Here is a 256,228-nt window from a genome sequence, read left to right as displayed (position 1 = left end):
TCCTAGAGGGAAAATGAGTCTTCATCAGGGATTTGATTTAGAAGAGGGTAAGTGTTAGAATTGAAAGGTTGTTCTGTGTGGAAGGGAGCCTAAACAAGACGGGTAATAGCACAGGGAGGGGAGAGGAATACCTTTAGCTAGAGAGGAATGGTGCAGACCTTAACTGAAAGTGGCTGAGACTTTTTTAATGCAGATCTTGTATTAGGAAGGCATGTGAGGGAACCTAAAGGAAAAACTTTATGGCCATGATGAGTGAAGATTAACACTTCCACTTGAGTGGAAAAGACTTTTGTCACAAAAGTTTGGATTCCAGTAGTTAAAGTGAGTTATGAACGTGTAGGTGTGTATTTTGTTGCAAGGTGGGTTTGAATCCAAACTGTTAATCAAGTCACTAGTTCACAGAAATGAAAGATGAGATGAGTTTGCTATAATTAAGAAAGGGAAAATCGAAGAAGAAGAACTTGGTTTCTGACATCAGACCAAATGAGGATATGGTGGACAGAACAGGCTGGCAGAAGCAGCAGTAATGGAAAGAGTGGGTTGTCAGCATGGAGGCATCTGGCAGTATTTTAATTCATTTACTAACTAAGGCTGAAATGTATACATTTAAAATGTGCTGAAAACAGCCTAGTGAGACCTTAAAAGAGGCAGACCACAATAGATGTTAAAATTTCTAGGACTGTAGGGGAAAAAAAATAAATAAGCAGTGTATGTTGCTGAGTGACTGATTATGAAAAATTGATTTGTGTTTAGTGGGGTAAGAGTGGAAGTGAGGCTGACCAAAGACATCCTAAATAAAAAAATAAAATAAAATAAAATATTGCCACAGAGTAGGAAGGGCACGAGGATCTCCCAGTGTTTGTGCTTATGTCCTGAAGGTGTTTTATGTGGATCCAGCTTAGGTCCTCATTCCAAAGACAAGACATCCTTTGTTTCACAACAAGCAATTTTTCCTCAGAGGAACAATGCAAAGCATCACAACTGAATAATGATAAACAGTGTCACAGGAAAAAGATGCAAACCTCAAATATCAAATTATCATGGCAAGAAAAACAGTCCCAGTTGTTTTGGTCTAACAGAAATATAAACTTTTTTTTTTTTTTTTTTTTTTTTTTTTTTTAAAATTAGGGCTAATAATAATCTTATTGATAAGATAAAAGACCATTACAGTAGAAATGTCCTAAGGCCTTTCAGGAACATTGTATTGGAAAATTTGGCTTTTTAAACAAAATTCCAAGAACCCTAAAGAGCAGATGCATCCTGAGGCAAGTTGGTCTGAATTTCAGTAGGGCCAGTACTGACAACCCTCCCTGCAGATCACGCTTTTCGGACAATAGAATGTAATGTGGCTTTAGGTGAACAAGGCAATGCAATTAAACTTCTTATGTAGTACACTGGGATTCTCTTTTCTTTCCTCTATGTCTTCGTAAGATTCACTTCTCATCTCTGGTAAGTAGGGCCACGTCCAGCTCTTGGTCTTTTAAGCACTTCATAGGAACAGCTTCAAGAGGAATTTAATTTCTGCTTCCCACTGGAAATGCAAACTCCAGAACCCTGGAATACAATTGTCATGATGTCTGGGCATATGTTTCAGTTATAAGGGCGTTATATTTTCTAGAACACCACATCTTAATTGACAAGCTTAACTTAAAGCTGTTCAGTTAACAAAAAGCAAAAATGTTTTGTCATTTTGCTTCTGTCATCGTTTTGTATGCAAACAGACAAGCCTCATGGAATTGCCACGTGTACCATCAGGCAGCATTGCAGCCTCTCTTAGAGACATGCTGGTCTCCAATGCAAATGCTCTTTATAGTGTATATACAATGTTCTCTTGAATACATCAGCTATTTGGCTTCTTTGTTGGTGCAGTCCCCTTCTGGAGCCTGCCACAAAACTTTCTGTGAAGACTTTTTTTGCTGGTGGAGCAACGGATGAATGGATGAATTCCTTCTAGAGGAAAAAAAAAAAAGTCTAAATGATTGCTTTATTTTATTTTTTACATCATGTATGCTTTACATTTTAGGGTTTTGTACAGAGACCACCATTTTAAATTCAAAGCATTTTGTTACAGGGTGTTGAAGTTTGCCATGTTTGACTGTAGGACACACTTGTTGTCTTAACATGTCGACATCACGTTTTTCCATTAGTTTTTCTGCATAGTGCCAGCCAGTTCCCACTGCTTGAGGCAATGGTATGGAAGTAACTTATAGTTTTGAAGACCTGGCTTGGCGGCTTGCTTTTTGGGTATTGGAAAAGGAGTTCTGGCTCCGGTAATGCTGTGCAGACTTTCTGTAGTGTGTGTGTAAAGAAATTTGACTTAATTTTCAAGACAATCCACAGACTAGTCCTTAAAACTTTACTGATGGATGAGGAAAGGGTTAAAAACACTTTCTCAAATCCAGTTTTGTGTTATAAGTGTAAATCTGATCATCAAAAGAGAGTGAAGAGATGAGTCTTACTGAGCATTAGCTTGAGTCTGGCAAAGTCTGATGGATTGTAAGAATTTCTTCAAATTTCACATCTTCTGGGTATTCCACATGGTCCTGAGTAATAAAAAGAACAGTAGCACAGTCGAAAGCAATAACCAAATCCACCTCCTGTAGCTCTGCCCATGACAAGTGGGAGAAAAGGAGATTAGTGCGACAGATGTCGACTGTCAAAAGACAATAAATTGGTTAGGGACTGGAAGATGATGTGTGGAAAAATAAAAGCAGAGTTAGTTTGCTCTGAAGCAAGCAGTTGCAGATGTAAAGCAGAAAAACTCTTCACCCAGACTGTCTTCTCCAGAATCTCTTCATACCACCTCCTGCAGTGCCTCAATGCCTCTCCTTGAGGTTTTCCTGCCAACCTGGAGCTCATTCAGCATGTTTCCCAGCATAAAACGTCAACTGCTGATAGGTGGAGTCAATCTTTTTGAGACTGCAAGGATGACGATAGAGGAGTTTTTACAAGCAGGCAAGAAGGCTAGTCCTGAATGGAGCACATCCTGAGCTATTCTGTATGTTCAGTGCAACAAACTACTTCATTTTTTGCACCTGCAGAAAACTTTCAGAGCCCCTAGGGTTGAAAACAAACAGTAAATTTAGTGTTAAAAAACTTCAGTCCACTTCTTGTCTGCTTTCCCAGTCTAGGGCTGGCACAGTATAGTTCCTGTGGGGTTCCTTCTCTTTGCTACGATGTGCCAGAGCACCAGGCATTTCTATTTTCAGCTGGATCAGTCTCCTGCCTGTGTAAAATGTTTCCTTTGCTTATGAAGTAATTTTATCACTATTTTATTTTATTTTATTTTATTTTATTTTATTTTATTTTATTTTATTTTATTTTATTTTATTTTATTTTATTTTATTTTATCATTATTTTTTCTCAAGGGTAGTATTTCTTCCAAGAAAAATGCTGTACATGGATTTATTCTATACTGTAAGGTAATACCCTGCTCTATGTAGGCATCTTGCATCAGTCCAGCAACTACACAGAGCTAACCTTCTCCTGTGTGTTTGTGAAGAGGCATTTGCTCTGTAAACAATAAATGCTACGAGTAGGTACGTTGGAGTTGCAGTGCCTTGAATTCAGTTGTGTCAGTGGGAGTCACTTTGAGATAGTGACTTGAATTGAGGAGGGGTTGTGTCCCGATACAACCTCACGGGACAAGGCAAACACATCCAGGAATCTCTCAGTAGCCCAAGCTTTGACAATCAGAGATGCCACATTCACAGCTTCCTCATGGCGAAAGTGAGAGGCTTTTCTCAGAGTTGTTTTGAAGCAGTAAGCATACTAATATTGAATGAAACCATTTTAAAATCCTTCTCACTTTCTTTTCAGTAGAAACTATATTTAATGTCCCTCTTCAGAAACAATGCCTTTGTTTCACCTCTTTCCTCCCAGCCCAGTTCCCCTTCTTTTTCTCCTCCCACCCTGCTTCCCACTTCCTGCCCTTCTTACTCACTGCTTTTCCCTTCTCTTGCCATTGCTCATCTTTTTTATTTCTTTTCCCTGCTTTTTCTTCTTTCTGCTTCTTTTTCCTGCTGTTCTTACTTTTCCCACCTTTCTGCTTTTATGCTTATTTTCCCTATTTTTTTTTTCCTCTTGTTCCTTTCCCATCTTCTTTCTGCTTTCCCCTTCCTCTTTTGGCTCCTTTGACTTCCTCTCAAGATTTTCATGTTCCCCCCTTCTCTTCTTTTTGGTGCTTTTTGTTCTCCTTTTCCCTGCTTTTTTCCTTTGCTTTTACTTTTCCATTCTTTTATCAGCTTTTCAGGGTCTTTTTTTTTTCCCCCCTCTTCATTACTTTTAACTTGTTTTTACTACCTCTCTTCCTTGCTTATGTTTTCCTCTCCCTCTCCCACTTTTGTTTCCCTCTTTGTTCTCCCTTCACTGATTTTTTTTCCCCACTGCTTTTCCTTTCTGATGCTTTCTCAGTCTCTTTTCCCTTTCTTCTCAGTGCTTCCTCTGTCTTTCTCTTCTCTTCTCCCCTTCCTTTTTCAGTGATTTTGAGGTGTTTACTTTGCTTTCCCATCCTCAGTTCAATATTTTTTATGTTTCTCCTTTCCTCTTTCCTCCCCACCTCTGTTTCAAATACTTTTCAGGTCTACTCCCCCCTCCATACACACACTCACTGCTTTTCCACTCACCCATTTTTCCATCCCTTCCATGCTTTTCCCTGCTTTGACTTCCTCTCAAGCTTTTCTTTTTTTTTTTTTTTTTGGATGCTTTCCCCTCTTTTCTCTCATGGACTTCTTTTCCTTGCTTTGACTTCTCTTCTTTACCGTTCTTTTCCCTTCTCTTCTTCGGTGTCCCATGCTGTTCAAGATGCTTCCTTCTCCCCAACCTTCTCCTTGCCTGAACTTCTTTTCCCTATTATATTAACCTCCTTCACCCCATCCCTTTTTATTATTTCCTTTGCTTTTCACTGCTTTGACTTCTTTTCATTGTTTTTTTGTGGGCATTTTTCTGGCATCTTCTGTTCTTTTCAGGTCTCCCTTCACCCCCCCCCCCCCCCCTTGCTTGTCACTGCTTTGTCTTTTACCTGCTTTTCTCTTCTCATCTTTTCCCCCCTTCTCCCTTCTTATCTTTCCCCTGCATTTCATGGATTTTCTTTCTTTATTTCCACCCCCTCCCCCCTCTTTTTTATTCTTGTCACTGTTTTGATTCTTTCTTTCATTGCTTTGCCCCGCTTTGACTTTTTTTTTCTGCTCTGGCTGTCACTGCTTTGACTTCCTTTTCACTGCTTTTCAGATATTTTCCTTTGTTTTCTTTGCTTTTCATTAGCTTGACTTTTTGCCTCTGCTTTTCCCTCCTCATCTTCTTGCTTTTCTGTCCTTCTATTTTGCTTGCTCCACACACACTTTTCAGTACTGTGACTTTTCTCTGCTTTTCAGATATTTTCCTTGCTTTTCCCTCTTCCTCTCCTCCCCTATTCTACACCTTCTGTTCTTTCTTCCTCCTCCATCTCAATTCCTCATCATCTTTCCCCATCTCTCTTTCTCCTTTTACATTCTTTTCCATTCTGTCTTCTCCCTCCCCACCTCACCCCCTGCACTTGCCACCACTTTAATTTAATTTTCACTGATTTTCAGATCTTCCCTTTCTTTTTCCCCTGCTCTTCTGCCTGATTGTTGCTTCTGCTTTCCCCGCTTTTTATTGCTTTTACTTCTTTTCTGTTCTCATCTTTGCAATGCTTGTCAATGTTCTGACTTATTTTCACCACAGCTTCATGTCTTTAATTTTTCTCCTGATTCTTTTTCCTGCTTTTCACTGCTTTGACCTCTTTCTCCCAGTTTCCAGATTTCTCCTCTCTTCCCCCATTTCCCTCATACTTCTTTTCCCTTCTCTTTAGCTGTCTGTCTGCTCTTCACTGCTTTGACTGTTTTTCACTGCCTTTCAAATCTCTTAATATTTCCCCATTTACTTCCCTTCTACTCACTGCTTTGGCTTTTATTCCCTGCTCTTTTGTCTTTTACCACCCACCCGCTTCCTTTCCTTCCTTTGGTATCTTCTGTCACATTTCCCTGGCTTAACTTTTTTTCCCCCTATCTTTTTCCTGTTTTGGCTGCTTTTCCCAGCTTTTCCCTGCTCTACACTGATTTCTCTATGCTTTTCAGGTCCTTTCCCTTCTTTTCCCTTCTCTGTTTTCCCTGCTTATCACTGCTTTCAGTTCTTGTAGCTCCTTGACAGTGCTTTGACTTCTTCTGGCTGCTTTTTAGGGCTTTCCTGCACCCCCTGCTCCCAGGTTTTGCCTTCCCCTTCCCTGCTGTTCATCCCATTGACTTGTTTCCCTGCTAGCAACTGTTTTAACTTCTTTTCACTGCTTTTCTCACCTCACCCTCTCCCTTCTTTTCCCTGGTTGTCATTGCTTTGCCTTCCTCTCCCTTGCTTTTCTGATATTCTCCTTGCTTTTTCCTTCTTTTCTCTGCTTTAAGTTAATTTCACTGTGTTGCTATCTTCTCCTTTCTTTTCACATCTCACGTTTTCATTCTTTTGCCTACTTTCCACTGCTTTTTACAACTTTTTATTCTCCTTTCCCTGGGTTTTCCCTCCTTTTCTCTGCTATTCAGTCTCTTCCCTGCTTTGGCTTTTTTTCAATTGCTTTTCTGGTCTTTTCCTTTCCTTTCCTTTCATTGCTTGTTACTGCTCTGACTTTCTTCCGTTGCTTTTCAGCTTTTCAGGCCATTCCTTCCTCCGCTTCCTTTCCCCTCCCCCCCCCCCCCCCCCCCGCCCCATTTGCTTAATTTTTGATTTTTTTTGCTGCTTTTCAGGTTTTTTGTTCCTCCCCACCTCCTTTTTTTCCTGCTTTTACCTTATGCCCTCCTTTTTGCTGCTTTCACATAATGCACAGCTTTTCAGATGATTTAGTTCCCCTTCTCTACTTTTCCTTTCCTTGTCTTTCACTTCTCTAACTTCGTTGGCTGCTTTTGCTTTCCTGGTCTCAGGTTTTCCTTATTTATCAGTGTTTTGGTTGCTTTTCCTTGCTTATTGCCTCCCATCCCCTTCCTCCCCCTCCTCCTTTTCTTTCCCCTCTTCCTTTGCCTTCATTTCCCTGCTTTGTGCTTTAATTCATATCGCTCTTCATGGTGCTCTCTTCTCCTCCCACTTCCCCTTTCCCTCGCTGTTTTTCTGTGCTTTGACTTCACACTGTCACTTCTTACAACCCCCCCCCCCCACTCTGCTTTTCTCTTCCATGCTTATTCCTGCTCTTTTCTGCTTTTCATGTTTTATTTTATTTTATTTTTTTTTTTTCTTTCTTCTTTTTTCTGCTCTTCACTGTTGAGATTCCTTTCACTCCTTTTCCTTCCCTGCTTTCCCATCCCCTCCTGTTCCAGGCTTGTGTGCTGCTTTCCCCACCTTTCCAACAAAGTGGTGCAGAGCTGCTTTTGACTGACTGCAAGCTCTCTTCCTCCATTTTTTTTCTTTTCCTGCTTTTCACAAGTTTGACTCACTCCTTCCTTGCTTTGCTTCTTTTGATTTTTGTATCAGTTCTGTCTCTTCTATTTTGCCCGTTCTTTCTTCTCCACTTTTTCTTTGATATCGCTTTCTTCATTCACTCCTTTTTCTTGTCTTTCTTTTCACGTCTTTTAATTTCTTTTCATATCTGTTCACATTTTTCATTTTTTTTTTTAGTCTTTTCATGCCTTTCATTTTCTCAGATTTCTTCTTTTACTCCTTTTTCCTTACTTCTTGTTGTTTTTGATACCTTAACTTCTTTTAACCTTTCCGCTACTTTTCTCTTTTCAGTTTTCTTACTTTCTTTTCACTTCATTCCCCTCTCTTGTCCCCTCCCATTTTTCTCCTTTCTTCTTTCTCTTTTTCACATCTCTCTTCAGTCAACAGTCAGACAATTTTCTTTGATACACAGAGAATACACACGTGAAGTACTGAGACACAAAGTGCTGATAATCACAAAGAATTCTACTTGAAAAATTCTACTTTTTTTTTTTGTCACTTTGATACCTCAAAGCTGTTGTCATGTTTTTCTTCTCTGCTAAATCCCTTCTAATGTGCTGACCGTAGTAAGGAGTTGATTCTGTAAGTGGTGCAGATGGCTGGAGACAGCTCTACTGAGCTTAGGTGCATCCTGTGGGTTTATCTCCATGAGGTCTAAGGACATGCAGCTGATTTACACTGGGGGGGATTTGTTTCATGAAGACTTAGAGCAACTTTCTGTTTCTGTAAGTACAGTAGATATGCAAGTTACTAACTGAAGAATAGATAATACATCGATAGTAAAAATAAAGTATTTCAGACACTGAAAAATTAACTTCATGCTAATTACCTGTCATTACAATATCATCGTGAGCTGATTGCTATCTTTCTCTAGGGGCCATGAAGGTATTTGAACATCATACAATATTTACAATACATCTAATGTCATGTTCTTGGGTGTATAGTTTCTTTGTCTGGATGTAAGAACAAAGATATTAACTTAATATGTCTTCTAGGTATATCTTACTACAATTTGCAGGACCTGACAGCAGTGAGCAGTCAGAAAACATACTTGCTTCTACTTTTTTTTTTTTTTTTTTTTTTTCTTTTTGAATGAAAGGATCAATATAAACATGGTGTGGGCCTCAAATGGTACTAGTTAAAGTTTCAAAGTACACACTTGAATATAAACCATAAAGCTAAAGGAAGAAGTGAGAGAGAAGAAATAAGGAAAATTGAAAGTAATACAAAAAAAAGAAAAAAAAAGCAACCCAGGATGAAAAAAAATGATAGCCCAACTTGCTTTTAAAAAACAGAAAATGGAACTGGGGGAGGAGTAAGCCACACACAATTACAGCAACATGAAAACATTTGAGACATGCTGCAGAAGAAAAGGTGGCGAACACTTTAAAAGGAGAGTAATAATACATGAAAAACCATTAATGGTAAAGTTCAAGGGAGAATGATTCTGGGATGCTCTCTTTCCACCATGTTAATCCCAGATATTGATCAATCTTTAGTCTTTAGACCCTCTCTCTTTCTCTCTCCTTTTTTTTTTTTTTTTTTTTTTTTCTCTTACCATTTTTTTGATTGTCTTATTTCATCACCTAAAGAAAGGCAAGGAGCAAGAGAGGCTTTTCAATAAGGCTTATGTGTTTAAAATAGAAGATTTTCAATCTGTGAATGCCTGGAAACTATGAACTACATAAAAGTTTGTGAAGCTAACCAAGGGAAGCAAGTCTATTGTCAGTAGTTGCTTTCTGTAGGCTGCAGAAAGCACAGAGAATTTGAGAAAATGTTTGTAGAAGATAAAAAAAAATAATAACAATAAAAAACTAAGCTCAGGACCTTATCACCGTGGTTTTTGGGATGTGAGATGGAAGCATGTGAGGAATTTGAGAACTTCCAAATTTAATTTATGAAATAAAATCTTTTTTGTTGATTAAGTTCCATTATATAGAGTTTAATTGGAAGTAAGAACTTCTAAGTGGTGGTTGAATTGTTACACTGGCTTTCTGCCCTTGAAATTCAGATTAATAAGCTAAATTTCCTGTAAATCATACAGGAGAACCCTGCCATATTTCCAGCCAATATTTATCTATATTATAACATTACCATTCTTTTTTTTTTTTTTTTTTTCTTATATGATATCTGCTGACAATGAGTAAAGACCCCAAGAAAATCCATTTTTTAGGTAGATTTATAAGATTTTCAAGGTACTTTTCATATATATGTTATGAATTGACACTGCAAAGCTGTACTTATGCAAAATGTGGTTTATGGTATGCCTGTTGTTATTGTTTTGTGCCTTCCAGCATCCTCCTCATGTGGTACCCTTATTTCTTTGAAAAATACAGCTTCCAGTAAAGCATATTGCACATATGAGTGAGATACAGAGATCACGTAGATTTTTTTTGGCCCATAACCAGTAAAGAGAAGTCTTAGCTTTGAAGACCTGAGGCAGCCTTTGAATTCGTGATATTTAACGCAGAGTGCATACTCTCCCGGCCAATGCCTTTCTTCTCTACCCCTGTGAGGCAACACAGAATTTCATTCTTTGTCTCTCCTTGAAGTTCTTGAGGGTTTTGGTCCTGCCTCAGTGACAATCCCCAAGAATGATGAAATGTTTTCTCTGATAATCAGTATTCGGACAAGTTGTGCAAATCATTCAGCACGTGTCCATAGAACCTGCCTTCCAGGAGCACCTTTGGAATGGAGTTTGACCACATGGATGCTCAAGAAAAGCAGATGTTTAAGTGGCCTCAACCCATCTGATGCAACTTTTTCTCTCTGATCCAATGAGCCATTGTTAAAAAGGCTCTCTGGCATTTACATAGTTCTAATTACTCAGATGACTTTTTACATGCTGTCTATCTCATCAAGGCCTTTTGGCATCTATGGTAAATCTGTTTTATTTTTCTTTCTCACCTTTCTGTGCCCTGAGGAGTTTTTTGTTGTAATGGTGAAAGGCTTGTTGTGCCGCGGTTCTTTACTTTAGCTTCTTCATACCACATGGAAGTCAGCTGTAAAACCAGAGTGTCCCGTAATGAGATCATCCAATTTTAGAGATTAACATCTGGAAGAGATTTTACTCTCATCCAAGTACCAGTTGCATGGGCCATGGATGTAGCAAGTATAATATATTCCTTCCCTTTTCTGGGAAGGTTTTGCTTGTGGTTTTGGCCAATAGCAGTTAAAGAAGTCTTCAGTTTGCTCAAATCTGTGCCAGTTTGAAATAGATTTCCCCTGCTAAGAGAAATGATGTGATTTTTATGTTGTACTGTTCATTGCTTCTCACTAAATACAGCATGGGCAATTTAATTTCAGTAAGGCCTTTTCCTATTTCAAATATCTGCTTTTGGCTCTAAGCTTTTTGGCAATATGGGTATTTAAAAATGATGCAAAGCATATGTTTAAAGAAAATGCTTTTCTTGTAGTGGAAAACACTGGAACTTTGGTCATTCGAAGTGGAAATGATTTGTGATAATTGATTTGCTAAATGTGGTAGTTATTGACAATTTGAATTAATGACTAGAAATGGGAACTCATGATAGAGGTAATTTACGTAGCTGTATCTATAACAAGCATCATTGATCTAACTGTAAAATGAAATAATCATTATGATCTTTATGACATTTTTTTTTTTCTGCCCAAATATTATAAGCAATTCAAGAACGATACTATTTATTTTTTTTCAAGGAGAAGTTATTTAGACAAACACTAATATGATTTTTTAAACACATATTGATAATACAACTGTAACTTATAACTGTGTTCACAATATACCGCTTGTCACCTGACGAGATCTTTATTAAAACAAGCTAGCTTTTCTTTCCCTGTAGCTGTTCCAATCTTCTCCAACATACCATCTAGACGTAGCTTTGGTGAAACAGACTAGAATACTGTACAGGGTCAACACAATAATTTAAATGAGCAGAAATAGTAATTTGATTCTTTCCTTCTTTGAGCTGTACAAGGAAAGACACAGTTGAGAAACAACAAAATAAAGATAATTTTTGCTTTAACCCTCATCCGAAATTTATGGTGTTATATAGCAGTTCATAATCACTGTTGCTTCTCATGGATTAAGAATGGTAAGAAAGAAGGTAATGCATAGAAGAAAATGGAATCTGAAGAAGACTGCATCATGATCAATCTAGAACTATGCTGTACTGACACCAGATTTCATTATTTGCTTCTTCCTCCTTATAAAGACAATCTTTGAGGTTTTTCTACTGTGCCTGTCCACTTTGCTCCTTCTCTGCAAAGGATTCTTTTTCTCAAGATCTCCTGGTCCTGTCAAAATCAAGAAACGGAAGGACACCCTGAATCTACTTATCTCAGTGCTCCAATTACATATTTAAAGAGGTCATCAGAGAACCCAATATCTGAGAGCTAAAGAGGAAAGCAGAAACAGAGGAAAGGAGGAAGTCAGACATTATTTATTCATTACATTAAAGTTTATCTATCTACCTGCCTTATTTTACTGTGATATTGTGTTTGTGTTGCACCTTCTGTGTCCAAGGTTATGAACTCATTGTGGTAGAAATCAGAGATTAACTGATGTACCTGCAAATGATCACCACAGAAAGGGAAAATGTGTCTAAGATAGATATTAGTGGTCCTTAGATTAATTTAGGGAGACTTGTCAACCAACTGACACCTCTGAGCATCTCTGCAGTCCCCTGGACCGTAACTCTACCCCTTTTATAGCCAAGAGGTCTCCTCCTCTGCCCATTCAGTGTGTGAAAGGTTTCTAGAAACCTGCATGGCTCCTATCTGGATATGTCTCCTTTTGGGAAATTCCTCATAGGAAACAGTACTTGGCACCTTTCAGTCTGGTAAAAGGGCCATTTTGAGGTAAAGCTGTTTTGAGACTCCCTTTCTCTCTCTCTCTCTCTCTTTTTTTTTTTTTTTTTTTTTTTTTTTCCCCTCCCAGAACTAAGCACTCCTTTGGTAGATCAGGCTTAATAAATGTTATAGTGTGAAGATGGGCGGTATGTGACAACTTAAGAACTCTGATGAAAGTTGTCTTGTGAGTCTTGTCACAGCAGTTGTGCAATCTTCAGATGGTACCAGCTCTGACAGATGTTGGTGGTTCCTGGAGCAGAACTGGGCAAAGAGAGAGATTTTTCAGAGTGAACCTTGGACCTCTGCTCACATTGCTAGTGCAGGCATGTTTAAATGAAGGTGCTGGCCCTACTTTGGCAGCATTAAAGCATTAAGACAGACACCTGGGGCAGGGGTGCTGAGTTGCTGGTGTGAGATCCTCCAGAACTTGTCCATTAAGATAAATAGGTCCATATAGGAACAGTATTTCCAAGGTAGTTTAAACTATAGCGTGTTTTTTTTTTTTTTTCTCCATATTTTTATTGAGAAATTTACTCAGAAATACGTTAGGAACCATTGTAAATGGTGAAACAGCTTTTAAGCCAGTATTTCAGGTTTTACAACTGTGAAATCCTTAACAGCACTCTGCGTTATCTGTGACCACAGATGGATAGAAACCTCAAATAGTAATAATATATATATATTTTTTATTTTTTTTCTCCTGATCTAAGATACATGTGACAGTTAGAGCCATTCAGTATCTTTACAAAATCATTAAATTTTAGAAGAAACACTCCTCTTCAAGCTTTAAAAATCTCTGCTACAAACAAGAAATTAATTTACATTTCTTAAAGTGGCCTTTGTTAAGGATGGTGTGTGCCATCAATGACTTTGCTTTTTGACAAGATCACTGCCAGCAAATATAATGACATAAGAATTCTGGAATAAGTGTTGAATCTTTTGAATGGTACAATGTACTTCCGATCAAACAGTCCTTAGTAAAACTGGATTATCAAGCAAAACAAATGATTTATTTTGAAAGTTATTCATAGTTTCAAAGCATAAGTACAACCACCGAACAGTCATTAAAGTTTTAAAATGGGAGAGAGAGGACAAGATAAGAAGTAGGAGGAAAAAGGGACAAGCAGATCATTCATCAGTTTTGAAAGGTAGAAAAATAGAGAATGCAATGCAGAATTTCAGTTATTATCACTCCTGCTGAGGTAACATTTGATTTTGCTAAATAAACAAAAATTAATGGAGATAACTGTCTTATAAGTTGCATCTTTTCCTTTTTTAATGTGATAATCAGTCACAGATGTGTCTAGTGCACAGGGGAGTCTGATTAGGAAGTCTCCTCACCTTGCTCAATATGTGGCTTTTTTGGTTGCTTCTTTTCTGTATGTTTCTTTGGAAAGGAGACGTTTCTGAAAAGAAAATCAGCTCTCCAAGATGGATATTGTATGAATGTATATGTTATAACTATACACCATGTGTTTTAGTGCAAAATGTTGCAAGAATAGCCTGTAATGAATCAATGAGTGAGGTTATAAAGTGTGTGCGTGTGCTGTTCATGCTGTGCTCATCATGTTCCCTGTGTTTGTACAGGCTGATTCTGCTGTTGTGTGTTGTGCAGGGGGTTTCTGCATGCACAGCAAAACAAGGCATCCAGAACACTGCAGACCTGTAGAGACTGACTATATTGCATGTACTGTGTCTAATTGCAGCCATGCACCGTCTTTCCTGTGCATGCGCTACTTTTTGCATGCACGTGCCCCTTCTGTAAGGCTTCTATAAAATCTGTAGATTACCATTGAAGCTGGTTGTCTGTCACTCAGTCATAGCTTAGAAGATAAGCGAAGGCACAAGTAATATCTGGAAGCTAATGTCTGCTTTGATAACAGTCGCTCCATTTCATCACAGTCAGAAACGATAATTATTAATAATTTAAGTCTTAATCTTTTATCATGAAATTATTTGAAAATTACTGTAAGAAACTCTAAAAAAAAAATTTGATGGTATTTGTTATGAGAAAACAAGTTTCGACAGCTATCCCAAACCCCTTTTCTGAATTCCCCTGTCTTCCATGGAAGGAGGGAAAGTCATCTTCTTTGGGTACATAGGCGTTTATGCTGCCCGAAGCTCATCCTCCTTTCCTGGCCCTGTCCATCTATTTTTCTGTTTTGAAAATAAAATTTTTCAATGAAGAATATTAGCATGTAGCTCATTACCTCTGTAGCTGGCTGTGATTTGACCAAGAACAACTAATATGGTAAGCAAGGAAAGGAAGAAAGTTTCAGAAGACCAAAAGAACCGTTTCCTTCCCTCAGGCAGGCATGGTTAAACAACTGGGCAGTTTCCAAAGGTGTAAGGCACCAGGCTTAAGTCATGACAGACTTTCCTTTGAAGTGGAGGTAGTTGCATTTTATTGTTTCACAGGGTACTTGTTGTGTGAAATCAGATCTAGTAAAGATGTCTTGACTGAAGAAGAGCCTAATTCTACTGCTGGGTGGTTGGGGTGGTGATGCTCTGGTCTTCCATGTCTATCTCATTAAAGCAGGCACATCTCAGGTCTGTTTCTGAGCACTATAACTGCTTGATTAATATTTATTAATCCTCCTTCCAATATTTCATTGTTTTCTGTTTGGTTTTATCTTTATAGCATTTGTTTTCCAGATGTGAAAAAGTCTGAGAGAAGAGAACAGATATGGGACTTCCCTGAGCAGAAGATCTCTATTACCCATGGCAAAATCTGGGAGGTACAATCCATTTTGGGATTTGTATCCAAAAATTGATGCCAAAGTATCCCAAAGTCCAAAGTAGAGCTATCTTTAATTGTCTAACTTAGGAAACATTAATGTGCACTTCTCTCATTTTTCTATGACCGTTCTCAGATGAAATGTATTTATGTACTAGGCAAAAAGAATATGGTATCTCCTTAGCACTTATTATTTATGACTTGAACCCAGGATATCACAGTTGTGAGGTGATCAGTTTTCATCTGCGGTATAAATAGGTTTTGTGCTTTTTTCTCAGAAACAGCCTCTGTTCCTGTCTTCAAGTAATTAGTGGTATGTTTTTGACATGATGCAAATACTTGTTGAAGGTTAAGCTGAACCCATTTAAACTGATTTTGTATACGGCCCATTCAGAGCATCCCATGTGTCTCTGGAAAGGACAATTAATGCAGACTTTTGCTCCACTGATAGGTAAATTCAGACCTGTTCAGACCTCCTCTTTGTTTGGGTTAACTTGGTTCAAGAGCTGTCAAAAGCCTGATCTCTCCTCTGAACTTCCTTAGTAAAGATGCAGTTGGATGAGGAAGGAGATGAGCGTGGTACAAGTTAAAAACAAACAAACAAACAAAAAAAGAAAACAAAAAAATCACTAAAGTGATGGACATAAGTGGCAAGCCAAGTTGTAGTGTCTTGTAATAGAACAAATAACAATAGAAGTGCTGTGATCTCTCTGACTGGTAGAAAGTTAAGCCATAATCTTTTTTATTTAAAATAAAATAAAATAAAATAAAATAAAAAAGCAAGCAAACATTGTTCTTAACGGGGAAGTGCAGGTCTTTTGCTCTGCTCCATCATCTGGAAAGCAAAGGGAACTGGATGGCTCCTGCCCTGTCTGCATAGATGTGACTGTGTAAAGGAGACTCAAAGACATCTGGTTACCCCTCTTGGGGAGGCACTCTGGGAGCCCGGGGGCAGGGAAGGACAGCAAGATACTGTTTTAAGGATAGAAGTTTCAGCCATCCAAATGAAAGCAATGACAATATCTGAGGTGACGTGCAAAAGGCTCTGGATTAGCATCCGTATCCTTACGAGGCAGTTGGAGACAGGGTAAAGAACACAATGGCAAATTCCACAGAGGACACAGGATGGTAAACCTGGGCAAAGTTCATGAAAGCTGTGAGAAACTTGAGAGGCACCTCACCAAGCTGGGGCAGCCACCGACCAGCATGCTGTGTGCAGTTGGATATCTGCAGCTCAGTGCAGAGATCCAGTGGGAAGGATTCAGAAAGGAGTGTGAAGAAAGGACAAAGGGAATGGGAAAGCTTTCATGGAGGGACACTGAAAAGACTTCGGTAGTTTAACAAGAAAGGGCAAAAAACATGTAGAAGATTTAAAAATATACCTCCATATGGCATAGTGGAAGCCTCTGTTCACCTGTTGATTCATAAGGTAAAATACAGTGAAATTGTTTTGTTGAAAAAAATTGAATTTAAGTTGAAAATGGCAGTCAAAGCTTTTCTATCCTTTGACTGCTAAGCCAATATAACTCATTCCCCTTAACTTTCATTGGAACCAAGGACTGAAAAGAAAGGACTAGGTAGCATAGGGATAATGATTAATCAAAATGAATAACAGATACTTATGAGGAACATGAACCCTCAACCTTAAAGGCATTAATCAGTTCTAATTCTTGAAAGTTAGGAGAAAACTTCCTTTCTGCTTCTTGGTACAAAAAGCTGCCGGTATTGATTTCTACAGAAGCTACTCTCTTTGAAACTTTGGTGCTTGCTTCAGCTAAGGACAAGATACCGAAGATCTCTTCTGTGACCATGTACGGGCTTTATTAAAGCCTGCCTGTCCTGCAACCTTCTCCTTCATCACTGAGTCCACATTTGGCTTCTCTTGTATTACATAAAAAGCTCCTTGTCCCCTTTTTTGAATGTTGGCCAAACTCACACAGCTGTGAGTTTGAGAAGGCACGTTTTAAAATCCAAATGAGAGAGGGAAGGATTTAGAAGGGGTAATAGGAGAACCAGGAAAAAGTAGATGCTCACTTTTATTTCCTTATTTTTCCTTTGGTTTGACAAAAAAAAAAAGAAAACCAAAACCTGAAAAAGTAACAAACTTTTCATAATTACCTGAAATAGATTTCAGTAGAATGGTGCACCCAAAAATGCTTAAGAAATATTGGAGTTAAAGCGGGTTCCAGACACATCTGAAATGGTCTGTTCATATCTAATTATAGCTGCTGCTCTGCGTGTGTGTGTGTTTGATTTTGCAGCGCAGATGGAGTGGCTGTTTCACTTGGCCGCATGTGTGTTGGCCTGAACCCGTCCCCTCATTCACTGCATTCTGACACTATGTTTAGAAGCACTAACTATCCAAATTATAATGGGCCTCATGCTTTGCATTTAGACTGCAAAAGTTAAAGCCAACTAAAACAAATGCCTCAACACTGATTTTTTTTTTTTTTTTTAATTTAAACTTATTTCATTATAAGACATTCTCTTAAGAGAAATTATTAATGAGATATTAATGAGATTTATTTTGGTGTGGTACACTGAAGATGAATCTACTAAACAAGCCTATATATATATATATTTTTTTTTTTAATGCAGTACATCTCTCATACATTTGATGCAATTTCCCCTCAAGTATTAATTTAGAAAAAATACTGAATATTTCTTAAACTTGCATTTGAAGAGGAGAGAATTAAATGCCTTCAGACTTGTAGCCTGTTTGTTCTCTCTGTCACATCTGCTGGTGCAGTACCTGTCTCCTGTCATGGGAGAGGAGAATAAAATCATGTTTGCAGCCCCCTTCCCATCCACACTGTGGCAATGCTGACCCCTGGTCTATTCTTTGTGTGTTCTGACACAAATTTCAGCCTTGCATCTTTTTATTTAGAAGTTCTTCATGAATCTTTTATGGGCACAAACTGGCATTGCAAATATGACAAAATATTGCACTTGTTCTTGTGAATGTGTATCTCTGCTCCTTCAGTCCAGAAATGGGGTAAAACACTGTGTTCTTTGTGACTGCTCTCAAGCAAGAAACAAAGCAAAAACTTGGAATACTCTGTTAGCTGAAGGAATAAGGAAAACTGAGAAAGTGCACTTGAGTCAAGCATCATTTTTTAGGGGTGGAAAGACAAAAGTTCAAACTTGGTCTAAGATGCTTCAGGAGAACATAACTCAAGGAAAGGAAGATGCACACGGTAGATTAGATAAAGTGCAGAGGCTGCAACTGTCAACACAGAAATAACTAAAAGTGAATTTGAGTTAAGAGATATGAAGGATGAACAGCTATTAATAATAATGAGACATTGAAGAAATCCCACAGCAGCCGATGGGAGAAATCTGAGAAGGTAATGCTATTAGAAGGATTTGTAAAAATAGTAAGATATGTTTGCAGGGGCCATCTCTCAGTCATGTTGGTAGAGTAATGGAACATAAAATCCAAGTTTCTAGAGTTGGAGCATCCGAGATCCAAAAGCAAGTCAGAATCGTGGAACTAACCAAAATCCATACCAAAGGAAAAGCCTTACAGAAATAGCTGAACTGCTGTATCAGATGACCATAGCAAGACTTCATTTGATATAGCAGGGAAGGACGAAACACTTGTACACATCACTCAAGAGTGGAGCGTGAGAGGAATAAGGCCGAGAGGATATAGCTCAAAGAAAGTAAAGAATTTAGGCTAGCAACACCCCCACCCCCCACACACCCCTCAAAAAAGCGTTTGAAATTTATCTGTCTACTTTTCTGATGCAATTAAAATTTTTAATGGGCAGGAACTAATTTTTCCAGTCATTGAGTCTGGACAGAAATATGGAAAAAAAAATAGTGCAGGGTCAGCAGAAAAGGTGAGGTGCTGGTTTACTTGAGTGATAACTATTTTTTCACCAAGTATGACTGAAGAAAGATCTAGCTGACTGGTAACTCACTCTTTTCTTCACAGTGAAAGTTAAGTGAATTCTGTTCACATACATTTGAACAGCTTTGGACTAATTTGCATTTTATAGGAGAAACATTCACCCACTTCCTGCAAAATCCCCTCTCCCCCTCCAGAAACAATGTCATTTATTATTAATATAAAAATACCTGATGTAATTGTGGCAAATTGTTAACCAACAATAGCATGAACAATTAGCACAGAGTACCAGCTCCTGCTTTGCTGCATGTCCCTTGGATCTTCAGCTTCCACGTAACCTGAGTTTTAAGAAATTTAAAGAAAAGCATCAAGTTTCATGGATTATACTATCATAATTAAACCCAACTGAAAATCCTATGAAATGGATTGTTTCACATCAATACTCCTTGTGTTTGATCTTGTTCACTGAGAACCAGCAGAGCCTTAGTAAACCAGCAAATTTTCTTCTGGTTCCAAAGCAAGAAAATTTTCTTGGGAAGCTTTCATCTGGCTTTACTGGTGGCTGCTGGTTGTCACATAAGACCATCCCTCACTTGGAGGGAGATGTGACTTCCCTAGAGTTGCAGAGTTGCATGCAGATGACAGGCTGAGCGTATCTCTGGAATTAGGCTGGTATGCTTATAATAACTTGTGTGCCCTAGTTATTATTGTTCAACGAGGAGTAAATATAATAGCTTTACAGCCCACCATATTAAATGGAATTCAATGATAGATCATTTACAAAACCAAATGGTTTTAAAATGATCCCGCAATGTGCTGAGTAGCTCTTATAATGTCCACAGACTCTAATTTGGGAAAGGTATTTGTGCGCACCCATGACCTTAAGCGCACAGTTCCATTCCTTTGCCTAAAGACAAAATTTCCTAAATTGGTGTCACAATACCTTCAACTCTTATCTGAAAATTCACAGAATTACAATGAGAATGTTGATGAAAATGTTTCTGTCTTGTACTTCTTCCAGTGCATTTTAGCAAGTCACAAACAGCATAATTGTTGCATTTTACACTATTAAAATCTACGTGTTTGGAGGTTGTATTCTTGTGGTTAAATTGTATAGCAGCAACTCTTTTCTTGGTTTTGTGCTGGGCAATAATTTTCTCTGAAGAATTATTATTATTTTTTTTCTTGTTGTTGTTATTATTGGTCCTTTTACAGAAGTTATCTAACGTGATGTAAAATGTGACATGCAGGGGGTGATAATATATTGACATAATATAAAAACCTATATCTGAATAGACTTGGTTCTTTAATACCAGCAGGGGACTGAATCATGGATAATGCTGTTTCTCTTCTTCTTTGTTTCTGTAACAAAACAAAATAATAGAAACTGATTTTCAGTTATTTACCAACTTTATTTACCAAGAAAACATGTTTATTAGAAATCAGGTGTGGGAGTTGGTATGTATTTTAATGATTTATATTCCCAAGTGTGCTTTTTTAACCTACTTTGTTCATTTCAGAACATTTAATTCACTGAAACTCTTAGCAACTTTTCATATTTTTATTTAAAAAGTTTGAAATCAATTATTCAATCTGAATATTCAGTTTAGAGGAGATGTTAAGCTATTAAGTCTTCTGAAGTCTTCTCTCCTCTCATATGGAAAGCAAATGTAAATAAAGTATTTGCAAAATGGTGAACAATGGCTAGAAATTTGGGGAATAGAATAAGCAGCTTATGGCCATGATAGAAAGACCTTTGCTTTTGTTCTCTTCCCATGCCCCACCAAAGGAGCCCCACGACAGGAGTCTCTGATCTCCCAGGCATTTTTATTCCACATTCTTGCCCTTTTTCTTATTATCTGCTTTTTATTTGTTTGTTTGTTTGTTTGTTTGTTTGTTTTTGACATCTTTATCACAGCGTGAGTGTTCTTGCCCATCTTCCTCCTTCTGCTGGTCTCTAGACACACTCAATGTGCCATCTACAGTTGCTGGCATCTTTTTTTATCATCTATCGTTCATCCAACCCTCTCAAGCAGAATAACCCTCATGGGGATTTGGAGAGATGGCTTTGCAAGGAAACCTGAATGGTCTGCTGTCTGCACCTGACTGTTTTGTCCTCCTGTTGGAACTTTGAAACACCAGCCCACCACTGCTGTGGCCTTTCCCTTCCACTGGCTTGCTTCTGTGGGGTCTCCTGCCCTCACAGAACTCATGCTAATGTTACTTTTTCAGCATTTCTACAAAGTTACACCTCAGTATTTCCAGAGCATTCCATGGGAATTGCTATGCTTCTTTCCTTGGGCTCTTCTCTTCTATCTGTCCTTATTGATGTCCTGTTCCATCCTTTAACAAAAGTTCAGCAGCCCTCTATATGGGCTCTAATCTCCTTCTCTGTTCCTGTCCTGCTGTGTCTGTCCTTAGGGTCAATGTCACTGAAACGGGATTTATAGCCCATAAATTCAAATTAGATTTATATTTAGATGCAGATTTCTATACAATGAATTTAACGGTAAATTATCAAAAGTCATCTTGTCTTCCTTGTGTTTCTACTTTGCATTGGAGAATAAGTCTCCATAAATAGCAACACAATAGTTGTATGTATAGCTTTAATTTTTCTCAGTGCAGTTTCTATTTTAATTCTTTTTTGGTGACAGTTACAAAGGCCTTAGTGCTGATTAGTCCCCATGTTCACTGATATTGAAGCCTTTCCTAACTTAAACAATAATTCCGCATAATTTTATTTTCTCTTTGTATATATCTGTTGCCTCTAGTTTTATAACTGAGACTCATCTACCCAGGAAGTTAATAAAAATTATCTAGTGGTATAATTTGAAGCAGATTAGTTTGATTGCATTGAATCAGTTTTTGGCACTTACTCAGAATTTAAATGGCTTTATTTTATTTCAGCTTATTCTGTTCTCCAAATGACAATCAAGTAAGGTTGAGCTAGACTTAACTCTTAGGGGCTTTTAGAAGAAGCATATTCTGAAGAACTTGAACAATGAGAAGCAGAGATTTACCTCAATTTGTGGTGCAGTGGGTAGCCAGAATTGGGTATAAGAACATGCCTTATAAGGGACAGGGTACAGAACAGAAAACTGAGTTGTCACTGGGAAAACTGAGTTCTGGAAAATTAAAATTGATTTAAATATGAGGAATATTTAAAAAATTATCCATTGACTTGAAATCTGACTATAGTACATTACATGATAATCTAGTGTTGCAACATTTAGAGAAAGCATGAAGGAAAATATACTTTGATATAATGTGAGAAAATGCTATATAAAATGGAAAGTGATGAAAAAGATTTAAAATGTCTCAGAGATCCAGATAATTACCCACCCAAACCCATTATTTAAGAATCTGTATTTTCAGTTTATTAGGTGTTTTTCCCACATAGATAAAACAAAACTCCATGGAAATATAAGCTGTAGAAAATATCTTTGTCTTATTGTCCTGTTTTATAACAGAACATTGTTTAATTTCATGTATTCTAGTAGCAATAATAAAGATCTTACTTGAAAAATGACTGGAAGCTGAACTTTCATAAACACTTCAGCAATTTAGGAGCTTAAAAACTAATGAAAATTACCTTACCATTTTAAATATTAAGCCTGTTAAGATAACCTTGTAACTTTTTACCTTTTTTAAACACTGGAGTTTGTAATGCTGTAATAATTGAAAACCACTTCTTAGAGACAATATTTTGTCTGTTAGAAGGTTACTATATTCTTGTGTTAGAAGAAGACTGACTTTTTTTCTCCTTTTTTATTTTTTATTTATATATTTATTATTTTTTTCTCCCAGAAAATGTTTGGTGTTTATCTGCAATGGTACAACCCAAATGGTTAACAATGAGGAACTGTGTTTATAGAAGAGATGTGATCTGGACTCATGACACACAGACATCTTCAGTTTTGACCATGTGTAGATTCCTGACAGATGACTTTTGTGATTAACTGTACTCAGCTTTCAGACCAGTGCTTGTGCATATTCCTGTAGTGCCATAAAAGAAGTGTTTCATGTATACCTACACATTCTGCATTAGCTCCCCGTGTGAAGAGGTCCTCAGAGTCTGCACAGGTCTGTGCAGTCTGTGCTTGAGTTGTACACACTGCAGTTCTGCTCATATCTGTGGGCCAGATGAAAGTGAGATTGCAGACTAATAGGACACATTTACTCAGATGGCATTTGGCCAATTTTCTGATAAAATGATTGCTAAATAAACCAAGAGTTAAATGCAACGTGCTGCCAAGGAACATAGTTTGCCTTTTGCTGTGAGGAGTAGAATGTGAGTCAACCAAAGCATTCGGCTACAGCCCGCTTCCAGGCTTGAGGCTGAAATGAGATACTTGTTTGCCCACACCTGCTGTATGTCCATCATTTCTCAAAATGCAGAGCCTTGTAGGTACACCACCTACAGGTGAATGCAGGCTCACAAAGCTACTTCTTGGTCTGTGATACAAATGGGAAGAAATCCCAGCTCCAGTTGTACCCACATCAAGTTCAATTAATACCTCAGAGTCAAAGCCCAGTGAAAAAACATGTTTAAATGAAGTGTGCGATTTTTTCCCGTGTCCTGGAATGGCACAAGAAATATTCTGGAATACCAAAAATGGAAAAGTAGAGCCAGAACTACTTTAGGATATGAACAAAGTAGTGTAAGCTTTGATCACAAGATCTCACCAATAGCTGTCTGTTCTGATATTAGCACACTAGTATTTCAGTGGATTAAACGCAAGCAAATTCAATCATAAGACACTGTCCAAAGTTGTTTGTTGTTTCAGAGGAAAGAGTTTATTTATTAGTATCCTTTTCTTTTGAAAAATAGATAAACAATTTTCCTAGAACAGCATTTTAATATATATATATAATTTAAAAATTAAATTATTGTCTAAGTACACGATTTTCTTGTGCTTCCTTAATAAATATGTTTTCATAATTACCCATTCACAGATGTATCGAAATTGTTTCTAGGGAAATACAAAAGACCTCAAAAGTAGGTTAATGAGCCAAACTATTACTTTCTCATACCTACCTCCTATCTTCTCTTACTGACAGTTATGATGTAGACAAGGCTATGAGAGCAAGTAGATAATTGCACTTTCTACATTTTTTTTTTCTGATTCCACCCTTTATACTGACTATAATGATTTGTGCATGCACATGTGCAATTCTACTAATTTATTTATAAACTTCTACATAAGTATTTTAGGGTAGATACAAATTTCTTATTTTGCTAACCTAATTGTGTTATTACTTAACTTTGGAGATATATGCAGAAAGGCAGACAAAAATCATTTGATATTTCAGTAAAAAAGTATGACTATCTTTCAGTGATTTAGAAAAAAAAGGTCTTTACCTGCTTGTTCTGCTTAGCAGCAGAAATATTTTAAAGGTTACAGATGTCTCAAAATAAAGGGGTGTGGGAAAGATTTCACTTTTAACTGAATACAATTTCCGCCAACACTGTAAAACTGAAGTTCTGATTACATTAGTATTTGTTACCGTACTGGAAATGATATATCAGAATTGAGGCTTTGAAAAATTTGAAATTTGTGGTTATTGATAAAGCAGTTTGTAAACTAAATTCAAACTTTCCAGCCATGTTTATCTAAAATAGGTGCTTTAATTTCTGTTTGCCTGTTTGCTGGATTAAATGGAAGAAAAGACGGAAGTAATTGTTTCTCAGGCTCTGGCTCCAGCCATTAGTGATGTTAAAATGTGATGTTACTTACAGGAAACTGCATAGACCTTTAAAATATGGTTGTTTGGTGGTTTGGATTACAGTTAAATTACTTAATATGATGATATTCAGAATTAAATTTCTTATCTAGTTTTTGTAAAATGACCACACTAAAGAATGGAAAAGTGATTTTAGGAAGTTCTGTAGGTCAAGAGGACAATGTTGATTCATATCATAGAGATTTTTAGGCACATCATTTTGAAAATGTTTGCTTTTGTCTGTACTGTATTCCTGTAAGCTTCATACTGTGTTGTTTGGTACTGGAAATGCTAAGAGGAAGCAACTTGGAGGGCTCGATGGCCAGCTGCCTGATTGCAGTGCCATGCAAGGATGAAGGGCCAGCAAGCAAGACAGAGGAAAATGTTCCCAGTTTTGAGGGTTCTATCCAGGGCTTCCAAGAAGAGGGTCAGGTCAATTATTTACTGATAGTTGAATTGCCAAAACCAATCCAAACAACAAACAAATTAAAAATTGATAACAAATGTGTAATTTATTATTGGTTAAGGTTTCTCTGAGGTACTGTAAGGTCACAACATTTGCCATCAGCCAGGTTCTTGCTCCTTAGGAAAGGCAGGCTTCTTCTCTGACAGTGGTTATCAAGAACAATATCAATATTATAAGTCCATTTTTGTGAAAATGTTCAGAATGTAATATTGGGAATAGCTTAATTTTAGCTGTAATTGGAATCGTAGCAATATCTGACTCATATTGCAAGGGTAAGGTTGGTGGCAGTTTTCTACACTGCTAGATATCTCCAGCACTGTTTCATCTTTGTTTTTTGGACAAATTTAATACCTATTCATTTTTACAGTAGGTAAGCTGACATTAAAATGATGGTGTGAATTTGTTCATTATCTGCAAAGATGGCAAAAATGGATTTCTCAGCCTATTTCAAGAAAGTCTCCAGCTGAACAAAACATTTTGTTCCAGTATTGGAATGCTGCATTGTGTTATTTTGGAAATGTGAGAGGAAAAAACTGTGAAAAGAAAATTCCCATCTGATTTATCAAGAAATCTATTTTAAGTTTTGTGATTTTTTTCTCTGAAACAGTTCACTACATTGATCTATCTCTAATGGCCAATACAAATCCACAGATTATGTTATAATTAATAATGAAACAACAAAATAAATCCTTAATTTATGAAACAAGAATTCTTTTTGAAAGGTCACATTTTTATGGCCATATATATTTCTTTTTTAGCAATTCAGAGTGTTGACACAAAGAGATTTTTCACACAAATATTTTTCATTAAAACAGAAAAAGGAAATTCTTATTTAAATATATGAAATTAAGACACATTTTTCTTTGCCACTTTCCTGGAAAAATTCTATGCAGTTTTCTTTTTCTATTCTTCTGTTTCTTCTCTGGCAAGTGAGGCTAGACAAAGGTTTTACTCCTTTTACATGTATTTGTTATCATATTACATTATTTTGCTGTGATTTTACATTAAGTTCATTCTGATTTCATGCTTTACAAGGGCTAAAAGCTCTTCTACAAACAATACTATAGGTACTAGTACACAGCTGATTTCTTCCTTTTCATCTAAATGGTGGTAAAAGACCCTAAACATAAGGTCTTGAAGATTTGCAATGGTTTCTGTGAATGGAATATTTCCTCACTTTCTTTTGAATTCAGTAAATTTATAAGCAACACTGTCTTTTCCTAGTATGACTTAAATGTGATTGAAGTGATGAATTATCTTCCTTGTCTCATTATATAGATTTCATTTTGATGATTTTACTAGCTAAAAAATTAGCCAAGTTTTAAAAACAATAGTTTTTGTTACACTTTGGTTTACTATATTTATTAATAGTAGTTGTCTGAAAGTCAAGGAAATGACGCATGTGTATAAAAAGTAAAAAATGGCCAGCAGCATTCTTTAGTTTTCAACACATGATTCCAGTGGCCTTGCCCTTTGGCCAAGACTTTTGTTCAGTTTCTTCTGTAACCTTTATCCTTATTTATATTCCTTCCTTTCCCTTTCGAGGGACCTTTTGTATTTGTTGTGAACCTTTTTAACCTTTTGACTAGAAAGTGGGATTTTTTTATTATTATTATTATTTTTTTTTAAGAAATGAGATCATTAGAAATGAGAATTGCTGGCCTGTCTGCAAAGTCATGGATTACATCTTTTCCTACAGAAGCTGCAGCACAAGGACAAAATGTGCATCTTACTTTTCTTGCCCCACTACTGTGCCTTAACCCCTTTACAAATAAACTGTCTTTAAGAGAGTCACACTGTTTTTTTGTTTTTGTTGGAAGTATCTTTAACACATTTAGCAGTGGCTTCAGCTATCCCTAATTTGCCTAAAAATGTTTGCCTAAAACCTACAGCAGAACTGAAGGATGTAAGTATTCTGCCTGTGGCTGCCTTAAGACTTTGGCAAGTATTTGATGCTGATGGCATTTCAGTGAGGTGAAGACCTATACTGACTCCATCATCTCCCAGGGAGCCTAAAAGCTGGCACAAAAGGCAGCACAAAGTTCTCACATAGTCATCTCAGCAGATGGTCTCTTTTTTCCAGAAATGCCTCCTCATTCCTACTGGCTTATCATAAGAGTTGGTAAATGTTCAGCATTTCTGAAAAATCTCATGTAGAATTATAGGAGGTTAGCTGTAGCATCCCATCCAGTTGTTGTTGAGAAAAGGAAATAACTTCTTTAATGGCCTGAAAAAGATGCATTAGAAAGTGTAACAGTCTGAGTCCCCCCCCAAAAAAAAATTTTGAGTGTACATAAACTGAATGTTGCCTTGACATCCTTTCTGAATTAGAACATGACCTCCTCAAGCACCACATCACATGTCCTTTAATACAGACATTTCAGTGAGGAATTTGGGTCCTCCTGCCTTATGGTGGAGCCTGTAGATTCTAGAGGGCTGCTGAAGAGTTGCAGCTGAGGCTTTGGTGATCCTGGCTGCCTTCTTTGATAAAAGAAAATAAAAATAAAAAGCTGGGAGGACTCTCCCCAGTTCTATCCTGAGAAAAAAAACTCTGAGCAGCTGGTATTACTTGAAACTCCTAAATTTTTATTCTGTGTGGATGACACACAAGTTAGAGAAGATGAGGGAAGAACTGTGGTTTATACTTGTGAATTTGCTTGAAATAGAAAACAGATTTCACACTTGAGATGAAATATCAAGATATGCAGGTCTCTCTGGAACACTATCTTTGGGTATGATGTCTTTGTGCTGTCTACATGAAACTGCATTACAGCACCAGTATGCAGGCAATAAATGGAAGAGTGGCAAGTGGTAAAGTAAGTACTCCATTACACTGAAGTTATCACTAGATTAACATTTCTGAAAATCCAGGGGAGCTGAAAAAAATGGAAATGGGTGGAAGGAAGCTTGAACTAAATACACAAAATGAAATGTGCACTAAAATCTGTAAGAACACCCCTCCCCTCCAAAAAGCCAAATCTCAGAAGTTTAAAATTAACTCAGGAAGCATAAAAGAACGTCATTTATTATAAATATTAAATGGCTTTTGGGTCTTGTCTCTAAGAACTACTTAATGCACAGAACCCACATTTATGTCTGTTTTCCAAGCACATTTCCAAACATGTTTATGAGTTAAAGGAGCAAAGGTGTCAGAGAAGCCAATTTTGGTTCTTGTTTTGTTAGGTCTGATTTATAGACTAAGTAGTGTCTGAATGAGGTAACATGGTTGTTAACACGGTTGATATTTTGAAAAGAAAGGTATTTTGACAAACAGAAAGTGAAGTAATAGTAAAAAGTTGAAGTTTCACAGTGAGAACTTCTGCTGTTATCTAAAGGAATGTCCTACCCAAGGTGTCTATCTCTCCCTTTGCCATAAAGACAAGTCAAGTCAAGCTTTGAGCCTGTAATTCACATCTACATCAGTTATCTTGGGCAAGTCGTATAAATTCATCATTAAGTTCAAATCTCCCTGAGCCAGAAGTCAGAGGTTACCCCTTACTTCTGCCAGGAAGGGTTTATAGGCATAACATCACACATCCTTGCAGGGCTGTGCAGCTCTGTACCCATCTCACAGTGCAGCTGGAGTGAGATAAAATGACTTGGCTTTCCTCTGCCTCCACCTCCTAGGAAAGCTTCTCGGGTGGGTGGTGTTCAGAGCACATGAAGCCCAGACCTCAAAGCGTTTGGGGCCTTAGGAGATGCGGTGGCTACTTGCACTCAGGAGCATAGCTAAAGGCTGCAGTGATGCACCTCTGCAGAACACAGATGACTGTTGGATGAGGTGAGAAACACGAATCCTGTGCCTGCCCCAGCCAGGGCTTGCACCCGTATGTGCCACACAGCCTGGGAGTGCCCTAGTCAATAGGACAGCAGTTGTTAGGGACTGAGGGAATGAGGAATTTTCCGTTCTTCTATTAAAAATACACCAAGGGAAGGATTTAATGTTTCTTTGGGCTAGTGGGAGAATTCAAGAACCTGTCTGACCTTGGTGCAGGTGTTGGGACACTGCTTTTACTGTTATGGCTGGGTTTGTTTCTTGGGACGAGTGGGGTGCAGCCTCAAACCTCCCTGAGCTGAAAAGGGCACTGAGCCTGGGTCTTCCCTTTCCTCAGTAGTGTAATGTCACATAGCTGATCAAAATGGGAACTTGTGCCCTTCGGTTGAAAAGAGAAGACAGATTTCTTCCCTGTTTTTAAAGAGTTTGAATTTCCTCTTTAACTCCAGCAGAGGAATATGGACAACCCCAGAACTGAGCACCTTTGCACGCTATAGCTATGCATGTAAATCTAGAGCCTGTCTTGAAGAAGGTTAGAGCCAGGACAGTCTCTAACCATCCATCAACCATTTTCCCCTTTGCCAACATACTGTTCTGCCTGATGTTGTGGCTGGGGACCTTCCTCTGGCACACCACCTCCTTCCTCTGCACAGCAAGATATGCACAGAGCTTTGCTAACTCAGGGCTGTGCAGTCCCCTCCACCCATGCTCAGGTATAGAGACCTACAAGTTTGCAGCAAGGCCCTTCACAGAAGAAGACAAGACATTTTGTTTTGATCACCAAAGTTAAATTTGATGGGGTGGCTCACATCAATGTCAATACCTACAGTTCTGTAGGACAAAGATCTAGGATCATAACTACTATATACTTTTAAGAGGATGTTTGTATTTTTTGTTGCTTATTTTGAAATGATATTTTGAATGTATTTCAATGCTGGTAAGATGGTATTTATTGCTAAATATTAAGATGGAACTTGAAGTACTCGCTGAAGGTCAAATTCTCACCCAATATAAATTTCCATTGCCCTGTGAAAAGCAATATATTTGTATCTGTTATCACCACCTGAAAGATATGGTTTGGAAACGTGAGGGAAAAAAAAATAGTGTGTTGTAATAAAAAAACAAACTCAAAACCCTCTAAAACCAAACCAAAACAAAAGATAAATGCCAAAACCAGAAACAAAATAAAAAAAAAAAAAGAGAGAGAGTGAGAAAGAGCCAGAGTTGACAGTACAACACTATGCATGTGTTTGTATGAAGAATCTCTGCAGCATTTCTGTTCATTGAAGAAGGAACTGAGTGCCGCAGTAGATGACTGCAAACTCACATTTATCTCTGGAATTTCTTTTGCTTCTGGAAATCACAAGATAAGCTGAGAAAAAGACATCAAAATGTATTAATGAAATATATAGGTATGTAATGGATCTTGATTAATGATATATCTAATCAAATAAAACATTACATGATTCATGATTCTTAAATGTGATTTGCCAACAATATTCCATTTGGGCACTGTTTTCAAAGGATATTGTTAAGGTTTAGGAGATGAAGTTTTCAGGTTAAGTTGTTATAATGAAAACACCACTCAATATGTACGGCTTGAAAATCCATTGTTAATTAACAGCATTCAATTCTTAATTGTCTTTTTACCAGTTCAGTTGAAATCATTGACACAAAATACATTGTTAAACTGCTTAATCAATCATTGTAGAAAAATAGAGGTGTTTGATAGGGACATTCTAGTACAAAGTTTACGTGAAGCTTCCCCATTGAAAGCTTTGGAGGCTTCTATTTTTTTTAAGCTTATGTTACAAAAATGAGATTTCATAAACTTTACAGTCCATACTACATGAATACCAAAGACAATAAAATACAGGGGGAGAGAGAGAGAAAGAGACAAACACACACACCTTAAGCTTTAAGTGCCCTATTCACAAAAATATAGCTTACACATGCGCATGCCCCAGTGGCGTAAAGTCTATTTTTTTGTGCTTGAGGACACAAAAAAAGGTTCTGTTAGGGCCCTGAGCTGCTGTTCTAATCAACATAAACTTTTCTTAAACTGCAGCAATGAATTATAGAGTGGCCCAGTAAATTCCAAGAGCAAAAAGCAGGTTTATCCTCAGAGGAATGGTTTGCCTTCAGATCATGCACCTTTTGCTAGGACTGCAGACTGACACAGGCTCTTCCCTGCCCACGTGTTACCCCTGGGTCTTCTGCTGTAAGGCTTCTGTCTTCCAGCAGAGCTTTGGAGTGACCCTGCCTTAAAAGTTCTGGGTGCCCCTCGTGGGTGGCCTTACAGATGGGCTGTGATGTGTCAGTGGGAGTGCTGGGCTGGTTCTGGTACCAGGACAGAAGACCAAGCTTTAAGAGGTCTATAGCAAAAGGAGCTGTATCTCAGAAAACTTCAGCATAAATAACCTTTACCTGGTTGACAAAATCATCCATCCCAACTGGAGGGAACAAAAAAAAAAAACCATATTCTGAACCATTACTTAAATCACGCTGCTCTGTGAAAGCCTTTCAGGAAAGATGCTCAGAGATGAAACAAAAGACTTCCCATCCAGCCTGACCTGCCCATCCCTGGTGGCAAACCTTTCTCCCACACCCTGCTCTTCCTGCCTTGGTATTAAGCACAGCTGGAGAGCCTGCAAAACCCTGTGGATTAGCCACACTAGGTGAAAACTGGCGAGGGGCAGTTGTTTCAGCAAAAAACAGAGAATATGTATGGACTTGGAGTGAAAGCTATATCACAGTGCAAAATTTCTACCTGCCCACTGAGATTCTCCTGAGTTGTTTTTTTTTTTTTTTTTTTTTTCTTCCCATTTTAACGTAAATGTTTCTGTACTAAAATGCTTCAGACTCCTTTCAATATATTTCTCCGTTCTGCAGTGGGCAGGTATTAAAAGAAAACAACACAAACAAACCAAAACCAAGCAAATTAAGGCTGCAGCTTCCTTTCCTTCATTGACAGGAATGTTGTTGTGGATGGGCCAGAGCGAAAGCCCACCAAAAGCATCACAACCTGCATTGAAGAGGCAACATTTAACACATGCTGGGCAGAGTCCTTGGTGCTGGGCACTGCTGTGCTGCGGGAGCAGCATCCATCACACAGTGTGTCCATGAGCAGAGGGCCGTTTGGATCAGCACCCCTGCTGGTGCAGGTGTTGTGGCGTGAGCTATGCAACTGGTAATGTTAAAGTTGTTAAGCCAGGATGTACAGGATTTACAGTGGTTTACAGCAGCCAAGGAGCTAATCTAGGGACCCCTGCTTCTGAACACGGGTGGCAGAATCTATGCATTTTTCTGAGAAGCCCTATTGAAACCTGTTACCCTGGGATGGCATGTGTTTTGTGACTTGTTTTGGGACTGACAAAGCACCGATGCTGTTGGCAAGAGAATTTCTTCCATTATGGCTTCAGCTGAAATTCAGCTGTTTTCCAGCTAGGTGGTTATGATCTGCTCGCTACAGGACCACACTTGGTTTTCAATGGCCTGTGCTGCTCGTGCAGCAACTTGCTCCATTTAAATCCCATGGTTTGTGTGGGGAGAAAGGAGTTGTTTCCCTGGATATTGCACATAAAGGCTAATACCTTATGGAACATGCTTGCTAGACTAGGAATACGCAGGAAATTCTTGTTTGCCACAGTCTAAATTTAGATTGAACTGCCAAGAAAATACCCAGGAATAGTTTGCCTTATTTGTAAACATTTTCACAGTATATCAGTAATTATGTTACAATTTTTCTACCCTGCCCTCTCCCAGACTTATGGCTTTTTAGAGTCAGAAAAATGACCTGTTTGGGAAACAGTGAGGTACTCTAAATAGCTGCCAGTCTGGTACACTGAAGATGTCATGCACTATAAGAGCCATAGATATAAGGGGAGAAATCAGTATGAGACTCCAAATGTTAGAAGAGAAGTGCTTATTTCATGGGTAGTTTGTTTTTGCATCCCGATATTTCTAGAACTCGTTTTCTAAACCTACATTAATTACACAACTATGTACATTATTTAGAAGATCTTTACTACAGTACTTTTGTACATGCGTTGTTTATTACTAAATGTAAAGAGAAATTAATTACATAAGGCATATGTACAGTATCGTGTTGGGTTGCAGAGCCCTCTGCTCACCTTCCTCTTAAAGCTGCAAGGCCCATTTCATAAAGGCTTGCTGACCAGTTTACAAAACTGTCCTGAAATATATATAAAAAAATGGAGTCAAGGCCCATTGCTTTGATGAACATCAATTAGCCTTGCCTTTTTATATACCTTGATTATATTCCGGTGGCTTTTTTTGGTCAGTTTTAGTAAACCTGGAGGTCTGAAGTCGGTGAGGTGCAGAGGAAACCGTCAGTTGTTTGCAGGGTGGGGATGGAGATTCCACTGGAAGTAATGGGTATTGCAGCTTTAACCTATGCCTTTGCTTAGTCTGTGAATCTCTTGAGTTTAATTTGGGCAGGTAGATATTTCACATCTCAAATATTTATTTTCCCAGAATTAAGAATGACAGGGAAGAAAATAAAAGTGTGTGGAAGAAAGGAAAGGGGAACAAAAAGGGAGAAGATAAAGAAGGTCGTGTGGTTCTTACACCTCTGGTGGTTCTACAGTTTGGACTCGTTCTCTAGGTTTGCCACATCACCATTTCTTTCATTTTGGTCTTCTTGATTTTTCTCTTCCTCTTCAGTTTCCAGCTCAGCATGCTGGTCCAGCTTGCTGGAAACAGACCAAGTCAGGGGCAGTTCTGCTCGGCTGGCCATCTCTGCCAGCTCTTTGGCACTGTAAACTGGTGTGTTGGTCTCATATGTTTCATGAAAACTATTGTAGTCAACTTCATAAAATCCATCCTCCAGAGTGAGGACAGGGGTGAAACGATAACCCCACAGGATCTCACTCGTAATGTATGAACTTCGAGCTTGGCATGTCATTCCTGTAACAGAGAAGGAAGAAGTGTTTTAATAAGGACCCTCTGCTTTCCCAAATACTTTTTTTTTTCTCTCTTTTTTTTTTTTTTTCTTTTTTCTTTTTTTCTTTCAAATAGGCAGAGAAGAGTATGTAAAAAAACACATACCAGCAAGATAATAGGCTTGACCTCATATGAGGTTGAGTTTAGAAAGCAATGTTATGGTGTGTAACCTATTTGATGCCTTTTCCTTCTCAAGTACATATATAATAACATGCATTGAGTCTGTGAGCAAAGTCTTAACATTTCTTCATTACATGCAGCTCTTCTTTCTGTATCTCATCAGTGAGTTACTTGCCTGCTGCTGAGTCTAAGATTGCTTGTTGCGAATGTGCGTGACTTGCTTTGTGACATCCTTTTGATCCCTGGCAGGTGATTTTTGTAACAAACCTACATCGCCACATTCAGCACTTGCCTAGGCTAACTGAGAAACTCTGGTAAAAGCTTTTTCTGTGTTGGAGCTAACTCCTGAGCCTGTAATCCACAGGTTGACTTGGCTCCCCCAGGGGCTGGAGATACCTTTTAGTCATGTTTGAGGTTTGGATTGGTGGCCAATGCACAAACATCAGCAAAGCTCCTGGGGAACACTGTCATGGTCTGTGGTGTTGAATTCAGATGACTGGGACTAACTGTGAGCTTTGTTACCTTCCTTTCACAGCTCTGCTGGACCTCACTCTGTGAGCTGCTGTAGAGAAATAAATCTGTAAGATAACATATCATGTTAAGAGATATGGAGATAGGCAACCATTCCAAGTTCAAAGTCTGATTCAGGGTGTCCTCTGGCTGAAGAAAATCCTGGTTGTGTTGCGGTGCTGTGACTTGGAGAACCCATCCCATCTCAGGCAGAAAATAAAACCTTATTGCTCAGCGGTGGAAGGGATAACTCAGCAGATCAGGAAAAATATCAGCAAAAAGGAATTTATAAGGCAAATGAATATTCCCAACAAACTGGGTTTACATAGAGAGGATGTGATGGTTTTCCTTTAATTATTTGCACATTATTAACTACATGTTACTAATCAAACCTCAGCTAAACGGTATACATCAAATAATAAATACCAATATATATCCTCTGAACAAGTCTGCCACACATCAGTTATTTAGAAGATAATCAAAAGCAATAAAAAAAATCTTTCATTCTGGGGGCACAAATGGCAGTCCATAGAAATGCACATCATTTCTCTTCCCTGTGAAGTCACACAGAGAGTTTCAGGTAGAGCAAACATGGGTAGTTTAGTTTCTGATCTTTTTCAGGACTGCAATAACTACTCTAGATGATTCTGCTTTCATTCTATTAAATCTTCTCTTCAAACTCAGGTAATTCAGGGTGTTCTTGGTACTCTACCTTTTACATTTATAATGCTATGTTTAGAAAGCCACTTGCCAGCTGTTACCACACTGTGTTACCATGCTTCTTCAGTAGTAATTTCCAGTTATTGCCACACATCAGACACTGAGGAGTGGTGACTGTCAAGGGAAGCTTTAGCATGAAGACTGATGCACTTTTTCTACCTGTTAGAACCAGGCAGAAAAGTGAACATACTTCTACTGTGTTTACTAATCTTAATTTCTCTTTCTTTTTCCCTTACTGAACTACGAGGACCTTCATTTTTTATTTTATTTTAATTTTTATCATTATTATATTTTTTGGTATTGCAGTGCAGGTCATGTTCACATTTCACTTCTCACGTAATGCACAAACAGAACTGTAAAGATCTTACCATTTTAGTGTTCATTTCACAGGTGTGAAGGAAGAACACTGGAAATCAAATCACAAAATCATCCTTTTTGAGATTTCCTGTGCAATTTTTTTAGTCTAAAGAAGATCTTCCATGCCAAATGATGGAGGAACTCAGCAGCAATATACAAGAGACAAATGCAGAAGTGCAGCACCTTCTGAAAGGGCTATTTCTTTTGCAGAGCTCTGGCAGAGCCAGAAGAGCAGGTATAGTATTTCATAGAACCTCCCTGCCCCAGAGATGGTGGCATCACTGAACTGGAGGCAGAGAGGGCCAGAAGCAGCCAGGGGTGGTCTTGATGTCTTCCTTGTTATCTCAGACACCACTCTGGACTGGCTTCCTACCTGTTCTTTGCTGCTTCATGGTGGCTTGCTGAGACCAGTGACCCCTGGATGGGCTGTCCTGAAGGAGTGTGTCACTCCTAACACTCACATGTCTCTAATCTATTTGCTGGAGAAATTTAACTTTGAAGTGAGCAGGAAATCTAGAGTCTTCATTAAAAAGGTGATGAGATTAAATTAAAAAATATTGAAGTGCCTTTGAAACAGTGTTGCCTTCCTGTGCTCTGACCAAATACCCACTGTTCCTGCTGCAGTTAGGAAAAATTCATTTAACCATTCGAAAAGAGGAAGGTAATTTTCTGCAGAAGTCAAGAAGATTAATTGAATTAGGCTTGAGTTACAGCTCATTAAAAACTAACCCTAATCTGAAATTTTGACCCATCTCTGTTTTTAATTTAGTCTCCCATTCTACAATGATTTAATACCTGTTCATTTTCCATTGACAGACAAAATAATTTCAGACCTAGAATGAGAGTTAGGATTTTTGAAATAAGTACATTGAAATCAAGAAAAAGACTATATCTAGTGAGGGCTGTGTGTATGAGAAAGGCCTTATAATGCTTTCCAAATATTTGTGATAGCTGATACAGAAAAAGTCTGTAAGTGGATCACAAGGATTCCAGATTAAAATGTCCCATGCTTGCAGAGGCCCTTGAAGTGATTGCCAGTGATCCTCTATGGATCTGAAAGCAGAACAGAGAGATTTCTGCAAGTCTGCATTGCATGGGTTTACCTTGCTTGTTCCTTTTCTTCCTACTTTTTCTGCATTTACACCTTTATCATACACTATTGTCTAATTTGCACACATTTTATTATACACCGTGGTTTTAATTGTCTTTCATTACTTGCTGTAAGTTCTGAACATGTTCTTGGTTAATGGAATAAGCTGCATCTTGAGTGAGGGAGTTTTAGGCTTTAGGTTTACAAGTATTGCCTGATTTATTCAGTATACATGTTGTTTATATGTAGCTATAGATCTGTTGTACAATGGCTTTAAAAATAGCTGTGGTTTGACATTTTGACTAGTGTCTCACTTTAATTGGATCCCTTCAGGGCAGATGAGAGCTGGAGAGCCTGTTGAGCTTCTTAGTTCAGCACTAATTGGACTTCTTCAAAATAAACAGGAAAATTGTGAGACCAAAATAATTCATTTAAAATTAATTAAAGCTATAACTAGAGTGATCTATTTAAACAGGAACCTTACAGTCCAGTGAAGACCTTGAGGCTGGATGCTCAGGCCCTGCTAAGTTGCCATGGCTGATGGGTGTCCAGTGAAATCAGGGTGGCTGGTGGTGACTGAAGGACAATCCTGGCTGTGTGGGGCAGCTGCCAGCCCCTGTAAACCCTTGTGAGGCAGCTCCACAGCCTCCTGCTCCATCTGTCCCTGCTCCCTGGTGCAGGAGAAAGGCAGAGGGAGGATTAGGTTGCACTGCAGTGGGCTTTATCTGACACCTGTTCATCTCACTGCATGCTGGACTTTCAACACACTGTGAGCTGGTGAGACCTCTGATGATTCCCCTTGGCTGCTGTCTCACTCCTCTAAACTCAAAGCATTTTGAATGAGTGGTAATCAGCCCCTATACATTGTAGCTTTCACTTAGGTCTTAACCTTAAATTAATAGCAGTTTTGGTCTGTTTGTTTTATGTTTGCACAGGCTAGGGAATCACGAGTGAGCACTGCCTAAGAAATTGATTGTTGGGCAAGTTACCCATGAAGTAAAATTAATAGCTGTATTACTTTCCTTCTTCTTCTTCTTCTTCTTCTTCTTCTTCTTCTTCTTCTTCTTCTTCTTCTTCTTCTTCTTCTTCTTCTTCTTCTTCTTCTTCTTCTTCTTCTTCTTCTTCTTTCCTTCTTTTTCTTTTTCTAATTATACTTAATGTGCAGTTACAGCTTGATAGGCTGTAGCCAGGGTCATAAAAGTCTTCCTGAATGGCACTGTTGTGGATACCATTCCTATTGCTTTCTTGTCCCCCTTCCAGGGTTGGCACTATGCAGAGAGAGTCACAAGCTGAATTTTGGTCCTTGTTACAACATAGGAAGCAAAATAAATTACAGGTTTTGGTGAAGGAGACTTTTTTTTTTAAAAACAAACAAAAACAAACAAACAAAAAAAAACACAAAAAACAAAAAACAGCTAAGGTAATATTGCAGCATTTTTATAGTTTTGCTTTTGAATGGGAACAAAAAGGTCCTGCTGACAGTGCTGGAATTAGTTCCATGTATCTGAAATCAGCCATTAGTTACTATTTTGGATAATCCCATTACTATACAACCAATGTACCTAAAAATCTTATTTATTCTCTACATGGTTATTATTCCTGTTCAACAGGTAAGAATCAACAAGACCTGAGCAGCACTGTGAAGATTGGCTTGTGAACTGAAGTCAGCCTGCTAAATTTCTGTCTGCTTTAAAGTTGACATAGAGCTGGGCTCCTGCTGCAAGGTATCTGTGCTGGGGTGGGGATGCTATTTGCCCACAGGTTAGGCTGTAGAGGACTTGGTCACATCTGTGACACTATGTTCAGACTGCTTTGACAAGAAGTTGGGACCGTGCTCTGGCTCCTGATACGTGTGGGGTGTTTCTCTCCAGAGAGCCTAGGAGCATGAACTAAGGTGACTCCCTCCCACAGGGTCTGTGCACCCCATCAGCAATTTTTCTTGCTGCTAGAGTGAAAGGCTTTTGATGTGCTTAATATTTGCACAGTGCGGTCTATGAAAATGACAAAATAATCCCCTCCAGTCATTGCTGATATGAGGGTAAGGTTACAACCCCACCTTTGACTGATTAGAATTAATAACAAAGTTGATGACACCTCCACATTCATCACTTTTGAAAAGTAGCCCAGTACAGTTATTTTGAGGTTACAGATTGTTCACGCTGTCTACTACTATTTAGGCTTATGCTTACCACTGTCTGACAGTGGTATAAGGGCTTGGTGTGGTGACCCAGAATGACTTGATGCACTTCTTCACAGCACACTTAATTTAAGGTTTCTCTGTTAGCTTACACAATAATATGTTGTGTCACATACAATTTAAGGTTTCTCTGTTAGCTTACACAATAATATGTTGTGTCACATACCCTTACCATGTATTATTTCACTTTCTGATGGTAGACTTCAAAAAGAAAACACTAAAAGAAAGTTAGGGGAAAAAAAAATCATGGAGTCAAATATGTATTTGGGCTGAAACACAGTGCTTTGCAGCTCTGAGTCAGCCTATTGCAGGTTGTGTGTAAGGACAGACCCACTCAGCTTTTGTTTTACTTGGGGCAGTCTATGACAACAAGAGATTTTTATTTTAAAATTTCAATCCTATGACAAAAAAGGAATTAAAAGCTATGTGATAAATTGAAATGAGGGGGGCAAGTATTGCAGGCTATTCCTGACTGCATGATTTTGGCTGATGGCCATGATGTCAAGAGGATTTTGAGGTTCCATTTACTGTGGATATCCTCTGAGACAGACTTTCTGTTGCACAAGACTGAACCAGCTAGCCCATAAGAACCACCTGCTTTCAGTCTTCTCTTAGGAAGGTTGCTTCACTGTTCAGCTTGGAGTAAGATCTCAGCAGTGGAAGACAGGAGTGTACACAGAAAAATACAGTGTCCATATTTCTGGGGCAAGAGGAGTTTTGCACATCTACAGGACTATAAAATTTGGTGTGGGGTCTCCAGCTGAGAGCTGAGACATCCAGGTGCATGTGTAATATTCCTATTATACTACTTTCACCCTGTCTTTATTCATAATATACTCTTCTAAGGTATCACTGTAGAGATTTCAATCTTTGTCCAAAATTTCATTTGTACAATAAGAACCTTTTAAAACCAAAACCAAACATATGGAATTCTCTACCCCTACAGCCTCTATATCAGGGCTCATGATGCAACTATTTTGCTGTAGGAGTTATGAAAATAAGGTGGCGCTGACCTGTAGCATTAAAGCCAGATTTGCACCTTACTTGAGGCACAGGTGAAAAGACAGGGGAATTTAACTTAAACACTGTGATGATAGAACTAATACAGAGGTAATTAGATTAACATGCACTTTACCTCTTAAACTCCGGTATGGCACACACAAAAGCTACAGTGACTTTCTGGGTTTACATCTGAGCATTGCTCCTCTATTCATTAAGTACCACCAAGCAGTATGTACAGAGAGATGGTCTCTGCCTGGATGACCTTTCAGTCTCAAATGTATTTTGTGCAAGATTTGATTTGTGAGTCTGCTATTTTTAGACATTAAGGACAATGAAAGATCAATATGTGCTATTAAAAACAAGCAAAAGGCTAGGAGTCAAGAACATCAGATTTATATCTTGGTTCGCTTGCAGATGTACTGTGTGGGCTTTGGTAAATTACTTAGCTCTGCCAGGTCTGTTTTATTTGTCTGCCTCAAGGGATGTGCTGAGAAGATTCAAATGTAGTAGATGTGTTTGCGATATATTATCCTTCTCATCTAGACTACCACTGTCTAATTTGTACTAAAGAATTCTCCCTGGTGTGAAAATAATTGCCTGAAAAAAGGACATAGGTTTAAAATAAAATTTCCATAGTGCCACCAAGCTATTGTCAGAAATATTCTGTTAGTCAATTTGTTCTCTTTTATCAATCTAAAAAGAAAAAGAGCAAAAACTTGTCTTGTATCTTAAATTCATTACTTTTTCTAAAGCCTGAAACCATCACATGTCATTACCAGAAAATGTTGCAGATAGCATGCTCTTGTGCTCTGATAAGACATTTTCCCTTTCCTTTTTGTATGTGTTTACTTTGACAAGAAACTTTTTTTTTTTTTAATATAATTTTATTTGAGTTAAAAAAATATACATAGCCTTTCATTCAGAGCTAGCAATGGGAAATTCCCAGTGGGTCTGGTAACTTGACTCAAAACACACCTGGGAATTGGATACTTATCTAGTTCTGAACTATGCCTAATGCTCTTGAAAGTAATAAAAGCCAGACAGGTGCCTGACAGTCTTTCAATGCATCTTTGTTTCAGCAGGCCTGGGAATTTGTGCATGACATCCTTGTGTTGTGGGTTAGGGATGGTGTGCTTGTCTTCTCCACCTCCCAGCTACATTGCAGCATGGCCACTGCTGGCTCACTGTGTGTGAGCATGTGTGTGAGTGGGAGAGGAAGGGAGGAAGAAGAGATTATTTTTCCCTACAGAAATATAAGGGATTAACTTTATTCTTTATTATTTATTTATTTTCTCCCCCTCATCCCATTTTTAATAAACTAGTGCTTACTTTTTTTTCTTCTGTAATTTATTTGAGTAATATGGTAGTTATATTTTCATATTTCTTATTTAATCAGACTAAGAGGCTGATCTTCCTATTTACATTTTTATACCTTTATCTAATTCTATATGTGAATAATAATCACAGATCTTTTTGGTAGCTTTTGTCTAACTCTCACAGATGGAGTTGAGACCATGGACAAACTCTACATCAGAAACTGCAAGTCTCCCTGGAACGAGCTGGTCTGACTGGTGAGGATGGCAGTCAAATCACATCCCCATGGGAGAAAGGATATGTTAGTAGGTCATGTTTGCAAAAGAGGTGAATATGTGTAGGAAATTAAGCAGATGACAAACCATAATTACAATTCAGTAGGACTTCCCGACATTCAAAGTCTATTTTTTTTCCTAAACAAACTGAAACCAAAAAACAAGTATGAAAAATTGAGTTAATATTGAATTATATTCTACATAAAGTCCATCTTGGGTCAGTCAAAGCATTCTGTTTTCATTCTGGCTTTTTTGATGTATTAGTATAATCTGAACTAGAATAAGACAATCATATTTTAGTAAAAAAGCACATTGTTTTTATCCCCAGGGGAGATTTCAGTGTCAGTGAAATGATAATTTCCAATGGGAAAATGATGGGTTAGGAATGTTTAACTTATTCAGTTATTATTTCTCCTTTCAGGAATTATAGAATCATAGAATAACCTGATTTGGAAGGGACCCGCAAGGATCACTGAGTACATGAAATGTCCTTCACTGGATATTTTGTGTCTAATTTCTTGCCTTGTGACTGCATGTAGGTTAGTCTGAGAAATGGTACACGCAGAAAGCAGAAAAGCTTATCTGATTCAATCTCCATATGTGCTGCCACTTTTAGCTACAGTGCCATATACATTCTCAATAAACAGCTTCTCATAGAGACAGTACAATTACTAGTCAGCCAATATTTAACCTTCATTTAGCCTTATATTCAGGCCATGCCCAGCAAATCAAGCTGCCTGATGCGTATGAATTTTAATCATTTTTTCAGCTGCGCCTCTTCAAATGGATGATGATTGCATTTTTCTGTCGACTAAATCTGTGAAATTCAATATATCAAACAATGCAGAGTCTGACCAGAGGGAGAAGAGCTTTGCAAAGTTGGCTCTCAGAGTCCTTGGGAACAGGAGACTTGGTTAGGTGGAACTGGAACAAGAAGAATTGGGATTTTGTACTCTACTCTGTGTTTGAGTGTTGGGATACATTGATAGTTTCAATGGTGTTTCAGACATCATCTCATCAGCATGCTTTAGTTCTCCTAACAGATATCTGCAGGAGAAGGATATAAGAGAATCAAGTTTGTAAGAAGCTGCAGTGCATAGCTATATCTTCAGTGACTGCTTGCAAAATGTGAAGTGCTGATGAAACAGAAGATCTGTCCTGACCTTTTAAGAATGCATTACCGTTGATCTGTGGGCTTCCTCTTGAATTCTGGCCTGCAGATGGGACTGTCTCTTCCACCACGGTGCGCGGGCAGCTTGCTTTGCAATTTCCTGACAAAACAGGAGGGAGCGGGCAGTGAAGGCAGCAGGCTCCAGCTGAGCCACCTGCTGCTGCTTCCATCCTGGCAAGGCTGTTTGTGAAGTGGTGCAACCTGACCCATCAGGGCAGAGGATCCTAGGTAGCAGGGAGTGTGGGGAAGACCCCTGGGGGTTCACTTAGGCTAATAACTCAACTCTGTTTATGGTTTCCAGCCTAGCCAGCTGCCCTTCTAGGTTGCTTCAATAACAGAGGCAGCAAGGCAGCAAGAATCATTGCCTTTGCATGAGTTCATAGAATCATAGAATCATAGAATCATAGAATATCCTGAGTTGGAAGGGACCCTTAAGGATCATCAAGTCCAACTCTTGACACCGCACAGGTCTACCCAAAAGTTCAGACCATGTGACTAAGTGCACAGTCCAATCTCTTCTTAAATTCAGACAGGCTCGGTGCAGTGACCACTTCCCTGGGGAGCCTGTTCCAGTGTGCAACCACCCTCTCTGTGAAGAACCCCCTCCTGATGTCAAGCCTAAATTTCCCCTGCCTCAGCTTAACCCCGTTCCCGCGGGTCCTGTCACTGGTGTTAATGGAGAAAAGGTCTCCTGCCTCTCGACACCCCCTTACGAGGAAGTTCCTCTTGCCTTCCTATTTCTTTTCCATAGGCTGAAGCAACATCTTTAATTCTCATACCAGAGAACCTCAGAAAATAAACAGTTCAGACAAATATTCCAGTTTGGTTACCTCGGTATTTGAAAGCACTTTGGGCTTGGTCTATTTTATGGTCAATCTAGTAACTATATTCAGAGCTGCTGGGGAAAAGCATCTCAGACAAGTGACAAGAGAGGAGCAGATGCAGTTGCCCAGCTGAGATGCTGTGCCACACCTGGCTTCCCATGACCTGACCTCAGGCTGGGAAAGGCTAAAGGGATTCACTCATCCTCCAGGGTCTCTGAGTCCCCTGCCCTTTCTCTCACCTCATGATGGGCTGGAGAACCATAGGAAAAACCGGTTTTGGATGACAGAAGGGTGAAGAAGGAGCATTGCTCATCTTGGGGAAGAAAGCAGTAGAACAGCTCCTGTTATTCACAGCTCTGCATAGACCCCAAAATTGAATGAGATCAGCACCTCAGCAGCTTATTCCTCTCTCTCCATCCCTTGCTGGGGAGGCAGAAGATGGGAATGGAACAGATATGAATCCCAGGTAGGAAATGAAGGAAAGAAAAATGCACCCTCTAATACTTCAAAATTCATAGTTTGATTAAACCCCATGACTTGTTGAAAACTAGCTTTTCTGTGCAATTTGTCAGGATCTGTTTCTTATCCAACACGTTCAGGCTAACACTGCAAGATGCAATAGCTCAGACACACCTGTAGCAACTGTCCCTGGGGCAGTGCCTATGTGTGGCATAAGGCAGAGCTGAATGCTCTACAGGCTGCCTGCTTAAATGCTGAGAATATAAACTCTAAAAGTAATTGGCCTCATAAAAGGAGAAAAGCATTGATTATGTAAGAGCTATTCTAAGATGGCATCCTTTAAGACATATGCACAGAGTCCATCTATTACAGGAAAACATAGCTGGCAGCTATATTGGCTCTATGCTACATAATGCATAGCATACATATCTCCCTTGAGGAACATGCATTTAACACACAATAGTAACTGTGACTGCCAATAGACCAAGACGTGTCTGGGCATTAGTGAAATCCCACATCACCATGATGCCAAGGGATGTCTGGGAAAAAAACAACACAACACCTTTCGTCAGAATGACACTTGTAATAAAACCAACATTTTCTATAACAGTGCGTACCTGCTACACACTTGTGCTGCCATGACTGTGAGACAAACATTTCATTAAAATACATGTGTGATCTTTTTCACCTCTTGCTGTGTAGACATCTTAAATGCATAAATTGAGTCTGCACATTTGGATGGCTTTTGTTTCTCTTCTTAAAATGCTACTTAAAAAAAAAGAACAGAATATTTAAGGTTTGCTCTGCAATAAGTTTACTGACATAGCTTTTTATAAAAAATGTCACATTTTACTGTGAAAATGTTTGTGAACCCAAGATTAAAGACAAAACAGTGTGAACATGTAGCTTAGTATGCTGTAAAATTTAGGAAATAAGAAAGATCACTAGCTTTTTGACAACAAAATCTGTGAATCACCCACAAAGTATTCTGGTGGCTGTTTGTGGTTAATGGCATTGCTAAAGCCTGGTTTAGCTGTTGTGAAATAGGAGGAGGAGATGAAAGAGAGTTTGGGGTAAAGCACTTGCTTCTGCCAAGCAGATGCTGGTGTGATGTGGTGTTTGGAAAAGCATCATTAAAAATAATAATAAAAAAGGCTGACGCTCTATCCAAAATCTCTTGGATTTTTTGGTAAGCAATACAATTTGTTGGTAGGGTTAGCTGGTGGTTTTATAACACTGCATCCTTTTAGGTGGGCTGGAAAACAAGCTAAACATGGGTAGGTGGTACTTGCTTTTAGGAGAGACAACTTGAAGAAATCAGTTTTCTAAAAATATCTTAGTTTCAGAGATGGTAATTTTGACTTATATTTCACTGGAAAGAGTCCCAAGAGGACTTGTGTAGATTCAGAGTTGCTCAGTGGCATTCAGAAGAAAGCTCTAAATCCTGACAGTATCACTGATACTGTCATATCTGCTGTCTGAGAAGGCCAGCCATTATCACACATCAGCCTATGAAAAGGGGATGGAAAGGGAGGTATGTGAGAATTGGATTAGTCCAGCTCTGGCTAATAACAGCAAAACTGTATTTATTTATATATTTTTTTAAACAAGCAACCAAGCAAGCCCCTCACTGGTCCCTGAACCTGTGCTTACTTCATTCAGCCAACACCTCCTCCTCTCTTCTCTCTGGTGGCTTTTGCATGGATCTGCCTCTAGCTCTATCATCCTGCCTGTGACCTGTAGGCAGTGAAGCCCCTGGTATGTGGAGAAATTTTGCTTAGAGACTTTGAAAAATAGTTTTACTTTCTTCACTGTAAGACCCAAATGGCCTCAAGGCTGAGGTCCTGTCTGAAGGCCCCCCACACTCTACATGGCCCAAAGCTAATGTATCTGCTCTGGGATGAGGAGGAGGAGAAGGGGGAAGAGTAAAAAGAGGAGGAAAAGGAGGAGGATGAATATTTGGGTTAATTTTCTTAGAGTTTCTAATGATAGTTTTAGGTAGTAGAGTTAAGTACTTTCATTTTCTTTATAGGAGAGAGTTTAAGCAACCACACTTTTTGTTTGTGCTATTATTTAGAGAGTCTGGTTGAATCCTTTATGAAAATCCTTTAAAGGGAAACTGTTAAACACATTGAGCTTAAAAATTCATCTGCCATAATGACGATCTCTAATTAAAATTTAAATTAGGGTTATTGAATCAGCTGTTGTTATCGTTATCGTAACAAAAGTATCAGCCAATCCCAAAGTTAATGTAGCCCAGATTTTTGATGAACTTTTGCAGGCCTTCTAGCTGTTATGCAAAGAAAATCATCTGCGCTGTTAAAATCCTCCCACTGAATAACAAGTGCATTTTGATTTTTTTTTTTTTCCCAGTTCATAGGATGAGACTTAAGATAAGTTGATGCTTTCAGGTTAATAATATTGTCTATCTGTCAACTTTAGCAGCATATTTTGAAGTGCAGGCCCGAGCAAAAACTGGTTGCCTCAGGGAATGAGATGCAAAATCTTTCACTTCTGAAGCAGTGTTTAATATTCCAGTTATGTCAAAATCGGTATCCATATTTTAGCTGTGTGGCATCCTGTCTGATAATAGGTGCTATTAATGTACCTCCTAGTAGATCAATAACCATTTTAGAAAAAAAAAAAAACACACTTGGTTTTAATTGATTTTGGTTTTATTTGAAATGGCAAAAATGAAGCTGATTTGGATCTTTAATTACTGCCTAGAATTTAGCAATGAGTCTAATAAAGGAGAATAGCAGCAGTAGAGCTGGGAATTTAGGAAATCTTTGGTACTACTCTCCTGATATTTCTATTCTGGGAAAAAAACAGGAACAACACACTTCAAACTCTAGGGTTTTCAATCTAGCACTTTCCTCAATGCCTGAATTCACTTAGAAGGAAAAAATAAAGAAGAAGCAAAAGCAGCAAAAGGGTATTTTGCTCCTTTCCTTGTTCATGTCTATTAAATATTTAAACTATCTGTTCCTGAGCAAGGGATAGACAAATCAATCTGTGACTATGTGCTGTCTGATTTTGGAACAAATATTTCAAACTGCTGATGGAGCATGAGAAATTCAGAGTTTCTTTGGATTGTATACCTCATTTATAGAAGCAACAAGGAGTTAATATGACTCCATAACACCCCAAAATTCCCTATAATTTAAACAATATTTATCTGAGCTGGTGAGAAAAGTTAGTTGCATTAGTACAGAAAAAGTAATCAACCTGAAGAGAGGTGGCTAGGCTTGGGGTGGGCTGTGTGAAGAAGCAAGGAGAAATGGGCACTCACCCCAAATTGCACAGTCCCCAGAGGAGAGGTACTTGAAATACTGCAGAGGGGCCTTCAATCAAAATGAATGGGCATTTGAAGCAAGAAGCTCCTTGTGTAACAGCCTGCATAATTTTGTCTAGCTTTACTGGGGAATTATTTTTTGTTTATCATTGAGGCTGGGCTTGGTGTTAACCAAAAAAGCTGAGTTTTTTCTCAGGGAACAATGATCACAAAGTACATTGGCAAAGAATTGTTTGTCTCAGGGTGTTGTGATGCTAGATGAAAGCTGGTGGGTACACAGGGCATGTTCTGTTCCAGCCCTTCCTGGCCATGGGCGCTTGAGTGCTTTCAGCTTTACCTTTGTGGGTTGTTTCATTCCTCTCTAGCAGTCATGAGGTGGCACTCTTCTACCAGAAGAGATAGCTCTCAAAGACTTTGAAGTGTGCATATATCTAAACTAAGAAAAAAAAAAAACAATGCCTTGAAAATATTATCAAGAGATTATTGTAGAAGTTCCTTTTGAAATATTTGGACAGGGACATAACATGCCACCAGGATGGTGCGTGTTTGTGACAGGAATATAGTATTGCAGGAGGAGGTATCTTGCTGGGTTCTGGTTGAACTAAAGGTTAGTAGCCTACTTGGTTTTCTTCTGACTCCCATATAGATTTGAAACATTTCTGTGCACCAGCTGCAGACTATATTCTTCTTCATGACAAGCACAATTACACAGTCTCTTTCTTGCAGCTTTTATTACTGCTGCCAGACCACTGCTAATTTGGAGCACTTCATTGATATATGCTTTGTATAATGAGCACTTGGCTAAAACTGGACATCCTTCACTCTGATGATGTCCTGCCTCTCAGAGAATAAACTAGAACAAGCTCTGAGTTTCAGAGGTAAAAGGGAGAAAGATTAAACCCAGGCACTGCTGACTAAAGAGCTCTGCCGCTAATGTTGTGTATGAGTGTTTAACAGGAGTGTTTAAAAAATGTATGCCACAGCAAATGGAAAACACAAATCCAGATTCTAGTCTAAGTTAACAACAGTTCAAGTTAGGAACATCTTCCACCAGGACACAGATGTTCCGTACTGTGAACCTGAGCCACATCTCCACGGGTATACACATCCATGAGATCCTCGCTAAGTCCCAAGCCAGACAGCAGAGGCCTGTTTGTAAGCCAACAACCTCCAGCTCCTTCTGAGTTCCAAAGGCACACTTAACCTCGAGGATGGGAAAGAGAAATAGCATTTGGCATGCTCCCTTTGGAAGGTTACTGACTCCTCTCCTTCATGCTTCCAGTTAACAAGGCTTGGGTGACAAGGGAACACAGGGATGGCTTGAAAGCCAGTTGTGCTTCTTTCAAACCATGTAAATCACAAAGCCCAGGAGGAAAAATGCAAGAGTCTGGAGATGAGGCAGGCTAGCAAAGAGGACATGTGTTTGGGAATTCAAGAAAGCATTGGAGGAATGCTGGGTCTAACCAGCCATGTGCCATGCAGTCAGCCTTTCTTCTCCCTCCATGATAAAAGTTTTCCCTGGATGCCAAATGAAGCACACCACCAGTGCTTTCACTTCATACTCACTCCAGGCAGAGTTTTTATTTATTTATTTGTTCATTTATTTTTAACAGAGAGATAACAGAAAGAAAATCTCTGCACGAGGCACTTTATTATCTAACTCAGCCTGGGACAGGTGGCAGGTGCCACCTTGGCTTCTTCCCCTTGCCTCTTTGAGTACTGCTGAAGATCTGGGCCCTGATGTGAGTGGGTGCTCCTCATCTCCTGAGGCTGAACTCCAGTCTGGTAAATCTGAGATTGACATCTTTTTGGGCAGAACCCCCTGAACCCAAACCCTGATGTTACACACTGCCTTAAGAAGTGACTACAGAACTGCCACATGCTATGTGCCTATGAGTATAGAACATTATCTTCTATTTGTTTGGTACAAACAAGATTATTAGCTTCCTGTGTTTCCTATCAATTTTTAAATTACATTTTACTCTTATTTTACTGGAAATGGAGGTCAATGCAAATACAATAATACATGAAAAGAATGTATTATACCAATCAGTTTACTTCAGAATCCAGAGGCCCAGCAGGGAATGAATTACTGAGGCTCAGAAATGATAATAGTAGTAACGTTTGGCTCTTATTTCTCATGGCTTTTTATCTGAAAGTTTCAAAGGCAGGGAAAGATTACTGCTTTTTTTTTTTTTTTTTTTTTTTTTTTTAATAAACAATGGGGAAACTGAGGCAGAGAACAGTGGTGACTTGCCACAAGGCCTCATAGAAGGTGTGTAGCAAAGAAATACTACTGTAGTGAGGATACACACATTTTGACTGCCATCTGGGTGCATGAAGGCTATCTCTTGTCCTTTTGATGTGAGCCAGGAGGATTCTTTTGGCCTGAAGTACTGATGCAGTTTTTATGGAGAGTTAATGTTTTGAAACAGCTTTTTTTTATTTTTATTTTTTTAAATCCTATTATTTCAAGACAAAGCAAACTTCTGCTCATTTCCAGAGTCTCATCAGAACTCAAAATCTTTCCTAAGACCATTTCTTCCTTTCGCTTTAAACGGAGAAGGTTATAGATGACAAACCTGGGGAGCCTGTTCTGGGAACACAAGGCTAATGGGATGGGTCAAGGCAGAGAACATGAATTCTGGACTCATGATTTTGCTTCCTTGGCCTTTTTCTTTTGTATGTGCAGTGGAATCCTCCATTTCTTTTAATCATGATGTAAAAACTGTGACTATCAGAATAATGGAGAATTTGCCTGTGGGTGCTGTGATAACATGAGGCTGTGACACTCATGCACACACATACAGATGTACAGAGATGCATGGCACCACCAGGTTCAGTAGTTTTGGAGTTCCTGCATACCCAAAATAACAAATCCTTGATGTGTGAAATCAAGGAAATCCTTGGAAATCCTCAGTCCCTTCAAATGCTTAATGAGATAGGTTGATTGTCATCAAATGAAAATTACTCCTGTCATATGAGGGGAGGAGAATTTAACTGTCAGCAGTGAGAAGACAATTAACAGACTCCAGAGAGGCACTGGGTTGGTTAAAATATAGTTACAAGAAAATAACTGGGAAATGATGGATAGATCTGGCTATTATAAGCATATGGTGAAAATGAAAAACAAATCACCACAAAAATACTGGTGTGTTATGATGGGTTTAAATCAGCCAACACAGTGAGCAAAACTGTTATGCCATCATGGCACAGAAATGTTTGGGTTTTACATATTTTGAGAAGTTTAACGGTATTTCCTCCCTCTCCCCACACTTGTTCCCCGCACACAAAAACATTAGTAGTGCAGAAAGCTTCACTTGATTTCTAATTTGGGAAAATGCTGTAGCACAACTCATAATTCTTTTTCTGCACAGTTTACCAGGGTTGTATTACACATTTTGGCTGCAAGAATGCACTGTAATAAATGATAGCTCTTTCAGCCTGTTGGCAGTACATGGTCCGACCATCAGTCTTGTAAATGTTCCCATAACCATTGAAAAGTTGAAATAATTTGGAACCTTGGCTTAACACATTATTAATCACAGAGCAAAAGGGTTGCTCTGATTTCACCAGGCATACTAATGTTAAAAAAAAATCTATGATAATCTCAGATGCCAGTACAGAGATAAAAGCACAGCTAATTGTATGCTGCTCCCGTGACTGAATACAGGTTTCAAGCCCAATATTTCAGGGAGCATTCCTCAAAGTTTGGTTAAGTAAGTATGAAGGTTTTCATTTAACAAATCCCTTTGTGAAATTGGCCAGATTGTTTGTGTGTCTATGTGTGTCCCTGAGGGAAGGAGAGGCCAATTAATATCTCATTCACATTCCTAACTGATAATGAGAATGAGAAATATGATACAGTCCTCTCTAGCTGTAATATGCCTTTTGGGCTAATCAGGAGTCCCATTTCTACAGGCTTTCAACCACAAACTGATGTGTCCAAAGCCAACAAAAATATGAAGGTCCAATCCAAGCTTCACGAAAATCAAAAGTAACTTCTTGCTATATTTCTTGGCTTTTAGAATGGAGTGGATTAAGGTCTGCATGGCAATGGACATTAAAGGTCTCTGTAGGAATGGCATTGCGATTCAGGAACCTTGGTCTTGGGGAATTTCTCAATTTTTTCATGTGACTGCTGAATCACATGAATGCTTCTGAATCCAAGTGTGGTAATACATTTGAAGGGACAACAAAAGAACTCTTTCAAAGGAAATCAGCCCAAGGTAATAAGGATGTAATAATTTGGATTATTCATGTCACAGAATGGTAGAATCATCTAGGTTTGGAAAAGACCTTCAAGATCCAACCACCAACCTCGCCCACCAAGTCCCATCACTAAACCATGTCCCAAAGCACCACTGAAAGGCATAATTCCACTTTGTGAGCTCTTGCGATACCTAGCAAAAATATCACAACAGCTTTCTACTATCTACAGTGCCACAGATCAGGCTGGCCTGCTGCTGTTTGGGTTATTGTTGTACCTTGAACTAAATTGCTGTGAGCAAACATCTCAAAAGAGGGTGCAGAGCCCTGACTCTGCACAACTCCTGAATAATGCTGTAGCTTGCAGCTCTGTTGCTAACAGGAGAAAGATGGAGATTAAGATGGCAGCTGCAAAGAGAAATTCACTTTGCAGCCTTTCCAAATTATCATACTTAAGAGATAAAGCTACAGATATAACTGCTGAGATATGATGCTTTCTTTACAGGAGGACAGTTTGTATTTGCAAGGAGCTTTAAATGTCTTGTTTTCTCACAACTGTTTCCATCTCCCTTGGTAAGCTAATTTTGAAAGTTAATGGACTAGATCCTTCAACGTGTTAATGCTGCATCGTACTGCTTCAGTGGTGCGAAAGGGCACTATAACAGTCTTCTTCTGCTACTGGAGGTTCTCTGGGAACTGCTGAGTGATATGGGTCAGTCAGAAAGGATCTTCCTTGGGCCCTGGTACATCAAGAACAAACACTTCTGGGGAAGAAGTGGAACAAGAGAGGTAACTGACCTTGAGTGACTACTGCCTTGGGGCTGTAGGCTGACTGCAAAAAATGATTTTAGAGGCTACTGATAGAGCATAGTCCCAAGATTGGAAGCCATGATGCTGCTCCTCCAACCGAACAGTAGACATGTGTCCATGCCACTTTTGATTGCTTATTTGGAAGAAAATAGGAAAAACGTCAAGGAATAAATGATTTATTATTATTATTTTTTTTCAATTCTAATTCTTTCTCTTAGTTGTGCTGACAAAACATATATATATATACACACACACACACACATATATATATGTATATATTTTTATGAGGTACACCTACAGGCACATGGCTGTTTGGTGCACACTGTACTGAGTTAGGCACCAGCTGCTCTGAGAGGTGATGCTGACTGGGGTGGGGTGTGTGTGTGCACCAACACATCCACTGCGCAGTCACAGGGGAGTCTAAAGGATAGTGCTGTGGGTTGCACCACCTACCCAGATCCTGCAATGCACCTACTTACTAACTCTGTGCTTACATGATTCAAGCCAGGGTTTTTGGAAGGTTTTTGTAAAGACCCTTGAGAACCACAGGGTGCAGCAGTGATGGCGTCCATTAAAACAGCCCCAACTGTGATAATGTTTGTCAGAAAGAAGAAGAGGCTGGCAGGGAGCAGTAATAACTCTATCTGGCCAGTTTTAATCTGCTCTCTTAAGTCAGTCTGACTCCAAGCCAGGAATAGACACAGAAACAAAGACTGACTCCATGGAGAGAGCTGCTGTCTGCCTCAGTCTTCTGATGAGAATACAAGCCCGTGGTAAACCAACATGAACACAGCATCTACAAAAGGAAACAGCACTGTACAGGCAACATAACGGGTCACTGTTACAACTTGGTGTCATCATATAGCCACAGTTTAAACTTCCTGCAACTTAATTCTGACTTCATACAGGAGACTAGACAAGCACTTGTCTGTGTGCTTCCCACACATAAGAAAGTTGTTGTTTCAGATTTTTCATGAATAGAATAGAATAGAATAGAATAGAATAGAATAGAACAGAACAGAACAGAACAGAACAGAATAGAATAGAATAGAATAGTTCAGTTGGAAGACACCTACAAAGATCCAGCTTGGATGATCTCATTGAAATTAGTCCAGTGCTAGAGATGTGAACAGGTCTAAAGCATGACTGTTCTCCTCCACTTCAGGTAAATGCAGCAGAGACTAAGGCAGGCATTATGAAGCCTAATATCCTCGCCTGTCCTCATACATATTTCTGAGGCAATCAACAGCCTGAAGCTTATGATGAACAGGAATAGCATTTTCTCCTCTAAAATGACCATGAGCCCTCCAATGGTTCTTTTTGTCCTACAAATGCTGTCTGCATGTCATCTGATACATCTGCCTGGGCCTTGCACATTGTGTACTTACTGAACATAACTGTGTGGACACCAGATGAGTCTTTCATGTTGTGTTTGTCCTGCAGACAGCAGAATATGCCACAAAGAAATCAATTTGTGCGCTGTCCCTTCCTGCTAAACATCATGCTGCTGGTTCTGCACCACCCTCCAGACTTGACTTTAGGCCTGTATAGCCCTTCTTCATCTCCTGCCTGAGCAATGCAAGGCTATCTAGCAAGGCATAAAAGCATGGGGTCCGATGCATGCAGAATGCTGATCTTAACTGTCATTTGGTCTGTACAGCAAGAATAAAAACTAGATTTTATGTTCATGATGCTCTTTACCACAGACCAGAATAACTGTGGACTGTTTCCAAGGTGGGTTAGGGTGGTCAAAGTAGAACTTTTCTGTTTTAACAGAAGCAAATGACTAGGGAATAAACTGCAACAACAACTAAATACGTTTCTAAAACTCAGTAGTTTTTATCTGAAATGCGAGACTAACATTTTGGACTTTATCTTTTTAATACAAATTCAGAATAGCAGCCATCACATCTGACATACTTCTTTTGATGCAGGGATGGGAATGACCAGTTCTGATACATTTCAGTAGTGCTGTACAACATCTGCAGCATAGACATCACAGCAACAGGGATCTGTCTGAGAATGGGACAAAAATGAGCTCCCTGGGTAGAGAGTAATGAGATCGTCAGGGAACACTTCTTCCTGGGAAAAGCATCACTTACAAAAGGGCTGTTGTTTCTCAGGGTAGTCAGGAAAGGACTGTGGGAAAGGAGACAACACTGGGATATCTGAAGGAGAGAATAACAACTTAAGTGGTCAAGAACATTTTTTTTTCAAGGTACATGCATTGCTGGGGACAGAATGAAAAGGCAGGTCTGAATTTGCCCTTTCTCTTCCTATTTTAACACATGTGAAGAAGCAGAGTGTCAATCAGTTGGGCCACCTGTGAACAAAGTGGGTGGATCAGTGGGACAGGCCCTCAGGGGTTATGACCATCTAAGCAGGTGAGGTTGTGGGCTGATCCTTTTTTTTTTTTTTTTTTTCCATAAGGCTTTGGTGCTCTGGAAGGGACTAAATCTCTAGGCTAACACAAGGAATGCTGCTATGCTGCACTTTTCTGAAGGACTGCCATGCAGAAGCACTGTAGAATGCATTCAGACTGAACAAAAAATGCTGTGCGATGGAAAACTGAAGCTGTATAGAAGTGCCAGGCATGGGAGCAGGCATGTCCCTTTCTACCTTGTGGATAAGTACAGCTTCTCAATATACCATGGAGAACTTGAGAAAGTAGATTTGATTCCAGAACATGTAAGTCTAAAACTCATTGCTTTTGGCAGCATGGAGAGATGCGATTTTCAGTGTGTATCTTTAGGCTGTCAGCACCAGAACACAACTTAAAATGTGCATAACAGTAGCTGGAGAAGGTTTAAACTGTTCACATCAGTGTGAGCAGAGCACTTTTGACATGTTCCGGCAAGATGCTTATGCATTATCTGTGTCCTAAGCCATTGTGGTCCTGGTGTTGGTAACTTTCCTGCTACCAATTGTATGATTCAGCATTCTGAGGTGATCAGCTCAGGTAAGCCTGAGGTGAATGTGTATCTGTGCTTTGTGAGGTGAATCTGCCCTAAGGGAGGACAGTGGGGGAGAAAAGGAAACTCACTTTATTTTTTTCTGTTGTCTATTCTTTTCTTTTTGTCTCCTTGTTAGAGAATGACAGATGCCTGTCTGTCAAACTGGCACATTGTCATGTGTAATCTTGAGATAAATGAAAGCTGTAATTTGACTAAGGGTCTCTGACAGGTTTTGAAACAAAGAAGTTTTAATAGCAAACCTGGAAGATTTCATTCATTAATTGTATAGGTGCAGCATAATCCAGTTTTCATAAACCTTTCTTATTGTAGGAGCTGGAATGTCCCTCGGTCTTCTCATCTTGCTGAATTCAGAGGGACTGAGCAGAGGTGAAAGATCTGGTGGAACAGGCAGCTAATGAAGTGAAACTTCAGGAAGGTCGGATTCAGCAAATGAAGATCTTGGGTGATTTGATGGCTGCTGAAAGAGCTGTGTGGAAAAGAAGCCGAAACTCTTGCAAAACACATCATTGGTCTGAGATTAATTTCCCAGCTCTCAGTTCAGATCAGTGTCACAAAATTAATAAATTGGTATCTTTTGATGAAGTCTGTACTTACACATGGGGGCGGGTATAAAACTAGTTATGATTCAGTAAAGTGGATTGAAGTCCATGATGCTGTCAGCACAGATACAAAGCTTGAGGTGAAAAGCTGTAGGTCAGAACTGAAGAGATTTTTCACTTGTGCTTCCTCAGACCTTTATTCTAAAATAAATTTCCTGTGCCCCATATGAATAACATAGTAGCTGAGTGGGAATCAAGCATGTGGGTCAGACCTAATTGCTCTTAGCTTTGACAGATCAGGCTCACTTGGACTCTGGTTTGCATACAGGCAGAAGGGATAGTCTTATGGAGCCTCCAGAAGAAAGCTGGGCTTGTGCTTTGCCCAACATCTTTAATGTTTAGGCTGGAAGAATTCGGAGGTAAGTAAGCTGGTTAAAACAATGCATTATTTTTCTGTTCTTCATCCTCAGAGGAAAAGGCTTCTGTTTCTTTCTGCTGTAACCAGGACTAGGTCACTGGGCTGACAATGGGATGCAGATTTCTCTTCTTTGGAGACAGCCAAAACATCATAATAAAAGACAGCTTCTTTTCTCCTAGCAAGACTCAACCCTCTGTTAGAAAGGAGGGAATCTCTTTTTCTTTGCTAAAAGTCTACTTTAGTAGCACCCACACATTGATCCTTGTATTGGAAACTTAATAACTTCACTTGAAAATCATGCCTTTTTGATGGCAGTGGAAATAACATGACTTTTAAATAAGTAGAGGAGACTGTCATTGAAGTGGAGCCAGTTATGTGGGAGTCAGATGATTAAGGTAGATAGGACGTAGGAGGGAAGAAATACTATCATTTGGAAAAAAATACTGTATTTTGAACAGGTTTAATGTTCTCTTCCAGGAAAGTGGGGCTGTTATTATTAAGTGCATTATCAACATTTAGATGCAGGGCTTGGTTCTCTGTTGATGTGCCTTCTCTGTAATTGTTCACAGCCATGCAAATAGCTTAGAAAATGAGTCTAAGTTGTTAGAGTTGCACAGTTGTAGTCTAGGGGAATTGTGTGCTCACTTTTTCAGATGTAGAGACAAAGAGACAGAGGGTGAGGTGAGAGGGGGTTACTCTCTCATCCAGGTCTTGCCAGCGTCTGCCTGTCTGTCTGTAATGCAGCAGCCAGGGATCTATTCTCCAATCTGTTCATAAGTTCTGTTTCATTCTTGTTTCTTCTTTTTAACGTTGATGTCTGGCCTGACCTGAGTCCTAGCTTAAGGCTGCCTGACACTATTGCTTTTTTTTTTTTTTTTTCCTTTTTTTTTTTTCTTTCAATGCTACTCCAGCATGGAGAGCTTGCCCCTTCCAGGATTCCCAGTTTATGTGTGCAAACAGTCCCTTAATTCATGCCTTAGCTTAAAGCATGTGCTTATCACCTTGACATGCAGCAGTGCCCAAGGCTGGCACCACTGCAAGCAGCCCAGTGCAGTGACAGCAGCTTGGGGAACAGAGACAGTACTGTGGAGTGAGCATGGTCCTGGATGTCAGCCCCAGCAGCTGGGCACTGGCTGATGCTGAAAAGTCTATGCTTGTCTCACTCTGGGAGTTTTGTGTCTGTCTTTGCCTGACATCTTTGTCTTTACCAGACATCTCTGAAGATGTCTGGTTTTTGCAGCTTGGCTTCTTCACTGGGTCTGTTCCTGCTTTCTCTCTGTGAGACCCACCCAAAGCCAAATGAGGCAAAAAGACTTGGATCTGAGCATTTTTTTTTTTTTTTTTAATCTCTTATTCCAACATGGAAGCAAAGAGCATTGTGCCCAATTTGGGAGTTCAAATTTAAAGATAGGGCTTGAAGCATTGCTCACCTGGTACTTTTGTTCCCCTTGGACTTGCATTCAGTTACTCTAAGATGGAGAAGAGGGAGGGAGAGAGAGAAAGGGACGCAGAAAATCTACATTGAAAACCTAATAAATCTGAGATGGATTTAGTGTACTGTCTTGTGGTCTGGATGCAAAAAAATCTCAGTGTAGCGATTATGCAAATGTAATAAGTCCTTGTGATGATACGATTAGACTTCACTCAAAGCCACAGGAAACTTTCTGTTCATTTTGGTGGACTTATGGTGTTCTCACACTCACTGGTTAGTTACTTCATCCTGGGGTCTCATCATTTTAATATAAACATATAACCCTGGGTAGTAGTTCATAGTAATGCCTTTCTGTACCATGTTTGTGCTTTAAAACAAAACTTCTCCAAAAAAAAAAAATAAATCCTTTTTTTCTACTTGATAAACTTGGGCAACTTTCAAGCTGATAGAAAAATAAGGTAAAACATTATCTCTGCTCTAGATGCTTTATGCCAGATTTTAGAGTGCAGCTATGTTCTTTCTTAGCACAATTTCTGCTCTCTGAGTTTGCAGAGGAGGAGCTCATTGACCCTGAACTCTAACCAGAATGACACCTACTGCTGTATAACTTAGCCTCTGAGCCTGCAAGATGTTCTGCTTTAGCAAGTATGCTTTGATTTGCATTAATTCCTCCACTTTTCTCTAGCTTTCCTTCCCACGTATGTAAACACCATATCCACAAATGAGTTAGAAAACAGAAAAGTAAAAACCCTGTTACTCACTTGTTACTTTGCTTGGGATTTGAGTGACCATGTATATTTGAGTGGCCTCCTCCCAAACACCTTCACTCCTATGTATTGTAATGTAAAGCTCAGTGCTTTTTGCAATTTGTGGTTAAAAATCATTGAGAATATTATTATTATTATTTTTCTTGTCATATTACAACAGTTTTCAGGGTCCCTTTAGCACCAGGCCTTCAGACTCATAGTAATGAAGTTCAAGCTCACAAAGTTTGGAGTACAGAAAGCCAGTATTCCAGCACAAATTTTACTTTTACAAGATTTTCTAGCATAAACTTACTGCAATTACATGAAGTATATGGAAAATACAGTTGCTGTATATTATCACCACCTACGTGGAGTATCCTCCTTTAATCAGCACGGTTCATCATTCAGTTGTGTGATACTATGGGGTTTCATGATAGATGTTATATTACATGATAATGTATTGAATTGTATTAAAAATGCTGGTATGTATTTATGTGCTAACCTGCAATTTTTGATTTCACAGCATCAGTTATACACTGAATACTAATCTTCTGTCAATAAACCAGTTGGTGCTCAGTACTTCCCCAAGTGTTTATACAACATACAGGTGCGTTATGTATTTTGCCCATTTAAGTAACTTATGTTCATCTTCAAATTAAATATTAAATTGCTTTAAAATTGATTTTTTTTTTTCTTCTTATCTTCTCAAGTTCTGCCTAGCAGGAATAGTGGAGATAAGGCATTCTGTACAATGCATTGCTGTTTTTACCTGGAAGGTATCTGTCTGAAGTGGCCAGTGGTAGCTCAGAGCAGGCTTTTCAGGGGGAAAATGAAGCTGTTCCTTGTTCAATAGTTTAAATAGAAGCAACCTGAGGATTACACACTGTGGCACTCAGAGATACCCCAAGGAATTGATCCAGGTCATGCCTTAGTGGATGGTGGCACTCTGACCAGACTCCCTTCCCCATAATCCTTTCCTTGCTGTCTCTGGAGTGGGATAGATGAGAAACTTTATCTTGTCCTGTCTCTGTCCTGACATCACCAGAGTCCCTATGGAAGTAGCCCTAGTGAGCTGCAAAAAACCTTGGGCCTACTTGAACTTCCATGGGGTCCCAGATGTGTGATGCCTCCTGCATCCCTGTGGGACAAACATTTCTTGTCATCCTCACTAATGCCTGGGGAGACATGCAGTGTGCTACCATGGATCTGGGCTGAGAGGAGGGAGTGAAGTTCTGAACAGAGAAGGTATCCATAAATGTTTGTTAGTCTTGCTCTCAGTATCTGTTAAATATTTGTTAGTCTCGCTCTCAGTATCTGTTAAATACACTGCTGAGAGGCAAACCAGAACTAGAAACCTTGACAAGCTGAGCCTTTATTCTCACACTGGTACTGCTGCATTCTGCCTTGCTCAGCTCCCCAGGCTCCCTCCCCTCAGGTCCCAAGACTTCGACCTTTGTGTAAGCATGGCATGGCAAGGAATCCCTCTTAACTGTGTATTTTCTGACACTAATGCACTGAACAATATCTCTCATGCATCAATCACAGCTCAAAGTGGTGGTTTGTATTTGGCCCAAAGAAGACTGGATATTTATTTGTTTGGTTTTTAGACATGAATTTTTGATTTTGTCTTAATTTTTCCAAAGTTCAGGGGCTTGGCATAAATAGATACTGAGATGGCAGAAGAAACAACACATAGCAGAAGCCAGTTTAGCTGAGCTTTAGCTGATTTAGCTCTGGACAGACCTTACAAAATAAGCTAAGTATTTTGTTTATACTTTCATCCAGCTGTTTTATATGTAATACTTTACCCATATTAGTGGATAAGATGTGGCTTTGCCATATTAAGTTAAAGATGTCACTTCTAATTGGTGCTTAAGTGCCTGTCAAGTGCCAAGAGCAATTCCTTCAGTTTGTTATAATTCCTCACCAACCTCACGCCTGTCTTCCTCAGTCACACAAATCCCCTTTCAGCTTAGTATGACTCAGCCAATACTTGTTCACATCTATCCTAGCTGTTGATATTGCATCACTGGATGTTTTTGTTATTATTTTGGGCCCTGGAAGATGTGTGATTATTCTGTGTAACCTCCATTTGGGTTTCTGTGTCACAGTGATGCACTACATAAAGCCAGAAGTCAGAACTAGCTGAAGAACATGGGAATAGGAGACCACACCACTAGCCTATCATCCTCCTGCCATTCTGCAGTCTTTGGATGGAAGGCGCTGTATGAGTTGCTCTTATAGAAATGGCTATGATTATTTGTTGTTTTCTGTGTATATATATTTTTTTTTGGTTGCTTTGCAGTCATCAGGAAAACTTGTCTACTGTTTTTTCAGCATCACAGATTGTGCTGTTGAGCTCCAAGGATCACATTATCTAGAAGAATACTTGGATATGCAGAGATTATTTGGCTTATTGGGTCCTCAAAAAAAGATACATAAGATATGTCAAGATATAAAAAAAGAGGAGGAGTATGTCAATACAAGAACACTGACGTCTAAGACCTCATGTCATCAACAGGTTTTCATGATCAAAAATGTCCTTGTTGCTGAAGTGAGAGGGGCTTAATTTGAGAAAAAAATAAAAAAAAATCCAGGAGAACTCATGGATGATTTTTTTTTACTGTCATTGTTATTCCGACCTGCTTGATTCACCTAGTGTAATGAAAAGAGTTTCAAAAGGGATCTGTTCTCTGTCTTGGCTGCCATAAGGAGGATCAGCCTTGAGATCTGTGTATGTTTACAAGAGTATCTAGCTCTTTATTCTAGTTCTGTTATAATTTAAATGAAGTAATTAGCACATATTTGTAATGGACCTGCAATACCTGGTGAGGATTTGGCTCTTGGTTCCTTTCTGTGTAGCAGATGATGTACTAAACTGCATATGGCAGATGGAAAGGTTGGTAGGAGGTAGTGAATTGGATATGTAAGAAAGGGAGATATGCTGAGGTGTATTTTCCTGGACCAAGCATTGGTCCGAGTAGTGTTTGTATTTACCCTGAAGAGTTTGTATGATAAAATATTCAATATTTGTTTGGGCTGTCTGTAGAACAACTTACTTCATACATATACAGAAAGGAAAGTTACTGTGGAGAACAGAGTGACTGAAGGACTGCTGCAGTACAGCATGCACAGGGGAAAGATCCCGCCTGATAGCACCATTCATCCCATAGGTATGGAGTCTTTGCAAATGTCATGAAGTCCCCTTTTAATAGGCAAAAGTTCCCATATGGGTACTTCATCTAGATTATAAACATTTATCTACTTCTAATCTTCCATTTGTCTTTTAATTAGAGTCTTAATTGCTTCTTCTTTGAGGCCATTAGAGAACTGACAGGCATTGCACAGCTCAATTTATTCCTTTGGGGTCCTCATTCAAAGGCCACCAGAGACTGAGACCTACTCTATGGATTTGGGAGAGCTTTGGATCAGGCTCAAAATTTTATAATAAGCATTTGTACACATTAGTAGGGGATGTTTCTGGACTGAATTTCTGTCACTGATGGCTTTTGAATACTCTGAGAGCATTTTATAGGGTAAGAGAAGGTAAATGTGGCAAGGTTAAGGTTCATGTTGTGTGTTGTTCCAGATCTTGAGTAATTTAACAGGGTTTTAAAACTCTGTTGTAGCTGTGTTCCAGCCCTGAGGGGAGAATCTGAAAGTGAAGTTTAAGCGCTGTGGTAGAATAAGCTGTCCCGGAGCACAGACAGGCAACTTCCATTCAGCTGTTTCTAATTCATCTGCAAGTTGAAAATGACTCCTGGATCTATTTTGGAATATTTGTCTTTTGAAATAAGTTAGATCTTTGCCTCATCATTCCTTGCTATGGAAAAATAAATAAATAATAATAATAAAAAAAATCATTGCAAAATTTGGATGGGGAAACAGAACAATTATTGTTCTCCAGGGGAAAAGCTGGAGGAGGCCAACTGTGAATGGTGGGCTTGTGCTCGTCCAGCTCTAACAGCTCCGATGCCTCCCCTAGAGAAGTCAACCCCCTAGTCAACCTCTCTGTCTTGGTTCTGGCTCACCTTCCTGCCCTGTCCCACTCTGCAAATCATGGTAGAAGTGCTGCAAATGACTATTTTGCTGTGGTCTTGACACACAACTTAATGCTACTTACAGCCTTCATCTCTAAAAGGCTCTGCAGAAAGGTCTGGAAACGCTTGAGTTGCTGCAATACAGCTGCACACCATGGGCCAGATCCATGGCTGCCACCTGAAAAGCACTGAACTTGATTAGTCTTGTGCTGGCGAACTGCATGGCTGTTGTGATGTACAGGCAGCTGCTGGCCTCTTTCTTCCCAAGAGAGCCTGCTTTTGATTTGTAGTAGGAGAAATACATGTACATCTTCCTCAGACTGCAAAGCTGAACCCTTTCCACTTCACAGCCATGTAGATCACAGAATCACACACAGAATCATAGAATGTTAGGGATTGGAAAGGACCTTGAAGAATCATCTAGTACAATCCCATACACAAGTTTGTTAGATTATGTTTGTTAGATATGGCTACTGACCTCAAAGCAGATTTTTGGCTGGACAAGAATCCTTGACTGACTCAAAACCTTTGGCTTTGGATTCATCTACTTTTTTTCACAGCATCTGTTATAACCCTACTGATAGTTAGAAACTCTCATTGCTGTACTTATTGTCTAAAACCAAAACAAAAGCCAAAAGCTCCCACTGCAATAAAGGACTAATGGAAAAAGAAGCTGAAAATTACAAAAAGGGGAGGACTTTTCTCATCTTGGTGATCTAAGTGTAGTAAGCTAATATTTTTTTATGCAGGAGTGAAAAATCTGAACCTAATGTCTAGTTAAAAAAGTGCCAGCACAGTTTAATTGGTCTGGCCGAGTCTTTTTTTGTTTGATTGTTTGTTTTGTTATGGTGGTGCCTGGCAGCTCAGCCATAGTCAGACTGATTTTTCTCCTTTAGTGCTAAGTCCCTGTCTCTTCAATTCATATTAGTCTGTGTTAGTCAGAAAGGTGGAATAAAAGTTTTCAGCCCTGATGTACCTTAGGGTTCCCACCAAGGACAAATCTTAAACTTGACACTGTTGCTGGATACAAGGCTGTCTGCTGTGATGATGATAATGTTAATAATAATAACTAAGCAATTGCTTCTAGTTTGTTTTGTAGTTAGATGGAGAGAGAAGCAGGAAAATGCAGCAATCTCCAATGCCCATCCCAACCTCTCTCAATGTCTAGAAGGACAGAAAGGTGAAAAAGGGTGACTACAGCCAGGGGAATGGAACAAAATCCAGGATAAGCAGGGAACACTGTGACTTAGTGCAATCTTTGGATCACTTTTCAAAGTTCAGTTTTCTGGTGAAGCAGTGCCTTACAAGTTTAAGATATTCTCTTGTAGCAGACCTCCTGGAGGAGCTTGGTTGCACTGCCTGCCTGCCTGCCTGCTTGCCTACAGCAATGAACTCATACTCCTTACCCAGCTCTGCCTCTCATCTCTGAGGCACAACTGTCTCCAGTGGTTCAGTGGTTGCCACAGAGCAGCCTTCAGGTATATAAAACACAATGTCTTAAATAGTGACATGGGAGAACAATGTGAGCTGTTAGCTGGGCTATTCGTTTTTCAGAGTCATTCAGTTCTTGACAGCTATAACATACTACAAGAAGCTGGTTTAGATTTTTATAATCGCAGAATAATTTAGGCTGGAAGGGATCTATGCAGTCATCTGGTTTTATGCACTGCACAAAGCACAGCTAAATAACTCAAGTTACTCAGGGCTTATCCATTGTGTGGGCACCTCAAATGATGGCAGTTCTCTTCTCATCCTGGGCCCCTGTTTCAGGGTCTGATCAGCCATATGGTAAGAAAGTTTTTCCTAGTGTCTTATCATGTACTTGTTGCCTCTTGTCCCATCACCCTGGACCTTTGAGACATGTCTGCCTGTCCTTTCTTTAACATCTCATTAGGCCAGTCCAGACAGCAATAACATTCCCCTTAATCTTAAGTCTCTTGTCCAGACTGAACAGCCCCTGTTTCCTCTGCCTTTCCTCACACTTGTGTCCTGTGCTCCATCCCCCAGATATCTTGGTGTCCCTGTGATGGGCTTGTTCTAGTAAGTCCATGTCTTTCTTGTCCTGGGGCATCTTAAACTGGACACAGCACACTAGGGGTGGTCTCTCAAGTGGTAAATAGAGAGGAGCAGTCACTTTCCTCAAGATGCTTTGTATACTTTCACTAACACAGCTCAGGAGGCAGTGGGCATGGTTTGTCAAAATAACTTATTTGGGTGTGTACTATTCACTCTGTTAACAGCCTGTGATAAGATCTGTAGTTTAATGAATTGCTTGGGACTGTATCTGCAGAGACTTTTACTCATTTTCGTCCAATGAGTTTAGTGTGGGCAGCAACATTCATTGTATGTGTGAACCTGAGCCCATTCACCTCTTTGGAAAGCCTGAACCTCAGGGTTGAGGTAGGCACTGGCGCTTGTCAGCTTCCTTCCTCATAGTGTCTTTTTTCTCTTTTATTCTCACCGTCACGTTTGTGGCATCAGGGACACGCAGGCTTCTTCCAGCTCCTTTTACTAACAGGTATAAATTCAATGACAAATCCCTGAGGCTTTGGCTCCCTTATCAATGTGCCAATCATGGCACAGTGAGCAGTCCTGAAACAGATAAAATGTTTGCACTGTCCCCTTCCCTTGCTGTGACAATGGCCTGCTTTCACACTGTCATAACAGCATGTCATTTCCCTCCTCTAGTGCTCAGGGTGTGAGATAAAGTGCTGACCAGTACTGTTTGGGAAGTTATTTGTACAGTTCCTGCCTTTGTAATATTAAACTGCTGAGAGGAGTCTGGGAAGCTACAGCCTGGCATCCTTTGCATGACAGGAAATCCCCTGGAGTGTGCGTTACCCTTCCCACTATTTATTTCTGAGAAGTTGGCAGAGCTGATCCAAACTTTCCCTCTGAATATTGCCTCTAACTACAATTTTGGCATTTCTCAGAAATCTCAAAAAGGTTTCTGATAACCACTGAAAACTTTTTAACGATCACTTTCATTTTTGCTTTCTTTTCATGTTTTGAATACTTCTTTAATTCAAGTTTCTTTATTTGGATTAGTTGTAAGAATTTAATAATCTTATTTTTATTAAAACCCTATATTTTTAAACAAAAGTCTTGTTCCATTCCATAGAAATCCCAAGAAATGAAAATTGTCAAAACGAGGAAGAACAGAAATCTTTGAAAAAAAAAAAATATATATATATATATATTTTTTTTTTTTCTCTCTAATTCTCTTGGGAGTGGTTGGAAAGAGGGTGAGAGTGAGCAAGCAAGAGCACAAACCTGATTACATAAGCACTTTCTGCCTTTCACATTCATTGTCACGGTGGCTGCCATCATTCCCAGAAGATGTTCTCTCTCTTTCCATCCTTTTGTCAATACAGTATTTCTGGAGAAGGGAGGAGTGGAGTATGACCAGAATTGGTGGGTTGCTTAGTAGCCATATACATTGTCAAAGGACAATATATATATTTTTTAATGTCAAAATCAACCCAATTGTACTAAATTATAGATGTTCATCATCACTTCTGGGACTTCGGCATCTAACATTAAATGACTTGTTAAAGTAATCTGCTGCAAGCTGGTAGCATGCTGCATTGGAATATGACTATTTGGTAACATGTCCTTGGGTTGAAGCTGTGAACTATCCTTCTCGATCAGTGAAAAAAGCAAGCTAGGTGTGCAGCAGAGATGGATTGTTCTGCTATGAATGGCAGGCATGAATCCTGGAAATGTGTGGCTGCTCAGTGTAAACAGTCTATTTCTATACTCTGAAATCAGTGTCTACACTGCTGTTTGGACCTGGTTTGAGACTCTCTAGCATGGTGCTAGTTTGTGTATTGGATTTGTGTGGCAAGGTTTTGGTAGCAGGGGACTGCAGAGGTGGCCTCTCTGAGAAGAATTCAGAAGCTGCCCCATGTTAGATAAAAGCCAGTTTCAGCCAGCTCCAAAGGGAACAGCTGTTGGCCAGAGCCAAGCCAATAAGTGATGTCGTTTGTGCCTCTGTGAGAAAAGATTTAAGAAAGTGAAAAAAACTCCTGTGCAGCTGGGAGAGTGAGGAGTGAGAATAAGCTCTGCAGCCCCCAGGGTCAGTGCGGCAGGAGGGCAGGAGGTGCCCCAGGTGCTGGAGCAGCAGTTCCCCTGCAGCCTGTGGAGAGGCCCCTGGTGGAGCAGGCTGTCCCCCTGCAGCCCATGGGTCTCACATGGAGCAGACCTTCACGCTGCAGCCCATGGAGAGGAGCACATGCAGGAGCAGAGGGTCTGGGGGGAGCTGCCACCCACCCGTGGGGGACCCGTGCTGGAGCAGTTTGCTCCTGGGGGATGGATGGACCCCAAGGTACGGAACTATGTGGGAGCAGTGCTTGAAGAGCTGCTGCCTGTGGGCAGTCCCCGCAGGCTCAGCTGGGGAAGGATGGCATCCCAAGGGAGGGACCCCACGGGGAGCAGGGGCAGAGAGTGACCATGAAGGAGTGGCAGAGACAAAGTGTCAGGGACTGACTGCAGTCCTCATTTCCTGTTCCTCTGTGCCACTTAGGGAGGAGGAGGTCGGAGAGGGTGGATGGGGGGAAGGTGTTTTAGCTTGTTTTCTTTGTTTCTCACTTCTCTAGCTTGTTAGTAATACATAATAAATTTCTCTAAACTCTGTACGCCCATGACAATAATTGGTGAGTGATCTCCCTGTTCTTATCTCAATCCTTGATCCCTTTTAATCATATTTTCTCCCCCTTTCCCTTTGAGGAAGGGAAGTGAGAGAGTGGTTGTGGTGGAGCTCACCTTCCCAGCTGGGTAAAACCACCATAGTTTTCTCCTCTTCTGTGACACAGACAGGCAGATCTCTGACCCCATTTTGGATGTGTGCTTAAACTGGAGCTTGTCTGCTTTGTAGTGAAAGTGTAGTGGTGAAAAACAGCCAGAGCACTTCAGTGCATCCAAACATGTGCTTAATTCTTCTTGAAATGCCATAGTTGAGACCTCTGAGATCACCTGAGATTCTGCATGATTTGTTTTCCTCCCTTGTGGACTTTTATATTGTGGCCTCAGGATATGCAGAAACTATGCCATAAATGGAGTTTTTAGTCATGGCAACAGCTTTCTAGGGTATAAAGCATATATTCATAAGTCTTCCATGACTTTTTTTGTGCACTTTATGTAGCCATTGGGGTTAACTGCAATCCATAGACTTGTTCTTTTTAATGTCAAATATCGATTGGAAATTTTGGAAAAAAAGCCTTCCTTGCTCACTCTTCAATCTTTTAGGTCACTTTTGACTTTATAGTTACTGCTCTGTTCAATTTTGTGAAAACTTTCTGTTGAAGGTGAATAACCTATCTGCTCACATTCATCAGAAATTGATATAAATATATGTAAATTTCAAAAGTCTTACTGCTATCAAGAAGTGTAATGTAGCATGTTTATCCTTTGTTACAATTCATTGAGATAGAACAGGAGGAAACAATATTATACATGTAGAAGTAAATAGGCACCGAAGAGAAATGTGAAAAGATCTTTTAGAGATATGGGCAAGAACAGATTTTGCCAAAAATATTTCTCAAGGTTTTGAACTGCAGACTGCTTAAGTATGCTTCATATCTGGAGATCAAACACAAGAGAACAAGGTAATCAACATGAAAGAATGAATTCATTCCAGCAAAAGTTCCAGGGGTGAGATGCTGCACTGACTCAAATCAGTGTGTGCCTGGGAATTCATCATGGTGCTCAGCAGCCTTCCTCTCCAGGTTGATAACTGCCTGAGATGATCAAAAATAAAACTCCCAAATTATAGAAATGGTTGTTTCACTTTTTCTTTCCAAATCAGCTGCTTTGTGATGACCCTTCATTTACACTGTTCCAAGACCAAGTAGAGACTATGAACCAGCACAGATTAATAGCCTCTATATTTAAATGCACTCTGAAATGCAAAAGGCTCTTCATTGTCCTGAAGCACTTCCCAGGAGTGCTCAGAAATCATGTCTCCACTTTAGAAACAAGGAAAAAATGCTCAGTGAACTAATTCAGCCTTGGGAGTCCTCTAACCTGGATAAATGGCCACCGTGCCTTTTGTCTAGCATCATCCTTTTTGGCTTGCAAATTGGATATCTTTGTGGTGGAGATTGTGTGGACACAGGGGACAACCAACCACCTTGAAGTGCAGTACGTCTTCTGCTTTCTTGGTCCCTCAGGTAATACACAATCATTTCTTGGTACCTGAGTTGGGTCTGGAGACCCAAAGACATCGACAGCACCTTCTTTGCAGGTGCCTTGCTTCTCAAATAAACAGTTGGAAAACACTGTGGCTTGAAGCTTTGCTGGAAGCTGCAGTGTGAAGTGCCCTACTGCTAGGGATGCAATAACAGACAAGTGTTACACCACAGCTTTGTGTTCCGGCATCTATCTCTGCTTGACACTGTGCTAGGAAAGATGCAATGCTGATTGTGGAGGTCTATGTGAGCATGCACAGAACTTGGAAGTGCCATTTCTGTGTCCAGATTGACCTAACACAGTTTGTAAGGGCACATTGTGCAAAACAAAACTCTTTGGCTGAAAGTTTGATTTGCATTCAAAACAGATTTTTTTTTTTTTTTTTAAATATCCAATTGGCTACAAGGAATTATCATCATCATCATCATCAAGAATGGTCTCAGACTCATCTTTTAGGGATCTTATTTGTCAGCATATGATTTACTGCTTGAATCTGAATACTATATCTAAAGGTTTAGGGGTGATGAAGTAACTGCTGTTGTGAAGAGCTGAGCAACTAATTGTTGAGAAAGGAATGAAGGATGGATAATAGGCTATTATCAAACACTGTGTAAAATGTTTGTGTGATGCAACATTATTCAGAGGATAAAGCTGTTAAACAAAATGTATTATTCCTTTTCTCTGCCTTTTCTTGAAAGTGGTATAGACACTCCAAAATTGTAGCTGAAATGCTCATAATTAGCACATCTCTTTTCTCATGAACTTAACTCCCCAACTTCTTACCACGTTGCATTTTTTTTTTTTTTTTACTAGTACTGTGCAATTGTAACTGCTCCGTTTAGGTTTTGTGGTCTCCTTCAACAAAGAGTTTATTTTTTTCCATCTTTAGAGGAAGCTTCCTGAAAAAAAACACACTTCACAATGAAATTGGAATGGTTTTCTTTGCAGACATTTGGAATTCCAACTAATGACAATTTATGCTAACAACCTCATTTTCTGTGTTAAAATTAATTACAATGAACTGTTGTTAGAATAAAAAAGTAAAAATTAAACAAACAAACAAACAAACAAAAAAGCAGAGGAGAGCAAAGACTGTAAGAGAAAAAGATTGCTGGCAAATACTAAGGAAATGGGATATAAGATGAGCTGAACCTAGATGTCTAAGTCTAGCACCTAGCACCAAGAAATGTAAAGATAGGAGGAAAAAAACCCTAAGAACTGGAGAGCTATTGTATTCTGACCATTCTTGAGATGGTGATGATCCAGCTTAGAACAGAAGTCATTTATTCCTAACCCTGTTTAAATTACATTTCAGTCAATGTACATTTGTCACATCTGGAGCACAATGATCTAATCTACTTTCACCAGTTGCCTTGCAGAAACACTTGGGTGTGAGAAATACTGATTCCTTTTCTACTTTCATCTACATACCCTTAAGAAATAATTTTAGAGTGTAAACATCTCTTCTTTGAAGAGAAAAAAAAAATTCTGGTGAAAAACTGTATCCCGAGCAAGGCGTATTTGGAGAGAGCAAAGTCTGCTGAGATGTTTTGAAAGGCTGGAACTGCTAACATACTGCTAACAAAGGGAGGTATTTGTTAGGATTGGGCAAGGATAAGGGATAAATATGGCAATTCATTAAGGTGAAAGCAAAAAGACAATAAATCAGTCAGTCAAAGGGACTGTAATGAAGAGCAGGAACAGCTTTATACAATGTTTTTCTAGTAGATAGCATCATTTACTATATAAATAACCATCTATTGCTTTCCACACACATTTTCCACAGCTGGCAAGTGTGTTTATTTATGTATCTATAAGCCATTCTGCAGATACTGCTCTCAAGCTGCCTATGTGTCAGAATTATAAATGCACCATATTGTAAGTTTATTTGTAGAATTATCCATCAAAACCTAAAGTTATATGCCCAGTTTTGTAGCTTATTTTTTTTGACAGTTATAAATATGTTGATTTTTTTTCTTTCTCAGGTACTGTTTCATTTTTCATGTTTTTATTTTTAGTCAGAGGGAATCCCTGGAGTGTCATCTAGTGCACCCTACTGGCCAGACAAAACTTCACCAAGTTTGAGGATCTTGCTGGTTAGAGTAGCTTGTTACTTTCCTGGTGTTACTTTTCTGAGTTGAAAAAAGTTCTTTTCTGTAAATTAGTGCAGCTTTAGACGAGAGATTTGGACCATGTTGTTTACAATTCAGGAACTGCATTACCAGCAAGGGTACTGACTTTGAGATTCTCTCTCCTCTCTCTCTCTCTCTTTTTTTTTTTTTTTTTTTTTAAATGTTCATAAGACCTCCCTCAAAAATAGATTTCAGCTGTTAAAACATGTTAAAACATAACATCATAAAACATGTTATTTGTAGATTTCTTTTTAAAATTTGAGACAAATAAATAAATTCTTCAAATCCAAGCTTTTGTGCATGCTGCTTAGGGGTGACAGGTTTCAGTATCTTCGAGCCTTTTTTTTTTCTTTTTTGTGGGTCTGACAAGAAAAATAATTTACTCAAATACCTTTACAATAAACCTACATAGTCTAACAAATCTGTTACTTTATCTCTAGAAAATAACATGAAAGCAGTAGTGATACTTACATATAAACCAAATATTTTGAATGGTAAATTTCCAGTGCTGCTGTACTGAGATTGGTGTTTCAGTCATATTGTTTCCTGTTAGTATATTTGCATTTAGTGTTGCAGCTCTGCAATAAGAAGGGTAGGGATGCCAGAATCTTGTTTCAGTGCCACAACTGTATTCTGACACTAAAAGAAGCAAAAGTGCCTCAGAAACCACTTCCCTATTAAAGCTAGATCTTATTTTAGTTCTTGCAGAGTTAGTATTGATTCTTGCATCTCACTTGCACTCTACCTGCTGTTAGCATAGTAGGAAATGGAACAGGGGCTGTAAAAGATGGAAATAACAGATATGTCCTTTAGATATGGTGACATTTGGTTGTAACTTTGTCCCCAAGTCCTGAAGGCTTGTCATTTTCTTCACAGCTATCTGATGTACTTCACAATGCTGGGCTGTGCAGAGCTGAAGAGCTGACCTCATCTCATAAAGTAGCATGGCCCTCCAAAATGAGAAGTGTGAGGTGCTGCATCTTCAGCTGAGCCACCAATACTCAGTGGTGGGGGCTGCAATAACGTGTTAGCTGTGAGAACTACAGAACAAGACCAGAAACACTCACCCATTGTTGTATTTTTTTTTTTTTTTGTGCATTTGAGAGATGCGTGCCAGTATCAGAAAAGCCACAGGAGTAAATATTTGCAACAGCATTATCCTCTGAACCCAGAGGGATGTTTTTGAAAGTTGTAAACAAATAAGGAAAACTGCATATTGAAAGGACCCATAATATGTTTTTAAAAGCAGTGTTATTTTGAGTTCTTGTAGATATGGTATGAAGGAGTCAGACTGACATCATGTCTTGCTGGAAGTACCTTGGTGAAGCTTCTGCCCTCAAAGGAATCTTCATGGTACATCGAATGTGAATAGCAAAGGTGTATTTTCCCTGGGCTTATATTTTGATATCTGCCTTGGTAGAGACATATCTACTCCATTTCTCAGAACATCTCAGAAAGTGCGGTGATGCTTCCAAGGGAAATTAAGGAGTCCTTGATTTGATCTTTCTTCTAAATTTCGGTTTGGTTAATTATTTCAATTTCCTTTCATAAGATGCATTATTCTTCATTTCCTGTCGTAACACGTAGTGGAGAGTTTACATGACACTACATGAGCACTTTTGTTTTATACTAGATGTAGCTGTGTTTTTGGATCCTTTAAGGTGAAAACTATTGTATAAGGATAAAATGATATCAATTGTTCAGTAAAACTTTAAACATAATAATAACAATAATTAATAAAAATAACAGCAAATATTTATACTTATCATTTTGCACTATGTTACTTCATTACTCATTAAAGAGATAATTGTTGCCAGAGTGGGGAGACTCTGAAAACTGAGAAAGGGTTATTTTCACTTGATCGGAATTGGTCACTGACCAAATGAAAAAAAAAGAAAAGTGACTTTTCTGATGAATAGTGTAAGATAATGATATCCAGCTGTGTTTGTCCCATGTAAAACAATACTGAATGATATTGCTATAGCTAATGTTGCAGATTCTTAGCTTTAGCTTTAATGTTTCTATATCCTATGGCTTTGATCAGTATTGGAAGGTGTGATGCGTAGTATGTTGCTTGCTCTACAGGGTTGGAGATTGCTGCAATAAGCAACATCTCTTGCTGCTCTTTCTCTACATTTGGTGTAAGAAGGAAAAGTGAATATATGATGGCCAAAATTTGCTTTCACTGTTTGCATATGTAAATGGAAAATATTTGTAAAGTTAAAAAATGGAAGTCTTTAGTTTTGGTAGAATGTTGACCTGGTTGCACCTTCAGCAAAAGTAACACAATGCATGTGGAAAAACACAAGTAACTACCACACAAACATGTTTTAGAAAATGTACTAGTAATTATGACATTAGTCTTCATGATGCCACAGTTAAGGGGCATTATACAGCACCCTTCCCTCATATTTTGTGTTATATGCATGCTAGAGAGATGACCCAAACAGAACAAAATGCGGCAGCTGAAAATGGGAAATGTAGCTGCCTATCCAGCTGCAGAGTAACACTTTTACCCTGGTGTTTCTGAAACCTGTTTTCAACAGGTTTTCAAACCATTGTGTCCAGTCTCTTTGTTGCTATGGACTTCCAGACTTCTTCTAGAATTTTCTCATAGCTTTGCCAGCTCAAGCGATCTGAGAGGCAACCTTTTTCAGTGAAAACTGATAATGACTGAGTGGAAGATTGGCGTCAGTATCAGAGCATCAAAGGAGGGCATAGAGGTCTGTGTGATTATGCAGGGGTCAATAGGAGGTAGGGGTGGGAGGGTGAAATAGCGAAAAACTCCAAGGCTTAAGAGAGTATGGCTACATTGGATTCACTGCAGAAGTATACTGTCTTTTTATCGTATATGTATTTTCAGTGAGATGCCTTTTATACTTCTACTACTTGACAATCATTTTGCTGGAAAACATTGTTCAGTAAACCTGGAAATATCTACCATTCTTTGGGATGTCAAGTTTGTTTGACTGTAGTACAGAAATTTCAGAATATTTCAGCTAAAAACCAGCAATTTTCTCATCTTCTCATCCAAAGGTGATGCAGATGTTTGAAACCTTTGTGCCTACTGCATGTATCAGTAACAGTAAACATTTCATCTCTTTGATTTCTCTTCAGTGCCACCTATTTCCTGGAAAATGTGGAAGCTTTACATTTACTGCTTCAGATTCTCTGCCAAGTTCCTTTCATTTTTATTTTTTTTCTCCATTTTTGTCTCACACGTTTATTATATGGTGACAAATGCAGTTTTCTTCTGACACCACATAATAGATGTGTGAAACACACACACATGTTCTGGTAAGAGACTGCTCTTTATTTCCTGTCTCCAGTTGCAAAACATGAGTCAGGGTTAGGAAGGTCATACTTCTGTCAGAGAAGTGTAATCTGCATCCTTAAACTTTCCTAGCTTTTGTTACAGTAGTGGAGGAAAATGGCAAATCTAGATCTTCTATTTCTCTACTCAGTATTTCCTCCCCAAGCACATTATTTCTTCATTTCCTAATCACCATTCCCTTGTATTGTTTATGTTTACTCAATTCAGAGATTGATGCTGTCATTAACAGGAAAAACATCTCTGCAGCTCCTAAACTAAGTATATCAGTACTCTGACTGCAGTAGGTACAGCAGTTTGAGAGAAAGCATCCGCCTACTATTCTGGCTTTAATGCAAAGAAGAAACATTGCTAGTCCATTACTGTGAATTCCAAGCATTATTTTCTCTGCATAGACTGAGACCTGATGTTCTGCTGTATAATTGTAGTTAATGACCAAACAGCCTCTCTACAAGACTTTGGTGACATAATATGCCTTATTTATGTGTACCAGCTTTAAGTGTTCTGTACACTTCTGCAGTGTGTAGGGGGCCTCAGTGAAATACAAAATCAGACAGATCTTTTGTGAACTAAAGTGAAACAAGCCCCAAGTTACAAGTTAAAACAAAAACAAGCAAACAAACAAGCAAAAAGAGAAAGCTGAACACATTATCACTTCTGACTGGATCCAAATAAACTAGGAATTTCATGTGACAGGCAGTTATTCTGCAGTTACCCATGGGTGATTGGAAGCAGCAGGAACTATGGTACTTCCATGTTAATCATAAACAGAGCTTTGTAATGATTTTTTTTTTTTTCTAAAGCATTTTATCCCACACGGTCCTAGTGGTTGAGTTGCTCCTGCAATCGAATGACAAATAACTGGGTGACATGCTGTGAAAAATTTAGAAAATGAGAAATGTTATCCCATTTTCCAAACAGAGCAGAAACAACACTAATTTCATTAGGCAAGATGGAACAGACAATTAAACTGGGCATGCTTTTAATTTTGAAGCTAACCAGATAACTGATGCCTTTTGCAAATGTAATGACTGTAGGAGTGATTCTGTTAAAGAGAAGTAAAACCACTGGTTTTCCTTTCTAAAATTAAAGCATTTACCTTACACAAAGTATAAGAAATGTTACCTGTTGCCTCCACCATTCCTTCTAGGATTACAACAATTTCTAGCTCCTCTTTGGGCAACTGGGCTTTGGAAATCTCCCAGAAAGGACTCTGCTGGTTAATTTCATGGCTGATGATCAGTGGTGAAACCAAAAAGAGACGATCATCCCCTGTGTAATAACCTACGTTGATATCTGTCTGGTTGAGTGGTATAAATTCCCCCTCCTTTGTCTGTTTGGATTTGATCAACTTGGCTCGTATTGATGCCTCTACAATGTGTGAATTCCTAAGGTCTCCTACTCGGAACATCAGACACAGCTTTCCATCCCGCATGGAAATAACTGCATTTGTAGAAAAAACCAAGGTTTCTGCCCTCTTCTTGGGTTGGGATATTTTCACAAACATGCAGCCAACCATGAAAGCGTTGACGATAGAACCTAAAACGGACTGAACTAAAAGCAGAATAATTCCCTCGGGACACTTGTCCGTGATGACCCGGTAACCATACCCAATGGTGGTTTCTGTCTCGATTGAGAATAAAAAGGCTGAGACAAACCCATTGAGGTTGCTGACACAGGGGGTCCACGTGCTGTCCCCTATATGATCCATATCTCCTCGCATGTAGGCAATTAGCCACCAGATCATTCCAAAGAAGAGCCAAGTCACTGTGTAAACCATGACAAAAATCAATAGGTTGAACCTCCACTTCAGATCGACTAAAGTAGTGAAGATGTCAGTCAAGTAACGGTAAGTCTCTCTGACATTCCCATGGTGGACGTTGCATTTCCCATCTTTCCTAACATACCTCTGGATTTTTCTCTTGGCACATTCTTTGTTTAGATTTTTTGGCAGATCCTCTCTAGCTTGTTTGGGTAACTTTGGCTGATGAATAGTGACAGGGCTCTCTATGTCCTGCTCCATTGAGTCTTCTTCCAGTACGTTAGCTGCCATTAAAAACAAACAAACAAGAAAAAGGCAGACATTATTTTTCTTATTATTTCTCTAAGTTAACAAACAACTTATTTCTGTATTACCAACACGATATCACTATGAATAAATAAAATTATCATCCTAGTTCTTTGCTCACCTATCAGATGCAAAATGCGTAAGTCAAATGATGTCAAGCATCCTCAATTTATTGCTAAATAGAAATACTCTGAAGGAATGTGCTCTTCTGTCCTGTCTATCAGGTCCTACATCCTACAGTGTGTATATCTACACACATATTTAAATTATGCAAGATGTGTTCTAATAAATCTTTCTTCCCTTTATCCCCCTTATAGAGTAATAAATGAGCTTTTTTATGCACCAAGAAATATCTGGGAGACAGTAGATATAAATGAGGAAATGGATTTGCTTGAGGGTTTCAGTCAAGATGAGCAGAGCAAATGAGCAACTGTTGAGGTATTTTTTCTATCAATTGCATTGCTGTGGGGAAAGTATTAAATAAGTTTAAATAAAACAAAAAATCAAACAGACAACAACAACAACAACAAAACAACAACCAAACAAACCAACCAACCAAAAAAAAACCCCCAAAACAGCAACCACAAACATTTTTGTTCAGCAAGAGCTAGTGCTATTCCTGTTGAAGGAAAGATGGGCTTTAGTGTAATATATACCAAGACCAATTCAAGCACATTTCTACAGAAAATCAATGTCTCACTGATACTGAGACAGAGAACTGTGTGTCCTTCTGCCAGTAATGTAAAATGTTCAGTACTTCAGAACATGATTTTATTTGAATTCAGTATGCCTGTGGCCTTTAATTCAAGTGTACCTTTTTCTCTAATGACATGGGCCTACAGAGTGCTCCCCAGTATGTCTTACAAGAATATAAAACACAGAAACAACAGTAACTGCCTTTTTTCTTTTTGCTTCCCAGCATTTTGAGATAAATGTCTTCATTAATATATGAAGTTATGTTTATGTACAAGAAAGAAGAGTTTACTGAGAAGGAAAGTGGTCTAATCAAATGCATTTTGCTTGAAGACGAGGACCTGGTGAGGTCTTGGGTAATTGTTGTCCTTTTACTATAAAGCCTTATGCACTCTGGGGCTTGTTTCAGTGGGAATTTCTGCTCTTGTACTCTTAATTTTCTCCCTTCTGGATAGCTATTGTTCTATTGTCAGGCTGGGAAGGGAAAAGGCTCCTCCTTACTCTGCCTGGATGCCTAGCTCTGAACAAAATGACATTGATGTGATAACGTACCACTGGTTTACAGAGATGCCCTTGCTCAACAATCAGGGTGTTGACATGCATGTTGTCAGTGCACCCTGCAATAGCCACCGTTTACAGCTATATCCTCTGCTAACTTCTGAGCAGGCTCTGCAGTGGGCTGCCCAGTCCTGCTACAGGTAGTGACCCTCAAGCAGAGAGCCAGGCACAAGCATCTTGGGTTTGAGAAGTGCCTCATCTCCCTGAGCTCCTGTTGGCTCTGACCACCTTTGGCCCTTCTGGGAAATCAGTGCATAAATCCATCAAAGCTCCGTCCTGACTCTGTGGTCATGCTCCTGGCACCCCATGGGCTTGGGTGTTCCCAGTTTGCACTGTCCTGGGCAGTAGACCCAAACTCTTTCATGTGAAGGAGCTACTGGGGAAGGCCTGGACTCTTATCTAAAGAGGGGACTTGCACGTGGGGGTGCTCTTGGTGAGTCAGTGTGACTCGAATATTGTTTTGTTCTCTCACTCTTCACTGCAAGTATTATGTAGCAGGCTGTGGTGTCTCATAGTACCTGTAGCTCTTTCAAAATGTGCAGATTCATCCCTATGGAGATAGATCGCAGGCTCTTGTAAAGTTTTAGGGGTGACTGAAGCACACAGGTAAAAAAAAAAAAAAAAGCTGTAGACTGGTTGTATTTTCTCCTGGCCTGCACCAGTGACAGCTAAGCCTCTGTTCAGCCCCATAGCTTGTGTTAAAAGAGAGGCATAGAGGCTGAGAGTAGCATGGAACCTGGTAGCAATTTTGTGTTTTAGGACTGTATACTCCGTCCTGTGCCACTTGTGCAGTTTGCCACTGTGTCTTAAGATAGCATTATTTTGTCTGACTGTAGTGGCAGCACTTGAAATCATGTCCCAAACCAGTCAGTTATGGATGAACTTAACCCAGTTGGTGACAGTGTGCCTGCTTGGATTATCACTAATGCTGTATAATGTATGACGAAATAAACACAATGAAAAGGCATTAAAGGAACCTTGTGAGGCAGACTTAAGCCAAAGCCAGAAAATTTGAAGTTAGGGCTTTACACTTTATACTTAACTCTATTGTGCCTAAGGAAATTTCAGTCCACAGGAGCTATCACATCGCTGCAGTAACAGACTCCTGAAATACTCATGAACAGCCTACAAAGGCTCTGGCTTTTGAAGCTTTAATGCTATGTATGTTAGATGAGTAAAGCTGGTTTAATGTGTTCCATTATGGTTCAGGCATTGTGAATATTTTGCTTTCCCCTCCCTGTTAGAGGCTGGCATGGGCAGAGACAAGGTGCAGGTGTCACCTGTTGTCTTTGAGACTACTTGCTACTAAAGGCAAATATACACTAGACCTAAGTGTATTAAAAACCTTAACAGGCATGGGAGGTGAAACAGGTGCTTTTTATCAGTGGCATCAGGAGAAATCTGAAGGGATGTACCCATCCCAGGGATGCCTTCCAATCATATGCTGCACCCAGAATCACAGAATCACAGAATCACAGAATTTTCTAGGTTGGAAGAGACCTCAAGGTCATCGAGTCCAACCTCCAACCTAACGCTAACAGCCCTCCACTAAACCATATCCCTAAGCTCTACATCTAAACGTCTTTTGAAGACTTCCAAGGATGGTGACTCCACCACTTCCCTGGGCAGCCTGTTCCAGTGCCTCACAACCCTTTCAGTGAAGAAGTTCTTCCTAACATCTAGCCTAAAACTCCCCTGGCTCAACTTAAACCCATTCCCCCTCGTCCTGTCACCAGGCACGTGGGAGAACAGGCCAACCCCCACCTCGCTACAGCCTCCCTTGAGGTACCTAAAAAGAGCGATAAGGTCGCCCCTGAGCCTCCTCTTCTCCAGGCTGAACAAGCCCAGCTCCCTCAGCCGCTCCTCGTAGGACTTGTTCTCCAGGCCCCTCAGCAGCTTTGTCGCCCTTCTCTGCACCCGCTCAAGCACCTCGATGTCCTTCTTGTAGCGAGGGGCCCAAAACTGAACACAGTACTCGAGGTGCGGCCTCACCAGAGCTGAGTACAGGGGGACGATCACCTCCCTAGCCCTGCTGGTCACGCTGTTCCTAATACAAGCCAGGATGCCGTTGGCCTTCTTGGCCACCTGAGCACACTGCTGGCTCATATTCAGCCGACTGTCCACCATCACTCCCAGGTCCTTCTCTGCCTGGCAGCTTTCCAACCATTCCTCTCCCAGCCTGTAGCTCTGCTTGGGGTTATTGCGCCCCAGGTGCAGGACCCGGCACTTGGCCTTGTTAAACTTCATGCAGTTGACAGACCCATCTAACCTACTTTGCATAACGTGTTTATTTCTTACAGAAGTACTTCCTAGCAAAGAAGCATGTTTTATTCACACAACAAAATTTTTCTCATGCTTTCAAAATGCTCTGTGCTTATGAAACCCTTGTGCATCACAACCAGCATTACCTGCCTTTTATGGTGCATGAGATGAGTGACAAACAGAGCTAAGAGCCATGTTTTCTCAAGCAGCCATAGGTTTTGTAGCTGAAGCACGGAGCTGCTGTGCTCATAGCACACGTTGGTGGGCTGCCACTGTCACTATAAGGGGGTCTCATAAAATGTGAGAATTTTCCTTAAACTTGAGAAGTAGCACCAGAGCTGGATCCTGCCTGCATACATAAAAGGACAGCTTCTAACAACCAAACCCACTGACTTCATTTAACCTAAGTCTCTCTCAGTATATCATCTACCTAACAGTCTTGCAGTCATTATAATCTCCCTGGAGGCATTTGGCCATTTTGTAAATTCTTAAGGCTCTTTCCAGTGCTGCCATTTCTCAACTCACAGGCTGCCTCTGAGAGGAAAAATTAAGACCAATTTTTTAATTCCTTTTTTTTCTTTTTTCTTTTTCCTTATGCCTTTTTATTCTTTCACTTGACCAAATGTCTCTGCAATGAGACCCCAAAAACACCTGTATGGGGAGATTTCTAGGGCAGAACTACAGCCCATCATGGGGTGATCAGAGTTCTCATTCCAGAGTGAACCACGGGAGCAGCAGTTCCTGAAGTAAGTGATCCAAGGACTGTGCATCTCTATGTTTCCATGGAAATGCTTGATGAATAAGTTTTAATCACATGGCACGATCCCTGTTCACCAGTGAGGCTGAGGAACTGCCACATATTGAGGGAGCCTTTGCCACAAAATGCTTTGACTAATTATATTTTTACTTGATATAAACCCAATTAGCTTATGCTGTTTATTTCGTTTAATTTTCTTTTTGGTTATATAATGGCTGTCACGGTTCCAGGAACAGGGGAGTGAATAGCAGCTATCTCACTTGAGAGCTATTTTTACTCTCTCCATTTTTCTTCTTGACAAAAATATATACACATTATTAATCTGCACAGAAAAAAAAAGGGTACTTTTGAACACTTCCCCCTCTGACAGTAAACATTATGTTTGTTTGAACACCACAATGGCCAGGTGTCAATGCCATGCTAATTTAGAGTAGACTCTGTTCAAAATATTTGTTCCAGTGAGACTCTCAGGCAAATACATAAAACACGTATGAGATTTCAGTGATTTGTTTCATTTTCCAGCAAATAACAAGAAGGACTTCTCTGAATATGTCCCTGAATAGTTCACTTGTGTTTCATCATAGCAGTACATACTGGCTGTGTCTATATCACTTAATTAAATGTGCCCAGGCTTATTCTTTAACATGAAGGTTAAGTGGGGTAGTACAGCCCAAGTTTGTAATATTTCTCTCCCATTGTTTTCAGTGTAGGGTAGGCTTATTTAGTCTGCTCATTGTGAATGGTCCATGTCACAGAATCACAGAATCACAGAATCACAGAATTTCTAGGTTGGAAGAGACCTCAAGATCATCGAGTCCAACCTCTGACCTAACGCTAGCAGTCCCCACTAAACCATATCCCTAAGATATGTCCCATGCTAATACCTGAAATGCAGCAAGGAACTGTGTGTACTCAGTACACAAAAACACAGCAGGGGTTTTCCTAGGAATTTTACCATACAAGCAGTGCTCAGGAGTGTTTTATTTTCTAGTGAAAATGCAACCAGTGATAGTGTTCCAGCCTTGTCTATTCTATGACAGCCTTGGAAAGGCACAATCCAATGTTTCTAAGCACATATATTTATTTAGAGTCCGTGGAAGGACATGAATCCGGTGTCAACAACAAACTTTGAGCTGTACTTATGCTTTCATAACCTTCATGGCTGTGAACACAACATATTACTATAATTGTTAAGTGATTGTTTTATAATCAGCAATGTAACTTTTTGTATTTTGGTAGTCCTTCAGAGATCTTGTCATGATGTTGTATAAGCGCAAACCAAAAGGAGTCATGCAAAGGGCATACTTGTCTAAATTTAATGCTCATAGCTTATTTTGACTGTAGGATGTCCTACAAAATAATTAGATGTTTCAACAGAGAACATTACAAATTGTAACTGACCATTTTGCAATAGAAGCTGATATAGGCAGTTCAGTGACAGTTTCACGGCAATTGAGTAGACTAATTTTATTTCTTCTAGCATAGTTGTAAACTGTGTGCAAATTTATTAAAAAATCTCTAATGAAAAAAAAATAAAACATTTACAACCTACAGACTACTCCCATGGACTTTATCACACAGATACAAATGTTGTGCAGATGTAGTTTTCACTGTGATTTCTGTCTGCGAGTCATTCCTCACTTTTCTGATAGGACAAGTGCAAATTTTAAATTAAGCAGATGTTTGCATTGATAGGGTCCAAGCTTGCCTTTTGTGAATAGTAATCAGTATTCACCTCTCATTTGCTGTGACCACAAGATTTCCTGATGCTGAGCTCACCTATGGAATATTTGACAGTACCAGGTGGATATTACTGTTCCCTACTGTCTCTGGAAGACCATTAGTCTTTGGTATCAAGAGAAGTCATACATAGTATTGTACACTACAAGAGATTTTCCACTATGTTCAATACTCTGGTCTAAGCCTAGGTCTTTTTGTTTCTTTTCTTGCATGTAATGTAAGGAGAAGTCAGACAGAGGAAGCAGACAGGGAGCTTTTGAAATATTTTGCCTGATCCCTCATTTGTTTTAGTCACCATTTAAGAGCTTTGTAGAATCTCAGTCTGATGACCATCGAGGGCACAAGAACAGGTATTCTTGGAATAGAGGGGGATTTGCTTGTTTGATGAACTCAGCCTGTAAACCTCTCAGTGAAAGCAGATAATCTGTACTGTGTGACATTGTATCACCATGTGGTATGAGGACAGAAAACCTTATTTACAGAAAAAAAAAAAGAAAAAAAAAAAGGAGCCTTTTGTAATCAGCTAACAATTGTAAGCAGTCATTATCAAAAATGCAGATTTTCCTCTGAAAAAGAAAGAAAGAAATTAGGATCTGGTCCTGTGCTGTAGAAATCAATGAAAGATTGCCTATTCACTCAACTGGGAACGTTGTCTATTTCTCATTTTAAAATGTTGAACTATTCAATAAACACTGACTTGTCAAATTTCTTCAAGTGCCAAATTACTTATTTGCACCCATAGAATCATAAATATAAATTCAGAGAGAGCATGAGTATGATTTAAATTTATTTCAGCTGCATTTTTCACTAGAAAATAAATGCAAATTGAAGTATATTTATGATTAGAAAAGTGGCTGTAAAGATGACACCTTGTTTTTTCATGTTACCTGCTTCATTATTGCCTTCTAATCCAACTCAATAGAAATAAATTTCTACTATTTTCATTTCTTTTAAGCCTGCAGAGTTGCAAAAAAAAAAAAAAAAAAAAAAAAAAAATCAGTCTGAGTAACACTGTGCCTCTCCATGGTATGAACATTTTCACGAATTTCTAATTCTTGACCTTTTTATTATGGAGGATGAAAAATGATGCTGATAGGTGAATTTATAAAACATGATTCCATTTTTGGTAATCATTTGACCTTATAGTTTTTATATTGGTTTCTAACCAATTTTGACACAAAATTTACCACTAAAGGCTCCAGAATGCTGTTTTTACATCTGCTTTGCTACATGTAGCTTCATTTAAAGCACAGGCAAGCCAGACATCCTGGGCTGCGTTATGCGTGTGGTTAAGTATAAAAAGGCTGTAGATTCTGAACCTGCAAAGATGTTTGGAGACAGTAAATTTTCAACATCATTTGCCTTTCTTTAAGCTAGGAACCTCAAACTGGATTACAAAACTTGTTTACTACCTGAATTCTGAGTGCTTGGAGTCAATGTTAATTCAGACTTATCTCTTGTGCAAATGCCTGGCATTAAAAATAGATTTATAGTATAAGGAGAGTTTGCTGCTCCTTATTCTTCTAGAAGAAAATCCTGTTTGTCTTTGCTCTTGTCTGATTAGTCTGGTTAAACATAATTTTTATAAGACTTTTGACTTCCAGAAAATCTCAAGCTGGAGTTCTGGACTATGTGAGGTTTTCCCTAAAACTGTGTGTGGATTTACACGTTACCTACTGTTTTTGACTTCAGCATATAGGCTAGTCATTGACCCACTTACACATGTAGTGACTGGAGCCAATCCAGGGTGTTTCCTGGGGGCCCAGTTCAGTGCAGTCTATGTGCCATTATTTTGAGCAGACTCAGCATATCTATGGGTTACTGATGATATCACACGTGCAGTATGGCTTATGCTATGCTCTTTTTTATGAAATTCCCCTGGACAGTGCAAGTCATCTTTGTCATTAACTATATGTTCAACTTAAAACTCCTTCTACTCCTGTGTAGCAGATGGTCTATCATCTTTATCTCATGCTCACTTCCTTTGGCTACCCTTCCCACTTGTGTACCAATGGTAAAGTAGACACTGGAAACCTACAAGGAAGGCAAAATCAAGATAGCTGCTCATGATAAGTGTGCAAGGCTGGCATTAAAATCAGAGACTCTGGCATGCCACATATTCATAGCAACATACAAAGAAGTCAGAGGACTACACTTTTGAAAAAAATCAGACCTCAGTCTTTCTTGCTATAGTGTTCTTGTCCTAGCCAATGAAGACAATGGGAAACATAGAAAGAAAGCATCTGTGCACTTGGAAAATGCATATGATCACCACATCTGCTGCAAGCAGTGGAGCAAGGTCAGTGGCAGAGAGAATGCAGGTGTCCCTAAATCATGCCACTGGGCAACAGGAGAGCTTGTCTCATTTCTACTGTTTGCATGTGGTAAAGCTACTGACAGCTGTTGTAGTAGAGATAATAGGGATAATTAATGATTCACAGTGCTGACAGGCCTTAATAGCTGCAAAAGCTGGCCACTTGTTTCCCTTCTGATGCCTCTGCTTCAGATGTATATGTCCCAGAATTTCAGTAAAGTGTTATTGTCTGTTGTGCCCCTGGAAGAGTTTCTTTTTACTAAACTATAGCTATATCAGCTAGTTACTATCACGTATGCCAATGCCAAAATTTTTACTTGTAAGTTGTGGTAGTTCTTCAGACATTTACTGAGAACTCACAATTTCATTTCTGTGACTTGTATGAAGAAAAGGAGAAAGAATGAAGGAAGTACATTGACCTGAATGTTAGTTTAAAACTTTGTGTTTAAAAAAAAAAAACTTTGTGTTTTAAAAAAAATCATAGAACATTTTGGGTCAGAATGCACCTCTAAATGTTTCTTGGCCAACCCCATGCTCTAGACTGGACATCTTCAAAGTTGGATGATGGTATTCAGGGTCAAGGATAGGAGTTTCCAAAGCCTTTCTGGGCCCTGTTCCAGTGCTGTATCCTTCACACTGGAAACATTTTTTTGTATCCTTTTGTAGTTCCCCTTGCTGTAACCTGTGCAAATTGATCCTTGTTTTTCCTGATGCACTTCTGAAAAGTCTGGCTTCATCTTGTCTATAGCATCTTACCTATCTCATCTTATCTATTCATCTTATCTATAGCATCTCTTTTGCATCTTAGCTGTTGATTTTTTTTTTTTAGCTTCCAAGGAATTTCTGTGAGGTCTGCATATATTTTCCTTACTGAGTTCATTGAAAAAGAAAGTTCTCAAGTTTTTGATTAGAGATTGGGAAGATTAGTCCCTTCTCATGATTTTTTTTCCATATTTTTTTTTCACAACTTAAAATTCTAGAGACAAAAATTAACTGATCAGCTGGATATTTTGTATAGATAATTGACACATCTAATTCTGCAACTGTAATGTCACTGACATCTGTGGAGTTCTCCTGGTTATTTCTGGAAGCTGAAGTGTGAATAGGAGCTTGGCTGGCCTGTCCAGTGCCGAATATGCGTATTGCTAAATATTAGCCTGCTGCCCATATTGGCTTCAGGCCATGCCAATAGTACTCTGAGACAATACATGGGAGTGGTTTGGGATTTGATAGTATGTGCCAGGTACTGTTCCCATTAGATAGCACAAATGAGAATGCATCACATTTGGCTTCTTTCACTCTCATTGTCTCATTGAACTCTATCCAAGCAGGCTTTGCTGCCTCAAGCATCTCCACAGACCCTCATGCCATCATCTGCCTCAAGCAACATATAACCTTGGTGTGCAACACAGACTTCAGGACCAAGTGCCCTGCAGCATGATATGGGTGGTCCATACCCCTCCCTTGCTTGCAAGGCTGCAGAACGATTCCTGACCTTCTTTTGTTTAGCATAGTAGATGAGGGATCTGGAGTCTATTCTAGTATGTTAAATGTTTAGAAATGAGGGCAGGCAGCTGTTGTACTAGTCAAAGTTTATTTGCTCAGTTAAGTCACTATGGTGGAGATAAATAGACCCTTGCAGAAGGAATTGCAACCAACAGTTTTTGCACTTTCCTGTTGATAGGAGAAGCCAGAAGTTTTCTCTCCCAACTCTATCGGAGACAGTTTTTTTTTTTTTTTTTTTTACTTGAATCCTAATCCTTGGGACAGCCATATACATTTTTTTTTTTTCTTTTTTTTCTTCTGCATTGCTGAAAGACCTTGAGACAGCTCTGTTCCTGAATATGCATACAGCTTCTTCAGCAGGTGTTGGAACAATATTGACTGCTGCACAGACATACCCTGACAGCTCTCTTTTCTTTGATCAATGAACTATCATAAGTATAAGGCATAGGAAGAATGGAGAAGAGTATTTTTGTCAGAAAGGAAGAAGCATATTCCATCAGTATGCTGCAGTAGTCCACTGAAGTCAGTAACTTACGCAATGAAGTAAGCTTGCAGACCAAGTGCAGGAATTTATAGTACTTTCCTCAGAAAGGAGCAGAAGATACTATATTATTGATCCAGATCTTGAATTTGATCAGCTTAGGTTTAGAGGATCAGAAACGAAATTGAGTGTTTAACTTTCCTCTGTAAAACATCACCTACAGTGAGTAAACTTTCCCTAGGTCAAGACAACCTTCTGCTGGGGAGACAACATGGTGTTGGTGCTGTGAGTAGTGTGTGTGTGTGCTGTGATACAAAGTAGATTGATTGCTATTTTACAGCTGATTTTGCCTACCAGCAGCTTTCCAGAGAAGCAAGGCTTTGGGAGAACAGTGAGAAAGCCATTAGTGAAGATGAGATGTTTGTGTTAGAAATAACTGTCACTTGCTATGTCTGCTTTTCCAAGAAATACAGACTGCAGAGAACAGAGTGACTTTGAAGTACGGATAACCAATCCCCTCCCCTGGTCCCCCAGTTCTCAAAATAAGAAAGAAAAAATGTTACAAACGCCCCTTTTAAAATTACGTTCTCTTCTTCCCCTCAGTTTACATCCAGCTATACCCCAAACAGGCTGCCCCAAGGTCACAGACATTGCCTAAGTGTATTGGTTTTCCTTCTGCTATTACTGTCAGATGAAGTTACAGAAAGTATTGGAAAGACTGGGAAAAGTGAAACAGTCAAGAACTTATTTTGCTTTTTATCTGGTAATGGAGATTTCTTTCATTATAACTTCTTTGCAAGTCAAGGGAAGATTTCAGTGGCTTCTGCTTCTAGGCAACGTGCTTCAGAGGAGCAAAATATTCCTCCCTTACAAAAGTCAGACAAGATTTTAATTTAACTTTATAGCACACTTGAAAAAAAATACTAAGATTATTCTCATAGGAAATAGGGAAACAAGGTTTTTGTGACTGCTGCTGTCTCTCATGGTGGTTACTTGGTTTATGTATGAAGCTTGTCTGTTGGATAAGATGACATTGTTTGGTATAACAGTATAACTTATAACCACAAACTCTTCCATACAAACACTGCTGCACAAAAACTATCATGGGGGCCTGCCATTTATCCCTCTTACAATCACTCAATCTATCTTAACAGATGCCATGTTCTTTCCATTTTATTTGTTGTGGTTTATACCAGGGCTCTGGCTGTTTTCTGTAAGCTAAATAATGCAACCATCGGTGGCTTCATCCACTTTCTCTGCCAAAAGAAGTTGCAGTGAAATACAAATACCAAGTTTCTTGCTACTGACTTCCCATTTCTACTTTGTGCAGTTTATAGACTGCAGAGAAAAAAAAATGAAAAGAGAGAAATAAAGATGGAAGTGACATTTAAAAAGACTTTTAGGAAAAGAAATTAAAGAAAAAAAATCATAATTTGAGCTGGATCAATGTTTTGTTTCAGGTTGTGGCATTTTGATAACCTGGAAACAGTATGTGCAGAATAGTACATTAACTATATTTCCTAAGGAAATGATCCTTATCAATCACCTCTGTTTGGCCTCCTCCCAGTCACTTTTGAAATTTTAGCTAATATTTAAGTTTTTAGATCTCCTATAGATCTTCAGTTAGATTCTGAAAGGTAAGTATAGCAAAATTTGAAAGTATGTGGAGGTCTCAAAAATATTAAATTCCTAACAGTGTCATGAAAACAGACTGAGTTAACTTCACTATCAGATGCCAAAGAATTTGTATAAGAGGGAGGTACAATAAATGGTGCTCCTAAAACTACCCTTTTACAGTCATATATATTTTTCACAGATAGCTATTTACCACAATCTCCCTATGAAGCATCTTCAAAAACATTGCTCCCACTCTGCGTGGAGCCAGAAGGGATGTATGCTTTTGTTTTCAGACAGTGTAGGCATAGCCTGGATCTGACTGATGCCCATTTTTGATAGAAGGACTTTCCATGTTCAGTGACAGATTTGTTTAGATCAGAGTCCATGGCTTTGTCTCCAAAGAAAATTGTAGTGCAAGAAAATAAACCTGACTCAGCTCATGCTTTTTTTTTTTTTTTAAATTATTATTATTGTTATTGTTATTATTATTATTTAAGTCATTTAGTTGAAGCAGAACAAAAGATTGAATGAACATATATTTAATTTCAGTCGAAACTTTTTCTTACCTTTGTTTATTTTGAAAGAAATCCACATACACTAGCTGCAATGTGTGCAATGTGAAACAGCTGTACAGGATATTTTACTCTCATCTACATATGAATTTGTTAAAAACATATTCAGGCAACTACAATCTCAGGTCCAACATGACTGAAAATATAAACCAAAAACACAGAAAAATGTTTCCATGTCAACAAATGGCAACTCTTTATGTTGAAATAAACAATTCAGTGGTGTCTAAACTACCATTTACTATGTTATTTCATTTAAGCTACATAATAAAGTACAAAGGTCTATAAACTTGTTTGAAAAGAACGAATCAAAGGAGTTGCTTTAAAATTGCTATAACTGCTGTATTTTTTTATTATAGTGAAGTAGGTAACAAAAAGGAACTGTAAGCACCAAAATATTTTATAAGATTAATTCAATTTAACCAACAGGAATTTCCAAAATATTTTGTGAAGGAAAAAACATCTAATTTCAGAATTTCAAAAATGTGATATTTTGTTTGTGAAATTAATACTTAAGTCTAAGAGCATTTTAGCAACAGTTTTAGGATTCAGATTTTCACTTCTTTTTCACAGTAACTTTTTACCTAGCTTTAGGCAACAAATAAGGTTGTTAAGAAGGATTAAATAAATAAACTCTAAATGGAGGAATTATATGGAAGATTTTGTAATGCCTGTTTTGGTCTGGGTAAAGGTTTTCTTTTTGTTTTTGTTTCTTTTTTCCCCTTTCCATTTTGTTAAAAAATATTTAAAAGCCTTTTTGTTATGTTCTTATTTTTTCATATTTATTTATTTATTTATTTATTTTCCAGTCTGACTGAAATCTATTAATCATTCACCAAGGTTGCTTCCATGTTATGACTCTCTAAAAGTAATGTACTTTGAGGGTAACTTGAACCTTACTGAACAAAAAGAAAGATTTGACAGTGCTGGGTTCTCCTGTTATCCCAGCTGGCTTGAGCACAACATGCAGTTTTTGCAAATCCGTTAAGGAGTCTTAATGGCATTTGATTCTGGATGGCTGAATTTATAGTTTAATACAAAAATAAAATCCTTGTGTAGATTTAAATTTTCTTTCCACAGAATGTATGGGTCTTTCCAGAATAGACTGAACTGGTATTATATTTTTTAAATAATGGACATTTTGGATGGTACATTAGCCTTCAGCTAGCAAAGCCCATCTATCTTTATTGAAGCTAGTGAAGCTCAGCATGAGCACAAATAATTCAAAGCTTTAATAGCTTTGAGATGTCTTGAGAGAAAAGAGTTGTTCTGCTTTTCATATATCCCCCAATTTGTATAGGGAAAAAATTTGCCTATGAAATGTATGAGCTTTCTTTCAGGGATTTGCTCATAGACATCAGAAATACAGGTTGCTCTTGTTAGAACTACTACATGAAGCTATATGCTGGGATAAAATGTGAATTCTGTGTCTTTTCTAGTCAGGTACATGTAGTCAGACTCACTTAGAGAAATAGTTGTTAAAGAAGCTGACCTTTTTAAAAGAAAAAAGCTTCTGTGCAGTAAATAAAAGTATTGAGCCCATGGAAGAGAGCTTTTGATTAATGAATAGGCTGGTAACAAGAACACACTTCTTGTGCATCCAAAAGCAAAATTAAATGGAAAACCGATGGTAAAAATAGAGCTTGGCTGCTTCAGATCTGCTTTCTGTGCATGAAATGACTGGCACATTTGCAAACAAATTAGCTTGTGTGTTGGATAGGTTTCTGTTTTGCTTCTGTTTAAAACTAACTCAAAGCCCATTTGTGAGCCTGAGGCCAGCCACAGAAGGGTAATGCTTTGCCAGGAATGATGCAGGGGTTCAGCTGCCCACTGTGGTGCCTGAGTCCCCCAGCAGCTCAAGTGCAATGGGAGCTCACCTGGCTGATCTAAAGGGTGTGGCTGATGGCTTTGTAGGTGGCTAGGCTTTCTCAACAGGGAGAGCAGCTATAAGAGAGGACTTATAGTCAGGAAACATAAAAGTGCACATGGATTCATTTTTAATGAAAAAATAATAATAAAAAAACCTTTAAAGACCTTTCCCAGAGGTCTGATTTTGCTTTCCCAGTATGTGTGCTGATGTGGGAACATCAGTGAACATGAGTGTATTGGAAAGGAACGAGGATCCTGGGATGTCAGAGATGTGGGGGGAAAGTTGACAGGCAGAATGAAATGTCTGGGCACTGTCATGGGTATGTAAGGGATGTTGTCTCTGAGAGCACTAACAGAGGGGTTAGGGTTGCAGTGGGAGTTTTTGGGGAATGGACCACTAGGCTTATGTGTTCTTTCTATCCTGGCGTGGTAGGGCACTTCTATTCTTCCAACTCTATAATGTATATGTTTCTCTTTCTGAAGTCATTGACAAAGCTCTGAGGTTAATGAGTGGTTCATAAGATGTGGACATATGCTAAGAAAGATATTTTGTTTCTATTCTGATCGGATGATTTTCCTGCTCATGTAAATACCATGATGAGTTGACATTAGAGGTGATTGGACCTTACTTCATTGCTACAAAATGATTTCTGAGTTCAAATACAGAGACTTATTTTTTTCCTAGCCTTGCTAGTTTCCAAGGAGATCTCACCATGTAGATTGTCTACAAAGGTGGTAATTAGCCAGCAGCGAGCAAGATGGACACAGAGAACTTCTTGGCAAAAATCAAAATTTCAAAGCAATTCTTTCTTTCAATGGGTAGTATGCAGAAGCAATCTGATCAGTTCTTTTCAGACTTTGAAAATATATCCTCATTTGCCTTCACAGTATGATTTTTGTACACAACTGTCTTTCAGATTGGTGACTGCACTGGAAAAAGGAAACTACACAGATTGATTTGGATAGGATATTTTTTGCAATATTTGGAAATACAAAATAGGATCTGATGAATTAGTCTGCCTCCCTATAAATAAAAATACTTTGGATTTATAACTGAATGCTCTGAAAAGTCATAGGGCAGGGAGGAGTAAAGGCAGGTGCCATTCATAAAACATTTCTCTTTTTTATTTTATTTTTTTAATGTTAAACATGCATGGCCATTATATGGGGTGAGATTTGGATTTGCCTTTGAGTGAAGTAGAGACAGAATTTGAACTTGGGCTGTTTGCTTTTTTTTTTTTTTTGACTGGTTCTTACAACAGGTGTTGGGAGTGAGGAAGGGTGAAGGAGGGCTAAGAAAGGTATTAGCTTTTCCTAACTCTCTTGGGAATGCCACCCACATTTCCTTATTAATCTAACCTACAAGTATAGTACAGGTTCTATACATGATGGCCATACTTTCCACCTTGGGAAAAAACATTAAAAAAATATGTAGTTGAAAAATATTTAGCGAGTTTGACCCATACAAACAGATTTTAAGCTAGAATGCTTAAAACATAATTTGTCCTGTAAATAAGCTATTTGCCATAAAAATATCTTATAGCATATGTCTTGATGTGATTTTCAGGCACATCTAAGGTGATGCTTAAAGAAAGGCTTTAGAAGCAAAGTTCTTTGAAATATTAATTATGGAAAGGTCAGTCTGGCTGAGAGTTAGCATTAGCCAGACATAATGTGTGGGTAGAAGAGTGAAAAATCTACCAGTTTACTCTGACCATTTTATCATTATTAGTATAATTTTTTAAGGATTGGATTAAGATTTTGAGCTTGTCTCTGACTTTCACACCTCCCATATATCCTGATATGGACCTTATTTGTGTTAGCAAATGTATATTTATTTCCATCTACACAGAATATGTGGGAGTCATGTGAAATGAATAATGAGGACCTGAGATACGTAGAATACAAAGCAATGTATTCAGGAAGAGTGGGGGAGACACATAGGAACCTCTTCCTTATCTATATACAAACATTTATTTTTATTTTTTTTATCAGATACTGAGCTCTGAAATGGTGAGTAAACCCTTTATTTTGGGGCTGTTACTCCTTGCGCAGTTTATACAGTTGGTACTTGGTTCTGAAAGGCCAGTGCATGAAGCTGCATTGGAAACATTGTTTTTATTTTTTTTTTCTGATGCTTCTCCAAGCAGGCAACAGGGAGCAGCAGCAGAGCAAACATTTCCTTCTGCCTGATGTTTGTGGCTGTCAGCAGACTTGAGACAGTCCCCACTTTACTGCTTTCCTCTGAAAGCCAAGAGAGCAGTGAGTTTGTAAACCAGCACTCCCAGAGACTCTGGAATGATCAGAAGCTCTAAAGGAAGATGGAAAAAGCACTCCTTTCCCCAGCCACAGCTGGCCTCTCTTGGTGGACAGGATCTGAGGGAGCAGGTAGGGTTTACCTGCTAACAAAAACTGGGCAGGAGGCCTAGATAAGAGTGTTATAATAACGCAATACAACAGAGATAATCTCATTCACAGACCTTCAGAAAGAGCAAGCAGATGCGTAATGATGCACACTGGGTGTGACTTGTGCAGGTACCAAGGAAGATGCAGCCCCTTTTCCCTGTTAATCTCTAGGTTGAGCTCTGAGCTGCAGAAGGAGCCAATGCCCTGAACTGCTGCAGGACTGTCCCTAGCATGCAACATGACAAGCACTACACCTTAACCATGATAAAGTATTTATTACCTCTGTCTTCTATAGAGCAAGCTCTACTAGCAACATCTGGCAAGCCATTAATAACAGCTGACTGTGATAAATGTCTGTTAGTTACAACTGATTTCAGCATTTCATGGCTGACCTGAGTGTAGGCAATAAAAGTGTAATACTGTTCACATGCAAATTAACTGCAAGTTGCTACTGCAGGGATGCTGTGGCTAAATGGGCAACATTTTGGTTTTCATCTGTGATCTGTTTTAACAAACCAATTGACTTGCTTGCTTTCACCTCCCCTCTCTTGCAATTACCTTTATTATTTGTTTTTATACTTAACTTTATTGTATGGCTTGTCTCTTTAAAGCCACCCTATCAAATTGATAAAGAACATTGATTCCTCTCTCATCCTGTCTGTCCTCTTAGTACTGTTTAACATAATGTACTGATGTTATGGGGATAGGCAAAATTAATAAGAGTTAAAAAAATGCAGATTAACACGTGGGTAAGTATGTTTGTTGGAGGCAACAATGTATAATGTTATCTCCATGTCAGTGGGGAAAATGCAATGCTCGGTGCTGTTCACAAAATGCTCCCTTTCTTTGGGAGGCTGAACATGTTTAATTATCTGTGGTGTTATCCTAAGATCATTAACACAAAGAAAGGCAGCCTGGGATTCCCCTTAAGAGAAGTTATATTTTATTATATACATATATACATATATATGTATGCTATTTATTATGTATATTTCTCAATCAGCGATTTCAGTGTGGAATTCCAGGGGACAAACTGTGCTGGGCATCAGATTCAGTGGCTTTAAAGGACCTTTTTGACCTTTTAATCAAAAGGACTTCTTTTTTTTTTTTTTTTCCTCCACCACCTCCTCATAAAGCCACCACTACTTTCAGTCCTGTTTGATCCTCTTCCTACTTAAACATGAAATGAAACTGATGGCCTCTGGTTAAGAAATTTTGAGCTGGAAAATTAGCTGATATTCATAGGAAGGCAGGTTTGTGCTCTGTTTTCATATGTAAAACCAGGGCTAGTAACAATTATGCAGTGTGGGATCTGTGACCCGGCAAGGCATTTGGGGCTGGACCCAATATTGGCCTCAAGTCCTGTGCTATGGGATTAAGTGTGCAAAGTGTTTCCAGATTTAAAGGACAGAATGAACCTACCCCTGCCACACTCTGTTCCTGTGGCACCTTCACACTTCTGTCCAAGTGGTTCTTGCTGAATTGGGCCTGGTGCTTTCACAGAAGACACGCTGCTAATGTGCTGGCATTTGGCACTGACTGCTGGGAGTCATCAATTGTCAGAAAGGGGGAGCCAAGCTCCTAGCTGTAGCACTCCTGTTTTGGGAGACTGTTTTTTACTTTTACAAAGCACAAGTGCAGAGGAGAAAGGATGTAAAAGCTGTCTCTGTAACGTGGTAAATGTTGTGAAGATTATTTCCCATGATTGAGGCTCTGCCAAACTCCATGCTGTGGGCTATCCAGGTGCTGGTAGGTGCTTCTGGACTCACTGTGCCTTCTAATTTCAAGCAGTGGATGCATGGGGCAGGGAGGCTTGCAGGGGAGGAGGAATGGGAAGCTTCTTGCCCACAGGAGTAATGTGTATTTACACAGTGGGTGTACTTGACAAGTGGCTTTTTTCCACTTGTATCTGGGTGCTGAAAAGGAAGCTCTACCCATAATGCTCAAGAAAAGATCAGCAGGCAGGAAAAAGTAACTGTCCTGGTGAAAGGACCTTGGCTTTATCTGGTCATCTCTATGGGTCTGCTCAGTGCCATATGTGCAGATGGGAGAACAGGGGAAAGGCAGCTTACACAGCTCTTCCCACTGACTTTGTCACCCAGCCTACTTACAGGGTGGTGATTCTTAATTTTTTAATTAAAAAAATTCCCCAAACTTCCCCACTGCTTCCCCAAAGGAGTGTTTTTTTTGACAACCCAAAAGCCAGGTTGTATTCAATAAACAAAAACAAACAAAGAAACAAAAAGAAAAGGAACTATACGGAGATGTCTTGTTAAAATAGCAAGAATGACTTTTCTATACCATTTGGCTTGCTCACAAATACAGTCAATAGAGAAGGAAGGGAATGAAGATGTGTTTTCTGGTGTCTTTTAGGATAGTTGGCAAAAGAAACCTCTCTGACATTTCTATGTGACTTTAACATGAGGAGATATATGCAAGTTTCTGCTTTGGATTTACACTGGCTAATATAATTTGCAAGATTACTGGAAAATCTAGCTTCACTCTGAAGGGTTTGCTGATTTCTGAAAGCCTGACATATTCCAATGCTTCTAGAGCTGTTGGGCTCTTACGGATGTGTTTGAACAATGCAGTTCAGAGGTGGGTTTGGCATTCCCTGTTTTAGCATTATGTTAATAGGAAGTTGTGTGTAAGTTAAGAAACTGGTGCACTGGACTGAGGATTGGCTGCAAAATTTCTCGCACATGGATGCAGAAGGCTGTACTCTTAAACACTCCTTGCATACATGTCCTCACAGAGCACTTCAGTGCTTTCATACAGACTCAGAAGCATCTATATCTCTAATTTCTATTCATTGTCTCACTTCAAAAGCTATAAAGGAGCTTTCATGGTACAAAACCAAAGAGAAATGCAACTAAGGAAGGATAACATACTGTCAATGTAAATATTTCAATGTTGCAAGGAGAGCAAGAATTTACAACATCCTGTTCCAAATACAGAGACAAGTAAAAAGATCCTCTTAGGATCTTTCTGCTGGTGGTTTATAGAGTCCTGAATATTTTGATAAAATTGTGTAAAAATAACAAATGATTCACTCATTTTAATGGCTATGTTAATATTTATTTTTAATAGATCCACTTTGATGAAGACAATAAGACTTTCTGCTAGTTGCAAATTCTAAGGAAACTTCTTATATGGAAAGAAATATATGAAGTATTAGATTCTTTGAAAACATTCTGTTTTTCTGTTGAGCCTTGCAACCACCAATATGAGACAAGTGTGCTGCTCAGTCTGTTGATTAGGGTTATTACTAGCATTTACTTACAATCTATGGTTTCTTCTATTTACGTATTGATGGATGTATGGTAGCCCTTTGGAGTGGAAAAGTTAGATGCTCTGAAAATGGAGGGAGTGTTATAAATGAAGGGTTTCAAAAAGGTAAAAACAATGAGTAGAGTTTAACAGATGTGAGACATAATAATATGTTAGTTGCAATGGAATAAATCAGCAAAGAATTCTCAGGTTGAGTGCTGGGATTTGTTTCTTATGTCTTTTCACTAGGCTTTTCATCTTCAATAACTTTTCTGTCTAAAATAAAAGAGGAATATAATTGATTTCCAAGTTGCACTGGGATGCCTCTGAATGTAAAGGCAATCTGGATGTTCTGTTTTTCTTTTCTCTTGTCATATTTCTTTGTATTTTTATAGCTCCTTCTATTTTTAGAGCTATGTAGCACAGGTTTTAGTTACAGAAATGTTGGAAATCGATTCCATCTTAGTATGTTATATTTTCATGGTGTTTTCTGAACTGTGCACTATTTCCAAAAGAGTTGTCAAGGTACCAGTCATGCTAATGTAATTTATCAGTAAAAGCACCTTGAACATTTTAAGTTATCAGATGGTAAACCGTCCTCACCAAATATGCTAAATACTCTAGCTTTGTACTTTTTTCAGCTTTGTACTTTTGGGCAAAAGTAGAGTTCTGAAAGACTTTTAAATCTCTGGGTGGGTATAAATCACAGAGGATAAATTAGTTACAGCCAATGAGAAATCAGAGAAGTCAAAGCTGAGATATTGGTCTGCCTTTTCAAATACAGTTTACTACCTAGACGTTGTCTAAACAATGTTTTTCATCAGTCAGTACCTGGTATTAATGTAATTATTCATGCCAAGGTAGCTGTTAACACTATCAATATTACATCTTCTTTCTATTGTGCAATCTGTCAGCCTGCCATAGCATTTCAGATGAGGCAGTTTGCAGATTTATATTGAGTACTAACCTAGTGCATACACTATAAATCCAGTCACCTCCTCTCAGGCGTACTCTTCTAGGTAATCCTTTTTCAGTAAAAAAATTCTCCTTTCCCTTCTACAAGCTCTATCTTCTAAATTTACCTTAAATTATTTATTAGCTTAAATAATATCTTTTAAACTAAGTCCTCCCCCCAAAAGCTCCAACACTAGTGACACCCTTTAGATTGAAGTTAAACAGAACCATGTGCTAAGAAAGGAAACAAGTGGCCTATGCCATATAGAAGGTAAGAGTTCAGTTACTTGACCTGTCGACAGAGAATATATTAAAAACGGCACTTGGCCATGTAGTTGCTACTGGGACATTGTCAAGCAAAAGTGGCAGTTGTCAAGAGCAACATTTCTGGGGTCAAAGGACAAAGTGTTACGATCTGAAAATATAGCCCTAAAACTGAAGATTCCTTTTAGTATTACTGATTTTCCCTTTCCACATCTCATGTTTCTTCCGTCTCCTTCTCATTGTTAAGCTTTGTCTCAAACCTTAGAGAAGCTAAATCTTTCCTTTTGTGGAATTACAAAGTTAAGCATTTTGGCATCACTGCAATTTTATTTACTGTGACTGTTTTTACTTTAATTTCACGTTGTTATTTTTTCCAGAATCTTTACTTAAAATTTTGTGTTTTCAAGCACACCCAGTGTTGATCTTCTGCTACAATTTCTAGCACTACCAGACCTAGTTAGCTGTGTAAGTCTATAAACATTCACTGCAGAACATAGAATGTAGGCTGCAATTTTCACAGTAAATTGTAAGATTATTCCTGGGAATAAAAGTATATTTAGGTGTTAAACCAAAACTTCATCCTATAACTTTGTATTGATTTTGTTTATTTCTTGAATTGGAGGGAAGTACCTGGGAGAAGGAAGCAGTACAATTACAGTTTCTATTGTCTGAGGAAAATGCAGAGCTTCTTCCACCTAGAAAATTGAGTGTTAGTGTGAATTTAATTATCACACTCTGCTCCCAGGAGCATTCTGTCTGCAGAACAGTCAGGCAGGCCCTTTTCTTTTCTTTATTTTTTTATTTTAAAAATTTTTGAGACTAGAGTCTTTATGCTTCCCTGGCTCGCACATTTGAAAGTTAAAATTTTATCACTGAGTGCCGGTACTTACTTTTAAGGCAGAAAATTTCTATGTTGGGTCTGTGTTTTCCATTTTGCCCTTCCAAGAGGTATTAGATAAACAATTTCATTAGAGTTGATTACATACAGGACATACTGCCTTCAGTTCGCTTGTTCACGTACTGCTCTGGCTGTCTTCTGTCCCCTCTAGTGGCTGGACAGTGGAAAAAAACTGTGATACATGTTTTTAATACTTCTTTTCTAGTGTTTGGAGCAAACATCTTGTGTCAGATCTTTGCTGGGACCTTTTCAATTTGTGGAGCATACAGCTGATAAGGAAAGACCAAAATGGAAAATAGATATGGAGCTGAGTAAGAGATATGACATACAAGGTGCTTTTAATTCAACAAAAAACTAGCGTTCCTCCAAAACTATATCAGAGAGAGCACAGAAGATAATTTCTAGAGAAGAACTTGATGATTTTTATTCATTTATTTTCTATTATCTCATGACACCATAACCTTCATAATATGAATCTTGACTTCTTGAAACATACTGGAAAACATTTTTTTTTTTTTCAGAGATTTTCCTTTCAATTCCACTTTTCCATGATGAAGCAATCCTGGAGAGTTTGCTGCAAATATTCAATATGTTGTATTTGAAATCGGGGTTCTGTTCTCCAGCTGGGACTAGTTATTTAAATCTCATGACACTATTGCTGTTCCTGGGGTGGAGGGATAGAAGAATGCAAGAAAGCTCTGAATTTGTCACTAGAGTGGGGAGCCACTGGAGTGTGTCTGGGAAATCCAAGCTAGTGCACTTTTGCAGTGCAGAGCAGTGCTCTGTTGCATGGGCACACCAGCCCAGCTCCAGAACCAGCTGTTAGCATACTAGTGCAGTCCATTGCCTGAACCTCTAGCCAGAGGAAGCTGCCTCTTGCTCATGGTGGTCTTGTGTGATTTTTGTTGAAAAGCTTTGGCTTTGAACACTGGCACTGTTCTGAGAGAGACCAGGTTATTGCAAGGTGCTCATGTTACTGCAGAGTTAGCCTTAATCTTGTTATGTTTCTGATTTTGTAATGAAAGATGAAGTCTCATCCTTTAGGAAGTGCTTTGCTCATTCACAGCTGTGGTGAGCCATATTCAGCTTTCTTGGCATGGATATTCAATTCATTTGACATAAAATGAAAACTTTTCTGACAAGTGTCTGCAGTCTTTTTATTTAAAAAATTATCCCATTTGCTTTTAGCATGCTTTAGCCTCAGGATGCTGTTTAGGAAAAGAAAAAAACCACAACTCTCTAAATTGATATCAGAAGTTAATGCTTACAGGCTATTAAAAGGAAAAATAAACTTGCCATTAATTGGGTAGTAAATGGTGATTAAGAAAAGCATGCACAACTCAGTTTTAAATGGATTGTTCAGTGTTCATACCTTGCTGCATTTCTCTTCTTCCTAGTCCTGGGAAGATAAAATGTGTTAAATAAATTACATCAAAGATTTCTGTCCAGCTGTTGTGAGTTCTACAGGACCAAATCTAGACTGCTGTGCATTAGTTTTATGGATAGTGGCACCTGACTATCAGTAGACTTGCATTCACCTCTGCACTGGTTGAGGACCATGTTATCTACCTCCCAAACTATAGGCTGAAGATTTCAAGTGAAATCTAGCAAGTTAATGCAAAGTTTAATTTAAACAATATTAACTTTCATTAGTAGAACTTTATCAAAGCATCTTGACAGTGGATTTTCTTTTTCCTAGTGTATAAAGATGCAGAAACACAGAAGGAGATAAATTAGATGTCCAGCAGCCAAATCTATTAACAGATTTGCTCCATTAATCCAGTTTTCCAAAAAAAGTTTTTTTTTTCTTTTTTTTTTTTTCTTTTTTTTTTTTTCTGTTAATGATTTAGCAAATAATGAGATTGAGTCTCTTCTCAGTACTGAGCAAACACCAACATAATCAATTTCCACTTTGATTAAGTCTAAAGAAAACCTATTAGATTTTTGTTGTTGTCGTTTTTGCTCCCCAGTACGGTAAAAATAACTTCTCAGGAGTACTTTGACTGCTTTTGTTGCTTGCAAAAAGAGACAGACTCCTTATTTGGGCTGAGTCACAGAAACCTGAACATATTCCTACCTGATAACCCCATCTAGACTGATTTTCATTCATTCTATAATATCCATTAGATAGATTATTGCAAAATCTAGTAGAAATGCTTTGTAAAGGTTTGTTATCAAGCATGCTTGGATTGCATCTGAAATAAGTGCTTATTAGGTAATCAGTCACCTCCAAGGTGCATCCTTAAATTTTAACAAGAGCTCAAAGTAAAAACATAGTAACAAGATTTTGAAATTGTTAATCTACAAAAGTGAGATTAATGCTTTTAATCATGTCTTTAGTTTTGCTACCCAGTTGTCTTAAAAAATCAAGAAAATTTCATTGTAGTATGTTTTATCATGCATTGGATCTTGGCAGGCAGGTGTAATTCACTTGGGACTGCTATCAACACACAGATTTAAAATAAACTGGTTGCTATCAAAGCTGTAAATTAACAGACTTAACAAAACTAGATACCACAGATTCCATGGAAACCAAAGTACCTGACTGAGTCAACAGAGATGTAAAGTCAAATGCATATTTCTTCTTTTTGATTGTCCCTTCCAAGTAATTGCCAGAGCAATTAAGGTTATACCTGCAGTCTTTGGAGGCCTTTCAGTTAGGTACAATTTGCAAGGTTTAAAAAAGTATGGAAGAAAAAAAAAAAAACAACACAAAAAAACAACCAATCTACCAAGCAACCAAAAAACCACAAACCCCTAAGAGTGTAAGAGCTTTAAAAAATATTGCAACATTGAAAATGTTTGAAGCTTTTTTTTTCAATTCTTTGTCTGTACTCCTAGCATAGAAATGATTTCCTGATCATTAGTAGGGCTTTGTCTGCTGCCTGCTAGCACTTGAATCACAAAATACATTGTTCTTCCTGACCACAGGGGCACAGTCCTGCAATCCAACCCTGCACATGGAATGCACTACAGCTGCAGTAGGAGTTAGATGCCTTGCTCTGATTTACTATGGGCTAAACACTCTTCCATGGTGGGTCAGAAGGGCTCTGGAAATCATCTAAGTTTCCCAGAATGTGCTTTCATTTCCTAAGAGAAGTAATCTAAATCTGGATGCAACAGATGTGTGGTATGAAATTGCAATGTGCAAGACACTTGTGGTATTTGTGCTCCTTTGCAAATATAAACTTGAACATAAGACTGTTTAAAGACTTGAGGTCAAGCTGGCCAGGGAGCAATTGCTATTTTGTGATAGCTTCTGCAATTTTTGTGACTACTTCCAAGGTTCTGAAGTTTTCCTTCTGCACTGAAGGAGAATCAAACCCTTAAGAATGTGCTTTATAAAATTAATCGGTGAAGGACCTCCATTTTTGTCTAGGAAGGATCAGATTTTTTAGCTTTACTTACTTTCTGCAGTCCCTCTGAACTGATAGCCCAGTTTGCAGTCTTAGAAGCTCCACTCCAGTGCAAATTTCCCTGAAATTGGAAACCAATGTACTAGGCATTTTTACTCTTAAGAAAAAAGCTTTTTCAAGAAGTTTCTTTGTCAGAACCACTCCAACAACTTCTTTGTGTGCCTAGCCCCTGCTCCCCTATCAAGCTATGCATAGAATTTTTGGAAGAACCTGATGGATTTTTGGACTTTCCTCTGGCTCTCCTCATGCCACTTTGCATAGAGCACAAAGCCACCAGAGACAATATAATGCGCCATAAATATTTTGTTCAAATTGTATAGAAGCTGCTGAAGTTTTGCAAAGCTGTTGAGCCAACCTGGACTCTGGGAGCCAAAGAAGTCAGGAGGGTGAGGAAGAGCAAGACATATACTTCACTGAGAGAAGTGCAAAATGTTTCCACAGCTTTACTGTTCCTATGTTGTTTTCTATCCTATATTTAATCAAGCTGCTACTAACGTCAAGCTGTTTTGTCTTTTCACATGAGAAGTGGCATATTGTAGCACAGTTCTGAAAAATAGCCAAAGTCTATATGAGATGAAGCTGTGTCTAGAACAGCTTCTTCTATCCAGGAACTGCCAGATGTTGTGCCCTACATCACAACTAAACTAACTGCTGGGGATCAGGGAGTAAAGAATGTATTTTTCTGGGATGAGCAGGCTAATCAGTCAGGGTGTTGAGGTTTTCTGGGTTACTTCTGATATAGGAATGCACTAATGTGACTATTAAGCACGGAGCCGTCTTTGATCTGTGAATCAATCATTCAGTATTCTTGGCCCAGTGAGGGCACATCTGTTCCTCTTTGATCCATGGAGCAGACTGATCTGATAATATGCTTTCCCCAGGGCATGTGGCTTGTCACAGTCTGTTAGGTGGACACAAGATAGTTGCCTTAGCAAAGACTAAGAGCTTTTTAAAATCCAGGAAGTTTATTGGTCAACAGATAAGTTTGTCAATCTCATTTGCTGCTGAGACTACCTAGACAGCTATGGTATGTGCCATACATTAGGCATGATCTAAAATTTCAAGTTCAATGTTTTTGGGTGACATGGAAAGTACAGATCAGTCTCTTTTCTCTCATAGCTGGTGTATGGTGTTATAAAATGCAGCACTACTACTTCACCTTGGTCACATCTGCTCTTTCAATGCATTCACGCCAGGACCTGCTGGCACCTGTCACTCCACCCCTGATGACAACATTCGGATGGATTGACCTGTTCTCTTTGACTGTTACCCAAACAGGCATGATCTCATTGCGCTGTGCTATCTTGTCCATCTCTCCTCATGCTTTTCACCTTTCTCCATCCAAAAATAGTCCCTTTTGTTTGCTTCTAGGGAAAAAATAGCAGTTGTGCTAAATAAAGCCTCTCCATATTTGTTCTGCTTGGTCCTAACCTTCAGTGAAGAGGGGATGATTTAAGGGTTGTTTGTAGCCTAAAATAAAACAGTAGTAGTTGCTGATTTTTATTGCTTGTACTGCAATGATTCAATGTATTAGGATGAAATACTATTTAGAGTAATGAAAGGAAAGGATACTTCAGTGACAGCATTGATTTTCATCTAACACAGAATAATATCTAATGTCGGCACAATGCAAATCACAGCCAAATGAGATTTTCACTCACTGCAACAGAAAATTATTAAAATGCAGTATTCAGTAAATGCATTAACATATGGTGATACAACTGTGATTCTGTCTGCACTCCACAGGGCTCATGGAGAACATGCTAAACTCTTCCCTCCCCCAGCTCTTTAACCAGAAATTTCCTAGTTAAGAGAAGAACAAGTAAGTACATGTAAAGTGTGCTTCTATTTCAAACTCATGTTAATTCTGATTATTCCAATTCTGACTGTGACTCCAGTTGCCTAGGGTAAAAACTGGATCTATTTTTCACATTTATTTTAATTTCCTTTGGATGCTTCTTTGCAATGTTCCATGGCAAAACTTCACCAGCCATCCAGGGAGATGGTGGAGTCACTGTCCCTGGGGGTGTTTAAGGAAAGGTTGGACGTGGTATTAGAGACATGGTTTAGTGGTGCTATTGGTGGTAGGAGTGTGGTTAGACCAGATAATCTTGAAGGCCTTTTCCAACCATAATGATTCTATGACTCTATGGTAAACACTGTTTGAAAAACTAAATAAAGACCCTCCACGACTTCACAGTAAAGACTGACCTAAAGGTTATTTCAGTTCATTCAGTGGCAATTTATAGAAAGAATTAAAAAGATGTAATATTAATCAGGACAACAGTAACCATACAACCAGAATAGTCCTGACGCTTGTCTTCCAGTCTCATACTTCAGGTACAAATAAGACTCCTAAATGAGATTCCTCTTCTGATTAAGACAAAGCATAGAAATTCTGCAGCTGGTGAAAGACATTCTCAATTTTTGGCTTCTCTACTGAGAAGTACATGTAGGTACAATTTTGCACATAAGTGTTTTCTGGAACCTGGAAAAATGTATGTGTTTTTGTATTCTAGAGAACCGTGAAGAAAGGTGGAGGGGTTCAATGTAGTTTTGGTAATTCACCAAAGCCTCAGAAACATCCTGGGTGCTTTATGCAGAATTTCAAATTTCTGGTAGACTCAAGCTCTGATCAAATCTGTACAATCCCTGTAATCATGAGTAACTGTCATTTAGACTCTTAGTAACAGGCTTACAGGAACACACAAGAAAAAAAATGCCCAGAAAGAAAGCAGGACAACAAAAAGAAACTATTCTGAGAGTCATAAGAGTAGAAAAATTAAGAAAAGGTTTTATTGCTACCTGAAGTTCCAATCTTAGGGCTTTCTAAAAGGAATCCAAATAAAAGAACATATCTTCTTCCTTTCTAGCAAAACCAGTCTGCATCCTAATCTGTCAGGGTTTCCAACAGATGCCTCAGCAAAGCCTTTTGAAAACCAAAAATTAACTTTTATCATGCCACATTGCAAGACAGATATTTTAAAGTTTTAGGTCTTCTAGCCATAGAATGCTTTTTAGGGGAAATCTCTCTTGTGCACACTGGTAGTTCATAGCACAGCTGGAGCGCTTTTGGCAAATGAAAGGGCTATAATGACATTGCTGGAGTTTTGTGTTGCCTACCTCTCTGTAACCACTGGCACAAAGCAGCTCTGAGAGCTCTCCTGCTGCAAGAGGATTTGCAGACTGCTGGGGGAACAGGAAGCTCCAGAAAGATAGCTGAGAGGGAGGAAATTGATCCAAGAGAAGGCACTGAACCACTGCAAGTGGATGTCCCCCTAGGAGAAGTGAGGGCAGGGACATGGTAAGAATATAATTACAGGACATTTGCTTCCACACTTGGATACCACTGAGAGCAAACTCATGGCTGTCCTTATCACTGAAAGTGCAGATAAGGTAGTACAGGTACCACCACCTGATGGAGTGTTAGAGGTGCCCTGCCCTGCTGCTGGGGCCAAGAGGGCCACAGCTGTGATACCTATGTGGCTGAGGATATTTTCCATACTTGGAAATACCAACCACGTCAGCTACCATGTGTGGGTTCCCCTAGAGCAGGCTTAGTTTTTGTGCTGCATTAGATGCCTTCTCGTCACAATACTTAGAGTGTGGTGCAATGAACAAAAACCCCTGTATCACTGTGAAATTGCGACTGTACCACACTGACCTTTAAATCATTGGGCCTAAGTTAATGATGTAAGTAACTCACTGTCAGTATTAGAATGTGTGTTAAGCTGAGGTAAGTATGGGTTAAAATCTGTTGTTCTCAAGAGGTCTGAGAAAAAAATAGCATAAGGAATGAATCTCTGGCTGGTAGATACTGTCTTCACTAGAGCCTTGTTGATGTATAATAGCTGGAGATCTGATGCAAGGCATGCTGCTAGAAGTACTGTGGGAAGACAAAAATAAGATTTCAAGTGAGGAGAACGCTCCATGCTTGTAATTTAAATAATAACTACATATGCTTTTGCTAAAGCCGCTTTTTGTTTCTTTTTTTTTTTTTTTCCTGATTGTTAAAGTTGTCTAGATCAAAATTCCTTGTGGGCCATCAGCATAATTGCATCAAATAATAAAGCTGGAGAAAAAGTCTATAGTCATAATAGAATGTCAAAGAGTAAAATGATAACAGAGCCATTAAAGCCCATGCCAGACAATCAGAAGCTATTTCCATTGAATTTTAACTCACACTGGGACCAGAATTTTGCTGAAACACCCGCTTTTTCCCACTAAAGTGAGTGTAAGTTCCTGCACTGTCAGATTTGCTGCCTTTGTTGTGCAGTAGGTTGCTGTGCTGAAAGTGCTTTTTTAGCACAATTTAAAAAAATAGACATCCAATAGGAAATCTGTCTCTCTTTTTAGGTACTAGCTGGTATACACCTTCATTTTCTGCATAAGCCTTTTGATATTTTTGTTTATGATAAAGATTTTTTCCATGTTTTCATTGTTTATATGGAGAGTATATGGAAGACTATTTACATAGTAAGGATTTCTGTAGGATTTGCCTTCAAAATCTACCAGTACTAGTTTTAAATAAAAATTTGCCTGTAAGAGGGATACTTTGAGTATCCCAAGGGAAACATGATAAGGACACCACCTTGTCTTCAAATAAGCTGAAGAAACAATTCAATTCATGGCATAAACAAGGTTTCTAGCAAAAAGGAGGTAGTCATTTTTAATTCTGCATCTGCCAGATGCTATCATGAAATATGTACTTTGTTTTATTGAGAAGGGATATTACATTGTTTGAAAAAGTAGCTTGATTCTGTTGGACTCCAGTCTGTATTTGGGAAATGGATGAGAAGAATTTGCCTTTTATCACAGATGACCAGATCCTTATGTACCTCGCTTCAGCAGAAGACATAACATCTGTATACCAGAAGAACCTCCCATGAAAAACTTTTCACAAATTGCTCAGATTTCTACTGCTGAGCAGTGCCAAGACTACAAAGAGAATTAAAGTAAAACTTCACATCTTCCATGATGACAGCCTCCAGGTATTAGCCACTCAAAAACACAATAGACTGAAAGCATCTTGAATGCTCTGTCTTTAATTTCAGCAAGGACAGTTGTGAAGAGCAAGTCTCCAGAGCTGAATGTTGGACATTGCTTGCTAGGTATCTCTTTGGGGTGTAGTCTAAACGTTTCTTGCTTATTCATATGTGGGGAGTTTTGGGTTGTGATAAAAATTAACTCTCTTTCACCAGCTGCTCTGAGTCTTCTTGGCTAAGGTGTCAACTCAGTCTCTTGATGATGCCTGTATTTTTTTCAACACTGGTATCCTGATTACTATAAAATGCTGTATTACTATAAAGATCCCTCTCTTTGCTTTGGCCTGGGCTGCAATACACAGTTTCCACAATGGGAGTCACATGTCACAGATTACATGCATCCATGCACACAGTTAATGTAAACTGGCTACACTTAACTTGTTTTCCCCTGAATACCACCTCCTTCTCCAGCTATACAAGCCTGCAGGTAACAGATAGCTACCAGAAAAACATTTTCCCATCAGGAAGCAGGTCAACAGCTGCAAACCAAGACATTTGCTCAGCAGATCTTTCTAGTGCAGATGCAGTTCTCATGGCTTTTAGCTTGATTTACACATTCTGGGAGAGGGCTGGGGCTCTGCTCCAGCAAGATTTGGGCTATGTGGTTGGCAGGGCCAGGACACCACTTGTTGAGTCAGAGATGGAGGGTTGCTCTGCCCCAGCAACATTGCAGTATATAGGACCGGCATGCTGTACAGTACGGTATGATGGTGAGGAGTGAAAACCCCTTCCAAAAGCTTGTGCTGACTACCTTTTAAGGGTTTTGTTGTTCTTGTTTTCCTCCATGTGCCAACTGTATGACCTAACACACAGATTTCCCTTTGACGTGGAGAACAGTTTGCTGAATAACACAACTCCATCCTTCACTTCCTGGCTGTCTGCTCACCTTCCCCCACCTCTTTTCTAACAAAACATACATTCTTCTCTTCTTTTGTGTTCAGATCTGCATACGTATTCTTTGATTGCTAAATTTTTCCTACATTAAATGGTTTGATCAGTTCCCAGATATTTATTTGCATCTATATGTACATCCCAGCAGTCCTCCCCCCACTTTTGTAAAAACATATAAATATTTGAAACAGAAACACATGAATCTAATTTGCCCACTTTTGGTATTTTTAAGAAGTACTTCAAATATTGCAATGTGGTGGGAAAACAAAAAACAGCAGAACTCACTCTAAGATGTAGCACTATTACTTGTGCGTTAACAGAAAAGAACTGCACTGTTTCTAACTTCAAACGGAGTTTAGTGTTATGCTCCTTCAGCATATGGAGGGGTTGTTTGATGCAGACTTGATTAGGATTCTCTTGGGATCTATTCCACATCTATTCCACATCCTGCCCATTTGTTTCCTTAGACAGATATTGCACACAATCCCCCTCCCTTCCCTCTGGAGATGGCTCATTGCCCTCTGTCTGAACTGCTTTACAAGGACAGTGGTAGGGAGCGTGTGGTGATGATGACGAAGACTGCATGCCAAGCAATGAATGGTTCCTATAGGGGAAAATGCAGTCTGCAGACACCCTGCCTCCGAGTCTGACATTAGAGGCAGCTTTTCTCCTTATCTCTCAGCACTTACAAATATGCTGTTAGGCATATCTTTTGCGTGAAGTGCTGGGTTTGAAAGCTGAGACAGGTGCAAGGAAGGATGAGATGCATGGGCAATTTAGGAGCTACAGTATACGTGGGTACAAAAAGAAACAGTTCAGCAAAAAAGCTGGCTTTCTATTCTGGGGTTTTGTTGCTTTTTTGTGTCTCCTTCATTCTGAGATAGTACTCAGATGTATTTCTTCTTTGTTCTTAATAGTGGCAACTTTCTTCTGGGCTTGCATAGAAATCAGAATCAGGAAACAGGAAGAAATTACGGGACTGGCAAGCCTGTGAGCCATAAAAGAAATCTGAACAAGAAAGAAGTTACTTTTTTTTTTTTTTTTTTTTTTTTTTTTTTTTTTTAACAGGGTGGGAAATTGTTCCTTAGGTTACTCCCACATGGGATGTAAGGTGACTCCACATTGTCTGCAGAAGGAAATTATATCCTAATAGATCAACTCATATAATTGGGGACAAAAACAAACAAACAAATATGCATTTAGGCAGAAGAGTTATTTTTTAGTTGGGAAATGGAGTGTAGGAGGAATACATTAGCAAATTAATAACCTCTCTAAAAGGGTAACTGGATGAAATTTTCTTACAGGTGTTATATAGAGCTTTTGGTCTCTTCTGGCCTTAAAAACAGTAGAGGAAGTTGGAAAAAAATCACCTTCCAGCAGAGAAGAGCTTATATTCCTTGTTGACATAAAGGTATGGGCTTATTGAAGATGGTAAGAACAGCAGAGCTGTTCAGCACATGTGTTTTCAAGATGGCCTTGTTGTACAGCAAGATCCCCACCTTGCCGCCTTGGCACCACTGAATTGCCCCAGCCCCTACCAGTGCCTGAATGATACAGATCTGTACAACTACACAATTCTCCTTTTTTTTTTTTTTTTTTTTTTTTTTTTTTTTTTTTTTTTTTGTGGCAACTCTTTGTTTGTTTTGCCTTTTCCAGGTTTGTTGGAGAGTTTCCTTTAATGTCAAGAGGTGGGTGTCTCTGATTTTTTTTTTTTTTTTTTTTAATTTTACTCATGTGGTGAGTCACATGAAGCCTCTTCACTCTGTTCTTTTCTTTGCTGTCTTTGTTACCAGTCCTCAGCCTAAAAATGCTACAGTGGAAGCAAGACCCTGGATGGGTTTGTAAGATACAAGAAACCAGTCTGTGAGAATTATCTTAAGGTGAGACAGGGTGACTTCTGCATGCTCTTCATGTGCTTTGACTCTTGCTTTTAGCAGGAGAGCTGCAGTTATTCAAGCTTTAGTCTAGTCTTATTCCTCCACCATTCCTTCACCAGGCTTGATCAAAGAGGAAATATCTACATTTTGTTGTGGTTTTGGTATGTAGTTTTCCTCATATATTGGTATCTGATGGCATATGGCATCCTGATGTTTTACGTGATATACTTTTAATATGAAGATAATGCAAGCTAGCTGAAGGATCGGGATATGCAGAGTACAGCCATGGCCAAGCACACTCTGACTTGGTTTGGAACATGATTTCATACTGTTATCATTTACAGTGCAGAAGTGCTTGTCAAAATATGTATATCTAGTTACAGAGTGAAGGATTCAGTATACATCCTCAGTATTTTCTAGACTACTGCTTGCCTGGATCTTGCCTAAATATGGATACCACAGCTAAAACACTTAATTTTAGATTTTACTGTTCACAGGCCCCTCGTATGGTCAAAGGAGAGAGTTCAGTACCATCCAGGGATGATATGGCCTATATGACTGGATAATCTTTTATTGTATTGTCTCCTTTCCTTTCTCTGCAGAAGATGACCATGTTTCTTCTAATGCAGCCTCCTCAGGTAGGTGTCTAAAGCTATGTATGACTAACAGCTTTAGACACTAAAGAGCTTTGATTTTATAATGTACCCTGCCTAGATAGCATGATCTCCTTGCCTTGCACTCTCTCATGACTTGGTGAATTCAGGTTGACATGGATGCAGGGGCCAACATGAACAAAAAGGGTTGCAGGATAATTGCCCAACTTATTCTTGACATAGGGAGAAAAAATATATTTAGTGAGAGAAGGAAAGAGGATACAAAAAATACATGGTTTTAGTGTAACGTAACCAATTATTTCAGAATATAATTGAGCCATTAATTGGGCCTGGGTGTTAACCAAGAAAGAGATATATTCTTTAATAATATAAAGTAATTATCTACTGCCATTTCTCTTTTTTTCTGCCATGCTTTCAAACCTGGCTCAATTATCCATTATTCCACACAGTCTATTACTAAGGTCAGCCTCTGCAACATAGTGCAAATTTCTGTCAGTTTTCTTTTGTCTTACTGTGGCATTATAGCAAAACCCATGAGAAAGTCAGTAATTCTGTTTGCTGAGCTGTGGGTTTGCAAGAGACAGCGTAAAGCCACATTAACAACAAGGGTAAAACAAAATACTGAATATCTTCCAGTCAAGTTTACATTATACATATCTGTGCACTGAATTAGACAGGACCCATAGAAAGAAGAAATAGTATTGTTGAGTAATTAAATGTTCTTCCATAATGTATATACTCAAGGAGTGGGAATATGAAGTTTTTCTGAATAAGCACATTTCCTAATTTCTCTTCTTTCCTCCCTGCCACATCCAGTAAAATGTTTTGTCTGAAGTCCACAACTCTCTGTATTTGCCTGGCTGCTACATTAAAGTTTAGGACAGGAACCCCCAATATTTACTTGCCCCTGGGCAAATAGCTATGTCACATTTTCTCACTCCTTAATGCTAGTAACTATTATCTTTTCTGATAGCTTCATAGATTTTACAACTCAGCTGTTTCAAATTATGAATAAATCACCAAGTTAGAGCGGAAAATCCAATTTCCATGTCTTTACTGCACTCCTAAATTAACTGATCCCAACGTTTCCTTCATGATCCTTTGAACTGCCTTCTGATAGGGAGTAGCTGAAAGTGGATTCCCGTAACCAGGCCTTCTGGAAATGCAATGAGGTCTTCTTCAGAGAGGAAGGGTACTGTCAGTGCAGCTGACTTTCTTAACAACACTTGCGGGGGTGTTTTATTATTCAGTTTATTCAGAGCAGGATTAACATTCTAAAAATTGTTCTAAACAATGAGTTCAATCTAGACAATGTGCAAAAGCCGGAATCCAAATTTTCAAAGATATACCCACAAAGAATATTTAAATGAGTAGTCACACTGCATTTATCCTCAAGATACCTAACAAAAACAAAGATACCAGATTAACAGGTAAGTTTGCCATTAGCTTTGCATTTCATTCTTTTTACTTATGCATTAATTGCTTTTGTCTGATAGGAATTATTCTGAAGGAAGAAAATGATTTTTTGATGTGTAAGGTGTGTTAATATGTAAATATGGCAAATATGCAGGGACCATGTGAAGAAGGATGAAGTGAAAAATTTCATGTGATGGGACATTGAGTTAGAATACAAATTGCCATAAGAAGTGAGTTTTCTTTTCTCTTACAGAAATGGGAGAGATGATGATAATAAGCTATTGTTACATGTGCTGAATGCATTTAATACTTTTAATTAGGATGAATAGACAGATGCTAGAATTTTCCTAATGGGTCTGCATATTGCTCCTTGTCATTTTCCTATAAAAATAACTCTGTTTTCTGTGCAAGAATCACTGCAGATTTATTTGCCATGCTGACTCTCTTCACTCCTTTGGGCTTTCCTGATTTTTTCCCGTCATTTTCAGACATTAAACAGTATTTAATCAATGTAAGAAAATGCCCAAGGCTTCATAAATGTGGCTTTGCTCTTCTAATGGTTACCCTTTTTAATGAAGCAGATTCAATTATAGCACCTTTTCAAAATGTTTAAGGGATTTAGGCTGCTCTTGCACTTTCAGGCTTCCCACAGTGCTGTCACTCAGGGAGCATGGTCTCGTGATAGCATGCTAGTGAGAGCTTTGCATTCTCCTCATTTGCTTTTGTGGTTGCCAACAGGCTAAATTAAAAAATGTGTGGCAGAAAATGAAAATGAAATTGTAGTAATCTAGAATGCCAAGATGTATAGTGATTTGCTTTTCTTGGGAAAAGTATCTATTCCCTATTTTACAAAGGAAACAAACAAACAAAAAAGAGGCTGCATCCTCTTTTTCCAGGGAAGCTACAACTTAAAACATCATGGGTCTTTTCATGAACAGGTTGTTTAAGGTCACTTACATTACTGAATATGGAGTGGGGTGTAGCTTTTTCTCTCCCTTTTCTTTCACTTAACTCAAATAATGCATAGCACAAATATTACTTACCACACATAGAGCAAAGTGTACTGCAGAGTGCCCTGCAGGGACCTTTCCCTTCTGGAACTACCCTGCGGTAAAATAGGAGAAGGGGGAAGGCAAGACCTAGGCAGCTTCATGTTGGCAGAAGTCTGTAGTAGTGCAAGAGGAAATAAAACTGAATTGATTACCTCATTGGTTGCCTGCAGGTTTTTATGGTACCCAGATGGAAGACTGTCCAAGGAATTGGGAAAGATGAAGGAGGTGGTGGTCAGAAGATTCAGACTGAAAAATACACTGCTAGTGAGGAAATGGGGTTTTGATACTTTCAACTTCTGATAAAACAGTATTTGGTAATTTTCTAGTTTTGAAGTACATTCACCATTGTAGCAGAAGGTAACTTGCCATTACATGTTAACAGAAGATACAAGCACCATTTGAAGGAAGAGAACATATCTTTCATACTATCAGATGTAATTTGAAGGTTTGTGCAGAATTGTCCTGCAATACGAGTTTAATTACAGGCTTAGTCCATATGGGTATGGGACGGACGCTGTTGGTTTCTGTTCCTTTAGAGGACTTCATAGGGACCCAGTTTTGTGGAAAGAACTATGTTAAGGAAGACTGTGCCGGGTAAGAGTGAAGTATCACTATGGGTCTCACACTTTCTGTATGTCAAATATCATTTGATTTCCTTAGAAAGTTTTCTGACGCCTCTTCTGCCATATTGTGCCTGGCAGGAATATTGCTCCGTTCGCTTGATGATTGTGTTGCCAATGAGAAGTTGTCACTGATAGCTCCTATTTCTTTAATAAGATTTTGTTTTGTGTTATTTTGACAGTTCATCATCTTCTTGGTGGATCACATAGGAATTTACATATTAGTTTTACTTTTTTCTGAGGACAGAAATATTTTTGCAAGAATTTTGTTCTGTAGTTGGCTTGAGAATTTTTTATCTTGACGGAACTTATCAGTTTCTCATCCACAATGACAACTGTTGAAATATACATTTTGGTTAACAATTGAGAGAACCATGTCTGTAAGGAATAATGAGAACAAAAATTTTATGTGTGTACTAGTAGCACAAGAGAGAGACTCTGTTGTACCATATTTTCCTGTGAAGTTTATTGCTTGCATGTACTCCTAGGGCACATTTGACTTCCTCTGACTGTCAAATGAAAGGAGCTGAAGATGTGATGTGCAGCAAGGCTGGCCTGCTCTGGTTGAACTTACTGGCTGGTCAAGACGGATGGATACATAGAGCAGAAGGGAGAAATTTACCAGGCCTAGGGGACTAGCTGCAGATTTAGAAAAAGCTCTCTTTGCTCTTTTTAATACTTTCATGACTATCATTGTCAAAAATGTGTTTTGTTGCACCTAATGATCTATTTCTCTGGGGCAGCTTAGATCACATTGTAACAGTCATTTCTAAGTTGCTCAGATGTATGGGATTATGACTGATACCTGCAGAACATAAGAAAATTTGCTTGATACTCCATGACACAAACTGCAGCAGAGCTTTTCATCATTTGGAGGAAAATGAGGAAGGAGAAAGAAGGGAGCAAGTGCAGAATGTGAAAAATTTAAGCTATTTGACTGACGCTTTCTTGTAGTTCCAGACTGCTAAATCTGATATAGCTGTTTAATTTCAAAGGCAACTGCACTAAGTTTCCTGTTTATAGGGCAGAGCTTGGAACCAACAAGACAACAGCATGCAAGAGCTAAACGATTGATTTTCTCCCAGGTCAGCACTTAGCACTCTCAGAGTTAAACATTTTTTTTTTTTTTGGTAAGTTATTTTCTGTAAGTTATAATTTTAAGTCATTTACTGTCTCAATGAACTAGTAATCCTGAAACAGATGAAATGGAAGCCCTTTCATTGTATCAAACACTTTAGACTCTTTTCCCTCAGGGAAAAGAAAGGTTTCTTTCTTCAAGAAGACAAAATCTGCATAAGAGAGTATTGCATAGGTGATGACAGAGCACATACCAGTTTGGATTGATTTCACATGCACGCTTACAGCCTGGGGTCAGACCTTACTTCCTCTCCAGTAATGGGTCTAAGGATTGCAAAAGAGGGAATAGTTCTTTAAGAGATCTTCTGTCCGTTCCCTGGAGCCCAGAGCCCGGGGCTATAACTCTTGGTCTTAATTGTTCCTTTCTGCTCTTCAGTGGTCCCCTTACTTGGGACAGAGAAATTATAGGATGGATATGAATGGATACATGTGAGTAAATGTAAAAGAAAAAAAAAAAAGCCTTGGAAACAGATGTCAGTCTTCCCTCTGCATCTCTCACAGCTGTAACATTTAATTTGAAATGGGGAAGCATCTGTCCAAAAGAACTGCTCTGAGATGGTCAAGCATATCTTTGGTTCTAGAGACTGTAAATGTCCATATTCCCACAGCTTTCTCTCAGACACCAGAGCAGGAATTTGCATGACCAGGATATTCTTGCAGAATTCTGGTAGGCCAAATAAGTGTCTGGCATCACACATTGGACAATCGCTTTTACATTTTCACTTGTCTGGCAAAAACAATTACATTCTCCTAGCTTTATATCTTGGTTTTCTTCATTGTTTTCTGAGTGATGTTTGAGACTCTGAGCAAGCTGCCATACTTTGGCCCCAAAGGATGGGCCACTCATCTTCTCCAAGCTAAAGAATCCTCTTCTAGATACTATTAAACTTGGAGAATCTGAAAGAGGGTGCTTACCTTCTCATAATAAATATTGTGAAGCTGTAGGGGATGGTCTCAGCTTCAATCCTTCATTAGAGATCAGTGTAGGGAAGCAAAGGTCTATCAGAATCAAGGTAGCTCCTGCCTGAGAGCATGGCTAATGGCACAGGATCAGGGCCATTGCATTTCCTACTGGTGATGTTAGATATGCCTTGAACAAAATATCAGTTCCCAAACAGCTGAAGTAGCTTATAAATCAACACCTTAATCTTTTGCCTGGCCCTTTTGTTTGCCTCATTGAGTAAGCCTTCCTTCAGGCTTGGACACTAAAGGAAATAGTTTGCTGCAACTAATGTTCTGTCTGTCTACTTACCAGATATCATATGGACTCCAGACTAAGCTCATGTGCACAGAAATCAGGTACTTAACTTTTCACTTTTTAAATATGCACCATATGTGCAAGCAACGTACTTAGTATAAAGTGGCTGGGTGACAAACACAGAGGAAGGGACTCTTTTCTGAAATCCCAATGTAACAGGAATACGGTGATAGTCACAAAATACTCTTCCTTATTAAGAGAGAAAATAATTTAAGGAACTGATGTTGTGTCACTTTTATGTCTTCTCCCTTAACACTGAGAATTCTGCATCAAGCTGTAATGCAAACTGTATTATTAAAAATGACTCCATAGCTATACACAGCAAGACAGTTATGTCCTGATGCAATGTATGTCACCCAAAGAATGTCACACTTTGTTCTCCTCCCTGAAGTAGTTAGAGCAATAAAGAAGTTCTGAAGTGTTTTCACATGAAAGAATCCGATTCTAATGAATAATGACGGGTTCAGCCAGCAGGCTGCAAAATTCCTAAAAGCCTTTTTAAAGGTCTCTTCAGAAAAAGACTACAAGGAAAGTGAAACACATGGATGTTTCATGGTGTTGGAGTCTTAACAATTGGTACATCTCCCTCTGCATTATTAAGGTGAGTTCTCACCACCAAGCTTTCTTCATAAGACTTTTCTGTTATGTGGAGGGTGATGTTATATATGAACAGGAATAGAAATACTTCTTATCTCACTTTGGTACATATGTGATGCACTGCAAAACTTTAAAACATTATAAGTAACCAAGAGACTTTTAACAGAGGTATTTTTTCAGAGTTTTTTTAAAGGTTGTTTTTCTATTAAAATCCATATTCGGCACCACTAGAATATGACACGTTGTGAAGATCTTGTCAGCTGAGTTCACTACACAATCCACAGGCTCTTTTAGTTCCACTACTATATTTCTTTCTCTGTAAGCTTCCTACAACAGGTGGGACTTCCCTCACAGGCTTTCCCTTCACAGTCTACAGTCAACCGCAAGGATGGTAGAAGTCAGTGATTCTGCTAACTAGTTGCTGATGTGTCTGCAAGTCCTTCATTGACCCTTTTCTCGTTGCTGATCAAAATCTTTTGATCACATTCATAAAGACAAAAAGCCTAATATAGAATCAAGAAGGAAGCTGCCTTCTAAGTCAGGAGAGCAATGCATGGAAGTCCATTGGTGGAGGAGGAAAACAGCAATATGCCATGGTGTTCTCTGCTTAGATACAAACTCCAAGCAGGAAGACTTACTGAGCTGGGCCACTATCTTTAAAATATTGCAATTCCTAGAATAACATAATCTTATTTCCTTATGATCATTAGTTGAACAAACAGATGCTGAGAGACAGTTTATTGAAGGTAAGGTATACATATAGTTCAAAGGGTCATGAGGCTTGCTAGACAAGCTGTGGGTCCCATGGCATGACAGACCCTCTCTGTTAGGCATGTTTCGATGTTTACTTAGTGTTCCTCATTTTTAGTGTTTCTAACAATGAGAAAATCCTGACAAATGGAGCTCACGTGCTGTTATTCTATCAAAACAAACTATATTTTGAAAACTTATTAAGGCCCTTAGAAGCCAACTCTTTTTTTTTTTTTTTTTAATTTTATTTTTAAATAATTAGTAAAGGAGCTTAGTTGCATTAGATGTAACTACTTGACTTCTTTCTTTTGTTGTCTTCCTACTTGTAGCTCCTTTTTCTGTCACAATAAATGACAATAAAAATAAATGACTTGACAATGAAAGCATGTATACATGCCTCTAAATGTCCCACCTAGTAAAGAGTAAACTATAGGTACTATTTTTACTTGTCCACATTTTTCAGAATTCACTGGTTTTTGATTTGGAAGGTGAAGGTGGGTTTTAAAAACTTTTATTTTTACTTGTAAGGTTGACAGAAGCAAACCCAAGCCTACAACTAACCCGTACTGTGCATGAGGACACATGCATACTCTCAAACCCCCCAGGTTGCTTGCTTGTGTGGGTGACCTGCTTGGGACATTATCTGAAACATTGCTGTCTCTTGCACTTTTACTACAGGTTTTCAATGAGAAAGAATTTCTGACAGATATTACAGGAATGAAATGAATTCTCTTTACTTTTGTAAATCCATTTATTCCTTCACAAATAGTCAATCTGAAGCATGTTTTTGTTTTGTTTTCCTTTTTTTTTTTTTTTTTTTTTTTTTTTTTTTTTTTTAATAATTATGCTTACAGAGGCTATATTAGAGAATACCAATCTTAGAGGATACCAATCTCCCCATCTTCTTTCTGGAGGAAGCTGGGGACATAGGATCTCCTCCAAGGCTGCCTAGTTCAGTGAATTTAAATTGGACACCTAAACTAACTTATGCAGAAGCCCCAGAAGAAAAGCTTCCTGACAGCATTGGGAGCTAGATGGTGTCACTGATTATTCTGATGTTTCCTAAAATGTTTCCTGGACTATTTCAGGTAGAGGGAAACAGCTTACATTACTGCAAGAAAAAGATTAAATTAAATTGCTTAATAAGAAAAATGTGTATCTTTTCCAACATTTCCAGTGCTTGATGGTGCTACAATAAATTTTTCTGTTTGTCCATATTTTATGGAGACAGGAACGTGAGTAGAATTGATTCTAGTAAAGGAATGATAGACCTAAGAGACTAGAGATTCAATTCTCATTTGTTGGCTCTTGTATCATGTTGAGTGAGAGTTAGCTCATTTCATGAAGCAATTCCTTCGTCTGGGCTCCAGTGCTGCCACTGTAGAATTTGGTAGAGAGTCTGAGAAGCTTTCAGACCAAGCTATTGCCGCAAGACCATAAAGAATACAAGCATAAGGAAGAACGAATACATGTGCATGTATGCTTTAACTAAAAAATGCAAATTAATAGAAGTGCCTTCTTGATGACACAATCCAAATGACATTTAATGAAAGATGGTGTATTTTGATGTGGCAGGCTTAGAAAGGATTTCAGTGATAGTTATGAAAACAAGACACTAAAAACCCCTGTGAGTGAGTTACTGATCTGCATATGAGTATCATATGACACTCAAATAGATGAGGATAATCTACCTCCCCAGAAGAGTAATTGTGTTTTGGAAGGTGGACAAAGGAAGAAAGAACACTCTTGATCAGATGGCACAGCGTTTTTTAATTTCTCTGAAACAGCAGGCAAAGTACTGAGAAGTGTCACAAAGACTATGAAGAAAAAACAAAACATGATAGTTGCATTTTGTTTCTAAGGACTTTTTTCTGACTGGCTGAATCATTCTCAGTGCTTCAGGAATAACAATTAGATAAGTCTCCCAGGGATCTGAAGTTTTCTTAACATCTCTTGCATAAGGAATTTGGGAGTGCAGGGCTCTCCCTGGATATTCTTTTGGAGGGAGCAAGTTACAGTCATTTGGTTTCTGTTTCTAGCTCTATGCTAAGTAACTGGGGGTGGGGGGTAAGGTGGAGAGGCGTTCATGCATATCTATCCATGTATATCTATACCTGCATCTATTTATTCGTATGCATACATGTATTACATTTCCTGGTAACAACAGGTACAAGATGCATTTAATTCAACAGTTCAGAGTACAGAAATAAAATAAAATAGCATATATTGATACTATTACCAGTAAAAAGCAAGAGCATATGCTGTATTTTATGTCCACTTTAGAGAAATCATCAAGTTCTTTGGTATATCTGGGACTGCATTTTAGAGTTCAAATATATTTGCATTTCATGGCCACCCTTTCCACTGCTGGAGCTGCTCTGCCAAACATCATAAGGTGCTTCAGGGCAAAGTCTGATATGGATCTCTTCTTGTCTATGCCTTAGTGCTACTGTGGTGCTTCAAGAGACTGATAACTCTCCTTGTATGAGTGACACATTTCACCCAGCTGCCAAGCACACAGTTCCATCTAGCAAAAAAAACTTGATTTCCTTCAGAAGTATTTTTTACTATGAGCTGACAGTAACAGACAAACGTGGGCTCTTAAAATAATGCATTGTTCTTCTAGCACTGTAGAGTAAAGGTGGTTAGGCTTTATGTGCGCATGCCTGAGGGAGAACGAGAAAAGCTCCAGATTCTCCCGACATGCCATCTACTTGTCAAAATGACAGCCAGCTGACATGGATCTGTATTGTCTGCATCCTGAGAATTCTCAGTGCTATTTCTGAGTTGTCCTCAAAATAGTTACTCTGTGCAAAGGAGTTCACAGCACACTGAAAAATCCTCCTTGTACCTAAGCAGTCTGGGAATTCAATGAAAGATTCACTCTGGGGCATTTCCTACTGAAGTAAGATAAACTACTCTGTATTTGCTGCTCACTGATTAGTTAATGACAGTTTGGCACATTGATGAGGGCCTTTTCTAGCACAAATAATACAGAATTCTGCATCCCTGGTCCAAGGAGATCTGCAAGGCATGTGAGGAGCCTTGGACTCTCTCTGTCAGGAAGCCAGTTAATATATTTCATACTAGGGAACTGTGATTCCCCTTTGCCTTTACCCTTCTGTCTGAGATCTACCTCTGCTGCAAATATGCATAGAAATGTACCCACTTGGAATATGCACTGCAACTGAGCACGGACGCAAACAAGAGAACAGTTGGTGTGCATGCACCTGTCATGAAAAGTAAAATTATGCTTCTGAACTAAGTGTGTACTGGAAATTTTCATTCCCAGCTTAGAGGTCAAACAGACACCAGGCTGCTGTTCAGGGGAGAGCTCATCATACCCAGATGCCAAACAGTAAGTCATCTCTAGCACATGAGCAAACAGACTTTGTAAAAGAAAAGCAGTTTTGCCTGTAAAGCTGCAAAAATTTATCTGACACTGGGTAGTATATATGGAGAAGGCACCATCTTCATAGGCAGAAATCCATTCTACCAGCTTCTTATTTCCAAATTAGATGAAAGGTAAAGCTGCTGAAGGCAAAACATAGCAGCCCATTCCTTACTTGTGAGCTGAATAACAGGATTATGCTGAAGTGATTAATACTGTATTGGTTTCCTGTGCAAAGTGTGTAAATGAGACTAGATTTCCTCTCAGGCTAACTGGCATATTTACGCTATTTGAGGAGCTAGTAATGAGCTCTAAGGGTGACTTGGGGTATTTCTGTTAACTTTAGTTAGATTTATACTACAATGTGTCTGAGAAGAACACTGAATTTGTGCCCAAGGTACAGAACCTAGGAAATCTGTTCCTAGTATTTTCATAGACATCCCTTGGGATCTTTAGCAAGTCTTATAATCATATTATTATTATTATTATTATTATTATTATTAATAATAATAATAATTTCTGCCACATGTCCATTGACACCGGGGGATTTGGATTTTGTAGTTCCCTTTGAACAGCCACATTTCTGCTGCAATGCATCACAGCTCAGCTCAGACTTTTTGAAAATATAGGCCTGTGCTTTCACCTCAGGGAACAACACCGCCCCATGCTGCAGTCCTATGGGAAGGTAAAATTAATGTTTCAGAGGAGCTCAAATATAATGTGGCAATGCCTTTAAATAACAAAAATCAAATCAATTGAATTCTCATTGCCCAAACATTCCTAGCAAATTGGCTATTTTCTTTTTGCCCCCAAACAACTGAAGATGTATTATTAAACCTAAGCAAATACAAACGCTAAGTAGTATGAAGAGCTTGACTCATACCAAGAGTTAAAGCTGGAAAAAATTCTGTCCTTAATCCACCCTGTATTGCCCTGTGGTAACATCACTCCTCATACCAGAGGTCTAGTAGACTGCTTACATTCCCAGTAGATAGCAGAACAAACTGGCCAAGGCACATTTATAATATAATATATATATATATATACATTTATAATATATAATATATATCACGTCTGTAGTAAAGTTATTTAAAGACAAATCAGCATTGTTACACCTTTTATATATGTGGAAATGAAATCACTGGAGTCACTGAGGAGGCACTGGTGATGAGATTACTGAAAAGTGGAAGAATAAAATATATAAAACTCAAAATCTCTGTAAAATTTTATGATGTTTTTTCAGCATTGTTAATGTGGATGAAAACAATGTGTATGCCCTGAGACTGCTGCAGTGCATAATTAATTGATGTCTCCAAGGCTGGATAGCAGGTAGTATCTCAAATGTGACTATTGTTGGTCAATGCCTGGGAGAGTTTTATACAGTCACTGCTGACAATAGTCATACTAATCATCCCTTCATTTTACACTACTAATTGGGAAACTGGCTTACAACCAGTTAGAGGATGTCTTCATGTGTCTTCCTTTCTTCATGCATTAAGTTGGGTTTGCCCACCAGTGCCTTCTGTTCTGTTCTGCTGTGTTGGGATTATTCATCTGCCTGAAGCTTGAATTCATTCTCTCTATTCTTCCATTGTGTCCTCACATCTGGACAATAAAAGACCCAGAAGCTATATACATGTATATCTTTGCTCTCTTCTTTTTTGAGGGACCTTTCAGATCCTCATGAAATGATTAAGTGTGACTTCATCCTCCAATATTGATTCACATCAAAGTGGCCAGCTTACACATTTTGTTTCAAGACCAGCTTTACAGAAACTCTTGTTATGTCTTAAAAGAAATATATCTTTATAAGACAGATAACCACTACTTTAGGTATTTACGGGGAAAGTTAATCCAAATACACAGAGTTGCATAAGGCTGGGCATATTTTTCCCCATTTCAATTTGTTTTTGAGGCTTTAATGGAACTAAGTAGGTTAACTGCTTTTGACTCATTCTTGAAGCAGATATGAATTTCTCCCAGGTTAGCTGACTGTCTTCAGTTTACTGTAGTACTGCATTTGATTTTTCAGTTGATAGGAATGAAACAGTTACACTGTGTATGTAACTTCAGTGTAAAATAGGCAGAAAATCTGGTATGTCTGCAAGAAATGAGTTAATAACCAATGAATAGCATAAGAAATGATGCTCTGGTACTTCACTGCTAAATTATCTCTTGCTCTGAGTTGCTTAAGTGCTTTTTTCACTGATCCTGAGCCCTAGGGCAGGGACATATATATATATATATATTATTTTATCTTATTTATTTATTTTTTTTCAGGTTATATGCTCCTTATCAGACAGCTTTTCAAGCAAGTTATATTGCTGCTTATGATTATGTCAAAGCTGTGAGAGTGCGAACTTTCCAGAGCATTGAGTTTACTTAAACCACTGCACAGAGAGAAAGAGAGAGAGAGATGACCTTGCAAAACTTCTAGTGCAGTTATGAGGTTACCTCTAATCCTGATCTGCTACAGCATTAAGTAAGGCAGATGGTTCAAGGGAAAGGACCTGAAGGATCTGGAATGGCTGGTTGAGGTACCAGTGGGTCAGTGAAGAGACTCTTGTAGCTTCATAGGATGATCCACAAAACCCCATGGGTTGACCTGCGTTAACTGCAACTGAAAGGGAAAGCAGCTGACAGTGCTCAGTCTAGACTAACCAGCTGAATAAATATTCAGTTCTTTAATTGATGACTAGGTATGACTGAGCCTGAAATGTCATGGAGACTGCTGCTTTTTTTTGCCTTAAAAAGGCACACTGTGAGTTGCAGTGACTGGAGAGCTGCCTGCTAGGCAGCTCAGATCTCTGGGCAGAGTCTCTCTGGCCAACCTCTACAGAAACATGTGGGAGCATCCTCACTTTTCCAAAAACAAGCTATTGTTACCCTGTGCCAGAGCTGTAACTTCACTAGACAGATTTTGCTCAGTGTGAACTTCCAATCTGATGCTCTTTTACTGCTAGGCAGGTCCACACCAGCTGGTTTAAAACTAGCGTTGAATGCTTGCACAAGCTCTCGTCACAGTGGGGACTGCACTGCAGATATATCCTGAGGCTCCAGTTCAGCAACAAAGTACAATGGTCCACCCATGTCATTTAAGCTTGTTGCATGATCAGGACCTGAGCATTGGACATGAGTCTGTCCTGGAATACTGGAATCAGTAAAATGCCTATAATGGCTTATCAGATAAAAATTGTATTGATGCTTTCTTGGTTAATTTCTGATAAATAGAGCTGTGATTTTACATGACCTTCATTTCTCCAGATGGCAGGTTTTTCTATCAAAGAGGACTACATTGCAGACGAATGTAATATAATTATATAACAAGTTACACATAGATAAAAGGGTAACAAAGGGTAAGCATTAGTAGACACCCTTAATAAGAGGGTGCGTTCCTTCACACTGACAACATCTGCTTTACTTCCCTACACCCACTTCTACAACAACTGATGATTTATTTTAGTTCTAATGCAAAAGTCAGATTTCAGATTTTATCTTTTAGTTCTGCATTTGTATTCAATAATCCAGTGCGACAAGATGTCCAAAAGTCTATTGCAGCAGGTATGTGGACATTTGTCTGTTTGGCTAGGAAGGCTATTCATTCTAAACCTCTGTATTAAACTATTTTATCAGGACTGTAGCAATTAGTTTAAACTAGGTAACTACTGACACAGTTTAAAGCAACAACAATATTATGACTGTTGAAATACCATTAAGAGTCTCATAAACAGGTGAATTTATGCTATGGACTTTTCCCAAGGCTTTATTAGAACTTGCACATGAAAACTGCCATACCGAAATCCAGCCTGCAGTTGGTTATTTTAGCCTAGGGGAAAATGCAAATGCATTTTTTAAAGCAAAAATTCAGGCAACTCAGAGTCATTACGATTGTAATGTGAAGTGTTACAGTACTCAATGCATGTATGTTGTTCATTTGCATAAAAAATTGTGTGATGTTTTGCTTTGTTTACTCCTCCATATACAATGGATTGTTAAAAACACTCCCTTTTCTTTTTTCTTAAATAGCTTTCTATTCACTGTTTGTAGTATGTACAAGTACTGTTCAACTAGAAGACTTGCCTTGAACTAGCTTAGTTTGTAAGCTAGATAGAAGTGGTCTCTGGGCAGGGTCAAAAGACAAAGATGTCTGTGTGCATCAGCCTCTTTGCACCCAGGAATCATCACTGCTGCAAATGGTTTAAGAGTATTGTAGAAGGTAGCAGAGTCGGATGCACAGTGTTTTTTCCTTGCAGGGGAATTTTGGCCTTCTGGATCTGGGAACTGTATGTTATATATCCAGGGGAACCCTTAAAATGATAATTTTCTGTGATTAGTTATTATTTTTTAATTTATACATACTTTTATTTTCTGCCTTTTGCTCACAGATTAAAGTTCTGACCTTGGAATATGAAGTATCACAGATTCTGACATGCTGTTTCACTGGCTTCAGCATCAGTAACTGCCACTACGGAAACCAAAAATCTGCTCATGCCTTCATAGCACTGAGCTCCAAAACCAAGATGTCCTTGGGAAGAATGGGAGCAAAGAGGCTTTTGCTAGACTTTTAGCTCCTTATTTATAAGCTTCACAAAAGATACTGAAGAACCTTTGATTCAAGAAACACCTTTTATCTGATCTGTGACTTTAGCTGAAGTGAATGCTCATTTTTCAACTTTTTCTGGGGTTTATTTTCAGGTAGATTATTTTGGAAGAACTCTAGGTTTTTACTCACTACTGACGTCAATAATGCTGTCACCAGAATCCCAGAATCTTCTGCTTTTTTTTTTAATTTATTTTTTATTTTTTATTTTTTATTTTTTAACATGTTATACTTTTGATAGCGGCATAGGGAGATAGAGTATTCTCCTGGCCTTTTCACTCCCCCTCTTGTGTGTGGTATGGTTGGGAATTCTCAGTAAGTGGAGCAAGGACAAGACACAGGGGACAGAGTGGCTGTTCTCAGAGGGTGAGACATTCATACCAAGTTCTTCATAGTGGTAGGAGATATGACCACCTCTTGTCTAGAAAACACTAAAATCGGAAAATGGTGATGATTCAATTTGTATGTTCTCAGACAAGTGCAAAATGCCTCATAAGCCAAATGTAATCCCTGCGCTTGTCCTTATTAAATAGTGTGGACATGTAATAAAACTCTGTGGGCTTCCTTGGTGCAGAAGCCTGTTAGGGAACACAGACAGATGGAAAGCTATCAGAGAAGACCTGTTTTTCCTCAGGCACCTCAGTTGTTAGAGCATTGGTGCCATGCTTCCAAGCTACCCTATGATATGAGTAATGATAACCTGTTCTGCTAGTGGGAGCAGAACAAGACAAGGAGGCATGGTGGGAAAGAAGGCACTTTTTCACTTTGTCTTCACAAAGTATTGTGATGGGCTTATTAGGCTGAACAAAGAATCTGTGCACACAACTTCCTATAACTTCTCATGCTGAGATGAGATGACCTCCTTGGTGGTTCTCACAATTACATCTTTGGTCTCTGAGAATCACAAGCTGCCTGCTGCTGTCCAGCTTACATTCTGTTGGGTTGTGCTACTGGGAAATAATAACAGATCAGAAATGCTGAAACAACCTGCAAAGTCACAGTAATTGATTGCTCTTTGTTGCGTGTTTGTGAGAGAACCAGGATCTGCATGACTGTTAGGAATACAGGACCACAATAATTAGATGCACTGGCAGTTTTGTCAGTGAAAACTTAAAGGTGTCTCTCTGAGCTGCTCCTGGCTTTATCCATTGCATTTGTATTTGCACAACCATTTTGTCATGACAGAAGCTTAAAATCTCTCAGACAACATTGATTTGAAATATTGCCTATACAATTTTACTAAAATACACATGAAGTGAATTTCAGTTAATACATTATTAATTTTGTTAATGTCAGATCCCTAGCAACCTCAGATATATGAAGTAATGCATGTGAATGTTTAGAAAATTTGTCAAATCTGTCTACCTTAATGTGTGCACACCTATGTGTGTGTCACGCAAATGTGACCCTAGGTTTCTGTAAACACTCCTTAAGATTGATTCTTGGTACACTTTGAAGATAAGAGATTTATATAGCTTTTTCCGTTTAACTGTTTATTTCCTTTTTCATGACCTTTTGTTTCTAATTCATTAAGGGAGCTGAAATGAATGCTTTTGCTAGCTATTTCTAGGAAAAGGCTCTAATAATATTAATAATATTAATTTAATAATACTTAAGATGGATTTTTCAAGGAACATTTTATTTATATTATGAAGATGGAATAAATAATTGCATAAGGTACAGAGAAGCAGTTCCTGCTTGTCATGTTTTTATAGTCTTCATAATATTTATCACCTTTAAAAACTCAGGTCATAACTTTTGTGTACTGCCTTCCATCAAAGCTAGTTAGAATATATCTTAAAATGAAAATTCATTAAGGTGTTGTCAATGTAGCTGCAGAGCTTTCTATCATTTTCTAAACTGTATTGCTTATATAATGAAACTAGTAGCAAATAACCTTCAGTGACATAACTCTCTGCTATTGCGATGTATTTAGAGGGGAGAATGTAAAATAATGTGAAGTAATGATTACAGGAAGAGAGAACAAGGATTTACCCATCAGTTTTCTATGCTGCTATAGGAGAAATGACTACTGCAGTAAAATAAACTGTATGATCTTTGTCACTTTATTCTCAAGATGGTGCTAAAGGATAGCAATCCATTTTAATACTTTCAATTATTTTGGGAAAAATAAAACAAAATGCATATTTTGCTTTGTAGGAATAGATGTTATAGATGAACTAATTGATTTCTTTTAATTTCTATTTCAAAACCTGTATATGTATGTGCACTCGGAGTGACTCCAGATCTATCATTTTTTGTTAAATAGGAAAAAAACATTGAAACTCAGCTTCCTGAAAGACTGTTTTCTTAGTCCATTGTGTGACCATATTTCAAGATCATTTTTAGATGAAATTCTTATTGCTCTCTCCATAGTACATAAAGACTGCTCCATTAATTCAAATCCAAAATAAAAATACATCAGTATGTTGGATTTTTAGAGGGAAACAGGGTACAGGTCATAATTTTTGAATAGTTGGATTTTACCATGAACATTGTGAGAACCTTGTATTCTAAAGACAAGTGCTTTCTGCCATATCCCTCCTCAGGAGAAGTCATGAAGAGAGCAGATCCTCATGTCTTTCTGAAACTGGTTTAACTGATTTGGGGGAATTTATGTATGTTCGTTTCAATTAAATAGTAAACTGGTTTACTTTTTTTTTTTTTTTTTTTTTTTTTTTTTTTTGAGTGAATGTGAAATGCTTGGTAAATCAAGTAGCTCTTTTATGCATGAATTTTTTGGTGTTTTGCTAATGCTTATTTTCATATGTGGTAGTGAATGCTGTTGCCCACCTTGCTGTGAGGAATAAGTGATCTACTACATGTCTTACAGGCAGTTAGAGATGAAAAATTAAAATATCTCTCCACTGTATCTGTGAGAACATATTCCCAGTGATTCTCTTAGATGACTTTCACATGATGTGCAAAGCCAAATATACTGCCAGCTCACTTTTTTTTGATGTTAAATCCCAAAGAGGCATTTTAACCACAACCGACTGCCATACAGATTTCTCTCAGTCTATGAGGACCAGTTTCTTCAGCTTTCTAAGACCCATGGGTGGAAGTAGCCCAGAAGTTTTACCAAAACAAAAAAAAAAAGGAAGAAGAGAATCTGAATCTTCTTTGTATGTGATTCTAGTGCAATGAACACCTGCCACCACAACAAGTGCAGAGAGCTCTGACAGCCTCCTTCATCTCTACAATGAGGTGCAGATATCTGTCATGCTGAGGTGGCTTGATGCTTCCTTCCTTCCTTCCTTCCTTCCTTCCTTCCTTCCTTCCTTCCTTCCTTCCTTCCTTCCTTCCTTCCTTCCTTCCTTCCTTCCTTCCTTCCTTCCTTCCTTCCTTCCTTCCTTCCTTCCTTCCTTCCTTCCTTCCTTCCCTCCTTCCTTCCTCTCTTCCTCTCTTCCTCTCTTCCTCTCTTCCTCTCTTCCTCTCTTTCTGAAAGTTAGGCTTATTCATTCATGGGATGGGTCAGAGCTAGCAGCAGAATCAGATTGCAGCTTTAGCAACGTCTTTGCCCATCAAACCCATTGGCACTGAGTTTCAGAGCAAACTGTGCCTCTTTCCACTTGACTAACCTGATCATGTAGCAAAGCCACTAGTACATGTTTAACACAGACTTTGCTATTTTAGTAGATTTTGTTTCTCTAGTGCTTGGTTTAAGCAAGATGAGAGCTGCCTTCTGCCATTCAAGCAGTTATTTCTGTGCCATACAAGGGAATCTGCTGCACTAGTATGGGATCTGTATTTTAGCTTGCTGCTCCTGGGGTGTACACATGCATCCCATGTATATCCTGTCATGGTACAATGGTAGACAGTTTCCTCTCCCTTCTAAAAAGAAGAGCTGGTATTCAAAAGCAACTGTATTAAAAGATCTTTTTAAAGCCAAAAAGTTAGGAAAGTTAGGACATATGTAATCAATAATATAGTCTCTAAATGTTTGTTTATTTATTTATTTTTATTTTCCCTGGAGAAATCTCCATCTGCAGAAGGAATAGAATTTAGTGGGTGTGTAAGGCCTATCCGATGAAAAAGTTGGCTTGTTGTAGATCTAATTTCTCTTTCACTCATAAAATCCACGTGTGTCAAAAGGATGACACTGTAATGAGAAGACTATTTAGTTCTCGGTCCCCAACTCTCATCTAATTCTCCTATTTGAAAGGTTACAGAAATACTTAATTAAAATTCTGGTTGGCTGTCATTAAAACCACACACTCTTCATTTCCTGGGTGCTCAGTTGAGACCTGGAGATTTTGTTTTTAATCTTGGTTACCAAGCTTTTGCACCTGACACTGCTAAAGTTTAGCTTCTTTGGCAGAAGGCCAACTGGGAAGCCAGGACTGGGACCTGGGACATCATTAGTGGTAGCCCTTCTCTCTGATTTCTCTAGAGGTCTTTGGCAGGTAATTCTGAGCTCCAGTCTCAATTTCTGCCTGCAAGGTGAAGACAGCAATAACTTCCTTTATTTTCTGCAAAGTACTTTGACGCAGTGTTGAAAGCCCCACAGGACAACCCAGGAGGAAATGCATGAGCAGGTGTTGTGAGCTGAAGGTTTTCCGGGCATGATAAGTCTGGCTATTCCTAGCTTGAAAGCACTCTGAAACCACAGCTGCTTCAAGTCTTTCACTGCAGACTGATGGGTATAGAATATGTATAGACCAAATTGCTTTTTACCTGCTATTCTCATACTTCACTGTCATTTACAGATCCAACTGTAAACAGTTTCTCTTTTATGTTACTGGCAATGTAAGGTTTTAAATCAAAACAAATTCCCACCCAAGCAGTCATTCCATCACCATCTCCTCTGAACTAAACTATCTAATCAAAATTTGTGTAAGACACTTATACATTCATATAAACACAAATCTGTGCATATATGTGTGTATATATCTATTAAGGTATTTAAGAAATATTTTGTGCACATAAAAATAACATTATTTTAAATGAAAAAACCCTCAGGTCTCTAATCCCTAGTTCATCAAATATTACCTCTGATTATGTGGAAAGAGGGTTGAAGAGGACATTAAAACCTGAAATTACTGAGCTGCTCATAGAAGTAGTTAGTGAATGTAGGCAATAATCTGTTGTTTAAAAAGCAAAATCCCCAAGGATTTTGAGTCCATGTGTTCACTGTGCATGCATGGCATGTATATCTAATAGATCAATATTTCACAGACAAAGAACAATTTACATGACAGACTGTAAATTGTAATGGCTACAAAACCAGCCAGTATAAATGGATTCTAAGCAGTGTGAATCAATAACAGACGATTCTCTAATAGCTTCCCCACTGCTGGTGGGAGACAAACGCTAAAGCACCACATCTGTTCTGTTGCCACCTTGGGAATGCCTGATGCTGCGTATCCTATCCAGATCTTTGTTCTGGTCATTTTATTTTATTTTATTTTATTTTATTTTATTTTATTTTATTTTATTTTATTTTATTTTATTTTATTTTATTTTATTTTATTTTATTTTATTTTCTATTGAAAATCTTGGCAGGGTAACCTGCAGCCTTGTAGCCATGCACTTGAGATCCTCACTGTTCATGCCTAAGATTTCAGCAACATAATGAGTTAAAATGTTATTTTAACATCAGTTAAAATGATGTTATTTACTATGGTTAGTTAATGATATGATGCTAATTAATGATGGTAGTTAATACTTCTGGCATTCTAAGTGTTAATCATAGAGAGGCTGACTGACAAAAGATTTCTAGATAGACACAGCTCACCTCTGACAACCCTAACTTTCTGTCTTTTTCTACCACATCTATAAAGCATTCATTTGTGCAACTCTTCTGAAACTGCTCATGTTCAGGTTGCTAATAGTCTCTTTCATTTGTTTGTTCCAGCAACAGAGTTCATCAATCCCTTCTATGTTTCTGTAGATCTGTAATGAATTTTCTGTAGTCTTCTCTTTCTGAATCTCAGCTCTCTTGTTCTTTCTCTTTGGATCACTGACATCATTGAGTTTTAAATTTCTCTCCCCCCTTATTTATTTATTTATTTATTTATTTATTTTTAAACTGTCACTCATTCACTTTTGTTGATTCTACTATGTTTTATTCTTTAACATACTGCGTATTAGCATTTATAGTGCAGGGATTATTTTTAAAGAAACATCATTCCACACAGGAAAAGACAAAAAAAAGCCAAAACACCAAATGAAACCAACAACTACAACAACAACAACAACAACGATTTAACTCCTTCCCACAGCAACCTCTGATAACTGTGTGGGTTAAATATATTTGCTGGTGATAGGAACTTGCCTCTATCTGTCCTGTTCCCCATTGCTCACTGAGCCCCAATCCCACTAACATGTTCCATCTGTCCCAATAGTCTCTCTACTTCTGATACTTATTCATCATCCTCTACCTCTCTGTGTGGTTGTTTTGAATGGTGAGTTATGTGAGGACATGTCTTCTAGTACCTGTACTCTCAAAGAATGTGGGAATTGTGTGAAGTTATACAGGTGAACATAAGACATTAAGATTTTCTCTGTTTTTACTGAACTATAATGAATTCTCTGATTTCTATTTTGTTTCTGCTAAGGTCTGACGGCTGAACCTTAGCATGTCTAAGAAAGGATTTTGTGCTCTGCTCCTCCCTTTCAAAAGCCCTTTTTTGCCTTCATTTCCAGTTCTAGTCTTTGGTGTGAACAGAGGGCTCTGTTCCTTTTGTTTCCATAGCATTTCACCATTTTAGTACCACCTTTAACTCCCCCTGTTTTTCCTCACTATGTGTTAAGTGTTTCTATCATGATCCTGTACATCTTTTCTATCTAATCGTATTACTAAAGCTGCAGTAATATACATTCTGTATAATATACATAGACTGATACACACTGTAAATCTGCTGCTCAGATTTCCCCTTCCTCCCCTCTGCAAACATATACTCTCACATCCCCCTCCACTGTTCACTGTTGCAAGCATGTTCCCAGTTTTTTCTGTGTCTCTGCTAGCACTTTTCCTTTCTATTATTAAATTAAAGCTTCTTATGCTTTTCAGAATGCACAAGAAATCAGAGCCCTGTTATAGGTCTGCTCTTCTCTCTGTCACCTAGCACCCCTTAAAAGTGGGTTTCCTCAGGATGAACCATAGTCATGAAACTACCCATCAGTATTGGTCACTGAAATACATGTACACATTCGTCATTTTGGTCTTCTTTCTAGTACATGTGAACTCTCCAGGGCAAGGACTGTATTAATGATCTGCCATAGATCATCTTTTCTACAGGTCACTATATGCATCTGATACTCTAAAAATTAAAAACTGTAATGGATGTCTGCCGTGAAAGGGAAGAAGAAACAGTGGATAGGGGCACTGCAAGTGAATTAGCAATAAAGACAGTTAGAGCTGCCTGATCAGTCTTATTGGAATAGTGTTTTTTTTTTTCTAAGCCTCAAGGCAAATACTGTAGATTGCTTGGTGCACTTCTGTGTATAAAAGGGATAAGAGTGGAAAAGAGGAAGAAATGAACCAGCCTTCTTTTCTTCTTTTTTTTTTTTTTTTTTTATTCTTTCTCCTTTTCTGCAGTAATCTGTAGATACTTGGCTGAGATGGGCTAATATTAAAATGAAACCACATTGTCACACTCTTCCTACACCTCTAAGCAACAGACAGAACCATACATAAGAGACAGTACTCCCTAACATCTGACTGAAGCACATTTGCTTTCACTGTGCCAAGTGGAGGGTGGAAATTGTATCAACACCTTGCTTTAAAAATGCTGTGAGCAAAGATTAAAAAAAAAAAAAAAGGAACAGAAAGAAGAAGGAGGCTTATATATGGAGCTCAAATTGTGATTTATACTGACAATTTCAGTGGTAAGCAATTCCATTGTTTCTTTGCCCATTTGAGAGTTTTTTTTTTTTTTTTTTTTTTACCTTTTAGCTCTCCCTGAAGCTATAAACCATCTCAAGCATAGTAAAACAGCAGTTGTAGCTTCCTCTTAGGCAACAGTACCTATTCTCCTTTTCTGGCTTCCTGGCCCCTAAAAGCAAGATATATTATGAATATATAAGCATTTTCCCCTCCTTCTCTCCTTTTCTCCTTCCCTCTCTCCCATGTCTTTTCCTTCCCTCTTTCCTTCTTTCAGCAACCTCCCTCACTCCTCAAAGATATATGGTCTATTGTGATTCCTTAAACTTATAAATGTCAGTCCTTCCCCCAGCCTGCCCCCACCAGATTCTGCTGTTTCAGTTCTCCAACATCTCTTGCTATATATAGCCAATTTGTCTAACTGAGTAGGAAAAAAAATCCTTTCCTTTCTGTAGGGAATACCAGCAAAGCAGCAAATATTGCCATGGCAACAAGCCTCTCAATCCATCAGACTCCCGCAGTATCTAATACATAATCTGTGAGGCGGAGACAAGTGCTGAAAAATGAACATGACATATGTCACTTCAGGATTTAATGTCCCTTCCCCATGACCTTAATTAGCTCACCTTATTTTGGGTAGTTATTCATTTTCTGTTAGAAACTTCTTTTTTATTTTGCTATATTGAGGAAGCTTATGTGTGATCCACATTCATTAAGATGCAATTTTTGACTTTTTTTTTTTTCCCATAAACATGTCACAAAATGGGGGTTTCTATAGTAACACACAATGCAGACTTAATTTGAAATTATAATCTCTTGATAAAGATGAGATTCCCCCCAGCCCCCATTTCAGAGTATTTTATTTTTTTTTTTAAAAGAAAAACATTGCTTTTGTCACAGTGGTATACCTCTTTTCTGTTCCAAAGAATGTTTGAAAAGAGTTTCTTAAAATTAAGACTCATCACCTAATGGCACTACTGAACTTAAAAATACATATTCTCAGCACTTACTTTCTGTGTACAATATTTTCTCTGTACAATATAAATTTTGTATAATTCTCTTGGTTTATGGCCTTATCTTATTCTTAAATTATTAAATTCTTCCACTATGATTGTTTGTTTAATGCCATGGAAAAAAAGATAACTTCATTAATCAACAACAATTGCAAGGACTACTGGAAAGGCTTTTCTCAAGTTTAATATACCTTGGATTTTTAAACTAGTTTTCTAAGACATATGCTGTTATTGATTTTGTTTATTCCTCAATGTTATGACTTTAAAATATTTAAACTATTGACCAACTTCAACTGCATTTAAGAAGTATTTCCAGACCTTCTGCTATTGAGTGGGAAGAAATAGATCTGCAAGTTCTTCTGTCAAGGGTTTGGAAGCAGAAGTGGAAGTGGGGAGGAGGAAGGAGAGGAAGGAGAAGAGAAGGGTTTTCTTACAGTTGTAACATCCAAAACACAGAAGGAATCAAATGTTCCATGGGGAACTGAACTCTCCTAGTGAGGCAGAAAGAGTCAACAAACCAGTTCTAAGCAGTGGGATGTCTGAGGAAGGAACTAATACCTATCGCAAATGGCCCATATGTAAATGCTCGACACACCATCTTTTATGAAATCACTTGCACAAAATGAAACCTAATGCCCATGGTTACCTGCCCTGCACTCCCAACAATGTTTCTTCAGGGCTTTATATCAAACTCTTGGACAAAAGATTCATCCTTTGTAGTTAAACATTCAGGTTGTGAAATTGGCTATGGAGTCCACCGCCTCCTATTCCTCATGTTTCTGGATCTCAGAGGACTAGACTCAGCTATTGAACACTGATTGTTCTTCATAGCCATCTGCTCAAAGGTCAACAGGTGTCTCTGAACAGCAAACAGAAGTGTGCCAACAGCCTGACTCAGGCTCTGCTACCAGTCTACCTGTCCAACATTTTTTTACATGGTTGTTTCAGATCTACAACAGAAGAAAGGCAAACTGTTCTGAATTGAAGAAATTTACTTTAAAATTACACCATTTTAAGCTACTTTGAAATTTGGTTGTTTATAATGTTTTCCTTATACCTGCAAGCTTTTGTTGTTGTTGTTGTCAGCAGCCTTGGGAAGTTTTGTGAATGTCAATCAAGTGCACGACAAAATCCAAAAGATCATTTGTAAGGGCACTGAATGAACCAAGATAACACTGGGTTTTCAAAACTGATCACAGGCGCATGACTTTGACATTGTCAGTCTTTCCATTGTGTGGACTGCTCTCCATGGTTGGTGGTTGTGGGGAGTCGTACCTTAATGCAGAGTTCTACTTGGTCGGAGTTGCTCGTGTAAAGAAATCATTTAAATGAGTTCATAAGTCTCTTTCCTTCCTTTTCATGTTAATTTCATGAGCACCTTATAAAATTAGGGATGTAGGAGAAACAGTAGGAGTTTTTTTTCTTCACTTTAATGGGTTTTGTGTCATGCTTTTCATGAATTCATTTTTAAACATTACAGCACATGTGATTGAATGGGTACTAAAAATATGCAACATTCACCCACAAATTAGTACAACAGCATGAGCTACTTGCGCCTTAAATAGTAATACTCCCCTAAATAAAAATGTTATCACCAAAAAGACACTCAAATACATGTGAGAGCAATATACCATAGGAAACAAACTGACTTAGCAGGAGGTCTGTAGATCTTTTCTGCCTTATTAAAAAAAAAAAAAAAAAAGGAAGAAAATGTACTCCAATATGGTATTCTATGTTTCAGTAGGTTCTGGAGGATATTATTCTTTGCCTATCATTAAAATAACTGTTCAAACAATATGAGAAAATGGAGCAGAACAAGATATTTAAACTGCCTCCCAAACCTGTCAAGTGAAAGTATAGGTTTTCTAAACTCAACAAAAATGTACCGCTTTTAAGGACAAGTAATTGTGCTATTTGTTGTCTTTTTGATTTACAGCTAGATAAGTGAACCCTTCATGACGTGTGACGTGACTCCATTGCATAAGTTCCTAGGAGCAACAGAAGAAACCTGCAATATACAGATAGTAGACTCAGCTTGACAAAGATAAATTTGTCAGATGATGACAATCATTCTGTTTCTTGTGAATGAACTAAAGCAGTAATTTAAAGTATCATGATTTGGGAGCATAATCATCTCTGTATGCCATTCACAATCAATTGTAGTAGAACAGAGCCTTATATTGTTCTGTGCATAGATTGTGAGCTGCGTGAAGATTTATAGACATAGATTTGGAGTTGGACAGAACCATAAAATCTGACCTCTGAGATAAAATAACCAATTAAATTTCATCAAATGTCTGAACTCAGTCACTTACATACAATTAAAACATTAGTGACTTGATGGATGTCAGGACAAAAGACTGTGTTTTGCAAGCCAACAGTATTGTGAAGTTTGTCTCTAGTCTCTTTGGCTGTACTGCTCTCAGCTCCCATGTTAACAAGGTGAGGAAGGACCCAGATAGGGAAGGACAGGTCTCAGTGAAAACTGTTGTGATGGTGGCCAGCAACTCTTACAGCTTCAGACATGTCATTGTTTTTTGTCTCCTTACAAGCTGCTACCTTGGCCCTCTTTGGTTATTTGGTAGGATCTCTAAGGTATTGGGACAAAAATGAAATAATTTAGTAGCTGTACTTAAAGCTCTTGCAACTGCTTAGGTAGCCCCAGGTGGCCCATACTGATGATGGATTAAAAGGGTACTTGGCCTTAAAGTTACAAGAAGATGGGGAAAGTTATCTTATAATTACTTAATGATACTCCTTTTGTAGGGCCAGTAATAGTTATGGTAATAAGTGGTGAAGAGGGAGATATAAAACAGTTTATCAAGCAGACGGATAAACCGTTCACAGAATAACTTTTACCTAGTTTTCATAGGTTAGTGTATCACTTCCTTCTGTATGTGGATTATCACCTTCTAACTCCTTATATTTTAATATATGAATTAATACACTGAATGTTTGTACTCCATGCCAGCCATAATTCCTTTAAACTCTTTGCCTACTCTATAGTACTTTGTGACAAACTCTTTCATAAACTACATGCTCTGTGAAAGTATTTCCTCAGATGTGTTGCTAAATGTGATGGCATTAAGATTTTCTGAAACTTATCTTTCACCAGCTCCCCTTTCCACAAGCTGGTGCTGTCAAGTAGGGTAAATAGTAGTGTGCTTATCTATGGTACTATTCTATCTGTTGAGCCGTGTCTGTCCTGAGGAAACATGGAGTTTTATTTTGTATAAATACTGATTCTGAAAATTTCACTTAGTCCAACATTTATTTAATTATTTATTTCAAATGAAGTTGTAAGATATTAAGGCAAACTAACATCAGAAAGTCATATTTGGGTTCTGACTCCAACATCCAGCAGACGACTTCCAGATGAAATGGGATATACAAATGCAAGAGCTACACTTCTCAAGGTAACTTTGTTGCTGCTACTCCTGTTTTAAGAGTTAAAGAAACTCCATATTTCTTAAGCATTTATTTTTAATTGCCAATTAGGTGAGTAAGAGCTGCATGTCTTCTGCAGCTGCTACCAGTAATATTTTTCTTTTCAGCAAGCCTTACTGCTTTTCATCATTTTGCTTATAGGTATATGGATTAAGGAGTGTGCTTACATTAATGACAAAGTGGAAGGTGCTTAGCAAAGATTGACAAAGACTCGAGACACTGAATGTTGAATTGTGATTATAAAATCTAACCCTACAGTTTAAATAAAGGAGGTTAGAGTATGTTTTTTGTAAGATGGCAAATATTTGAAGAGGGAAAGTAGGGGAATTATTTACAGAAAGGATGATAGTAGGAAAAAGGAGCAATCTCTAATTATACATCAGTTTCATGCAGTTCATATTTCTAACAGAGAGGTGCACAAAACTGTGCCCTCCTTTCTGTCAGAGAGATATGTCTGTACAATGTATCTGACTGGGATGGCAAAGGGGGAAACACTGGATTCTGTAGTAGACAGATGTTGGACTGTGGAAGAGCCACTTTGCACAATCACTGCAGTCCAGTCCGTGCATCTGAAAGGAAACAGTGCTGCACATTTTTATTTATTTATTTTTTTTAACAGCTCATTTATTGCTGGGAATGACTCTCACTGGAGTCTTTTTGGTTTTCTCCTGCATGTAGTTCAAGATATTTTATGGCAAAAGAAATAGTGGTAAATAAAGTTGGCAGAGCCTGAGGTATGAGTACAGGCACTGGCTCAGAAATAATGATTTGATGTGTGCTGTACACAAGAGAGAACTTAACTTGTAGGTATTGTTTTGTCTGTAATATTGTTAATACGGTCCCTGATATACCCTCTCAAATGTTTGAAGAGCAATGGAGGCAGGTGAAAAATGCAGGGACAATATAGTCTAGTTTTAGGGGTTAGCTTAATATCTGATTGTAGACTTTTAAAAGAAATCTGTCAAAAATACCATGATAAGACCTTTCACTTATTGTTTATATTGAATAATGCAACTGCTCTCTTTTTGCAATACAGTGGGATATTTTTCTTTCACATCAAATAGTTTATCATACCATGTCCTATGAGGTTTCCAGACATTGATTCTGGAGACCTTTGCAACTCATGTTCAAAGTCTAAGAGTTTAAGAATCCAATATGTTTGTGGTGCTACCTTATAAACAGCTGTTCTTGTATATCTCAGATACCATCTTTCTCCCCCACTCCCCCCCCCCCTTTTTTTCCTGGATTGTTTTCCTGTTAACAGTTGACCTGTTCTTTGCTATTGTTCTTTGTTGAACAGTTCTTTGCTATTGATCATGTTATGTTTATTTCCTAGAACTAAAATCCATTATGGTCTCTTATCTGCTTGATAGCTCAATAAGTCACATCTAAGTTAAATAGTTTTCTACAGCTTTCAGAAACATTGATCCTGCTTTTCACCATTTCATTCATCTCGACTGCTCACCGTGAAGACAATTGATTGGTGTCTCAGACATTTTTAATGTCTTCTTTATCCTATGTGAATATGAACTTCCTACTTTTTTACATGTACAGTGAGGGCTTTTCTTTCAGTGCTACATAATGCTCACTTCTCCAAACAAAATCTGTTAATGAATAGCACCTTTGGAAGATTTAAGCACATGTTAAATAAATACAGAAAAGTTCTGTATTAGGAGAGCATTCAAATTGTGAAACCAAGCACAAAACCGCTAGAGATACAGAACTGTCAGTGCTTGCGCAATGCTGACTGGTCTGTATGTGACATAGCTTATTATAAGGGTATATGAATGAGGTAATGTCGCCTCAACATGGACTTTAGCCACCTAATTTTTGCCAGCATAGTCCCAAAAAGAGGTCCTTAAAAACTGGTACTTAAAATCTGAAGTAACTTTTGCATTTGATATTAAATTTCCACACAAGCTTAAAGTCCAGTCATGTCCAACAACATCTGTGTCTTCTTTGAAGAGTCTCTTCTCCCTAATTCTCCCTCCTACCTAATCTCATCCAGATTCACTGTGCTGTTCAGATGTTGTAGTGATATGACTGTTTGAGTTCTGTAGAGAGTGGTGTTGTGGGAAGATTTTTTTTTTTTTTTTTTTTTCCCAAATGTCTTTGTGCCTAGACCACTTAGTTTTAGTGTAGAAGGTGAGAGTTTACTTTAGGAAGCATATGACTGTAATAACCTAGCTCCATTGTGATATGAACCATAACAATGCAAAGCAAAGGCACTGAAAATTCTTAGATATTGTCAGACAAACTATAGCTTCTGTCTTAGAAATGATTAAGCCTGAGTGAATAAAAACTAATGGTAGGACTGAAACACATACCTCTCATGCAAAAAGCAGCCTGAATAGATTATTTTTTTTTTTTTGTTAAAGTTGTAGGTAACAGGAAATACTGTACTTCAATAATATGCACTTCAATAACATAGCCTATCTACACTCACAGCTTCTTTCTGGAAAAAGAAATTCAAAAACAATCAGAAATTATTACTTCATTTATAATTCAGCTCTTGGTTTTCTCATTCCTGATAATTTGAGTTTAATTTTCACAGAAATTTTAGCTTAATAAAGTAGTACTAAGCTTCTGGAATCATAGGAATATATGAGAGTCTTCATTTTCATTTAGAAAAAAAAAAAGTAATTTTTCTTTCCCTCATACTTGCAGAGAGAAATTAAAGGAAAGACACCTGGAACCTAAGAGAATGAAGAGCAAAAACTCTTCACATTATTTTATAATCAGTACTAGAAATACTGTCAATCATCTTCCTGATTAAGACAAGTTTCTATTGTATCTTGGGCAGTTATTATTTCATAGTTCTCCTAAACCCCTTCTAAAGCAGCACTGAAACAAAAGGACTTTCTGCTGTCTTGCATAATGAAGTTCTGTTTCAGAATCTCATTCTACTGTCCAAACGTGACCTTTACTATGTGGAATAAACTGTATTTTTGTTTAATTATAATAGCACAGTTCTCTCTGTTCATTTCATTATATACGTTAGTTAACTGCTGATGAAATAATAACAATAATAACAAAATACACATTCTGGTTATTTGTAGTTTAAATTTGACCAAAGTCTTAAGTAATCAATTTTGAAAGAAACTATGTCAATCTATGTATACCTTCAAGTCAACAGTAATTAGTTCTTCTATTTAATTAAACAAGTAGCTCTATGACTTAATATTTTCTATGAAACTGTTTTTACAGAAATATCTATCATAGCAGAGCTCTTCTGTTACTGAAAATGTAAGAGATGATGAAAATGCATATTTTGGAAAAAAAAAAAACAAACTTACTATTCTACTATTGGCATGCTCTTATAAAAAGGTTAACCCTGAAATGATAACTGAGTATCTTGAAAATAAATGTCTGTAACTTTCTCACACATGTAAGTCACTTTATGTATGAGTTTTCTGAACCCTCTGGAGTTTTTGCACTTGAATTTTGCCAAGTAAAAATCTGCTCTTTCTAATTAATCACATGTAACATCAGTGGAAAATGTTGGACTGGATATTTGTACTTTAAATTCTTTTCTGAGGCGAAAGAATCAGTCTTCTAGATCTTCTAGAAATCTTCTAGATTTCTCTTCAAGACAGAAATGCAGCTTTTAGGATCATTTCTTCAAATTCCTAATACTCTGCGTGTACAGCTGGTTTTGTGTTCACACCAGGTAGCATTTACACATGTACCACCAACTTGTGATGTGATGGTAAAGAGGGTCATGTTTCTTAACAAAACCACAAAGAAAATGAGGGCAGTATAGTGGGGAAAAAAAAAAAAAAGTAGAAAGTTCACAATATTCTATACCAATATATAGTATATTGGATATGTGTTTACTGTAATGTACCATACTCTTTTCTGCTTTAAAACTCAAAATAATTAGAATTGCTAAAAAAAAAAATAATATTCAGAAACTACCCTAGTACATGTAAATCTGAAAATGCTGTCACTTTAAAGTAATTCAAAGCAGAAATATTTTTTCTCTTCATAAAGCCTCTCTACAAGTGTGAGAGCACTAGGGACACTTCAGATTTAGATGTTGGAGATAAAAAGAGAACTTTAGTGAAAAGCACTCTATCACAAAACAGACCTCTCCTAGCGTTTGTGTGCTCCTGAAAAGTCTTTCAAATTAACTTGAAACATTTTTTTTTTTCTTTCTGAGTAAAATTAATGGCAAACATAATTTAGAAGGTTCTATTCAGAGTAATCTGAGGTCTCGGTCTTCATTGTTTCACTAACATTGAAAGTATAATTACAGACGTTTGGGATATACATGTATGTATTTTTAACAAATGAAGAAACATCCTTGTTTTGACCAACTCTTCTGCTTCTGACTGGTCTAACACAGGAGCTTAACTGTGGCTTAACTGAGAACCAGAACAAGTATGACTGTTTTCTGACATACCTTCACTGCCTGAGGGCATCTTAATTGGATGTCACTTCTCTGTTTAACTGGTTCAAGGTAACCAGCTATGCCCATTTCTGATTGTAACCTGTAGCAAGTTCACACTGCTCATGTCACACATTGATTATGCTGCAGTCATCATATGGCACCCTATATCCATGCTTCTGCATAATTCATAGTTGAGACCTTGGACCTCCATGTTACCTTAGGGAGAAAAGTTTTTCCAAACTTGTCTGTAAACCAATAAGCCTCAAAGATAGGTCTGGATGAAAGACAAGGGACAAGTGCACTTGTTCCTCAAGAAAGAACACAGCCCTGGCAGGGTTTTTGGAGATAACAGGAGCTTGAGGAGGGCTTTGCAGCTGCTATCCAAGCCCAAGAGCCATCATGTTGCAAAAGGAGAATCCAGGTAGCCCATGACATAAGACAGACATCTCATAGTTGCTTATTAGGGGCTATGATGTAGACAGGTTTCTTTCACCTGAGGCAGCTCAGGAACATGATGCACACTGTGACTAAATGAATAGCAGGAGGAGAAACTGGTGAGGAGATTTTTTCCAGCATCTTAATACTGGGACCTAAAAGGAATTTTCTAAGCTACTGCCAAGGTATCACTGTATTTGGCTGCTCACTAAGGGTCTTATAAAAATTCTTATTCAAAATGGTGATCACTTCTGAGGACTGAATAGTTCAGTACAGGATGTTTCTCTAAAGTATCTAATATTTCATATTGGACAAATTAATGTTGGCTGTTTAACTTTGTTGGTGACACAGACAGTAGGGTCAAGTGCATCCTCAGCAAGTTTGCTGATGACACCAAGTTGTATGTTGCAGTTGACATGCTGGAGGGAAGGGATGCCATCCAGAGGAACCTTGACAGACTTGAGAGGTGGGCCTGTGTGAACCTCACAGAGGCCAAATACAAGGTCCTGCATTTGGGTTGGGGCAATCCCAAACACAAATGTGGGCTAGGTGGAGGATGGATTGAGAACAGCCCTGAGGGTGTTGATGAGAAGCTCAACATGAGCTGGCAGTAAATGCTTGCAATGCAGATGAGCTGGCAAGGGCATGCTTGCAATCCAGAAAGCCAACTGTACCCTTGGCTGCATTAAAAGCAGTGTTGCAAGCAGGTCAAGGGAGGGGATTCTCCTTCTCTACTCTGCTCTTGTGAGACCCCACCTGGAGCACTGTGTTCAGCTCTGGGGCCTCCAGCACAAGAAGGACATGGACCTATTGCAGTGATTCCAGAGGAGGGCCATGAGGATGTTCAGAAGGCTGGAACATCTGTCCTATGAAGACAGGCTGAGGGAGTTGGGGTTGTTCAGCCTGGAAAACATAAGGCTGTGGGAAAACTTTATAGTGGTCTTCTAGTACTGATAGGAAGCCTACAAGAAAGCTGGAAAGGAACTCTACCAGGGAGTGTATGATAAAACTAGTGGTAATGGCTTTAAACTGAAGAGGGTAGATTTACATTAGATATAAGGAAGAAATTCTTTACACAGACGGTGGTGAGGCACTGGCACAGGCTGCCAAGAGAAGCTGTGGATGTCCCATCCTTGGAGGTGTTCAAGACCAGGCTGGATGGAGCTTTGGGCAATGTGGTCTGGTGGGAGGTGTCCCTGCCCATGGCAGGGGGGCAGGAATTAGGTGGTCTTTCCCTTCCAACCCGAACCATTTTGTGATTCTATAATTCTAAATACAGCAGACCAAACTTCTGCTACCTCCCTGTGCTGCTTAATATTTACTCTACTACGTTGCTTGTTGAGCTTTAGGTATTCCCAACAAAGATAGTACCATCATTTGGTTTAAAAATGACCAAGAGTGCATGGGAAGCAGGAGAAAAACAGAAGAAAAAGAAAAGCATTAGGAAAACACTCTGGTTCCTGGTTTCATTTGTACTTCAGCTTTCAAATATTCTAAGATTATATGAGGTAAATTGCCCAGCTCAAGCTATAAAGAAATTTCAGAATGCATATGGATTTTAAGGCATTGTAAAGGAATTCTTGGACATCTCCCTGGGGCTCAATGCAATTATGGTGGCTTTGTATTAATTTTGTACAAGTGTTGTAAAATAATAACTTGGGGCAAAGAGTGCTCTTGTGTGCTACACATTTCTGCTTATATATCAGCTCTTAGTGACTATCCTAAATAAATTTAGCACAGCATTTTTTTCTAGTTTGCACTTTAACTGTTATATCAGAATGATTTCTCTCTCTCTCTCTCTCTTTTATTTTATTTTCTTATTTTAACCCCCAAGGCAGACTGCTTCCTCAACACACACAAGTGCAGGGCTCTGTCATGATACCTCATATCTTTCCATCATCATATAGGTCCTTGGTAACTTGCTTGGTAACTTCATCATAGCATTTTGGTAGAGAGAACAAAATAGAGAAGTGGAGGGAAGGTGATATATTAATTTTGGAATTGTGCAAAAAGGTGAAGAGGAAAGAGAGAAGAAGTAGAGCTTTTGGGTGAAGGGCAAATAATCATTTTGCCATACTAGTGCCATGAACAAACTATTTCTGGAGTCCTTTATTTATTTTCTCAGTTGCAAGAAAAAGGCTCTGCAATCCAAACCAGAGGTCTAAGCACCCTTTGCTTTTTTTAAGAACTATTTGACCTGTTTTGCCCATATGGCAGTTTGCTGCTTTACCGTTCCATTTTTTTTTCTTTTAATCTGCATTAGCTTTATCATGAGCACTGTGGTATATTCAGTGAGGTTTTTCCTTCCAGCATGTGACTTACACTAAAAATATTTTAAAATTTTATGAATCCATTGGAAAATTTCATAAAATATTTGCATGAAGTATGAACAAATACTCATATGAAGCAGCAGTAAATATTTAAAAGAAGCAAAATAAAAATCATTAACAAGTAAAACAGGAATCCTAAGGGAGCTGCATAGTGTATTTTTGAACACCTCCTGATCAATTATGGACTTTTATGGATGACAGTCCTTTTGCTCTTCAAGACATTCAGAAAGTTGCTTGCATTCACCTAAGTCTTTTTGGTGAGGTTCTCACATTGTCTTTGAAAGGCTGTCCAAAGCCCATCCGATACTTAAAGCACAGGAAAGATACTACTTATCTCCTTCCACTTCTGATAACATTTTCCTCCATCATCCCATCTATCTCCATTCCACCCATTAGGGCATCATTCTACAGCTACCCAGTATCCATTAAAGCCAGAGAAATGATGGAGTCCCAGGATGATACTAAGAATGACATTGTACATCCATAGAAATTAGTGGAGCATATTATTCTTTATGCCAGAGAAGAGGACAAAGTTTCTAGAGGGTCTGTTTTTTTTTTTTGTTTTGTTTTTTTTTTTTGTCCTTTTGGACCTTGCTAAACTGTATTGTTGATCTTTCCTCTGTTACCTCATAGATTTTGTTGCACCACTGAGAAATAATTCTTTCTACTTACTAATAATTGACAAGGCATAGGGATGTGGATCTTGTTGTTCCGAAAAACTGAAAATATCATCTATGAGCCTCCCTTAGAAACCTGAATTTTGCCTGGTCTTACTAGAAGCAGAGTGGGGGACAAGAAATAGACACAGCAGCATTCAGATATCAGTGCACAGACCAATGGAAAGAACTCCAGCCAGTGCTTTACTAGAGTTTAAATACCCATCAGTAGATTGCCATGTATCTTATACTGTTCCCTGCAGTTTGCTACTGCTTAGTAAGACTCACAGTTTGGAGGGGAGCTCTTAGACTGAATTCTGAGTTCTGTACGTGTGCACAAAACTTTAGGAATATGGTCTCCAGTACATGGATGCTTTGATGCCTCTATTGTTTCTCCCAGGTCTGCAGAATTTTTTTGTGGGATAGATCACTTCTGATACTGAAATAATATATACATTTTTATAGCTAACATTGGTTATTCTACCTTGCAATAACATATGTAAAGAAATACAGTCAATGTTTTCAAAAGGAAGCAGAGCAAACATGATAGCAAAAAGGCATGGGAGTGCTGCCCTAACAACAGTTCTTTTCAGAACAAACAACAACAATAACAACAACAGGAAATAACTTTCTAATGTAAATGAGTCTTATGTATGTCTGTGTTTCCGTCTTTCTATGGGTTCTGGTTAAACAGAGTAAAAGATTTCTCTCTTTCCGGACAATTTACTTAAGCTTGCGTAGGCTGTGGAGTTAGATTTGTTTTGGGAAAGAGATGATTGTTTGCCAGGATTTCTTCCTAAATTTTACCCAAATCTTATTCTGGAATAGATTATCCTGTCTGAGTCTCTCAGCTGAGTGTTTATAAGCATTAATCCATTATCTGGATCTGGTATTAAAGAGGAAGCACAAATGACTTCTGGGTTGCATATTCAAGACAATATATGTGTCTTAGAAACCAGTGAAATCAATGGAAAGTTTTTCTCAAATATCTCTGGGCATAATTCCTGTTGGATAAATCTTGCATAGGTAACAATCCTGAATAATTGCACTGGATTTAGTGGGTCGTTTTGTAAGCTAATGAAGAAATTTACACTCTAACCTGAATATAATAAATTAGGCACTCATTACATATACAAGTAGATACATTCTCTTGAAGTGAAATTCCGGCTCATGAAGTTAAACAAGAAGTAGGAGTTCTGCTGGATTTATATCCAAACACAGCTGATTTAAACAGTGAACAAAGAAAATAGAAGTCCTTCCTGTAGGGGTTCTTTTTCTTTGGAAGGAGTGGAATGATTTATGATGAAATTAGGAGTGAAGACAGGGTTGGAATGAGATCCCTGAATGCAAGCACTATTTTCTGTTTTTGTGGTGTTATGCGAGGCAGTGGAACAGATGGAAAAAGAAAGTAGTTGAACTTCCTATTTGTTGTACTCACTCATTGACTCTGTCAATTTGGCCATCTCTGTTTCTCTTTTGGGCTTCTCCTGGGGGAACAGACAAAATAAAAAACAAATATATATATATATATATATAAAATACACTTGAGCGCAAGTGGCAATGTGAGGGAAGGACATTACTCCTTCATATATTTCTATTGTATTTAGGGATATATATTTGCTTCTAAATAGCCAGTGCCCTTGTTATTATTTTTTGTTTCCTGTAGTCTCTGGACTGTATTAACTTTGAAGAATGAAACATATTTATTTATCTGTGTATGCATTTGTATTTGGTTGGAGTAATGGAACTTATTCATCCACAGTGATAATGGAGAAAGAAATTCTCCCATTTTACCCTCTGTACTATAATTTGCGTATGTGTTCAGGTTTTCTGACAAAATGTGTGGAAATGGCCATCACACAGAAAAAATATACTGGAAAAAAAAAAAAAAAAAAAGAAAAAAAGCTTATTTAGAGAGAGATGAATTTCTAATGGAAGCTTGAATGAATGACTTGATATTGGGCCTGACAACTAAATGAATTGAATGAAATACTGTTTGTTTGTTTGTTTGTTTTTTCTCTTTGGTGTGTGAGGGACTCCCACTCAAACCTGCGTGTCTTTGTCACTCATTTGTGAACTCAAATTTTTAGTCTGCTTTGTTTTCTTGTGTCATACACTTGTATTTGCAGTAACTAAGCCTGCTTTGGCAGATGGCTTGGTCAGTCTTGGTCAAACCCTCAGATTTGCTGGAGTTCCCCTTAACAGGGACTGATGCCCAAGAGGGTATGACCTCTTGGAATCTGCATCTCACCTACTGAATTTAGAGCAAGAGTTTGGGTTAAATTAAAAATGTCAACCCTTCACAAACCTTTAAAACCCTGTTAGCTGTTTCTGAGAAGTTGTTATGGCTACTCTGACCCTTATGATCCCAGAAACTATACAAGCCTCTTTAGTGACTCATTCTCAGCCCTGTGGGTAAGCACAGCTACCAGTTACCTGTCTATTACACCACAGCTGTCTTTAAAATGCAAACATTTTAGATGCTCACAGCTGACAATTCCAGATGAAGGGAAAAGTACTGGGTATCAACTTCTATTAAAAATATGTGTGGGAGCTGTGCCTAAGCCCCTGTTGAGGTCAGGAGACAGTGACTTATAGGACATGAGTATGCAAATGCTGACTTTCTACACAAGCAGCTTTTTCTCCCCCAGATATAAACAGAGCAAATTACCTCCAAGATATAACTTTAATGGACAGTAACCTCAAATAGGTGTTCCTTGCTCCCTGTCTCAGCTCTGGGGCAAGGTGCTGGCTTCTGTGTGAGGTGGCCTGCAGTAGTTGCTGAGATGGCTGGGGACAGGATTCAGTGTGGCACCATATTTCTTTGGCTGAGTCTGTATGAACAGCACTGGGGTAAGCAATGAGCTGAGAATGGTGTGAGAGTAGTCCGTACCAGATGTTATTTGACAGTATAGACATAGTTTTACAATGCTATTTGACTATGATATGACAAGAAAGGGGGTTGTTCATTTCTGTTTTATCCCAGTACTGGCTTATATTTGGTATAAAAATCTAGAAGAATTTTTCTATACCAAACCTACTACTACTTGCACTTCAGAAAGCCAGAGTTTTGCAAACAAAAGCTCACATTTCATAGCAATAGGAAACATTGGAACTCATGACAGGAACAGATAATGCTTCGCAACTGTATACATACCATTTAGTGTATTTAGTATTAAGACAAGGGTTTAAGGTTATATTCTGCAACAGTGTCAAGGTTAATGGTATAAGCCATGTTGATAACATATCATTCAGCATCAGATTCATGCATTATTGTGGAAGAGAAACAAAACAAATCAAAACAAAACCACAAAACAAGAGGAAGAAAGAAAACTGGCATTAGAAATAGCACAAGAGTGCCAGAAAAAAAAAAAAAAAAAAAGTTAATGGTAATATATAGCAATTTCTTGTATAGCATTAATCATCAAAGCAAAGCACAGCACTGTGAAAATCATCAATAATTTGTGTCCATGTAGCTGTATAATGTGGCTGTAAAACACCCCCTCCCACTAGAGAACTCACAGTTTATCAGGAATGAACAGTTGGGGAAGATCAATGTTGAGTCCTGAAGATGGAAGGTTGGATTTATTAGACTAATAACAAGTAGTGATTTTAAATATTAATACTTTTCTCTTGCATATTATTACGTACTTTTCACTAATAATGAAGTCTATCATAAGGACATAGGAGACTAGTATACCATTTCCCTTTTAAATGAAAGTGTTAAATAAAATATATAAGAAAAGGTTATACATTTTTGAACCTTAGAGTTCTGCTAATGATCAAATATTGTTTGTTTTGAAGAAGCTGGTACAAACAAACACTAGCAGAATGTACTTTTTCCTACTTCTTCCTTCTGTAGTGTTTTGAGACCACTGACAGGTAAGTGCATGAAACAGAAATATTTATTTTTAGATACTACAGATTTTCTCTACATCAGATAGGGTATATCATGTACGGGAAGAAGCTAAGGTTTTCAGGTTTATGAAACTGTCACCCATGTGAATTTCCATATTTGAGAGCCAACATGAAATGGCTAACAAGATTGAGCTAATTGCTGCACTTGAAAATATAGGAATGGTTTGGTTGCCTTTTCTGGAAGGAAATGACCAGGACTACCAAAATTGATCCTCCTTCTTCAGAAGACAGAGGTAGTCTTGTAGGAGTGTGGTTTCTCAATAGGAGAGGTTCCAAAAATGACCTCTCTTTTTCCAGATATTTTCTTGAAAACAAAACAAAACAAAACAAAACAAAACAAAACAAAACCACACTTTTTTTACCATTATCACTGATGTTTAGAATCTGTATGAAACTCTTCTAAGGTTTTGAATTTTTTCTTCTTCTCTAATGAACATTAGTTTGTGAAAACATACACACAACAAAGTCCTTCTGGAAACTCAAAGCATTTTTTTCCACTCATCTGTTTTGTCAAAATGGCAAATTTTAAGGAAATTAAAACAACTTTAAGAAATTTGATTTTGATGACTAATAAGTAAGAAATTCCATCCTTTCCAACAGAATGAGTTCTGACAGACTAGCATGGGGGTAAAAAGCCATTAAAACATTTTTTTCATTCTATCTTTAGCAGGTGTGGTTTCACTTCAGGTCAGAACTCCTCTTTAAGAGCAGATGCCGGTAGTATTCTTCTTCAAGATTACAAGGAAAACAAGAACTGCAACTTTAGAAAGTACACCAAACAATTCAGTCCTTACTTTTCATCTCAGCTAGTGCTCGTATCTTTCGTAGGCTCATATCTTTTTGTAGCTATTTAGTCAACATTTAGTGATTTCTGGAGGGAGTTGAGTCCATGGATTCTTGTTAACCTGTTCTAGGGCCAAGAATGCAAGCATTCAACAGCATTAGGGGAACAACAAAGATAGATTCTGCTACTGTAAGAGACCGGTCTGTGTGCAGCTATGTGCTACCCTTGCATATCTGTGTGAGATAGCTATTATCTTCCTGGATGAATAAAAAGCAATAAATCCCACTCTTCGTATTTGAAATCACATGCATGTATATAGTACAATTATGTGTGAAATGTACAAATATGTGATATGTGTGATATGTAAATTAGTGTGTGAAACATGATAACTTAAACTAGTAAAGATGGATATTTAAAACTCTTTATACTTTTTGCACTTGGTGAGAACTGAGGTCCTTATTCAGCTGAGGGTGTGTGAGAAAGAAGTGGCAAATACCCTTTTTCTAGGGGAGTTTTTTTCCTTTTTTTTTTTAATGTTTTGTTTGACACTGCTATGAAATTTAATTATTATCATTCTATGATAATAATTTTTATTATTATAATGAAGAGTCTTTTCCCACTGTAGTCAGAAAAAATATAGAGATATTTCCTTTCTATAAGCTTGCTTAAGGCAAATGAACTGTTGCTCCATTCTGCAATATTTTGAGATTGTGCAGTCCTTAATCTTAAATTGAATTAAATCTCAAATTTTTATCATGTCATTACATGCACAGAAAGTGTGGACTTTAAATTACTCTTTGGCTTCTCAGCCAAAGAAAATGAGGCACCTTTGTATAAAGCTCTCATTGTCTGACTTCACTCGCTGTATATTCTGCCATAGATACTGTCACAGCATGCATGAGAAGATGTTAATAGTGCTAACAATACCTTGCAGACTTAATAAGTTCCATGTCATGCATTAGCAAAGAATGAGGATTGCAACAAATTCCAGATGGGAATCAAAATACAGAGTGTTGTAAGGAAATACACTTGTGTTGTAAGGAAAAATTGCTGAGAAAGAGAGTGCATGATCTTCCTGTAATTTTTCTAGTCGAAGGACATACTGAAGCTTTCTGGTCAATGGCTGTTTACTTCAGCTAAGACAAATTGGTGAGAGCATTATCTTTGTTTTGTTTGTTTACTGAACAGCTGAAAATACTGTTGTGCTTTTGCCAGTTCACAAATGCAGAGTTGCACCACCATGCTAAGAATCTGTTGAAGCAATCTAGAACTTTGGCTAAAATTTCTAATAGTACTTCATATTCCAACTCAGGATATTCTATGATCCTATGATCCTATAAGGCCTGTACTGACTGAACTATGGATCAGAACTGAGACACATTATATCCATTATACTTTTTTTTTTTTTTTTTCTTCTGAAGGTTTGTTACTTTCAAAAGTAATTCAGTGGCAAATCCCTAGTAATTTCATTGATATATCCTTTCAGGCAATAGCTATTCAATTGCTAAATGCAAATTCAATGAGCAAGAACTTTTTCTGAAATTTTAGCTCAGAGTAATCTATCTTGGGATATCTTAAATTACTTTTCAAACTACATGGAAATGGTGTTATGTTTGAAATACTATTAAATGAGAATAATAGAATTTCATTTTATGTAGTGTCTTTCATACTCATGACATCCTAAAATGCTTTACAGTAATGAATTAGATACTGGTTGTTAAGTGATGATGTGTAGGCAAATGCAGCACTCATTATGTGTTATTCATTTTAGCAATAGCCTACACTTAGCTCTCGAAAGCATAGCTTATTTTAGATGGAGAGGGATTGTCAGAAGGAGGTGGAGCTCTTTGAAAAATACCATAGAAACTTTCATTTTTATCTGGACACATATACACCAAAGAAAAGTAATAGCTTAATAGCTCATCTTTAGGACCTTTATCAATAAAAGAGCTGTGTTACTGCATTCTTCTACTATTACTAAAATACCTGCCGTAAGTAAGACCTGCCTAAATTTATTGAGTCTCCTTTCATCTCTCTCCACACCAAAACTAAAGTATGGCATGTGTCTTCTTTATTTTTATTATTTCATCTTGCCCTTCCCAAGTAGGATGGTTGTTTCTATCTGCTTATCTGCTTTTTTTTTTTTTTTTTTTTAACATCTGGGATAGGTCCTGTAAGGACTGTATTTGTGCCATACCCAGAACAATGTGTTCTCAGGCAAGTTGGCCTCACCCTCAGCTTCAAAGGTGAGAGGTGAGAATGTGAGCGAGTAATCCATATTCCCTTGCAGTGATACCAGCGTTTGAATGGCTAAGAATATATTACAGCGGAATATACTGTGCTTGCCACAAGAGGTGATTTCAATTTGCATTAGTTGGAATGAACTTAAAATACAGTATTTGAATATATGAAGTAAGCAGAGTTCCTGAGGATGTACCTTCCCTGGATTCACTATACTTATTGAACAGTAGATGTGAGTATGGCTCATTAAAGTGTTCAGATTTTGTGAAGCACACTCAGTAACTCTCATATCGGAAGACTTACATGGAGGAAGTTGGCATTAACAACGGGAGAAACTGAGTTTATTTCTCTGAACTGGAATATAGTTTTTACATTTCTCATAGTTTTAGTTAACTTACTCATCTTTCATGCTTGGACTGTGAAATATGTATAGAAAAAAATATATACATCTATATACAAATATATATATACACATATTTAGGCAGAAAATCCAGCAGCAGTTCTATAGAAGCTTTTCAATTTGCCTTGAACTCGAGATACATAGCTCACAGAGTCTTGCATTAAACCCACTGCAAATACTTTGTCATTCTCTAACAAGAAGATACAAACATTCCTATATTATATAGTGGGAATGGCATATGGTAGTTCCAAAGGTAGAAAACTTTTCTGGGAACAGGAGGAGCATAAATAGTTTTTGCTGACTGCTACTGAGTATGTATGAACATTTTCTAGTGTACGTGCATCTCCCAGAAGAAAAATAAATAAATGAAATATAAAGAGAAAAAATAAAAAACAGTTTTTAATTTATGTTAGCAGGAGAGATAATACTCATATTTACAGAACAACAACAATAATAAAAAAAAGAACAAAAACAAAAGGAAAGGAAGAGAGAAAGTGACTTTCTATTTTTGGCATTTTAAGAGAGGTATAAGTTGAAGTAAATCTCAGGTTTTCAGGTTTTCTCAAATAACTGAAAAAAACTTATTTAAAAATGTAGTGCAGAGAACATGAATGTAAAAAATATTAAAACAAAACAAAACAAAACAACAACAACCTACTTTTGTCTGCAAATCTATGAACTAAAAATTTTAAATTATCCCTAATTTATTGTGGTAACAGTGCCAGACTATACAGATTATTTTACAAACAATTATGTTTTACATTATTATGCTGTTAAGTAATTGTTTCATCTGCTGTCAACTGTAGAAGAGTAATTTAAGTAGCAATGTGAAATGGCCATTAAGAAACTAAGGGGACCATTAGGTAAAAAAATAAATATCTGGGGTAAGGAGAAAGACCAAACGTAGGGGTTGTAGGGGTTAAGTAATTTGCTGGTATTATTACATGATTAAAGGCAGGTTTACATTCTCAGGTTCTTTGCTCTTGTGGGTAAAGTATGTCAGATTAATTTTCATCTGCCATTAAAAAGACCCTACAGAATACCCAAATATTTATTTGATTGCCTCAGATCCCAGTAAAAACACATCTCTTATAAGAAGTCGTGTTGCCTAAACACAAGGAGAACTTCAATTTCTGTACTTTGTCAGCCATTGCACTGTATGTACTGCTTGCTTTTGAGAGTGTTTGAATGTTCTAACAGATTATAGACAAAGGTACTTGCAATGAAGTAGTTAAAGCTTAAATGTAGCATTAGTAGCCAACAATGTGAAACTAGCAAGTGTACGTATAAGATGAAAATGAAGAAGAATATCCTGGCATCAAAATGGTGTAGTGATGCTATACTAAAAAATATAGCAAAAAAGCACTTTGGGTTGTTAAAACTGCATTGGAAAAACCAGCATAACTCAAGTCTCAACAAACAGTCTTCAAGACAGAGTGGATAATTTTACATATGTTTTGTCATCTAAATCTCCTGACGGGTGGAAGGGTGACTGTATAATTAATGCATGTTGAAAAGCTATATAATCAGTGGAAATGTTCTTAACAATTCAAAGACCTGGAGATCAAACTTTTAAGAAACTGCTATTTTCCTTTTTAGGTCATATATTAATATACTCTGAATTTTAATAGAGGAAATAAAAGGTACCTTGAACAGCTTCCTTATATATATATAAAAAAAAAAAAAGTTGGTGGAAGCATAACAGAGAAGAATTGCTATAGTAAACAGACTTAAAAATACTTATTCATTTTCATATAGAAAAATAGATATCTATATATAGAAAATACATGTAGATATCCATTTTCTATATGCTTATATCTATTTTCATAATGCTTATATATTTTCAGATGTTAATAATGTCTGCGTTTAGTGTTTCATGAACTCATTGCCCCTCTGACCTGAAAAGGAAAGACTCATCTTGTTGTTTGCATTCTTATGGCATTAAACTCCAGATTTTTGTAAGAATCACTTGAAGACTATTTATAAACCAGGGATTTCACATGAATAATTATAGGTAGAAGCATGCCCGAAGAAATCTAGAAATGATTATTTAAACTACTTAAGAGAACAATGAGCTAATAAAATATGCTTTACTTATTACTTGCCTTGATGTATTGTAAAAAATAAATCATAAGTGAAGAGAATAGATCAAACATTTCAAACTGAACCCATTTCTTCAGGTACCTTGTGATCTTGTTTTGTGCTGTGATCATGTTCATTCAATGAAAGTTCTTAAGCAAAAACTGTCTTCAGTGTCAGATTTGGCTCCAGATTGAATAATACCAAAGTATCTCACACAGTTTCCAATTTTAGCACCCTTTTCTTGTTAGATCTATGAAAATGAATCTTCAAAAGCAAAAATGAACAAGAAATGTGTCAGATGATGCAAAAATGCTAATAATGAAAATCGCTCCCTGTCCATATCTTTTACAACTCCCTTACACAGATATTTTTCAGTGAAACTGCAACAGCATTAAAATAGAGAAATGTTGTGGTAAATCAGCCTTTCTGAATTTGAGAACTTAGATTTTGTTTAAGGTGATGTCTTCCACACTGATAAATCAGAAAATTATAGTGTAGTACTTTCTGCACGATTATTTTGTTATCAGTGACATTCCCATGTAGGGTGAAAATCTCCCTTTCCTTAAATGGACAAAGTCAAGCCCTGGCCTTCAATCTGCCAGCCCCTAAGAGCTAATGAAGATAATAACAGGAGATGCAGATGAAATAATCGATATAGGGACCTTTAGACATATGGCTTGGGACTCATGTCACCTAAGTTTATATGGATATACATGTATATACTATATACATACACTTATCCACATAAAAATGTGAATATACAGTCTAAGCTAATTAAACTCCCTGTATTATCAACAGAGTGAATACTGAACATCTAAATAAAAGTTAGTCTATCTTAATCTGAGTGCCTTGAGTAGATGAATCACTGCTGGCAGTTCTCAACTCATTGGAAATGCAGTATACATGACTAAATCAGACTAAATACTTACTTGTTAGATGGCTAACAGGTAATTCTTTCTGGAATTTCTGTGGTATTGATTGCCTTCCTTCCGCTGTGCTAAAGGTTTGCCCCTATCCTTTACCTCTTTCTCTTCTCACCATCATGTGCTGCTGCTTCTCTCTTGGTTTATCCAGCTCATCATCTTTCCTAAAATGCTTTCTCCCTTCCCTTTTCTCTCCATTTAACTTGTTCCTTTATAAAAAAAAACACCTTCCTTCTCCCTCTCTTCACACTCTCCCACATTTCCAAAAAGAACGGCTGTGAAACTAGCATGCTGTTTGTTGCTATCACAGTGTATCCACCTCCTTCTCTATGCCTTAAACCCACAAGTACTATCTATCTTATCTAAATAGACTGTACATCTTTGAGGCAGGGACTTCCTACTACTTGAACTGCACAGGCTCAGTCATAGCATCTCCCAAGGTCTTTCGATGTTGTGTTGATAGTCTTATTTTAATAATATGCACAATATATTGTGATATATTATACGTGATCATAAATGACAGAGAAGTGCAAAATGTTCATTAAGAAAAAGACCACACAGGGTGAAAGTAAGTTTAATGTTGCTCTTGCCATTACCTTTTTATTTAGACCATGCTGACAAAGGGTTCTGACTGCTCTGAGACTCATGCTTATTGTCAACTGAGGCTAGAGTTATCATTTGCATTTATTCTTTCAAACTAAAACAAAAGGCTGTTTTCTGCAAGGGAATGCCTGCTCAGCATAGTGCAATGCTGCCTAGATATCCCCAAGCAGCCACTGAAAGAACAATAGCTGTCAACACGTAAATTGGTCTGCAAGAGCCTTGCACGAATGTAACTGCACCACTAGTACTTGTTAGCTTTTTACCTAGACATGGCTGTGTTGTGCCATGTAGACATCTCCTGTATTTCATCTTGGGGTTGGAATACGTTTTAACTGAAATATGTAACTGAATATATGGATAAATTCTATTTGAATCAGACTAAAGATTTACAAGCCAGACACAGAAAATCTATATATTCCTTAAACAGTACAGCTGATTATACTTTATACACGTTGTACTGCATATACGGTTCCACATCATGGAGAAGTTTCAAAATGAGTTCTCTCTAAGTTTAACCATCCCCAGAATACTATATATAATGCTGGTGATAAAAAGTCAGCTCATGAAGCTAGCCATTTCTGTTGCTTTTAATCTATCTGAACATTAATGGTACTAAAATATTTATGTCTATTATCTTTTAAAGGCTAAAATATGTGCTCTAATAGGGATGGGATAAAGCATTTTATTCCGTTATGAAGATATTAAACTGTGATGATATTAACTTCTTGCATATATATCTTCTGGGCTCCTCTGTTCTACCTTGATATCTCCTAGGCAGGCTGCCCATCATCTTTCTACATGTCTACCATTTCTTCAGCCATCTTGTCTCTTGTATTGCATACCCTTGCCTCACTCACTATCTGGGAAAGTCCCTGCTTTTTCAACATTACAAGATTCTACACTTTCTTCCAACTTCCTTGATTGTTTTAACCTTTCTTCCCTCTTGTCTGAAAAGCCTCCATGCATAAGGTAGAAGCAGCAGTATAATAGAGCGAGAGCTGGAGCTACCCATGGTCCTAGGAGCTGTTTGAAAGCTGAACACTCCTGACGTGGATGAACACCTTGTGCAATGACACAGAGAGAGCAGAGAGCACAGAATATGCTCAGGTACAGCATGAGTATGAATGTGTGAGGTGCTCACTTTGACCCAGAGCTACATGAACACAGAACTTGATGATGGCAATACCAGACAGCAAAGACTCCCAAGAGCATCATGGAGCATTAGTATGTCAAGCAAGAATTGGTTATCAGCTGGAAATCTCTTGGTTTCTGTCAGCTTGACTGCAGTTACTTGCTAACTTGGGATGTCTTAGCGTACTGGCCACAGTGCAGAGATCTCCTGTCCACCACTGACATGAGCTAATGCAGCCACATGCCTGTGGAGACTGTATCTCCATAACACTGTGTATTATGATAATATGTAAAATTTGTTTTTGAAGATGCTGTTATTTCCCATTCTAGTGGCCTTTTCTTCTCCCCAAGTTCTAGATTGTACCCAAGATTCAATCAGTTAACTTCCAACCTGGCTAATGAGATAAGCACATTGTAGTTCCCATAGTGTCCTATTAATATGTTTTCTATCACTGTGCTAAATAGATGAGATACATAAAAGTCCTCAGAGTTTTGCAGCTTAACTTGATTTTGATGTCTGTTACATAATTCTTCAATGTTTAACACTTCAGACAACTCTAGTTATTTTAAGGTTAAATTAATCGTTATTCACAGAAAATGGGAACAAGATTTAGGCAAGATCATGTTTTGTTGTTTCTTGACATCTTTTATTCATAATCCTTTTTTTTTTTTTTTTTTTTTTCCTAAAAAGTAAAGTTCTTCTAAACTAAAAAAGGGTAAATTTTAATTAGATATTAGGAAGAAACTCTTTACTATGAGGGTGGTGAGGCACTGGAACAGGTTGCCCAGAGAAGGTGTGGATGCCCCATCCCTGGAAGTGTTCAAGGTCAGGTTGGATGGGGCTTTGGGGATCCTGGTCTAGTGGGAGGTGTGCCTGCCCATGGAAGGGGGTGGGATAGATGATCTTTAAGGTCGTTTCCAACCCAAACCATTCTGTGATTCTATGATTCTTCCAGTCATTCATACTGCAGCTGTTCCAGGTTTTTCCAACTACACAATAAAACAGTCCATGTGCAACTTTATATGCAACTTTATAGACTATGTTTTATCTCTTTTTGTTTTTCTTCCTCTTTCAAGAACATTTTCAGCTGCAGAAGCCTGGAAAATGTTAATAAAGGCATAAAGTCTTTGATTGTGAAATCCAGTGCATTCGGACCAGCTACATGTCTTCATGAATTGCTGCTGGATGTGGTCTGACCCCAGATAGGCTCACTCTGGATAGAGCTGTCTAAGTACAGGGTCACGGCCTAAGGTTCTGACATCTTTGCAGGCTCTTCAGTAGTATTTGAAAAGACATGCATTAAAGTGACTACCTCAGTTTGAATTCTGTTGGATGGAAATACATTCTTCATTTCTTTCTCTGAGTGTACAGTACTAATCAAACATCTTCATTTTTCTGCCCATCCCCTGAAATCAACACCAATGACACACCTGTTCAGATCAGAATGATTTTCACTTGGCTAAATTGATTGCTGTGTAATTACTAATTACAGGCTGGTATGAATCATGACCACAAAGGGTTTCATATCAAGAACATTAAAACAACATGATGTTTAATATAGTGATTATAAAAAGTATTGGAAAATTCAATATAGGCACTCCAAACATTTACCTGAGGGGAAAATTACTTGTTTGGGCTTTAGGAGATGGTGTATAATTGTTTCTGCAATTGACCAGATAAATTGGGTTTATGGAACATCACCAGAAAGGCCCAGAGCTTCTCAGCTTACAACTGTTGGTCTTTTTTGCAGATGTGGTCCCCAATATATTGGAGCCCAGAATAACATTTCAGTGTTACGCTATAGGGATTAGTCTCTTGTGAATGGTTTCATCCAATTCTATCACAACAGACTTTTCCATATCATTCATAACTTGCTTACAGTCTATACTTGTGATAAGTACTATTTCCCTTCAAATTTTATAGGAACTTTAATATTCAGTTTTAATATACTCTTTAAATCTGTTTCTGCTACTAAAGGAAGTTGCTGTTACACATAATAACCAGGATAAACACTTATTATTGTTTTTTTTTTTTTCTTTCTTTTCTTTTTTCTTCATGCAAGATAAACAATAGTAACAACAACAACTACAATAAAAATAATAATAAATATTTTTCCTTTCGAACTTCTCTGTCTTCCTTATTTTTATGCAACCTGTTCTTTTAATGTTTAGTGTTGCTATTCCATTTTGTTCACAGTCACTGCTACTTTGTAGTTTTCTTATAATTCCTACTTTTCATTTTCTGTACTGAAATTATGACGAGTGTTCTAATTTTCCAAGCTACCAAAAGTTTTCTGATCCCATTAAAGGTGTGGGTGATGAATACCTTTGGAAATTAGGCCCTGAGTGTTTTAATAGAGTCATTATCCCTGTATGTTGTCACAACAACTAGACCCTTTCAGTGATTCAGATCCAAATGGAAAATCACATCCCAAAATTACAATAAATGTGGGTATATGTAATTATCATCACAGAAGGCACTTCAGTTCCATGCTCATTTAGTCATGTTTTTCTCAGTTAAGCCTGCCAACAGGAGTACTAATTAATGTTTTTTTGTAATGTGGACACCTGCCCATTAGGAGCTACCAATCCTTTGTATATACAGAAAGCTGTCAGATGGTAATTACATTTTGTTTTCTGTTACTCCAGTCTTTGAAGGAGAACTCTTTCTCACATTATCAAACAGGCATGAGACCTCTAGCACCTTCAGATTATTTTTAATTTTCTGCTTAGAAGGGGTTCCTTATGCTTGTTGTTTTTTTGTTTATGGGCTCTATTTTACCTTATCCACAAGGTCACATCATTTCCAAAATCACTTGTTTTATGATTTGGGGGGAATCTTGGATTGAAAGAGAAGGAAATTATTTCCATTTGTCCTGAAAATTATTTGGCATGCCCAAATATATAATTAACACTAGTCAAGAACTAACAGATTTATCACAGTTCCACTTCCATAAGATGTGCACAGTCTATCTAACTCAGACACTCATCTCCTTCCTTATTATACTATAATTATATTATACTTCCTTATTTGAAAAGAGAAATGTCCCACTGAAGTTTTTTAGTGAATAAAATCTGTCCTACTACTTTGAGATCCCCAGGCTATATTCTTCAGCATAAATTTTGTTATAATGTTTTAAAATAGTTTCTTCATTCTGTCTAGCACAATACGGTACATTTTTTATTACAGAAGTTTTTTGCAGTATCTCTATTACTGAACTTCATGATTGTAATCTGAGCCAGATTAGAAAAATTGAAAAGAGCCATGGATCATCTACCCACCCCCTTGGCCTGTCTCCTCATGGATCTCTCTCTCTTGGTAGATGGACAGCCCAATATGACACTCTTCATGTTTTGTTTGTATATTTGTTGAAATGCATTGTGATTTAAACCTGTTCTTCTTAGTGTTTTCTGAATCTGAAGGCCTCAGACCTACAGAAGGTATTGTATTTCAAATACACAACATTTAATGCACTTTCCTCTCCCTTTCCCTTCCCCTTTCCCTCTTGTTCCCTCTCCTTCCCCCTTCACCTCCCCTCCCCTTCTTTCTCTCTCCCTCTCTCTTCCCTTCCCCCTTCCCCTCTCCCTTTCCTTTTCCCTTTCCCTTTCCCCTTTCATTTTCCCTGCTGCTGCTATTGATTTTATTGAGCTAAAATCTTGAACTCATTCTTCAAGGCCGATTCTGCTGAGCATAGCCATATAGAATGGTACCTTATTCCTAACTTCTATGGGTATAAACAATGGAATTTCTGTAGTTAGGGCTGAGGAAATGACCTGCCTTCAGCAGAACCAGCTCATACTGCAAGAATAGGGAAAAGGGGACAATAGAGGGAGAATATCAGATAGGGCAAGGAAATATCTCAGAGATATTTTTCTCTTCTTCCCTTGAGGGAGGTCAAAGGAATACAAAGGACAGAGAAATCCATGTGAATTATGAAAGAGAGGATTTATTGGGGATGGGGGACAATGTGAGGGTCTTACTAGTTGATGGGGCAGGGGGATGAGTTTTGTGGTAGATCACAGCCCAGCTTTGGAGACCAGAGACAGAACTGTTGTGTTAGCAAGGCAGAATCTCCTAGAGGAGCTAATCAGTTTGCTGAGAAGCCAAATTTATTAGGTTAGACGTAGTACTGTGCTAATATGTCTGCAGTGTGTTTGAGTCTTGAGCAATTATTCATAAGACACACTGTGTGAAGGGTACCAGCCTATTTAGATCTGTCTCAGGAGATTGGACACTGTTTGATGGGTTTAGTGTAGGATGTTTGAGGAAAAGGGGAAAGAACTGAGCTTTTGGAGTTTTGCATTAGATCTTGAAGGTCCAAGATGCTTCCTTTTGTTTGATGGAAGAATGTGAAAATAGCTTAATAGGGAGGAGAACTAAATAAAACCACACTGGAAATGAGATAACATTTAGGTTCAAATAGATTATGTGGACATGTGCATCCAAGTATTTTTTTTTTTTTTTTCCCAGCCAAAACAATGGCAGTTAGATGGATGAATCACTGGTCTTTTCTGGAAGTGCTGAAGGAAAATTTAAACTGGTGAATTCTTCTTTGCACTTTAATGGAGATGCTATGGTAAAGACAGATATTTGATGTGACTGAAAAAAATGTCTAAATTCTTCTGTTTGGAGACATGGATGTTAATACCTTTTCCTATGCCAACTTCATTTTTTTTTTTCCCTAAATCCAGACATTTGACAGTAAAATATATTTTCAAATGAACCCAAGACTATCATTCTTTTTTATTCTGATTTCCTACGGAAATCAGGCTGTTACGACTAGTGTCTTTAAAAGACGTTTAGATGTAGAGCTTAGGGATATGGTTTAGTGGGGACTGCTAGAGTTAGGTCAGAGGTTGGACTCGATGATCTTGAGGTCTCTTCCAACCTAGAAATTCTGTGATTCTGTGATTTATTTTCTCTTCTAACAGCATATCAACAGTTTTGAGATCAGTTTCAATCACATTTCTCGGAGGGATTAGAGGTCTCAATCACATTAATTCATTGGAAATTCTTTGAAAATTAGAAGCTAAGGAGTCATTTCTTGGATTGAATTTACTGCTAGGAAGTGGAGAATTCATATAGGACAATTTCACAGAAGTTTGTGTCCTTTTCTGCTCCATGAATTACGCACAGACAGTGCAGAAGATGTGTCATCTGAGTCTCAAACAGTGACAATTCTGTGGCTCATTAAATTTAAGTAGCATTCCGGAAGGTCTTGGTAAGTCATGTTTGTCAAAATTTTTACCCCTGGAGCACAATTTCAAACCCAGAATAATCACTGCCTTTGGTGTGTTTGGTTAGGTTATGAGTTTCTAGGTACAAGATAAAAAATTTAATCAGGGAAAAATTTATCTTTAAATGTATTCCACAGACTCTTCCTTGCACATCTTTTACACATGGAGTAGCTCTGTATTTTTGCTTTGCTACAGCCCTCTACTTGCCCTGTTTTCTGAGAAGAGTATAAAGTTATATCCTCCTTGCTCTGGATGTGATAAGGCTTGGAGAATAACTCACTGTATAACTGTCCTGACTACAATGGATATTTATTTATTTATTTATATTTCTTTAAGTGGAAGTCTCTAGGATTTAACCTCATCCATTAAAAACTGAGTTTGACTTAATTTTATCCATATCCAGGTAACGTCATCCAGTAGTACCAAAACAGTACTAATTTAATGTAAAATATACATTAATTCATCCCTTTCAGAAATTAATTTAACACTGTTTTCTCTGTTCTTTTGCAATAGGTAGTATAAATACCTTAGCTCTGATAACTCTTGAGCTCACGTGCTGATGTCTACATGTATACAAAGTACATTTAGTACTGTAGTATTTTTGACTGAGGTGAAAATTGATTGTCTACAGTTCTTGACAAAGTCTACACATGTTCTTGCTAACCTTCATCATAGATTAAAGTACCAATACTGCAAATTCTCTCTAAACAGGAAAGCAATGGCACACCTGTTTAAGTGGATGGTTAAATGCCATTGAACTTGTTTTGTAGTGATATAATAGAGAAGCACATGAGGACTTCTACTGATGGAATACTTCCATCTTGGTTTGATGTGCTGGCATTGAGAAACTTATTTGAAGTTACTAACAACAGTGCAGATGGATGAAAGAATGGATGAGGAGAAGTGAGGAACAGGTACCATAGTATTTTTCTCCTAACAGGAAAGAAAGACCAGGTCTGCCAATTCTGGATGATAATTAGTAAAGGGAGAATTATTTTTTACATCACAGTTTGGACCTTTTCTTCTCCTTGGGACAGCACAAGACAGATTGTGTGATGGCAATCTTATGTGTAGTGTTTGAATATATAATAGAAATAGGATCCAGCAGCATGTGTATGCATGGTGCAAAACAAAATGTTCTGTAAACCTTGTCAGAAAAGTATATGTCCTTGCCAGAAATACATATCCTTGAAAGGCATAGAAAGCTGTTAATATGTGTACAGTCTATCAAGAGTGGAATTGAAAGGGGGAGGTGAGACAGGAGATTTTGTGGCCTCTATTTCCATTTATCACTCTTGTCAAATCAACTGTAACCCATGAAGCTACCCAATATCCTTTTAGGAGTACCCCAGATTGAATTGCTGAGTTCCCTGCAGTGAATTCATTCATCAGTATGCCTGCCCTTGTGCACAATTTAAATCCTTCTGGGCTGCTCAGAAGGCTATGACTTTGGTTTAACTTTACTAGCTGCACTGGTCAGAAAAGACACAATGCAATGACCATTATACTCTCTTCTATTTGTGGTCTCTTTTCTCTGCTATTTTACACCCTGACAACCTGAGAAACACTGTGTCAAATTATAAAAGATATTGAGCTGTCTGGAGTACATATGGAGACTGGTGGAAGTTTCAAAAGCTAGTGCTGATGCTGATAAATGAATGAGTGTAGATGTCCAGCCAATTCTGAAAGCATTTCATGGGATAGATCTGCCTAGATCTGCCTGTTTTGGCACCTCAAAAACTTAAAGAACCTGATCCTTTTTTTTTTTTTTTTCTTTTTTCTTTTTTTTTTTTTTCCTGGAAAGCAAGACAGACATTGGTTAAATTACTCCAAATGAGAGCATGTAAGCTCCATGGAAGTTTTACATAGCTACAATTGTTAGTACTGCAGTACTAATTCTTCAGAAGGTGAGCAGTAATCTGTGTGGTAACTAGCACCAAGTATTTAGTGGCAATGTTGAAAAATGGTTTTGAAATATATTTTGAGAAGTATTTGTGATATAGTTGCCCTGTATGTGTTAATATATTTTATTCTAATAGCTATCCTTGTATAAGGATCTCTTTATTGCTATTGGAATGTTTGTATGTTTTACTGGAAAATTGGTTCTGGAGTTGCAATAAGAGGTGTCTTCTCTGTGACAACTTCATATGTCCCAAGTGAAATAAGGCATGATATTACAGATATGAATTTTTGATAGAGTGGATGTGTCCTAAGAAGTACTGTCAGGACAGCTATATCAGAAAGTTGTCAAATCTCTAAACAGTGCTTTGCTGGTAGGAATTTGTGGTGTAAAAATAGCCTATATGACATAATCTCAACAAAATTTGTTCTTTTGCTATTAATTTTTGGTGTATATGGGAATAACAAAATAGTTTGGGTTGGAAAAGACCTCAAAAATCATCTGTTTCCAGCCCCTCTGCCATGGGCAGGGACACCTCTCAATAGACCAGCTTGCTTAAAGCCCCATCCAGCATACACTTAAACACTTCCAGGGATGGAACATCCACAGCTTCTCTGGTCAACCTGTTCCAATGCCTCATCACCCTCATAGGAAATAATTTCTTCCCTATATCTAATCTAAATCTACCCTCTTTTATTTTATTTTATTTTTTTATTTTTTTAAATTACCCATTGTCCTTTCACTACAGTCCCTGACAAAGATTCCTTCTCCGGATTTCTTATAGGCCCCCTGTAGGTACTGAAAGCCATCTGTAAGGTGCCTTATTACAACCTCCTCTTCTCCAGGCTGAACAACCCCAACTCCTTCAGCCTGTCTTCTCAGGAGAGGTGCTCCAGCCTTTTGAACATCCTCATGGCCCTTCTTTAGACTTGCTCCAAAAGGTTCATATCCTTCTTGTGCTGGGGAGCCCAGGGCTGAACACTGTGCTCCATGTGGGGTCTCACAAGAGCAGAGTGGAGGGGGAGAATCACCTCCCTTGCCCTGCTGGCCATGCTTCTTTTGATGTAGTGCAGGATACAGTAGACCTTCTGGGCCGCAAGCCCAATTGGCCAGCTCATGTTGAGCTTCTCATCAACCAGCCCCCTCAAGTTCTTCTCTTCAAGGCTGCTCTCAATCCTTTCTCTGCCCAGCCTGTATTTGCATTTGGGAATGCCCTAACCCAGATGAAGGACCTGGCACTTGACCTTGTTGAATTTTATAAGGTTCTCTCAAACCTGCAAGGTCCTACTGGATGGAATCCCTTCCCTCCCTCCCATATGTCAACCTCACCACACAACTTGGTGTCATTGGCAAACTTGCTGAGGGTGCACTTGATTCTATTCTCTGTGTCACTGACAAAGATGTTAAATAGAAAAACTGTAGTAGTAAAATTGTATCCTGAGTTCCTGTGTTTATCATTCCTTATTAATTGCCCAAAACTCTGTTCTGCTTTTTTTTTTTTTTTTTTTTTTTTAACTTGTTCAAAAATCATTAGGTTAAACATTGACTTTTCAAGTTGGACAAATTAAAATTTAACAGTAACAAATGTCAATAGTACTTCATACTAAGCAAAGATTTGGAAGTCAAATGGAACTTTGAAATATGCATTTTATTTCTGCTTAGAAGTAATCACTTTAGGCTGTGGGCCAAATATCTGAACTTGCCTGAATATCTGAACAAAAACCAATCTATACAGCTTTTTCATGTATCCCTTAGGGTGTTCACTTTTTTTTCTAAAAAAAAAAAAAAAAGGACTGATTTGGCTTATGGATGTATCATTTAATTTGGATAAATAAGGAGCTTCCCTTTTCCAAATCTTTGTTCATTTATGAAATATAGTCTAAAGATATTTTCACTGAGATCTGTCTTCTATCCAAAAAACTTCTAAGAAGAGAGATATTTGTATTTGACCATGTTGCGCTTGAATGTATCTACCTAAACACAGAGGTAGGGTTTGCTCGTGATATCCAAAATCGCCATCTGCTGCACTGGTCTAAAGGAAGGATTATTGTCACATATTTTTTCACACTAAAAGATACATATAAGTATGTATATATACAAATGCCTGTTTGTCTGTCTATCTTTCTAGCTATCATATGTGTGATATGAACTCTTGCTTGATATCAGGACTCAAACTGCATTATCACTTCCTACAGGGAAATAGAATAATTAATTAATACATTAGTAGACATTGTTGGACTTCAGCTGGTGGCAGCAAGGTATTGGTAACAGTGACATAAGATTTCAGAATACTTTCAGTATTTTAGAGACATTTATTTTTTCTTTCTAAAGGTTCTTTACTGTCATTGACTTTCTTATTTATGCTTGATTTAATCTTTTTTTTTTTTTCCCAATGTTTACTTTTTTCTTCCTCAAGAAAAAAGGATTATCACAACTAGTGATCAACAGATCATTGATTAAAAAGAAAATATATGTGAAATAGTACCTAAAGAATTAATCTGAACAAACTTAAGGTAATGTTATGAGTTACCCCAGAGAACAAACAACAGTATCAAATCACTTTTTTACAACTTACCTAATAAAGATCAACTATCAGTCATATCTATTTTCCCATCAGGGTCAGTTCAGTTTTGTGAGCATACTGCATGTTTATAAGGTCGGTTTTTGAATTCAGCTGTATTCATTCACCAATTAATAAATTAAGGAATTGTTAAAAAATATATATATAAATAATTAAAAATACAGATTGACTCCTGACTCTATTTATCCTTTTCTATTGGTCATTGGGAAATAAGATTTATTTATCTATTTGTTTGTTCCAGCTTGCATAATGTATGCTCTTGTGTGTTTGCCCAATTTTTGTGTTTTCTGGCCTGAACTGAGGATATGCTTTTATTTTGATTAGAACTAGAGTACAGAGGATTACATCTGACTTGCATGGCATGTAGAGTTCCAGCATTTCAGATGTTTAAAATATTTGCCATTGCAAAGGATTCTACTAAATCAACTTTGCTTTTTCAGTAGGCTGAAGAGGGTGTTAAATTTGGCAGAGTCCACGACTTTAAACTGACTCACTTAATAACAGGTCAAACTCCATAATTTTTTTGACAAGTTCTTGTTCTCTCACTACTAATACCCCCCTCCCCCCCGCTTTTTTTTTTTTTTTATGTGTGTGTGGGAAAAGAACCATCATTTTACAGCTTAGAATTACTATAGGAATGGAAAGAAGACATATTTTTTCATCATGGATAGTTTTTAGTCATGGATGAGCGAGTGTCGCGTGTGTCCCTCCCCCCCCCAATCATCAACATCTTACATTACATTTTTTCTGCAAATCTTTTCCAATGAATCAGAATATAAGAGAGTAAACATATGTTTGTTGTATGGGTAGGCTTTTATCTACTTATGTTTTGGGGTAGAGAAAATGCTCTTAATATATGTATGCAAGAAGGCTCCTGGGCAGCTTGACATTACATGTTTAACAAAATGCAAAAGAGAAAAGTAACACACTGAAAATCAAACGTTTGGTACTCCAAACTCTTATTTGGACTGCAAATAGCCTTTCAAATTATTTTTTTTTCCAATGACATTGCCAAGTCAACTTTTACAGCCCCCTGTGCAACAGCGCTTAGAGAACTCAGGAAGAGACATGAAGTTTGAGCATATGAAGTCAGATCACACTTGGGAACTGAGGAGGATATCCATTGACTAAGAAGCAGGCTAATATATACTGTAAATAGCTAAGGAGTTAAAAAGAAATATTTTGGGAAACTAAGGACTAATACATAATGCAGTTAAAGATTTTCCTTTCTCTACAGACTGTTTAGCACCAAAATAGTCAAGACTCTGAGCTAAAAGTAATTATAAAATCAGTGTCATTCCCTGATAGAGTCATTGGCTTTCAGGTCTTACAAGTTAAGAAAGAAGGACTACCTGACTGGTGTGATAGAAAGACTATTGTCACCGGTGAAAGCAGGACTGGCTTTGCATACAGGCAAATGCACAGGAAAAGTAGACACTAAACTACTGGGAATTTCAAAATTGTGTTTGTCTTGCAGCTTGATGTCCTGGTTTCAGTTAGGACAGAGTTCTAACTGAACAGAGTTCAGAGTTCTCTGTCCTAACTGAAATCAGGACACTTGCTCTAGTCAAAGCTCTGGAAATTCAGGCTGCTTGAGACGGAGGTGTCCAAGAAGATGGGGACAAACAATTGCAGAGGTACTAATTTTTTGTCTTTCATCCATTCAGGGACAGGAGCAGCAGCAAGCCTGGCTCACCAAATCTTTCCCCAAGTCTTTTCTGTACCAGCTTTGCCCTTTACCTATTTCAGATCTGGAGTAGCTTGGCTCAAGCTCTCCATTTTGGAATATTAAACTTTGATGCTCCTGGGAAGCTGTGAGCCAGCTCTGGGTGAGGATTGACATAATATAACCAGCCCTGACTGAAAGCAGACATTGACTCATCATGTTTTTAATGCAGTCATATTTACACTCTACGCACTTAAAGTTGATCCAAGGCCCATTGAAATTAGTGGGAGGCTTTCACTTGGCTTCAATGAGCCCTTGATCAGGCCCTTAATTAGTTATACTTCCATTATCGCTCAGCAGGAGTCTAAAGACAGAACCTTGTACATTCCTGCCTCTTTTTTTCTTGAGAACACTCCTGTTATTGAAACATGATGTGACGAACCTCCCTAAGGTACAGTAAAAAGGGCTTTTCTTATTTTTTCCCTTCATGGTTACATTGAAGCTTATAACTCCTTTTGCTTTTCTTTTGTTTGTTCAAATTCCCTCCCACAGTAAGCACACTAATTACCTGCTCCGTAAGCCTTCCTGCTTTCAGTTAAGCAACCTTACTGCAAAGGACTAGTAACAAGAGAGACTTCAGGATCTAGACTTCAGCAAAATGCAGTTTAATATGTAAAAGCATCTGAGTGACACGGGTTCTGCTATCACACTTTGAAAAGTTACATTTAAACTGATATGCCTAAAATTTCTAGTGCAGGTCTGTGGGAGTTTCAAGTGCAAATCAGGCTAGTGAGTTCTAGCAGAGTACAATCTTCATAACTGTAATCCCACATAACTGCAAAGCTTGCTCCAGGAGTAAAAATCATTTTTGAAAAAGATTTTGAAAGACAAAGGTGAAGACATCTTAAACTTCAATGAAACAAATGAACATTAGTAATTCCAGTCACACACATCATAGTATATTTTTCAAACTAAAGATTTATTTTTTATTTTTTTATTTTTAACTCTGTTAGATTCCCAGAGAGTCAGGTTGAGTTTACTTAGACTGGAGTGATCCCCATTGGAAATATGCTGTGTAGTATGCCAGGGTGAGCATTTATAGGATGCTTTCTGTCCTGCACTAAGGCACTGTGTATACCCTCTCAGGACAGCCTTCACTTCAGACACCTTAAAATTAAGATGCTACTTCTGCTGAAATTAAGCATTCTACTTATCTGCAGCTTTACTCCTTCCTAAAGATGGCATAGGGTATCTCTCTCTGTCTCCTTTGGTTGGTTAGTTGGGGAATTCAGACAAAGGTCTGAACGCAGAGATCTAACTTGTTGGCAGTATGGTAAGGGATGACAAGTCATCCTTCATTTTATGAGGTGCAGTAAATATCTTCACAAGCCCCAAATACATAGTCTTTCCAGTTCTTTTTGACAAGAGTTTCTTCATAGTAAAAATATGGTTCAATATGGGTAAGTGTATTACAGGCTGACTGAGGTAACCACAAGGAGAAAGCTAGATTATTGACCCCCTTGTCAAGAAAGTGTAAACCTGCGATCCCAATGCCTAGAAAACTTCCAGTCTATCTATGGTGTTATCAATACAGAAAGTTTTGGGTGCAATGGCTAGGAATATATGTCACCAAGAGGAAAAATCATCTCACACACCAAATACATATGTGTTACAGTATTTGAAGCATAACCTGTTATAGCAGAAAGAAATCCATCTGGCCCACCATTTATGGGCACTGCACTCTTACTGTCAGTTTTTAAAAAGTTATCTTAACACCCACCTCCAGGCTAAGTCTTTGCGTATGCATCTCTATTCTAAAAACATTTGCTTTCTCAGCTGGCGAACTTGCTCCTCTTCTCCTCATTTCTCTTGCTATTCTTTCATGTTGCTGGTGCAAGGTGAGACCCTGAAAACGTCTGCAAACATATATGTGTATGTCTTCAGAGGGGATGAGGAGAGGTGGTTGATGCCTTTGTAGTATCTAGAAGAGCTTTAAAAAGGGTTTTCATGACACAGTCTGAATGTGACCACAAATTGAAATTAAAACCTAAGGTAATATGTGTACAAAAAGGTATCTTCTGATAATTGTATACAATTTACCTAATAGACATACTGAAGTACCTTTTACGTGAACATAACCTTATAAAGCATTTTCAAAGCTCAAACTTAACCTGGCATTTCATCTACTCCCCTTCATGCCAGTTGTTTTCACTGATTCTGTATTTTTTGCTTTCTCTAAATAATACACTGCTTTCTAGCTGACAAAAGACACTAATTCTCTAGGAAAATGTTATTGTTTCTTCTTATTTGATAACGTCACTGAGGAATCCTAGATGGTAAGAAATAAATCTTCCTGTCGTTTCAAATTTTCAGGTAATTCTACTGCAGTAAATTCTTTTATATGTAACTGTTGTACCTGAAAAATAGACATCGGCCTGCACAGTTAGGCTGTAAATTGTAGTTTGAGCTGTGCTAATTGCTTATTATAATGTATGAGAGGAAATGGAAGGCTCGAGAACAGAAAACTGGCTGGAAGTGTTCCCCTCTGATCCACACTAAGTTTTCCACATTGTCAATGGACTTCAGGACATTCTTTGGTATATGGCTCTTTTTTCTCTAAAATCACAAATCAGACTTTAGTTATTGAATAAGATAAGAAGTCACAGTAGCTGAGCTCAGATAATTGGCAGGGCTAATCAGGTCATCCTCTAACATCTGAACAAAAAATGAAGAATCTTAATTAGAAACACATGCTGGGGCTTGGCATCTTCTATGTTTCCATTATAATGCAGGCTCAATGGCAGCAGCTCACAAGAACAGTTCAACATTCTACAAGAACAAAACACACTGCCTTTTTAAATGCAGAAAACAATCTTAGTCATCAACTGGAATTGCTTTACCCCTATTAGATTTCTGAATTTTTGAAGGTTTTCCAATATTTGTACATCAGAGATGCATTGATTGCTTTTTAATTGAGAAGGGTGATCTGTTAAGAAGAACATGGTGGCAGCATTGTCTTCCCTCAAATTTTCTGTAATAAATGAATTGGGGCAGTAAAAAATTGAATCTTGTAGTCAGTCGTGTTTGATAAATCCTTTGAGACAATAAACTTATTTTTTTCTCTGTTTTAGCTCTGTATCTCAGGTTGTTGCCTTGTCTTTCAGGTGTTCACTGGTGATGGACTCATCCATGTTTATGAAGCATGCATGATAGAACTGTAACACAACCAGCATCGTGAGGGGCTAACAATGTCAGACTCTCATGTCTTGATTTCCTTTTGAATAATGCTACATGGATGAACATGCTTGTCTGGAGCTGCTTCAGCACCTCCACATAGCTCTATGGTCTGCTGTGCTATCACCTCTTCAGATAGGCAGATCATACCTAGCAATTGACTGTCACAGGAAGGGTGACTCTTGCAGACTCAGTTGCAGTTAGGTTGTTTGTCCCTTTGAATTTATACAGTAGCACATGCATGCACAGACATAGCTTTGTGTGTGGTGATGTACACAAGCATGTGGGCAAACACACACATGCTGTCCGTCTGTCCGTCCATCCATCCATCCATCCATTGATTAAAAGCCAATGTATGGCAAAAGGACTTGAGGAAAAGTCTTCTCTCCAGACAACAATATACATTTCTTATGCATGTAGTATTTTACTCATGAGTATAGTATCTCTAGTATGCTTGCAAGGGGTGTTATGCTGACAGTACCAGTGAAAAATATAAGAATGATTCACATCGAAAATTGGTGAGGAAAATTTGCTATTTACAGTGAAACAAAGTCCTCCACAGACTTTTGACTATATAACCTTTAATATAGAAAAACAGTTAATAAGAGTTGCTTGTAGATTTGCAATGTTGAAGCAGACGCATGGAACTGAATCTATAATGAAATTGGGCAGCTTTCGTCATTTTCAGAACTGACAAAAAAATAGTGGATGTTTAAATATTTCATCTTGGTTTATTATGAGCTGGCATTTCTCTGTACTTACTAATAACTGAATGTATTGTGGCTTAAAAAGCTTCAGTGCAGCATACTTGAAGGTAGATACAGCTAGCTACAAAACACTGGGGAGAAAGGGAAATTATGACAAAATGCTTGTGTCTGCATATGAACTACTAGGTCATATGTTTTGGAAGGAGTGATAATATCTGTTTCTTCTAAGGTTCTGGTTTATACCTAGCTTAAGCTTATCCTGGAAGCTTTTGCCATATGTAATCAATGTGGAATTATTTGACAATTTAATTTTATGTTTATAATTAATTGCAGTTCAGTTAGAACCATAGATATCTCTGAAGCAGTGGAGGAAGAGGTGTGTAGTAAGAAACAAAAGAGAGAATTTAAAACTAGACAAATAGAAACAAAAAGAAAACCACAAATATTTAGTAATGTTTGTGTAACAACCTGTGGGCACAGCTGCCAGGTATGATGTGAATTTACCATTTCTTGAGTTCTGACAAAACCTGAAAACAGCCTGGAAAAAATATGCTTTTGGCAAAGACACTAGGCTAGGATTATTTGGTGTGGACTGATTTTTATAAAAGTAAGAACAAATGAATGAATGATGATATTTACTCTTAACAATAATAGAAAAAAATGTATATTTGAGTCATGTGTTTCCCTTAGCTCACAGGCCCTGGCCCCAGAAAGCATAATTTTAACTAAGGTCTTAACAGACCTGGGAAAAAAAGTATGGGCTGCTTTTAATGTTTGAGGTTTGACTGCAGGTTCATGGGAAGCATGGAATTTGTGTCACCAGATGTCTTAGGGAGTAGGCACTCCTTGGTTCCAGGGTGACACTTTCCTGTTTTTTCAACTAATTAATCACCTCTTTTGTTAAGATATATTTTTATTTTTTTTACCCATTGAATGTCAAGTTCTTCAGTTTGGTATTGAATTACCTACTGGAATGGTCCCCAGCTTCTGGGAGTTTGGAATAACGTTGTTATTTACTTTAATTTGGGATTAAATATAGATTCAAGTCACATGAAACCATGCAGCAATCTAAAAATATGTCTTGCAGAGTTTTGTCTATGAAAGATATCAACTGAATATACAGATCCATGATAAATCTAGTATAATTTTTCTAGATTTATGAAAAGAATATTCAGTTTTGTTATTTGTATTTGACACTTATTCTTCACAAGTGTCCACATATGTCCAGTAAAATCTGAAAAAGTGTTAGTTACAACATATCCTCATATCAGGACCATATTATTTCAAGTTCTTTTCATAAAGTACAGTGCTGCTTGAAAACCTTAGTAGTAGTATAGGCAGATATTTCACAAATAACATGATTCTCCCAAACTGTTTTTAAAGAGCTATTTTACCACATCATTCTCCCTTTAAAATATCTATTCTTCCCACAGATAGAAGGTTGTTATTGCTGACACGGTCCAGCATACTGAACAAAGGCTAAAAGGCAGGAACTCCTGTATTCTAGCATCAACTTGGCATGTCACTTTAGTATCAGGTCTCTTTCCGTTCATCAGAATGCTGCAAGTTAAACTTTCAGTGGAACTTTCTATGCACACTTTTATCACAGATAATATATTCACCAAGACTGCAGAAGGTACAGAAATCTTAGGTGGCAATTTGGTGGCATTTCACCTATTTTTTTTCTTTCTAAATGATGATGACACTTCTGCTCCTTCTGCAGACAATGAAGGCAGAAATAAGCAGGCAACCAGCAGGCACTTTCAGGGATCATTTCATCCCACTGAAAATGGGATTTGAACAGGAAGTGTTTATTTCCTCTTCACTGACTGCAGAGGGAGCAGTCGAGTTTACTCTAAATTCCTAGTTTTCAGGGAACTGCTGTTTCTGAAATGGCTGGTTGCTACTAAGATATACTTTAAATGATGACAATTATTGTCCATTGTATTATGCATTCTTGATGAAATACTAGTACAGAGTATTTACATTCTCTTTTCTGGAGTCAAAAAGGAATATAATTCAAATCAATATGCTTCTTAGGTCTGTTAGATCCAAGATCTACATATGTAAGTAAAAAAAAAAAAAAAGTGTATGAATGTTGTTGCCACTTGAACTCAGTTGGCTGTAATTTAAAACTGTTAGAAGGACCATGAGCATAATGTTGGCCTAGACCAACAAGCAGTCTCCCACTCTCAAGTATTGTCTGGGAGGTAACATGGGCCAGAGCCCATTCCAGACAAACAGTATGGACATAACTATAACTTTTGGAAACTGAGAGGGTCTGGTGCTAGTGCCTCAGTGCCAGAGGTTAGTCCCAGGCATGTTTAATTTATGATTACAGTGACTTACTTATCTATGCTCCCTCTTTATGAGATTTTTAGCATTAGTATATCCTTTCTGTTGGGCTATGTCAAAGTAACTTTACATGTCCTACAGGCATTAGGGGGATGGGAGATGTTTATATTTCAAGTCATACAAAATCACTTTTAACATATTACAGGTGTCCTACTCGTTCTGGGAAGTTAGCACGTTTATATATATGTAATTGGAAATTGAGTTCATTCTGTATTTGTTGCAGCGCGTTGCAGGAAGCACGGCCGAAAGCATGACAGACACCAGTAGAGTCAGATCATGCTCCATTTTATTGCCCGAATAGCCTAACTTTTATAGTGAACTTAACAGGGGCAGACAGTGTTTCACACAAGATTATTGGTCAAAAGCACTCAGACAAACAACTACAAGAAAACAACCCCACCTGCAAGAAAACAACCCCCTTGTGATTAGCAGTCATGTAGACCTTGTCCTTGAAGCCAGCTGCTGGTAACAATATTTTTCTGATTTCCTCAATTGGGTGACGTGGGAACACTGTTGTGGGAACTTCTCATAGTTGCCCTGGTAGCTTGGTTTGCTCAGCTACAGCAGGCCATGGGATTTGCTAAGGCCTACTCCTGGTGGCTTAAAGCAAGCTCAGATCGAACAATTGTTCCACGGACTCATGTCCACGCCCTTTGTGCCAATTCCCAACATGTATTCTTTTTAATTTTTATTTCACTCAGCTTTCATTTGGTGGGAGAAAATAAAATGTCTACAGTACTAGCTACATGAGGAACAAAGGACAATAAGTTAAAAGATATCCATTTATTCCTCAATTTCAGAAAAGCACTTTTAAGTGGTAAAGTTTGAACAAACATTGTCTTTCTGCAAACACTATAGTAATAACCATTAAAATTGCTCAAAGAGTGTCAGATCATTGTTCCACTTAGCCATTCCCCTTCTCCCTTGAATCATGATTCTTTTTTCTAGTTACTAAGTATATCTCCAATTTTATTGCAGGAACACCCACCTATAGGATTTACATTATATAGCACTGTCTAGTATTTTATCACATGATCTTACAACTTAAAGTGCAGATTGCAGAAGTAGTAAGCTGCCCATTGTTTATTTTTGGACTTCTTATTTTTTCTTTCCTACTGACAATTAATTAAAATAGAAGACAAATGATGTCTAATGTCCAGTGAAGCATACATTATTTCTGCTTCTTTGTATCATATCAGTGATACATTCCTAATGTTTTACATCTGATCAATTGGTAGATAATTTTTATAGGCTTTTGTTTTTGTTTTTTCCAGACATCACATGCAACTCCTAGCAAAAGAATGGTGATTTAGAAGAAATATTTGTTCCATGTATTAATACTGGAATTAATAGTATTCATTCCCCAAATGATTTTTAAAAATTTATTTGTCAACAGCTGACATTTTTACTTCTACATCTTCTTTAACATCTAACTTTAGAAGTAGTCAATGTTTTATGCAAAATTAAGCATTTATGTTAGGTATCCAGATGACATATATGACTAAATGTTGAAGTCTATTCGTCCTGCTTTACTTATGAAGCTTGAATTCAAAAAGACACTGAGAACGTAAGTTGCAAAGATAACCCTGAAAACATCCTTCCTTCTTCAGTGGAAGTTAAATGGGTGTCATAGATGTCAAGGATTTTAAATGTATTTGTCTTCAAAGCTTATTGTGTGATAGATATACATGCTCGATTTTGCAAGGATTGTGGAATACCAAATTTGAATGGGGGTGAGGTTGGGGGGGGGCGGGGAGTGGAAGAGAAGACTGCCAAAACATGGATTACAAAGCAACAAAATCTTAGCCTTAAAGGTTATTCAGAATGGTATTGTGTAAACAAAGGAAGCAGCTCTGCTGCCCTACTGTTCCAAGGATACCAAAAGACTTGCTTTAACCTTGCCAGGGGGCTAGGTGCCAGTGACAAAAAATAACAGTGTAACATCTGTTTTTTTGTGATTGCCACTCAAAAATGAGAAACGAACATTCAATTTCTTCAATATGCATGACTGAAAACAACATGGATATTTAGCATCATCTTTATCAGATCATGTTTTTGTGAGCTGATGCTTTTCCCAGCCTGTTCTCCTATGCAGCCCACATGTTGTATGGACTTCAGGACAATGACATTTCAGGACTGGCATCAGGGCTTCTCCCAAGTATTAGATGTTCCTGGGGTCTCAGGTCGAGGGTGACTCAGCCAGTGTTCTGGAGCCTTTCTTGCTAAAGGCTCCTTCTTACCTCCTCTTCCTCCAAATGTCTCAGTGAGGCAGACAAGCATGCTTAATCCTTTCTCAACATCTGCTAATAGGGCAGGATGCTTTTGGCACATGCAATCAGTCTGTTGTAATTTATAGGCAACTTGGTAAAACAGCTGTCCTACATTTCTAAGTACTAAATATGTTGAAGAAGCATTTGGCTAAAAACAATGTAAAACAACTTTGTTCTTCAGAGCAAATGCTCTGTGAAAGCAAAGCATAAGAAAGAATATTAAAAAGTCAACAGGCATGATCAAACCTAGCTCTTAGGTGCTTGCTGTCAGGAGTGGGATGCACTGCTGTCAGCAGTGGGATGCACTGCTTATTTTGTGCCTAACTCCCCAGAGTACAAGAGAATCATATATTTTAGGATGGAACATGGAAGATCTAGCATGTCTGGGGAAGCTCTGTTATTCTGTTGTTGTTTTCAGTCCTTCGTTTTAGTAGCCAATTATTCTTGTTTGAGTGGAATAGCCTGGGTTTGTTGCTATTGAACTGTATTCTATTCTTTCAGACCTTTTCATCACTTTGTCAAGGCCACTTGGATTGCTGACCTTATCCTCTAACTTACTATCATACTTTGTAGGTACAATTTATGTAATGGTGAACTCCCAACTCTCTGCATTAAGCGGAACATTTGGCCTAAACAAATAACTATCAATGGCAGTTGTGATGGATATGTGTGGTGTGTCTGATCATGTTGTATCCTGGATCTGGGGAAGACAGAAGACAAATAGCCAAGGGCTAATTTGAGCAATGCATTCCCACCCACCCGCCCCACTCCAGTGCTGGTCAGATTTGGAAGAAAATATGACTCAAGCCTAATTTGGAAGAAGCTAACATTTGTATGCAAACATGACCTTAAGTCAATCATCTTACCCCATAAATAGTGAGCAGTCCAGGAGTCCTTTGACCTCTCCTGACATGACAGCAGGCTGCACACCATTATCTCTGGTTGGGCAGGGATGCCTACCAAGGTTACGTCTGCAAATTGAGAGGACCCTTGTTGCTACAGATAATTGGTAAGTGGACTGGGAAAGAAACAGCATGCTCATGCACTGTAATGGTGCTTTGTGATTACACTTCATAATTTTAGGTAAGTAGCATAAAGGATTCACATAATGTATATTATTGTTTAGACATAAACCATTGACCAAGTCTGGGACTAGGAGTGAATTCAGCCACACCTATGCTCCTTACCTCTTTGGTTCAAGGAGTTTAGAAAGCAAGGGTGTCCACTCTGAACCTCATGACTCAATACGAGGGTTTTCTTGATGTAATGTCAGCTAACACAGTTCCTTACACAGTCTTTATGTAGTGTATAATGTCTTTCATTTAGTGTCTTTGATTAGTATATGGTGTCTTTTATATAGTGTGTAATTAAGTGCAAATGACAGTTATAATGAGGTGTACCTTGCCATCACAGAATCTTTGTTAAGTCATATAAGCTTTGTTATCAATAAATCATATTGCTTCTTCTCTCTTCCAAGTGAAATGCATATCTTTATCCTTTCACACTGGCAGTTATCAACTTATAACTCTTCTTTGGCACACTTTTATAAATAGTTTTGTAACCATAACTAGGTAATTTCTTCTAGACCAAGTTTAATTGATTCCTTTTTAGAATACTGTGGCATACAGGACAATGTCTTCATAAAGTTAAAAAATACAACCTTCTCAGCTTCTTCTCTAGCCCATATTGATCTACTATGGAATGAAATTAGATTGGCTTGATGCAATGTGCTGTTGTCAAAACCAAAACTAGCACCTAAATTAGTTTTTATTCTTTTCAGGAGCTTAAGGTGAGATGAATGATCCATAATTCACTGGTTTCTCTTCTTTTTGATTCCAAGTCTTTGTCAAAGTCACTCAAGTTTGCATATAACTAAAAGTTTCTGTCATCCTTCCCTTCAAAGACAGATAAAATCCGCCTCCAGTGGTAAGTTTACATGAAAAGGTGCTCTTCCTTTGTCTTGAGGAGACAACACTCCTCTTTCCACTAGTTCATGGAACAACATTCTGTGGTCAAAGAATGTAAAGTCTATCCCATTTTATACCATCTGAGCAGCTGGGTCTGAGTGCTAGTTCTTATCCCTTCATGAGCTTGGACATTCACTAAAAGAGCAGCCCATAATCAAGATAATTTTCCTGATGTTCATATTCCTTTTATTTCCCTGAAACCTTTGCTGCAGCTCTCTGAGCTTCTTGATTAATTTTGATCTTTTCAAAGTAGTAACAGTTTCTGGAGTAAGAAGTGTGGATAGTGATACAAATAAGCCTGAGTAACTTTTCATTTACTTGGTTCAGACACAGGCTGTTTGGTGGTAACACATCTCCTGTTTTGAAGAGTCCTTTGGTAATAGACCTGGAATATTTTGTTTTTAAGTGTTTTTTTTTTTTTTTAATTATTTTTTATTATTTTTTTGTGCCCACCTGGACTATGTGACTGTACCTTATCTCTGTTGATAATTACTCAGGAGCTAGAAACTGTCTCCAAAGATGAATACAACCAACTTATCCTTCCCTCTATTCTATTACTGGTACTGTTGCAAAACCTATACAAGTATCTACTGACTTTTTAGAGGTTTCCTGTGATGAAATTTTTATGATCATTGATTCATCTGATTGCTCATTTTTTGAAGTTTTCTTTCATGAGCCTTACACAATTCCATTAAGTGACATTTCCAATATCTTTTTCCTCTCAATCCCCATTGAAAACAAAATACATCCCTTGGAAATCCAGTCCAAGACCTGGGATGAAGCGCTGACCTCATCTGTCAATCTGTCACTTATTCTCCTGTGTATCATATCCAGTATGTGCAAATGTTGCACATACAAGTGTGGCACCTTGGGGAATTAGTCTTACTGAGAAGGAGGATTTACTTCACTTCATGCTAATGCCAATATGGTGTGTTGCTAGTGTTTCTGGATGCTGTTCACATTCTTGCAAAATGGATACCAAATATTCCCATCCTGATTTTCACAGGGATGTATGTGACTCTGCAGAGTTTGAGGCACAGGAAAAACATATTTATGTCACTTAAAACTGTTACTTTTTAAAGAGAACTTGTCAACTGAGAATTTGTACCTTTCTCCAAACAGGTAAATGAATGTGGCTCTGCTGCATTGAGCTCGGCTCCTAAACTGGGTTTGCATCCAGCTTTTGCACATGGCTGGTTATATAATACTGCAGCAGCATGGAAAGGCAGGAACTACTTGATGAGGAAAGTGACAGTGGAATGGACCACTGAATTTCATTATAAAGGTGAACAACTTCAGTTTATGACAGCTAAGAAAGTGAAGTTCTTTAGCAGGGATTATTTGGATTAGAGGATGATTGTACTGGGCAAAATGTCCATCTCTCTTTGAATGTAAAAAATTGCTGCAACCCTTTATTTTAATTCAGTGATAAAAATGATAAAAAGCATGAATAATTGTGTACTTAGCAGTAGATTCCTGTGGCCCTGGTTTGGTTTGAATAGTTGACTGTTTGCAACCACTGACCATGACGATGTTCTGTCATTCAGGAATCCCCAAGTGAGTAGAGCTGTATGATCAGCAGATGGAGATCATACTGGAAGGTTCTGGAATCTGGTGTTCTCCATTCATGGCACTAGACCGAAGGTGCAAGGAACCAACCAGCACAGTGCGAAGCAGCTATGTCATCTATGTCAGCAAAGAACCAGACATTCTATTTCATCCGTGGATCAGTTTTCCATACCTGCACTCACCCATCTTGAGGAACTAGCTCTGTAGGAATACAATTTCTACCAGTTATGGGTTTGTTGCACTCAAGCAAAACTCTGTTTCTGTCCTCCAATATAAGATTCATTCCATATAGCACACAGTGAGATTGCATGACATGCAAATCAAGAGTTAGTCTGGCCTGTATCTCTTTTCATCATATCTTCCTTTTAGTACACTGTTATTGTGGAGCTGTAAGTTATTGCATGCTGCATCTATGTTAGTGCTTTGCTAAGCTTGAAATGCTCTTATTTCTGTGGGAATTGCTAGAGGCAGGAGAGCTTCATTTGAGATCCTAATTAAAAGTTCAAAGTGTTAGTAATTAGGAAAAAAAACATTATTTGACTTTAAACAGAACATGTGTCATCTCAGAGTCCTTGATAAGTATGAGAGGGAATAAACAGAGATCTGCAACTTTGACTTCTCAGTCATTGTCCTGATACTGCTGCTTTGCTTTCTGAGATGAAACTGCTTTGTATTTTTTTTTCCCTGTTTTTTTTTTTTTTTTTTTTTTTTTTTTTTAAGGACTGTTTTCTTTGATCCTATCCCATTGTTTGTAAAAGGTGTACAGGTTAATAAGGGTTATAATTGCTTTTTGTTTAAAAAATGGAGTACATTGTCTGCCTGTGGTTAGTGTACTGAAGTGTTTCTTAGCACTTCACCCCTGCATGATCTTGGAGACGAAGTGTGTCATTCTGTTAGGAGAAAGAATTTATGATTCCAGTGGGTGAATGAAAACAATTTCAGTGTAGGTGAGGGCATATACTAGAGGACAGAGTTTACTTCCTTCTAATCTGGGAAAATTAGAATTTGTCTACTCTTCAGAACAGGAGAATTGGTCCACTTTTTAATATGCCTCTATAGCCGTGAACTTTCTCATCAAGGAATGTAAAAAAAAGAGATGAGTGCCTTCAGGAAGGCTATGAGAATTCTATTCCTGTGTGGAGGGTGGCTATGGCACGTTTACAGAGGACCAGTGGGGATAAAATACTTTGTTCAGCAGCCTTGACAAACTGAACGAAGAAAAAAATGTTTTTTTTTTTTTCTTTTTTTTTTCTTTTTTTCTTTTTTGATACAGATATAAGGAGCAGAGGGAGCATAGGGAAAAGAAGATGAAGGAAAGATCAACAACTTAGGGAGTACATCATGACAATTTAGCTTATTTCAGTACCTACAACAGCTCTGGTGGCCTAGGGTATAGTCTAGAGACATTTGTATTACTGGAGCTAAGAAAGAAGCTGGAGAAAACAGCTGATCAAAAACAGAGCAGAGAAGAGGTATATTTGTTTCAGAATTACTTGTAAGGCTCTTGCTGTGCTCTTATTAGCAGATAGAAATTGTAATAGTTTAATTCAAGTCACTACTGTCACGTTGAAAGTCAACCAGAAATCTGTCTTAGAAAAAAAAAATACTGATTATGTGGTAGTTAATGCTGTTAATTCATATTTACATTTGTCCCTCATAGTCTATGAGGAGAATATCACTATACTGTGGTTCTTCCATGAAGACGGATGTGATGTAGGTGATAAAATTTAATAAAGGACCTGAATTTATTCCCCACTGAAATTAATAGGAAAAACTTCAGTTCAATTCAAAAGCAGAAGCTACCTTGTATGTATGACTAGGAGCAAAAATACCCAATTGAAAATATCAGAAAAACACATCTCATGTTAAAGACTCAGAAGTAACCAAACCAAAACTGAGGTGCTTTAATATTCCTGTGAATAACTATATATGCCCAGATAATCTTATGGACTTCAGTTCTGCAGAGAGACTCACACAACAAACATTTGCCATGAGAATGATTAAAATTATTAACATTTAGTTTTGTTTTGCTGAAAATGAATTAAAAGTTTCTCCAAATCATGTAGCTTCCTATTCTAGTACACATACACACAGAAAGAATGTAGATAAAATATTTGTTGAGGGAAGGAATGTAACATTTTTGAAAGGAAAATTCCAAAACCACTTTTTGGACTGGGATGCTGTACACCTACTTTCTGTGGGAGAAAGCTTTGCAAATGAAATATAAGCCTTCTAGAAATATGACACAAATTTGGAAAAGATTGCCAAGTAATCATCTGATGATAGACTATTCACATAGAAAATCAAGTTATACACTGAGAAGCAGCCAAGTTAGCAGCAAGAGACAAGGATATTCAAAGTGGAAGGAAATCTAAAATTTAAAAATGAGACTAATGAACATGATAATATTAAAAATCAAAATAGATGAGGAGGTCCCTGATGACTGTAAACAGGCAAATTATATGCCTTTCTTTTAAAATAGACAAGAAGGTGGATTTAAGAAACTACAAGCTGATTAGTGTGTCTTCAGTTCTTGAGCAAAACTGTGCAGGAAATTCTTGAAAAGATATTTCCAGACATGAAGAACAAGAACAAGATCAGGAACAGCCCTTTGAAAATCATGCTTAACCAATCTGGCAATCTTCTACAATTAAATGACTGGGTCTGTGAATGAGGTCTGTGGGCAAAGAGAGGACAAGTGGACTAGATAGGTAGACTGTACAGAGTGGTGAAGAACTGTCTGGACCTTTGAGCTTGAAGGGTGTGAGTCTAATGGTGGTGCCAGGGGTTCATACCTGCTTGGACCAATGTTGTCTAATGATTTCATCAGGGACTTTTAACATGTCTAGCCTCTGGATGACACCAAAATAGAAGGAGCAGTTAGTTCACAAGGTTGATAGGGGTGTTATTCAGAGGGATCTTGACAAGCAACAGGAATGGGCTATGAACATCAAAAAGTTCTACAAAGACAAATGCAAAGTCCTGCACCTGGGGCAGAGCTATCCATGCATCAGTGCAGGCAGGGGACCAACTCATTAGGTAGCAGCTCTGCAGAACAGGATCTGTGGGTTCTACAGACAGCAAGTATACATGGCTCAGTGGTGTACCCTTAAATCAGTGAAAGATGAATGTATACTGAGATGCATTAGTAATAAAATATCAAGAAGAATGAGGGAAGTGATTATTCCCTACTCCTTGGCACTGGTAAGGTTTGACTAGAGACCTGCAGATGTCCATTATAACCTACTTTTTCTATATTTCTGTGAAATGATTTCATAATTCTTATATTCAATCATATTAATTAAGCTTTGTTCTGAGTGCATTAGAGATCCAATGTAAGGTTAAGATAGAGTAATTTTTACACATACATTCAACAAGAGCTTGTTCACATGAACCAAAATCCTGAAAGGTTGTAGGACATACAAGATTTGATCCTTGATTATTAGATATATTCACAGGTAGCGCAAAGGAGAAACATTTTATTTTGCAGTTACTTGTATAAATATTTTTTATTTAGGGGATGAAGCTTTTTTTTTTTTTTTTTTTTAAGCTTTAGTTCTAATAGTTCTAATTTTGACCTCTGTACTAATCCTTAATACATGTTTATCTAGCTGCAACAGAACTACACTGTTCTCCTCCTCTTTGCCTCCCACGTTGGTGTGTAGGATTAAGTAGAAGTGCTAATTCTAGGTTATTGAGTATCGCTTTGATGATTACAGTTATAACCAGAGAGCACGGTTTGGAATTGAGTTTTTTGGTTTCTTTTTTTTTTTTTTTTTTTTTTTCCTGATAGCACATCTTTGGTGAAGCTCAAGTGAATATGAGAACAACTGACAAAATCCAGTTATTAGATTGTCAATATGTTAAGTTTTGGAATACATATTCTGGGTCCACCCTCACTCAACTTTAGGTCTCACTGAAAATAAAAGCTAGCCTGAAGCCAGAAGCCTGCTTGTTGTAGAAGGTTAAAGTTCTTCCTCTGTGTAACGTTTAAAAAGTAAAGCCTGATTTTTGTCCCTCTTCTGCTCATAAGATTTCCTGTTGATTCAGTTGGTGGTGTTTCCTCTCACCTTTCCCAATTGCTCAGCCCAGCTCCTTAGCTTGCCTTTTTCTTGAACCATATGGTGTAGCCCTGCCTACACACTTGTTGGCTACAGCTTCTCTTGGGATTTTAATGGGCCTACTGCTCAAGAAAATAAATTTTCATTAGGCCTGATCTAACGTTTGCTTTACTTATTGGGAAAGTCATCTTCACACAGTATCTAGTCCAGCATGATTGTGAGCCATGATACCTCTTCCAAGAAGAATATGGTTTCCCTTCTCTCAGTTTCTACTTCATCATAGTGGTCTGCCTAAACAGCTGATCTAAACTATTTTTGCTTTGGTCTTAAACTTAAACTTAGACTTATTGTCATAAATCAATATGGGTCAGATCCTTCACTATTTTTTTATTTGTTAGTTTATCGAAAATTTTACTTCAGGGAAAATGGCAATAGCAAAAATCTGACTTATTTCTGATTTTTTAAGAAGAATGATGATATTTCATTTGTTGGTGTGAGGAAGTATAACATGACATTTTTCGTGCCTCTGATTTTTCTATTTCAGCTGTGCACATCTACTGCTGTTTACTGACATTCTATGCAATTTGCAACAGACATCCATTTAAAAATAATCTCCTTTGAATTGTAATTTTCATATTTACTCCCAAATCTATGCTTTGGACCTAAAACAGACTGATATTTGTTCAAGGTCAAGCAAAAATACTCTGGATCCAACTTCTGGTAAACATTTGGGGTGATACACAGCCATCTTTGTTGGAAATGTGCTGTACTTACTGTATTCCCAAGGAGCTGCTAAATACCCATAGGAGTATGACGTGCTTGTACTGCAGTGAAATGTGAGAAACTGCATCTTAAAATCATCAAAAAGAAGAAGGAATTCAGAATATTCGTTAACATTTCTAAAATATATTAGTTAATCACTTTCTGTCTCCTGGCTGTACTCTTAGAATTATATAGCACAAATAAGAAAAAAGTTTAGGCTGGATTATACAAAGATTTCTGCTGACAGTTGTAAGTAATGAAGCCATCCTGAGCTATACTAAGGAAACTGTATGTCAGACCACTCTCTCCTATGTGCTAGCCTATTTAAAATAAATTTACATTTAAGGTCTGATATGAGACCCATTGAAATTAATGGAAAGACTTTAATACTCTTTGAATCAAACGCATATACAAGATCACATATTTCCCATGACTCTATTTCTGTAAAGGGTTGGCAGGATTTACTCTTCCTATACATTTTCAGCAAATTTTCCTCTGGTTTCTTTTACTTTCCTCATGATCACATCATACATCTTTTCCCTTCAACCTCTCTAAGGGCCTACCTGATTTTTCCTACCATCCACCAGCTTAATTCTCTTCTAAGATGTGAGCTGTGTGTGATTCCCCAAACCCACCAGTTTGGCTTCTGAATGCAGCTGTAATTAAAAACAAAACAACAAACCAACAAAACAAAACAAAAAAAAACCTCTTCTTTGAAAACAGTTCAGCTGAGAACTTCATAATTCTGCTTTCTTTATTTTTTAAGTCTTTGACTTTATACAGTATTTTTGCTTGGCTTCTGGTTGGAGATGAATGTGTTTCATATCTGCTATTGTTACCTCTTATTTCATGAACAGAACAAAGTTATTCCCTGCAGCACACACTGCTGGAATGCAGTGAGACAATAATAGACATTTGTAGCTTATACGCAGTGGGTACTATTTCTTTTCTAGATAGCAGTTTAGAATATTTTAGTAATTATTTTTTTATATATATCCATAAGGCAAGGACACTGTGAGTGTTAATGCAGTGTATTAACTATGTTGTACTTTCTTGTGAAATGGATTTCTGAATCCTGTGATCTGTTAAGAGATTGATTTTTATGAAAATGATAAACTCATTAGTTGCAAGGAATAGAGAGATGGGAAATAACAATCAGCAATATTGAGAAGTTTGAAATAGCCTTACGTTTTCAAAGAGTGAACCCAGAACAGTGGAATTAATTGTTCTGAATGTGGGAGTGTTTATGATCCAGTTCAAGGGTTGTTTATTTTTTTCCTTTCACATTTTTGCATGTCTTTATTCCTTCTCTCTTGACATTTTCTCCCTCCCACCCCTTCCAGATTTTGACTGTCTTAAATTTGTGTGTAGCATCTCTGACTAGAGATGGAGAACTCAGTCAGACACCGAGTTTGGCACTGGGATGCTGTAGAAGTTTGTGGTCACTTTCTAAATATGTAAATCCAAATGTTGAGAAAAAAAGTAATGGCAATGAATGTCTACAGAACAGTTACAAGAGATCTGTGTTCTCATGTGCACTCATAGCACTCACAAGTGCCAAACCAACAGTGATCAACTACTACCACAAAATCATACTGCAAATACCTTATATATAATTCTAGTCACTATCACTAGAATATTGCACATATTGCTGGACAATTCTGTTAATACATAGGATCCTCTATTTGCTTGCTTCTCTTTCTGATTTTATTAATAACTTCAGTATATTTCTGGAAAGTAGATTAGAATTATTTTGTTTTTAATCCTGAAAGACTTCTAATGCACTTTGCGCTTTAATGTAATTATGCCTAATAGATGGAATACAGCAGCTTCATAAAAATTGTTCATATCCCTGCCGGATACTTTGCTGAGATAAACGGGTATCTAGTTTATTTAACATGATTAACTACCTGAAGTATTAAAATTCTTATACAGCAATTTGTAACATCCAAGAATTGCAAGAGTACTGGAGAGACACTGCATTTTATGGGGCAGCCCCAGTTTGATGTTCACACCACACTGAGTAGTGTTAATGGGCTGCAACCTAATAGCCTCCTTTCTCCTCCTCCCCTGTAAAAAATAATGCTGGGTGAAGATTTGATAATCCCTAGTTCCCATTCAGTAAAGAATTAAATGAGGCATTTTATTTATCTCCCATCTAAAAAGGCTGAAGCACAAACCAATATTCTTTCCTGCATTTATACCAGAGAAAGCAAGTAGCATGCTAAGGAGAATACAGCACCATGTCTGTATTATTTTCACTGGAGCTGGCATAATTTCCATTACTTCCCTTCCAGCTCAACCTTCTTTCATCTCCACATTGACACAGAGGCCATGATTCAGAGCCCACTGCAACTGATGGCACTCCTGATGTCCTTAAACAATCACTGGTTTTAATTACTAAAAAAAGTTTCCTTCTACCCTTGCATATCTATGTTCACTCCACTCCTGCTGTTGTTTCCAGTTTTGATGGTTTAAGGCCACCTCTGAGATCAAGAAGTGCTGAGCTGCTCCATACTGCAGCTGAAGGTCATCAGAAACAATGGGAGAAAAAAACCACCAAGCTTTACTTCCATGTATTCTTGAGATAAGTCAGCCAGGAAACCAGTGATGTAGGACCATGCAAATCAAGAAATTTAGTAGGTACAATTCTGTCTGGAAGCTCTGAAAACAGGGTTTTGTCTTCCACACCTTCTGCAAAAATGGAATCCTGCATCGGTTTACTTAATTGAGATACATTCCATGAAACCTGAAGCACCAAAATCTGACATCTCTAGAGGTCTACTGAGATCTTTGATGGACTGAAGTTTCACTTTAGATTTGCCTGTCTCTTCTCACAAACTCTATAGAGAACCCAGGAAAGCTATTCTTGAAAAGCACACATTGCCTGTTGAAGATTTTTCTGTGGAAATCTAGCCCCTTGGAAATCAATGAGGAATTACCTCTTCATGTCCAGACAGATACTGAGCTGGAAGAAAGGGCGTCTTAATTACAATCACTTAAAATAAATGCTTCTTTTCAAGAATGGAAAATTGATCTGACAAGCAGATAGAAACTGCAGACTGTGTGTGTCAAGAGGAGATGGCGGGAGAAAAAGTAGGAAGGTAGGCAATGTCATTATTTTCTCATTCTTCAAATTAATACTTTGAGGCAGTTGCTCATTATTCTAATGAACCACACATCTTGAGTATGATAAATACTAAATTATGTGAGATAATTTCTCCTTTGATTTCATTGACAAACTTGCCTGTATTGACTAGATACAATGAGAGCTGTTGTTGTTGTTGTTTTGTTTTGTTTTGTTTTGTTTTAAATGGAAAGCAAAAAGCAGAGGATTTCCTGCAATGCTGCAAAGTGCTCTGAGCTGGTGAGCCTAATGCAGGGATGCTTATGATAAAGCACTGCAGAACACAGTTGATTAGAGCATTGAATTAACTATGCTCTCGTGCGCTCTCTCTCTCATCATCTTGTTCTTTCTTTCAGCCTTCTATTTCACCCTTTCAATCTGCACATTATTGTTTTCTTGTCCAGAAGATTTATTTTTTTTCCTGAGAATTCAGCACAAATGTCAGCACTCTGCTTTCCTTAGAAAACAAGCCCCAGCATTCTGCTCCAGAGCGTCTCAATATGTCCTGTGCACTGGTGGCATCCTCAGGTCAGGCTCCAACAGTCTATCTAGATTAAAATGAATACAGAATAACACAGTACAGCTGTATAAACCTATGATCTTTACTGTTTATTTGACTATGAAATGCTGTGACTGGTATGACAGGAGCAATCAGAACTAGGACTTCTCTAAAGGTGCAGTTGAACTTACAGGCCTGATGCAGTGAGGTCAAAGGGTATGAAGGGAAATGAAATTCAAGGCTAAGGCTCTGTCTGCAAGGCTGTGGTAAGATGTAGGACCAAGCTTGTGCTAAAGCTCCTCTCCACACCAACAGTGTCTCTAGCTATTCTCTTTAGCCATGGGGCACACAAGGATTAGGTGTCACTGCCTTGTGACTGAATGACAAAGATCACATTTATGTTTGTAGCAATTGCCTGAAGTCTCTGAGTTAGAATGAGTCAGATACTTCCTCTGATTGGGAGACTTTTCTGAAGGCTCAGGTCTCCACATACGTTGCAAAGTCTGAAGGTTAGCTCCCTTAGTATGAACCACTTATGACGTACGTGAAAGATTTTTTTTTTTTTTTTTTTTTTTACTAATATTAAGGTAATATATACTATTGTAATAAAACAATGCCTTTTCTTATCTTATTGTCAGTTAGAGGTACGGTAATGGTAATATTCCTGTTCTTGTGGATGCTTATACTGGTAATATCATGTTGTACTTCATATGCAGATACCATTAATGGTTGACCTGAAGCTGTAATGGACAAATAGAAACAGTGAATCAATGAGTAAATCACCTTTCAGGTGATTTTTTTTTTTTTTTTTAATATAAAACTCTATTAACTAATACTCCAGAAAAAAAAGTTCTTGTTTATGTTAGAGACTGTTCTGCAACCTCTGCCATTAACTGGAGCTTCTGCAGTCAAGACTGTATACAGACCCTCCATTTACAGAGATCTTCACTGATTTTACTGGTCATTGAATGGCCATGAGGATCCATTCACCTGCACTGCTGGTAGAAATTGCACATCATTTAAGAACTTTAATATTTTTTCCCCTGTATCAGAAGGCAGGATGTTCTGCTGGCCATATGTATAAGCTTGACAATAAAGTGCATTGTCACTAGCTAGTGAAAATGCATTTTAATGTTCCTTTAAGCTGTAAATAAGATATATTTCCTTAGTTGTGAAATTCTCTTGGCCCTGCATGATATCCTACTAGAAGTACAATGAGTGATAAGTTAAATAAGGATGGTGCTTTGAGCCTCCTTATAATTCGTACTTGTAGCACAGTACCTTTGCAGATGCCATACCAAAGTATATAATGACTAAAAAATGTCAATCTCATCACATGACTTCTGAGTTTTTTCCTCCTCCAGCCTGTGCATGGACAGGACGGCTACCATTCAATTTTTCAGTATGCTGAATTGGGATGGGCTGTCCTTTTGACACACAATCTACAATACTGTCATGAGTAGTATTTAGCTGAATCTGAAAAGCTGAAATCTTTTCAGATCTGAAAGATTCCAAGTTTCATGACAGTCATCATCCTTGTACATAATTAAAAATTGTATTGTTGTATGAAAAAGCGGACTTAGTAACCTCTTATTTTCAATTCTTTAATTTCAGCTATTCATAACACAGGTAATATAACTGTATTTCAAATACCAATAGCATTCTAGTAATACATCTGACACACAGTTTAAAAAAATATACACAACCATCTTCCAGGAAATCTCTGTCAAGCAGGAATGAGATAAGAACTCTTTCCTTGGGTCTACCAGCCAGTAAATTTAGCATTCATTGTTTAGAAGGTGTTGGTTGGTTTCTGCATAATCATTATTAAATATTGATGCATTATATATTAGGAATATTGTTTTCTCAAATCAAACTGCCTCCACCACTAAAAATCATGTATCTATATAAATGTAATAAACACCATTTCTCTCTTTTAAAACTATCAGTGTTTAATTTTCCCAGTTAAAAGCAATATTTTGTAGCAAGCAGATGATAAAAACACTGATCAGAGCTCTCATACTTTTAATAACAATGAAAATAAAAAAGAAAAAAACATGAACATACATGTACTGTACAAGGCATAAACCACTACTATTGAAGACACAGCTTAATTTATCTGAATTATATGTATTCCTTTACTTCTTACTTTTGTAGAACATAAATACTTCTTACTTTTGTAGAAAATAAATACATTCTTGAAAGAAAAAACCAAACCAAACCAAAACAAAACAAACAAACAAAAACAAACAACAAACAACAAAAACAGAAGGATATCATGACAAAACCAGTAAGCTTACTTCAACATTGTCCAGAGTTCTTGGTATTTATAGGTGAAAAAAAGAACAGCACAGGACTAACATCTATGAAATATTTGAATAAATTCATTTTGTTGGATTTTTTATGAAAATTAAATCATATTTCTCTTTCATAATTTGAATGAATATAAAACAAGTTTACAAATAGATGCTTGTGAAAAAAATGTTTTCTGCAGTAAAATAATGCATGTTGGGAAGCTTGTATTAAATTCTGTGCAAATGCACTGGCAAAAATTCTATAAAGATTTCTGTCATTTACTAAAATGATTGAGGTTGTGGTTGTGGGATTTTCATTGATGTTCATGTATATGTATGTATATATACATATAGTTCTGTTGCTTACAAGGTAAAATCATTTTGTAATTATCTGATAAAATTATTCTGACACTGCAGGAGTATTGCCTTACATAACAAAATCAATAGCTTCAAGTATAATAAATGAACTAGTAACTGCCCTGAATATTTGTAATCTATTACTTCTTCCCATTTCCCCACAGGAAAGTAATGAGTTACAAAGCCCATACTTACAGTTTAGTCCTTAATTTCTACACTCCTAATGAGATAAGCCTGAAAATGTTGGGCCATGAAGAAATTCATGTCTCTATTTCCATAAAGGCTTAACTTGTTAGTTCACTTGACTAGTCCTGAAGTGTAGTTTGGGCAAAATGTGGATCTACAGTTCTTTACTAAAAGACTTTACTTCAACGACAATTCTTAGAGATAAATTTACTTGGGGTCCCTGCATGAGTAGAGATCCTGACTACCGCCCATGCACGGATAGGAATCACCTATATGATCGTCTCTGGACTTATTTGAAATGGATAATTTATAGCAAAGAAGGAATCTATAAGCAAGTGTGAATTGAAAATTTGATTATAGTTGAAGAATAATTCCAATTGTCTGGGAATTTAGACTCAAACCCAGTAATTCTGCATGTATCTATAGTTTACTGCCCATCAGGACCAGGCTAAGGTTAAATAAATCTTGTTTGCTTAATGAAAAAAGAACATCCTGACACAGTGAACACAAAAGTGACTAATCCATCTCTATCTTCCCTAGTGAATATTATTCATTATGCTGTTTGCTTTTCTAGAATATTTTTCCTAGTCTGAAGCAGTAATTGCATACATAACTACTAGTATGAGATATGTATAGCAACACTGAGCCAATAAGTCACAACTTATCAGTATAATAAATATATATATATATTTTTTTTTGTCACCAGCCTGAATCCTTCCCTCCCTCCCCCTTTGTGTATTTCTTTAAATGGTGCACCAAATGTCTGAGAGCAGTTCCTGATCAGTAGGTGATTTTCTAATTAGTTGAACATGCCTGTCTGATTGGCACAAACTTCACATATGCAATTGTACACCCCAGCAGTGGGGTATCTCCCAAAGCTAAGATTGCAGTTTCTTTAAGTGCAATTTCTCAACAAGTTTTCCTCAGGAAAACAAGTCGAGAGCATATATTTTTCACCATTTCTGCAGGGCTCATTTTATGGACGTTGTGCGTGTGAATGATCCTGCTGGGGAGCCATAACAAGCTACTGAGAACCACTACAAAAGACTCACAAGAAGTTGTTTCTCTTCATAAGAAAGCTCGAGCAAGTGCGTTTCGAGCATGCCATTTGTTAATACTTGTGCTCTCAGCTCCCGCAGATGTTTGCCTCAGGAAAGTTTAGCGGCCCTAGGTGAGGCATCCTACGGTTTCCAACACCCTGCTGGGAGCAGCATGGGGTTTTCAGGGGTGTCCCCAGCTGAGAGAGGCAACCGATTCTCCTTTGGGGATGCCTGCAGGGGTGCCCCCGCTGCCTCCCGGAGCCCCACCGGCCCCGGCCGCTGGCTATGGTGCTGAAGAGCCTCCGGCCATGGTGCTGAACCCGCCGCTGTTCGCGGTGCTGAATCGAGAGAAGAAAATCCCCAGGGGCCGGGGAGTAGAGGGGGAGGCTGGGATAAGCAGCGATGTGGAGCTCGCCTGGAAGCAGCTTCTCCCTCCCGTGAAACCTGCCTCCCGCCGCGGCCGGAGAAAGGGGCTCCCCTTCTCCACGCCGGGCATCGGCATCCCCGCGGCTGTGTGCGGAGATCCCTTCCCAAACGCGGCCCCCTGCCACTTTAATGCTTTTACCACGAGCGGAAAGTTTGGTCTGCGATATCTCTTCTCCCCCCCGCCCCCCTCTTTGCGACGGGACTTGGAAGGAAAGGGGAGGCAGCGGCGGCGGGGGCCGGGGGAGGGGAAGGGGGGAGTTATCTCCTACTTATTTATTTATTTAGCTCTTTCCTCCCTCAGGTCGCCATGGTGATACAGAGCTCGCTCTCCCTCCGACGAAGAGGAGACGGGCAGCCCCTTCACGAACCCCCCCCGTCCCCTCTGCTCCCGCCGCTGCTTTCCCCCCGAGGAGACCCTTCCCTTCCTACCCGTCCGTCGGGGCCGGGGCCGCGCCGCCCCCTCCACACCTCTCCGGGTCCCCTCAGCCCGGCCCCGGCTGCCCTCATCGCTGCCTGGTTCAGCCCAGCGCGACCCCGGCTCCCCCCAGCGGGGCCGCCCCCCGCTGGCCTCCCAGAGGAGGAGTGAGACGGGAGCAGCCAAAACAGCCCCCCTACACCCTTCCCTTTGAAGTTTTTCCCAGACGGAGCGCCGCCGGGGAGGGTCGACTGGGAGGAACGGGGCTCCCCCGGACGCCCGTCTCAACGCTGTCGGCGGGTGCCGGCTGCCGAGACCCGGAGCGTGGGGAACCCCGCGCAGCCCCGGCCGGGTCCGCGGCGGCACCGCTCTGCCCGAGGGCGCGGGGCTCCTCCTCGAGAGGCTCCCGCGACGGCAGCTGGAAACGGGGCCACTGGGGCCGGCCGCCAGCCCCCCGTCGCCCTCCACGCCGTGTTCCCTGTCTGCTCCCCGCCCGCCAGCTCGCCGTCTGCCCAGCGGGGAGCGGCTGAGACCGCTCGCCCCCCGGTTACATAAGTAACGCGCCCCGCATCCCCCCGCACCGCCGCCGTGGCTGCCGGGGGGCTCGGGGAAGGGCGTTCCTTGGGGGGTGCGTGTGGGGGGCTGGAGGAACGCGTCGGACACGAGCCGCAGGGCACCGAAACGCCACCCCCGAGCCCTCACGTCCTCCGAGTCCCTTCGGGGAACCCTGCCCGCCTTACCTGGTGGCGGCACGCTGCTCTCACTCCATGCTGGCTCCCCGCGGGACGGGGCAGGGCGCTGCTGCCCGGCTCTGCACCGGGGTCCGGCTCCCGGCCGCTTCGAGCGTGTGCGTGTGTGCGAGCGCCGCTGGCTGTCACACGGCCCCCAGGCTGCTTTTGGGGTCCTCCATTCCCCGCGCCGCTCGCCCACCTCCCGCGCCGCACCCACGGGCACCCGCCGGCTCCCGGCTCGGCTCGGCTCTGCTTGGCTCGGCTCGGCTCCGCTCGGCTCCGCTGGCCGCGGGAGCGGGGGGCCACCGGACGGCCGCGGCGGCGCCCCCGTGTCCGCCTGGCGTGGGGACGGGGGAGGCAACGATGCGCGGAGCGCGGCGGGAGGGATGGAGGGAAGAAGGGAGGGAGGGAGGGAAAAAAAGAAGGGAGGGGAGGCGGGGGAAGCGCGGCCCCGCCGAGGAAGCCGCGGGAGGGCCCAGGGGCTGCGGCCGGCGCCGGGGGGCTGCGCTAGCCCGGCCGGCTCGGCGGCGGCGGCGGCGGCGGCGGGGCTGAGCGCGGCTGCAGGCAGCGCCACCTGCGGGCGGCGGGGGGCGGCGGGGGGCGGCGGGGGCGGCGCGCTTCTTCCGCGGGGGCGGCCCTGCCCGCAGCCTGCGCCGCCCTCCCGCGGAGTGTGGGGTCTGTTCCGGGCGCCTGTCGCCCTGCTGGGTGCTCCGAGGTCCAGGTGGAGGCGTGGGACCGTCCCGCTCTGTCCCCAGATGCGTCCTCCCCAGTGAGGCGTCCGGAGGAAGCGAGAGTGCGGCCAGGTGAGCAGTGGAGAGCAGGAGGCACGGGGTTGTGTCCCGCAGCGCTTCTACGGTGCTTGAGGGCTGGTCTCACGCTGCAAGCAAGCCTCCACTTCTTTTACGACACTCAATAGAATCTTCCACCACCCTTCTCGAGGATTAGCCCGTTGGTATCTCTGCCACTACTGTCCCACTCAGGTTTGGTTGAAACTGGCCACCAGATTCCACAATCCCAGGAAGGAATGGTGGCTGCCAGACAAACAGGCAGGTGCACATGTTCAGACACAGCCAATTTACTTAAGCCTTCTTCTCTTACAAAACCTAGCTAAAAAGGTAGGACCAAGAAGATATTTGCCAGACATCATCCTGACCATTTTCCTTGTAGGATGTATCTTTTCGAGGTTGCTTCACCTTGCCTTTTATCTTTCTTGACTATACTTTGTTAAATTACCCATATTCCAAGCTATGCAGTGGGTAGCAGAATGGGGTTGTGGCTCTTTAGGTAACAAATAACAAGTCTGCGCTTCCACTTCAACCCTGCCCACGGTGGGGGGTGGAGGGTGGGTGCAACACAACAGTCTTTAAGGTCACTTCCAACCCAAGCTGTTCTATGAGTTTATGTTCTAAGTCAAATCAGTTTCTCTGTATTTTTTTCTGAGATTAGCTGCAAGCACAACCATCAGCTCCACAGCTCGTCTGTGTTCTGTGACCACAGATCACCAGTGATCTTATCTTTTATTCCTTCTGAGACAAAAGTAGTATTTTAAACCAGCACCACTTTAGCTTGTGAAATCTCCTTATTTGCATTTCCTTTCTCACCTCACCCTTCCTCTTCACACCTTCCTACGTTTCCTAGTGTACTTTCTGGGAGCTTTTTTTTTTTTTTTTCTTCTTTATAATCTCATCCAAGTCCATGCATTTTTGTTGTGGATGTATTATACCATGCTAATCTAAAAAATGGCTTTGTTCTGGTTTCTTTAGCTTTTGCCATAAAAAGGAACCTCACTGAAAAGAGCAACAGAAGACCTCTTCTTTCTTGGAGGTTTGCATGACTATTAATTTCTTCTTGCAAATTACTGTGTTCTTTAAAATCTCTTCCGTTAGGCTAGGAGCACATCTACTGTAATGGTATCTGCCCTTTGAGCTGAAGTTGCTTATCTAGAGCCTGCTCCACCTGTTTCTAATTTTTCATGTTTTCATTTGCCAACACAGTAGGAAAAGTGAGTATATTGAAAGTGGAGGAAGGGCATCTGTGTGACAAGGATATGTATGAGCTTATCCTTCTTGACTTCATGATCCTAACACCACGTGGCATGTGATAGGTGCTTTTATGTTTACTAATTGTTAAGTATTTCAAGAGGTACAGCATATGGATGGTTACATTGAACTAGGAACCATAATAGAATCATTAAATCTAACAAACTCTTGTGCATTCGAAATGACACTTTTTTTTTTCTCTTGGGGCTCAAAAATTAAAATGGCTCTTGAACAGGTGCACAAATAATAATTTTATACTTAACCTACTGTCCACCTTCCATCTATTTGTCTCAGTTGCAGTTTTCTCAAAGTCAGCTCCATGAATCTCACTGCAGAACCTCTGAGAGTCTATTAATATTTATGCTCGTACACACAGAAAAGATGCCTACTACTTCGTCAAGTCCCAGGCAAATGCCTGACCTGTATGTTGCTGAGATTTCTTTTCCCCTTGTATTTCATTTAAATGCCAATTCAGTGGTTGAACTGACAGTCTCTAAATCTGTATTGCTTTTTCAAGGTGATTTCAGTTAATGGGGTTTGACTCAGAGATCCCTCCCTCTCCCCTTTGGAAAAGATAGTCCCAGAAACAACCAGACTTCACCAGACCTGTGCTTTGCCTGAGGGAGCAGTTTATGTCAGGAGAAGAAGTTTATATCAGCTCGAGGTTTATGGAATTGCTTTTGGAACTAAGAGTATGTTCTTTTAACAGTAGGAAAAACAGGGACATAGTTTGATAAGCATAGGAGGTGGAGAGAATTGGTACATTCTACTTTAGATGCCTAACCCTAGGGATTACATAAAGAATTAGCTCTTAGGCCACCGGAGAAAGAGAGGAGCCCCCAGAGGGCTTTTCAGAGCACCTAAACCAAATTGGATCATGGATTGCCTTTTGGGAGGTACACTACCTCACTAACAGTTAATTGCATGGAGATTGTGTGGAGATTGTGTGCAGAGAGATTATATGGAGACTATCTGCCTAATCTAGAATCTGACACATAATTATTCCCTTCCAGATTTCGTTTTGCCAATGCAATTTTACACATGGTGAAGCCACTTGCCAGCACCTCCTTATGAGTGATTTTGATGTATGCTTGCCAACTGGAGATACTTGTATTTCAGTGAAGTTACAGCTCCTGGTACAAAATGAGAAAGCACGTGTTATTCCCATGACCTGATCCTGCAAACTCGTGACAATAACTTCATGTTAGCATTATCTAATTCACATGCATAAGCGTAGGCAATGCTATCAACTTGCTACCTGCATGACAGTTTCCAATGTACTGAATCACCTATGCCAGTCCTGCATGTGTGGGGTTTGCTTGCTGTGTGCATCCTACAAATGCAGTCCCATGCATGACAAACAACATGACATCTTTGAAGTCTGTTGAAACTGAGCCAGAGCTCTTGTTTCTTCCCTCATGGGTTCTGAAATGTCTACTTTTCTTGGTATATGTTCCTCCTTTTCTTTGGAAGGGGTGAGCAGATGAATCTGAAATGTGTCTGCAGAAGAATTTTGGCCACAGAATAGTGTTTTATCCAAGAATTCTGAGTTCTAACTATTTTAAAAAGTTAATAGTTTTATTTTGTCTCATTAAAGGATTGTTGTTTAACTGTAAGACAAATTTTGTCCAAAGTTCTCAAAATTATGGTGCTTAACCTGTAGATAACAAAATTACTCCGGAATGCATCAGAAAGCATCTGGTTTTGTGTCTAAGATGTACCCTTTGACAGTATTATGGCTAGATGGTTGTGAACCAAGGCTTTTAGATACTGCTGCAAAGCAAAAAGCATGTACAGATCAGGCCTGAGGGAGTTCTGATGTACAAAGGGAACAAATCATCTGGCATATCTGGAGAAGTCTCCTTGAACAGAGCTTCCTTTGCTCCTCCTCTCATTTTTACACTTTATCTCAATGGCCTAGAAAGTGTAAGTCTAGATATTGCTTCAGACCATATGGTGACACTGAGAGCTTTTTTGCACAGCAATAAGAAAAACGATGGTTATAAAATGTCTGCTTAAAGATCAGTTAAAACAGTTTTGGTTCACACAACCTGATAATATTGACAAAGGGTCAAAATTTGCTAATCTAGCAGTAGTTTAGAATGCTCAGTAGGTTTTATGGCTTGTTGAAGTTGGGAAAATCTTGCAGAGCAAGCCATTGGAAACTGTAGGGGAGATAAGGAGAGACAAGTGGGTGGAAGCTGTCTGATTTTGTTTTCTGGCAGGAAGAATACCAGAGGGAATTCTCTTTCCCAGCCTACCACCCCCATTTTTTCCTTATTTACACATCAATGCATGATTTTTTGGTGTCTAACATTTCCATAATGCAATCTGGTAAACCTAGCACAGCTGTTTTGAAAACCTGTCTGATATTTAAGATTGCTTTACTGTGCACAAGCTTCTATTTCACTCACTAGCATTCCTGTTTCTGGATGTCAAGATAGGGAATGGTTATAAATACGGAGGTAGGTTTCACAGTGGCCAAGATTTATTACAGAGAGGTTTGCAATAACCTTATCCCCTTTGCCCTTTATCTATCTTTTGTATTCTGCAGGGCAAAGTTTATCGTTACTGATATATTTGGATCATACCTGACACAACAGAGCAAATTTCCTATTGTAATCAAGTATGTTTTTAACAGGGTAACAAAACAAAACAAATAAGCAAACTTAAAGCTCATCATAGAACATTATAAAAACTGCTTAAATAAAGCTGTTTGGTAACCACCACAGTGATGCAATGTCAAGCCTGGACTTTCAGTGCATGCAGAAGAAAAATCTCAGCATGTTTTCCACAATATCCTACTTGATGTGCAAGCTGTCTTTCCCAATATGTAGCTTCATGAGGGGAGAACAAATATCTTTGTTAGTATTTTTCTTTCTTTCTTCTTAAGTTCTAGTATACATATGAATCATATGAAACAATGATTTTTTATTTTATCATGCCAATTTAATTAATCAAAACTTGTTTTATTTTAAATCCCTTTTATTCCTTTTATGTGGAATTATTTCTTTTAAATCACAGCTGACTCCTTTCATCTCTCTCTCTCTGTCTGCCTGGGATTTCTTAATCAATTATGAAAATTGTGAATTTTAATTTTCAAGAGGTAAATTTTTCTTATGGTGGTCAGGGTAAATATGGCATTTGTGGTCTTCCTTATATACGTTATAGAGCAGTCCAGGACTGTTTCTCAGTCATTGCATCTAGCCTTTACTTTCAGTTACTGCTTACCTTGTATACTCTAGCCTCCTGTTTACTGATATATGGATTATAAAAAATCATCTGTGTTAACCTGTTTTGGCTTTGGATTGAAGACCCAGAAACAAGGTGCAAGGTCATTGGATCCTTCCTATGGCATCCCTTTCTTTCAGTGACTGCAGTTTACTGTAAAATCATTCTGGTGTTTTATTTATTTATTTAATTCTTGCTACAATTCCTCAAACATTACTCACTCCTCTGATAGTTAGAAATCCACCTTTGCATTGCATTTTAAAATTTTACACATCTAGTTGAAATATTTTTGTTCTGGTAGTGACTTGTCCAATAGATTTAAGGCCACGTTTACATCTCTTCCTCCCTTCCCTTCATCTGATCCAATATATTTATAACAAATAACTGAATCCATTCTTAGTCTTTATTTCCATAAAGTAAACTAGATGAGTTCTTGCAATCTTTTCCTTATACTTCAAGCTCTCCATTCTCCTGATCAGCTTGCTGGTCCTGCTCTGTACAATATCAGTTTAAATTCATCTTACTTGTGCAGGAGGAACGAGAATTGTGACAGTATTACTGAAAAGGGCTCATCAGTGTCATGCACAACAGAAACAGTATTTCCCTCACTCTAGAGGAAATGTCCTAGCTGATATGATGTACGATCACATTTACTTCTTTATGGTTATATTGCACTGGTGGCTCTGTTAGCCTCTGACTGAGGAGGATACAGCCAATTCTCTCTCTTTTCTTGTCAGTCCAATCATGTCTATACCTGACAGCAGAAATTTCTCCTTAAAGCATGACTTTTCACTTTGTGCTGTTAAATCTCATTCCATACCTATTACTTTAGTCTTCAAGGTCATGCAAGTCACTATGATATTCCCAGTTTTTCTGTCTTACAGACAATAGTGCCTCAATTTGCAACATCAACATATTTCACTGGTACTTTCCCACCTTGCAATATAAATCAGTTTGGGATATCTGCTCTTATGTCTTCTTACTAAATTACTGGTTTTCTGAATAGGAGAAAGGAATTAACTGACTTTAAAAGTCAAAATTGCTATTGGCTCTGATTTTGCAGTTGTTTGATGGCAAGGCTCAGTGACTGACGTTGCTCTGCTGTGGGCCTCTTCATAGGTGCAAGAATTCTCTTTTATGAACCCAAACAGCAAATTGGTGCTAGAGAGAAATAGATTCCATATTGCAGGAAAAAAATGGCTGATGGTAAAAGAAGGTCTGTTTTTGACTGTAGGTAAGAAACGAGGCTCAGTACCTTGCCACTGCAAATTGAAAGCTTGTTTATTGCTTGGGGTAAATTCTGCCAGTGTTATGAAGGGTATTGAAACTGAAAGGGCAAAAAAGGCTTAGTGAAATGTGATCAGTTATAAAAGCAAAAAGCAAAATATATTTCTCCTAAGTGATTATTATAAACCACCCAATTAAGTAAACAAAGAAGTAGTTGAAATACCACCACTGACAAACATCAGATAATAAAATTAATTATAAACAGCAGCCAAAATGCAGCAAGTATGAACTAATCAAAATACTTAATTAGACTTTAAAGTATCTACTTTTCTCCCTACTACTATTTATTATGATTTTGTCTGGGGGTTGGTAAGGCTCCAAAGTGTATAATAACTAGTTTAAAAGCCTTATGCTCCTACAAAATAATGTTTTGAAACATGGTACAGTTCAGAATGACACAGCAAGCTAAGCAAGAAACCCCTTGCCCTAAATGGTTGGATTTGAAAGATGATATTGCCTCTAGTTGTTCTCTTGTTGTGTTAAAAGGGTTTGAGATACTCACCTATCCCTTCATTTTTGGTCATACTGGAGTTATTTCTGCCATCACAGTTATCTCTTCCAAAGAACACAGGTAAATGGAGACTGAGTTTAAAAGTGTAAAAGTTCTGTATCAATAAAAACAAATCTGTGGATAGGAAACAAACTGAAGATGGCAATGTTAATTTAGAAAAAAAAAAAAAAAAGGTCTCAGAAATCACTATGAATATATTGGTGCAATTTGAGGTTAATAAAAAAAAAAAAAAAAAAAAAAAAAAGGATATATTTTTACTTTGGATTTAGGGATATAAGAAACAGCTATCCTAAGGTTTTTGCCATAATTTCAAGGTAAAACATGGTAATTAGTTAAAGTACTACAGACTGTTCATATCAATCACAAATGCCCTGACACAAAAATAATATACTCAAGAGGACATGCTGAGGGGTTTTGAAGGAAGACAGATTCCATCCACCTGTTGTTTACCAATGAATCTCAAAGAGGCTATACCCTGGAGTAAAAGAGCACACATCCCTCTTTAAGAGTGGTATTTCATAAGCACAGGCATTGAGTTTGGTGAAATGAACAGAAGCATAATGTCTGGCTACAGAAGCCTACTGGTGCTAAATGATTTTTAATTAAAATATATGGCCTCTCTAAAGCAAGAACACAAATATGAATGAATTCATTTAAATTTAAAAATCTGGAAAAATGGACTTATGTGAGAGGCATTTGTTATTTCATATCAGCCATAAACTGTTACTGCATTGCTCAGTGCTAGCAATTCTAAGCCTGAACACTTTAATTATAACCTGATACCCTTCTTCCTACAACTTAATTACATTTTGGTTTTTGTTCCTTGTAAATTCTGAACTAAGTGAAATAGACATTGAAGAGAGGAATTGGATTAACCTCTAAGATTTTTTGGTCCAAGTCTATGATAACAGAGACACACCAGCTGTGGTGTTGGTGTAGCATCTCTCTCTTAACTCAAAAGAAACTAAATGTAATGGAAAAACACATAGTGCTACTGCTGCTTCTTTCATAGGATGATTCACAGTGTGTGGATAATGCATTAGAATAGGAAAAAGCAATTGTTTATTTGTCCCTTACAAAATCCAGCTAAAAGAACTTCTCCCAAAATGAAAAACTGCTGAAAATTTAGAGGTGAACATGTTACTCATGGTAATGGGCCAGATTGTGAGATCCTTCCCTTCTTCAGCTCTCTCACATAGTGTAAAGTGGTATCAAAACTTTTGGGTGTGCTCCTGGGATTCCTTGCCTGACACATATCCTGAGAATTTTGTCCTAAATATGGCCAGAAGGACACACACTCTCATCTTCACATCACCTTATGGCCTGGGATAAGATGGTGTGCAGAAACAAGTTTGATGTGTGTTGTCTAACCAAGGAATGAATTAGTGCTTATTTTGTGTGTGTGTGTTTGAGAAAAACAAACAAACAAGCAAACAACAACAAAGCACTAAAGTTGCTGCTATGCCTTCTGCCATCTTATAAGATATTTTTAACACTGGTTTTGCACTGGTATCTTTGGCCATTTTGGATTAATAATAATCTAAAATTGAAGAGCAAAATGAAAGGCTCTTTCTGTGATCTGCAGAGAAGTAGACCCATACTGTTCTTCATGTCATAGACATATCCTATTGTGACAGAAGATATTTTTATTTTTATTTTTATTTTTATTTTTATTTTTATTTTTATTTTTATTTTTATTTTTATTTTTATTTTTTATTTGTTCCCAGCAGGGTGGTGTTCCTCTATGAAGAGTGGATGAGGAGGAACCCTACAAGGGAGAGGTTTGCTCCTTCTTAAGGGAAGCTGTAATGCCTTTTCAGTGGAGCAGATCCCTGAGTATGGGAAGCAAAAGAGGCAGGAAAAAAATCCCATTATAGGCAGGAAAAATATCCCATTATGGTGCTCATGACTTGCTGTTCAAGGACAGCTTGAGAAAATGCTGGGAGGATTGAGGACCACAAATGCTGTGGGCACCCAGATGCAGCAGGAAAAAATGGTGCAGGATGGTCTGGATCTTTGACTTGGTTGACTTCTAGAAACCAGAAGAACAGAGTATAAGAGTGATGACTAAGTGGTTTTTATTTTTGTGTCTTCCCTTGTCATGTAACAGCTTTCTCCAAGTAAAACTTCATCATTGTAGTTTGTGTTTAACTAATTCCCTGCCTTTTGAGGTTTTAAACCTCTCAGCCTTTTTGTGGAGACACATCTACCTGGCCAGCTCAGGCTACATTTACAGTAACAGTGAGATAAATTATCCCCTGCTGATACTTCCCTCTCTGGAAGCTCTCATGGGTGCTCATACAACCAGTGTGGATTAGATAACTGTGCTGGAATGAACTCATATGAATCCTATCCTGAATAGGATTCACTGAACTCTGAAGACTGAAACATGACTGAGTGGCATTGCTTCTTGAGAAGCAAGAGAAGGACTCAGAGGGCAAACTTAGAAAAAAGGTTGCACTTCCATTCAGTCAAAAGGACATCACCAGGGAGTTGTGTGAGAGCAGAAGTGTGGCTACATGAGAAAAACTGAGAAAAGTTAGTGAAGAAACAGCACACAGCTAGGAAAAATCTTGAGGCAAAGCACAATAGACTTCTGGTCAGGACGAGATAAACTTATGGCAGGTATGCATGTTCTAAAGCAACCTTATACCTATTCAGACATAAATGACAAAGAGGAAGGTGAAGGTCTAAATTCAAATCTTGGATTGAAAAAGAGCTATCAGTTCTCTTTAAATAATTTGTACCCAGATACAACTTAATGTGAAACCTAGCAGATGTTAAGAAAAATGGTATTCTGGTTACCTGGAGCAGATTTCCAGTGGAGTTACTTGTATTTCCATGTGTGCCAAAGAATCTGTAGTCATTAACGTCACTGGAGAATCTGCCTTTGCCAGAAAGTGCTCAGGCGAAAAGAAACAGGCAGCTGAAATTCATAAAATTTATGTATCTAGTTCCATGGAGATCTCAGAATAAGCAAATGGATGTGTTAGGAAAAATTATGTTGCAGAATGTATATCCTTACTTCTGCTTGAAAACAACAAAACATTTCTTACATCTTGCCTCTAGGAAAGACAAGTATTGCAGATACATAATAAAAGAAATACACTATTAGAAATAATGCATTCACAGCCAATTTGCTTTTGTACAGTATCTGTAGTCTAAACTTACTAGCCAGTGAGGTGAGATTTATTTCCAACTGAGAAGGCCACTTAAAGCATGGTAATTAATGTGGTTTAATAAAACACAGAATAATGCACTCCTACTTTCATTTTCCCAAATGGATATTAATCTCAGAAAACAAACAAACAAAAAAAAAACACAAAACATGTAATTGCTTAAGTGTGCTCTATTGCAAATAAGTTATATCTAAACCAAAACACATATTGGGTTTAAGAGATTTTTATTTGGCTTGTGCATGCAGTTTCAATGGAAGTGAGAATCTTAGGAATATTTCCATAAGCTTTGATGAGGCCGTGGGCAGTCTTTGTCGCAGTCTCTGCATGTCAGTTAATAAGTAATCCTGACTCTTTGTGAAAACGCACCCCCCACCTATTGAATGAGGACTTGGTTTTATTAATGCCAATAGTAATTTTGCCTTTGCTTTCCATAGTGTTAGGAGTTCCCCCAGGAGGTTTTTAGCCTTCAGTCCTTTCCACTCCTAAGTGGTGATAAGGGCTTATAATTTAATTTCTGTCAAAGTAATAACGTCTGAGATATGGAAAAGCTACGCTTTCCTCTAGCACAATTTTTATTACACAACAGGCTCATAAACAGAAGCCTAAATAACCACAGACTCAAAGGCTCCCCAAACTCAGGAGGTCTGTGCACATCTCCTGAAGGGTGTGCAGTCTGTGCCATTGAAGCTGATCCTTGCAGGGCAGATTCCTGGAGGTGTACCGCCAGCATGTGAGGAGCGGCGGGCAGGCAGCCGGGCAGGCAGCCAGACAAGCAGCCGGCCACCCACACATCTCTGCAGCACGCCTGCCGTACGACGTATGCTTTCAGCAATCCACTCAGATGCTTTTAACTTTTAGCTTTCTGCTTCGATTTTGATTCATTGACTTTCTGCAGATGGCAAAGGAAGTCTAGGTGAGTGCAGACTGGATGTTTTTAGGTGCAAAGAAATTCCTTATCTTGAGGGCTTTTGCAGGAAATGGTTGGGTTTGTAGGGCCAGAGATGCAACCGCGTGTGGAAACAGTCACCTGGGCAGGGGCACAGTCACAGGCTGGCTGACAGGCAGCAGGGACTGGGTAAGGGATGAATCCCTGCTGTTTTATCTAGGCCATCCACAGAGCTGACCTGGTTCTGCAAGTAAATCAATGTTACAACACAACAAAAAAACAGGCAGAGGACTGACACAAACTCCTTGTAATGGAGAGGACATGGCAGTTTTGATGAGTCTTATAATTTTAATTCTGGCATGAACTGAGTTAAAACAAACAGCAAAAAAGTGGGTATGGAAATATTGCAGCATCAGTAGTAGGCAGTGTGAAATTGCCCTCTTACTGTAAAATGTAAACAGTAGACATCCAAGTTTGCCACTTCTATTTTGTATTGCACAGCAAGGAGAAGGAAGTTTTTTTTTTTTTTTTTTTTTTTTTTTTTTTTTTTAATCGAGTCCTTCTCCAGGACTTAATGTAAGGTAATACATAATATATAATGCTAGCAGGGGGAAAAATAGCTGAAGAGAATAAGAAATAAGCTGGAGATATTTTTACTTCTAACTCACTGGTTCAAATCCCATCCGTGTTGGTAGTGATCAAAAGTCGCTACCATCTGTTGTTTGGCGGCCTTTTTGAGTGAGCTGTATAGCTGTGGTCCCGTGGACAGGTGTTTACATGATGACACCATTGCTACGCTTGGCAGTTGCTGGCAACCTTGCTGGTAGCCTCTGGATAGGAGCCAAAGGCTGCAAGGAACGTAGACAGGAAATATCTTCTCGTTTCCCTGTGCAGTATCTAATTAGATTTGTGAAGCCACGTGTAGGCTGTTTTCAGTGCTATGACCCATGTGGGGAAGCTCCTGTTGTACGTAGCTTCATCTGCTTGTTTCTAGTGCAGACTTCTGTTCTCCCACCCAGGAAGAAACACAGTGGAAAGGGCTTTGCCTCTGGGTGTCCATGGGCCTATTTCTCAGGCACTTATTCCTGTAAAAGTCCAGTCAGAACTCCTTGAGTGGCAACTGGAAACTGCCAGGGTAGCTGCTGGCTGTTTATTATTATTATTATTATTATTATTATTATTATTTTATTTTATTTTATTTTATTTTATTTTATTTTATTTTTTCCTTTGGTAATATCTTCTTGCTGCTTTTCTCTCTAACTTCTCTGCCTATGTTGCCTGTTCTCTCTTGGATGTTAGTCAGCTTTGTTCTGCTTCCCAGCATTCTGACTTTTCTGTGAGGTCAAAATAAATGTCTTAAAAGAAAAAAAAAAAGAAAAAAAAAAGAAAAAAGAAAGAAAGAAATAGGATAGCTATAAATTCGCAGTCCTTTGGTAGCCCTGCCAAGTAGTGGGCAGTAGCCTGGGGCATTCTAGGCTTCTCTAGAACTCTGCAGTTTAAGCTGCCAGTATTCTGGTGGATTCTTCCTGATCTGCCAGGTCTAAATTACATTGGGTCTACTGCAACTCCAACACTGAAAAGCAAATATTTCATTTTCAAGCAAAGTAAGCTCTACAATTATTGTGGCTTCTGGGCTCCCTTCTATCCATCAAAATATTTACAAAATTCTGCATGGAGTGAAATGCACTACACTGAGCTCGACTCTCAGGATTTCTGGTTAAATAGCAGAAGTACGACTTCTGTTATATAAGAGTATAAAGGCCCTTTCACTTGAAATGCTCTTTTAATCCACGCTGTTTTTTTAAAGGAATAAAATTCCCATCTTGCTGCGTGGGATCAAATAGAAAGCCAGTTGGTGCTAATAGAAAGAGTCTCATTAACTTAATAAGTTTGGATCAAGTCCTTTGAGATTACTGATGTTTTCGAGAGGCAATTTTGCACTCTTCTGCTTAAACAGCATGTCTTGTGTCTGCCCATGTTGCTTTACTCACTCATAAGATTTTTTGAGATGATATTTGTTCTGTGTAAAAACTTTGGCTGAAAACAGATGTATTTGTACATAGTAGATGTTACAGTTTAGATGTCTCCTGTCACCACCATTCTGTGGGTGGGCTAATAGACTGCAACAATCATTCTCTTGTGCACCACAGTCTTTTTACTGAGTCCTTGATGTGCATCTTGGGTCTGTGGCACAGCTTGGGAGACTCCGCTGGCCCAGCTCATAGTCTAGAACAGGGGCACAGGCATATCAGAAAGACTGTTTTTTTCATAACAACATTTTAAAATGGATGAAAACATCTGTTGTAGTTAGCTTTCGACAAAAGCAAATTATTTTCTGTTTGCAGTAGACAGTTTTCATGAAATTTTATTTAACCAAACCCCATATTTCCTGCAGAAAAACAGTATTGACTGAAACACTGTCAGCCAGCCTTAGTTTACCTCCAGCTGACTAGGAAATCTCCCTTGGTTTGTGGACAGGCCAACTGTACAATTTGCATCAAATTTTAATTGGGCCTAATGACTTTGCAAAAGGTTCTGTGCTTGCATAGGAAACGCTTTTGCTGAGAGGCCACTCTGCAGTCCTGACTCTGCAGGGAGATAGGTGTAAATTGGCTGGATTATAAATCTCCAGACTTGACCTCAGTGATCCACTGACTGAAGGTTAATAGCTGATACTAATTAGGGAGTGTTTGGCTATAATTGCATGAAATGCTCTATGGTGTCATTTATATCACATAAGCCAATTCTGTTTGCACTCAGTGGGGAAAAAAAAAAAGATTATCAATTTAGGGAGTGTTTTCTTCAGCCCACATTTATTGATAGATACATATTGACTCTCCTAATTATTTGGGATACAAAACTGTGTCATCTGTTACAAGATACTCTCTCACCTGTCTGAGCAGATCAGCAGGACATTGCAGTTCTTAGTTTTCTCTCTTTTTCTTTTTTTCTCTCAACTGTCAGAATTTCCCCTCACTCCCTACACGATCATCTCTTTATGGCTTATATTGATTGACTTTACTGGTTGCCTCTTTGAAAAAGTGTTTCTTCTGTGGGGTTGAGAGGAGTTAAATATTAAGGATTTATGACATTGCTCATTTTCTTATCTGTTTCTCAGAAGATTTATGTAGTATTTTATCATCTCTGAAGTGGTCTCTTGCTTGTTGATGGGGGAGGTTTCTCAGGCCACTGGGTCTTGACTGTCCATAAGATTTTTTCCCTCTTACCTAACAGTCATGTTGCACTCTGCAGTAAAATGGGTTCAGAAGTTCACCCATACTTTATGTCTCTGTTCATGGTTAAAAAAGGAGGAGGGGGAGCATGAACTTGCACACTAATGTACAGATATATAAAGTTCCTGTTTGTGTAAGTATTTAGATCTTTGATTCTCTATGAAACTTGGTGGGTTAGATACCACCTTCAATTCTCCTAACTCTGATTTACTGCTGCTGTAGTTTGCTGCATCATTTTTATTTCAGTAGAAGACAGTTTTTGTTGTTGTTGTTTTTTTCCCTCTTACCCCATGGATACTTCACCCTGTAGGTACTGTCTCTTTCCCATTTCAAACTTATTGCTGAGCCTTGAGGTGTCCAAATATTATTAGAAATGAGGTACTGACCTGTAAGAAGAATGGAGGAAGACAACCTGATCTTGTGCACCTTCTGTGCTTGTGACTCCATGTCATCCCTGTGAGAGAAAGACTAAGTAGTTTTGCCAACACAACCAGCTTCCCACTATACGATTTTCTGGTAAACAGCCATTAAAATTAGTAGTGCTCTAATGATGTGCTGAACTGCTGGGAACGTGGGGACAGAAAAAATGTAAATATGGAGGGTGTCTTAGGTAATCATTTCTGAGTGCCTGCTCATTTTGAAATCAAACCCGCTTATGCTAAATCGTGAAATACTATTGTATATTGTTGGCAGTAAGACTATTTCCCTGAAGGCTGACAGAGGCACTCTCATCCTCCCCTTGTGTCTTTCTGTCTCTATTAGTTATAAATTAAGATGCTTTGGTCTGGAACTCTTAGATTCTGTTTCCAGCTCTGTCCCTCATTTGATATATGACCATGGGAAAATCATACCTTTTACAAAGGAATTGCTCCGTCACAAAATGTCTCTGTATGCAATGCTGCAGGCTAAAGCATCACTTTATGCTCAGATGGCAGATGAGCCCCTCAGACCCATCTTTGTCAGGCAGGTAGTCTACATAGGTTCAAGCTGTTGACAAATCCCATCTGCTCTGCCAGCTGGTGATCCTAGCAGTCACACAGGAGGGACACCAGCTCTCTTATTTGCCCTGTGTCAGGCTTGTATGTGACAAAGTTGGGAGAGCAGGTGTGATATACTGCAGGTAGCTGGGTTAAACGAAGCATGGTGGAGCTTATCTGCTCTGCAGGCAAGAGCATGTCTGGGTGCCCAGTGTCAGCAATGGACAGAGTTGGAGTTTGCCTCTCAGGCAAGTGTTTTACACTTAATTTGTCCCTGAATGCAATTTTTAGAGCAAATGGTGTATTTGTGATTTACTGATTTGCTTTACAGATTAGCCCTAGAGCCATCCCTATGTAGCCACAGGGGTGGGGCCCTGCTGCTTTATAGAAATGCACCTCATGCACTTGCATGAACAACTCCCACTTACAAAACAGGCAGTACAATGACAAGTGATTATGTGAATGCTATCATATAATGCATATTATCTATGCATATTTTATGCAGATTTCTTTTTAAATATATCTTGTAAAACTTTCTGATTTACAACTGACATTTTCAGGTGAAAAAGGTTAAAGAAGAAACATATTACTGTTTTCACCTTCACTGGACAAGTTTGCAAACATTCACATATGTTTAACGGATTTTTGTGCCAGCTGCAGTTATACCAAATGATACAATATTTCATAAATAAACTGTCACTTATTCAGCATCTTTATTTAGAGGTGCTAAACAAGAGACTTCTCCCTGCCTAGTGGAACACACATGGAGAGAAAAATGTAAGCACTCTATCCCATGGAACAGTTTTGGTTCTCAATTTCAGTTACAAATAAAGTCCTATGGCCAGTTCCCTCTGCTTGGTGACTCCTAATGCTTTTAGAAGGAGACCTGTCTGAATACCCTAGGGCAGAACAGTGCCCTGACTATAGCTAATAGTGATTAAGCAGCGGCTGGAGTTAGTCTTCTGAAAGTCATTCTTCAGTTTGTGTTTGTAAATCTTCAGAATAGGAGAAAACAAGACAAAATAATGCATTTGTTTTTACAAATCTGTACTTAAATATATGTGTACATTATGCAGTGGTATTTGTAGAATGTGTATATGACAGATAGCACAGTTGGTATGAGAATTTTGAAGGTATTTATAGAATCTGTGCCCCAAACTCTGAAGTATAACTTCATAGAACAGGTTGCTTGATATATGATTAAACAAACAAACAAACAAACAAACAAAATAGTTTTAAAGATGTAACCTGAATGATGATTTCAAACAAAATAAACTGTATTAGCTCTACTCAGCACTGAGCTTGCAATTTTCACAACTTGAATTGAGGAAGAATTCATGCACAGCCTGCTTTTTCTGTTAATTACTTTTTGCATATAACATGAGAGCTACTCATGAGTCAATTGCTCACAGGATTGCATTTAATATAAACAGAGCTCTAGCAATTGAATTGGTACACACTGCTACAATGTTTTACCCTTTCCTTTCTACCCTCACAGATTTGAATTCCTCTTACCGTGTGGATGAGGCTTTATTGAAGTCTCCAAGTCCCTCTTGTACTGAAAAGCCTCTGCGTTCTGCATTGTGGAAAGATGAAGTGCTGCAATACGGGTTGTTACATTAGAAGAGAGGTTTTCTCACTTCCACTGTTGTCAAAATTCCTGTGAATTACACTCACCGTAACAAGGCTATCTCCTGTCTAGATTTAAAGCTGTAATTATAACCACTGCATGCTATTTGAACGGGGTTGGTCTTGAACTGTAATATGTGAGAAAAGTGATGCTTTTCTTCTTACGGGGGTAAACCAGTGAAAGAAAGAGAATTTATTCAAAATTCTCATGTAGTGCAATTTCTTGTGAAATTTCTTGTGTGTATCCACTCTGCTCATACAAAATACTTTTAGACAAGGTTATTTGTAGTTCAGCATAATTTCCTGTTTTAAAGCCTACAGAAGTTGCAAGCTGGCTTATTACATGATCCCTCTGGATAGCATGCTAGAGCAACAAGCTTGTGTACTGTCTCAGCAGGTTTTGTTTGGAGTGGTGGATGGGAGAGGTGTAAACATGTGTTTGGTTATTATATTCATAATTATAATATGTGATAAGAAAAATTAGAGTATGCACATGGAAAGTAAGTGGTTCAATGGTTATATATGACACATTAAAAATTTTTTCCACTTGTGAATTCAGTTTTTGGGTTTGATTTAGTTTGTACAATTATCTCAGATACTTCTGAGATCATATATCTTTTGGGTTAGACAGAATTAGAAATACCAGCTGTGATTTTGTGCTCACATGCACATGTACAACCTACACTATGTTGTTCCTATTGATAAAAGCCTAATAGTGTTTTTTATAGGTCTATTTGTGAGATGAATCAAATTTTTTTTATGTCTTTCATTTTTTCCAGGATTAACAGCCAAGTCCTGCAGTCCTTTTCTGTAGTTGAGAAGTTAAGGGAAATAAGGGTCTGTATCCCACTGGAAACCCTAATTATGGTTAATACCGTAGCTTCAGTGGTAGATATCATTTATAGTGAAGATTAAATTGATTGCTCTGGAGATGAGTGTATAAATAATAACTAAGGGAGAAAAAGATATAAATGTTGTCTTATCTATTTTTTCACTTATAAATGGATTTTAAATATAAAATATCAGAAAATAAGAAAAAACATAAATTTTATCTATGCTGTTGTAGCGGGACAAAAGATGACAGAGTTCATTTACTTAAAAGACAGCATCTCTGCCTTGATTTCTGTCTATATATGAGATTACATCAAATAACTTTGGTCCATGAATACCATGTTGAGATTTTAAGGTTCAGAAATATTACCCCAAACTTAATATTACTTCTTTCATAAATTTATTTATTTATTTATTTATTTATTTATTTTACAAGTCTTAAGTGTTTAATTAAAGAGGATATTCCAAATAATAACAGAAGAAAATATCTCCATGTGAGTAGAAGGCATCATGGCATTTTTCAAACAAGGTTAATTATAATTCTGCCCAAAATAATAGTGTTATATCTGGTGTGAATTTATTTATTCATCATTCATAAAACCCATTTTCGCTAGACTGGATAAAGGATATAAGCCTTTATTATCTGACATTTTCTCACCTTCAGGATATTTAGAAAGAGTACTTGGGTCAGTTTGTTATCTTATTCATTAACTATCATGTTTGGCCAAATTTCTGTTTTTCAGTATGCATAGTGCCTTCAACAGCTATTGGGAATATTTATTCTTCCCATAGTTCTCCCCAGTTTTTCATTTATAATTTCTGCAATGTGGACAACAGAGCTAGTAATAACAAACTCACGTGACTCTTACCAATGTCACTGTAAGATCACCTTGTTGCCACTTCTCTCTGTGGCAACACAAACATCATATTAACTTTATTCCCCCCTCAACCCCCACTCCCTCTACCCCCTTCAGTGCTGATGTGTGAATTTTTGGCTTGTGTGAATCCTCTGACTTTGAGACCATTTGAGAAACTCTGCCAGTTAAAACACCAGTGCCTATTCTTAAGGTCTTACAAATTTTGCTGGCTGAACACCACAAATTTTGTTTCTATAACTTTGATTTTTCTATTCTTTACATGTATGATACTTGAACAGGTTCAGCTTAACAAGCAATTCAGATTGCTTTATATAACTGATCAGTCCTCAATAGTATTTAACACTCCTTGTGTCCTCCACAAATTTCATAAATAGTAATTTGTTTCTCCCACTCTCACTATATCAATGAAAGCTGAGTGTGCAGAAAAAGTATAGATTATGGAGAGCATGAATTGCAGTGATTCATTTGTATGGCTTTATAATATTTCTTTGTGATTTCCCTCTGCTGGTTTTCCAGCTTTTATATTTCAGAGTTTTGTCCTGAAATCAGCAATGGAATGTAAACTGCATTTCACAAGTTAAGGTTGATTTTGTTTCAGTCCAAATCCATTATTTATATATCCACTAAATTCTAACAGTATGCCATCTGGTAAGGAGACAATGGGGTGAATGACATGTAATGCAATTATGGTGTGAAAACACAGCCGTTTCTGTTATTCATTAGATTGTATTACTAAAATACTTACTAAAGATTAGAATATAAACTAATAATTCTTTTCAGTATGCCTATAAAAATATCACCATGGATTTTGCTTTATACATATCTCTCAGGAATGTAATTCATTACTCATTTAAACCATAAAAGATTGACCAAAACAAAGAATATTTTGAAATCATTTCTGAAAGCTAGCTTCCTACCCTCCTACCTGGCTTCCATCCCTTCCTCCCACTCTCTTTGTCGTTTTCATTTTAATCCATTCATTTTAATGATGTACCTACTGAGTATGATCCCTGACACATGACACTATGTCAAATATTCACAGCATTATTTTATGCAGAATCAAACAAGTTCAAAGTTCATAGTTAGAAAGGAATTTTTGAAGGTATTCATCAAAATATCTTGGGCTTCATGACATTTATGATGGGTACTGTGATTTGCAGTGTTGTGCATATCCTTCGGTAATCAAATAAACAATGTACAAAGACACTCATACACTGTATGCTGGGTACACTTGCTATCTTGTTCTTTAAATTGTAGAGCATACCTTGTGAGACTTTTCTGTTGTTATTCTAAAAATATTTTTTCCTGGAATCTGTTAACTTGTATTTGTAAAGGACTTGCTTTAACTAATCAGAGTTTTGGACAGGAAGATATTGGATGGTTATGAACAGTTATACACTCATTTCTCATTTATGTGTTTTTCTGATATGTAGAAAAAAAAAAAGGAAAAAAAAAAGAAATATATTGTTCTTAAAAACCATGTATGTCAGTTTTTGTCACATCCATCAGGTGTTTTTCATCATCAAATACTGTCTGAAAGTCAACCAAAGCACAATGACTATTGCTCAGTAGCATCTTCAACAGCATCATTACACAAACCATTCTAAGCATATTGCCTGTCACTCTGACAGTGTGCATATACTTGTAACAGGGAAATATGAATATATAAATTTAAATAAACCTATAAATATATAAACCTAAGGTTAGCAAAGAAGCTGGACAACCAACATATTAGTGGACCTGCTCTTTATCTTTCTATCTATCTATCTATCTATCTATCATCTATTTATTTTCTTTCCATGTATGCGAGTATGTTTGTATAAGCTTACTTCCTGAGAAATACAATAGGAAGTCCTGCACTCCAGTTTCCATAGTTATTCAAACCAGTAATGCTGACTGTATTTCTGCTATCTATATACATAACCTTAACAGTTGTGTTTACATTTTATTACGCTAATTTGGAGCATAGAATAATAGAATCATTTAGGTTGGAAAAGACCTCCAAGACCATCTACTCCAACCTTCAGCCCAGCACTGCCAAGTCCACCATGAAACCATGTCACTAAACTCTACATCTACAGGTTTTTTGAAGACCTCCAGGGATGGTGACTCAACTACTTCCCTGGAAAGTCCATTCCAATACTTCACAACCCATTTAGTGAACGTTTTTTTCCTAATATTTAACCTAAACCTCTTTGGGTGCAACTTAAGGCCATTTCCTCTTTTCTTAAACTTAGAAAAGGTAGTTTTTATGAATTAGACCTTCACCATGCAGGGACTTCATGCAGTGATAAATAACACAGCTCTAAATATTTTGTAGAAGGACTCATGGTGTACTCATTAATATTTGTTTGAGCATTTGATTTGTGGGGGTACTGATTACCTCACTGAAAGAATCTGGAACCGTGTGCATCAGTTTAGAAAATAGTCAGTTTCCGTCTTTATTGCATCCTCTGTTCAGGGTTCTGTCAGACTAACCGAAATTGTTTATTTGGAGTTGTCTACAAGGGTTGCTTACAACAGGTCATCTTCTCCTTTTATAGTTGGTTCTTTTCCTACAGATCTTAGTCATATCCTCAAATGGAGGACATCTTCTTTGAAGCAGAGTAAATGACAATTGCACTATGAATTCCAGAGTAGAAGAAGTGTTGGTTTTGGTTCTTCTGTATTAAAATCTGAAAATACCATACTTCTACAATTCTTTCAGAGGACAGAAAACCAATGAGCAGGGAGCAGTGGATCTACATATATCCTGAGAGTTATAGTCACCTTTTTAAAGAAAATCTCAATATATCATTAAATATGACTAGGAAAATGAGAATGTATGTTAATTTTTCTTCATTTGACAGGGACTGCAGAAAATAGAGAGCTTTCTTAAAAATAAACATAGAATGTTTCTACCAAGAAATAGTCTTTGGATCCATGACTTCTTAAAATTTATTTATTCATTTATTTTCCCTAAGAAGTGTGAAAGCCTAACTACGGTCTTTTCATAGTACAGTGGTAGATTTGGCCTGCTTTAACACAGAAGGTACTAAGGTAGCAACAGAAAAAGTATTTGGTCTTAATACTATAAATGACTTGAGCTGGAAAGAGCAATTTTCTCTTCTGTAAGAAAAGTCTAGTATTTCTGAAAACAGAGGTGTCATTTTAGTAGACTTTACCTAGCTATATCTCACAATTATGGAGTTGCTCTTGATTTGAAGGGGTTAACTCTCTCAATCACATTCTTAGGTCATTTAAACTGACTTATGGCCACTGACTTAAGTTTCAACAGCTGAGAACTTGGCTCACAGAATATGTGTTTTTTTTTTTTGCTGTTGCAGCTAAATTATCAGAAAATAAAAATAGTTGTGAAGTTTCACTCAGAAAAGTGTCTGCTTTTATAAATTCTGCTAAGGTTTTATAGTCATAAATATTGCTGGCCTCACAAATGAGTTATGTGGGTGTAGAATTTCTATGTGTCTATATTGCCTGCAGAATAATTGAAGATGATATATTTTTTAAACTTTATCTCTCCAAATCTAAATTAAAGATGTATGATAGAATTCATTATCTTGGCTACAGACTTCTTCTTTATTTTTTGTTGTTGTTTTTTTTTTTTTGTTTTGTTTTGTTTTATTATTTCCTTTTTTTTTTTTTTTTTTAAGCTTGATACGAATGTGTAAATGAAAGGTTGATATGGAAATTCTTGTCTGTCTTTCAGCTTCAGCTAGGAACATCATAATTTTGAACTTGTTTTGGATAGAAAAGCCCCATACCTATACCCTCACAGTTTTTTATTTTATTTTTTTTTTGACGTGTTTGTGTATTTTTTTGCATGTTTGTTTATTATTTTGTTTTGTTTAATTCTTCAGGGAACATAAAACAAAAGAGAGCAAAACCCCAACCTCTCCAGCTTCCCCAGCAGTTGTCACTTTGAGGGACCACTTGTGTCTGCAGGGTTAAGTCATTCATGACCTATGTTTCAACCTTTTCCCCTCCTGCTGACTTAAGGTAAATCTGGATGCCAATCTTAGACAGTGTGATGACCTGGGTGATATGGAGTCCTTTTTATAATGACAGTTGAACCAAAACTGCCAACTTATTTCATTGTATCATTCGAAGAACAAACATTAATTTAGAGTCTCCATTGTTCTGGGAACAATGTTATACATTGCTGGCACAACAGCAAAAGATTTTCATTATGGTACCCTGACTCATTTCATCCCTTTACATTTTCCTTCCATGCTACATGCATTTTGCCTTGAATTTTTAAGAGATGATTTTTCACTCAGTCCTTCAGAAAATTACTTTAGCTTGCAACAGTAAATAAGTCAGATGAAGAACAAAACTAAAGTTACCGCACAGGTTTCATCATAACTTCTATGCCTCTTAACAGAGTTTGATGGGTAGAGCTAAGAATATATTTACTTAATGTGAGCTGTAAGTCAATTCAGATATGAATGCTGAGATATTAAGCACAGCCTGATCCCTTATGAGCTGTGGAGTTTTGATAGCTGACTCAGGGTTTAGACTATTAAGCATCAGCAAATGTCTAATATTTACAGTGGAGCTGACATGAAAAGACTCCTGTTTGTCTCCAACTGGGGATTTCAATAGCTTTATATTCAAATGATTAGGACCCACAAATACCAAGACCTAAGGAAAGAAGAAGAGTTCATCATAGTATCAGTTTTAGAGTCCATTTCATGTTCAATCACAGTGTACATTGTTTTTTTATGGAAAAATCATGAATTTTTGAAATACATATTTTGGAATTTGCTAGGGGAAGCTGTTAAAAATAACTGTAGTATGACCTAAAATGTGTGAAAGAGTGGAGATAAGTCCTCTCGTTTTAAAAGAGTGCCTTGTCTCTTCAAACTGACCAAGTAGACCAAAATGCCAGGTACCAAGTAATCTGTTCCTCAGACTTCCTAAGTCTGTGGTTAGATGCTGGCATTATCCTGTAGTATTGAGACAGCAGTTGCATAGAAGGGAGTAGAAATGAACTAACCAGGGATATCAGTTAGTTGGTTTGGTTTTAAAATGTTGTGAGGCATAATATAGTGCCAGAGAAGTTTGAAATTCAGAAAATTCCAAAGCACTTAAAGACTTGTAAAATATAGCTCCAAATTGTTACAGAAACACAAGAGAAAAAGCAGGACAAGCACAGACTGATATGGGACAGGGAAAAAAATATAAAAAAAAAAAAATAAAAAGAAGCAGCTCAGCGAATAAGAGTTTGGAGAGTGGAGAAGTGATTGTCTTGGAGCACCTTGGCTGAAGGGAAAAAGAACAGTGTACTCCATGATGGAAAGTAATGCTTGTTGCAGAGAGATGTTTGAGAGGTTATTGCTGTGCCTGGAAAGTGAAGGAAGGGTGTGGGAAAATGATGCATGCAATCCCTGAACAACAGGTAAATGTGAGGAGAACTACATTTTTATAAGATCATTTAGATCATGATAATAGAAAAGATTCCTGGAACTTTTCCAAGGAATTATGGCCGTTAGAACCCTAAATGACAATTGTTTATTTCTTTGGTTTTGCAATTTCTTCTTAGAGAGTTTATTCAGTAATTTTATCTAAAAGTCATGTAAACCCTCAGGATGGAATTTCCTTTACCTAACTTTAAACAAATCCAATATAGACATCTGCATCTGTACTACTCACCTGGAACTTTCTGTAGTCAGTGAAGACAGCTGCATATTTCCAAGAATGGATACTGCTGTTTTCAGTCTATTTGAGATGTTAACCCTAGGACAAGATGAATGATGTCCTAGACGTATCCTTTCCTGTCTAAACACCACCAACCCTGTTCATTGCATGTTAAGTACTTCATTGATAATTTTATTTGATAAAATAAAATTATTGATATTTTTATCGAATATATAAATATTCAATATATATTGAATATATAAAACATTGATAATTTTTATTTGTCAATTTTCCTGCTTTAGCAAAGGCATTAAATTTGTAGTCTCAGACACAGGGACTGGTCTTGAGAATTTCTTATTCTCTCAGGTAGAAGTATTCTCACAGCAACTAGTACTGTCTTTAAGTTCCGTCCTTCTACAAAATATCTGGGGATGGGATGTACCGGGACACAATCTGAAAAGGAATCACTTGCCAGAAAAAAAGTCTTTGTAAATCATGTAACTTTAGTCTAGGCTAGTTGCTTCTCATATAGTGTCCATTGTAACAACATACTTCTGGATAAAACATGGATCTGATCTATTTATAGTTCTACAAATGGCAAGACAAGCTCTGAATAAATAAAGCAAATTGGGTCTTATAAAAAATCATGAAAAGTAAGCCCCCATCCCACCCCCCCCAAAAACACACACACACACACACACACAAACCCACAAACCAAATCAAATCAAAACAACGACAACAACAAAAATCAAAACAAAACAGACCAAAACAAAATTTCACCCTCTGCAAGCTTCACAAACAATAAAACATGGTGGTTATTATATCCTGTTTTAGTAGTTAAGGAGAAGGAATAATGTAGCAATAAAAAGGACTGCAATTTAAATAAACTAATAATTTGGGTGAAACACTAGTCCTGTAGAAATACTTAGCAAAACTCCTTTAATATTACATTTGCTTACCAAGATAAGCATTTTGCATCTCTATCATTTTCAAAGTAAGTATTTGAGTGCATGTATATAGACATTTTCAACACTTGTTCACCGTGGAAAGTGCTGAGGTGCAACTGGTGGTTTTTTTTGATTTTTTTTTTTTGTTTTGTTTTTGTTTTTTTTTGCCTTAACAATGAGATTGAAAAACCCAGGCAAATATTTTTTCTTTAATATTTTTTATCAAATATGGAAGCTCTATTTTATGAATGTGAACTTGAATGTGATCTTCCAGAGATCCAATTTAAATCTTGAGTACTTTTAATAATGCTGAAAGGCAGGTCAGACTAGAAAGAGGCAGAGAATGCAGTTTATGAGGTGATAGATGAAGAGATTGAAAAATGAGTACTTCGGAAAGTAATTGTAAGACCTCTAGTTTCTATGCAGTGGGGGCAATGTAAAAATCTCACAGAGAAATCAGATTTTTCAGTATGTTATTGAAAAATAGAATCTCAAAACCTTGAAATCATCAATAGAACAGTCCAACAATCCAAAATAAGCTGTTTCAAGTATATGGAAGCTAGGTCCGCTTAAATTTGTTAGACTAGGATTTCATTTTTTATAAATTGCAGTAACTCTTACCAGATTTACCAGCAGGGCTCACCTGTTCAGGTTTGTGAGGACAACCTTATTCAAGAGACAACTTGGAGGAATTGGTTTTCATATTACTCAGAACCCAGGTGGAAAAAAAAATCTGCACATTTTATTATGTTCAGAAAGAATCTGGTAATCTCAGTTATATCTTTGTAAAATATATAAGTGACATGTTACAGTGAAGTCTTGGATTTGGACTGAGGGATTTGGTACAAAATCTAATACACTTCATTTACCAGGACAATACTCGGAATTATCATGAGAGAACTTAAGGGTAGCTATCAGTATTAATGAATGAAGTACAATATGTGAAGCTTTATGCTTGCTCACTGCTTGTCTTTATTTGATTATTCATTAATTTGCAATCTGTGGTAATTCACAATTCATCTGCCAGCCATTCGTGTAAATTAGTGAGATCCTGCTGCATGTATTACATCAGTTTACTGCACTTCCTTGTAATATGAAAGGGACTATTGTACAGTTAATTTTCTGGTATGTGCCTCTACTAAGCACATCACTAGAAAAATGGATAAACATAAAAGCTGGGGATGTACTTTGGCATCTGTCCTGAGTATTGTTTTTATTTTAGCAGCCTTAAGGGAAAATCTATTTTAGAGTTGCTTTTACATTTAGTTTCACTGCTAGAAAGAAAGGGATAGCAACAAAATAATGAATTTCTTTTTGTATAATCCAGCTGTCAGGAGGGAAGACTTGTTAAAGACGTGTTCTTTTCTTTGCTCCAATTTACCAATCTTTATAGGTGTTGAAATGGTTATCCAGGGGTTATCTCCGGTCTCTAAATACTTTATATAAATAATCAAGTTTCATATTCACTATTTGACTTAATATACTGCCTTTTGTAGTTGCATATTTTACAGTAGTTGGGACTTTTTTGGTATGTTTGTTTGTTTCAACTGCATTATCAATAGTGTTGTAAATTTGGGCAAACTCTTTATTATAGCTGTGGTATCAAACTTCTGTTAAGTTACTGAAAGGTATTTTCTGTGTTCCTTAGGCCCAGTTGGGACTAATGGGATGTGGCAATAAGCATTATGACTCCAGTTCAGCACAGTTCAGCAATATTATTAATGTCACCGTTAACTTCATTGCATAACACTTGCTGAACACCCAGGGAGAGTAAAGAGAGAGAAGGAAAATGTGGCAAGAGACAATTTTATAATGTTGCCAGCTCAATCAAAAGTAAAGAGGGTTATCTGTATCCATTTTTCACTGACAAATCAAAATGTGTCACTGGTTAATTACAGCTAGAATCATAGAACCATTGAATGGCTTGGGTTGGAAGGGACCCTAATGATCACCTAGTTCCAACTCCTGTGCTATAGGCAGGGATGCCATCCACAAGATGAAGTTGGTCAAGACCCCATCCAACCTGGCCTGGAACACCTCCATGAATGTGGCATCCACAGCTTCTCTGGGCAACCTGCTCCAGAGCCTCATTACCCTTACAGTGAAGACTTTCTTCCTGATGTCTAATCTAAATCTATCCTCTATTAGTTTAAGACTATTCCCCCTTGTGCTATCATTATCTAACTGAATAAAGAGTCCGTTTCCATCCTTTTTATAAGATCACATTAACTATTGAAAAACTGCAATGATGTCTCCCTGGAGTCTTCTCCAGGTTGAACATCCCTAGCTCTCTCAGCTTTTCTTCATAGGAGAGGTGCTCCATTCCTCTGATCATCTTTTTGACCCTCCTCTAGGCTCTTTCTAAAAGGTCCACATCTTTCTTTAGCTGCGGGGCCCAAAACTGCATGCAGTACTCCAGGTGGGGCCTCACAACGGCAGAGTAGAGGGGGACAGAGTAGAGGGGGACAATAATCTCCCTTGCCCTACTGGTCACACTCCTTTTGATGTAGCCTATCTCTCCTGTAAAGCTTGTAGCCCTCCATTCCAATGTTCCAGCTGCGTTAGTATGAACACATACTGAATTTCTACTAAGTAACAGTTATCAAATGAGTATAAAATACCCAGATCTGGGATTTTCCTTTTCCTACCCTGTTGTACAATTTATTTTGCACAGGTAGCTGACCTCCTGCATCTCAAAAGCACTTCATGCATTTTATTTAAAAAAGTATTGTATAAGAAATTCTGCAATTCTTTGTCACAAAATCCATGAAACATTAGCAGGATTTTTGAAATGAAAATTGCAGTCACAGCACCTCCAGGTAAGTCTTTTCATCACTTGGTTAGCTGTTCCGTCTGTTGATTCCAGCAACAACATACAGGCTAGTAAGAAGGAAATTAAATTTCAGATATTGTGTCCCTATAGAGAATGTCTCCTTGTGGTTCCCTTAATCAAAATATGCTCCACTTCAGTGAGGAAATTAAATCAAGGTGGCCAACCTCCCTTCCCTCTCTCCCTAATATCAATAAGTAGTCCAGAACTGTGCTGATTTATTGAGGAAAAGAGGGATTTCCAAAGGGTAAAAAGTGCATTTGGAACAGATGCATAATGTACCTGTAAAGCAAAGCAGAAGTAACTTTTCTGTTTCTGGACAATATAACTGTAGTAGAAACTCTCACTGCAGTATTACCAATAGTGTTATCAATATCCCATGTGCAGGAAGATAAACTGATAAACAGTCTCATTTATCATGTGCTCCATGGCATGAGCATAATCAGGTAACACAAATGGAAAGTAAAGCTATGGTGGGTTACAGATTAAGTATGTGATCCTTTTTTTTTTTTTTTTTCCTGACACTTGAAGGGATCAATGCATAAAATATGAGATATTTTGAATGCCCCTTGCCTTTGAGGGTAGATGAGACACTCAGCACCAGTCAAGGCAGGGCAAAGATAGGTCCCATTCACAGGGAGCTCCCAGCATGGCTCACTCATGAGAAGACAAAGAGGCTGTGAATCAGCTGCCTACAAGCTACGTACCAGGTAACTGAACAAGAAGTAAGCTAAAAGATAGGTGCTGACTACTGTCCAGAAAGTATACTTCACTTCAATTTTCCCTCAAGTTAATAACCATCAGCTGTGGATAAGCTCTTGTGGATTTTTTTTTCCTTTCATCATTTCTAAGAAGAAACAAATGAAAATGTCCAATACTAAGATCAACATTTTCAACTAATTTAGTAAGAACACTCAGGTAAATGAGTTGAAAACATGATATTTTGTTGGGTGCTTAATAGAAAGGCTTAGTGGGAGATATTTAATGTCATATAGGGGCACAAAGCATCCAACTTCTGCCCATTTTATATAGGATTTAGTCATGTAGTTGGCATCTGTGTCTCCAGAATGCCAGCAATTATCATTTTCTTTTAAAATAAAGTTTACAGTTAAAACAGCCCAACTTTGAAGTAGTGATATATATATATATATTATCCAACCTAGTAAAAAATCTTAGTTTCAAAACTATGGAACTTTTAGCTCAGACTCTGTCCAAAATTATCACTCAAATTGACTTCAAGAGATTTTCTTCCCCAGCTTTGGGTGTAAATAGGGAAGCCAGGAAGCCCATGTCTGCAGATAGGATTAGATGACTAGAGACAGGATTTCTTTGAGAAATAACCAGTCCATGAACTGGAGGCTGACCATTAGGCCCCCTGCTTACTTTGTTTAGCTCATTCAGCATAGTCTGAGCTGGAAGAAGGCAATGGGCAAGCACTAGACTTATAACTAAAACAACACCTAGTCAGTCAATGCATAAGCATATGTTTCCCTGTCAAAATAGAATAATTTACCAGACATTACCTTTAGATAATGTGTGCAGTACTGTTGGTGACTCATAAAGTTGGTGATTCAATGGCCTGTATGGATTTTGCTATTAGATTGCTAGCTTCAGTTTCTTTTAAGTGTTATTCTAACAATGTGACTGATTAGGAGAATGAAGACTTATCAAAATACTGCTATAAAAGGACTACATTTTGCATATTTGTTTTGAAATGCAGGCTAAAACCTAAATCTGGGGCTTAGCTCAGCACTGAGATGTCTAATCAGCTGATGTTTTGTCCAGCTGAAAAGTGGTCTTTACTTTTTCCATTGTGATAAATACCACAGAACTAAACTTTGAAAGCATTGTTTTCTAGAAGTAATTTAAGGGTTAAAAACATGGCATCTACCATCTGACTTGTGAGATGACTGGAAAGAGTCCAATTTACTTTTTTCCTCCATTCTGTAAAAGAAAAAAATATACTGTTTTGGAATTCTGAGAGTATTTTAAATGAGAATAGTGTGATAAGAATGGGCAAATGTATCTTTTGCAGATGTGTGCATGCATATACACATTTATCCTTCCTTCTCATAACGCTGCACAGTAATGGGTGAGTCATATACTGGTCACTGCCAGTACAATGCCAGAACCTCAAAACTGCCTAGTGTTGCTGCCTGGTGACATAAAGCTGGGTCAGCTGCTCTACATGTTTCTGAAAAACACTGTACTGGATTTCTTGGTTTCTAGAAGAACTCTCTACATGTCCACCGAATATATTTGTTGTTCTAAGGATTTTTGTTGTGTGGATGTTACTTTATGGCACTTAACCAGATTAAATGAGACAATAGTCTTAATATATTAACTCACTTCTACACAGAGACAACTACTTGGATAATTTTGTATCAGGAAATTTTAATTACACTACCGTCAACTGACTCACCTGCTCATAGAATCACAGAATCACACAATATCCTGAGTTGGAAGGCACCCACAAGGATCATTGAGTCTAACTCCTGGATCCACCCAGAACTCCCCAGATATCAGACCCTATGTCTGGGAGCATGGTCCAAATCTTTCTTGAACTCCAGAAGGCTCAGTGCCATGACCGTGCTGAGCCTGTCCCAGTGCCTGACCACCCTCTGGATGCAGAACCTTTCCCTAGCACCCAGCCTGACCCTGCCCTGTCCCAGCTCCATGCCATTCCCTTGGTTCCTGTTGCTGTCCCCAGAGAGCAGAGCTCAGTGCCTGCCCCTCCGCTCCCCTCGTAAGGGAGCTGCAGGCTGCCATGAGGCCTCTCATCAGCCTGCTCTGCTTGGGCTGAACAAACCAAGGCGCCTCAGCTGCTCCTCAGAAGTCTTGTCTTCTAGACCTCACCATCTTCACAGCCCTCGTTTGGACACTCTAATAGTTTTATGTCCTTCTTATACTGTAGTGCCTCAAACTGCAAACAGTACCTGTTCAATTCATGTTTCTGTTTAGTCTATGCTGCATTTCTGGCCCCATCTATCACCACTGAAGAGAGACAAATTATGCTTTGAAAACTTTTTTTCTTGCCTGACACTAAAGAATTGCCTAAAATATATGAAATGAAACTCATTCAGAGGATACAATACAAAAAACAAGTTTAAGTATGTCCTGTCTTGCCAACTAGTTTTGGTATCTAAAGTGCTCATAGTAGACCTGAGAGCACTGAAGGACAACCTGAATAGCTGCAGTTACAAGATTTCTTGTATGTTTTTTTAAGACAGTGTGAGACAGGCTCAAAAACTCAAACAACAACAACAACAACAACAAAAACGTTTATATTATTGAGTAGAAGTAACACAAGTCACTCAAGTTGCTCGACATTGAAAAAGTTGCAGAGTTCCTTCCAGTTCTCTGTTTATCCTGAAGCAGGAGTAGAAAATGACTGTGATCTAAATACTGAAATTTGTTTCTTATTTTCAGTGTTTGACTTTGTAGTGGGGATGTGGGTACACTAAATGACAGGCCCAGGTTTTACACGAAGACAAAAGTTATCTTTCCTTCACTGTTGTGAACTATAAAGATGCACCTGTTACAACATCCTGTACAGCTGGTAGGTTGTAACTACTGCTTGCAAACCTAATCACTACTCCTCCAAAACTCACCTTTATATTTATATTGTATATAAAAATAATTTTATATTTATTTAAAAATAACAGTATCTGAGCAGAGGTAAAAGAGGATAAGACAGATTTTACACCAAATTAAACACAGTTTTGCTATACTCACTGAAGAAGTAGCAAAATAGGTTATCGGAGGGCAACAGATCATTATACAACAGATGATACATGATAGTAGTTCATGCATGCTTTATATTACCCTGCAGAACCTGATGTAATTTATGCAAGCTTAGCTTCTTCAATGAAAGCTGATTGAGTTAAGTCAAAGTACTTTAGTACTTCACGTTTTCTGCCTGTAGTGTATGTGCTGAGATACAAGAGATCAGCAGATGCATATTAAATTGTTATCCTATGGTAATGCTTGGATATTTAAGCTCTTGATTATCATTTGATATTCCAGGCAAGCCAATGCTTGTTTGGTACAATCTCAGTTTGGTAGGCCTGACTGGACTGTTTCTAAAATTGGCAGCTGTCATTGACTTGAATGGGTTTAAAATTCAAACTAAAAATGTCTCTTTATGTAAATAGGCAACATGTTTTATATTCTCAGCCAGTATCATCTAGCGAAGCCTGAATGTGTTTGTGAGCAACCTATCATTATATCTTAAAAAAATCTTAACATTTGTTTGTTTATGTAACATTTGTTTTAACTCTGTGAATTGTTTATGCTTGGTGGAAAGTGATTGCAAAGTCTTAATGACTTTGGATTATTCTGGGGACATCTATGACAGTGCTGACTCTTGTTTCCTCTTCACTTTTACACACAAGTCATTCTGCATTTCTGTCTTACTCAGAACAGGGCTACAATTATTAATCTTGATCTGATATCTGATGCTTGTATTTGAAAGCAGCAGAATTCACAGGGCTATCATTATAGGCAGATGACTCACATCCCGTCTTGAATTTTTTGGTTTATCCCACTTGCTGTGGGTAACATTTGCAGTAAGCTTTTTCATTTAATTGTAATACTTACATAGTGTTCTCCATGAGCAAAATATTGTACAAATATTAGCTAACTGATCCTCACAGAAAATATGTACTGTAAACATGTTATAACCCTCAGAGGTGAAGGTAAGAGAGACAGGAGAAAAGAACAGCTCTCCTTCCTTCCTCTGCAAAAAGCAAGAAAAGTTATCCCTCCTCTTTCACGTTTACAGGAGATGATCCCCTTGTTTCTTGCACTGTCCAACAGTGGATTTTCTGTTTCTGTTGACATAGGCTTTTTTTTTTTTTTTTTTTTTTTTTTTTTAACAAGGGAAACAACGGAGGGATGAAGGGCAGAACACAATGACTGTCTGGCATGGCTGCATTCAGACCACGAATCACTCTGTCCATCACAGAATCACACAGAATCACAGAATTTCTAGGTTGGAAGAGACCTCAAGATCATCGAGTCCAACCTCTACCTAACGCTAACAGTCCCCACTAAACCATATCCCTAAGCTCTATGTCTAAACGTCTTTTAAAGACTTCCAGGGATGGTGACTCCACCACTTCCTTGGGCATCATTGCACTCTGCCTGTCCACATGTGTATACGTAACCCTGTACCTACCAAACTGCTTAAGATTCAGGTTACATGGATTTGATGTGTTTCCTTGGGTTTTTGACCCATTCTGTTAGCAATCCCTGTTAGGTGAACACCCATAGATCCAAATGTAGGCAAAGAATGATTTGGCATTCAGACTGCTGAAACACATCCATAATTACTTGAAAGAAAATCTCAAAAGTTGTATGTAAACTCATACCATGTCTCCTTCAGGTACAAGAAGTACTCTGGATATCCAGTATTCTCTTCTGATTTTCAGAAGTGAGCTCTTTTGTTCTGTAAATACAGCTTGTCTGCAGTACAGATGTCCTGCTGCAGGACTCAGCAGGTATCCTGTTGCCCAACATGTCAGGAAGATAGATTTTGTTTTCACCACTGGGCTTGAGAGGCATTTATGTTCCCAGTATGCTGGGTGGATGTGAAATTACAGAGAAAACTTCAAGTCCTTCTCTCTTTCTGTGGCTTAAATCTCCTTTTGGACAATGCAATATAAACATAGGGAAGCTAGGACATGGGAACTGATGCACTGACATGAATATGATTCCTCATGTACTTAAAAATAAGCATATACTTTTTTAAAGATAAGCAGGTACTGCAGTGTAGTGATGGTCACAGTACAATGGCTGAATTACATAAAGATCAGAGAGGGAGAACAATGTTTTATATACATGCATTTCCCAGTTTTCTTGTTTTGAGTTTAATGGGCTACACTCTGTAGTAAAGCCCAAGTTGAAAATGAGAAAGGTGACTACAAAACACAGAGACATTGGTCTAGGGATTGCCATAACTGCCTGTGTACCTATGCCAAGCGTAGAGAAATATCATGGAATTTTTATGCGATATACTTCATGTGATCAACAACATGGATGTTACAGTCATGCAACTCCTGCAAATACTTATGATCAATCAGATCTCCAAATGCAGGTGTCTAATAACAGTGGAAAGCACATGTAAATCAGCAAGGTTTGTTATAAACTTGGCAGATTTTCTATTCAGCTTAGACCCTTTGTTTACTGCTCTGCATTGGACCTTTGTCTGGCCATATCCCATCCTCATACCATTGAAATCAACCAAGTCATTGTTTTTCTGATGTGCTTGTGAGTGGCTTATTCAATGAGACCTCAGCTGCAACCTGAGTTGTTATATTTTCCTTCCTTTGTTTCTGACGCTTTTCCTGCTCTGTAAACAAGTTTGTACTATCATGCCGTATATAACTATCTTGATTCTTAAATGCACAGAACAAATACAGCTTTTTCACCACTTATTATTAGCCTAACACTTTCATTCAAATATAAAGGTTAACAGTTCATGTATTTCCCAATCTTTTGCAATAGGGCTGCTCCAGAAAGTGTCATTTATAAGAATGGCAACAGGAAAAAATGACTCATTTTTGCTTGAAAATGGTAATCTCAAAGGACTACATCACCTGACTATGGTTCTCATTTAAAATCAGAATTATAATAGCAAGGAAAGGATATTGAATTATTATAAGGAGTATTTCTGTTGCCTGTTCAATAGTGTTTTGAGCCAAAGAGATGTAATATTTGTGCTCTTTCACTGAAATGCAGAGAATATTTCAGGAAAAGAGAGTTCACAGCATCTTCTGTGAACATTCAAGGCACATCAACTAATGCCTATGGGATGGCGTTTGCTCTTGTGTAAAGTACAAGAATGATATCTGCTCACTAGTTACCCTCCAGGCTTACATGTCCTAAGAGGTACCTATGATTTTTACTGCATTGCACAACAGTGTTTTTCAGCCAATAAGCAAATGATACTAACTTAAGACAGCATCTATAAAGCTCTACCTGAGCAAGTAAGTCATGATAATAACATATATATATATATATATATATATATATTTGTTTCCTGCACAAATGCTAATATGAGACTTTATCAACTGAATAGTGCAAATGGTACCACCGGATATGAAAGAATCTGCTATCTTGCAAAGTCATGCCCTCTGACAAAAAGATATAACCTTATCATTTATTGTCAAGATGGACATAAAGGTATAAATCTTGTCTTAGAGACAGCTACTATCTATGTAATGCAGGATGCCAGGTTTAGCTGTTCTCCCTCTTTCTGCCTCCCGTGCCTCTTTGGTTGTGTGGGGCACAGGCAGTGGGAAGGCATCACTTCAGCTGTTGCTAGTGGTAATGCCACCTCTAATGCTCACTCTGCAGTTGTTCCAGTACTGCCTTGGCAATAGTTTGAAATAAATTTGTGACAGCAGCTAAGTGTCATGGTCCTCCAAACTACAAAGTTAAGTAAGTGGATTTAAAGCAGGTGGCTTAAATCCTTTACTGGGGACACTGATGAAAGGAAATGCCTTGGCAGAACTATTAGTCTGTATCAATGATTGGCATCCTGAGGTGTTTCTGGTGTTGCAGTTTCCTAGGACCTAAAATTTCACATCTTAGCATGTATATGACTTACTTTAGCGTTATAAGGGTCTGGCAATGAATACTATCAGCAGAGACAGTAGAAGAATCAGCTCCTAAACCATCATTGATCCTGATCATTTTTATTGGGGGGTTGTAAAGTGCAGAGAAGACGTTTGTAGGGAAGAAACTCACCTCACTAGCAGAAGCTGAAAGCTGCATGCTGAAGGAGGATGGAGACAATTTGAAGAGAAAAAGATATTTCTTTTGTAAAAGGTTGCATGTTGCCTTGGAGAGTTGCTGCGTCTCTCTACCTGCACTGCAGAATCAGCACAATAATGCTGGCCAAATCAATAAATCTTGCCTAATTTTAAGATATTAAAAGTCACGCTTATCATGCAAACTCTCTCTCTGTCAGTGGAGAGAGACAAACACCTCCAGAAGATTATTTTTTCCAGCTGACCACGTATAAGGAAGAAGAATAAGGCCTACGTAATGTCACTGGAGAGCTCTGAAGACACTTTTTTTTTTTTCTATTTTTCTTTTTCTTTTTTCTTTCCATGCTGGATGGAATCTCCCATATATTTGTCATGAGCCCTATTGACAGATCAATCAGAAAGATAACACTTTAGTCTTCCAATGCCGATTTCGCAAGGTGGGCTGTAAATTAGGGTTGCACCACAGACTGAATTACAGCAGTAAAAAGCAATTGTAGAGCAATTCATTGGGCAATTATCATCCATTTTGTGCATGAAATGAGGTAAGGTTCCCATGGGGAAGAAAAGAGTACATGACCAGGTACTTGTCATCATGCATACATACTGAAAGTCTTAATTAGGGTAAAACAGAAAACCACAATTCCGTTATTTCCTTACACACAAGGACTAATTTTGAAACCTCAGTGTTTCCCTCATCCCCTTTTTAATGTGAAATTGTTAATTTTGCACTGTCAATATGTCTAATAAAGTAAAGGCAGCAGGAAGTGAGTTGTAACAACTAATTTAGTGGCTGATTTAACCATGTCAAAGGTTAAAACTGCTGTCATACTTAAAGCATGACAGTAAACAGAGAAAAAGTAAAAGGAGTGACTGAGAAACAAGTATAAGTAACTGGGATAAAGTGACAAAATTGCTAGTAGATATGTAAACCTGGAAAACCAACATGTAACACTCTTGGAAAATGTGAGAGGCATTTGGAAAGCATCAGCTTTCTCATTAAGCCTCGTACTGATGTTTTTCCCATGCTGCCAATTTAAGCTTTATGTAACAAAGACAGAGCTATTTCATACACTAGAAAAATTAATGTTCTATGAAACTCACTGTTGCTTTAGGATTTTCCTACTAAAGTGGCATAAAATGTGGTTACATCATTTTAATAAAATGATGAATGTTCACCCAATTTGTTTTAAATGTTTGCCACCAACTGTTTCTGCAAACTGTAACAAAGGGAAATTATATTTTGTAAAACTAGCTGATAGAGTGAGAGCCTAGCAAATGTGGTTGTGAATGAACTCTGCCATTTGATTCCATGAGCAAGATACTTTGCATTAAGGCATATCTCTGAACTTTACCTTCTCCTATCTAGGAAAGGCTTTTGGCAAAAAAGCATCATGTATTTATAAGCCTTTTCTTGCATCCCTCTTGTGCCCTGGTTGGAAGTACCTGGAGCATCCAGTCATAGTGCTGGATCTTTGCAGAAGAATCCGTGAGCTCATGGGAGAAATGGTTTTGGTGGCATTTAGTGGAGTCTGTAGGTTTCTGCTCAAGTCTCTTACTGATACTGAACTCAAACTAGCCTATGATTTTCATTTTATTCAAAGAAGTTTTCAGTCTGCTGTCTGCTCCTGTGCAGATATTCATCTGGTTTTGATGAAGGGCATTTCTAATAGAAGTCCTCTCAGTGCATACAGGTTTTTTCACTGTTTACAAATACATGTAGAACAGGACAGCTTGCTTTAAAAGGGATTCCTAGGGCTTTTGCTAGAACCTCTACTGATGATAGAAAGGGGTCTGTCTTTACAGAGTTTGCTACAATGTCTGGACATATGTACAGCCAAGCTTGAGCCTCTTAAAAGAGAAAAATGGATTTCAACAATAAGAAGTACAGCAATCTGTATTTTTAAGACAGGAGGTGCCAGATAATGTGTGAGTAAATGATCTGAAAAGTGAATACAATTCAAAACTAAGATTAATACTATCGTTGTTAAGATCACTTGTCTTTTCCTTAGTTAACATCAGTAGCTCTCACAGTATCATTATCACCTCCTGAATTCGTTTCTTCTGGAGACACTAACACCTTGCCTGCCCATTAAGGGAGCTGGTAAAAGCTTTCTTTCATTGAAAGTCTTCAGTACTAGGCAAAAAGTAACCCTGCTACCTGTTTTCATTTAAAATACACGTGGTCTTTCTATTTTATGCATAGCAATGGATTCATGTTTGCTCAGCAGGTGGTGATGTCATTGTTGAATGCTTTGCTTTCATAGTAACATCATTGGATCTGCTTCCCACCCATCACTGCAGGCAGGTGTGCTGGCAGTGTTTTGCATCTGTGTTGTCTTTCAACCTTGCAGTCAGCTAAGCACCACAGTGCTGTTTGCTCACTCTACTCTGCAGTGGTGTGGGGAAGAGAATTGGGGAAAAAAAATACTGCTCTCAGGTTGAAGTAAAGACAGTTTTGACAGAAAAGAAAATGGAGAGAGAAAAAAGAAAAGATACACAAAAGAAGTGATACGCAATACATTTGCTCACCACCAGAACACTGATGTTTGAACATCAATGTTAGCAATGAACATTGCTAGTCCCCAAGCAATGGCAGCCCCCCTACCAAACTCCCCTATTTAACTGTTCTGTGTGACACCATGTGGCATGGGACATCCCTCTGGCCCGTTTGGGTTGGCTGCCCTGGCTGTGTCCCCTCCCAGCTCCTTGTGCACCCCCAGCCTCCTCACTGGCAGGGCAGTGCAAGAAGCTGAAAATTCCTTGGTTTACTGCAAGCACCTATGAGCAACAACTGAAACATCAGTGTGTTATCAATATTATTTTCCTCCTAAATCCAAAAGACAGAACCGTACCAGTCATTGTGAAGAAAATTAACTCTATCCCAGCTGAAACCAGGGCAACCTGAACAGGCACTCCCTCTTCATTTCTCCAAAACCACAGTTCAGACTATGCTCTATAGAGATAGTCATTCTTGGTCTTATTCAAAACACATTTCAAATACTGTCTCAGCTTATATTTCAAATTACTGTGCCTGTGTCCTGATGCGAAGTCCACTGTCATCTTTCCAGTGATCAAAACTGAGTTTAAATCAGGCTTATATTGAATAGATTTTACAGGCTGTTGCATACTTTATTTATTTGATTAAAAAATCTGTGCCATGCTACTCTTAATTCTTCTGTGCTTGTAATTTTTACTAAGCAGTCTTGTAATTTAGCTTCATCTGTCACACATGAATTTTTCATGCAAGTATTTCTAGGTATAGCATAATATCCTTGCCCACCATTTAGTTTTACTATTTCTTCTCTGATTTATTTTATTTTTCTTTCCTGTTTTCTCCTTAAGACTTGGTGAATTCCAGATATTGCACTTTGCAAAGCTTTTGGAGACTGTCAATTCTCTATATATTTTTCATTTACTGCAGTAAAAATGCTTGCTGTCATTTGTCTTTATTTACAATTTCATGATGCCCAAAATGTAATTTTAAAAGTTACAATCAGTCCAATCACCAATAGTTTTCATTTGAATTTAAATAAAGCCCTTCTTCATACCAAACATAACCATTTTAATAGTTTTCTGAAAGTTGTATTAGTTTTTTTATTTTATTTTTTTGAGGGCAGGGAGACTGGAGGGGGGAGGCGGGGGTGGGGGGAGGGGAAGATAGGGCATTTGCTGGCATAATCCACAATGCTTTTCTAAAACCAAATAAGAAACCTTTCAACCACTTCTAATCAGTCCCAACTGTACCTCCCATTTGATTTGCCAAGTACTATATTCCTTGTTATACAGTGAAGAATCAGAAAGTTGTGCTCAGATGCTTATAAAAACTGCTTTTTAAATGAAATGAAATCACATAGCTGGTCCTGTTCTTCTCCCAGCCCACTCTTGGAAGAGCTGTTTTCTTTCCATCAAGAGAAGTAGTATTACACAAGGTTAAGGTGCAATAACTCACCTTTTTCCCCTAAGCAGACTTATTGAACAAGAGCACCTAAGGGCTCTGTGTGGCTTCAGATGAGTTCTAATCAATGCTTCTTTGCATTGCTGAGTGAAAGAGCCAGACTAATCTGGGAGCAAACAGGACATCTGACTGTCAGTCTTCCTAATCAGCTTTGCCAACGTTCCAGCAACGAAAAGCAGCCTCAAAATGTTACCAAATATTTCAATTTGCTTGATATTTCAGGTGTGTGGATCCCAGTGATTGCATACGATTGTGTTTAGCCCTTGTGTTGGAAGGCCATGGAGACAGATGCCACCTGTGTAAAGAGAGCTTGGGCAATAGTCAAAGGTGTGTTCAAAACGTTTACCCCTACCCACCATCCTCTTTTCCTTTACAGGAATTTGACTTGCACAAGCATCTTCTTAAAATTATTATTATTACTGTTGTTGTTATTATTATTTGAGATTTGGGCTCCTGATAATTTCTTTTTTAAAATGACACCTTACTTGCATTCCTTTCATTGTTCAAATGCCAGCTCAACATTCAACAGACTTTAAAATAAATTCTCTTCAAATGTGAATTGAAGACCAGCTGACCAAATTTTGCTATTGATTCAATCCTTCAGTTTTGTTCTGTTCTACAACTAGGTTTCATGCTGAATCAAATTAGGTTTTGTACTTGACAACTGATAAATAAAAACTCTAATTAAAAAAATTGTTTCAAGGGAAATGAAGTTTGGAGCAAGTAGAAAAAAAAAATCAGTCTATCAAAATCCAACTTGTTGGAAATAAAACTTGGGGACATAAAATTTAGGTGAAAGACAAATTATAAAGACAGCTTCTTTGCTGAATCAGGCAAGTGTCCAATTCACTGTTTCTATGAAACATGGTTCTGTGTAAACTTGTCACAGACAATTTGTAAATTCCAGCAGGTCTCCTGCTTCGTCCTACTACCACTCCAGCAGATATTACATATTTGCTGTATTTTTTGTGTCACAATTAAAGAAATTAACACAGATTGTAGACTAGCAGGAAACATTTATCCTTCGGGATACAAGTTTGTATTGTCTTTCAGGCAGATGAGTCAAATCCCAGCACTTCTCCCCTCCAGGACAAACTCTGGAAAGAAAAATGTTTAGTTCACACCTGCTCAAGTGGACATCTCTGCTGGAAATCTCTTTCAATAAATTAATATGGAGATACAAAAGAGAAATAACAATAAATTAATATGGAGATACAAAGGAGAAATAATAACTTATTTCATTAGCAAAAGAGTCCTCCAGTTATTCTCTTTCAGTAGCCACTGACTTAACTACTTGGCAACATATTGTGTAATAGTGTATTTTGGGACCTTATGAGTTGATTATCTCATTAAGCTCTTGCACAGATCATCGTTTCTTGCAAAAGCTCATTGTCATAGTTTGTTCCGTTTGTGAATTTAGTCTATAAACAGTATGAGGATGGCAAAACTTAAGGCCAAATGATAAGCAGAAAATGCACGCAGTGAGTCTGTCCTAGATATTCAGTCTTAGCAGACCACACCATTCGCCTTTTCTTCTCTTATGGATATCATCTTCATTTGCAGCATTCGATTTTTACCAGACTATGTTGCCAGTCTGTGGTTAATGCATTCTTTGACATAATTCTTCTTGTGCTGTAAACACTGGTCTCAATATGTCTATGTTGTGTCCAGCTCCTGAAAATGACTCTGCTTTGCTGCTCCAGGGAGCAATCCCTGACCCAGAGGCCAAATGTTGCAGAGCAGCTTCCATCCTTTCTGGAGTGGATTGGCCACATGTACTGTGTAGATCTCAGGCTCTCAGGCTGTGTCTCCTCTGGGCCCCATATAGAGCATATAAGGAGCAAATATTAAATTTCTTGTCATTTTTCAGCTCAAAGTACCAGAAATAATGTCAGGATTTTGATCTAGCCTTCCAGAATAGCATTTTCACAGGATACTATGGTAGTTAGAAGCTGAAAACATATTGTGTAGGTATAAATGTGTTGAGAACTGACAAAAGACTCTCTGCACACTAGGCTTGAAGGTGTTCAGTTTCAATGGTAGAAAATCTTCCTCAAAGTGACAGAGTCAAGTCTAACCTGATGAAAGCTGCTTCCCAGCAGGTATGCATCACATATGCCTGTGAATTCCTTCTTCAGCAAGGAATAAGGTGATTGACCAGCACAGATGCACTGTTTGGTTGCTCAGTATTACTAAATGTAAGTGATCTCGTGAAACGTTTAGAAGTGATTGGAGGGAGGTGACCAGCAGACCGACCATACAGTTGCATACACCTTGTTTTCCAAGGAAACTGGAAAATCCCAAGATGTCTTCAATCTTAATGGTCTTTATCCATTCTTTTATTGAATTTGCATGCAAAATATCCATAGGACTCTATGAGAACCTTGGCACTTCATTGCGAAGAACATAAAGACATTTTGCCATGATGTAGGCATGGGATGCAATAAAAGATGCATCTTATCTGGGCAGTGATATACCAGGAGATGCCTAAATGGCTTGAATTCTGTCCTCTGTTCTCATTGGCATGGTATCATGTATTTTCTCATGTCAGGTGCCAGTGTCACAGCCACAGGGCTTTGTTAACTACAACATCCCTGAAAGAACTCCAGGCACAAAAATTATTTCTTAAGTATTGGTTGCAATTTTTAATCATGTTTAATGAGTGGTTTCTTTTAATTTGTACTGCAAAGACTTGACAATTGCTGACTCCTGGGGTTCCCAATTTCTCCTGTATCACCTTCAGCCTATTTCAGTGCTGAGGTGAAGGAGAGCAGCTGCCATTCTGCCACACAGCCACCAAGCAGAAAGGACAGCTCATTTTCAACCTTTATTCCCTGTTTGGACAGGATTTTCCTCTAACTGCTTCCAGTTTCTTTTCACTCTGCATTTTACTTGAATTTGTTTTTCTAACCCTGTGCTTGTGCTCACTCCTGGAGCCGCCTGGCAATCTGACTAGAAATTGTGTGTTCTTTCCCATGGGAAACACACAGACTTTCTTTTTTTAAATCTGCCTGGTGCATGGCTGCAAAAATCTTCTACTGTCATTTCACATTCTAGGAATTAGCAGAGGAAGGAACATTTTTGCGTCCTTCACTCCCTGTTCATTGTAAAGGGACTAAGGGAATATTTTTGTGAGGCATACACTCTAGGTGAATTTTTTTTTTTTTTTTTTTTTCTGCAATACTGGGCACAGGACTTGTGAATTCATTCCCTTGTTCGATCATTAGACATTTGCATCCAAATTTTTGGCTTGGGATTTGACAACGTGCTGTAACACTAGATGTATTTTATTAAAATAATGTGCGCTGTAATTAGGATGTGTACATGCAATATTAACTTATGTTTTGACTGTTTCAACCTAAAATAGCCATTCAAGCTCTTTATGTGGGACAGTGCACTAACTCAGCTGTCTCAATTTCAGCTGGATGAGATATGAACAACAAAGTGAATTTCCTCAAATTAAACTGAGTATATGATATGTATTTGCTAGATTCAGCCTGGGTCTGGAGGACAGATTATTCCTGGTTTAATATAAAGACTGCTGAAACAAGCATACTTTTCTGACATCTTTTTGAAAAAGTTTCAACCAGCAAAGATACATTCTACTGGCTCAGCTGTTTGTATCCTGTATTTTTTGCACTTTTGGTCTGGTTCCTATACATTTCTGGTTCCTATACATTTCACAGTCCAAATGACCTCTCACAGAAAGATGGTCTTCATAGAATTCTGTAGAAATTGTCAGGTTTGGCTGCAGATTATTGATGTGATGGGATGCAGAATGGATTCAGATGTAGTGATTTGCATATCTTGAATAGAACTTGTCATCAATTCATTGAACATTCCTTTCTTTTTAATTTTTGCTTATTTTCATGCTTTTCCCAAATTTTCCAACCATGTTCAAAAGCAAATATGTTAGCAAAAAGTAACCTGGATATATATATGTAGATATATATATTAGTTTTTTTTTTTGAAAAAACTTTCAAAATTCTTATTTACTTTCAGACTTCTTGTTTGACTGTGTCGATCTGGAAAACTATTTTTGGGTATCCAGGTGATGATTCAGATTTGTTTTTTCCCATGAGATTTCAAACACTAATTTAAAGAGAGAAAAAAAAAGAAAAGGACAATACAATGCATTAAAAGCAGAACATTGCAATCACTCAGAAGCTACACAATATGACTTCAGATGGCTTTTTTATTATTATTGCTGTTTATGTATTTTTTTCTATTTCTTCACTGTGTCTTGACACAGGATAGACAGAATATTTATTTATTTATTTATTTATTTTTATTTAAAAATTCTTGTGGTATAGGGAAACTACTTCCTGCTGGTCTCAAGTTTGAATATAACAGATTTTGTATAGAAAATATTTCCTATTATAACGTCCTAAAGAAATCATTCAAATTTATTCAGCTACTTAGTTACATACTAAATAAAGTTTGATTACCAAGAGTAAATGAATTAATTAGGATTTTTGTGTATGTGTGTTTTGGAGTAAATGTAGAATAAAAAACACTAGTCCTAGACAAAAGTGGCAAAAATGCCATCACAAAATCTCCTTGCACAATAAAAGCAATACTAACATAAAAAAAAATTAGACTAACCTGGTGTGGACCTGGTCTTGTTATGTAAAACAAGGGGAAATTAACTAACTGTTCTGCAAAAATCTGTCCTGTGAGATGAAGCCCAGACTTGCCAAGGCATCAGAACCAACCTAAGAGCGTCACAGACCAAAGCCCATTACCACAGTAGATGTCAGGCAGCACGAGCACCTGCACAGTGCAGTCCTCTTCTCCAAGTTGCTTCTCACAGTGACAGAGGAGATGTTGCCTGTGTCTGGAGTTATATATTTCTATGCAGAAATTTACTAACAGCTTAGATAATGCCATGAAATAACTTGTACAGTAGTTTTTGGGGCACTATAACATAAGATTTTTTTTTTTTTTTAATTTATTTATTTCTGAGAGCTGCAAAGTTCTCTAAAAGGGACTGGTTGAAAAATAAATGATGCTTGAGGTGATGCAGAGGGAGAGCTTGAGGGCAAGTGAGGAAGCAACTTACATGGAAATCAATCTCATGTTTGCTGAGTGTTAAGGCTAAGAAGCCTACAGCTCTGTGGGGGGGGGGGGGGGGGGGGAAAGCCCCATTAACTTTGTTGCCAGAGGAAATCAAATTTAAATTCAGCTGTAGATGCTTTTAAAATAAATCTGTAATTCTAACTTCAACAAGTGCAGCCGAGTACAGTAACCTCAACAGAATCTACCCACTCTTTTCTAAGCTTTTTGATGTATTGGACATGTGGGAACATGCATGTGTGAGTGTAAGGGGACTGGAGGCCCATATGTGAGGAGATCCTCTTGGCAGCCAGCATTCCTGTTTGGGAAGGGATCCAAGACAAATTCTTGATGCACTCTCAGGGATTAATAAAACAGAGCAGAATGGGAAACCGTTAGATGGGGTATAGATATAGTGGACTGTTGCAAGTGATGAATTGCTGATTATCCCTGTAACTTGGCAGGCAACTGCAGAGAGATTTCTCATAAAAGAGTTTACAAGTTGCAATGTGCAGTGGGATGACAGCACACTCACCCTGGCTGCAGAGTTCATTGCCAAAGGACACAGCCCGTAGCAAAGCAAGCACAGGGGACAGCATTATCTTACTGCCTCAGCTTCTATCTGGGTGAGCCAGCAAATGACAAATAACCCATCAGTCCATGGCATCAAAGTGCTGAGAGGACCTCAGAAGTATTGCTGTCCAAACTGTGTGCATATATTTCACTGCAGCACTTCCCAAAATGTAAAGGGGGATGACATTGTGCTTGGATGGCTGCAGTGGGGAAGGAAGGAGGAGGAAGTGGCGTAAACGCAGTTATACTGATGGGCCTAATGGGAAAGGACTTTAAGCAGTGTGTTTGTTTCACTAGACTGGGGGAAGATGAGTTTTGGAACAAGGAATACTTAGGCCCCCACTGAATATGCATGGTAAGGGTGGTGGGGGTCAGTGGCTCTATCCAGCCTGGGCATGGAGAAGAGAAGAAACTCTGGCATCCAGTTAGGAACATTGTGGGGTGCCAGGGTACATGGTGTGCACGACAAAATGAGCACACATCTCAATGAATATGTGGCCAGAGATCTCCTAAACTGAGGACAAGAGTCACAGAAGGTTTGTGGAGATATTAGAAGGGATTATTTTTTAAAAAAATTTATTTATGCCCCATTCAGGAGATGGTGCCAGAAAGAAATACACAGGTACAAATATGAAGGAGAAGAAACAGCCTGATTTGGTCTGTGCTGATCCCCTTATTGGGGCAGCTCAGGGGGATAAATGACACCAGTAGTTTGATGTCACTTGACAATTTGACAGTATACAGCATAGACACTGTTGTTATGCTCTGTAGTCTGTAACCATCTCTTCTATTATGCACTGTGCAAAGGTAATTATCTGTCCAGCAGCGCCCTCCTAGCTATGGTGGCACTATCTGTGTGGTGTGTAAGGGATGCTAGGCATGGGAACCAGGACAGTCCATCTTTTGAAACACAAAACACCATAAGCTGTGGAGGACTGAGGGGGCCACACCCCACAAGTCTATTTGTGTTGGCTGGAGTGGCATGCTTGCTCCCCTCTGTGCCACAGCTAGACCTGAGCTTCTGTAGTGTCTCTGGAATATCCTCCTGCCAAAGGGTTCTCACCTGCATGGTGAGGTGGAAGAAGACAGCATGACTGTCGGCTGAGGCTTGAGACAAGGAAGCCAGCAGGGAGAGCTTGCTGCAAATTGTATGAGGACTTTGGGGTCCACATCCAAGCAGGGGGCAGCAAGAGGCAGAGGAACAGTTTCCTACTAAACCAAGCACAATTGGTTCTGCTCTGGTGAGAGGAAACAGCAGCCAGAGGAATGTAGCTGGTACAAGCAGCTTTTTGATAGATAGCTTGGGGACTAGCTCTAGTTTCTCCAGAACCAGACCAAAATACTTCCAAAAGACAACAGCTGTTTCCAGCATTTGCCACTATTTCCCTACACAACTCTGAAGCTGCTATCCCTTTTTTCCCCCTCAAGCATTTCAGATGAAATTCTTGTTTTACAACATTTTTCTTTCAAGGCAATTGTGTTCCAGGATGGCGCATTGTGTTGCTGGTTTGTGGAGGAATCAGGAGTGATCTAAGGTCAGTCTCCATTTCAAGGGGCAGGACTGACATTCTTAGAGCAATCTTTTTCTCTGGTCCCACTTGCACACAAAAACAGATTTATTTATTTTTTTTATTTTTTTTTCCTTCTATTAGAAATAACAGCCTGGCCAACACCTTGTTCAAGAAGGGACTCAGAACTGGATTCCTTTTGGGGGTTACATGAAGGCTTATGAGGGATTGTAGAGGCCATAGGCTGGAAGGATTTCTTTACTTTGACTTCCTTCACAGGTTTTGGTTTTAATAAGAAACGTCACCTTGAGCCGGTCATCTTAAAGTAATTGAACTAGACTCTCAACCTCCTCCTCCTCTAGTACTGGGTGAGAATTATGCACATGTGCTTGCTTGGAATATCACATTGTGGACAAGAAACTGATGCAACAAGTTGCAGCAAGAGGTCATCTTCTAGTAAGAGTGCATTCAGGAAGGGTACTGTTGGAGGCACAAACACTGAATCTGCACATGTTTCTCCAGGTTTTCTCTGGCTTTGTGGCCAGTGTGCTGTGCACAAGTGATCTGTGACACAGAGAAAACTTATTCAAGATATACGTACCCTGAGTGGGCGTGGGTTTAGGGATTTGCATAGCTAGTAGACTCAGGTAGTGCAGTAGGGAAGTGTTTGGTAGCTGCCAGATGCCTCTTGCATTCTGAAAATTCTGCAAGATGGAGACATAAGGGTTAGCTGGTGGAAAAGGTATGCAGAATATGGCTGGTTTTCCTTTTGTTTCAGATACATAAAATGTATTTGTCTTAATATTTTCTTGTTGTAAAATTATGAAAGATTTCTATAATTGCTTTTTCCTTCTCTAGCTTTCCCACAGATTAACTGATCATTTAGGATTTTCACATTCCTGTTCATCTAAAACATCTTCTTTATCCTGCATAAAACCTTTGCTCACTAGAAAGTTATTGTCCAAGGTTGTTAGCCTTTCCAGGTATTTTCTTTGTCATTAGTGAAATATTGTAGTTGTGCTAATGACCTGGCAAAGGAAACCACTAACCTAATTGGGGCATAAATGCAGGTGAATTTAATAAAGAGAAACATTAGCTGTCTAGACCTTTACTGGGACCACCTGTTTTTTCGAGTTGGATTGGAGACTGTCTGTATCCTGCACTGGGTCTGCACATGTTGCAGCTGCAGTGGCTCTGGGGGCATGTTCTGGTCATGAAAATCGCATCACCTGCATAGATGAAGGTGTTATATGTACCAGAGGACTGTCTGCTTCATATAGCCAGAACCAAACAACATATATCCTAGCAGGTGACCGAAGTGAGCTGAGCAGCCAGTTTTACTACAGCCTGAAGTAATCTGTTTTCATTTATTTTGCAATATGACCAGATCCACAGCTGTGATGAAATCAAATAATTCCACCTGTGGTAAATGAGCTGGGGACATGGTTTCATATTACATGCATTTTAATGAGCTTTCCACAGCAGGTCTCACGTTTAAACCCATCCAGCCCTATACATCTGAGAAGAGAGGTGAGACATGCAGACCTTTCACACCAGACTCACTCACCTGTTATGTGTTTAACATTAAATACATGGCCAGTGTTTTGTACTCTTACATCCCCTGTCCATAACACACGTTCACATTCGTGTGGAATGGTGGGATGGTTCATTTGTGAGAAAAAGTAACAATTTTCTTGAGCTTGTACCTCTTTGCGTTAGATTGTATTTCTTCATGGCTCGTGGATAAAGGGCTTTGTTGCCACCTGGCAATCAGACCATGAGTTAGATGCTGCCCCAAGCTGTGACCACAACACAGAGACACAGCTAAGACTGACAGGGCAAAAACAGGCTCTGCAGAGGCATGATATAGAGCTGGCCATAGCTATACCACTGTTAGAACATCCACGCTCTGTGAGATGCTTAAACCACTGGGTTTGGCGCCTTGAAATCAGTGCTTGAGGAGAAAGTTCATAGCTTTCTTATAGCTGCAGGTGCACTGTGTATCCACTACTTGACAATGACTTATGCTGCTAGGAAGCAGACTACTCTGCAAAAAGCAATAATAGAGTTTGGTTTTGTTTACTGACTTTCATAGTCTGAAGTGCTCTGAGCAACCTCCACAAATGACAAGTTAAATGTTAACAGTCCAATGTGCTGCACAGTTTCTTAGGTGAATTAACCCTTGTTAAAGGCTTTTCACTTGCAACTTCACAGTTTGCTTTCCACTTATGCCTCTGTACACTTTCAGTTAAGCTTCTTTGACAGATTTTTCCGTAGATTTGGTGGTAGTAACATTTTCCTTGTGGGTTTTATGCTGTTGTCCTGACAGTGTAAGGCTCAAAGGCCTTACCTGCAAGCCCTGATACTGCTGTTATGGTAGGCCCTCATGGGAAGTGATTTAGGACATCAGTGATGGGCTCTGCTAGTAAAGCCTCGGCATATAAGCCTTTCTCATCATACTGTGTGCACAAATGCCTAAGTAGGCAAAATTCAGTAGCGAATATATATCACCAGTTAGGTGATACCTAAATTGGTACTTCAAAGCATTGCCAGATGAATGGTGAGCACCTGCTGCACCAGGTAATTAAAGATCACCAGTGATTTCTACCAACCCCCCCTCTGCTTTCCCTTGAACTTTGTTCAAATATACAAATCAGATGTCAGAATCCCAACGTGTCAGTAATATATATTCCTATATTCCATCAGAAATAAGCTGCATTTATTTTTATTAGTCTGTTTTCCAAAATAAAAAAGTCTGGTATGATCCATGTGTCAGCAAAACCCTTTCTCTAATATCTTTCAAATTGGTTGGGCAAGTTGAACTGCAAGTTGTTAAGATAACTGCAAGTTGTTAAGATAACTAAAATTTCATAACTTTGGTGAAACTTCCCATCTGCAAGAGATAGACCCTAACTATTGCCCCACTGTGGCAGGGCACAGCATTTCTACACTGTTAATCAATTAGCTGCTAACAGATATTCATGATAGGCAAAACATTTGCAATTAATTGACCACATGTGGTTTCTAGTCATATTATCAACATTTGTCCTTGTGTTCTGACATTAGCAGGATGTCATGTAACGTCATGACATTAATGTAATGTAATGTAATGTCATGACATTAGCTAGGGAGTATGAATGAAGGAGTATGACTGTGAGCAGGAGAAGAAGGACATGTCTCTAGGAAATCAGTTTCATTAGTTCTGCTGCTCATGAAAAAAACGTAAAAAGTAGGATTCACCATAAAGTATAAAACTGGTCTTTGAGTCTACTCTTATGAATCCTGGTTTGTTCCTAATTGCAGATTGTCTTAATGAGTCATCTCTCCTTAACTTCCTCTTCACCAGGGAAAAAATAACATTCAGGTGCATAACTCTCTTTCTCATCTTACCTCTAGTTGGCAACCTGACCAGCTGTCACTCATATAAGTCTTTGGCAGGCTTTAAACACTAATTAATGTACTGTATTATCATATCTGTTAAGTTGTTTCTCACAATAATTGACAAGTTCTTATGTTTCTCCTTGCCAGTCTTGTTGTTTTGGAAAGTATGATGAAATAATGCATGCTTAAATCTGCCTGTGGCTGGGTACTTACTTATTGATAAATCTAGTGACTTTCTTTTTGTGATTATTGCATTTTAAGCTGTTTATGACAGACTGTCTGACATATTAGACATAATAAAGAGCCTAATAAACAATATTATTGAAATCCATATAGAAGATAGGTCAGAACTCTGGGAAGAAGAAAACAACTGTTAATTATAGATGGAAGGTTGGCTTCTGAAATTGCTGGAGGGTCTGTTTTAAGGATGTTTATCTCCAGTAGGTTATGAAAAAGTTGAAAGGGTACATCCCTATCAACAAATATATACAAATTAAATTTGGAAACAAATATCTGTTATATTCCTTCATCGAGTTATCAAGATAATTGAGATGCTAAAACTTAAACTTTTATCTTTAGTGACATGGTATTTTTCAGTTTTCTGCTTTTCTTTTCTTCCTCGAGTTTTCTCTTCCCCTCCAAGCCAAAATCATTTTTTCTTTCCTGTGCTCGGCGGAAAGCAAATGAGTCTTTAAATGATTTCTAGATTCTTACTGATCCTTGCTCATTCATAGTTTTGTAATCAAAAGAATTTCCTCTCAAGTGTAAAGAAATATAGTCTTCTAAAGAAATCCTACATTATCACTTAGGAGGGTATATTCTCTCTTCCTGTAACTTTTTTTTTTTCTTTTTTTTTTTCTGTCAGCTGTAAGATACACTATAGTTTTAGAAATTCTTAATATGCTAAAAATTGTTCTGCCTTTCACAGTCACTTGATAGTGAGTGCTGACTTTAACTTGTACGGGTTAATTTTATTTTAATTGGCCTGGATAGTCGCTAGGTACCTGGTGGTAGGAATATGTAGAAAAATAATTATTCCACATCTTGGAAATTATTGCACTTCAATATCTCTACAACAAGAATAGCGATCTTAAATAGATAGGTAATTCAGAGGTGCCATCCTCAAAGGTAAGAAGTCCTTGGTATTTTTCCATCAAGCTTGCAAAGAGCTTCACTAAAATATTCTTGCAACCAACATCCACCTGTGGATGTATACAATTTCACAGTGATCCTTGTGAGCGTTCTCATGTATCACATGCAAAAATAACTGGTATAGTCTGTAGAAATATTTCTACTGAATGCTCTGTTTTGGAAACAAAACAGATTCCATAACAGATGTAGCATTGCTATGTGTAAATAGAAGTTTTATCCATAATCCAGTGTTTTTCAGATTGACTGTGTGAAATAGGAAAACAAAGCAAAGGGACATCAATCCGTGTCATGACACAAACTTACTGAACAGTTGGGAAAGGACTCTTAGATATTTATGGGATAATTAGTAATGGTTAGAAACCACTGAAAAGTGTGTAGATTTCTGGGAAGCTCTGAAGCATGAATAGAGACATCCTAGAGTTGTATCTGGAATCAGTTTATGATCTTTTTGCAGGTCCCTAGAGAAAAAAAGAAAGCAAATCTTTTCTTTGTCTACTTGAGCCAGGCAAAAATGTAGTTGTACAGAAACAGTAAATCAGTGGCAATTACTGCCACTTGTAGCAGTAGTCTTCTGTACCTGCCAACATCTGTGTGTGGTGCTTGGTGGTAGGATGTGTACAGAGCAGACAGCTGGGCATAGCTGTCTCCCACTCCTGTTTTATTCTGTTGATATGGTGAAAGCTGTAGATTCTCATTCTGTTGGGATTCAAAGAATTGGGCCTTTCTCTGATACTGCTTGTCTAGTCCGTAACTCCCTACAACACCAAGGCTCCCATATGGATTTCTTTCACCTTCTGTTTTAGCTCCATACTCTGCAGATTGCAAATAAGCCTGTTAAGTATCCTGCAGTGACTGTAAGATACTTTAGCACCTGTCTCCTCACACTTGCCTACTGCAATGATATGTCTCACAGAGTAGTGCTGCTACCTTTCCTTCCCTCAGGGCTCCCATCCACATTCTCTTGACCAATAGCTCTGCAGTCTGTCCTCCAGCTGCACCTGGTGCATAAGCACATATGGGCAGGAGAAACTGTGGCACTGTGCTCCGTATGCCCCTGCACTCCCCTCCAGCACTCAAACCCTACAGCCTCTTGCTCATGTAGCAGATATGATCTCCCATTGCATGACTGGACACCCCTGATCTGTGGTCCCAAGTGTAAATCTCATATTTTGGCATTCAACTGCTCTGAGGAATCTGCAGAAGGAGCAATTGCTCCTGGGGGAACAGTGGTATTAGATGATGTTTAATATCTAAGCCTGAAAAGCCTTTAGGAGAAGACATCTTCTAAGAATACAAATTATGTTTATACTTTTAAGCTCCATCTTTGCCATTCAAAGTGTTTCAAACATGTTATTTAAGTATGATAACAACCTCTGTGAGCAGTTTGGATTTTTATACATCCTGAGAAGCAAAAGTGTAACCTTCCTTTCCCTCCTCTATGTACCTTATTTGGTAGAAGAGAGAGATTAAAGAATTTATTTTATTTTATTTTATTTTATTTTATTTTTATAACCAGGGATTTATGTACAACACCAAGTTGAAAACTGATGATTGGCATCACTGGAGAATGGGATAGGGACTGAGTTGCTGGTGGGCTGTGACCTGTCATTGTTTGTGGCTGCAGAGATACCCAGACCCTTTACTTTCTCTGGGATAAGAGCAGGGTGCAACCTCCAAAATCATTAACGATGTTCTGTCTGGGGGGGAGGCCAGAGAGGCTGAATGGATGTTGTTGTGATGGAGATGTGAAAGAGGGCTAGTATCTCCACAGCTGTCTTGAATTTCTCTGATGGGACAGTAGCCAAAGTGACCATAAAGATATTAATTTATAACTTTTCAGAACTGACTGGCTGTTTAAACACTACGTATGTTTGTATTGGATGAGTCTAGGGTCAGGGCATTTGTTTTGTGCTTTCCTCTTTCCCTCTGAAATGTAAATACATTTCTTCATGTGATGACTGATTTACTTCAATCCACAAAGGTATTTCTGAAAGGATCCAAACACTTTATTTAAGAACTTGTTGGGTACTGTTTTTCATTTAGCCTTGTGAGTTATAATCCCAAAGAGAGGGGTCAGAATTCTTGAAATGTATTTATCTATCTAATGATGCCTTAGAAAAATATGCCACATGGAGGTACTGGGGTTGTGTTGACTGCTAAGTGTTGAGAAACTTTATTGATACATCTCTTGGACTGCAAATTTTATATGTTGTTCGGAATTCTCTTTTGTTTGCAGTTTACTGCACTGGTATTTTCACCTTTGATTAAACTGTGTAAGTATCTCTGAATTTACAGTAGATATACTTTGTTTTTTAAGCAATAACATTTCTTGCTTTTCTATAGTGATTGGTTCTTGTACTCATTTATAGAGTGCTGACTTTTTTCACAGAAGGGCTAGGCAGCAACTGTGTGTTCTTTTTTCTTTCCTATTAGATGTATGAGTGTAAGAAGTTGCTAATTAAGTTCCCCATTAGCTAATTTGTTTTGCAATTGAATCTCACTGAGTTTGTAAAAGGTGCTGTTACTTCTGAGAGTTTAGTAAATCAGGTCTTCTCACAATGGTTCAGTTGACTTTAATTCTAGCAAATTAAAACTCTCCTATTCACCAGATGCTTCTTTCTTTGTAATAGCATCTTTACATATAAGCTTACATTTTTAGATAATGTATTTGTCTTTGTTTTATTTAGTCAACATCATATGACTTAATGCTTTTAACTGATATTTTTGTGATTGTGTTCACTTGCCTGAAGTAAAACATAGAGTAAAATAATAATTGTAAATAAGGGTGCTGACAACTTGGGATTGTAAAACCAATTGTGCAGTACTTCTGTAATCCTTGCAGGAGTCAGCAACGTGTCAGGAGCAACTCTCCTTTCCTATCTGGGTGTTTAGAGAGCTCATTTCAGAGTAAACAAGTTAGCCTCAGCCTATTCATTTTGGTAATGCTTTGAGAGGGTTGAAAGGTGATTTCTGAAAGAAGAGGAAGATTATTGCCTCCTGTAAGAGATCTGATTCCAGCACCATACATTATCTGTTTAGGAACCAGATTAAGTTATCAAAGAGCAAACCAAATTTTAAATTTAAATTATGAATCAACAAAAGTAAGTAGAAGATTAGATTACTGAAATCTTAGAGCAGTGCTCCTCTGACAGAAATTAATGGAAAATGGAAAATCAAATGGAATGATTAAAGCATACTGATGGATTTACAAATCAGAAGCAAAGGGTATTAAATTAGTTTCCCAAATTATTAAATTAAGTCACTAAATTAAAAATACTCAGGTGAAAGATATACTTATCTCTGTATTACATTATTACTGTCTTTTGATTTTGATCAATTATTTTGTCAACTGCATTAAATTCTGACACCAGTAAATAATTTCTCAGGATACATTCAGATTACTGCTTTGAACAGAAATTCCTAGGTATTAATGCAATTAAATTATAACGACGATGATTTCATTACTATTGCAACACAAGTAATGGTGTCCCGAACACAATGGTGTCACTGCTACTCTTTCCAGCAGTAAAATATGAGAGAAGTAAAGAGTTGGTTAAGAATTTTCTTGTGAGTTTACCTAGAGATTGTTTGAAAGAAGATGGGGGCCAGAAAACCTGAGGTCTGTTTACAGTGTTTGTCCATGCTCACCTATATCACTAGCTAGAATATTATGACAATCCCTATTTAAAACAAAATGTGTCCTGTTAGTACTATCCATGGGAATGATGCATGGTAGCTATCATTTTCATGTATAGGGGTAACAGATTAAACAAAACATTAAATACATGTACATGACATCCAAATAGAGCATGATGTAGGTGCCAAGTGTAGGCATCTAATGCCATTTGAGACATCATAGGTTGCACGAGGCATCTCTCTGTAGATACTGTCTAGGCTACCCACCGAGGCAGCTGCTGGTCGTAATCCAGCCAATCTGAGGCACTTGCTTGAGGATGGGATGTGTTGCCTTATGGCATTGTCTAGCTTTCTGTTGACTTTGGCAAGAGTGTGAACAAGTAGCTTAACTTCTAGATGGCAGACATTTGGTAGTTTAGAAGACAGCCCGCCTTAACCACAGAACAAGACCGTTTGAGAAAGTCAAGGAAGCATTTAAGAATTTTGTCTGTGAAAACTCATATCGAAGAGAAAACACTGAGAAGTTGTTCTACGGTAACAATCTTTGTTTTTAATATGTAATTTTCAAACTTGAATATACTCGATTACTTCCTTTGCTGCTAAGTCTTTAAAGGAAGTAAATTTGATTTAGAAATACTTATTTTTTTTTTCAGTATATTCCACTGAGAAGCAGGAAAAAAGTACTCTGTGTAGACTAAAGAAGTAGGGATGAAGTGAATGGAAGAAAAAAATCATTTAGGGTCTTTGTCCCCTGTACAAGTACACTGAGAAGCCTGTGGCTACCTTTGAGGTATGTTTATTCAGGTGTATTACATGAAGCTAATTCAATTTGACAACAGTGAAGAGCTGATCCCACCTGTCCCAGAAATAACTGTTAATGTTTTATACCAGAAAGAAAATATTTATATTCTGATAAGGATGTGATTGAAAAGATTACATACTTTCTTTACCTTTTTTGTAGAGGAAAAGTTTTCTTAATAAGAAACATGTAAAGGCTATTGAAGAGATACTGTAGAGTCTATCAAAGCTATTTTTTTGTCCACTCTTGTTGTGTAAGCATCTCAAATTAGAACTGTTTCTTTTATCAGCACAGATTGGATGTGTCATAAAATAGCTAAATCCCAGCTGGGTGGTCCCAGCATGGAGCATTTACACAGTTTTTCAGAAACAGGTAAGATTTGGATCTGCATGGCCTCAATACCTGTCTTGTCAGCATCCATTTTTGGACTACAAGACTTCCTGAATCATGGGGAGTGCATTGCTAGTGACAGCGCTGTGACTGGAGATTATCTCTACATATATCATCTCTACATTACATAGAGATATATCTCTACATTATCTCCAATATCTCCACAGATATTGGAGATATCTGGTTATAGTGGAATTCCATGATTTTAATTAATGGAAATAGTTTTAATGAAAACCTAGAAACACAAAAATATATTATGTTTGTCATACACCTTTGTATTGGAACTTTCTTTAATAATAGCTATATTTCTACTTAGGCTTACTTAGTGTTGGGTCAGTACAGATAAAATGTACCTAGAACAATGAAAAACACTTTAGCAAACTGTTTCTACATCCCTTATGTCAGGTGCTTGGTAGAAGCTCCATGCCAATGTGTGTAACTTTGGAAAATGAGCTTTAATATGTCAAGCTAGATTAATAATTATACTTTAAAATTGTAAGTGGTGAATGTTCTTGTCTTGTACCTGTTTTATTAAAGCTTAAATAACTAGTAGAATTTCAGCTTTGATATTTGATACTGTACTTCTCAGTCTCAAGCTCCCTATGAAAAGACAGTGGAAAAAACAAAATATAATAAGAAAAACAGAATTGATAAACGTTGTTCATGTCATATCTGTGTCTGCTAGCATTTTCGAATAACTTTGACAAGAGAGAGAAGCAAACTGCACTTCTTTATTAGGAATTTTATTTTGAATTTGGTGAGACATTTAAATCAGCCCAGATATTTCTGAAAATCCCATGTATAGAAGCTTAGAAGCCTAATTTTAGATCTGTCATTTAGAACATGATAGTCTGTGTGTATTTAAAAATCTAGTCACTCTATTACTCTATTGAAAGTTTAATCATTTCTGTTTTTCACAGTAACTGACTTTATGCAAAAGAGAAGGCTTTTAGTGGGAAAACAAATACGCTTATTTGATTCAAGTATTTCTTTATAAACTTAACTTTTAGTGAAGTAGTAGTTCATATGAGTAAAGGTATATGTTCTGTTACGTGTTTGTAGGTTATCAGACTTAATTTAAATATTTTGCTTTTTGACTGTAACATTACTGTGATATTACCAAGCAAAATCATGCCAGTAGTGACACTAAAATAAATATAAGGTTTGCTACATAAAGATGTTAGTCTAAAGTTACACCAGCCTATGAGATGTGATAAAATCCATTACCGAGATGAGTGATGAAAACAAAACAGTAAACAAATTTTTAATTTTTATTTTTTTTCCCACTAAATGCAGCTCTTAGCAGAGACTACAATAAAGGAGACTACACGGTAGCAAGCAAGGCACAACAGTCTCCTTTCTGCCTCACCCAGTCTTTCCTCTGTGCTTCCTGGCAGCTCTTCTTGCTTTGTGACTCATTGTGAGTATGAATCACAGAATCACAGAATTTTCTAGGTTGGAAGAGACCTCAAGATCATCGAGTCCAACCTCTGACCTAACGCTAACAGTCCCCACTAAACCATTTCCCTAAGCTCTACATCTAAACGTCTTTTGAAGACTTCCAGGGATGGTGACTCTACCACTTCCCTGGGCAGCCTGTTCCAGTGCCTCACAACCCTTTCAGTGAAGTTCTTCCTAACATCTAACCTAAAACTCCCCTGGCTCAACTTAAGCCCATTCCCCCTCGTCCTGTCACCAGGCACGTGGGAGAACAGACCAACCCCCACCTCGCTACAGCCTCCCTTGAGGTACCCATAGAGAGCGATAAGGTCGCCCCTGAGCCTCCTCTTCTCCAGGCTGAACAAGCCCAGCTCCCTCAGCCGCTCCTCGTAGGACTTGTTCTCCAGGCCCCTCAGCAGCTTTGTCGCCCTTCTCTGAACCCGCTCAAGCATCTCCATGTCCTTCTTGTAGCGAGGGGCCCAAAAGAGCACCTCCTTACTCCAGGCTGAGGACCAAACATACTGCCTGGTCAGCAACTGTTGTGAAGAGGGACATGTGACTGTGTTGGTGACAATGGAGGTTGAAAAAAACAGTGGGCTTGAGCTCAAGGAGTGGTAGCTGGTAAATTTGTTCTGGGAAGTTCTGCAGACACAAGCTTTTGGTGCAGATGGTTCGGGAGGGAACTCCCAAAATGTCTTGTTTTATAAAGAATTTTAGGAGATCTTCCTCTTCTTTTTATTTTTTATTATTATTTAATTATTTATTTTAGTTATTACAAATTTGTGTGTGACTCAAATACATATAATGCACACTTGGAGGAATTAGTTATCACAGCATTGTACCCTAACTTCAGCCTGTTGCTACACATAAAATGCTGAACAATGTAAGAGGAAGTGAGGAAAAAGACCAGGTGCTGCTGGGTTTTGAAATGCTATAAAAACGTTACTGAGAAAAAGAAACAGAAAGAGTCATTTGTCATGGCTTCTGAATGGATCCTCTCTGCTGTTCAAAAAAGGTGTGCAGTTCAGGCTTTGTATATTCAGGTCTAGAAATGCCTGTGAAGGCACAGCCAGGGCAGGCTGCTCCTGCAGGTCTGGGGAGCTGGGTAGGAAGGTGATGCCAGTGCTGGCCTTTGGGGCATGAGATCAGCAGGCAGAGCTGGGTCAACAGCAGGGTCCATCAATTGCCCTTGACATAATGAGGGGGTAAGCCACAGCCAGGATCCGTACTGGGGGACCATTAGGGAGACAGGGTCAGACCCAAGGCCAGGGCTGGAGACAAAGAGATGGTGTGGGGCCAAAGTTTATCCATTGGACAGAAACAGAACCAGAAAGAGAGCAGAGGACAGGCTGCAATGTTTGTCATTGGGATCCATCCAGGAGGTGAGCTATTGCAGCACAGGGCTGAGATCCAATCCAGGAGGCAGAGCCAGAATCAGGTATGGAGACCTATTGTGTCATTGTTGGGGCAGGCACCAATGTCCCTGGGCTTATCTGAAATGGGGTTCCCATGCTCCTGGATGTGTGTTCTGGATGAGTTTGGCTGTCAGGCCTTCTGGCGTACTCAGGGCCATGACAATGACAGGCATCTCACAGTGTGGTTCTCTGCATAACTGGTGAGTTAATTTTATTTTTTTCAGTCTTTGTTTTTTGTTGTTGAATTTTCTTGGCAGCTATTTCACCCTCTGAAATCACTAAATTTGAATGTTGTTGATCTATGCTGCAAATGAACGATTAGTGCTTAATGGTTGTCAGACATCACTGTACATTTATCAGACAATCTATTTAAAATTGAAGGAAGCGGTTAGACACAAACAAGTGGTAAAATTACCATATAAAGAAAATAGAGTTAATTAATCTCAAAAATTTCAAGTTTATCAAGATAAGCATTTGCAGCAACCAAAAATGTAAAAAAAAATTTTTTACAAAATCCCATGAAATCCCATGGACCAAACATGCCACTGAGAGAAGAGTTGTTGGTTGAAGTATAGTCTAAAGAAATTTGTGATCCTGCAAAGGAGACATTTTTAGTGTCATCATTACTACAAATATATAGTTTTGTATTAATTTTCATTCTGTTCCAAGCCTTGTGGTTACTCTTCTTGCAAATGTTATTCTCAGGACTGAATGTGAGTAAAGGGAGTCTTATTCCATTAGGATGTCTGTGATCCAGTGACAGTCAATAGGAATCTTGGAAAAGGTTGGTTTTGGTCTTGGCCTTTAGCAAGCATGACATTCATACTGACATTTAGATACAATAGAACACTCATGGTTTCTAAAAGCAATGGAATAAATTGGAGTGATGGAGATAAGAACATTATACTATGAGTTTCAGTGGAAGTTGGATTGACCTAATAAGTTAGTTGAACTGATGTATGACTAGAAGAATGTTAGGATCATTCTCTTGGGCATGAAAATATATGAATGCCAAGTTCTGGGGGTGATTCCAAAATGGATAGACAGGGCTTGTGGGATGTAATGTCCTTGTGCCTTTTAGGTTATACACATGGAAAATTCCTTTTTGATGCCAGTCTTCTTGTGCTACTTTTCATCATGAAACATCACTGAGGGTTGATCAGCTGGAACAGGAGTACTGTCAACTTCTAAGAGACTGGAAGTACTATTTATCCCATTCATTACCGGCTGAACACAATTTGGATTTTTTGACGAGTTTTGTAAGAAATGAGGAATGACTAAAAGGCTGAAAAATACAAAACAAACAACAAACCCATAAACAAAAATTTATCACTGCCTAGTGGAAAACGTATGAGCAGGTAGTCCGATTTGCTTGTATGTTGGTTGTTGATCTAGTGGCCGACTGCTTGTATTTTCACCTAGGCAGTACCAAACTGTTTGTTTTGGTTGAGGTAAGTCATTCTTCTGAAACTCTTCATTCTTTCTGATCAGCAACAGTCACAGAGGCATGTCATAAAACCTCATCCATGCTAGTTTCTTCTGTTTTCCTTCTTTCCTTCTTTCTCCTTGCAAGGAAATGCAAACTATGTATTTTTAAATTGGAGATTATCTCAGTGACTGTGATCACAGTGGTACACTTTCCCAGTTCACAAATATAGGAGAAGCGTAGCAACTTCTCCCCCTCCTTCTTGCTGATGGCAATGTGATGAAATGAAAGTTTGTCTCTTTTCCCCAGCTCCAGACTTTCACTATCACTTATGCACAGGGTCTCAGTTTGGTGTTTACCTCATTTGCCCCACACTTGAGATAGTCATGGCTCAAATCCAGTAGTAGTTTCATTTTTGTTTCCTGCACAGAACAAACGGACATAAACTGTGCCAATTCCGGTCGGATGAGCTCTAGATAGCAACCCAATAAGCTAAAGGTGCAGAGCTAGCAAAATTCACATTAGCAGGGCTTTAGCAACAGCCCAAAACCTTAAATCCTATCATCTTACTAACCTGACGCCACAATTCACCTTCTTTTGTGTGATACAAAATTTATGAGTTTTACACCCTCAGAAATAAATCATGATGTTAATTTTTGTTTGTACATATGTGAGATGGGATTTTTACTATCGTTTCTTTTTTTTTTTTTTTTTTTTTTTTCTCTCATTAGGAGTCCCTTCTCTTCTGCTGGGGAATTGTGATGATCAAGGCGTGTTAAAAATTTTGACTTTCTTGACCCTTATTGACCTCAAATTACATTTTAATCTAAATTTTGATGTTTTGCTCAATAGTGCCCAAAAGAGCATTACATTTTCTGCTTTATACTGCTCTTCTTTTTTCCTTCATGTCTTACAAAATCACGTGTTCTATTTCTTTCTGATTTATTTCTTAATTTACACCACTTGTTTATAAATGCGGAAAAAAAAAAAAAAAACACAAATGTTTATTTATAGTTTCAGTTTTTCTCAGTATTTCTGTACTGTGTTTGGGCAGTTTTTCTCACAGAACAAATCCATCTTATTCTCCCTTACCTTCAGATCTGAAATTCTGCGTTCATGTTCTGTTAGGTTCTGCTGTACTGTGGGAATATTGGCAGGATGAGATGTGTATCTGAGGTTGTCAGTGAATCTTAGAACCTTTCCAAGGAAGCCTTGGGGGAAGGAAGCTTG

The 256,228-nt window shown here is 38.3% G+C and overlaps 1 protein-coding gene across 2 annotated transcripts; it reads right to left on the bottom strand.

Annotated features, from left to right (window-relative positions):
* Window positions 1–31,612: 31,612 nt before the first annotated feature.
* Window positions 31,613–194,535, bottom strand: KCNJ6 (potassium inwardly rectifying channel subfamily J member 6). 2 transcript variants are annotated; one of them, XM_084528845.1, is made up of 4 exons: window positions 194,408–194,524; window positions 146,370–146,418; window positions 75,065–75,985; window positions 31,613–33,748 (listed from the first exon to the last, which is right to left on the bottom strand). In XM_084528845.1, the coding sequence occupies exons 2-4, from the start codon at window positions 146,392–146,394 to the stop codon at window positions 33,423–33,425; spliced, it is 1,272 nt and encodes a 423-aa protein (XP_084384971.1). In that variant the 5' UTR covers window positions 146,395–146,418; window positions 194,408–194,524; the 3' UTR covers window positions 31,613–33,422. The 2 variants fall into 2 exon arrangements, with proteins under 2 accessions (XP_084384971.1, XP_084384972.1); XM_084528846.1 differs by lacking the exon at window positions 146,370–146,418 and having other exon boundaries at window positions 194,408–194,535.
* Between the last annotated feature and the right edge of the window lie 61,693 nt (window positions 194,536–256,228).

Source organism: Aythya ferina (assembly GCF_964211825.1).
Source record: "Aythya ferina genome assembly, chromosome: 1".
NCBI lineage: Eukaryota > Metazoa > Chordata > Aves > Anseriformes > Anatidae > Aythya > Aythya ferina.
Note: the sequence above shows the minus strand (reverse complement) of the source record. Positions and strands in the feature narration are given on the sequence as shown.

What these genes read in the sequence shown, in the direction of transcription:
- KCNJ6 (XM_084528845.1), bottom strand. Translation starts at nt 146,394, where the DNA reads ATGGCCAAATTGACAGAGTCAATGA. An exon ending in CAAATTGACAGAGTCAATGA is followed by an intron (nt 75,986 to 146,369) that starts GTGAGTACAACA and finishes TTTTAATGGCAG; the next exon opens with CTAACGTACTGGAAGAAGAC. An exon ending in AGGAATGGTGGAGGCAACAG is followed by an intron (nt 33,749 to 75,064) that starts GTAACATTTCTT and finishes TCTCTGTTACAG; the next exon opens with GAATGACATGCCAAGCTCGA.